Source organism: Dermacentor andersoni, chromosome 2 (assembly GCF_023375885.2).
Source record: "Dermacentor andersoni chromosome 2, qqDerAnde1_hic_scaffold, whole genome shotgun sequence".
Lineage (NCBI taxonomy): Eukaryota > Metazoa > Arthropoda > Arachnida > Ixodida > Ixodidae > Dermacentor > Dermacentor andersoni.
The window spans coordinates 54,241,353-54,494,887 of NC_092815.1; the positions used below are offsets into that span (position 1 = coordinate 54,241,353).

Genomic DNA, 253,535 nt, shown 5'->3' on the forward strand with positions numbered 1-253,535 from the left:
AAGAAGTTAATTTGTTAATTTCTGTTAATTCGTTGAACATGTGTTTCGACTTATCGTGCTAGTAATGTGCGCCTCTTCGAACATCCCAACTCCAGAAAGGTAAAATTGTCATCCGCCTGAATGTAGCGCGTAGCTAGGAAGAGGACAAAGAAGATTTCAACTCAAGGAAAGGAATTGGGCTTTCTGCCGCAGGCGATGTTTAAAAAAAAATCCGCAAAACTTAAAAAATATGATCACCCCGTATACATTCCTTACCTCAGGGCTTGTTTGTTCTGCCTGCTCATCACACCCACCATTACGCACACTTCGACGAGTTACATACACTTAATTATCTTTCCGTCTCTGTCTTCACGTTAGCTATACAAGTACGTTCCATGTGATCAAGTTCCTCGTAGCCTGCCGGGAGTGCAAAACAATCCAACCGCGTTCCGCACGTACGACACCGTCCAGGAAGGCCGTATCCTCTTGGCTATAGACCATATGCCCTCCTAACTACTACTCGCCTGAACTACGATATTACTTATGTTTTTCTTCGTCGAAGCAGCGTATACGGCTGCAGAAACTATACGCGGGTTGTAGAGGCGGTCCCTAGCGGCAGCGTTGGTGGTACGTGGCTTGCTCACGCTACATTTAACTTTGTGGCATGTTTATCTCCCCACACGTATTAAGGATACGCTCGGGCGGTGCTGGTGTTCCTTTGCCAGGCTGAGATTGTTGATGCAAGTTGTAAATGTGGCCCCGAATTCGCCTGTAGCTGGCGACGTCCTCCTCTTCCTTAGAAGCGGTCAAAAGCTCGCAGAAGAACATGAGTCGTGACAGCGGTTTCCTTCATTTACCTCGTAATAGGTTCCAATATTTGCGCTTTGTGGCTTTTCTTTATGCATTCGCGTTGTTTGCTTCAAAATTCGCACCTATTTTATTGCAGCTTTCTCCCTCCATAGCATCTACTTCGGGGAAATTATGAAAATATTCCGCGAGTTTACTTCCTGAGGAAGAGGAGGAGGAGGAATAACCATTATTTTAGTACAGCGGATTTATGAGACCTAGACTTCTCTACCTAGATGACGGCCTTGAGCCCTTGGGTACTGGCGGCATCTTCAGCCGGCTGGATTGCCCTTAAGTTGGTCTTCCGGTGCAGAGCTGAACAACGCGGTCTCCCACTGCTCTCTGGTCTTATGTGTTTTATTCTGTGTGGGTGTCCGAGAACAAGCCCAAACCATAGGTTGTAGGCCCGCCCTTTCTCGACAGAATCTACATCTATCCGTGCAAATATTCGGGTAGTAGCGGTGGTGCGTAGGCCACCGGGTTCGGATATGCATCTGTAAGAGGCGCCATATGCCAATGTACCAGGGGGAACTTCCGAATAAATAAAATATTTACGAAGGTCGCGGGCGGGATTCCTGGCAGTATATATCGGTCGCATTATGAAATGTGGCGGAGCGAATGCACACACGCTCGCGTACCGACTTCGGGTGCAAGTTAGAGCACGATTCCCGTTAGAGAATCCCAGTTGGTCGAAATTATTCCGGAGCCCCCGCTATACGATTTGTCTCATAGCGAGGGATCCAGTTGCTTTGGGACATTAAACATTGTAGCTCAATTTGATTTCTGTTCTGTAAAAGGAAACGTTCACCGCGCAGTTGTTGAAAGCGCACGCTCTTTCGCACGTCACACCGCTCGCCCTTTTGCACCGTCACATGCCTCCCGTTGTCTTGGTATAGGCTTGTCCTGCTCGCTAACAAGTGACGCTGAAGCTAGTTACGTGCACATGGCAAGGATTACGGTGCGCTGATGCGCTTTCTCTCCTAGCTGGTCGGCTGTACACAGTGGCGCGCAACGCTGCGCCGTTTCTTCTGAAACGAACTTTACACGAACCCCTCTTCCGAGACTGCGGCAGTACGGGAAGGTACGGGAACAGTCTGCCATCACGCGCGGCCGGTCATTTCGCGCATCGGGCGCTCACCTGTCAGTCACCACCAGCGTTGCACGCGCGGGCGGTGATATGTTGGCCGTTCGCTTTAGCGCCTCGGCCCCGACGAAGAAGCGCTATTGTTGGCTTCCTGTCGACCGTGAAGATGCTCAAGACAGACGCGCGCAAGAGGACGGAGGAAACAAACTGGGTCGTTTGACCGCCGCTGTGGACTTGAGCGTCGATTTGCTTGTTTTCGTTTTCCTCGTTCCGGCTAGGCTGAACAAGTCGCTGCACTGACATTCTCTCTCTCTCTCTCTCTCTCTCTCCCTCCCTATGTATCTTCTATCTCTCGATCTGTTTGCTCTTTAGACCCTGATAAAAACACGAGACTAAATTCGCGAAGCTTCTCGCTCGTAAGTTCTCTTTGCCATTGGCGCCGGCTGCCTACGCTAATAATATATGTACGACGTCGGCATTGGTTGATCGCATGCTCTTCCGAACAATTACGTTCCACATAACATTTTATCGCAAAAAGCTCTTGAGAATACGGAACGTCCCAAATCTATAGAGATGCGGAGGGCATCGTATTGAATTGATACAAGCCTTTCCGAGTTCACCTGCGGGCTTAAAGCGACGTAACGTTCGGACGAAAATCCTGAGCCTGCATTCGTAAAATGCTCTCACGCTAGATTTGTTCACGAAAGCAAATTCCAGCCAATCCTAACGCTGGACCTATTATTTGCGAAGGATGCCACCCGCAGGGAAAGAAAACTTACACGAAATAAAAGCTTTGTGAATTCAGCCCCTTGAATATGCCTGTATAGGCTGCGCAAATTTTCAGCTTTTTTTCTCGGATCACGCCGTCCGTAGACTTTCGATGCCGGCTGTTGGTCCCAGCAAAACTACCCATGCAAGCTGCCAGACGAACCCGTGCATCCGGTTAGTGCGTGCACGAGCTCGCCCGACGAATTCCAGTCCGATAGGCCGCGCCTCGACCTGCCGTTGTCACATATTTCTAAGCGACCCGAATGCATGCAACACGTGGCACATTTTGCAAGTCATCCACGGCCACCTTGGAACAATGCTTCTCGTGGGAACCCGAAGCGTACGGTGCCATCTGGCAGCGAAACGATGTGCCTCCCGTTACGTATGCACGAAAAACGTCAGCACAATCTGTTGGCTCGGAATTCTGTCCGGCGCGGCTCGATGCCCCACGTGTGCGGCACGCTCACTCGCCCGTCCGGGTCGCGCAAAACGGCCCGCGTGCAATGCCAGCCGTATACGCGCGGGCATACATACAGAGCGTCGACCCTCGCTCGCCCCGAGAGTTTTCACGGCGCACTGTGCGGGGGGGACGCGTACGCCCGGCGTGACGCGAAGGCGTGCGTCGAGCATTAGCCCCGATGGTGCCGCTGCTGCATGCAGCCGAGGAGCCCAACGGCGTGCAGCTCGCGGCACATCATCGCACGCACACACGAGACCCTCGCAGCCCGCCCGCCACTCGGACAGAAGACGCGCGTGGCGCTTATGCGCGAGAGTACTCGCGGGCCTGTGCTGTGCTTTGCTTTTCGTGGCTTTCGCCTTGCTTGTAGCTCTTTCTTTTCTTTCTTGGCTTTCCACCTTTCTCGGGTATCTTTTTGTGTCGCTGCACTGTTTGCATTCAGTCCGCTTTCGCAGTCCGACACACACGCCGTTTTGGCTTCTTTTTCCCCTCTTTCACGCGCGAGCGCGAGGCCCGTTTTCGCATCTCCCTGATTTGGCTTCGTGAAATCCGCCGACGCGTCCTTTTGCTTCTTCTTCTTCTTCTTCCTCTTCTTCTTCTTCTTCTTCTTTTTCCATGGGTTTGTCTCGCGAGACCTCAGTCACCGCGGCGCGCTTTAGGCCGCACATCTACACGCGGCATCGCGTTTTATTTATTCGTTTTTCTTGTCGTGGCCGTCGCATTCTCCGCCGAGCCGGACTTGGTGCGTCTAGACATTCAGCCGAACGAAAGCGCGTGAGCGGCGCCCACACACAAGCGCGCGGACGAGAGGAGCGTGTACGGCAAGGCGCACATGTGACAAGCCGGAGAAGTGTGCAAAATTAAAAGTTTTTTTTTTTTTTTTTTTCACGGCGAACTCGGAGGTTTTCGTGTTTCGAATGACACAACGCACGTCTTTCGTTTGAAAGTGCGCGCATATTTATACTGCTCGGGAGCGCTTAGCCATTGTGGCTTCGGAGACCTCACATGCAGCGCGCAGTGAGTGTTTAAAAAATGAACGTTTGTTTCCTCTCTCTCCATTTCTCTTTCCTTTGTCTCTTTTCAGAGCCAAGGAAAAAAATAAAAGTTGTTTTTACAGCCATAAAAGACAAGGGTGGAAAAAAAAGTGAGGACATTGGTTTGTGTTTTCTCTTGACCTTCGCATGCTCTCTGAATAGCGTCATCGTGTATGCCTTTGTCGCGAGTGGATCGACGAGAAAGGAAATTTTGTAAGTTGACAGGCATCAAAAAGAGAGAAGCGCCCATTGCTGACGGCGAGTTTTCTTCTGAAGCGCCTTCGATGCCTTGAATTGGGACATGAACTACAGTAGTCGAACATGAAGAGGTGCATTGTAGGTGGTGCATTGTGCCGTTACGTTTCAGTCTGCTCGTCTATAGCTGTTGTAAAACCTCTTCAAAATGCCATGCGCGTACGCGACACACAGATCGCAGTGCTAGAATCCCTTTATTAGAGGAATTCTTCCCAAGACATCGTCGTTTCATGCACACAAGATCCATAAGCAGCCTTACCGATTGTCAGCGCAGGGTATTGTGCGCTTCTTTCGGACAAATATCTCTGCGAAATGCTGCACACTTCAGCGTGTTTTTAAATTCGAGTATGTGTAGTGCTCTTCCTGACGGCGTTGTGTTCTCTCTCTGTTCAGTTCTTTTTTTTAATCCTCCCTTTTTTCCTCCACCGGCGCAGGGCAAAGGGAATATTGCGATCCGGCTAACCTTCCTGCTTTTTCCTTTATCCTCTTCAGTTTCTACCGCCGTAATATGTTATTTGTCGTTGTTTTAATTTTGTCTTCATGTTCAGTCATCTCGTTATTTCTTTTTCTCATTACGTCCTTTCTTCCTGTCTTCAATTTCTGTTTCTATCCACTCTTCCCTAAACAATAGACGCTGGTGTCGCGCCCCTTTCGGTGGCAGTTGCTAGCCTGCTTCTTCCCTTATTTACATCTCTGTCCATTGTACATGTGTTTTGATATCGAGTAATGATCATGAGGATAATAATAATAATAATAATAATAATAATAATAATAATAATAATAATAATAATAATAATAATAATAATAATAATAATAATAATAATAATAATAATCTGTTTGTCTGTAGCTGTGAAATAATTATGCAGATTCCACGCTCTGTGGGAATCGATGTTATGTGAAGCATCTTGCAGGTAGCTGGCTATCCAACGTCGCTTGTGGTTCCCGTAAAGCGCCTTAGGTGTCATTTCTGTCATGGCATGCATGTCATGTCATGTCATGTATGTCCTGATATATAGCCAGTTAAAGAAACGACAACGAGCACATAATTATCGGCCAAAATGTCACATCATGCCAATAAATTAATACTGGTAAGCGCAGATTTTCTTACAGAGCAAAAAAGAGACCTACACACGGGACAAGCGCTGTGTCGGTGTCTTCTTTGTCCTGTCACTAAATCTGCACTTACAGTATTCATTTATTAGTATGAACCAACTAGCCCAGCAACAAATTTTATTATCATATCATGCAATTTCATACATGTCATACACACATGTCATTCATGCATATCCTGATATATATGCATTAATAGAAACGACCCCGATGGCATCACGACCATGAGCATGTCATGCATGTCATGTCATGCATATCCTGGTACATGTCCAGTTAACCCTGTGATGCCAAGCGTTGCATTACTGCTACACTGAGTTTGAAATTCTTATTTGGGCACGGGATAATTAACGGCACATCCTATAGTAGTGGTTTTGATACGCTAGAGTGATATTACAGCTTGAACATTGAAGAAAATCAATGACCAATAATTAATACCATAATTAGATTTTTATTCAGATAACATTTTATTCTCTGGGTACAAATGTACTCTTCCTGGCCAGAAATAAAGGAGAACAAGATGTCCGAATTTTTTGCCATATGAAATTGTGTCTAGGCATTACAGGGTTAAAGAAACGACCACGACAGCGCCATGACCACGTCCATTGTGGTCCCCCCAAATGTGTCATGTCATGTAATTCATGTCATGTCATTGATTTAATGTCATGCATGCATATGCTCATACATAATTAATAGAACCAGTTAGAGAAACGACCACGAGTCCATGCCTAGTGGCCCAACCTAGTAGACAACTTGGGTAACTGGATCGGAGCAAGAAGCTAGATAGATAGATAAACTTAACGTGATTAAGCATGCAAAGAATGATTCGCATTAAAAAAGAAAGTTTCTTCGTGGTACTCGCGGTCCACCAGCTTTTCTTCATGATTGTACGTCAGAGCAGTGTCTCTTTTACAATTCAAACGAAGTTGCCTAAGAGCGCTTCACCGTCCCTGGTGATTGGCAGTATGTGTAAACAGATCTTTCAGATATTTAACAGCGCAGTATTTTGTTGCTTGTAGTGATGGACTTACGGCGTGCGTGTACAGTATAAGCCGTCAAGCGGCGCCGTCCAGGCATATTTCCCTGTAACGTATATATTACGGCACACCATAGGACGTCTTTTACTCCGCCGTCTGCCTTGTTATACAATCACCTCGCAGTTTTCTTTTCACCCCCGTCTTTGAGAAACCGGAACAGGACATTTGCTAGTTTTGCTGCTTCGTCGGCGACCAAGACTTTTATACGCCCCAAGTGGCTGAAAACGCGTGGTATATAAAAGGAAACCGACCAGTTGGCCGCTCAGCAGAAGACGGAAATCCGGGAAGCGATGAAGGTTTCGTGGCGCTTGCGCCATTGTTCGTTTTGCAATCGACGAAACAAGGTACTGTCAGAACGCAATTGCACAGGATGGCTCGAAGCGAGGTGGTCATTAAAGGCCTCTGTAGCCGAATGGCCGACGTTGTTTTGCGTCTTTCCTTTATGTTCATAGTCGACGTGCAGCACATATGGCTGCTATAGAAGTACACATGCAGATGGCAGTTTAGGTTCAGCGTCCAAGAGAGTTCGAATCCGCAGACTGTGCTGCTCCCTCAACCCGCACGCAATCCATACGCAGTCCACATGCGAATACATAAAGAAAACGCTTTAGACCCCAAGCGTTCTTGGCCATTTTTTTTTTCTGGTCTGAATACGGAGACAGCTATTTTCTATAGAATGTCTCACGCGCAATAGCAGTAAGTTGTCTCGCTTCAGCAAACAGCGATCCCCCATAATCTCTATACTCCGACAGCTCACTGCTGAAATAGAGTAGAGAGAGAGAGAGAGAGACATAGAAGGGAAGAGCCAATTTCGTCCGAGCCATTGTTCGCATGACACAGCCACAGTTCCTCTAGTGTGCACGCATCGCGTTCGGGCGCAAGAATGTTACGTACTCGACGTGTGCCATTGTGATCTCGTCGAAGGTGATCTGCGCACGAAGTGCGTGCGTTCACGACAAAAGATGCCTCGAGAAAATGGTATTTCGGCTCGTGTCGCGGGGCTATAGTCCCAAACTATCACGTGCCTCTGTCGTTCCTTCATTCCTCGAGCAGCAAACGACACACGACGTGCGCTACAAAACTTTGCTTAGAGTGAAAGAGAGAAAGAGAGAGAGAAACAGTAGTGGGAAATGCAAGGCGGTTAACTTGACTAGATCACTTCGGTACTGATGAAATGTTTCTGCTTAGGAACAGCCATACGACAGCCGGTGCACGGAGCAACCCCGATGATCCATTCTGGCACATTTCCATTGTTGTTGTTGCTGATAAAGATGATGGTATGGTATGGTATGCCCTATGCGATGGCGCACACCCACTGTGTGGTAGTTGTCATTTTTTTTATGGTGGTGGTGGTGGGGATGACGGTGGTGGTGGTGGGGATGATGATGATGATGATGATGATGATGATGATGATGATGATGATGATGATGATGATGATGATGATGATGATGATGATGACGACGACGACAACGGCGACAACAATCTGCTGCCTCTCGTTTTCTCTTCTCGTCCCTCGGGGAGAAAACAGCACGTGACAAGAGCACAAGCAGTGAGTCGGAGTATGAGTCTGTGTGTAATGTTTCCTATATTGGGAGCACTGACATAGCGGAGTCACTCCAATGTCTTGTTTCGCGTAGATTGCTTCTATTTAGTACGTACCGAAGTATTTCGCCCACCGTCCACAAGCGGTATACGGCCTCTGGAACGGTCGTTCATCAATAAGCATGGATAACTTTGACGACGCATTCTGACACTTTCAGAGTGGCGGTAGTGGTGATTACCGTCATCATCACCACCACAGTCAAACATTACCGCACCCCCCCCTCAAAAAAAAAAAAAAAAAAACGCTGTGCAGGCACAGCACACTGAATGACGAAAGAAAAAAAATAAAAGAAATATTAAGAACGCGAAATATAAATTAGTACTTCGAACACATGTACGTCCCATCTAATTAAAAAAGCTATTTGAGGCACGAAACGCCATCTTTTCAAGACCTGAAACAGGCCGTGCTCCAAGTATAGATATATATGCTCCCCTCTTTCCCGCAGAAAGCACGAAAGCATATTGCATTGGAAACGTATAGGGGCACACATTTACTGCAAGCGAATTCTAGGCTGCTTGCGCAGTTGCTATATACTCTCACGCCGTTCTATAGACTGCCCACCATGGCGTGCGTGCGGTCGGTCGGTCGAGCGACGTGCTCGCGTGGCGCGGCCACCGAGACGACGGTGCTTCCTGGTGCGTCCACGCAAGCCGGCCGGCCGGCGCTGCAGGCCCTCAGCTGTTGCGCGGACGCTGGCGCCGACTCGCTGGGCCGCCTCGGCCACTAACCGGGGCCGGGAATACGCATGGCTGGCTGCTGCTGCTGCTGTTGCTGCACCCTTCCGGCAACACCTCGGGTGCTTATGCGCACGGCATGCACGCCGTTTGCCGCTGCTCAGACACGGTGGTCCCGTCTCCTTCCTCCCACAGTATATGCATCTTCGTCCAATAGCCTGCAGCCCAGAGACGAAACGTGGTGCACGTGCGCTAATCATCCGTGCCCAGAGAGGAAAGCAGCGAAGAAAACGAGAACGCCGGCGCGGTCGTAAACCAAGGAGAGCTAACGAAGAGCGAGCGAGAACTCGCCCGTCGGCGGGGGAATTTTATGAGCAGCGCGATCACTACTGAGTGCACGCCATTATTTCACTCTCCACGCCATCGTTCTTCGGTTTAACAACATTATTCTATATTTTCAGACATTTGTTCGTTCTCTTCCGCTTTGTTTCCACTGACCCTTCGGCTTCGCGCCCGCCTCATTGGTTTAAAGGCAACACAGTTTTGACATATACGAGCACGCGAGTTTGCGTGAGAGGTTGCCCGTTGCGGCGGGTAATCGAAATAATCCCTATTGTGCACGTAACCCTTGCGCCACACTGCGCCTGTTCAGTGCGACAGCACTGAAAATCAGGATGCGCTGGTTCAATGAACGCAATCAGAGTACCCTTTCGCAGGTTCGTGTCCGATGAGGATCGAAATTCTCGACCACGATTGACTCCTTCCCGCAGCGATTCGATCGTGATTGGCTCCTTTGCGCAAGCTGCAGGAAGGAGTCAATCACGATCGAAAGTACGCCGTCTGACGCTCAGATTATTTCATGTGGCAAACTTGTGCCAAAAGCGCGGCGAGCATAGCCGGCAGTTGTCAAAATTGGACCTCCGGGCAGATATCGTTGGCTATTTATACATGATTCGTACATTCCAGATCGTTTCGGAACGTGCACCGCCATTCGCGTCGAGCACATATAGAATCGGCAAGAACATTCTCGACAGTTCCGATACATGTACATACATCTTGCGTTAGGCAATATCTTCTCAACAGTCGTTACCCAATGCAAAATGGCCACCAAAAACAGATAAGAACTTGCGCAATACTGACATGCGAAGATGTAGCCAAGAGATCTAGCAAGGTAGCATGACATATTTAGTTAAACGGCGCAATATAAAAGTTTGCAGCCTTTCCTGCATGTGTTGGACGCGATCTGTCTCGATCTAACCAAAGTTCTCGTGGTTTTTATTATTGATGGAATACAAATTACATTGAATTTGTAGCACTTGTTTTACAGGGAATCGTTGTTTCCTCAAGATTTCTTGTTTTAAATTTTAAACGATAGTGTTGCTATCGGAAACGACGTGAAATGAACGAGAGCGCACCATCGCCGCTGGCTGGAGCACCTCTCCTCCAGTTAAGAGTGGCCTTCCTGCACAATATGGATGTTTGAGCGTGCAAGATGGCGGACCTACTCGCAACTGTGCTACCATTGGCAGAATATACAATAACTCCGTTCCCGAAGAACACTCGGCGCCATCTAGCGCCGCCGCCGCGAACCTGTGGTGGCATCCGAAATGCATGGCACGCCGGTGCTTGCGAACGCTTAGAAACGCCTCGCCCGACAACCGGGACCTTCTCTCGCGCTCCTTCCTGGACACGTTACTCCGCCTAGTGGCGCTGCCGAGAAGTCCGCGGGTGGCCTCCGAGACGAGAGACGGAGCACACCAGTGCCGGCGAACGCTGAGAATTGTTCCCTCGCTTGTCGTACACTCAGCGGCACATACCCAGTGGCCCAAGTTGGTGAGACTTTCATTGAAGAGTGGCACATGCCCTGTGCATTCATGACGCAGTTCGTTATTTTGCAGGACAGGCGTTCATTGAAAAGCGCCACAAACGCAGTGCATTTGTGGCGCCGCCTGCAAACTTACCGTGTTGCTGTCCTTGAGGAACGCTTGTGACATGGGTTCGATTCCGCTCAGCATCAGAGAAATTGAAGGAATCTTTTTCGTCGTCGGAGGACGGCTCGTTCCCTGTGGCACATACCTAATTGCCCCAAGCTTGCGTCAGAGGCGTTCATTAAAAAGCGGCACACGCCTACTGACACATACCCAGTGGCCCAAGTTGGCATCAAAGATGTTCATTGAAGACCAGCACAGACCGAGTGGCACATACCCAGTGATCCAAATCGGCGTCAAGTACTTTCTTCAAACAACACTACCTACCCATCCCCGCATCTATAGCGGCCTATGTCGGCGTGTAAGAGGTTTATTAAGAGTGGCACGTATGTACACACTGCCACATACTCAGTGACCCAAGTTACTCCGATGGTTGGTTTCGCAAGCTGTTCCCTCAGCACAAGCACAAAGAAATAGGGTATACAACACCTTTGAGGAGCTATAACAAGTGCCACGCTCATAACGCAGAGGGAGTGCCTCAACAAGACACAACAGGGAAGGCACCTTCTTCAACGGCTAGGGTGCCCGCTTGCACCCCAGTACTGCAAAGAAGAAACACAACTACTGCCTAACCACATTAGAGAGAACATTGTAGTAGACCCTATCCCGAAGAACATGCACCCCACCCACAATCAAGAGAGGAGAGCAGCGCGTGTAAGCATGTTGCCCAAACGCTGTTTCAGAGACCCAGATACATACTACACGGACGCTAGCCCGTATCCCTCGTCGCCACGTCGTGGGCCCAAATACACAATCGCCGTCGTCAATCAGGGGAACCTGGTAGCCTCTGCCTCCATCCGCGCCACATGCAGCGCAGCAGTAGAAGCAGCAGTGATCGCTCTCGCACTTAACGACGCGGAGAGCAGGCGAATGTCCGCCAGCCTCTTTACGGACTCACAAGCGGCGTGTCGTTTACACATGAATGGAACACTTCCTATACAAACCATTCGAATCCTGGGGCCGCTCACTAGAATTGACCCACGGTATCGTCTGGTGCTCCGGGCACGAAGGCCTGCGGGGCAACGAAGAGGCGGACTGCGGAGCTCGAGGTCTCACTAGCCGAGCGGCAGACCACACCGTTCTTCAGTACCCGACAGACCGACGAGCGAACCACGAGTTATTAACCACAAGTCAACAAATACTGCATGACCAGCGTCTCGAAAGAACACAATACGCTCCTCCACACAAAGCTCTCAATAAACTCCAGACAAGGGACTGGCGCCGCCTGCAAACGAACACATACCCACACTTGTCACGTCTACACGCAATCTCCCGAGACAGATATACGTCCCGGACATGCCCCTCGTGTAGCAACCACACAGCGACACTCGTGCACATAACACGAATGCACCGACCGTCCGGGCGACGCAGTTTCGCCACGAGTCACAACACACACACACTCACTACGCGGTAGGTGAAGGAACGGTTAGATACAAACATAGATAGCTATGCCTCTGTAAGTGGATGAATTACCTTAAGGATGCGAATGCATTAAATCAAGAACATGTTAATGAAGGGAAAATGAGACATCCACCCAATCGTAGCAATTGCTACAAAGGAAACCCCCAGACGGGTTCCTCGAAAGAAAAGCTTCGCACTTGAATAAAAATTAGTCCTGGACCGGGACTCGAAACCGGGACCATCGCCTTTCCGGGGCAGCCGCTCTACCATGTGAGCTAACCAGGTGGCTAGCAGATGGCAGGCCGAAATCGAATTGATCGACAACTCGAAGCAAAGGCAAGAGTTTGACGTAATAGTTCTGCGGAAACCCGCAAGGTGGAGGGAAGTAATTAATAAAGGGTGGATGTCTCATTTCCCCTTTAATAATTTCTTGCGGGTTTCCGCAGAACTATTACGTCAAACTCTTGCCTTTGCTTCGAGTTGTCGATAAATTCAACTTCGCCGTGCAATCTGCTAGCCGCCTGGTTAGCTCAGATGGTAGTGGTAGTCAGTCGGAGTGAAGGTCGGTCCCCGGCGGGAAAATCAGTAAACTCTTGGCTTCACGCTTACGGGCTTCTATTCCTTGACCTGTTTCACTGCCGGATCCTGTGAGTGTGCGCGCGCAATACTAGCTGATCGCCGCCGTATGAGGGCCCCCTTCCACAGAAGGGAGACTGTAAGCCCTGCATGCATGTATGTAACCGTTTTCACGGCTACCTGATGGTAGTCAGTGGTCGAATGGGTAGCGCATCTGCGGTTATATTGAGGCAAACAGGGTTCGAAACCAGCCATCGGACCAACTTGGGTCATTGAGCCCGTGGCAATGGGTACATACGTGCCGCTTTTCAACGAACCTCTTTTACGTGTACATAGGCCACTCTAGATTCGGGTCTAGTTAGGTACCGCTGTTCAAAGACTTTCACGCCGATTTGGAGTGTACCGGTCTCTGATGAACCGTTTTGATTCCAACTTGGGTCACCAGGTGCCGAGCTGATACGCAGCAGCTGCGTATCGCTATTCAATAAACGTTGTTGACGCCAGCTTGGGTAACTATATGCATGTGTCACTGGGAATGTGCCTCTCTACAATGACGAAAAAGGTGCAAGATATGCACCCAGGGCTAGAATGAATCGCTGTTATAGTGTAGCTCACTGTCAATGTTCCTTTCGACAGTACGGTTCCACTTCTCTTCCACTGTGTAGAAGTTGTTCCTAAAAGAACCAACTGCGTTTGATTGATTTTCCTCCTCAACAATGTCAATCACGCAATCAGCTTACTCACCAAAGCCCATCAGCGTCTCATCGCTCCACTGAGCAAAGACGGCATTCAGCACAGCTAGCACAGAGCAGACTACCCTGTGCCAGCAGAGGTTCAGGAGAGGGCTGTGCGCTCGTAAATGATAATCTATGCCTCCATAGGCAACCCAGCGTGCCCGCCAGGGGATCACTACTGTTCTCTTTGTTACACATACCTGTGCAAGTGCAAGCACAAAAAAACGCGGCGACCATTCTGCTTTTGCAATGTTATCCCAAAGCGCAGCCCATACGGCGGCAGCAAGCACACAACGATGTCGTCAAGGAAAATGACCAACCAAGCGAAAGCGGAAACGATCGTTTCCGAAGTTGTTAGCCTTCGTTGTCTGAGTCATGTTCAAGATGCATTCGTGGGTGCTTGCTCTCATGAGACACCACCAGGGGCGGTCGTTCTCCCGCTGTCCTTGTCTCCTTCGCGTCGACCATTATCGTTCCGTGGGAAGCGCGAAAGCCGGGTTGCCTTGAATAACGGAGCGCGGCACAGAGTACCTTGACCTCTCGTGACGCGGGTCGTCAGAACGTCCGTAGTGCACACGACTAAACGAGAGCACGCGCGCCGCAGATATGCAGAGGGCGGGGCCGAGCTGCGTTCTCGCGCAGTCACGACTGTTAGCCGACCCGCTGGGCGCGCGCGCGCGCGCGTGCGCGCGTGTGTGTGTGTGTTTCTTGCTGTGGGTACAGCACTGCTGTCCACGATGGAACCAGTCTGGGAACGCTTAGTCGTGCACACTAGTCGCCTTCTTGCGCGAAAATACTTACTGTGACGAAGTAAAATGACTCGGCGGAGAGCGGCATATATATATGTATGTATATATATATATAGCTCATGCACGCAAAAAATAAATTGATATTGTGTGAGAACACTATAGTTATAAATACTTGTGCTTATAATTTGCTTATTTGCTTGCTAGCTTGATTTATCAACTGATTAATTAATCAAGCGATTGATTGATTGATTGATTGATTGATTGATTGATTGATTGATTGATTGATTGATTGATTGATTGATTGATTGATTGATTGATTGATTGATTGATTGTGCGCGGAAAATCCTCACAACACAAAACTCCTCTTTCAACATTTTTATTTCTACCCAACCGTAGGGTTTTTAAACGCGTTGTGGGGATATGACAGTGTTACGTCTCTCCTGAAAATCTGCCCGCTGCGTGGTGTGATTTCATAGATTTATTTTGATCAAATAGTGTCTCCGGGTTCTCCACGAACAGTAAACTGTTAAATGACAGTAAGCTGTTGAGTTAAGTATGATGCCATTGCGTGCGTGAACAGCCATTAGAACATAGGAAAGAAAGAAAGAAAAACAGCACGGCAGCAGAATGGCACGATCATCACCCCAGCGGCTGATGACCACGTTCTGTATTGTATATATACTGATGTTGGCGCGATGTTAATTAATTAATTAAATTATTAATATTCATACTCTCAGGACCCGAGGGTATTACAGAGAGGAGTGTTCTAACAACAAATCGTTAATCGCAACTTTAAAGGCGGCAGGGTCTTCCATTGCAGCAACGGAGGCGGCAAGGTGGTTCCAGTCACTGCTTGGTTGCGGCAAAAAAAAGGCATGGCAAGTGTTAGTGCGACATAAAGGAATTTTAACCTTGAGTTTATGATCGATCCGTGAGGAATCGTAATCTGAAGGGAGGAAAAGATCGTTTTTAAGTGTTGGGTTAGTGTAAAAGATTTTGTGATAGAGGTTTAATCGGAAGCACTTGCGGCGTGACCAAGTGTCGGTAGAACTAAATTAGCTTTCATTGAGGAAACGCAGGCGTAGCGAGAGTATTTAGAGAGCGCATATCGGGCAGCGCGGTTCTCAACGAATCCAAGGGCGGTGATTAATGCGGAGCTAGATGGGTCCCAAATAGAGCAAGCATATTCTAATTTTGATCTAACTAGAGTTGCTTAAAATTTCATCTTAGAGCATAGGGAACGGAGGAAGAATTTTGGCGGAGAAATACAAGCATGCGATTAGCGTTGTTAATTACATGTTCAACGTGTATATTCCATGAGAGGTTATGAGTTACATGCACGACAAGATAGTGGTGACCAGTAACGGGGGTAAAGCGTAGTGATTAAGGGCATAAGCAAGGTTGTCATTAACATTATCGTGGTGCATTACTCTCATGACCCTACATTTTGAAGTATTTAGCTTCATAACCACTTGTCGCACCAGTTACAAATAGCATCAATGTCGTATTGCAAAATAGAAACGTCTTGTGGGTTATTGATTACACGATAAAGCACACAATCATCAGCAAAGAGTTTAATGCGAGAGTCAGTACCGACAGGTAAGTCATTAATCTAAATAAGAAGTAGTAATGGGCCCAAGACCGATCATTGTGGTACGCCTGAAGTCACAAGAACAGTAAGGGAGTCATAATCATTAACGTGAACGTACTGTGAGCGGATCGTCAGAAAGCATTAAATGCAGTCTAGGATATTAGGGTCTACATTGAGCTTGCTCGTCTTTAGGAAGAGTAGCTTGTGTGATATAGTGTCGAAGGCTTTAGCGTAATCTAAAAAGATGCAATCGGTTATCAAAATTTTTATCAAAAGCTCCAAAAAGATAGTATAACTGCATTTCATAAGAGGAGTCCTTCCTGAAACCGTGTTGACAAGGAGAAAGAAAAAGCGTATTTGATTCAAGGAAAGATTATGTTTCATTGACTGCTTCCTGTTCCAAACCGCAGGCGATAACAAAACACTATCTGGAGCCCAGTGACCAAAAGCTCCAGGTTATTAGACGGTTTTCCCGCGTCTTCACAGCAATGAACCTTCAATCAAAAGAAACTTCCGGTCCCGTATCCCATCAGCCTGTATACTACGCTGAATATAAAAAGCGTGTTTCTAAGTCTGCCCAACAAACGAAACGTCCCCTTCTACGTTGTCAAATAAAAGAAATGCGCATCTCGTCTCAAGCAAAGATATAATTTTCCGTGTAATATATACGGCGAAACCGATTTGTAAATTTGTGATTAGCTGCAGAGGGAAACGTGGAAATGCGCTACTACATTGCCGCGCTATATTACGGCTCTACATTGTCTTTCTTACCCACCCCATTTCTGGGAGAAAAACCGGAAGCTTTCGAGGGTCTGTTTGTAAACAGCAACATGGCTGGCTTCCCTGCTCCAAAACGTGAGCGAGGAAAATGACGAAGCGTACCTTGACACTGCATTTTATTTTATCTCCTTGGACACATGCTTTATATGCATCGACGCTGTCCGCTGTCAACAAAAGCACATACATCGCCAGTGTGCCTGAAAACGTGGCACAGCCATATGATGTATCTTGTTGAACTTCCTCAATGGGTTATGTCGCCTTTCCATGCTTTGGTGTGTGTTCACCTTGCATTTTTTTTTAGATACATGTATTTCCTCTTCGTTCTATTCCTACCCATCTCTCCCTCAAAGTTATCGCAGAAAGCTATTCTTCGGCAATGCCTTGCCGAATCTTAGACTGACCTCGTTTGGTCGTGACAGTTTCCTGGCATGCCATGGTTTCCTGGAGAGGAAAAGAAATGAAATGTTGGCAATTGTCACCTTCTCATTTTTGTCTGCCTAACCACATCAAAGTACATTACTGTCTGCATTCTTCTTTCTATCATAATAACGCTTGCTCCAATTTTTGCAGCGCAAGACATCTTAGCTCTCTTGTCTTCCAAGCAATATTTAGTTCGTGTGTAAACCGCACAATCCTCAATATGCATAACGCCGTTAACAGCATTAAAAATAAACGCGGAGTACGATCGGGAATTTAGTTCCCCAAGACACCGCACCAAAACCCATGGACTCTTATCACATGTTGAATGCATTGGAGAGGATGAAAGAAAGAAAGAAAGAAAGAAAGAAAGAAAGAGAGAAAGAAAGAAAGAAAGAAAGAAAGAAAGAAAGAAAGAAAGAGCAAGGAGTTTAACTAGTTTGTATGACTGGTTTGCTCTCCTAACACTGGGGGAGGGGGAAGAAAAGGAACATTAAATGGGAGAAGGAAATGCATAAACAGTAATGTGCGCGCACGCACTATAGCGTTCACAGGGTAATCAAAGACGTTCGCAGAGCCCAGCCGTCTTCAAAAAGTGCAGCAGTGCTCTTAGAGCCCTCTGCGCGGCTGATGGCCTCGTCCATAGTCCTAATGTTTTTTTCTTAGCCAGCGGTAAAAATAATGAACTGAGATGCCTAAACGAGATGTTACAACAGCATATTGGCGCACGCAAGTGACAAACGCGGACGTCAAATGCGCACACATTCACGTCCTAAGGCAGTGATGAGGGCATTGATCAAGCAAGTTTGCTGATAATTGAGGTATGGTACTACGCACCGGAACATCAGCGGCATCGCCGTAGCGCCGGGTTTTGTTTCATCCGCAGTTGGTTCAGCGGCTACGGCTTTCTGCTGCGATATCAGGCCGTGGCGGCTGCATCCTGATGCGGAATGCAAGAACGCTCGTCGGTTGCGTTTTTGGGTTCACGGTAAAGAATCACATGTGGTCAATCAGGAGCCCTCCGCTACGCCGAGCCTCATAACCCACAGTGCAGTTTAGGGACGTTGAACACAATTTTTTAGAAGCTTTGTTGGTTTTGCACAGCGGGCACATCTGTCTGTAAACAAAACCTAGGAACAAAGAAAGAAAGAAATGAATGAATTAATGAATGAATGAATAGATAGATAGATAGATAGATAGATAGATAGATAGATAGATAGATAGATAGATAGATAGATAGATAGATAGATAGATAGATAGATAGATAGATAGATAGATAGATAGATAGATAGATAGATAGATAGATAGATAGATAGATAGATAGATAGATAGATAGATAGATAGATAGATAGATAGATAGATAGATAGATAGATAGATAGATAGATAGATAGATAGATAGATAGATAGATAGATAGATAGATAGATAGATAGATAGATAGATAGATAGATAGATAGATAGATAGATAGATAGATAGATAGATAGATAGATAGATAGATAGATAGATAGATAGATAGATAGATAGATAGATAGATAGATAGATAGATAGATAGATAGATAGATAGATAGATAGATAGATAGAAATTTCGGTTCGATACTCCAGCTTTCTTGCATAGTTATGGTTAACGTGACCAATCTCAAGACAAGCGCTCAGTAAGACGAACAGGTTTCCTTGCACCAGCATCACAAAGCATAATGTACAATCAATTATCATCGTCGTCATACGGTAGCTGAGTAACATTCCGTTCCGCGCACGAAAACGCATTCCTGCTAAAATCTTCGTTATTAGTTATGTACCAGCCGTTCACTCCACCATCTTTCCGTCTCCTTAGGTTATAGAGAGGCTAATCAGCAAAGATGTTACTCCGGAAGACCTCACTCCCTATTCTGCGATATATCATGTTCTATTTTTCTCTCCGGATAAGATTTTAACAACGTGATTTGTACTGCTCCATGTTATAACCGTTGTTTGCTTATGTGTATCACATTACATTATATCTCTCCAGTCATACCGCTCTTTCCATTGCGGTGTCCGTCCTATAATTTACTGCACTTATTGCAATCAGTATCAGTAAGGAGAACAATTGAAAAGGAAAGACAGGAAAAGCATTTATTACAGCCAACTGCCGAGGAGGAAATAATACATCTGTGTCTACGCGAGTTCACTTCCGGCGTAATGGCCTGTGGACCAAATCGGGACCCTAAATAGCGGTACTAATGCGTCGAATTTCTGGAGTGAGAAAAATGTTGATCAGTGTCTGTGGCGCAATAATGGGAATGGAAAAGAAGCTTTTCGTCAGGACATCCGAACACTGCGCATTAGCAGCCTCGCGCGTTTTACCCAACATAACGCCCTCTCACTTCAGAAGCAAGACTATCGTAGCTGCAGTCAGGCTTTTTCCAGGCTATTCTACGATACCAGGTCAGGAGGCGACTTCTGCAGGCGATTTGTTTACAGCGACGCGCGTTGAGCTTTTCGATGTGTCTGCACGTAGTATGATACACGGACGTTTAAAGTTGGCTTCTTCTCAATAAAAGTTTGTGTGTGGAGGAGCCCACTTCTGTTATCTCCCCCGTTTTACAGGGGATGGCTGGCAAGTTGGAAGCGTGCGGGAAGTTTCAAAGGGCCATTTATTTATATAGAAAAGGTTAATTTACAAGTCGCTTTCTTTTCTTTTTTCATTTTCTTTTACTTTGAGATTGCACTTTATTTATACTATTTCAACATTAGAGAAGCCGACATGGTGGACTTTTGCAATGTATTTTATTTGTAATATATTTCAACATTACAGAAGTTGACATGGTAGACTTTCGCAATCGTTGGATCCACTTTTCGAAAAACATCCGAGAGTGATCATTTGTGAACACGACAGAACGTCCCATCACCGGATTTATCTGTTTTCTCGAAATAATACTGAGGCAGAAGGTGTTCTGAAGATAAGGCACTTTCCATTCCTGTTCTATTCGAAGGATCTCATCGCGGGGAACACACGAGTTTATAAGTCTTCCCACAAAAAATGCGGAACCCAGTAAGCAGGTTTTCTTATTGTAGGAGCTAATCAATTAGGTTTGCGCAGATTTCTTTTCAGGTCGTCACCGACACTCCCGAAATATTTCCTTGGGAAATTCCGGCACCACTAGTGATGCTTCAAATACCTGTAATTACGAAGAAGTCCCACGTTTCTTCCATTGGCCGGAAACAACTCAACCTTTCTATTTACATTATATAGTTGGGCGCTGTAAGTATATACCGATGGTTCGGTCACACCTGCTTTCACAACGGATGCGATTGTTATTCCTCAACTTGGCGTTACCCGGTGATTTCGATTGACCCACAAATCGACATTGACTGCTGCAGAACTGGCTGCTGAACTGGCAGAGCATGCACCTCAGAAATGGATAGTGTTCGGTGATACCAAACCCGCCGCGGTGGCTTAGCGGCTATGGTGTTGAGCTGCTAAGCACGAGGCCGCGGAATCTAATTCCGCACGCTGTGGCCGCATTTCGATGCGGACGAAATGCGAAAACGCCCATGTCCCGTGCATTGGGGGCACGTTGAAGCTGCCCTAAAGTTTAAAATTAATCCGGAGTCCTCCACTACGGCGTGCCTCGTAATCAAATCGTGGCTTTGGCACGTAAAACCCCAGAATTCAATTCAATTTGGTGATGCCAAGCTAGCGTGGAAAATGGTACAGTGCTTTTCGTAAAGGAAGCCTGCTACGTCCTATTCTGTTAGGCATTGATGGCTTCACGACAGTGCCCCGCGAAGGGGCCACAATATCACGTTTCATTGAGTGCCTGCTCAACGTGGCGTGGTTGACAATGAACTCGCTGATAATGAGACACATGATCGGCTTTCTCTGTCGAAGTGCGGATAGCCTACTTGCGACCTCATACCTATAGTCACTGATCACGCCACTCATGCAGGACCTCACCACGAACTACAGAGCTCTCGCTGGCTGCATCCACAGGCGCCTAAGTGTATTCGATCCAGATTATACATACCTTCGAAGGTTATGCGAAGGCTGGCATTTTTGCCACACAGGACTCCTCTATATGCACTGCTTTCACCCACTGCTACCCACACCTCATCGGCAGCCGGTCAATTATCCCTGACTGCGAACTGTGCCAGACGCCTGAAATGTTGGAGCACTTATGCGATGCTGGAGCAATTATTAACCAACAACATTACTTGACTGCCGTATGCAAACGGCGACGCTGGACGCTGGTGCCGCAACCTTGACGGCGCTTAGACGTCCGGCACGTGCAGTACGCGCTTGACGCCTCTGTACTCGACAGCATCACGCACGACTCTCTCACATTACCCCGCTTCCAATGGTTCAGACACTCTAATGTTCCCTTTTGACGGTGCTTGGCAAATGCTGAACTCTTTGTATTGGGGTCCTCGGCAATATGTCACCACCCATGATATACACTTTGTTACCGCGGGAATTACTTATAGCAACTCTCGCTGATAAATATTATTTGCTGACATTGCTTACACGATCACCAGCCCGTTCGTGTGCGTTTGTGTCTATGTACTACGTGCGTGCGTGTCCTTAGAACCTTGATATTGATTCCAAGCCACTAAGAGTGCACATCTATGGAAGAAAGCATTAATCTCATTGTGTGTGAGCGCATATATTAGAAAGAAAGTTTGCACCCTTTGGAGCTTATCTTGTTTCCAAACAATAATCGTCATTCATCTTGCGTTAGTTTCCTTTCTTTAACGCGGCGCGCTTGGAATACTTCTAGGAATTACTAACATACATGCGCGTTATCGATATTCCTGACAGAATAGCAGCGAGCGCAGAGTACTTAAGAAAGAGAACGCAAGCAAGACAGGTGACGGTATTAGGGAGCTTTAGAAACAGCGCACCCAAGCCTCACTGCGTTTCCGAAGCCCCACGCTCTGCTTGCGTTCGTTTGTACACCCGGCGATTTGCATTCCCTAACTTTGGGTACGCAAAACCTAAAGCTCCCTTATTTGGGGACAAGGTACGTCCCAAATGGCTGCCAGGTCACTGCGGCGTCACTGGAAACGAAGACGCCGATAATGCCGCTCGGGCAGCTCTTGAAGACGCACAAGAAGAGGCCATACCGCTTTCACGATCCGACGCAGCAAGCAGACTTCGAGTGCTTGCACAGGAGATCACGCTCTCTCTATGGTGCACACCAAACAGCCAGACCAACCAGAGCAACCGTCAATACCATCTGCCCTCTTTGATGCATCTCTATATGATTTGATTTGATTTTGATTTGATTTATTGATTTCCATTTACACACACACATGTACAGAGGAGTGGTAAATGGAGGTGGATGAGGGAAAAAAGCCGCACAGACGCGGCTTGAGAGGTAACCTCACCCCCTTAGGTACAATATGGCTGCATGGGGTAACACATCAAGCGCCATATAAATTACATTTATCCAGTGGTCATAAAACATTGCAGTTATACAATATATGAAAGAACAGTGAAATATTTCCACAATAACAATGCAAAACACACTGCGGCATTGAAATAAATAAATGATATACACTTGGTAACATAGACAAAAAAGAGGAACATAACACACATTATTAATCATTAACAAACGTGCTCTAAAGAAGTGAAAGCAATAGAGTTTTAAATTCTGACAGTGATAAATCCTGTAAATTGAAGCCTGCTCTGTCATATAAATTCAGTAATCTTGGAAGGTTGTTACACAACATTTGACAACCGTAGTTAGTTCTAGAGCGCGGAACCTTCCAGACTTCAGGTGTACGAGTTGAATAACGGTATGAATTGACGGATAGATTTGCAAGTTCTACAAGTAAAGTATTGTTACGTTTGATATTAAAGTAATACTCGCGTAATAGTCTGCAGTCATAGATCTTATGGGCTGTCGCAATGTTGTATTTCTTGAACAGGTTTTCAGTATGGGCGGCAAACGGTACATTAGCGATGACACGTATTATTTTCTTCTGCATACGAAATAATTTACTCAAGTTACATTCAGTTGTGGTGCCCCATACAAGATGCCCATAATGTATGTGAGACACGAATAAGGCATTATAAATTAATAATTTTACAGAGACGGGTAAAGTATATCTGTAGCGATTTAAAACACCTGTTATGCGGCTAAGTTTTTGGAGTACAAAGCTTACATGGTCGTCCCATTGCATGGTACTCGTGAAGTGTACCTCTAACACCTTTGCAGAAAGAGTGAGTTCTATATTTGTGCATCTGTACACTAATGTTAGATCTGGAGGAAGAAGACTCATGTCTTTGGTATGAAAAATTACGGCCTTTGTTTTCGCCGTAATTACTTTTAGACAGTTCTCAGTGGACCAATAGGATAGGCTGCGCAAGAAGTCACTTGCCATACTAATTAAATTGGTACAAGAACCGGACGAGATGAAAACACTTGTGTCATCTGTGTAAATTATAAATTTCGCCTTTTCGTAGATGGAAGTAATATCGTTAGCATATAAGTTAAACAACAACGGGCCCAAAATGCTACCCTGTGGGACGCCACAAAGTATTTCTTTGGTTACCGATGTATTGTGGCCTACAGAAACAAACTGGCGTCTGTTATTAAGATAAGATTTTAATAATTGAAGTGGAATGCCTCTAATCCCATATTTCTCTAGTTTGTAGAATAAAATGTTGTGAATAATATGATAAAACGCCTGTGTAAAGTCGACAAATATGCCTATTGTTAATAGCTTATGTTCGAAGTTCTGCAATATAAATTCCTTTTGATCGAGATGAGCTAATTCAGTCGACCTGTTTTTACGGAAACCGTATTGAGCATTTGAATTTATTTTTTACTTTTCACAGAATGAAGACAACTGACTTAGAATAATTTTTTCAAGACCTTTTGAAAAAACAGGGAGGATCGAGATCGGGCGATAATTTTTTATATCTAATTTATTTCCCTTTTTAAATAATACTACTACCTTAGCAACCTTCATATTTTCTGGAAATACGCCTGTGGAAATGCACAAATTATAAATATGTGTCAAAATAGGGGCTATATCATATATAACAAATTTTATAGGTAGAATCTGAAGACCATCGGCATCGCAGCTGCGAGATGTCTTGAGTCTTAGGTACACAGAACAAACATCCGAAGGCATGAGTGGCTGAAAAAATATTGTGTTTGCGTTTGGAGTTATGTGCACATAGTGCGGCATGGGATGATTGAGGTCAACGTCTCTGTGTACAAAATAATCATTGAAAGCGTTTGCCAAATCCTCCTTTACCAACAATCTACCGTTTAAACTAATTTGTTCAATTGGATCACTCCTCTGATTTCTGTTCATAAGAGCATTTAGTCTATTCCATAGTTTCTTTGAGTCATTCATACAAGACGAAAACATCTGCAGAAAATAAGCATCACGTGCTTTCCGTAGCTCTTTGCTTAATTTGTTACGAAACATTTTAAATGTTTTTAAATCCAGAGGCTCTCGAGTTTTGATGAATTTAGCATATAGTTTGTCACGCTTCTTCATTCTTTTACAAAGAGCATTCGTTAACCATGGCTTTCTGAGGCATTTTTTTCTCCTGTTAACTTTGTAAACAAAATGCTTTTTATACACGGTAACAAACCTGCTAAGAAAAATATTGTACGCTGATTCAGCATCATGTTCCTGTAAAACGTCATCCCAGTTAATTTGCTTCAGCTCTGTTTGAAAAGATGTTAGGGTATCCTCGGTTACTTTCCGGAAGGTTCCGCTTGTGTCCCTGTGCGAGGTGCTAGCTATTCTAGTTTTGACAAACATGCAAATAGGCATATGGTCACTTATAGCACTACTCAAAACCAACAATGCCAACTGGACTCCGCCGAAGAGAGGCGACTCCGCTTTATCGCTTATGGCTAGGGGTGGCTTTCACGAAATCTTACTCATTCCGCATTGGAATGGCCGACAACGCTCTCTGCAATGCCTATCTTTGCGAGGAGACCCTGGAACACATTCTGTGCGACTGTCCTGAATACAATGTTCAGCAACAGTCCCTGGCATCCGTTCTAGCGCACACTGACACTAGACCATTGTCCCTCGACACGATTTTCACATGCCGCCGACAGAAGACATCGCAGGTGAAGGCGACGAAGGGACTACTTCGGTTTTTGAAAGAGACTGGATTGGACAAGCGGCTGTGACAGTGATATCACGTACCATGCCAGATTGTGGACTCTAACGGACGATGTGTGTGTGTTGTGCTATGTGCTCTCTCTCTCTCTATCTCCCCTTCCCCATCTTTCATCGCCCCCATCACCCTCCCATGTGTAGGGTAGCAAACCGGTTAAGCTAAACTGGTTAACCTCCCTGCCTTTCCTTCTCCACATTTTCCTTCCTTCCTTCCAAATGGTGTAAACTTTTGTTATAGTGTTATAGTGTTATAGTGGTATAGTGTTATAGTGTTATAGTTTGATATAGTCAACATAGATCCACTCAAGATAAAGCCGACAAGGCATACGTATTTCGTTTGGTCAATGTTGCGCAGCAGAAAGCAGACGCATGTAGTGTAGTGAAGAGGAATGCCCGGCGCTGCAGCCACATCGCCAGTGGTCCGGGAGGCGCGAGCTCGAGATTGCCTGAGCTGCTCTGGTTGAGACACGCTGCCTGCTGCTCTCTTGTACAGTTTTCATTTTGTCCTCAGCTTAAAATTCCAAACGTGTCTCCTCGCTGGAATGGTATCAACTGATTCAAATCTTTCTTAATGTGGGACTCGCCCGAGTCTGTCCTTATTTTGAGTTGGACGCACGCCACATAGAAAGAGATCTATTTTATCTGCTCTATCAGAGGATGTTCTGTTCCGCCAGTCTCGCGATCTACCAAGCTAACGCAGGGCCCGCGATACAGGCAGTCTTTTCCGTCGATATATTATTATACACTTCAACTACTCCTGTTCCTCAATTTCTTACTTTATCCGCGTTAATGTATATATATATATATATATATATATATATATATATATTGGTACATGAGTGGCAACGACTTTTTTAAGAGCAAGCTTTAGCTCGGCTGCTCCTATCTAAATACATGTAAAAAGAGAATTCGTTTTTCTCGGCAACCACAGCACCAAATTTGACTGGGTTTGTTGCATTTAAAAGAAAAACTTAAAATCTAGTGACTGTTGGTTTCGCATTTTCGATTTAGGTCGTCAATTTTTTATTAAAAATTGGCGAAAATCGCAAATTTTCAGAAAACGAAACTATCAAGTTTACAACTCTGTAACTCAGCAAGAATAGGTGATATCGCAATTCTGTGAATTGTACCTAATAGCACATCTAAAGCGGACAAATTTTACATCTTATACATGAATCTCAAAAAATTTATTAATATGTAATTACAACTTTTGCAGAACCCTCGTAAACAACGTAACAAACTCACGTAAGATGTAAAATGACATATGAAATTTGTCCGCTTTGAATGATCTAATGGATGCCGTTTACAGAACCGCGATATCTGTTCTTGATGCAGAGCTATTACTTTGTAAACTTCGTGCTTCTATTTTTTTCAAAGTTCTGAAATTTTGTAAATCTCTTTAACAAAATTCAAGCCCTAAATCAAAATTCCGCTTCCAACAGTCACTAGAATTTAACTTTCTCTCTCAAAAGCAACAAATTTCATTAAAATCGGTCCAGGGGTTATCTCAGAAAAACGTTTTTGCGTTTTTACATGTATTTGAATAGGCCGCGTCGGAGTTGGGCCCGAGCTAAAGCTTCCTCTTAAATCGTTGCTTTATAATACTGTTCAACGCAATAGGTGTAACTATAGTCGTGCTGTGCAAGCATTGCAAAGGCTTGATAGTCCGAAACTGCAGGTAACTTACTCAAACCCAATATAATAGAAACGTTGTAACACATTGCATAGTTATTGCAACAAAGGTGATACGAGACAAAACATCTCAACCGCAAACTTGCGCTATGCTAGTTTACGTTTTTCATATGTCGTGCCTTCTTTCGCTGGGTAATCACGCAGTAAAAACCGTAAACATTAATCACCAGGAAAAGCAAGCAGAAGCGGCGCTTCCATACATGCCATCAGCACGAGCGATGTAAACATCGTCGATCATTCGGCTTTTATACGAAGTCGAAGCCAAAAGTTCAAGCCAAAGCCAAATGCGCAAGCGTGTTTTGGCGAGCGTAGCGGGCGTGCGAGCGAGTATGTGCTGTGAAGCTGCGACTCAAAATGCAGTGAAATCCAGACTGACACGAAGTGTTTGTGCAATAACTGTGCGACTAAGAGTGTCGTGAACCGTACCGATTTAGTTTATTTTCTCATATATTTAGTAAGAGGACATACTGTGAAGCTGCTACTCAATATGCAGTGAAAGCCAGACTGACACGAAGTGTTTGTGCAATAACTGTGTGACTAAGAGTGTAGTGAACCGTACCGTTTTAGTTTACTTTCTTATATATTTAGTAAGAGTGAAACTGAAACCATGAAGCGAATCTCGGTCGAGAAGATTCAGGAGCTGCAACAACGCACTCAAAACATCCGAAACATATGTATACTCGCCCATGTGGACCATGGTTAGTGCAGTGCTGCGCGAACCATCTTTCACGCAGTCACAAGATTTAAGGTGTCACTGCTTGCAAATGAGTGGTTTGTGGCGTAGAGAATGTTTTTACATTACGCTAATTTAGCGCTGGATCGAGAATGCAAGCCACTGCCAACTGTATTGTGCCTTTCTTTTGCAGGAAAAACAACGCTGGCAGATTCGCTAGTTGCTAGCAACGGCATCATATCGCAAAAATTAGCCGGAAAGGTTCGTAATATCATCCATTTCATTTTCTGCTTACTTGCACGCCACACCCGGAACGCTGACGTGTTTTCTCATCGACCTATTTTTGTTTAGAACCATGCGTTGACCTGCATTAACGTGTCTGACAGTTTCATGTTTTCATCGTATCGTCTGTTTTGACGGGACTGATTTCCCCATACGGAGCGATGCCTGCCGCCGATTGTTGTTACACATTAAGATGGTTGCATCTGAATTATATCACACTGATGACATGCAAATAAACAGCATACCCTGAATGCATTTCTTTTCCATGCAGTTCCGCTTAAGCTTAGTACGCTTAAATTGAACGTCTTAAACTGACATGTATTTGTATATTAAAACAAAAATGTGTTTTCAGCAGACAGTTGGTGCACTTATTAGTAGTTTACACTCATCGGGGTCAGCACTATCAAGCATTTTTCTAATTTTCCTCTTCACAAGCCTCTATGAAATCTGGTGTATCACGTGCTATCACTTGCTTTGTGCAATGTTTGCTGCGTCCACCTAATGGGGTTAAGGATGCATATTTCATTTGTGCCTCCTTGCAGTTGCGCTATCTGGACAGCAGAAAGGATGAACAAGAGCGTGGAATCACCATGAAGTCCAGTGCAATCACACTTTACTATCCCAAACGTATGTTGTAAGCCTTCACATTCACTGTACAACAACAACAGTTGCAACACAGGCACATGGACAGCATAATCTTCTTGCACATTGACCTTTAACAAGGAGAAGGGGCTATTGCTCGAGCCAACAAATCTCCACATTGGTACCAATGGAGTTTAAAGAGACACTGAAGAGAAATATAATTTCAGATGTATTAATAAATTACCCTGCTGCAGTACCAAAAATATCCTGTTACCATCAGGGAGGCTTGGTTAAAGAGGAAAGACTCAAAAACATAAAGCGAGTGGCTATAATGCCAGAGTCGCCATGCCATCCTGCTGTGAAGTCATGGATTTTGACGGCACCTGCTTATGCCTAGTTAATTTTTTATTGGTAAAGATGGACTCCATCATTTATGTAGAAAAACTAATTAGCTAGCTTCAAAAGCTTTTACTGTGTGACAATGGCCCAAACATGCAAAAGTGCCTTGAAATCTGTTATGTCACATTGATATCTCAGCAGTGGCATTTGAAGTTCAAACAAATGAACTTCGACATTACTTTCCTGTTCTAATAAAATAGAGTTTGGAAAGAATACTTTTATCAGTCTAGATTGATTTAGGGTGTCCCTGTAGTGCTGGTTTGACATAGCAGAAACCTCCATTCCAGGGCTTAAACATCACTGTGAACACAGGCCAGTATAGTTGGTGTTAATTTAGTTTTCTTACATTTTTAGGAGCTTTGCTAGTCAACCTTATAGACTCGCCTGGCCATGTTGATTTCACCAGTGAGGTCATGGCAGCTGTTCAACTCTGTGATGGTGCTGTCATTGTTGTTGACGTTGTAGAAGGTGTCTGTGCACAGGTGAGTGGAACAATTGTTTCTTTATATATATAGCCAAATTTATTGCACTGGCTGCATTATGGATTGGAATGAAGCTCATTAAAAAATTTTATAATGAAAAGTTCACTGTAGAGCACCACTTAATCACCCTGCACAAATAGGAGCTAGCTGCTTCTGCCACTCCTTGAAGCTTTAACAACATTAAGGTTTGAAGCATTCAGGATTGATAGCATGAGTGAATCTCTGGTTCGTTTTGCCACCAGTAAAACGTTGCTGATGTGTTAACAGTCATCATTCCACTTCATTGTTGTTTGTTCGGTCATATGCAACGCTGCTAAGTGAGAGTAAGTGTGCAGTTCATTGTATGAGCCAGTGCTCAACTAGCCTTTGTAATGGCGATGGTTAGAGAAATAACTCGCATGAAATTTTTTAGCATGATGGCTCTGTGTGTATCACATTCATGCCACTCAAGGACACACTGAAAAAGAGACAGGGAAGGAGAGAAGAGGGGAGGGCAGTAAGGAGGGAGGGAGAACACGGAAAAAGAATGCTAGGGAAGAATTAAATGAGGAGACTTGTGGCATGAAGTCAAAGTGTGAAATATGGCAAGTTATCTACTTGACTCGGTTTTGGGGTTCTTGCTCTTGATTTTAAGTAAAATCTGAATGTAAGCTAATTTTTCTTGTCCTTTTTTTTACACATCTCTGAGCAACGTATATGCCTTGTACCTTTATTTTTTGCACTGTCATACATTGAGAACACAGTATGAACGCACCCAAACAACCACCCTGGTGAAACCAGAGGTGCCTAACTGATGCTGCAATAAGTGAATTGCTGCTTATACATTGTTTTGTGCATATTAGTTGCAGTATATGCATCACTTCATGCATCTCAGTTTGACGTACCTTTGGTTCACCGAATTCCCACTTTATTTACTGTCTCGTTTGTACTCTTCAAATCTGTATGAACATGATCACTTATGCGGGCGATACCTCTCTCAATGTTTAAAGCCTAAAGAGTCAATTAAAGTTGTAAACATTTAAGCTGTACTGGACTGCGCTGGCCACGCCATGTGCCAGCCATTGTCAAGCATTTTTGATCTTAACTTTTATGTGCATTTCTCATGAACTACCTTGCAAGTAACAACCTTGCTGCTCACGAAGGCAGAATGGTTTCAAAATGAACAGAAATAAGATGAGATCACTGGGTGTAGTGCTATGACCGGTTGTCTGGGAAATCTAATTGAGTCTCAAATTAGCAAGTCTTCTGTATACTTCAGTGATACTTTGGAAGACCCCAGAGACCGTATTTTGTAAAGGCGCAATTTAAACATTTTTTTCAATGTGATCAGTAATCTCGGGGAACTTCACCCACCTTGTGGTATTTATGTACCTATATATGTATGCCCATATCTGCCCTCTTTCATGCCGTAGAACGAAAAAAAAAATCAAAATTTCACAGCAGCTTAATGCTTTAGCGTTGCACCACTAATGCGCGCAGGAATCAAGGGAACAGTTCTCAGTATTGGCACATACCAGTGCTCCACACATCTTGGAGGCCATGCTCGAACTTCAAGGCAGCGCTGCTAGATTGCACAGCGTAGCCTGAGGGAAGCGCGAGAGAGGAGCCGAACAGCAGTACATGTCTCGCACATCACGCATTTCTGTGGTGGCAGCACGATGTGTTGCTCCGTTGCCTTAATGCTAAGTGAATTAACATCAGAATTCAAGAGATTGGATTTGCCGGGTACTGGTGGTTTTTTATGCCTGCCTAATACAACAGCTGGCTGAGGCTGAAGATTTAAGCCTGCATTGATGCTATAGTAGTAGTTTCCTTTATTTCTGTTATCGTAGTTGGTTTCTTCTCCCATGAAGAGCTCCAAGAGAGGGTGTGGTAACATGTATAAGGATGTTTGACATTCTCTTTTTCCAGACTAAAGTTGCCCTGAATCTCGCTTATTCAGAAAACCTAAAGCCACTGTTGGTACTCAACAAGATAGATCGCCTTATCCTCGAGAAAAAAATGGCACCTCTGGATGCATACATACACCTCCAACAGATCCTTGAACAGGCAAGATGCTTACTTTTACTTCATTGCCCTATTATTTGAAATGTGTAAGAAATCCTTTGCACAACTTCAGTTGTCAGTCTCAGCAACTGATGCATCAAAGACAGCGAAGCTGTATAAGCACGTTCTCACACCCGCCGAATGTACTAGAAGTCCATTTGCTGACTGATCCTTAGGGATGATGCATCACTGACACTGCGTGCATGTTCTCACCGATGCCCTGGTTATATGGCTGCGCCGGGGCTCCCGAAGCAGATAAAACACAGCACGAGAAACAAAAATTACGGATTACTTACTAAAAACGACTTTGCAATGAAGGTTTTCTTTCTTCTTGTGAGGTGTACGTAAATTAACTTTTGTTTCATAATCATTGTTAATTACATTTTAATGAAAGAAATCAGAGCCGTGATGCAGGTTGGGTTGATGATTGGTACTGAGCATGCACTGTATGTCTTCCTTCACCACTGAACGAAAGCGGTTGTGAGTTCTCCTTATCATCTTCACTGTAAAATGGCTCACTAGATTAGATATGACTAACTGAACTGACCTTCCCGTATATTGCTTCTATGCAGGTGAATGCTGTTGTTGGGGAGCTTTTCACTGCAGATGTGCTGGAGAAAACGTCGAATGAAATATCCGTAGATAATCCCACAGAGAAATTTGATGATGTGAGTACATAAGTATTGCTTACAATTTATTACCCATTTTCATGCCGTGTTAAAGAACCGGTTTTAGCATACATACCTAACGTAGCTGAATTCAATACAATGTTATCATGATGCCCCATATGCTGCGAAACGAAGTACAGTTTACAGGAGTTTATATTTTGCATAATACATACCGTTCTGAGTTGCACAGCGAAAACTGCTCCTGCAGCGCTGCATTCAAACCTAATTTGCACCAGTGCAAATGCACTCTACTGAAAAAACTAGGACTGTCTTTCAAGCATAAACGTCTTTAGAGGTTTGAAGCCCGTCATTCAAAGGTTTCAGAACTGCTTCCAGACTTGCACAAAATTTGACGCTGCTAATTTGCGTGGAGTAATAAATTTGGGCTAATTTGACCCATCTGAAACTGCAAGGCTGAAGATTCCTGCTGCACATCCCTAGCAGGTGTTCAGTAGTGACACAACCAATTCTGCCTCATTAGCACACAAGCATGAGGGAGCGTCATTATCAAACTATGATCACTCTCTCTTCAGGATTGCCAGGCAGGGAAGCAGAATCAGTGAGGTCACTCCTGGGTGCCTGCTATCGGCCTGCCATTTGTGCTCTTTGGTCTTGCAGTGTGAGCTAAGCGAAATTTGCTGGAATTTATTACTTCACAGAAATTAAAACTCAGCTTTTGACCAGCCTGGAGCGATTATAAACTCTTTGGATGACAGGCTTCAGGTTACACCCTGGTTAGAATCAGTTGTGTGACTCTCAGTTTAATTTTTGTAATTACTTGCCTGATTACAAACTTCAGGCAATGAGCAGTAGTCGAACAAAGAATATCGCTGAAGCTAACGTTTTGACAAGGGGACTTGCCTTCGTGACAAGTCCCCTTATCAAAACGTTAGCTTCAGCGACGTTCCTTTTTCGACCACTGCTCATCACTTCTAGCCTTCATCTTCCTGTAAAGTTCTGTCTTGTTTGGATTACTACTTTGAGTAGAGATGTTTACTGCTGTGTTAAAAGCAGTCCCGATGAAATCGCTCAAGGATCTCAACTTCCTTATCTTTAAGAAATTCTGAACTCATTTTCTGAAACACTACATATAGTTATTTTTCAGATTTGTGCATGGCTATAACTTTGTGAAACAGTCTTAGCATGTTCTCATGCTTTTTGCTGTGATAGCAGTTCAAAAGCTCTAAACAGTGTTAACTTTTGTCAGTTCATCTATCTGTTCTGCTACACTGCAGCATTCAACATTGTGCCATGATCCATGCATTGTTTAATTAATATAGGAGGATTGATCCAGAAATAAGGCTCCCATCAATTTTAGAAATAGACAACATTGTTTATTCTCATAGAAATTTACATCATTGGAAAGATGAAACTTTGCTCTATTTTTCTACATAATCACCATCTTTTTCTACACATTTTTGGAGACGGTGCTCCAATTTCTGTAACCCACTGTCATAAGACTCCGCCGCCATCCTATAGAGGAAGCGTTTTACCTCTTCCTTGACTTCCTTGTCGCTCTGGAAGCGTTGGCCACTCAAATGTTCCTTTAACTTGGGGAACAAATGATAATCACTAGGCGCGAGGTCTGGACTATACGGTGGGTGGGGCACGACAGTCCACCCAAAGTTTGTCAAAAGTTCCTGAGTTTAACGGGAGACGTGAGGTCGGGCGTTGTCGTGAAGCAGTGTTACATCGGCTGCCAGTCATCCTCACCGGCAGTTCTGGATAGCTCGCCTGAGTTTTCTTAGTGTTGCACAATAACTCTCTGAGTTGATTGTTGTCCCACGTTCCATGAAATCGATCAGCAGTATCCCCTTATGATCCCAAAAAACACTGGCCATGACTTTGCCAGTAGGAGTTTGTTTGAACTTCTTTGTGACTGGTGACTCTGAGTGACGCCATTGTTTGAATTTTTGTTTCATTTTGGGAGTGAAATGAAACACCCACGTTTTGTTAAAAGACATGTATTTTGCCGCAATTGAACACACACAAAAGGAAGACACATAAAGACAACACGGGCGGCTTTTATAGAGCGCGATAGATGTATCACTAATGCAATTTGTACCTTTCTTTTTTATATAGTAAGCTTCCATCAGCTCACTTGCTGTTTGAAATCTACTTCTGCCAAGAATCCTAATCTCAGAAAACCATGGTTTGCACATGCAGGCCTTGCAGTGCTCAGGCAAATGTGCCACGCCATCTTTCATTAGATTTAGTTCATGTTATGTGTCTTTATGTGTCTTCCTTTTGTATGTGTTCAGTTGCGGTAAAAAACATGTCTTTTAGCATGCACCAACTAGGCCAACAAGCAGTTCTGTTGCCACGTTTTGTGTCCCTAACAATGGAGTCCAACAATCCTTCCTTATCTTCTTGACACTTTTGAAGAAACTGGCGAGCACAGTCAAGGTGTTTCTCCTTGTGGTTTGATGTCAATAGCCATGGTACCCAGCGAAGCACAACACTTGTGATACCCCAATTTTTCAGTCAAAGCTCTTTCTACTGTACCGTAAGAACTCCCAGGAATCTGAGCAACAAGTTCACGGACAGTGATCCTCCTGTTAAGCCCTTTGCATTGGACCATCTCGATAACCGCCTCCGAAACTGATGGTCTTTCACTCCGTTCTTCATCGTGGACTTCCTTCCGACCGGCATTAAACTCCCTTCACCACTTTCAGACGTGTTGAACAGACATACACTTGTCGCCATGCACCTCTGTCAACTGACAATGAATATCCACGGGTGGAGTCCCTTTGGTGGGCAAAAAGCAAATTACGGAATGAATCTCGCACTTGGCGGGATCAACAATGGGAACCTCCATATCGGACGGCTGCTGAGCCAAGAATGAGCGGTGCAGGGAAGCACAGCTGAGGGCAATCGAGAGTTGGGGAACAGCTGCGCGCAGCACCGTTGCCGGATTTTGCCTCGCACCTTCTCGTTTGGTTGGAGCTTATTGGGAACCCTATTTTTTGATCAACCCTCGTAGAATGTGAACCCCTCGTTCAACATTTTACTGTGACAGCACTTTAATCACACTGATATTGTTGTGCCATTGTCTAGTTGTAATCCTCACCATGTTGCTTTGTTCACCACCGTCATCACTTTGCCGTTATTATTGCCGTTGTCATTGCTGTTGTTGGGATGCTGCATCCCTGTCGTGTTTATTATTCTGTCATACTCATTATACTGCCATCCTCATCATTGTCATTGTGTTTTCGTTGTTGTATACAGTCGGGGGAGCTTGGGCAACATTGCAGAAGCTTTGCACAAGGTGGGGGATGTTGGTGAAACCTAAATGGCTAACTGCTGTCACAGAATATAAGTTCAAAGCCAGAAGAGTAGCTGAAGTTCGCTAAAATTCTTTTGTTAGGGAGTTGAGGCGTTCCACATATGGCATACGGCATTTGTTTATTTAAGTGTAGTCCAGTCATGGGGGGGGACTGTTTTTGTGTTGAATGGTTCTATTTTGATGCACTTGCACTGGTTGCATTAATATTCCAGCATCATGATTAAGTGGCTTTAATCTGGAGCAACAGTGAGTCTACAAATCACACTTGCATGTCCTAATATGCACCTGAATGTTTTCCTTTCTAAAGGCCTCAGTGTTCGACTGGACGAGTGGTCTTGATGATGCTGATGACTCCACGCTGTACTTTTCCCCAGAGCAGGGAAATGTTGTGTTCGCCAGTGCTTTTGATGGCTGGGGATTCAGGTAGGGATACTCGTCGTATTGACTCATGAGAGAGCCTTGCAACTTGCCCGCTTGATGTGAACGTTGGCAATAGCATCTTAATCCATTTATGCTTTTGCTAGAAGATTACTGGGGAGCACCACTCAGTGTCTATGCTGCAGTCTGCTAAGTCAGTTGGTCACATTTGCACCATGTCCATTGCGCATGCCTTCTATCCCTCCCATTTTCTATAACTAAACATGCTGGCAACAGACGTCCATCTTTTGCTAGTTGACATCTTATCGTTCACTTGCAGTGCTCCCTATCCGCTCTCTGTTGTAATAATTTCAAATGGCCAGTCAGTATTTAGGGGAGCCTTAATGGTGCGCTGTGATACCGAAGTTATTGGCAGCAATACATCAAGCAATTGAAGACTGTCTTTAACGGTAGCGTGGGGGCTAACTACTCATGACTGTTCTGTGCATGAAATAAGTCATTTTTGTTGCGATGAAAACAACTGAGTTTATCGCTGTTAATATGCCTTTAAAGGGATACTGAACAAAACTTTTGCTGCCAGGATTTTTAGCCCAAATGAAAGCTTGCGTTCCGAAATTAGGTGACACAATCTTGTTTTCAGGCAGAAACTAGCAGAAAATAATGAATTTAATGCATTGAATGCAAAATGCCATGTCTAGCGGCTGAACCATGAGCTAGAGAAAGTGGCGTTTCTGTGATGTTGTCTCCACTGGATACTGGCGTGCCAGCCATCCTCTGCGTCTCTCCACCCGCATGGACAGTGCTAGACGGCAGCAAAAAACGTCTCAACTGCACAGTTGCTCATGGCTGCATACTTGTATTCAGAAGCGGAGCTTGTGCCCAAGTCTTCAGAATCGCTGTTTGTGTTGTGTGCTGCGTTGTAATGTGATCAGTGAAGCACCTGGTACAATGTGGGAGAATGCTTCTACGCTGCTGTGCACAAGGGTGTGAAAAAAAGTATCGTCAGGCTAGATAAGCCGTGTCATACCTTTCTGGTAAAGCCAAAGCATCGAAGGATATGGATTTGCAATGCGCAGTCATCGCGGCCAACATGGGTGCAAAGATCAAAGCGTATGGATGTCATACAAGCGCCAGTTGCCCACCTCTGTTACTGCCAAAGAGTTTCTTACAATAATTACGAGAGGGAACTGTGGCACTAGTGTATGCGGGAGCTGCAATGGGAGCGGTTGACCCAGCATGGGAATTATGGCAAGTGCATGGATTTGCCTAAACCTCGTCCTTCCAGCTTCAAAAGGCTTTGTGTCTTTGTAAGCTCATAATTTTCAACAAAGTGCTGCGTAATAAACAAATAAACATTATTAAAATTGTCCAATGGCAGGTTTCAAACACGAGCCTCTAGCACAGAAGCCTGATATTGAAACCATTATGCCACTGATGCATGCATCGATGAGCGACATAAAATGCCCTTATAAGCTTATCGCGGGCAAGCAAGCGCCTTGAGACGCTTGGTGCATTTCTATTTGGCCACCTTGACAAGCTTAATCGTCACAGTTAGTAGAGATTGTGCGTGTTCTTAGCATCTTCTGCACTGCTGAGAGTATAGATTGCTCTGAAATTTGCAACGATGAAGGCATAAAAAGCATAATAAACAAAGCTGCAAGAACGTCTGAATCCACAAGCACGAAGATCAGACAAATTCATGCACTTCTCTTCATTCCCATGGTGGCTGAATGATTGCAGTGCCAGAGTTCCCTCTAGTAATTATTGAAAGAAACTCTGTGGTTGGTGCTGCTGCAGCTGCTACAAGCCGGCACACATGACGTCATGGCAGTCGGCGCGCAGCCCCGTGCATGCCAACGTGCAGCCGCCACGCGCTCACTGTCATTAAAAAATACAGCCATCCGATTAAATATATGTGAAATAAGCACTGCGTATTGGAATATTCGTGTTTTCAGAGTCGAATTTCGAGGCTTCTCTCGTTTTTTCATATTTTGGTTCAGTATCCCTTTAAGTGTGAGTGGTCATGATTACACTAGCTGCAGGGCTGCCACACTACCTTTCGTGCTTTACAGGGCACTGCGTGCAAGCACTCTCTTTGTGCCACAATGTGCAAAACATTTCCATGTATTGCACAGTGGTGTATGTGTTGAGTTGCTGCTTGAGTTGCTGGAGGATAAACATGTGCCACTTCTGTGTATTACAACGACGGCGCCAAATAAAACAATGGATGAAGCAAGGCGACACGGGACAACCACGTATGCACCTACGTGTTTGTCCCACGTCGCCTTCCTTCGTCCGTTGTTTTATTTGTCACCTTCGTTGTAATCATGTATATTCAACTCGCCCATCAGCATGTGCTCAGTGACTTCTGTGTAAACGTCTGAGTAAGGATGTGCAAATAGATTTCGAATTGAATATCAAATGGCATCAAGAAAGAAAGCTGAATATCGAATCGAATATCTGAAACCTTTTCACAAAATTCAATGTTTACAAATTTTGGGCAAGAAAATGCTGTGCTGCGCATACTCGAGAGTCTCTTAGCATTTCATAACGAATGTTGCAACCTATAAGTAACTTAGGTACACAGAAATTAAGATGTACATTATGGTCTACTTTTATTAAAGGAAACACCAAATTAGTATACCAGCACTGCTTGCAGCCCCATTCTAGTACTATATGAAGGTCTGAAAAAAAAAATGAAAAAAAATTTATCGATTCAGCTTTTGTTGAATAGAATCGAGTGCTTTTTTCTCCTTGGAAACTAATGAATTAGTGGCATTCTGTTGTACAAAATACATGTGAGTTTGTACAAAATACCAAATAGTGGACCTGCTTTTTTACGAAAAGCACTCTATTATTTATTGGATTTCCAGTTTTTCTGCAAAATACAGGAGGGCTATTCCAACTTTACGGCAGGTAGTTTATCGTAAGGCCAATCTGCGCTTCAGACAAGAAAATCGTACATCACATGGCTCGATCCCCACTCTACGCATAGCCGGCACCGTCCACGCTGTTTAATTGTAAGGTTCAGCATGATTTGCCTCCTGTCAAACATTCTGTGATCTGGAGTGTCACCTCTAGACGCACAACGCCGGGGAACGCTTGCAGTGATGAAGTCTGCTACTGCGTTAGCTGGGGCATCCCATATGCTGCACACTCAGATCTCCTTTTGCATCCGCGGTACATGCAACATGGCACTGCGTGGGTCTCCGCACTGAATTTATCAAATATTCTAAAAGTTGAATATAGTTGATATTTGATTTGCAAATCAAATAATCACACTCCTACATCTGAAGCCTCCTCCTCGCATCACTGCAATGCAGCTTTCATTACGCTCAAGTTCGTGAGTGGGAATTCATGTCAAAGAGAGGAAAAGGTTGCTGACTAAAAGGGTGATTTTAATAAGTATTATAGATTTCGGCTTCCATGCGGATTTCGGCTTCCATGTGGAGGCCTCGTTTCACAGACATAAACTGCTTGAAATGGCAAGCTTAAGTACGTTTCAGTACTTGGCCCTAGCATTTTGAGTATGCAGGTGGTACATTGGTCATCGTTGATATTCAGCAAAAAAAAAAAAAAAATGGCCCTTGTGACTGCAGAAAAATGTGTCTGAGCATTTTAATTATCATTATAGTCCATATCTCTTTTGAAATCTTTATTAAGCTGCTTGGTCACAAAAAAAATGTGTTTCGCAGGACTTTTATAGGAGAATATAAAATGTTATATGGCCCTAAAACTTGACAACTGTGGCTCAGAAAAATTTTAACTGGGATGGAGATTTACCTTGTATGTTTTCCTCCCATTCTAAGGCTAATCCTTCATCTTAGGACTATCCGATGTTGTTTTAAAAGTGCATAATTATTTTCAACTTTTTAGTACATATTCTAAAGATTAGTATCTTTAGCAAAATATTTTTAGTATGTCATAATGGGGCAGGCTTTTTTTTTTTCTCATATCATAAAAATGACCTATGTTCTTTCAGGAGTTACTTTGGCAAAATGAATTGTTTAAGCTCTAAGCTTGAAGTTGATGTTGAACATGGTGACTACAAAATCACTTGAAATTACTTCTATATGTATATATATATATATATATATATATTTTTTTTTTTTTTTTTTTCTTTATTCCGCTGCCTTCAGTACATCCCAGTTCGCTCAGCTGTATGCTGAGAAGTTGGGCATGAAGAGACAAGTTCTCGAGAAAACTCTTTGGGGAGATTACTACATTAATGTCAAGGCTAAGCGAATCTTCAAAGGTGCTCAGGTAAGATTTTGATTATCACTTGTTTAGATTTGTTTGTTAATCTTGGCAGTACACATTTCCTTTTATCAGAAGGCTTACTGCCCTCTTCTGACATAGGCAAGAAAACAATTGCTTCCATACAGAAACGCTATGCAGATTAGAGTTGACTTGCATGAATTTCAGTGTCTAAAGGAAACGGAGATTTGTCTAAGTTATCAGATTTCTGATGTTTGATGGTTCTGTTTTGAACATCACTTAGGTAATTTCGTGCCCAGTGTCCGCTCGATGTTCTCAAATTTTCTTCTACAAAAATAATCTAATCGCTTCTTGGAGCACTGCACAAAGTCTGCTTGCGAAATATTTTTCACTAAGCAATTTTCTCATTATGTGAAGCCTTTCAAAGTTTGCTAGTGCACATAAAACATGGGTGTTTGCAGGAAAACTTATGAAAACATTTTTGGGTGTAATACTGCCCAATTTTGCCTGCAAATACTACAAAAATGTGGTGTGCACATCATAGCCTCTGTTGCTTTTGCACCATATAGCCCTACATAACTAACTAATTAAAAATTTGACTATTGGATAATAGTGCCTATGGTAATTTTAATAATATTAGACAATCTTTAGGAGTGTCAAATCTTGATATAGATGTGACATTCTCACAGTCTTCTTTATAGGGGAAAACTGCCTTTATTTATTCTTTATTAAGCAGGCTTCCTTTAAGACTGAAAACACTACAAAAATTTGACTAATGGATAATAGTGTTTATCGTAATTTTAATAATATTAGACATTCTTTAGTAGTGACCAATTTTGATGTAGATGTGGCAATCTCACAGTCTTCTTTATAAGGGAAAACTACATTTATTTATTCCTAATTAAGTAGGCTCCCTTTAAGGCGAACACGAAGTGACCATGAAAATTTTTTCGTCTTATCAGAAGAATAATCGGCAACATGACCAGGTGCATCCAAATATTTTACTTTAAAATGATAAATGAAGTAGACTTACAACAGTGTAAAAATGACATAAAAAACATTTACTTAGCTGAACTTGAGAAAACTGTCTTCAAGTGGTACTTTTGCTTGATTTCATCCCGTCGTGATGGATGTGTGTTGTTTCTGTGCAAATCGATAAACAGCGACAAACGACGTCATCTCACCTAATGACCTTAAAAATCCTGTGCCTTCATGCTGCTGGATAAGATCACTAGGGAGTTCAAGCAGGCATCTGCTGCCTCACAGGTCATCAGTACAGGCTCCAAGCTAGCGAAAGTACTGAGGAGCGTGCTGAGCGCGTGGCAAAGCAATGCCACTTAGAGGAAAATTGAGCAAAGTGGGGAAGGAGAAACAAGGCGAAGCATCGCAGAGGGTGAAGGTGGGCATAGGCGCGCTGGGTTGACCTCGTCTAGCTGTTGCTACAGGTTTTGTTTGCGAAACGGACACACCGGGTCTGTCTTGTAATAACATCATCCTCACGCGTCGTATGCTGTGGGTGTGAGTGAAAGCGTGCCATGGTGAGCCATCGATGGCAGCTCAATTTCGTGTGCGCAAGGGAGGAAAGGGGGGAAGAAGTACGCCATCTTCTGTCGTGCGCATGGTACCGGCGGAGGCGAGGGGGGGGGTGTTTGGCCGTGCGTGGTCACACAGGCTTTGTCTTGAAAGTGATCTGCTTTGGGGGCACATTTTAGGTAGGCAAATGGCTTGTAGGTTTGCATTCACTGTGTTCTCGCCGCTCAGTTTTCGTTGAAGCGGCAGACAACACGAAGGTCACTTTGCTCACTGCTGCTGCCGCGATTCCTGACGCCAGTGCTTTGACAGTGAGTGTCCGCGGTCATCGAGTGTGATGTGTTCATGTTTGCCTGTGTGCGCTGACACCACGCTTGTTAATTTAGTTATTAAGCAAATGTTTTTAAGGGGGCATTCTACACCAGCAGCTGCTGCGTATGGCACTGCCGTGCAAGCCCTGTCTTGAATACGTTTGCGATGCAATGGGTGTCTTTGCACACACCAAGGGCAGATAGCTTCTTGTGTGCTCTAGCACCCATACACTTGTGCATCACCCGCATTCACAAAGTGAAACGTCATTTGTACTTTTTTTGTTTCCTCCTCTTGTTTTTGCCTCTGTCCACGGGCAATGTGTGCCGCAGGCCTCCAGTAGGATGCCTCAATGCACACACCCCCGGGCACTGTGCATCGAGGCACCCTAGCCTCCAAGATCGGTAGCAGTGGTGGTCACTCTGAATGTTCGTCTTAACTGGAGAGTACGTCTGAGGCAGTTTGTCTTGAGCAGATATTTTTGCATTGAAGTCTAAACCAAACAAACGTTCCCGTGTTGTTCATTATATGCAAGAATTTGGCTTAACCGAGTTCGCCTTAACAAGAGTTCATTGTATATTTATTTTCTTGAATTAACCTATGGCATCACTCTTCAGCAAAAACCTTCTTGGGCCAAGATAGTGTGCACATTTTTGTTAGAAAGAAGTGAAGGGAGAAATCTGTCAAACTTTCAGTCTTGTTCCACTTTTAACCTTAATTTGTGCACTGGGGTGGTACAAGTAAACTTGCAACATGAAGTTTCATTTTTGCTTTAAACGAGACAAAATTTTTAATCTAGACTCTGCGTCCTGCTCAGCATCGTTGCATACCTTCATTTCATTCACTGCACATCATATTAGCGGTTGTGCTGCAGACAGTCGGAAGACGGACTGCAGCAGGAATTTCACAGGCACGTGAAGGCACATGAAATAAAAATTGCCTCGACCATGTCTGCTTGTCTTCCCGCAAAACAAAACTGTTTATCCCGTGCAAGGTTGGACCCCATTTTTGTCACATGTAAGCCATTGTGCCTACATTAAATTTCTCATCATAGTGCTGTCAAAGTCGTAATCACAAGAAAATATGAGGATGACATTAACTGGGAAATGCGAAGTAAGTTGAGTGAACTGCCCCAAACAGCTTCTGCTGTAAAATAACATTGCCACATAAGTATACTGGTGCTAAGTGGACACAAGCTTGGGGACTGCTTTTCACCCCCGGTCTAGTAGCACAGCTTGTGATGGAAATTTGGGGGCCTCAGTATACGTCATCACGCCTTGGTGCCTCACGCCAGTTTTTCATGCTTGCTCTCCTCTTTAAGGCCAAGTGCAAGAAGCCCCTGTTTGCCCAGCTGATTCTAGAAACCCTCTGGGAGGTGTATGATGCTGTCTGCTGTAGACGGTACGTATACAGCTTACTTTTTTCTATAGTTGCACCATAGTGTTCAATTGTGTCCTGCAACCATGTTTGTGCACTACTCTCTGTAGCATTTGTTAGCGCTGATATATCACTACATCTATAGCAGTGATGCTGCAGTGCAAAGGCAACAATACATAAAAAAGGCAAACTGTGTCTCTTGTCTTATCTGGTCTCTTCCCCATGCAGTCTTTTTCTTTTTGATAATATACTCTACGTATGCACCAACAGTCGTGTCAGTGCACCATTATTCAAGTGCTAAGAAAATCCTGTTGTTATAACCAATAATTGTTATAAATGGGTTGCATAAAAATAGCTGAGGGGACAAACATTCAAACATTTTATTTAGACAGAAAAAAACACTGTCAATCCATTTATATCGATTAACTGAACTCGAATGTAACAATGAGCAGCTGCCCCACCCTGAACTTTTGTGTATGTTCTATGGTAAAATAATCTGCCTATTAGAATATTCTCATGCTGCATTATTGGCTTCTCAGTGCCTGCTCGGAAAAGAAAAGGAATGCGGAATCCAGGGGGAACAGAAGTGCGAGGCACTTCACCACCCTTATCTTAGTACCGTGCATCCCACACGACATGCTTTAGTCACCCCTCTCTGGTCTCTGTTCCACCCCTGTGATGTCAGAAAGTGGGTGGAACGAAGACGGGAGAGGAGCACCACAAAAGCGTGCCATGCCGTGCCGTAGCCTGTGGGGTGCATGGCCGAAAGGAGGACTTTACAAAGTGGCTGGTGTTTTTTTCATGGTTATGCAAATTCAGCACGAACACAAGGTACAAAGAAGCACAAGGTACAAATGCACGACACTTGTGTTTGCGCTGAATTTTCGTAACCATGAATCCAATATTCTAACTAGCCCAATTAGCAGTCTGGTGTCCTTTAATTGAGGCAGTGCAATGTAGGCGTGCTGTGCAAGGTGTGTGCGCCGCAAGGGCAGGTGTGACAAAAGGGCTTGGGGGGGGGTCGCTTCCCCCACCCTCGAGGCAATGCAAAGGAGGGAGGCGCACACGGCACAAAGGCAAATATGGCAATGGGGCTGGCTATTTACTCTTTTTTTTTCTTTTTCTTCAAGGACTTCATGTTCTTTTTTTTTGGAGCGCACACACATCGTAGCCAGATTTAATTGTTATAGCAAATAATGTGGCACAGGATCACTGTAGTACTAAGCGGTTTAGTTTATCATAGAGCACATACCAAATTTGACGGTGCATGGGCTGCTCATTGTTACATGCGGTATATTGTTAGAAACCGGTGCTGTTATATGTGGGTTGACTGTAGGCACCTTGCACTGGCCAGAGGGTGCTAGGAAATTTTTATTTATTGCACCAGCATCACCAACGCTGGCCTCTGGGGAAGTGATGAAAATGAGAGCCCATTCCAAACGAGCGACTCACGTCATCACTCATCCAACTGTTATTCACCGTACTTTGCACACTCACTCTGTTAAGCTCAATGATCACGAGAAAATGTGCAGAGCATTCTGATATGTTTGCAGCATAGCCCATGCTCTGGAAAGCAAAAGTTTAGTTAGAGTGCTGTTTGCTTTGTCATCTGCCTGTCTCATAAGATTTCCTTGGCAAGCATTAGTTTTGCACCGGTCGTGTCAGCCCATTTCCATCGCTGTAATGAAAGTTGACTCGTCAATAATGCACAACTGCAGCCATCGCAGACAACACCTTCCACGATCTGCACGAGTGTGATCTCACAGGCGAGTGTTGGAAATGCCCGCCTGCGTGCTACCACCAGGAGAGAAATCGAGCGCTGGGGTCGAGGAAGATGCTTGACTTAGAGATGACAGCTGACAAACGGCATCCAGTCATTGCCCCAGAGCATCAGTTGTAGGTAGCGCAGGGATCGCAGACAAACTGTGCTGCAGGATGCCTATAGCACTCTACTTCTGAGCATGGGGTTACAGCTTTGATTCCCAGTAACTGGAGCTGCATTCAGATAATGGGGGGTGGGGAAATGTAAAATTGGTTGCATACTTATATTTACGTGCACATTAAAGAACCCCAGGTGGCTTAATTTAATCTGGGGCATTCCACTACAGCATGTCTCATAGCCCATTAAACCCCATTATTTGATTTGATCTGAAATAAGCGTCGTTGAACTTTTTTGGCCTATCGACCCCAGGGATACCATATATAACAACCTGTGATTTGTCTTGTACTATAGGCGGTTGATCAACTTCATCGTAAGCTAGGCTTATGTATGCTGCTAGTAGTGCACATTGTACAGGAATGACCTTTTTGCTGCACTTCTGTTTGATTTCACACCAAAGATGAATGCTTTAATCTGAGAGGAACATGCTCAAGGCTGTCCTTCTTGTTGTTTTCTTCTTTCTTTTTTTTTCTTTTTAGGAAGTATCATGTTCACATGTGTTTCCCTGTCTCTCTTTCAGTGACAAGGTGGCCGTGGAGAAAATTGTCAAGTCCCTTGGTTTGACGCTAACAGCACGAGATACTCGGCACAACGACCCTCGTGTCCAGCTTCAAGCGTTGTGCTCACAGTGGCTGCCACTGGCTGATGCTTTCTTAGGTAATGGTGCCTCCTGTCTGGAGATAGAAAAAGAATTACACCTCACGAACATCAGCATTGTTGCAGTACCTAATAGCTTTCACATAGTATTGATAATAATAGGCAACATACTGTAAACTTGAGGTGTTTTCTTATTTATTTAATTAAAGAAATAATTACATGTATAATGCATTCTTCTGATTAAGGAGGCCCTAAAAACATATGAAAGTGAGCTGCATAAAGTTTCAAGCTTTGCACATTTGTGCAACACTTCACTTTGTGTAGATCTCAACTATAGTTGAGCCTGGCCAATTTCTTCAGTGACTTCGGATTGTATGTTTTTCTGGTTAGTGCGGTTTTTCTTCCGTCTTTTTCCAGAACGTATGAGTGAGACTCCACTGTACTTCTAAAATTTTCTTTTGCAGCTGTAATGGCGCGGCAACTGCACAGCAATAACGCAAGCCGAGAACATTATACTAAAATGCATCCATGCCGAGATATCCCGGGAGTGCAAACTAGTTGCTAATTGGGGCCCATAGTAAGGTTTGTTACAGCGCAGCACAAGACAAGGACAAAAGAAGGTATAAAACGACGACACGGCGCTGCACGTTCCTTCTTTTGTCCTTATCTTGTGTTGCGCCGTAACGAACCTTACTATGAATCCCAACCAACTGACCCAACTTGCCGTCTTGATGCACCCTTGGGGCATCCTTGGCTTGGGGCCCTATTCTAAAACTTCCTATTGAGTCTATATAGACACGTGGCTACATTTGTCAACGCAGTATGAGTGCCAGGGTTATGTATTGCCCTCACATTTCTCATTATTTAGTCAAACTTTTGTGTCACGGCCTGTAACAGTTAAAACATAATGGAAGATGTGCCATTGGTACGTACACTCAACCAGACGTCATGCTTTTAGGTTCTGTAGTTCTGTCCAGGCTATTGCTATCAATTCAGCCTGGTATAACTGCCAGGCTCCTATGTTTTTATGTCGCACAGATAATGTGCATGGCCCTTTGAGCAGACTGGCATGTAAGCTAACGATACATATATCATTTCATGTCTAAGAATTTGTTTATGAAAATTTATTACAGATAAATTCTTATACATTCTGTCTTTATTATTTTAATTTAGAAATGACGGTACTGATTCCAAGTCCTACTGAGCTTCCAGAAGCAAGAGTTGAGTCCCTGATGTGTCCTCCATCACGCTCATTTGATTCCCTTCCGGATGAGACACGCAAGCTGAAAAAAGGTATGCTTTATGCTGCCCTTCAATAATGTCTTGATTCAAGTTCTTTGTGCTACTTTTATGAACAATAATGTGAAAATTGGAAATTATAACGTGCCACTTCCTAACTTTAAGAACATACATAATTTCATTATGCAATATGGCTAGTACAGTCGAACCTTGATACTGTATTTACTCGTGTGAGGCTCACCCTCTTATAATGCCCACGCCCCTACTTTCGAGTGCAAAAATTTGGAAAATGGTTTCACTAAGCTTCACATGCATAACCCACGTGCATGGCCTCTAAGGCAGTGCTGGGATGCCAATGTAATCTTGGCAGCCACTCCCGTGTATCGATCGATTTCCTCAAGCCACTAGTAGATGACACTAGTGTCAGTTCTGTTAACAATAGCATGGTCATCATCACCATATCTTGCCAGTTTGTAATTAAGCCACGACATAGATTCAGTGTGCTTCAATGGTATTGGCTGTACTGAGGCGTATTGTTTAGCAAGTTTAGCCACATCATGCTTTTAAGTGTACCAAAAAAGCATCGCTGCAAGAAGTGTGCACTTGGATTTTGAATGCATGTAGTGTGCATTCACTCGAGGCTATCATTAAGAGCTTCAAGGTGACAAGAATCTCAAACAGTAATAAACGGCACGGAGGACAACCAGCTCATCAAACGACAGAGATATGAGAAGCTATGAGGACAACTGAACAAAAGTGTTCGTAGTTGGCCGCTAGTAGTTGCATTTTTCTGCATAGTTGTCCAAGTGCAGTTTCCCACTTCAGTGAGTAGCCTTGCTTTGTGCAAAGCCTGCACCTTGCACAAAATAAAAAAAGAAGAAAAAGAAGTGGGCCTTACACAAGTAAATATAGTATAACAAACACTCATATAGCAAATTATCAGATATGACGAAGTGAGCAAAATGCTACATGATTGGCCGTGCATTAGTTCATTGAGTTTTCTACTGCTATAACAAAACAGGAAATGCAGGATCTGAGACAACATTGCTTACAATGATGTGAATATTTGTTCGCTCACAGCTCGAAATATATATTCTGGTAGCAAAAGCATCAATACTACTCAGCAACACCAAAGTAAAATTTTATTGTCAGGTTCTTCTTCTTGCTTCTCGTTCTTTGTTGGAATGTGAAGTTCCTAAGATGATGATCGGCAGTGATGATCAAACGCAGACAGGAAGCAATGTAGATCAGATGGAAAAGAAATGGTTATAGGTAAATTACGATATAGTTCACAGGTGATGTCTGCGCTACAACACGGTAGGGTCCCTGATATTTGGAGACAAGCTTGGATGAGAGGCCAGCAGGAACAGCTGGAACCCAAAGCCACACAAGGGAATCTGGAAGAAAGTGCTAATGCGGGTGGTCATTGTCACTTCGAAATGGAAAAGTTTGTGGTCGCCTGTGGTGCAGTGTTGTAGGTGTATGTAATGAATGGCAAAATAAGGTCCCAATCAGTGTATCAGCACATCATGAAGGCTGCGGTTAAATTTTTCCGTCAAACCATTAATTTGAGAATTGTAGGCAGTGGTGGTATGATGAATGATGTGGCATTCGACAAGAAGTGCATTTACAACTTCGGAGAGGGACACGTGTCCTTTATCACTCAAAAGCTTCCGAGGTGCACCATGACGGAGAATAAAGTTTTCAGGAGGATGGATGCTATATCACAAGCTTTGGCAGCAGGCAGGGCAGCTGTTTCCGTGTATCGCGTCAACTAGTCGATGGCAACAACTGTCGAGTGGTTTCCAGAAGCCATGCCGGGAAGGGGTCTACATAGATCAATACCAATGCAATCGAAGAGCCTGGAATGACATGGGATTGGCTGGAGTGCACCAGAGACATGCTGAGCAGGAACTCTGCGGCATTGGCACTGAGGGCACGATTAAATGTACTTGCACACAAAGGTGTACATGCCACGCCAATAAAACCTGGAGCGAAGTCGGGTGTACGTCTTGAAGATGCCTGCATGTGCACACTGTGAGTCAGCGTGTAAGGCAGAACATATTTCACCACATAGATGTCAAGGTATGACTAGCAACGACTTCCGACCGTCAGAGAGGTAGTTCCGGCAATAAAGGAGGCCATCCCGATTTTCAAAAGGAGAAGCTTGACGGCGCAAAGCTCAAGAAGATGGAGGAAGAATCAACGGGTTTGAAAGGAAGCGGATAACAGTGATAATTGAGGCATCCTTATGTTGCTCTGAAGCCATGTCGCAGCCTGCTGGGAACAAAAGTACTTCCTCAATAGCAGACAGGCAAGCAAGACTTTTGGTTGACATGGGCATACCGCAAAGTGCATCAGCATTGGTGTGGCAGTGGCCAGACCTGTAGACAACGTGCATGTTGAAATCTTGCAACTGGAAAGCCCAGCGAGCTAATCGGCCTGAGGGGTCTTTCAACGTGGACAGCCAACAAAGCACATGGTGGTCTGTAATTACATCGAAGGGGCAGAATTAGAGGTAGGGTAGAAATTTACCAAGTTCCCAAGTTGTGGCCAAACATTCCTTCTCCATAACGGAATAATTAATCTCTGCTTTGGTGAGAGTGCGGCTTGCATATACTACGACGTACTAGTTGTATCCAGCTTTGCGCTGAGCGAGCACAGCGGTGAGTCCAACACAGCTAGTGTCGGTGTGTACTTCGGTTGGAGCTGTAGGGTTGAAGTGACGCAGTATTGGCGGCGAGGTTAGTAGACGACGCAACTCTTGGAAGGCATTGTCACACGTGGGCGACCAGATATAATTGTTTGAGTTGCTCCACAGAAGCTTATTCAAGGGAGCGGTGAAATTAAAAACAGAGGCTAAAGAAGCTGCGAAGTTCTTTTATGGAGGACGGTTTGAGAAAATCGGTAACTGCACGGAGCTTGGCGGCGTCAGGAAGAATACCGTCTTTAGATATAAAATGGCCTAGGAGAGTGAGCTGATATGTGCCAAAGTGGCATTTCTTCAGGTAGAGCTGAAGGCCGGCGTGAGTTAAGCACTGTAACACTTCCTCTAGCCTACAGTTTTTATGCTGATACATGGCAGATAAAACAAGTTAATTACAGACAGATAAAACAGATGAATGACAATTTGAACAATAGAGCAAGCAATGTCTTACTCTTCGTCTGTCTCAACGACGTTTAGAGCCCAGACTACTGTACAGTGCCTCACTCATCTGTCAGTAAATGTGATTACAGCCCACACTCCCATTAACATACATTCTATGGAGCCTCATCCATCTATCAGCTACTATTCTGATTTCAGCCCATAGAGTGAGGGTCAGGATATCGCTTGGATTAATACAGCTCAAACGGACAAAAATAAGGGCAGTAGGTCCGTTGGCCCATCTCACGTATGTAATTGCGAATGAGAGGTAAAAGTTTGGTAGGGCCACAGCCCAAAAGGATGAGCTTACTCTTAAAAGTAAACGTATTGGAAAACAATACTGTTTTCTTTTTTTTTCTACAACTATGTTTCTATTTCCTATTTTCACATGTTCATTGACGGCCTCACTGAAAAGCGTTAGGCATGCACAATTTATTGCCAGGCGACTTCAAAATTCAGCGGTGTCTTTAGCCTGTAAAGTACTCAGGATCCAGTGCCACAACACTACAGTGAAACCTCGTTCAACCGTAGTTGGCCGGAGCTCAGAAAAAGTATGTACTAAATGGTGGTACTGCTTAACCGAAATAGCACGAGATCGGCCACTTACCTGTCAAAATACGGAACTCAGGGAGAGTCCGATGAAAGGGAAAAAAAGACATGCAGTATTTATTCACTTATTATTTTCGTCTGATGCCGAGGCGGTGTAGCAGCGATGACAGCAGCCTAAAACTTACTGATGCTGTGAGCCAGCTTTTCAGCCAGTCCCCTCTTCTCGGCAAACACTCGCATGGCAGATTCCTCGTTGGTGTTGCAAATTCTCAATGTACAGGCGCGGCAGTGCTGCAGAAGTCACGGGGTGTCTTTTTCATTGCGGCGTGCTGTTCTCGTTGCGACGATTGCATTCATGAGGCTGACGTATCGCGCAGCTTCTGCCACTGTCGGGCCTGAATTGCCCGTGCTGTCGCTTTCCATGTCCTTATCACTGTCGCTAGTCGACACTTCTGCAACAACAGAGGCAACGATGGCAATAAGACGAACCTCGTAGCCGACATCTCTTCGCGGTCGCAGCAGCGCTGCCGAGCATCTTCTTCGCATTCCAAATGCCACACACCATAGTCAACAGCAGATCCCTGCCGTGTGCCAGTGCCGACTTCTTTGTGTCACGTTCGATAGCACGAACAATGCCTAATTTTTCTTCTATGCTGAGCACCCGCCTAGTTTTTTATCCGAGCTTCGGCATGATGCGAGTCCTTGATTGCACGACGCCACAATGCTCACTGGCACGGCGCTGAAATGATTTTGATGTTGATGTGGCTTTACGCGCAAGCGCACAGGGCGCTTGGAGGCCGTTGTTCCAATATCTGAGGCTTGTTGTTCTGCCAGGCCGCCCGATGGAGACGACGCACCGTCGTGTTTGCGCAACAAAAAGTGGAAACACTACGTATTAACCGATACGTACGCAATAAGCTGGTACGGTTCATGCGGATACAAAACACATTATGTTCAATGGCCGCTGAATCGGGGATTTGACTTTACTACTTTTAAAACGAAACTACTGTTTAAGCGGCTACAGTTTAACGAGGTTTTACTGTAGGTACCACAGTCCTACTCAAGGTTTGTCTGCGTGGAAAAATAATGATTGTCGGCGGCATGCGAACACAGTTTTTACAGGACGACATTCTCTGAATACGTTCTTTGCATGCGTGTCACGCTTCTACGGCACACACTGTGACTTGTCAGTCGACACCATGCCGACCTTCTGACCCCTTAAAAACACAAACGGTTGCCACCCGCATGCGGAGGGCAGTGGACCCCCCCCCCCACCTTATACACATAACACGTGGCCAATATTGCTAGGCCATTCTAAACTTCGGTGGCGCCTCTAGCCATCAAAGGACTCGAGAGCCGGTGCCACAACACTGCATACAACAGTCCCGCTCAAGGTTTGTCTGCATGGACCAGTTGACCGTCGGTGGAATCCAAACTCGGTGCTTACAAGACTGCATTCTCCGAATCCGTTCTCCACATCCACATCTTGTGGATGCGTAAAAGACTGGACCCCTCCCTATGCACATAACATGTGGGTAACTCGCAAAACTGTGAAAGTATACAAAACAATTATGCAGCCTTACAAGCAATGGGCTTGGAATCTTTCGTTTAATTTTCTTTTATTCCTTTCTTTTTTTAATGCGAGGGTTAATGCCTCAGCAAATTCTTCCAAATAGGAAGAAGAAGAAAGGAGAAGAAAAGCAACATGCCATGTTTCAGCATGGGAAGCTGCTAATGGACTGTCAAAGTCAAAAGAAGCAGGAGTCCTTTTGCTGACCCATCAGCGGCGTCACACTTGCATGTTTATCGCATAGAGTCGATCGTAATTTTCTTTCTTTCTTTTTCTTTCTGCTTCTTCTTTATTTCTTTTTTGATATTGGCATGTGCGCCTACAACGAATATAGAATATAACAAAGTATTTTCATGGAGCATGCAACTTCAATATAATGATGCTTTACTGCATGTGACAAAATCTCACTGTGCCGTTTGACTTCATTCGCAATTCCTCAATTTCTTACGGCTGTCAGCTTGTTACAATGGTGTTCATTTATATTAATTGGAGTAGCCATTCCACTGTCTTGTATAATGTGTGTTCTACATGTCATGTTTTTGTCCTTCTAACTTTGAACCTTTTTAGTCAGGTTGTCAAAATGTTTTATACCAATGTATTCATTTACGACAGCTTTTCTAGATTGCTCACCAGGTGATGAAGCTCCAGTGATTGTCTGTATCTCCAAAATGGTGGCAGTGGAGAGAAAACAGCTTCCTGAAAACAGAACAAGGTTTGTCTTGTTTTCTTAGTTAATTTCTCTTTACATAGTTGTATGGTGTATACTAACAGCATCATGCGTTCTTTTTAGCGCTAGAAGTTGAGCTGGTTTACACTTGATTGTCCACAATCCATGCAAGGTGAGGACAGAAGTAAGAAAGGACAGGATACGCTTCGACAGTGTTTCTTCCGCTTGAACTTTTCATGTGGAGGTACGCTTGCAAACAACTTTTTCGACAGCTGACATTTTTATATTTTTTTGCTAGATTTACCAGCCATACAGGCATCAAGTACATGCTTGAAATGGCCAAAATATTCATTAAAGCGAAACCGCGTCGCTAAATTACTTTGTTAATTCACGAAAAAAATAAACAATTTTCAGTGAAACCAACATTGAGAAATGAAAATAGTTCATTACATCATGAGTTTCGTTAAATCGAGATTCATTATATCAAGGTTTGACTGTATACATATATATCAGGATATTCATGACATGCCTGCATGATGCGACATGACATGAATGACATGTTCACATGACATGCATGTATGACATGCATGTATGACATGCATGTATGACATGCATGTGTGACATGCATGTATGACATGACATGATGTCGTCTTGCTTCTGTTGTCATTTGAAGGCTTTGCACAAACACGTTCACCCGTCTTGTAACTCGAAGAGCCCTGAGTGAGCTCCGATGGATAGCCAGCAGCCTGCAGAATGCTCCGCATGACATTAATTCCCACAGATGTGGGATCTGCATAATTTTTTTGGGTTGTGTTAAAACAGGCAGCTTTAAGCCATCATTGAAAGCATCAGATCAAATTGTTTGCATCATGCTCTCTTGAAAAGAAAGTCCATGGAAGCAAGAAAATATCCTGTGGCGACCAGCCAGTGTGCCGTCACTGCTCGATCTCAACTGTGTCCTTGAATTTGGGGGCCTCATCGATGCAACAGGTCATTGATTGTGCTGGCAGCCACATAATTTTTTTTTTCAATCACTGATGTTAGCAGCATGCACTCTTTTGCAGTAATAATAAATAACCTGTGCATGAGTGTGCTTATAATGCATTCATGCTAGACTCCAAGATTTTCATTGTCCTGTCAATTTGATGAAGGCTCTGGACCAGGAATAGAGCCAGGATAATGTTGCAGGACTTTTGACAGTGCAGTTGTTACGGTGTGAAGTATTAAACAATTTTAGCTAGTCAACTGACTAGCTGCCATACAACATGCATCTCAAGTTGTGCGAGGTGGCTGCAAAGACCACTGCATCAGTTTCACATGCACAGGTTCCATTGTTATCTTAGATTGGCTAACATTAGTTAGGAGACCCTCTATACTCTGTAAAACGACAACCAAGTATTTCAGTCAGCTTTAGCTTCGCATTTATTTATACATTTTAGTAACTGCCGACCTCAAGTGGCTGACTGGCTCAGTTCTCTTTTGAATCATTATGGAATGGTTCTGTTGTGTTATTCTTGTCTCTCCCAGTTAGTCCTCGAACAAACTAATTCACTGCACAACGTAATCATGAGGACTTGAGCACACAGCACAACAGTGCTGATAATTCATTGTTGTCATGTATCCTTGAGTCATTCAATGAGGAACTTCAGCTGGTTACCCCATCTTACAAACCTGCTTCTTGCAGGGTGCTCAGTCTTGAAGAGATTGCTCAGCGAAGGGAGCAGGCTCGCCAGCGTCATGCAGAGCGAATGGCCTTAGCTGCAGTGGACTCGGTTACAACACCTGATGCTCAGAAGAATGGCGATGCTGGTGCGAATTGAGGCTCTCACATTTTTCCAGTGCACATTTTACATCAGTCAAAGCTAATGTATGCTTTTTTTTTTTATTTGACACATGCCATGAAAGTTTGTTTTTCTTTCTCTTTCTGTCTTACAACTTGTTTAGGCTAGATTTGACATTTGGCAAGTTTAGTCAGTCTTTCATCATCCATTAGGTGGTGTCCAAAACATGCCGTCTATGACGTTTTGGCAGCTCCGCAATTGCTTCCAGCACACGCAGTCGGCTGAAGTATGACCGTCGTGATTCACATTTTACTCAAAGAGATCCGTCTCAGGGGCAAGGATTTGGACACCACCTTTTAGGATGCCTTCATCCAACATTTCATTGCCACAAATTAAGGAAAGAATAAAGCTTTTGTAAGATCCTAGCAACAGAAACTGTCATGTTAAATCATGTGTTGCAGGCATGTGAATGTGCATGTGACTGTATTTTTCCTGCTTCTTACAGCAGTTCAGGAAGAGGATGTTTCTCAACAGAGTGACGAGGACGACTCTACTTTCATAGCATTTGGCCGTGTGTTCAGCGGCACGCTGAAACGTGGCCAGCAAGTATATGTGCTTGGCCCAAAGCATGATCCCGTGAAATTCCTTGAGAAGGTGCGTACCAATAGTTCAATTTCCACGTGTACCTTTGGGGGCATCAAAACAGTTGATCTCTTATGCCTTGCAGGCTGCGACTGTTGATCCTGCTCTGAGGCTGAAGGACTTAGGCCCAGAGGAACATGTCACCGTAGCAACTGTAGAGAAGCTTTATCTGCTTATGGGAAGGGAACTGGAGCAGCTGAACTGTGTTCCTGCAGGGAATATTCTTGGTGAGCCCTTGTTCAGGCATTTGCTTGCATTGCAACCAATGTTAAGAGTAAGCTTCAGCTCGAGAGCTCCTATCTATACATGAGAATGGAGAAATTGTTTTTCTCAGAGATCACAGAACCAATTCTTATAAGGTTTGTTGCATTTAAAAGAAGTTAAAACCTAGTGACTGTAGAAAGCAGATCCTTTATTTATCTGGTCAGTTACTTTACAGGAGTTGTTGAAAATTGAAAAATTGCAAAAAATCTGAAGTACTAAGTTTTCAAGGCCTGTAACTCAGCAATGAAGAATGATATCACAATTCTACAAACTGCACCTAATAACACATATAAAGAGGACAAAATCGATATATTATAAACCACCCCGAAATGTATTACTAACTTCAGAGCATGTAGGACCTTTGCAAAACCCTCGTAAACGTTGTAACCATGTCACTTAAGCTGTAAATTTATGTCATCAGATTTGTGCACTTAAAATGCCCTAGCAGATGCAGTTTAGGGAGCAGTGATGCTATCTGTTCTTTGTGCAGAGTTACTGATTTGAAAACTTCAGGCTTCTATTAATTTTTGTAACTTACCAATTTTTGGCAATTTTTCTTAAAACATCAAGGTCCTAAATCGAAATTTGCTTGCTAGAGCTGTTAGAATTTATCTTTCTCTCTTACATTCAATAAATTTCCAGCATTTACCAAAGCCGCTAACTCAAGATCTGGCTTATAGAAAAATGTGACTACAGTTGACTTCTGTTAATTTGACCCTGACAGGACCGACGAAATTGGTAGAATTATAGGTGAGGTCAAATTAAGTAAGATGAAGAAAAAAAACGTCAAAATGCAGTGCTGATTCATTTGGCAATATTTGTCGGATTCTAACACCCCGTACCAAATGCGCGCTCGCTCTCTGTGTGTCCAAAGCTGAAAGCTAACACAGAGATAACATTAAAGCTTCTAAACAATTTTAAAATGTAGCACACCCAATTTCTTAGAAAAAAGAATGGGCAAGAGTCCGATATGTGCTGCACAGTGGCAGCCGGTTTCCTGAAATCAGCTTCGCCGCGCGGTTTTTAAAAATCACCTTTGCCATAATGCAGCCGTGTTATGCGGCAAAGCATACAAACGTGGCGACCGTGGTTTTCGGCTAAATTTTCTTGGGAGAAAAAAGGCATTAGAATCAGGTAAGTACCGTAGTCGGACATTGTGAGCTACCGTTATTGCTTGGAAATTTTCCTGGGGCAGTCCGAAAATAGGCATTGGAGTCACCATAGAGTCCTGGCACGTGTGTGCCAACTGGTCAATTTCGGATTAACTGGTTGGTGAAGGCCAATTTTAGGATAGAAATAACGAAATTTTGGGCCCATGGAAATGCATGGGTGCCAGCGGGGACCTCCTGTGGAGATCGAATTAATAAAGAAAAGAAAATTAACTATAGTTGAATTGACTGAAGTCTACTGTATACAAAATAGGTGCATCTGCTTACATTTGCAACAGCTTTGTCACATGGGCAACTATACTCATCAACATCTTTCTGTGGCAATGAAAGGAAAGCTACAGAGATGGAGCTTCTGCACATGTGTGGCTGCTCCAAGTAGTGCGGCAGCGTTTCACAGTGCTTTCATTTTCTTGGAGCTGATACCGAATCAGCATCACTTTCACATGCAATGGTTTTGCATTTTCCTGAACACAGAAGACAAACACAGACAACTAGGTCAAATTTAACACTCAGTATTTTGTTGTTTTAAATGGGATGTTTATCTTATCTCCAGCTTAAGCTAACACTGCTGAGAATCTGGGACTTTTTTTCAGGAATGTTCTTGCTTGCGTGTACTTTGCCTCCATAGCTTGTCCTTCATTGCAGAAAGTTGTCCGCAAGTATGTAAACTCTAGAATAGGGAAGTGCAGCAATGCATTAAGAAGTACATTTTTGGTAAGAGCTAATGATCCAAGCCATTTTCTCTGGTTGCTTCCTTCCTTTTTCCTTACACCTTAAGGCATAGGCGGCCTTGAGGAACACGTGCTGCGCACAGCCACCCTGTCCAGTTGTGCAGCCTGTGCCCCTTTTGCGGACATGCGGGGCCCAGTGACACCTATCCTGCGGGTGGCCCTTGAGCCGCGGCGTCTAGCTGACATGGCCACCTTGGTGCGAGGCCTCAAGCTGCTGCACCAGGCCGACCCCTGTGTCCAGGTGCTTCTCCAGGAGACAGGCGAGCACGTGCTGCTAACCGCAGGGGAGGTGCACCTGGAGCGATGCCTGAACGACCTCACTGAGAGGTACGTGCACAGTTCTTCACTTTTTAGTAGTGTAGTGCTATGAATGCAACCCACTGTCTTTGCCCTTGCGCAGCTGAGCCCTATTTTATGAAGCATTGATGTCACCCCATAGGCTCTGCATCATTATTGCTTCAAAGAACCCTATCAAGCATAAGAGAAAGGTGCCAAGGAAGTGTCATGTCCTTGCCTTCCCAATAGCCATACTCTAATAAATGCAGACGTTTGAGTACTGGCTTTTGTCATATCTGGCCACTTCCACTATTTTCATATATTTTCAGGGACAAGAAGGTGCGTAGGTATGCATTGCAGCAAAAAAAAAGCATCATACCTACTTTTCTATCAGAGACTTATGTATGTGAATCGATTAATATATCACTTCAGCCATGGTAATGGATGCAATGATTTAGACACGTCTTGATCCTCTTTCCTCAATAAAATGTACTTCCATTGCACTGTTTAGTGTTCTCCACCATTCAGACTTCTGCACTGCCTTAGAAATGCCCTCCATATTTTTATTTATTTATTTATTTATTTATTTTTTAAGGCCCCACCTGCAAGAGATGCTACTGCGCCCCCACCATCATGGATCGACTGGTAGTGGCTACAGTTCACAAGCACTGTAGCAGTTAATGCATCCTTTCCAGCAAATGCTCACTATGTTACTGATGAAACATTGAAGCGTCCATGGTCTTGTTTTCAGTGCACCACACTATGTCCTCAGTGCTTACTTCAGCCAACATTACCAGCAATAGTGAATTAGGATTAAGTGTTGTGCAATACCAGAACGTGGAGACTACAAGGAACGACAAACATACAGTGCCTCTTGGTTAGTTCTCGCGTCATTTCCCTGGTGTTTGACTGCAGTTCATCCCAATTCAATGTCTGACCAACACGCTCACATTACGAGCCTTGTCGACTACTAGCAAGCTTCGGTGATGGGGTCCACTTGTGTACTTTGTTTACCTCTTTTTTACCTTGTTTTGTACTCCTGCTCTCCTCCAACACCTTCACTCACTAAACCATGCTCCTTGATTGTAGTAGAATCATACATTGTCCTGCTCCTTAAGAACAGCCACTGCCCCGCTTTAGAAAAGGGGAGAGGGGCAGGGACGTGTATGCATTGAGTGGAGCACTCATGGAAGCCACTAAAGCCATCCACAGAACCTTTTGCTTCCTCGGAACCCAGTTTTGCAACTCCTGTTATCGTAAATTAGCTGATGCAATGAAGGAATTCAGTTGTTTACTTTTGCAGTTGTTTGCAGTTGTATGATTTGGAGTTGTACTTATGTAAAATAGCTAAACACATTCACTTATGATCAGTTATATCAAAGCAAACTTTTATTTGCATGCAGGTTACTGTTGTACTGTTTAACTGCGAAAGCGCTGTCACATTATTCACAAACAGAAACAAAATGTTGCCTCAATAAGTAGTGGAACCATTCATATCAGTCCTCATTTATCAAATTGGTGTTACCATATCCTGCGTTGTGTATGTTAATGCAAGTCAAATTGAAAAGTTATGATATTACACTCTCACAAACATGAAGTGACAAGTTTTGCTACAGTGCATCTGGTGGACAATGGGGAGGGGCTTGAGTGCTGCTTGCATGGTTCTGTTGACATTGATGCTCAAATTTTCCCATCTTCTTCTGCAACAAGTATTGGAAACAACTAATAGCCTCTTTTTGCTTGCTATGCTACTCTGTTATCGCAAGATTCGACTGTGCCTTGAAAGCATGGGCTATTATGCTGGTTCACTCACTCATATTGAAAGGGTAAATGAAAACACACAGTGTATTTCGTTAAGCACTATGCTGCTTCCATGTGTAGCAATACTGTGGTGTGCAAAAGCAGGCATGCGCACATGCACTTCTAGACTAACAACAACGTACAAGTCTCCTTCTGCTGGCTAGTCACTCACATAAACATCGTTTGGCATTTAAGTATTGCACATGTGCACAAAAACCATGTGACACGTCTATACATAATCAGCACAGGCCTGTACTGTTTATCAGCTTATAGCAGCCTGTCTTGCCATCAAACACTAACTTCACAAAGGTGCACATGCTGCCACTAACAGAGGACATAAACTGTTTCACAAACGTAACACATTGTAACTGGCGAGACGCTTTCACTCTGTTTATTCAAATTTCCTGCCCACAGCTGCTTACGTCTGCTTTGCGGATAACAGTGCCAACTGCTGGTAACCGACGGCGGTTGCAGCATGCTGAAGGGAGCACCACAGATGATGGTCACACTTTTATGTGATGCTTATGTAGCTTTACTATCTCATCTGATACTGTTTTGTAGGCCATCAACCGTCAGGACAGTGGTCCACTTCTCCTAATTTTGCCATGCAGGTTTGCCAAAGTGGAAATCAATGTGTCAGACCCAATTGTGCCCTTTCGCGAGACCATTGTGGAACCACCCAAAGTGGACATGGTGAATGAGGCTATAGAGGACAAGAATGCCATACAGAAGGCACTAAAGGATGTAAGGCCCTCTGATTACTCTCATTCCCTTTGCTGCTCATATGTGTATATATATATATATATATATAATTTTTTTTTCCATGAAAGTGCTATTCGGCCACAAAGTGTCTCCTTACTTTGTTGTGCGGAATTTGAATATGCTAACCTAACTGAATCCTTTGCAAGCTTTTCACTGCAAATTTTAATGATTGCACATTGTAGTACGCATTTTGTTGTTCTTTCCTGCATTTCTATTTTTTTGTTGGGCTTATAAATCATATCCACCAGTTACAACTAATAAAGAAAAACTAAAGGATATTTTATATAAATCTTAAAAACTACAAATCTGTGATGAGAATTCCAGACCTCCAAAGATGCCAAAAATGTATGGTTCTTGTGGGCATGAATGTCTGGTGCGATGTGAAGGCTGTTTCATGTGGTGCGATTTTGATTGCATGCAACGAAAATCGCATCACACATTGCAATGGGTGTGCAGCTTGCGAACAAGTTGATCACAAACGTCAGCACTAAAAAAGAAAAAAAGAAAGAGGAGGGCAGAAGGTTCATCACCATCACGGCAAGAGCTGTTTTGCAATTTGTTGTGGTTGTGGTAGTGGTTGGTAAATGCCATCTGTTGTTCAAAAAAATTCAGAAAATGGCAACTAATTGTGAGAAGCTGTGGATTGCCATATCGGGTTATGCCATCAGTACCAAAATGCAAACAGGGCAAATAAAAGGTGTTTACTTCAAATTCGATTCTCTCGTTTCAATGCATTTATTGACATGCTGCGTCATATGGGAAGTGTATATTCATGTTGGCTTGTGTCCTCCTCCTCCAATAAAGTTCATGTCTCACGATGGTTTTAACGTCCCTGTTTTTATAACACATATTTGTGTGCTTGGAATGCAGGTGTAACTGCTAACAACCTCTTTCACTAAATAGCATTCAAGAGCATTCATCTTGTCTTTCAGGAGGCCGATGACAGTGTTGCAGAGGATGGGACTGTAACAATATTCACTCCAAACCGTCAAGTTGCAATCAAACTGCGAGCGGAATCACTCCCACAAGAGGTCACAGAGCTGCTCGAGAAGCACACATCACTCATCCGAGACTATGACCAGGCATTGTCTAGCCAGAAGCTGCCAGAATCTCTGACCAAGAACATTACTGAGCTTCAAAGGAACTTGGCCAAGGCATTTATAGATGCCGGTTGGCCGGATGAGACAATAGATCAAATTTGGTCTGTTGGCCCACGTAGGTGTGGGCCCAATGTGCTTCTTAATAGGATTCCTAGGTTTAAAAGAACTGCAGTGTTTCAACAAGGCCTGCAACACACCGCTTTAGCTAGGCAAGAGGAGGGTGATGTAGACCTTACAGGCATTGAAGCTTTGCAGCTCACTCATACTGACGACAGCAGTTCTCCGGCAGGTTTGGAGCCACAGGAGCAGTCGAAGAGCAGTCACATATGTGAATATGGTGGTGGTAGTGGTGGTGACAAACCAGACAACAAGCACAACTTTAAGTCTTCTCCAGGCCCCCTCTCAAACAGAGTCAAGACGTTGGCCGACTATGATCACAGTTTTGTGAGTGGCTTCCAAATGGCCACACTGATGGGCCCCCTGTGCCAAGAGCCAATGATGGGTGTTGCATTTGTGGTGGATCAGTGGGATTTGGACCTGTCTGTGGAAGATCCAGGGACTTACGGACCACTCTCCGGCCAGATCATCTCAACTGTCAAAGAGGGCTGTAGACGTGCCTTTCAGGCCCAGCCTCAACGGCTCCTTTGTGCCATGTACAGCTGCACCATCCAGGCCACTTCAGACGCACTTCGTGAGTGTTTCACTTAAATTCTTCTCTAGGCCACATCCTAAATCAATGCATTGTGATGCAATTCTAACTTTCACATAATGTAGTTTAAGTTGCATGCCTTTTTGACCAGCTGACATTTCAGCTGTTTCAAGGATGCAGGACAACAAAATGGTTCTGTGCTTAGATTTTAGTACACGTCAGAGATTGCGATCAAATTAATAATATGCAACGCTTCATTACAGTGCCTCTTATATTGCACCTGTGCAGCTTTGGTCACTCAATCAACCAATCAATCAGTCAATTAGTTTCTCTTGCCCATTTCGTCAATGCATTTGACCATAGTGTGGTGTGAAAGTATTAAATAATGAAGGCAGGCGTACCAACCCCCCAAGATATTGATACCTGGTTCTGCAGTCCCATCCACTCATAACACAATGTAAGTGATGTCCTCAAGAAGGATTTATTGAGAAAATGGTAGCAAATTTTTCACATTGAACATCTGCTTCCTCTAGACAGCCTACACTGCAACATTCAGTTCAGTAATTGAATTAGTGCACTGAAAGTATGCATTATAATTTATTGCAAGTGATTAGCTACTAGGAACATTCACAGGCACTTAACAAGCTATACATAGGATCTCGTCCGTGCGTTTTGTAAGAAAGCATGAGAAAAAATGCACTAACCAAGGCTACATATCATTTGAAGTCACTAAAAAATTTGGCAGACTCAACTGTAGTTGAGTCTACATAATGTGAAGCATTTCAGGAGTCATTAAAGAATACAGAATAAAAAATTTGTTGCTGAAATTTCTGGCTCCAATGATAGCTATTAGACCGAGAGGGACCAAAACAACACTCTTTCTGAGCAGAAATGAGCGAAAAGTAATTATTTTAATGAATATTTCTCAAATTGCTGCACCTAGCAGCCTCCTCTGAAAGCTCCAGCTAAATCGGATATTGCATCACACTTGCTGCCTCACTGCTTCCCGCCCATTGCGAGCGATCACCCGCACTGAGTGTGCAAAAGGATGAGTTTGACGTTTGCTGCGACGCATTTGCTTTGTTGTTCGACCATCCGATTCGTACTGCTTCCTCGTGTGAACTGTTCAAGAATCTCCTCTTTCATCTCGTGGTTTTGTGGTTTATGTGAGGAGCAGCTGCATCAACGCCGCAGGATGCCAAGGGTCTGCTGCGTGCTTTCAAGACACGAGTGGCAGCAACGCGTCCCTACGGCGTCCGCCCAAGGCGTCTACTATGGCGTCCGCAATTCGCGTGGACAACGCCATAGTAGATGCCGTGGTTGTCTCCACTCTGTACGGAGCAGCTTGCTTTCTCATTCATGACAGGTGCAAGCTTGCAACCCAAGCTGCAGGAACCGCATTTATATATGGTTTCCACGTATGATGCCGCCCCTGATATCTCAAGGTCTACGCGCGTTCGTGCAATGCACGCCATAAACACTTGCCACACTGCTGGTCCAGGTTCCCTTGGCACCGCGGAAGGGTCTGCTACGGCGAGTCGTCATCATCATTGCTAAATGATGCGGACGGATCATATGCACATGCCTTTAGTGTGCGTGGTCGTTCAGTAGGTCGCTCATCGAAGTCGGAGTCATAATCTCTGCTCATGCTATCACTCTCACTAAACATTGTGCACAGCACAACGCGGGGAAAACAAAACAGCGTGCAGCCGGTCAGTTCGCCCCGTCGCTGCTGAAGGTAGATGTGACGTCAGATCCGCTGGCTTGTTGTCGGAAGCGCGTTGCGTGCGACCCATTGGCCGCTCAGAGAGCATCAACAATAAAGCCATCCGCTCAAAAATAACGCAAATAATGACTATATACAAGAGCAATAGTGTCTTAGGAATGCAGTTGTGGTGCTTTCTCAATATTCTTGGGTTTTTATTCTGTATCCCTTTAAAGCACAGCCCAAGTGGCCCCAGACAGGTCGTCGCATTGTCGGATTCTGTCGTACAATGCGGCAGACATTGTTGGATGGAGGCGTTGTTGTTTTTTAATTGTGTACAGCACAGGAAAACCAAACACATTCGAGCTGGTAGGAAACACCAGAATAGGATTCTGCTAGAGTGAAACATCATGCTCACTTCGTGCCGCCTGCAGCAGGGAACGGGGGTGTGTTTGGGTTGTCATCTCTTAAAAGTGCACTGTACACTTCCAAGGGCAGTTAGCCACACGTGCTGTAGGTGAAGATGCTTATTGCAATAGGGTTAGCAGTGATAGCTTTGAATATAGCCGTGAATACAGCCTGTGACGACCTGGGAGGAGGTTTGCTGGTACCAGAAGGCAAAACTGAATGTGTGCCAGCATTTCTATGTGACTCGAGTGGGCGAGTACTGCATAAGCTGGCGTGATGGGTGCCTACTTCTCTCGACTGCACATGCTTTGCATCTTTTCTTGTTTGCATAGGATCTAGCAGCCAAAATACGTATCATATGATCACAGTGTGGTGATGTACTGAACGTTGGTGCCAAAAGGTGATGTTTTTTGGGAATGTATTTACCAGTAAAAAAGAAGCATAACTCTATAGGGTCATTTCTTTGTGTTCTAGATCGTGAATGTTCCACCGGGAAATCACACGAAATGAGATAAACAAGGCCATACTCTAATTGCCTATTAGGAGACTATCAGAATTATGAAGCAGTGATATCCGAAATGGAGAATCAGTTGCAACTACTGTAGATTGCAAACTAATGGGGTGAAAATTTACTGATGTAATCGCATATCAACGAACTTCCAGAAAGTTGTGAAAGTTCTCAGAAACTTCTTAAATGCGTGCAGTCAGGGTAAGCTATGCAAGCAATAGTTTTGTTGAATCATTACATAAAACTGCACGAACCTGCTGAATGGCTGAAAGGGGCAGAAAAAGTGACCAGTGGCAGGTTAAATAGAATTAAGACTAGCCAAACCTGATTATTGGATCTTTGTCACTTTGCTTAAAGTCCACAGTCACTTTGCTTAAATACACAAGATACACAATATAGCTCAGAGACAATGAAGAAACACTTTATTGAGCATTCAGTACATAAATGAAGCTGTACATCAAACACACATATTGGCATTTCACAGTCGAACGTTTAAATATTGAAGCTTCTAACACCTTTCAGCAAATATGCCTACCTAAAGACGAGTAATGACACCATTTGTCACTTTCTGCATTCCCCTAAAAATGATGTGCACCAATAAAACTAAAACAATGTCAGCATTCTTACTTATTGTAATGAAATACCCACTTCAGTTATCTGAAAGAAATTTTTTAGAATTATTCAGAAAATAACTGGAGATGCAAACACCACATTAGCTCACTGTAATATTACCATCAACTGAACTGCATAATTTATCACTGATGCAATTCAAATTGAAACATATGATGACAGAAAGCTGGAATGGGTCAGGATGACTAAATTTGGTTATTCGAATTGCGTTATTTTGTTAAATACATTTTGCAGCATCACTTTTTTTTTTTCACCTTGATAACATGCACTTAGACAGTGAATTCAATGATAAGTGGTTTGTAGATGTCATTTATCAGTGCTTAGCAGCTGCTGTGAATAATCCTCTTACAGGGGATTGTTGTTGGATTGGAACTTTTTATGTTCAAAGATTGCCTAGTAGGTTCTATTGTTATAGTAAACAGCTCTTATTATAAACAGATAACATTAGAGTTCCAGTTACTGCATATAGCAACAAGCTACTGGTGATAATATGACGGTGCAACACTAGCTGGGATTTTGCAACATACAAGCAGAGACCTTTGTATAAGTTCGTCACATTAGCCACTGTTTTTAACATATAATGCGGCTTTTTAAAAAAAATGTACATTGACCTATCTTTTTGCAAAGGTATCTTACCTCATTGCTTAAAACTCTATGAAAAGAGATATTCAGTATAACAAACATTGATGCCTTGTGATTTTAATGACATGCAAAACACAAATTTATGAGAAGAACTGATATGTCAGCTGACCTTAATGCAAAAGTTAATTCCATGTGCAACTGCTAGATGTGATGTGTGTAGGCTCAAACGCCTAAGAACAATATATAGGTGGCATTGGCCTGCATGTAGAAACTACCCCCCCCCCCCCCCCGCCCCCCAAAGTGTCATCTTTGAACAGTGGATTAATACTACACCACACTTTTTTTTTTTCAATAATGAATTTCATATCAGTATTGGAAATGCACATGCTTTAGTCACTTTCACTGCACAGTACAGCTTTATCTGTATGCAGCTGCATTGTTTTTCATAAGTGTTATAAGCGATGTGTGTTTTACAGTAACTTGTGCTTCAATAAATGACAGGCATAGGAGAGGTAGGTAGGGGTGACAACAAACGATCCAAATGAATGACAAAGCAGAACCTTCTGCTGTCAGGAGAGGGGTATTTAGCTGCTGCACTTCGTGTGGGTGTGCTGTCTTTATAATACTCGCTCGAATGCCTTGTGCTACAAGTCAGTGAACTGAAACAGGCAGATCACACATACCTATACTGCCTATACTCTATCTCACAAGCTGGTTGCAGCACTTCCGAAGGTACGAGGCGTACACAGGCAGCATCCTTGTGCAGTGGTCTATAGCACCATGCGTAGCTGGCTGATTATTGGCTACACTAGAGAGCTTTATTTTTGTTTGCTACATGATACAGTACAGTGGTACGTGACATGTTAGGACTTTGTGCATGCACGTCGTATGCCGAGAATTACACAGTTACCACCTCTAACCGTTATAGCCACCCTAACCATGGCAACATGGCAGCTCCCATACAGCACTGACCACCCGATTCAATCCGAATTCGCATTTGTTACTCGCTCTCCGCCCTGTCAGCAAGAAACAAGCAGCAAAATTCGTCATCACTAAGTGTCATCTCAAGGTCAGGTCAAATCATTAGGTATGTTTTGTCGTAATTATTGAGATCGGCTGTTTGTTTTCATGCTGCTAGGGCTGCAGACACTGCACCAAGCCTTAAAACTTGTTTGATTTCTAGTTAGCATATGGCACTACAGCATTAGCATTGGTGATGCGTTGACAATGCGGAATGCTATAAAAGCCTAATTGTTCACTGTATCATTAATTTACTACCCTGCTCTAACATGGTATGGGATGACAGTAGCGAGAAAACGCCAAATAGACACCGAGTAGACGCTGTGGCGCAGATGAACATTTGTGAGGACATTCCCCCGCACTACTTGCTAAGGAGGCTGCAAGGTAACTGCCGGGAAAGCATACAGATAAAGCAAAGCTGTGCTGTTGCACGCATGTAAACATAGATTATCGTTACGGCGTTAAAATGTTTGTTGCGTCAATCCACCAACCATGTAACAGGATGGCAAGCAGACATTGAGCAGATGACTTGGCGCGGATGAGCACATCTCGAGAGGCATTCGGCCTTCCTATTGGCTAAGAATTGATGTAGCCTCCACAGTGCTCCAACCATCTTGTGAGATGGAGTGTATGTTGCGAAACATAGTCCACAGCATTCTACTGCTGTTATGGCAATGCCAACAGGCGCACCTTATGTAAGCAACGTAAAACATCTTGCAGTGTTCGTCTGAAAAACTGACATGGCGGTTTCTCTATGTTCCTGGTGAAACAAGGGCACTGGTGCTTTTCAATTTAGCGCTCCGATGTTTAGGTGTGAGAGAAAAAAACTTTTATGGATGACGTATTCATGCGTTAAAATGTAGTGTCTCGTCTCTCGACTGCAAACGCGCATTTCGGAGAAAAAACTGAGGAATGGTAACACAACATGGAAATAAAACAAGGAACAGCAAAGAAAGAACGGAGGCGTTTCTTTCGTGCGCCTTTCTTCTAGGCAAATTTCACATCCTTCCTCCAGTTTGTCGACAAGGGGGCTTCGCTGCATAACGAGTATATGTGCGGTGAAGCCAGCTTGCCGTTGCGTTTGTGTCTTCGATTGGCGCACCTCTTGAATGTTTTCAAAGTTTTTTCATGGCGACGTGCGCGTTGCGTGCGCACTGATTTTCTGTTAAAATCATTCTTGTTTCTATAGAATGTATCGATTGTTGCGCCAAGCATAGTGGCCCTCTTATGTTGTTTTGCCGAATGCAATGTGGCGAAACAGGGCATGTGAAACTGAGCGCCGAGTGCAGCCAGGAAATGGCCGCCACGGAGCTGCGGGATGTGACACCTAAATTTGAAGTGTCGACGTCGCTGCTCACTTTCAGCGTTCCCCGGTTATCCCATTATTAACGCACGATGTCGCGGATGGAAGAATGTTCCATTTGTGAAGTTATCCGCGAGCCGCCGATGATAGGGCGCCAGCAGCGCGCGCTGTGACCGCTTGTCACTGGCGTCCGTGTCCGTCGCGTAACGATAAAGTCCGAGTGAGTGCGTTGCCTGTTGCATTTCACTACCGTCGAAGTTGTGTGCTGCTGCTGCCTCGTTGCGTTCACGTTGTTTGCGGTTGTCGTTACATCTACACATCAGAGCTTATAATGGAGGCCGGATTTCTTGATCATTTCGAGGATCCTAGGCCAGGGGGCCTCCGGGTAGTAACCTGCGAGAGAAGAAATGTTGTGATTCCCGGACAACGTTGCCGTTTACTGCTGCAGCTTCTATACATATGAAAACAACTGCTTATGCCTCTCTACGTCGACATGCACCGATTTTTTTTTTACATGCACAGCGTCTTTTTACGTCACATTTCGCACTGCTCTTTTAATTACATGTCACACGCAAACCGCACACGCCAAGCCGGCACACAGCGTCATTTATCTTCCTATGTTCATCTGCACATGTGGGAGCCAAGTCAAGGAAATAAGGGATACCATGTGCGGTGTTGCCCAATGTAGGGTCAGTGTATGTCTAGAGCCCCTCTCTCTCTCTCTCTCTCTCTCTCTCTCTCTATCACGCACACACACACATACAGAGAGAGAGAGAGAGATTACATTTAGAACCGCGAGGCTTTTTCATTCTCAGACAGAGTTCCACGAAGCACACGATGTACCTTTCAGGCTGCATTGAGCTTAGAAATGAAGGTCAATCTAGCATGATCTCGCAGTGAACTAATCGCAGTTGTCCGGATATGAGGACGTTGCGAAGTAGTGGGCGTTTTGTGGGCGTTTCACTCGTGTGAAATCGTTTCACTCATGTTTTCTCGAAGCGTCCACAGTTCTTACTCCTTCCAAGACCCGTTCTCTACTAGTGCAGGTTACCGAAAATAAAGAAGAGGTTGAGGTGGTTGTTTGCGTGCTTACGGCCTCTGTTGCTTCAACAAAGTTTCCTTCCACTACTAGTAACCTCGTGTAAGGTTCAATTCGCTTTGAAGGATGGGATCTGCGCTTACTGTTAAACGCCATAGTCCACTGGAGGAGGAGGAAACAACTAATAAATAGTAGGGGAAGGGGGGAGGCTAAAGGTACGGACACACTGGCGTCAAAACGCGCGCGGCACGCCGCCGGCGGCGCGCCGCGTGCCGCAAAACCTGCCGCGGAACCGGTTTGGTCTGCCGCGCAGAGGATGGGTCGAGGAGCCATTTTCGGCGGCTTGCCGCGTGCCGCGAACCAATGAGAGACGTCCGGGCTTTCTCCTAAGCGCCACCTCTTGGCTACTGCCGAAGTTAACTTCCAGCGGCGGCGGCGGAACCACGATCGACGACCGAGCGCTCCGAGCCAACCGCGACAAACAGCGCTAGTGCTTCGTCTGCGCGCCTTTTGCGCGCGCCGCCGTCGCAACAGCAGAGAACACACAATGACCAAAACGCTCATCGTCGTCAGAACATCGTCGTCTGCATCTGCCATTGCAGGAATCAACGCGATCAGCGCGGTGTCTGCTAACCGAGCAAGGAAAAAGCGCGCGACAACCGCGATATCGCGCCTATGCTCGCGCAGTTCGAGACAAGGCGAGATCAGCGCTGTCACGTGACTCCGCGGCGGCCGCCGCGCGCCCGACCGATGTGGCCTCTCTGCCGCGCGGCGTTCTTGCCACCGGCGGCGTGCCGCGCGTGTCTTGCCGCCAGTGTGTCCGTACCTTACGTCTTGGCCTAGGAGACGGCAGCTATATCCCTGTCCATTCCGCCAGCCTGTAGGTCATAGTTCACTGCTCTCATCGACGGTGAAAGTTGCGCCGCCGTTGAAACCAGCTAGCTTCGAGGGGTGGAAAGATCTACTAATTTTCACATTTCACGCACGAGAAGTTATGACTATGGAATGCTAGTCCTCAGGTGGCGGCAATTTTCAGGGAATCAAACCAAACTTTATTTTCCTGTGCGGATTTTGTGGATACCTCGAAGGGTGTTTCGCAAAATTTAAGCGTGAACTTTGGCTTTTGCATGTAGTAATGCTGCTTTTGTGTTGATTTTTCCCGTCGGTCCTCCGCACTTTTGTGGCAAAGTGTGGCGACAGTGGGTGAGGAGTGTCTCGTGATATTCTAGGCCGCCTTCAGCGACGCCTTTCGTCATGGAGCATGCTCAGGAGCTTGTGGCTTAATTTGACTCAACACGGGGATAACTTACCCCAGGCGGACTCGGAGCGCTTTCCTGAATTAGAGGATGATGGTTGCAATGCCGTTCTTAGCTGCTGCAGTGATTTGTCTGGCCGAGTAGAAAAACCACAGCAATCTCTAAACCGGCAGGGGGTTTTCCGGCAGCCTAAAGACATTCTTAGCTGGACAGGGAGATCCTAGCCGCACCAACACTGCACAGTAGGAAGCAGCGCGGGTTTATGTCTGGCTGAAAAAAAAAAAAAAAAAATCTGGACGACCCGTAATTGCTATTAGGGCTTGCATACTATTTGCGTCTTGCTGCTACTTGTGTTATGGAAAGGCAGGGATGAAGCCTCGCACAACGCTGTGTTCGTACACCGTGTGTTCCTGCTCTGCCCCCCCCCCCTTTTTTTTTCTTGTATTGTTTTATACACTGCGACGGACATATGGAGGATCGGAGGCCGGAATCAATTTTGACACGAGTGCAGGCAGACAGCTGGGTGGGTTGGTATGTGCTCAGATTTTTAAAATAAGAAAGAAAGAAAGCACGATGAATGTAACTACGTCCTGCAAGGCAAGGCCGGGCGTTAGTGACTGACAATTCAAATTTGACCTGTAGCAGAAGCTCAGTGATAGAAGATTTACCTCGACACACCCGCACGGCAGGCTCGCGCGCGTAGAAAGAGAGGACGTACCCTTCTGGAAGTTTCTGCTGTCCCTAGGCGGCAGCGAGGAGGTGGCGGGCCCCTGAGCGCACAGCATGCCGTAGACGCGGATGCCTGGTATGTTGGCGTACGGCGGCGTGGTGTGTCGCACGGGCCCCAGCAGGCGCGACCCCGTGGGGCATCGACACACGAGCAGGTAGTGGGCGCGGCCCGTGCGGGTGCTCTGCAGCGCCAGCAGCTGCCAGTCGCGGGGCTCCTGGCAACGCCGCACCGACAGCACCGGCTCGCATACCTGCGCCCGTCCGTTTGTGTGCGGTCTTTGTCAGGAGCTTCGCAGTCGCTCAGCGAGTACAGGAAGATCAGTCCCCGAGGGTCCCTAAGCTCGGAAGAGTTAACTGAGCACTGTCCGTACTAACGTTTAGAGCTTTAGAGAAGCGAAAGTCGTACAGGTGTCCCAGTCGACAGCTCTCTAATGACACATTTTACTGGTTTTTTTATAGCATTCTGAATGTGCTGCAGAAGTCGTTTAAAGCAGCTTTGACGCTATGTTACGTTAGAAAGCAGGTGTAGTAGCGTTAAGATAACTTTACTATTTTATTATCAGCTAGCTTACGGTCTCACTAAAGCTTAGTTCCCGCCTTACACAACGTCTGCAGTGCTGCCGAGTGCTCTAAAACCACCAGTTGAATGTGCCAAAGAAAATATGATGCACCCTTTGGGTTTTATCGTGTCCCCCTACAATAACCGTCATCTACCTCTCGTGGTCCCTTAACAAGGTAACTGACGGCTCGTGCCTGTCAGCGTGACATAGCGTTCCCGACAGGAAAGTAGCAAGCGGAGAGCCTCAAATGAAGTGTACTCAAAATTGATGACGGTTATTGTTGATGGAGAAGCTGAACCCCAAAGGATGCGAAATGTATTTTTAATGCCAGATCCTCTCACGTCGCATTGTGTCTTGATAAGTTTTGGCGAAGCATGCGCGGGACTCTGTGCGTAACGCACACTTTAGGCATAGACTGTCTGACAGCAACCCCGCACGCATACGAGGAACGTGCATCGCACATACCTTGATGAGGTTGAAGGTGCCCTGCTTGTCGTTGGAGACGAGTTTGATGGTGTGCTCGTCGAGCTCGGCCGAGTCCGAGCAGGGCTCGGCGAAGGCTGCCGGGCAGGCGCACAGGGGCTGGGTCCGGTTCACGCGCACGTACAGCGCTGAACACACCTGTTGCGCCGCACACTCCGGCAGGGCGCCCAATCCGCGCGCCGGCGATGCCGTTGTCCCGCGCCGCTGCCAGGGTCGGTGACGTTGCTCCGCCTGCGTACATTCCGCGGAGATTCGGTGGGCCCCATTAGCGCATGCACGGCGACATGGGCTACGTCGCAAGTCAGTTAAAAGCGGACGCTTTGAGGCACGCGTAGTTAAATGATTCGGTTTTGTCTCTTCACAAACGGCGTCTAATTTTTCACCGTGAGGTGCGCAAAAGTTTGATCGGGATCCGGTTCCATCCACTTGCCTCTGTGAGGTCTACTACAATATATAACCTGTCTGGCACGTTTTATTTGTGTATAGCACATGTTAAAGCGGTAACAGTTGAAGCCGCTGTGCCGGGAAAAGGCAAGCGCTGCAGACACGCTTCCAAAAGCGTTGTTCGGGACTCTTGGTTGCCTTAGCTGGTGTACTTATAGGTAAACTTGCAGCACCTTTGCTTGTGTGTGCTTCTACTATTTGCACTATTATGCAGAGTTCGACTTCGATGGCTGACGGCGCGACGTAGTTGATCGTCACGGCATTAAAACGTGCAAAATGAACAGTGCATGGGCACACCTTGTCCTCGGAAGCTCTGTGGAAACGAGGTCCTCGTGTTACTGCTCTTGGCTCAGCGATTTTGCATATACATTGGAACTCAGACCGCCATTGCAGAAAGCGCCACAACGTTGTGCAATTCACGCGGGGGAACTACAGCCGTAGTTGAAGAACCCTGTACAGGTTCCATGTGTCTCCTACTAACGGCTGACGCAGTAATTGTTGCCCGAGAGACTTGTGGCGTGCGTTATGTTCATTGCATATATATAATTCACGCGTCCCAGCTTTGGTAACGCATGTTTAACTGCAATATCGCGCGCGTTTCTGAGACAAAGTTTATACCTGTTCGCTAAAGCAACTGCGCACATCAGCGCTTTAACTCAGTTAATTTAATCTGATGTCTCTAACTGGGGCGGCAAGATTTTACGCGACGCTCCGTGGATGCGCCTTTCAGGGGGTTGCAAAGAAAGCGCTCGGTTCGTAACGCTCTGAACAACGTTGTATCGAATTCCGTGCAAACTGTGCGAGTTTCTGTTGCGTTTTCCTTTGGGGATTTTTTGGCGATAGCTGCCAGACCTTTGCCCTCATCCAAACCGTGGGTAAGAATCTGTAACAGCCATGAGGGAACGTGCTCCCGGGATATCTCGTTCGCCGTGATTAGGTGTACGGCGTTTGCGAGGTCTCTTTTCGACTTCGCGGCTGCTCTTTTGTGGGGTTCATTCCGTCTTATCCTAACCATCCCGTGAATGGAGGGGCGCTGTTGTAGGCTGGTTATAGTGCGAACACCCTCAGTGGCTATGGTGTTGGGAGTACGAGGTCGCAGGATCGAATCCCGGCGACGGCGGCCGCATTTCGATGGGGGCGAAATGCGGAAACACCCGTGTACTTAGATTTGGGTGCACGTTAAAGAACCCTGGGTGGTCGAAATTTCCGGAGTCCTCCACTACGGCGTGCCTCATAATCAGAAAGTGGTTGTGGCACGTAAAACCCCGTCATTTAATTTTTTTTAATAGTGCGAACGCAGCTGCTGCTGCTTGCCGCGGGGTATTTTTCCCGATTGTTGCGTACTAAACGTTATACCGGAGTTTGCCAGCATATATGCCAAGTGTTCATTTATTTCTTTTAGCAGCACCAAATATATATGTTTTAATTTACCTGCGGCATATAGCACAATTCTAACCATTGAACTAAATTACTCGATGAGCCGTCCATTACTTCTACGATAAATGGAAATGCTAATTGAATAATTAACATAATTACATTATTTTTTCATTAGTTACTTAATGGCAAACATCCTAATTTACGTAATGTAGCCGGTGGGTTCGCAAAGCGTATCCATCTTGGAATGAATTCTCGGGACTCCATCATTTTCGAGATATTAATTTTTAAAGTGTCCTACGAAATGCATGTGCTTGCCAGTTTCTTTTGTGCTTCAATGTATAAAACAGCGTTTTTCTTGTTTTTTTTTTTTTATAATGTGGAACAACGATGCATTTTTACCGCAAGTTTGACGTCGCATATATCTCGAAAGCGGTGCGATCCTTAAAATTCGTTCCAAGTGGATATGTCTTGCAAGCTCACTAGCTACAGTTGCTAGATTGAAGTCTGTGCCGTATAGTAAATAATTAAAAAGCTAGCTAGTATAATTACTTAATTAAGCATTTTGATTTCACATAGAAGTAATGGCCGCCTCTTCGAGTAAGCTAAATGCTCAAGGGTTAGAATTGTGCTACGTGCTGCAGGCAATTTTAAAGAATTTGGTGCAGCTTTAAAAAAAAAAAAAAAAAAAAAAACTCCGTATATAATGTGAGCGAGGTAAACAGCATATGATTGCGAAATGCGAGTTTCTTACGGCAATATTCCAGCTGTGGGCAGATTCAACTATGCGTACCATTAGACGTTGCTGTATCGACAATTACTCATCGCTACGATTTGTCTTCCTGCAAAAAAAAAAAGGGGGGGGGGGGGGGGCAGCCGCTCATCGGAGCCCCTCGTGCATCGTGGGGCGCCTCGATGCTGTCTCCAGTCGAGCATGCATCATGACACAGACTGGTACCGTGAACCAGGTGCGGTGGAAAATGCTTTCATTGCTGCCGCAGAGAACTAGTTCATATGTCCGTCTTGGAGCGGCCGGAACAGTGTCCGCGGCTTCCTTTCCTAGGTTTGTTTAGCAGCCACTTGCGTCCACAGTTTGCACAGAAGTGCTTACGTCGCCAACATTCAGGTAGTTTTGTTTCAACTGTCGTTGCGAACTACACAGTGTTACTTAACCACAGTCATGCAACCTAGTCATGCAACCTTGCATGCAGCCCAGTGCATGCAAGGCTGTTGTCCCACTTGTGGCGTCTTGACGGCGTGGAAGGACAGCATGTGATGGTGTCCCCGTACACGCATGCTGCCCGCGGGGAGGATACACCGGGGGGGGGGGGGGGGGGGGGGGCACCAGCTTGTGCAATATAGCGCTCGGTCAAGGCTGACCTTCCGTATCTTTTGGGCTGCGGATTCGCATTCCTTTTCTTCCATTGCCACGCGTGAGCGAGAGCGTTGTCTCGCTGTCTCATAAAACGGGGGTGGGGAGGTCGAACACAGCCGCTTTCCTTCCTTCCTTCCTTTATCCGCGCATTGTTACGCCCTTCTACGCGCTGCGCTGTAGCGCGGGGCTTCACCTCCTTGGCGGTATTGGGCGCGCTTGCTTTCGGCGCGGCTATCGCGTGCCTTGCTGCTGCTTTAAAACGGTTTTCGCTCGGGCAGTGCGCACGCGTCGGCCTCGCTCCTCCGATGCCCTTGGCTGCGTTCGCGGTTTCACCCCGTGCAGCTGACCGCGTCCCCTCCCTTTTTAAACATCACACTTCGGAGAACAGCACGCGGAAGAGAGCGCCGAGTGACCGCGGAAGCCGCTCTGCTTTGCTTTATATGTGTACATGCCATCGTCGTCCCGCCTTCCCCTTGTTCCTTTTTTTCGCCGCTCCTCTCATCTTTGCTGCCTGCGCTTGTAAACATTATCACCCTCTCTATAGTTATTGACGGTGTAGGGCTAGACTCTGCCAACTCGACTTTTTCTTTTATTTCCTTTTTTCTTTCTTTCTTTCGTTCTTTTTTTCCGCGGAAACGTGAGTCTTTCGTTTGATTTGCCTTCCGTGGTGGCGTTTTTCCCGCTGCGTGAAACCTCTTCCGATTTCATTGTTTGTCGCTGTCGCGGTCCCCCGCTCCTCGAGTTCTAATCCCTCGGGTGGACGGCGGAAGTGGGAGCGCCGATGGGAGGATAACGTATGCGGCAGGAAGGCGCGGGGCTTTGGTTTTCCTCGCGGTCAGCCGAATTCCACGGTCGAAGGAGTTTACCTCGCCTTCGTCTCGCCGGACGCCGTCCATGGTGTCCGCAGGCGCCGGTGACGGCCGTGCTATGACGGCGAAGAAGAGCCTCGCACAGCTCAATGACGCGGTGTCGGAAAACTGGCAAGAGGATTCGCCATGAGCGAATGCAGATGCGGGAACCGCGGAAACCCACATACGCCTAGCGCTTGTAGACACGCAGTCGTTGGCCGAAAAGAGCGCCTCTTTTTCACCGTCAAGCACCGTGCGACGAAAGTTTGCTGGTTGTCCACGACCCGATTGTTCATAACTTTATATTGATTGGTCGTGGTTATCGCTTCGCGTGTAAGTTGCGGTCTAGTTATCAAGCTAGTTCAAGTGGCTGCCACGATATTGAAGCTGGGCGCATTTTACTGCCACCCATTCAACATCTAAAAACACTCAGTTTTTGCTTGCAGTTAATGCCCTATAGCTTGCCTCTCCTTCTCCAGTCATCACTCTTCCACCCCCCACCCCCCACCCCTAACAGGCGAAAACAAAGTGTCGGCACTTTATGACCGTTGCCTAAGAAATGCTGCGGTAGCTTTCCGCGGGATATCTTGGGTATATCTTTGGCTGATTGCAAGCGATGTGCCTGACGTCATGTACAATTTTCGGCAAAAGTTTACAAGCCACTGCGCGAGGGGCAAACATGTATGTCGCTGGGCCCTGTTATGTTTCCCAGCTTCCAAGCTGAGCGGAGTGAGGAGCACTCCCCTTCCTTAGGGATTTGGGGCAATGAACGTTCTTCTGGGGATCCCTGTGGCTGGTCCAATCACACCATGCAGGGACACCTTGATATGTTTCAGTCTTGACTCAGTAACGCTCTCTCGAGCAACGGGAGCACGCCATGACCACAGGTCTCGTACCTGAATTTCAATCAGTACGTTGAGACAGTGACGTTTAGCTCATCGTTTGCGCCAAGATTCCGTCTACTGCTGACGAATTACGCTGGGCTATTTGGAGCAGCTTTTTTTTTCACTCCACTGGAGGGATTAGACGCTTCTTTTTTAGACAAAACCCGTACTTTAATATCTGTCAGCGGAGAAGCGAAAAGCTGCTACAAATCGACAAGTACAATTCGCCACAAATGTTACGAATCTCGTGAACCTGTTACGAAAATAACGCGCGAGCCGCCTCCTCGAAAGTTGCTGCTGACTGTTAAAAAGTGTCGTCTGTTTCACCGTGCGGAGAAAGGTTGTGATTTCTTTCTTTAGTTATGACGATTTGTATTTTCCTGCTGCAACGTGCGCCGAGGCGCGACACCCTTTCCTTCTCTTGTCCGCTACAGGTGCACGTCAGGACGCGTGTCAACGCGCGTCGACGAACGCGAGTGCCATACGAGGCTCTTCAGGATGCAGCGTGCTTGATGAGTCACAGTATAGACGTCGGTCTTCGAAATCAGAGGGTGAGGCACACACGAGACGACGAACGGAAGGTCATTTGGCGGAGTCCTCTTCTTGCGGCGGGCGTATCAACGGTACGCATCTTGCGGTCCTCTATAGGTATGGGAGCCGTCTGCCGTGAGCCGGCGACCCTATAGGAAGGAAGCGGATCTACCGCCACGGCCGCACGCGACGTCGGCTCTGCTTCTTCCGTGCATACATTTTCACGTGGCCGTTCGCCCACTCGGCGCGTTCGTGGGAAAGCGGCCCCGAGGAAGTCGCCGTCGAACAGCGCGCAGCGGGTCTTTTCTCCGCCGTCATCTCCACGCGTTAGTAAGTGCAGTGCCGTACGATCGAGCTGCATGCTCTGACGCTTCGGAACCGGTACGGCTTCGCGTGGCTTCGGGCCGGGAGAAAGCGGCAGCGGCGGCTGGGAACGCGCATATACCGTGCGTGTACTGGGCACTCTCGTTCAGCTGGTGCCGTAACGTGGTCGCCAAATTACCGAGAGTATCGAGAGGGATTCGGTCATTTTTCCTGCCTCAATATTTGCCCTCGCGCTAATACGAAGCAGCACGCGACGTCTCTTGTCCTCCCGGGTGCGTGAGGCCACGTCTTCCGCTTTGTCGCTCCCCCTCCCACGCCCCCCCCCCCCCCCCTTCTCGTTTACTGTGTCTCGTCCGGCTGCTGCAATGCGGAGGTTATTTTTTTTTTTTTTGTCAAGTGCCACCAGGTTTCGACTAGAAGTAGCACTGTATACCTGTGCATAGACTGAGCGCAATGGAGGGTTCCATGCCCACCGATCTCGGAGGTGATGACCTGTTCTCGTGACGACTGGGGTGTTGTTACAGTTTGCTACATTGCACGCGAGCTTCTGGGAGGTCAGTGTTGGACGCCATTGCTCGTCCGCTAAACATTTCCGTACCCACAGGCGGCTAGGGTTCGGAAAAGATAGGCTAGGGTTCGATAGGGGGAATACCTTAGAAGTTTAGGAACTACTTGTTACGCTACGGAATGGAACATGCATGCGTGGTTACTGGCGGAGTTAGTGGACGGCAAGAGGGTACCTCTTAGAATACATTCACGTGTTTGGACACCAGGCAACGTTACAGGTGTTCTTGTGTATATATAGTCTATAAGCGCGGGCAGTGGATAAGTAGCTGGAGTTGTAATAGTTCGCGTTGCTTGCGGATTTTTTTCCATATTGCTTGCGTAACCGATTTTATTTAAGCTTTGTTTTGATGTTTCTGGACAACCACCACGTCAATCCAACGTGTTATTGCGTCGTCGCGCAACCACGCTGCGGTCTTTGATTTGCAATGTACCACGAGAAGCATTCTTTTTTCGTCACTATAGTATACTTGGCCTACGGCACACTCGGCCTCACATTACGCTAAAGACCTTCAGCGTGGGATTTGACCGCCGTAATCTTTTAAAAGCATGTGTACCTTACCATCGAGTACTCTCCAGCGTTACCCCTCGATTGAAGCAGGTGTATGTGCTTTAATGACGTCACTTGATTGTATCATTGCAATAAGAAGTTGCTTGCGGAAAAAAATCGGTGCGCTCGATCGAGTGCTGACAGCATGCCAGCCTACGAAACTTTAGCTCAGGAATTACCGAGGAGCGTTATTGAAGTCTCGTGATCTCTGCAGTACAGGAATGGCGTTGACTTTTACTTTGGTGTTTTTGGCAAGACATTTACGGCTTGCAACTCTACAGTCGATTGCACACTCTACCAGACATGGAACATATTCGCGAACCGCCGTCGCGAATTCGCAGCATACGCTTTCAGGGTTATTGACGCTCAAGGATTTCGACCAATGGGTCATGGGGCGTCATGGCGTGCGGCAGAGCTGCTGCGCAAATTCCGGCGGAATATTTTGCGTTATTGCTGAGAAAGGAAGATAGAACGCGATGTAATGTTTGTTAACTAAATAACGCCGAGACAGCGCTGTGTTGTGTTAAATCCATTGCGGTTTTTCCAGACGGTCATAGTGCCGACCGCTGGCAGAATTCGCTTCGCACATAGTGCAGATCCCGTGTTCAGCTGCTGTCTCAAGAAAGTGAACATGACCTATGTGCACTCAGTAGCCGCTGCAGTGGGCTGCTGAGCACTGTGTCTGGGATTCGAATGCCGGTCGCTGGGAACAAGGGTGCAACAGGGGCGGAATACAAGAATAACCACGTGCACGCGTTAAAGAACTGCAGATGGTCGCGAACTTAATCCGGAGCCTTTTTAACATGCACGCTCTCACAAGCTTGGCCTTGAATGGTGACGCAAATACTAACCGCTTATTAGGTCCGTGCCTTATTAGCGTATATGGAAGGACACCTGGCATTACGGTAAATCTTTTCAGAGGATTACCGTTTTACCGTAAACGTCTGATACGGATAAGCACCGGGGCTAACGCTCTTATACGGTGGATTCAGTTGTAAGCTCGAAGTTTCGAAGCAGTTTGTTGAGTTAAAGAAGAACGTGGCAAGGATTGCAAGTGATGATGAGCCCAGAGCGAAAACGTGAAGCGAAGAGTCCACTCCGCTTAAAACACAGGGCATGGAGGTCATCCGACTATCACCCTTACTATATAGTTGAGAGCTAAACCTTCTGGTGCGTGGTTGCAACGGTGAGATAAGAAACGGGGCCTTCACCCTCAGTCAATGCCTATGTCACAGCTGTGGCTGTATGGTGTTCTGCTACTGAGCACGATCGAGGTCGCGGATTCGATTCTCGGCCATAGCGGCCCCATTTTTATGGGGGCACGAAATGCAAAAACGCTTGCGTACTTCTTATTCACGTGCACGCTTAAAAATTCGGTGGCGAAATTATTTTTAGTATGGCGCGCCCCTCATAACTCACTGCGTACTTTCGGGACATAAACTCTACAACTCGGGAAGCGTGCCTTGCATTCGCAGCTTCGAATTTCTCGATGACATGTAATAGGTTGCGAAATTTGGTGAGCCGGTTGAACCCAACGAAACTTGGCGTGTTATTACGGTGCAGAACACGACAGAGAATATGATAGCTGCCCTGCAAGTGTATGTGGCTGGTTCGAAAGTGCAGACCCTCTGCTCTGTACGTGCCGATGTTGCCGTTGTCGTCGAGGCGGTGTCGCTCCTAAAGGTGGCTGTCGCGGGGAAGGGGCTGGGAAAGGGAGGGTGCCCGCCGTGGCCCGTGGACCGAGGAGCTCGTCGTATGCGCGTGCACGCGGCGGCGGCGGCAACCGCTGGCGCCGTGACCGCAAACCGCCCTTTGCGGAGGCGTATAGCCATGGGACCGTGGCACCGCGTGCCAGCGGCGGGCCTCTCCTGCCCGTGTCACGTTGCCGCGCCTCCGTTCCCTGGCGACGAATCGCATTGTCCTCGGCAATACGCGCGGTTTTCCTCTGCTGCAGCACCGCAGTTTTCCTTTTTTCTTCTTCTTCTTTCTATGTTTGTACATCTGTCGCCGAACAAAAGTACACACGGCCCTTTGATCCGCGAGCGACTGCTCGCCTAGCTGTGGCGGTTTTCCTCGCGCCTGTACGAAGGGGACAATGAAACAATTTCCCTAAATGTGTGCCGCCTATACCAGTTCGCGAACACGGTTGCGGCGTTGGGAGCATTGCAGCTGACCAAGCGACTGTTTTCGAGGGCTGCTTCGCTAAGAGAAATAGCATCGTCTCCGTTATTTGAAGCTCGCATGCTGGTCTGTGGACTTTCCAGAGCCAGAGTCCAGCGTCGCGAGGATCAAAGGTCAGCTGCGATGGCTCCGAGGAAATTGAAAGCGCGCTGTCTCTCAGCTTGTGTGAGGTGTCCCTTATTTGCGATGCACGCGGACATCAACATCGCGTCTTATTATACCACTATATACCGTCGACGCCTGGTACAGGTAAGCGGCATGGCGAAAACTCTTCCGTTAAACTGAACTTTGTGTACACTCGAAAAGACAGCGCTTCATTCGTTTCCTTCTGTCTGTCCTGTCTCTTGCGCTATTTATTCAATTTGACTTCATGATGTGCCAACCAGCCGAAGTTAGCCTTCTGTTGCGCGTTGAACGTCAACAATGGCCATATAACGTTGCCAGCTACGACTCTACATGTGGTTCTGCTGTAAGCCACGCAAGAATAAGATGTTGAATGTCACGACGAAACAAATCATGCGGTCGTTTCGTGGTAGTGGCCTTAATCGGTGAAGAGCCGATTTTGCGCTCACCTCATTGCGTATCTGAGTTAAGTGTCTCTTTAACGTCAGACCGTTTCCACTTCGCTCACTATGGAGCTTCGCATGTGTAGGTTCCATAGTGAGTTATACTTAGCCCGGTTTCTCTTTCTCTTGCCCACTTCCCGAAATAGATATAGGCCTCGAGGCATAATTTAAACATAATATTCCGATGTCATCTGCGCCTAGTGAATATTGTTACAGCCACCACGTATCCGTCTGCCCAGTGGACTACGTAAGCGCGTTAGCGCTGATATTGTGGCATGAATTCTTCGGTACATGTGGAGCGGATCTACCTCCTTCACTAATTCTCCGATGCAAGCTGTGCTTGGTAACTGGATTACCTTTAATACGCTGACAGCACCGCTCAAGATTAAGCCGTGTGGAAAACACGCGATGTTGATCCTTTCTAGTACACTCTAGCTCAGCGGTCTTGGCGTCTTCCCCATCGCCGCACAATTAAACACGTGACCAAAGTCAAGAACAGGCACGCACTGACCTTGGACTGCTGCTCCTGGTTGTCACTTTGGCTAAGCTTTGCCCAGGCGCCGTCGGCCAGCCACAGAGGGACGGCGAGTGTCAATATCCCGGCAAGGACCCAGTGGCTGGCAGGCATCCCTCGTCACGTCGTCACGCGGCCGCACGACATAGAGGGACCGCTCGTGATGCTGCCCTTTGCGCTGTCACAGTATGCACTGAAGGGACCAGGTGTGGTCGACGGGCCACCTCCCCGCAGAGCAAACCTCCCCTCACCGCCCGAACTTCATCCGAGAACCCCCGCCTCTCTCTTTCCTCCACCGAACGGACCGTGCTGGGATGCGGCGGCGCGCTTTTTGAAGGGAACGACGGTGCGTAACGGGAGTTTTCTTTACATGACCGCGTACCGGCGGCCGCTGCCCCTGTTTCCGGCTGTGGCCGTCGGAGGCGCTGCCAGCGCGTGACGTCATCGGATGGGGACTCGTTAAAGCGACGATGCCGTTTGTACCAGCAATGGCAACGACGGCAAGCCCGGACGGTTCGCCGCGTGTCCCAGGCGTTACCCCGGGGAGGCGACACACGCGTTACCCCCCGTCCTCATGGCGGGCCGGAAGAAAAACTGGGTCCCCCGTGTATACACAGACACACACGGAGTTCGGTCAGGGGGGGAATGCGTCGAATTAAGCCTGCTCTTTTGTTGTCTGCCGCATGGCAGGACCGGGCTGTGTTATGGGCGCCCTATATTCCATCCGCGCGGGCCGAACTCTGCTTGGCAGATGAAGGCGTCGTATTCACTGTCAGCCGGTCGTCTGCCGCCCGCCCTGTACTGATGAGGTCTTCAAGAATCGCACCTCGTTGTTGCGGCACTGCCATGGAAGCCATTTTCGGGCACGAAAAACATATTCTCGCGCTCTCAGATCCGGTGAGTCGAGCGCGGACGAGGGGCGGCGGTTTGTGGCCCAAATTAAACACATTTCGTCTCTTCTCGCCTGCTTGCAGCAAGCACCTCCACCCCTGCGGGCTCCCTTAATTGGGTCAGCTGGACAATCTCCCGCCGCCTCCTTCGTCGCCACCTTCTTTTCTTCGTTTCTGTACGTTCGCGGTCTTTCGCCCTTCTCTGTAAGGCGTCCCATTTGCCTCGATTGCGTCCGCACGTCGTCTTCGTGACTCGAGAGGTAGTGGGGGGGGGGGGGGGGGGGGGGGGCACGAGTGAAGTGCCTCTACGCGTGTGGATCGCCGCCCGGTGGCCCGGAAAATCTGTTCGCCCAGAAGCAAGTGCAGCTCTTCTCGCGCGCGCGTGCCGCAAGTGCGTAGAAGGGAGACTATATAGACCGTACGTCGGTCTTTCTCCTCGCGAAAAGAAGCCGCCGGCGCTTTGTGCGCGCACTCGGGAAGAATGCATCAAGGTCGCGCGCGCGATGACGACGGCCGCGCGCTCGCTTCGTTCCGTTCGCCGCGCGCGCCGAACTTGACCCGTTTTGTTCGTCGGCGTACCATTACGTTGACGCGCCGTCGACAGGAGACCCCTTTCGCATTCGCCTCGGACGCGCGAGCGACGCCTCAGTGAAAATGCGGCATGTACGGAGGGCACACGCGATGCGTGAGACGGGCTGCCCCTGACAGGTCCGATCATCTCCGGGAGCCGTTCTTGGATGATCTATTCCGGCCGTGGGTCTGGTCCTCGAATACGTAACGGAATCGAGAATTGCTCCGGGTAAGGGAGGGGGGGTCAGTGTAGAAACGCCGTCCGGTTCTCCCGTATGCGTTTGCGTACCGTGCGTTAATAGCCGGATGCCGTTGTGTCGAATATATATGTATATAAGTGGCCATAATTTTGCTCGGAATTCCATCCAGTCTGCGAAACGTCAACGTGCAAGTGATGCGCTACGGTAGCGCTGTGATGAAACTGGCGGAACTGCTATTCGAGCGTATGTTTGTTCGTTGATTGTCGAACGTCTGTTTGTTGACTGTGGAATGGTTTCGCGGACGTACGACATTCTTTCCGCCAATTATCGGCGCCGTCGCCCTTTTTTGTTTATGTGTGCCCGTTGGAATGTTGTTTTCTTTTTCTATATCAGTATTGTTGCCACGTGAACTGGATCAGCCTTGTTCCTTATCCCGACTGCTTCCGCCCGACCGTTGTGTCAATCTTAACACACACACACAAAAAAAAAACAGCGTGAAAAAGACGTGGCGGAGCAAAGGACCGACAAACACGGATGCTGGCTCGCAACTAACATTTTATTTAGAACGAACTAGAATAAGTAGAAAGACCACAAAGAAAGGAGAACAGAAGTCCTCTCATGCGTGCACGAAAACGAAAGAAGCAAACTCGTGGCAACCCCGTGGCTGCCTAATCAAGAGCGGATTCGCAGACACTCCCATATGTATCACACTTCTGCCTGTGACAAAGCTATCGAAGGTTGACTGATACATCGGTCACCTTCGAAAGACAGGTAAAAAGCTTCCATCATTTCTCTTCTTTTTTTTTTTTTCAGGACTATCCCGGTGCAAAATCTCAGTTTTATCAGAAACTGGTTTGAAACAGCTTGTGCGGCGGTGAACTGCCAAATGTGAACCGGTGCCATGCTTTGCGTTGAGCGCATGCTCCTGGATCATGATATTTATTTATTTCCATACCTCGCCCACTGGGCATCGTGCACGATGCTCACGAGCCCGCTAACGACGGTTTGAAACTCCGCTTTCGATATCTTCCGCCCCGCTCACGGACACACTGCGCTATCGGACGTGAATCATCATCATCAGCCTGCTTTATGTGCACTGCAGGACGAAGGCCTTCCCCTGCGATCTCCAATTACCCCTGTCCTGCGCCAACCGATTCCAACTATAGCGCCCGCGAATTTCCTAAATTCATCGCTCCACCTAGTCTTCTGCCGTCCTCAACTGCATTTTCCTTCTCTTGGGACCCCTTCTGTAACCCTAATGGTCCAACGGTTATCTAACCGGCGCATTACATGACCTGCCCAGCTCCATTTTTTTCTCGTGATGTCAATTAGAATAACGTCTATACCAGTTTGCTCTCTGATCCAAACCGCTCTCTTCTGTCTCTTAACGTTATGCCTAGCAATCTTTGTTCCATCGCTCTTTGCGCGGTCCTTAACTTGTTATCAAGCTTCTTTGTCAGTCTCCAAGTGTCTGCCCCACATGTCGGCACCGGTAAAATGCACTGATTGCATACCTTTCTTTTTAATGATAAGGGTAAGCTTCCAGCCGGGAGCTGACAATATCTGCCGTATGCGATCGAACCCATTTTTATTCTTCTATTAATTTCCTTCTCATGACCAGGGTTCCCTGTGATTAATTGACCTAGCTAAACGTACTCCTTCACAGACTCTAGAGGCTGACTGGCGATCCTGAACTATTGTTCCCTTGCCCGGCTATTCATCGTTATCTTTGTCTTCTGCATATTAATCTTAAACCCCACTCTTACACTCTCTCTGTTAAGGTCCTCGATCATTTGTTGTAACTCGTCTGCGTTGTTGCTGAATAGAACAATGTCATCGGCAAACCGAAGGTTGCTGATATTCGCCGTCGATCCTTACTCCTAAACCTCCCCAGTTTAATAGCTTGAACGAAAATGGCCGCCTCCGGGAGCGGCGCGCGCGCTGCGAAAGATCGCAGATCTCGCGATTCCGCTGCGTTTGCGGCTGATTATATCGATGGATCGAGCAGCAGCGAGTCTTATGATGCTGCCTTTTCGTCGGACTTTGAGAGCGACGACGAGGCAAGCAAGCCCGGAACTTCGGCAGCCGCAGCCCCGGCACGCCAGGCTGTAGTGCAGTGCACTTAAATTTCTGTAACGGAATGCCTATTCAACGAACTTCTCTAAATTTTTTTCGGAGATAGTGCCCATTAACATGCAATACATTTTGTATATCTCATAATTTTTGTTACATATTTTTCTTAGTAGATAAAAGCGTGTCTTTACAGACTTTGTTCAATTTTATCCCACAATCTTGATTCTGGGAAAACACGGAAAAGGCGGGAGATGGAAATTCAAGTCGATGAGCAACACGAGAACAAAAGCGGGAGCCAACGTTTCGACAAGTGGCCTTGAAGAAAACAACTTGTCGAAACGTTGGCTCCCGCTTTTACTTTGTTCTCATTTTGATCATAATCATGATTCTGGCAATTTATATCATTTTTATGACATGCATCTCGTTAATAAAACTTCTATGCGTGAAAAGTGCATTCATTCTGCTTTTTGTTTATGTATTACAAAAAAATATTGAGTGCAGTATAGTTCCTTCAGAAAAAGAAATCTGGCGTAACCTACAAAAAGCACCTATTCTCCCCATAAGGAAAGAGGTAAACATCGACTAGTTTGCCTTATCTACACCTTTCCACGAGAGCACGGTGATGATCGTGAAACATGTACTTTTCAGTATGACCCAGAATTCTAGCGCTAGAGCTGTCATTGGAGGTACCCGACGTCGCCCATACCGCAGAAGTCAAGGCAGTCCAAGTTAGAAAGTGAAAGATAAGCTGATCACGATTTTCGATATGAAAAGCAAATGCTCAACAATGACTCCTTGCAACAGCGACAGACAATCAAACATCAAGTTTACAAAACGATTCTGCAGTGTTTTTGTCGTTCAGTGCGTGAGAAGTGGTGGGATTTGTGGCAGGACAAATCGTGGTTGCGGCATCAGGACAACGCAGCAAGTCACAACGCCTTCCATATGCGGCAGTTCCAGGCCGAAAGGAGCATCCCCATCCTGGAACAACCTCCCTATTGCTCTGATCTTATTGCCTTCTGCGGCGTTTTTCTTATTCCCCAAGCCGAAGGTGATTATCAAAAGGGCACGTTTTAAAGGCGCGCGGAGGCGCTCGAAGGGGTCCGTAGCGACGGAGCTGCGGAATATCCCAGAATAATCCTTCCAGCAGTGCACAGAGGTGTGTTAGAGAAATATGGAAAAGTGCGTTAGACTGCAGTGGGATAACTTTGAAGGGCGGTACCTTGTAGTTTGCCGCTTGGCATTGAACAAATGATCGGTGATGCCAGCCCCGTTACTCTTTAGTCAGAGCTCGCAGAGCCAATGGCTTCAGAAGAAAAGCTCACTGTCTGTCGACGTATCTCCTGTTCCGGTAGCAGTTGCGCTGCCGTCCCAGCTGTTTTCGGTTCACTGTCGGCACCGATACGAGTACAAGCGTCGGCGATACCCCCCCTCCCCCACCCTCCACCTTTCCGCCTGCATTCTCTTCCGCTTCCCTTTCCTTCGCCTCGCCCCTGTTCCAGTGATCACCGCCCGTCTTTATTTTGCGAGCGAAACGAAGCGAACTGCACTCGGGCCTCGCGAGAACAAGACCTCCGCCGCCCCCATCTACGCGGGCGGATTGAATTTGCCCGCTGGACCGTGCCTCGAGTGTACCCAGCGCGCTGGTGTTTGCTGCTGCTTCCTCCTGCGGGCAAGGAAGGAACGAGGAGCGCCCATGCATACATGCCTGTCTCGGTTGTCTTCGCATGTTCTTCTGCAACGATAGCCGTCGGCACTCACGCACGCTACATTGCGTTTGTCAGGAGGGCAAAAAACAGGAAGGGGGAGGACCTTCCGTGTGACACGCTTTACACGTGTTCTCCATCAGGGTGCGGTTACACCCCGCCACGAATGGGCGCCCACATACGGTGTGCGACTGCTCCGCCGTGCACAAAGAGGTAGGTCAGGTGACTATGACGCTCTGCTGCAGAGCTCGAGGTCGCGGCATCGAATCCCGGCCGTGGCGGCCGCGTTACGGTTTGCGAAAGCGATTGCTAATGTTTAAACACTCGCAGAAACCGAGGGGCCTACAAGTGATCCCGAGCAAAACGCTTCTGCGGTGTCCATAACATGCCCAGAAGCCTTAGAACGTTAACCCCAGAAGTTTTAACACCCAGTGTTCAAGCGTCGCCTGGCATTGGAAAACGACATCCGGCTTCTTGTTCGCTGCATTTTAACAGCGAAAAATGCGGGCCAGGAAGGGAGACGTACGTGTCGTCTAGCTTTTTGTCCCGTGTCTCGTGCCGTTAGTGAATGTGTACCAACTGCCCAAATCAATACGTTGCCGAACATACGCCATCCGTTGCTTACTCCACGCGAATGGATAAGCGCGTAAATTGACAAGCATATCGCTCATTTCGCGGAGTAAATTAACAGCCCATAAACGAGATCTACTAGTTTATGCACTTCAGTAGCAGCTGCATGGCGTGTGTGCACCGGCGCACCAGCGCGAGAGAAGTGCGACAGTGCCGCACGCAAAAAGCAATGAACGTGCAGTTTAGCAAAGTGCGATGTTGGGCTTTTTAGGAGTGAAGGGAGGGGGTTGCACAGCTGTCAATGTTCATAGCTCACTAACAAAATAGAAGCTTAAGAGAGGGGCGGAAAGAGCGTTACTGAGAGAAGACAAAGAACGTAACACACGCACAGAGGCGCAGTGGTTGTAGAATGTATTGTCGATTTTGTGATCTACTGGTACGTTTCGTACTTCTAAGCAAATACTTAGCACCGTCTCACGGCGAGTCGCGTACGTTACGAGTGTGGCGCGCACTTTATGAGAAATCGTGTCATGTCATGTATGAATGTGCCAGCTGTCGTCAGATCACCGAAACTCCGCCGTTGTGCTTTACAGGGGAGAGAAGGGAAGAAGGAAAGGCAGGGAGGTTAGTTCTTTGAAGGGATACCACCTTCAATGAGACGCCGACTCTTGCTGACTTCCCTTCTGCCACGCAATAAATCAGGTGTCTGTCATGAGAGAGTCAGTGTCCCCTTACGCCCGCACTTTATCATCGCTAGTTAAAATACGATGATTTTGTCGAAAACAACGACGAGAACTGAGTGGCGCGGGAACTAGATAAGGAGACTGAAAATTGGAAGCAGCGCGAGGCACCAAGTTTTGTTGGTGCGCTGCGGCTTTACACCCGGCGACAGCTTTCTGTGACCGCGCAGCCAACGCTACGGAGCCGAAGCACACATTTCTTTACTGCGCATCTTTGTGTAGTCGACGAATGCAAGCAACTGCAAGCTACGCAGTGTAAAAGAAATCGTACCAGTTATTGATGGGGGGAAGGGTGGGCGGGGGGGCGTACTTTCGTGACCGATGAATGCATACTGCCTGTGCTTCAAAGCGCTATGATAGGAATTGCGTGTGTGACCTCGTGTAGTGTCCGTACGAGAAATAGAAAAGCATTAATTATCACGCCTTCTTTGCAGTTCTCGCACAGAACGACGACAAGGACGACAACAGTAGGAGTGTTCACTTATTAAATGCGAGGCATTTCTTTGCGAACGTCTGTCACTTTGACAATATCTATCTAGCAGCCTACGTCTTGGTGCTCTTATAGTCGTTTCGTTAACTTGGTTTGCGCCGAAATTGGCATAGTATGACAACAGTGTATGACGAACATAAATTATTGGTCATGACATGAATATCATGACGTGTGTCATGTAGGTAATGAAGCAGCCGCTTACGTTCTGGTGCTCTCATGGTCGTTTCGTTAACTTGATCTTTTTCAAAATTGGCATAATATGACAAGAGTGTATGACGAACATAAATGATAGGTCGTGACATGAATGTCATGACATGTGTGTCATGTAGTTCGTTAAACGGCCGCCTACGTCTTGGTGCTCTCATGTTCGTTTCGTTAACTTGATAGGCCGCCCGCACGCTGCTTCGCATAACATCTATTCCCACATGGTGTGGGATCTGCCGGCTTTTCTCATTTCAGTTTATTTATCTCAATTTCTCATTCATTTACCTCGTTTAATTTCTCACTTGTGGCCAATCTCCCTCATGGACATATGCCATGTTCAAAAAGACTCAACATCAACGTGAACTAGTTCTTTATTACTGAAAGACGCACAAATATATACAACCTTGCCATTGAGACGTGCACGATGCAATGGTTAATCGTCATAACATACGTGGGATTCTAACTGTAATCCTGTCATATTCGTTTTCTCCTAGGTTGACGTTTGTGTCGCTGATGTATTCTGCATGGGACACGTGTCCTGTCGCATTCCTTTTCGTATTCGTTTTCTCTCGCGCTTATTTCTTTTTTCCTAATCATAAACCTCGCATACGATGTTTTTTTTTATTGTTATTTTATATTCTACAGCATGCCAACTTCCTCAACTATAGAAATTTTCTCTATCAGCACAGCGGTGTTCTACGCGATAAGGTGCACTCGCATATGGGGCTGCAACCGCGGGACCGCGAAGACTGCTCGCGCAGCTTGTGATTATAGCATGTGCGCGTATATGCGCCTACTGGCTGACGTTGTGAGGACGGCGTGCGAATAGGGCTATCGGTAGGCGGGCTTTGTCGTAAATAACGGTCTCCGTTCGAATACGATGCTCAGCACACCCACATCCGCGCTGGCGTCGACCTGCGCGCGTATACAGCGGTGGTTGTTGTAGCGCGCCCGTTGGTTGCCGTGACAGCACAGTGCCCTTGGTCGCGGAAGCCGCCAGAAAAAGACGTGTTCGGGTGTTGTCGTTGTTGTCGCCGCCGCTGTCGTCGGCGCGCTAGCTCTGCATACACTGTTCCTAGTGAGAACCCCCCACCGTGGTGAAGTAGCCCGTGTCGGTGCTCTCGTTTCCAGTCATCCGTGATGACCAAGTGGCGAGAACGACCTCGGCGCAACAGTTCGGCTTTTTCGCATATATATAGGCGTTCGCTGCGTGCCGATGTCCGTATTTCTGACGCGAGAATATTGCCGTTCGGCGATGCCGGACGACAACACGCTTCTGGAGTCGCTGGTGCGTGGGGCAGAGACATTCTATTCGTTCGTCAAGTGGTGGCTTCCGTGTGGGGCATTGTCGAACATCCACAAATAACACACGACGGCGTTAGCATTATACTATATATGTTAGTCTGACCTACGTGTTTTTTTTTTCTTTTGCGCTCGCGCATAAATGGGCGCATAGAATCATTTCTATGTATTTAGCTTCATAAGTACCTTTCAACGGACTAAACTCGTCCGTGAAAGTTTCGTGCTTTTAGGTTCTATGTAGTCCGTGTTGGTTGTAGCAGTGAGCTGCAGTAGCACTGCACTGAGCAACGTTACTGCTTTTTCTTCTTTTTTTTTTAGATATTCCTCTGAAGAAATGTTTAAAATCTGCGAAAATTTCTTTTTTATACCCTTAAGTATCCATTGTTAGGTTTTGCGGCGACCAAGAATATCAAAAATATTAAACAGGTTTTCTTTATATTCTAAAGTATCAGCTACTGCCGTAGCGACGCCGCGAATGGAAGGAAAGCAGGTCTTAAAGAAATTCATTGAATCAGCGGTGAAGTGCCTCTTCAATACCGTTCGAAAAAGCTTCACGTTCATAAAATGTACCGGAAGTGTTGCGTGAAATCCTTTCATATAAGCGCCTACTTTTAGTACAAAGCACATGAATTCGAAGTCACTGTTCTTGTTCTCCTAAACAGAAGATTCATCTAGAGCATTTTAACTTAAATATCTAATTGACATTTAAGTCCGAATTTAAGATATTTAGATCAATATTTAAAAAGAGAATCTTGTTCGATAACTAAAAAACTCAATAGTAGCTGTGCTTTCTTTTTTCTTTTTGCTAATTGAGTTTCGATCGCATGCGCGAATTCTCGACTTTAGCTATCTAGCTAGGAATTAAAGGTTGCCTTTATTTTGTCAGAAATGACTCGATATGACAAGATGGCACATTTTCACTGGGAAACGCCTCGCTCAACGGCGCTCGAACATACGGGATCCCCGCCGCGCATGACGACGACGGAATGGCAATGGGATGACGAAGATGGAACAACCGCGACGGCGCGACGACTGTACGACGATGACGCAATGAGGACAAAATGACGACTACAGCATGACCGCTATAGGATGACGTTGGAATGACGATGACGGTATTGCGACGACAGCGTGACGTCAATGTGATGACGACGACACTACAACGACGACATGGCAACAGTGGGATGACGAAGCAGGAATGGCAGCGATGGCGTCATGACGATGTCGGAATGATGACGATATTATAACGACGGCGGCGGGACCACGACGAAAAATGACATAACGAAGCTGGAATGACGGCGATGTAACGACGATGATGGGGTCACGACGGTGGCGTCACGAAAGATGGCAGGGCGACGATGGGTTGATGAAGCTGGAATGACTACGATGGATCTCGTTATAAACTTCGTGTATACAGTCGAATGCCGCTACAACGAAATGTCCTGTGTAACGAATGGTTATAGTTATCTCCCGGCTGAATTCCTCCCTCTCGCATGTGTTGTGAACGCCTTTACAAGGAAGACCGCTAGAACGAATTTGTCTGTACAGCGAAGGAATTTGGGCGTCTTCGACGGCTGGCTTGTTGCTTTACAGCGAACGCCACGTAGCGGTGGCACAGCTGCTCTCCGCATGTGTACGCCACTGAGCTGCGCCACTGCATGAGCTAGAGTTACGTACTTGACGTGCGTGCCGATGTCGGCGAATGTTACAGTTCTGTGGCTCTGTTTCACGAATCACTCAGGTCGTGCGCTGTTTGCAACTCAACAGCGGATGCGGCGGCTGACGAATACGATACATTTGACTGCAATCTGATGAAGCAATCGTAACTGGCGACTGACGACATCTTCAGAGCCATCCAGGGCGGAAAGGACGCGAATGTTAAAATTAAATTATGAGGGTCTACGTGCCAAAACCACTTCCTGATTATGAGGCACGCCGTAGTGCAGGGCTCCGGAAATTTCGACCACCTGGGGTTCTTTAACGTGCACCTAAATCTAAGTACAGGAGTGTTTTCGCATTTCGCCCCCATCGAAATGCGGCCGCCGTGGCCGGGATTCGATCCCGCGGCCTCGTGCTCAGCTGCTCAACACCATAGCCACTGAGCAACCACGGCGGGTGACGCGAATGTCAATGAAAGCAACTGTAATGAAGAGCCTTCAAACTAACCACGAATTTTGACGGCTAGCCATGTGTACAGCATGTGACGATGTGCATACTATACCTTGCGTCACTGCTGTGTCTCGCCGTGGAGCATGCCGTAAACATCGGTTCAATAAGTTTGGCTGCAGTTGCATATTCCGTCAGTTAAAGTGTCACAAAACATTAGCGACTTATTAAGACGAAAGCCTTAGATGGCTCGTGGGTCGAAAAAATTGACCGTCCGGTGGTATGGCACCGAAATTTAATGGCACCAATATTGGCGGTCGAACCTTCGACCTTTGGTGGAAGTCGAAGCAGCTACGTTTGGCGTTAAGACCAAGTTAATTAAGGTAGAGTTACTAAGGCACTCGAATGCACGGCCTTTGGTGTCGATTAGGGCGAAGTTAGTTAATGTACTTGGGAGCGCGCGGGCTTTCGCCTTCATCCTATTTAGCGTATGCTAAAGTCACTGTCTTTCACTTAATTCATGTTACATAAATGTTTTCTCATGTTGAACGTGCTTCGCCTGCTATATAGTGAGGGGGACGGTGAGCGATCTTTACAACGAAATTGCTTGTATAACGAATAATTTTGGAGGTCCCATGTACTTCGTTCTAAAGGCGTTTTACTGTATATCCACTAATATATCCTGCAAAGAAACCACGACGAACGTGAAACCCCACGGAAAAGGCAAAGAATACTGGGCTTAAAAAGAAAAGGAAAGAAAAAGAAATGTCTTCGTATCCTTGAATCATATAGTCCATAGTACTAATATGGGGTTTGACCAAGAAAGAGGGTAATGTAAAATGATAATACAAACTAAATTGAAAAATGGGTGGATGAATTCGAATTGATTCGTAGCTGCGTTTAGGTTAGCTAGCGAGACAAGCACAAAGGAGGAGAGAATTAATTGACGCGACATGCGCCGTTCTCAGAAGTATCCATGTTCTCTGAATTCCGCCTCCTTGTTTGTCTTTGTCTTGTCACTTTACCCTAGGCAACAAATTTAATAGAAAAAAAAACGAAATTATCGCTATAACTACAAGTAAGTTACATGACAATGGTTGAATTTGAATTGCAAAGCAAAATTAACCGGTCACCAAGGATAGGAAAGTATACGGTATAAGCAAAGGAAGAACAAGGAAAAACAGCTTAGCAGGGAGCGGACGGCGTGGAAGCGTTCTCCGTTTCGGAGGCGCATCGCGATGGTATCGCGCTCGTTGTCCCGTCGTCGCGTTGGTCGGGCGTTGACGTAATCCCCCCGGAAGTTTGCCGCCACGGTCTCCCGCCGCGTTTGTTCCACGCTTGGGCTGCACCAGAGGCCGTGACGGCCCCCGTTTCGGGGAGGGAGTGTTTCGGTGTGGTGGCGCGTTCCGCGCACACACGCACATACGTGTATACGCACACACAAAATTGTGCACGTATACACGTATACTCTCCCATCCCCCACCCGCCCGCAGTGCTGATCCGCGCAGCCACCGGCGTTGGACGGCGCATGCAAATACACAGCGAGAGGCTCTTCTTGCCGCCCCATCCTCTCGCTCGAGGAGGGGAGCAAGTGGGCATTGCCGACCTGCGGCCCGCAGGAGCGGAATGCGTCCTTGTGTCTCGGTAGCGCATTCCGCGCCCAATGGGAGGTTACGGGCGCTCAGTGCACGGGTCGCGGGCTTTTTAGAATTGCTGAGCGAATCGTCGGCCGTTAGGAACTTAGTGTTCCTGTTGCCCTTCACTTCCTTGTTTTCCGTCTCTGTATTCTACTTTTGCAACGAAGCTGTTTAAGGGGGGTTTCACAGTCGTTTTCGTGCGGCGGTGAAGGCTGGCGCGCTGCTCCTTATTCGGTATCAGAACAGCCGGCAAAGCAACCTGCACCGGAGTCGCGAATATTTGCTTCTAAACGTAATTATCAACGATTATGAATAAAAGATACATTGCTTGTATACCTCACTCAAATAGACATCAACTTCATTGCCTGTTTATCTTAACCAGTAATTCATTATCTTAATGCGTTAGCATTCTTAGGGTACTTCGCGAACTTACCGGGGCTGTGCATCTATCGGTCTATCTTTGTATCTATGTTTTTATGTTAGTACCTAACCTTTTTCCCGCTTATACCTGGGTCACTGGCTAGTCAGTGGTCGAATGGGTAGCGCATGGGGCTGTTGTGCTGAGGTAACAGGGTTCGGAACTAACAAGCGTGCCAGCTTGGGTCACGGAGTACGTTGTAATGTGTACGCACGTGGCCGCACCAACAAACGCTCTTTCACGCCGACATGGGTCACTGTAGAAGAGGGAATGGATTGGTACCGCTGTTCAAAGAAACTATTTGACACCGACTTGGAATACTGGGTATGCACCACTCGGCCTGTGCTGCTCTAAAATGAACCTCCTTGACGCCAACTTGTGTCATTGGGTATGTGTCAGTAGGTGCCTGCCGCTCATCAATGAACGTCTTTGACGCCAACTTGCATAACTAGGTATGTGACATTGGGAATTTGCCGCTACGAAAAGGATGGTGGAGCGCAAGCTCAGATGGTAGAGCGCAACGTGATTAATGCACAAGTGAAAGAAATGCTTGACGATGACGTCATACAACCATCCCAAAGCCCTTGGTCGTCGCCGGTGGTCCTTGTCAAAAAGAAAGACGGAACACTTAGGTTCTGTGTTGACTATAGAAAGTTGAATAACGTCACAAAAAAAGACGTTTATCCGCTTCCGCGGATCGATGATTCGTTAGATCGGCTGCGGCAAACCAAGTATTTTTCATCAATAGATTTGAAGAGTGGATATTGGCAAATCGAAGTTGACGAACGAGATCGCGAAAAAACTGCCTTTGTTACCCCGGATGGACTGTACGAATTTAAAGTACTTCCATTCGGCCTGTGTTCTGCACCGGACACATTCCAGAGAATGATGGACACTGTTCTTACGGGTCTGAAGTGGCACAGTTGTTTAGTATACTTAGATGACGTCGTCGTGTTTGCGGCGACCTTCGAAGAACATCTGAAGCGTTTAGAGGCGGTACTTGAGGCGCTTCGCTCCGCTAATCTCACACTAAAGCCAGAAAAGTGACGGACGAGCAGGACGCAGCTTTCACCGAGTTACGGCAGCGCCTGCAGGAATCGCCCGTTCTCGCTCACTTTGACGAGGACGCTGACACCGAGGTGCATACCGACGCAAGCAACATCGGTCTTGGCGCTGTTCTCGTTCAACACCAGGAAGGCGTCGAGCGAGTGATCGCTTACGCCAGTCGCACCCTTTCACGTGCCGAAATTAACTGCTCCACTTCCGAGAAAGAGTGTCTAGCGGTTGTGTGGGCCATCATGAAATTTCGGCCTTATCTCTACGGTCGCCCTTTCAAGGTGGTGACAGACCACCATTCCTTATGTTGGCTAGCCAACCTACGAGACCCGTCCGGGCGACTTGCTCGATGGAGTCTCCGTCTGCAGGAGTTCGATGTTACCATCGTCTACAAATCAGGCCGCAAACACGAAGATGCGGACACGTTGTCGCACGCTCCCGTCAAAACTTGCGATAAGGACATGGACGAAGACGGCGCATTCCTTGGGGCCCTCACCGCATCTGACCTGATCACAGGACAGCGCGAGGACGCCGAAATACGCCCTCTCATATATCACCTAGAAGGCAAGAATGTTACAATTCCACGACACATTTCTCGCAGTCTCTCGATCTTCTGCCTCCGAAAGGGTGTCCTCTACAAGAAAAACTCGAGTGCCAGCGACAAAGAGTATCTATTGGTCGTACCTGCCACCCTCCGTGATGACATTCTCCTAGCCTGCCATGATGAGCCCACGTCTGGACACTTGGGATTTTCACGCACTCTTACCACGGTGAAGCGTTACGTGCAAAGCTGCCGTGAGTGTCAACGCAGGAAGTCGCCGTCTTTGAAGCCCAGGGGGTTACTGCAACCCATCGCACCACCTAGCGCACCGTTTGATCAAATCGGTATGGATATTCTGGGACCCTTTCCCTTGTCAGCCAGCGGAAACAAGTGGATTATAGTCGCCACAGACTATCTAACACGCTACGCCGAGACGAAAGCTGTACAACGTGCCACCGCCTATGAAGTTGCCCAGTTCTTTATCGATCAGATAGTCCTAAGACATGGTGCCCCATCACATGTCATCACCGACAGAGGAACTGCCTTTACGGCCGAACTGATAGAGGACATATTCGAGCTGAGCTGCACGCAGCACCGCAAGGCCACTGCCTATCATCCGCAGACCAACGGACTGACGGAACGGCTAAACAAAACCATTGCTGACATGCTGTCTATGTATGTAGACGTCCACCATAAAACATGGGATCAAGTCCTGCCGTACGTTACATTCGCGTACAACACCGCCATTCAGGAAACAACACGCTTCACACCGTTCCGTCTTGTCTACGGGCGCGAGGTCCAGACCACGCTAGACGCAATGCTCCCGCACGACACCGACGCATCACTTACCGACGCCGAGCATCACCGACGCCGAGCAACTTACTCAACACGCAGAGGAAGCTCGTCAACTCGCGCGCATACACATCACGACGCAGCAGAGTGCAGACGCGCGACGCTACAACCTTCGACATCAGCAAGTCGAGTACCAGCCAGGTGACCAAGTCTGGGTGTGGACTCCAATTCGTCGCCAGGGGTTGTCTGAGAAGCTGCTGAGTAGATACTTTGGAACCTACAAAGTGACGCCGCGTTAGTGAAGTGAACTATGAGGTCATTCCCGACGGTGCCGCGTCGCCTCGGCGTCGACAGCACCACTCAGAGATAGTGCATGTTGTTCGCCTCAAACCGTATTTCGCGCGTTAAGGCGGCGCCAACCTGATCTCATACGACTTCCACACTTCCACTTTCTTTTAGTAAGCATCGTAGTTTCGTAAGCATCGGGTCGATGCTTTTCTTTTGGCGGGGGGATAATGCCGCTAGGTGTCACGCGCCAGCGCTGAAAAAGAAGTGACTTGAACGCGCGCTCGGCAAGAGGTGGGCGCTGAAGAAGAAGAAGCAGAGGCTGAGGACCACAGACGCCGACAGGCAGCTTGGAAGCAGCTCCTCTACAACCAGTGCCCCAAAAATTGGTCTGATTATAAGTTTTATGCTGCTGTCTTTAAACGTACAGTTGCTAAAGCTAAAGAGGATTATGATAGGAAACACTATGATTTCCTTTCTAAATCTAAAAACAAAAAACCGCTGTTTAGGTATATGAGATCTCGGAAAATTCTGCCATCGCCAGCTAATATTGATTGTGTCAATCTGTCTCCCGATGAAATGAGAAAATCTCTCGAACTCCTTGCTAAAGGCTTGGAGAGTAGATTCACGTCATCGATGTCGTTTAATTTGCAAAAATTAGCCCCATCCTTAGTGTATACTGAAGTTTCATTGCCAGAATTATCTCAAGTGCTTCGAACCTTACCATTGTCAGCCCCTGGTCCTGATGGAATTACCGTTCACATGATAAAAATTTTATTTGATCTATCTCCTGGAGACCTTCTAAACGTTATAAACTATTCCTTACAGAAAGCCTGGATACCTTACGATTGGAAAGTAGCTAAAGTAATCCCGATACCTAAAAAACAAGGACAAGGTTATAACATAGAAAACATCAGACCTATTTCTCTTACTTCTAATATGGTCAAACTCATAGAGAGGGTATTACACTGCCGCATTACTATCTGGATGACGGATAATTTAATATTAAGTCCAAATCAAATAGGCTTTAGAGCTAATTGCTCAATATGGTGTGCCCATGCTGATTTAGAGAGCCGCATCCAACTTGCCCGGAAAAGGAGAGAATATTCTGCTTTGATGAAATTAGATATAGCTAAAGCTTATGACAGCGTCGAACATTCAATTCTGCTATGTATTCTGCAGCGTCGTAATTTTCCCTATTATATAACCGCATGGGTGGCAGAATTTTTGCGATCAAGAGAATTTTATTGCTTTAAGGACGGATGTTCTTCGTCTAAATTCAGACAAACTCGCGGAGTTCCCCAAGGATCTGTCCTATCCCCAATATTGTTTAATATATTAATGAGCTCTATCCCCACTTGTCAGGACGTGCACGTTTACGTGTATGCAGATGACATTGCATTCTTTGCTGCCGACACTGACATTAACACATTATACCAAAAATTACAAAGCTACATGAGCATGCTAGAAGTATGGCTTCAGACAATTTGTATGTCATTAAATGTAAGCAAAAGTGCCATTTTAGTGTTCTCGGTCATGGATCCGGTTTCAATTTCTATTACTTATAAACACGAACCCATTCCACAGGTTGAGTCTCTAAAATATTTGGGAATCACATATAATGGAAAACTCAACTGGAGTCCCCACATAGAGAGTGTAGCGGGCAAGGCACAACGTGCTTTAGGTATTTTGCGCAGAATGAGCAACCGAAAATATGGACTGCGTAGGGATTCACTGTTGATGATTTATAAAATGTATATGCGCCCCATATTGGAATTTGGGTGTGTCTTGTTCTCAGGCGGCCCTGCTTATAAAATAAAGCCTCTGGTTCTTTTGGAGCGTGAGGCTCTACGCCTATGTCTGGGACTCCCCAGGTTTGTGGCTATTAATGTTATCTACCAAGAAGCGCGCCTTCCAACATTGCCCTGCAGATTTCGCATCTTAACAGTTCAAGCATTTCTGAAATTTTACAGCTTGCAGCTTAGACGATCTGAATACGCATTCATTGATGATCCAAATTCCTTCTTCCTTGCTCATTGGCCTCGATTTCACACTCCACAGATCATATTTGTTCAAAAAGAATTAGATAGCCTGAATGTGAACATTCGAGAGGTAATTCCGTCAACCGAATCACATCAGAATATTAAGATAGATTTTGATGACATATTCCCCCCCAACTCTAAATATCAATCTGCCACTTTTTTAAATAACCTGTTGCAAGATTACCTAGCGCACGTGCAAACAAATAACATAATAGCTACAGACGCTTCAGTGAGCAACGAAAAGGCGGGCGTAGGCATCTTCTCGCTTCCGCTTGGCTGGTCATTCTCCTTGAGACTGCCAGATTTCACACCTGTTTTTGAAGCCGAGCTTTTAGCAATTCTTTTAGCGCTTCGGAAACTCCCGTCGAACTCAATAAGTGCAGTTATTATAACAGATTCCCTTTCGGTCTGTACTTCGCTTACGGCTTCACCCAATTCGCCACCAATAAAGACGTTTCTAACATTAGTTCCTCCACAGTTGACTTCTCTAAAACTATTATGGGTACCTGGACATTGTGGCTTACATTCAAATGAAATGGCAGACGCATTAGCGCGAGCATCCCTGAGTGGACCTATAATGCCTGTTCTTCCTTTGGTGGCTCACATAACAGCAATCAGATATAGAAAATATTCTATTCATAGAGATGTCAGTGAATCAATAACGACATGGACAGAATATCAGCACCTCAGATTTCCGTGGAAGATCCAGTGGTGTCCATCAAGACAATCAGAAGTAGCGATCACGAGATTACGCTGCCGTGTCCCTCCATTAAACCTATATTTACACAGGACTGGTCTGACGCTATCGCCTCTGTGCCCATACTGCCAAGAAACAGAATCACTAGATCATTATTTCTTGGTATGTCGACGATACAAATTGTTAAGAAAAAGACACCTAGAACTTCCGTTCGCAAAATTAGGGTTAATATTATCACCAGAAATCATACTATCTTTCGGTGCGTCAGTAATAGGGGTCAGCCACAGGGACGTATTTGATGCCGTTTGCAGTTACATTCAGTCAACAAAACGAATAACTTTTTAACTTTTGTCTTGTATTTTGGTTGTTCTTGTAGGTTTTTTTTTTTTTTTTTTTTTTAATCTCTCTTTCGTTATATTTTTTCTCATCGAATAAGTAGCACTTCAAAAGATTAGGTGAACGTTTCAGCACGCAATTCTTGGCCAATCCCCCAGCGTGGGTATGAGCCATAACATGAGGCCATCATCATCATCATCATCGGACGCCAGCTTGAGTTTTGTGTACGCCATCTTGGACAACTCTCTGTCTCGCCGACGCCGGGTACATCTTCAATTGTCTTTTCGTGACAATATTGCGCCGGGTACACGGTGGCCGACTGTTCTTAGGGAAGCACGAAAGAGGAGTCCTGCCGCAGTACACGCCTCATACATAACTCTCGACGGTGGCGATACGTTGTGTCGCTGTATTTATTCAGTGCTAAGGCATTACCGTCGGCAGTCATCGTGAGTTGGGTTCTGCCGCAATTTCTTGTTTCTCACGTGACGTTTAATCGGCTCCACTTTGGAAGTCAGCTAGGAGAGAGAGGCCCACATCTAGAAGATAAATAGCGACGTACCGATGGATGGTTCGTGTTCACGCGCGATCAGCAAATCATCAGCGTTGGCTTCGGCGTGCACAAGCCTGCCGGAGATCCCGCCTGCAGCTAATAGGGGGCCTCAGTCAATCATTGCCGGTCCTCCCGGATGACGTGCGAGAATGGCGTCGAGACCTCCGCCCCCAAGGAGCATTTTTTTTTTTTACATTTGTATGGCGTGATAATTTTCTTATACAGCTTCGGTGTCCTCGATGTACAAGTTGATCTTTTTTTTCCTTTTCTTTTTTTTTTCTTGTCAGGCGACTTTAACGAGAGAATCGTCGTGCGAGTAGGTAGCACGAATTGCGATGACTCCCGCGATTGTCCCATGCACCTCACGAGACATTCTATTTCAGCACCAAGTACACACAAAAATAAACCTTGGAGCAGTCCAAATGTATTCTAAAGCATCACAAAGCGGTTTAGGCGCGTCAAGAATTCACCGTAATAAAGCAGCGACGATCTCCGCCGTTCGGCCCATGTGGCGCTGAATTCTTGATTGGGTCGTGTACCTTCGAACTGTGACCTTTTCAGCTGCACCTGTGAGCGGTGGTTTCGCGTTGTTGTCTTCAGAGGGCTTTAGGTGTCTTCGCCGCGCTCTGCTATCACGCCTGTAGAGAGTATGAGAGAGGCAGCAGAATTTATATTGGGCCAAATGCGAAAACACCCGTGTGCTATATGAGCGACATATGGTTAGGTTATCGTATCATCGTATATGAGCGAGAATAAGGTTATCCGAGGGGCGTGAAAACGTTACGTGAAAACACGCGTAGTTTTCATTCGGTCGTTTCCCGCGAATAAGCACTGTCCCTGTGTAGGCTGTGTTCTCGAAGCTTCCAGAAACTCTGCGGTCAGTTCACGAATTTCTACTTCTCCTTCCCCCCCTCCCCCCCCCCCCCGTCTTTCTTTCTGTAACTTTTTTTTTCTCAGAAGAACGCGACCTCGATAGGCTTTCAGGGTGAGAGGGCAGCTTGATTTCATGACTACCGAGGATACATCGACTCTATCCGTTGGAGTTTCTTTGACGGCGTTGATGAGTTCACGAGAACAGACTTTTGGATTATAGTTCGTCTGATACTGAAGCGCACCATCTCTGTCTGCCTCCCTTGTCCGCGTCGCGTAGGCGCTGTGGTTCCACTTGATCAGTCTTACGATCTGTAGTCTTAAATTCGGTACAAGCTCGCGACGTGATGACGTAGAAAGGAGTTCGGCCTGAACTGGCCACTGTAGTCACCGCAAGCAAAGCCAACCGTTCGCGGCGGCACGTGCTATCATTGCGGTGAGTCGGATGACGACTTGCAAGGAAAGATGTGGCTTTCAAGACGACTGAGGCAGGAAGAGACGGGCTTAATAACGAGCGTAATAGAGTTCCCTTCTGAGGCGTTGGTCTCACAAAGTCCACGAAGAGTGCGGTTAGGAGAATAGATCGAGCACAAGAAGCATTTGTCATTCAACTAGCTACACGACGAGTATGCCGTTATAGAAAGAACATCTGAATAGTATGACAACCAGTAATTAAAAAAAAAAGGACGAAAAATAACTTTTTCCAACCTGTAGTGAAATGGTATAGTGCTGAGATGTGTGTGCGCACACTTCCTTCTGAGAAATGTCACAAACTGAAATGCAGGAACAGCTAAAGATGCATGCGAAGCCACGGAAAGTAAGAATGATTCTGAACCGTTGCTCTTTATGAACCATTTGTTGGACCACAAGCACTATCATTGACGAAAGATGGGCCTGGGCTTTGCATAGCTCCTCGCCATGAATGTTTTAATGCCATTCCTTTAAGTTACTTACTCAGAGTCAGAGCATTTGTACACTACACTGATTCCCCGTGAATTTATTCTGGTTTAATTTTAGAGCTCAGCTCTAGGCGCCCGTTCCTGCGTTTTGCGCGCCGCACTCTCTCCGCGTAGCTGAGCAAACTAGCACAGCGAATGATAAAAGGGCGAACGCGGAGCACCGCGGGGGATGAAAGATGGCGATAGCGAAGAGAACGCGAGGAGGAAATCGGAAAAGGAAGGTATGGCAAAAGCGTGAGAAGAAAAGCGTAGTGTAGCAAGACGGGCTCGGTGGCGACGACCGCCACGAGATGGCGCCAGAGTAGCGCGCCGTCATCTGTTCCCTGATGGCATGCGGCGAGCGCGTCGACCGATACCATATATGGAAACAAAGCGCTGCATGAGCGGGGGTCTGTTTGCGGCGGCTGCTGTGAAACGCGCCCACGCGTCACCAACTGTCTGCCTTTCGCGATCTCCCGATTAGCGAAGCAGTCTCGCCGCACTTCGCTCTGTTTGCAATGTGCCGTACGAGACAGATTGTCCGTACCAGCCAGTATATCGCAAAATGAAAACACGTATAGAGCTCTGTTTGTTGGCGATCAAACAGGTAAAACAGAGATGTACTTCTCTAAGTAGACATAATATAACGGTAGAGAATATAGTCACAACCATGCGAAGAAGTGAAAGAGCCAGAGAATCGAGGATGGATGGATGGATGGATGGATGGATGGATGGATGGATGGATGGATGGATGGATGGATGGATGGATGGATGGATGGATGGATGGATGGATGGATGGATGGATGGATGGATGGATGGACGGACGGACGGACGGACGGACGGACGGATGGATGCATGGATGGATGGATGGATGGATGGATGGATGGGTGGGTGAATGGATGGATGGATGGATGGATGGATGGATGGATGGATGGATGGATGGATGGATGGATGGATGGATGGATGGATGGATGGATGGATGCCCACCCTATAGGCCGCATACTTGCTGGTAAGCTTCCTAGTTCTTTTCCTCCACTGAGAATCAATGTTTTTGTACAGATACCTCAGCACTCTCACAGCCCATTTACTTTCTTCTATATTCCTCAGTCGTTCTTCATAATCAATTTTACTGTGAGCTTCCCTCACCTCAAAACTAGTCCAGCCCATATCACGCTGCACAGCTTCATTTGTAGTCTTCCCGTGAGCGCCCAGTGCGAGGCGTCCCACTGACCTTTGGTTCCCATCGAGTCCTGATTGTACCCCTGATTTAAAGCAAGCAACCGCATTCCCAAAAGTAAGTCCTGGAACCATTACACCATTCCACATATCCCGGAGCACCTCGTACCTATTGTATCCCCATAGCGCTCTTTGCTTCATTATGGCTGCATTTCTCTTCCCCTTTACTGTTATTGTGGCTGGGAGTGGCGTTCATGAACGCACACTCCTACCGTATGGGAATGGCCGAGAGCCCGATGTGCGACTCTTGTGGCTGCGAGGAGACCATCGAGCACCTGTTGTGTACCTGCCCTCGCTACGATGTCCAACGCCTCTCTCTGCGGGCAACTTTACGCCGACTGGACTCGAGACCGTTCACCGAGTCGAAGATACTCGGACCGTGGCCACGCCCGTCACTGGCTCGAAAAGCGATTCGTGCACTAGTGCAGTACTTGAAGTGCACCGGCTTAAGAGACCGTTTATAGTGTCCTTGTGTATGGTGTCCCTCCCACACGTACTCAGTGCTTACTGTCTCCCTTTCTTCCTCTTTCTATTCCCCTTTCCCCCACCCCCAGTGTAGGGTAGCAAACCGGATGCTGTTCTGGTTGACCTCCCTGCCTTTCCTGTCCTTGTTCTCTCTCTCTTCTCTCTCTCTCTCTCTCTCTCTCTCTCTCTCTCTCTCTCTCTCTCTCTCCTGTGTTTCCATGTATCTATTGCCTTCGTTTATCCATATACCAAGGTATTTATACTCTCTTACCCGAGGTATTTCCTGGCCCTGTATTGCCACTGTCTGTTCACTGTTTTCATTGAATACTATAACACCTGATTTTCTAACACTAAATTTCAAATCTAAATTCTCGCCTTCCTGTCCACAGATATCAGCCAGACGTTGCAAATCACTTTGCTTGTTAGCTAGCAACACAATGTCGTCCGCATAAAATAAACCTGGAGCTGCTGCTGTACAACTGTACGCGCCTGTTTGTATTAGAGATTAAACCCGATATTACTTCCTTCTAGCGCCCTCTCCATGCTCACCATGTACATCATAAAGAGCAGTGGGGATAAAGGGCACCCCTGCCTCAGTCCCTTGTTGATATCAACTTTCTCCTCGCTTCTCGTCCCTTCCCATTCAACGCAAACGGTTTTTTTCTAGGTAAATCTCTCTCAAAAGCTGTAGACAATCGTCACCTAAGCCTTCTCCTTCCAGAATATCCCTCAAAATGTTGCGGTCTGTGTGGTCATATGCTCCTGTAATGTCTAAAAAGGCCACATATAATGGTCTGCTTTCCACTCTTGATATTTCAATACACTGAGTAAGAACAAATAAGTTATCATCCGAACGCCTACCTATTCTGAAGCCTTGGATTCCGAAGTTCTTCCAAAATGTCATTATTCTCTGCCCATGCTTGAAGCTTTAATTTGATTGCCTGCATTGCTAGCCTGTATATTACCGATGTAATGGTCAATGGTCTCTATACGAGTGAATTCTATCTTTCTCCCCCTTACCTTTATAAATTAGTCGTTCTACTTTGTCGCCAACTGTCTGGTATTCGTCTATCTTTTAAAGCTTTTTCCACTGTTTTCACCAGAGCTTCCTTACTTTTTGAACCTAGTTCATTAATCAGCCTAACGGGAACCTCGTCTAGCCCTGTGGCTGTGCGCTTAGGAATTCTCTCTTCGGCTTTCTTCCAGTTGAAATTGGTCAGCACCAGCTCAAGGCGCTTGAAGAGGCGCTTCTTACGCCACCATACGGCCACTTTCGGAAGGATCTCTCGGATACCATGGCCTCCGAGGTATAGGGTGGTGCCCGGCACATCTCGGAGGCCATGGTGTCCGCATGGCCTCGCATGAGCTTTGAAATCTGACTGCGCGCGCGGGCTGCCCGCCGGCAGTACTACGTGTAGCGGACGAGAACGGCTTTGTTTTGTTAGCAGAAAAGTTGTCCTTGAGGACGTGACACTGTCTGTAATGGGAGCCTGATGCGATCGCAGCAAATGGATTCAGAGCGGAGGAATCGCTAGATTATAGTATGGGAATGCACACCGGGGGGCTACTGCTTGTTCTTTTATCTCGTTTTTCTATTAATTCTTTTTCACGGTGCGTTCGATTAGTGCTAGCAACTAACGAGCTAACGCATTTGATTGGCTTTCAGTGCCAGGTGTCTTTAACATACCACTGAAAGCCGCGGGCGAAGTGGACACCGAGGCACCCTAATCATGGCGATCGCGCTACGCTTTCCAGAAGATACTTTGCAGGGGTACATATAAACGGTGCCACAACTTCAGATGCATGTGCGCCATGTATAGCATATGTATAGCGTACCTGATCAGCTCAAGCAGGCCAGTTGACTATTTGTCATCGACCTGTTTCAAAGGGTACGTCAGTAAATCATCATCTTATATTTGTACTAACTCAGTGCATAGATATTTTGGTAGCTCAGAAGGAGCATTTCTACATATTAAGAAAGCTTACGACAACGTAGACAGGTATTTGCTAGGGATAACCGGAAGCACGAGGGCGTAGATTACGATTTCGTAGAGCTTCTCAGGGAAATACATAGGAATACGCAGTACAATTGATCACGTCAGAACGCTGTAAATGCACAGAAATGGTGGAAATACGCCGAGGACCGAAGCAAGGATGCCCTCTGTCTCCATTGTTGTTTACGCATTGTGTTTAATGCAGGGATAGGCAGCTGGGAAACAGTGAATTAGGTTTTCATTTATCTTATATCCGTAGTGGGCAGATGGTGCAACAGGGGGTCCCTGGGCTGCTGTATGCGGATGGCACAGTTCTACTAGCGCACAATGCAGACAATTTATAGAGACGTGAATCCATGTGGCAATGAATATCTAGGCCTTAATTTTAGCTCAGAGAAATTGGAGCGTGTGATATTTAGTGAAGAGACGAGTAATAATGTGTTATCAATTAAACATCAAGTCATACATCCACAGGCAAGCGATTTAAATACCTAGGTATATACATAATTCACAAACATCAACCAAGATAATCTGAGGATGAAGGGTAAGTGGACTGCAGCTGTAATGGGACATAGAGCACCTCGGGACTACAATAAATATGAGGGGATGAGAGGAATTCGGAAAAGAGTAATGGTGTCAGCGCTAACGTTCTGAAATGCAATTCTGTGGTTAAAGTCAGAGAGTTTGTCGACGTCGGGATTTAAACAGAGGTCGATGGGTCGATTGGCATTAAAAAATTAAATTATGGGGTTTGACGTGCAAAAACCAATTAATTTCTGATTATGAGGCATGCCGTAGTGGAGGACTCCGGAAATTTCGACCACCTGGGGTTCTTTAACGTGCACCTAAATCTAAGTACACGGGTGTTTTCGCATTTCGCCCCATCGCAATGCGGCCGCCGTGGCCGGTATTCGATGCCGCGATTTCGTGCTCAGCAGCCGAACACCATAGCCACTGAGCAACCACGGCGGGTGATTGGCATTGAGGGCCTTCAGTAAAACAACAAATGAAGCAGTGCAGGACGGCATGGGTAGGGCCTCCTTTGAAGGCAGATAAGCTCGGAGCTCAATAATATGACGAAAAGAAATGCATGGCTCAATATTTGTACCGCAACAGCGGGGTCACGGAATGGAGGAAGAGGCCAAGATAGTTGGAATCCAAGTGCGCCGTAATTGAATGTCCAAATGGACAAATGACAGGGAGTCATCAAAGAGAATGTGCGGTGGAGAGGCGGTAAATCGAATGCAACGGATGGAAACAAAAAAGTTAATGAAATTGACGAAGACGGAAAGCGAGAAATCAAGAAAAATATGTACAATAACACAAAGTGCAGTGCCTCGCTTTTTGTGGCCCCAGCTGGCTGTCTATGAGGACAAAAAATGTACAGGAACAAATATTTGCAACAGGGTGAGCATGTGTCTGTTGCAGAAAGAAATCCGGACACGACTCAGCAAATTTTAACGGAATGCTAAGATAATCACCCAGCGAAAAGATTGGACCAACTTAAAGGGGACGCCATCAGAAATCTCCATCGTCATTATATTGATGGATCACGTGAGGGACGTCATCGAAGATCGTGGACCCGTATTTGCTAAACAATTTGTCTTGCGTAAGAGCTTTTCTTCATTACCCACCATTCCGACACCCTCTGCTCATGAGGGCGATCGTCCCGATAACGAGGCAACCGATGCAGAAATGGCGAATCTTAAGTGGCACTTACGTAAGAGTAGTTGTGTGAATGCGGACGCTGATTTTTTCAGAGACCATAAGGCTGCCTTGTTGCTATCTTTCTCCGAGCTGTCGATGTTAGGCGAATAAAACACAAACGCGAAAGAAATGCTGTCTGTCCCAGCTAACGTTAGGCAAACTGCTCGAAGAAAAATAAAAAGAAGATTCAGAAAACTCGATACAAGACACAAGAAATATGGTGTTCGGTCGTCACCACAGGTCTTGAATTGCTATTATTATTATTTATTTAGTAATTAAGCAGTTTCGAAAGTAAATATGTAGTTGTGGGAGGTGCGTGAAAGTACACTGCCGGTTCCTTTGACTACCTGCCATGTTGCTATGAGCAGTAATGCACTCACTGTACGTGACCCAAGCAAGGTAACGTTCAGCTGGGCCTGGTATCACGATAGCTTCGGATTGCCGCCCTAAATTTATCATCCATATTGTAAGTTGTGCTTCGTTTCCTATGATCACTTTATCGCGCTGTGGGCTCCTCACCCCAAAAACCAAATTGTTTTGAAACCTACCCCATTGATATAGCCATAGCCTCAATGCGTAGCTGTGGTGTCCTGTTGTTACGGTCAAGGGACCCGATCTTTACTTGGAATGCCGCGGCCGAATTCCGGTGGCAGGAAGTCGCAAAAACGACATTATACTGACATTTTGACACGAACCCCGCGTGGTGGAAGTAAATGAGCAGCCTTCTACTGCGGAAGTCGGGACCTTCTTAGCATGGCCCTTATGTTGCTTCGAGACGTTAAAAACGGTTAAACAACCGATAATTAATTACGAGAGCAACAGTTCCACGAAGTGCCCTCATTTGTAGTCAAAACGATACGCCTTGGCCGCCGGAGGCTAAACGCTGAACAACGCAGCGCTTTCAAACGTCGCGCGCGCTGACGCCAGTTTTCCGTAACAAGCAACAGGTGGCCCTAGTCGTCTGAAGGCGGCATGGAAGCCGGGCGAGTAACGGCGGCGAGTGTCTTCGCGTCAAGTTCGAACGTCACTGGCATTTACCATAAACTGTGCGACAGTTTAGGCTCCGTTCTATTCGCACAGCCTCTGGGAAGTGGGAATCAACGACCAGGCACGCTTTAAACGGGAGCGAATATTGGCGTGCTGCGTCTTGCACACCGCGCACATGTTCGGAAGGGGCGATTGGGCTTTAGTGTACTTCTCCGCAATGCACGTTTATTGTGTAGCGGTAACGTGCACTGATAGTAGCAAGGGCGAACCTAGCGCGTTAGGGTTCCCACCAACAATGTCGGTTGTGCGGAAGAATTTGTCCGCTAACGCAACAAATGACATGCACTAGGCTGGCAAAGTTGTCTGCCATGCTGGCCCACCAACAGTTTAGCCTGTTGCTGATCGATTTAGCCCTTTTATGTTTACCGTTTGAAAAGGTTCTCACTATGTGCCTAACTGACAACCCCGAAAGCTCTCTCTCGTCTCCTCTAGTCCTCAGCGGCGTTGGCTAGTAGTCATATGATGCGACGCAAAAACAGTATTTCTAGTTGTGGCACCGAGTCTTCACATGCCGTGGACGCAGCCTGACACACACCGCTTTGAACGGCAGAAACGACGACGTGCTGTGCAGCGAAGTGACAACATGGGCTGAACTTGCAATATATATATATATATATATATATATATATATATATATATATATATATATATATATATATTCCTCCTCGCTTCATAAGAAATTTGATTCACTAAAGCTCCCTGAACTGCTTACTCGTGCCTTATCAGCTGTATCGTGTAACCCGATTTTACTTAGACCTCTTCAGTGCGCAAACACGGCCGGAAGTGCATTAAATAACACATTTTGACTTATTTGCCGCTATTTTGTGAAAAAAGTTTGCTTTAAAGAGCAGTTCTATCAATTTCTTTTTTCTTTTCTTTTTTTTACCATGCAATGACGAAAAGCTAGCTTAGGGGGCTCAGAGGAACAGCCACTACCGTAAGAAGCGTAAACTTTCTTTATTTTCAAAAATATGTAAGAGGCAGTATGGAACCCACGAGATTTTAATGAACATTGTTAAGTTTCAAAGCAGGACTTTTGTATACTGCAGAGGGAAAGTGTCGCGGTGCTTAGTACAAGATAGGCCTTTATATATATATATATATATATATATATATATATATATATATATATATATATATATATATATATATATATATATATATATATTGTTTGTATCACACAGTTTTACATAAACGATCAAACTTTGGGAAGACTTCACCTCTTTGAAAGAAAAAATAAAGAAATAGAACTGAAAATGAGTAAACATAACGAGGGTCTTACTCGCATTGATAAAGTATCGAGCAACAATTTGTTTTCTTTTTACGCTAGTCTGGAAGCGTACAAAAACCGGGTGTTTGGTGGTACCTGGCGCCATCTTTACAGCAATCATGGAAGGTCATTCGGCATCGCCAGTTTGCCTAATCTAGCCACCAGAGCGCTAAATAAATGGCAGTATACAACGTCTCGCTTCAAATTGCGGTGGTGTTATTTCTGCTGAAAGAGCAAATTCCAGTGGAAGAAATTGATAAGTTACAGCTTGTGCATAGCTAAGCGGTAATGAGATCGAGCAGTGTACTAAGATGTGTCGAGCATATTAAAGATGGCCAGACCAGAGTTGACGATCAGCGTCAGAGCGGTCGCCCACGAAATAGCGAGAGTGCATGAAACAGGACACAGTGCAGTTCAGGCAATGATTGAAAGCGTCAGGTTACCGTACCCGCCGTGGTTCATACTTTGTGTATGGCGTTGCGCTGCAAAGCACGAGCTCGTGGGATCACATCGCGGCCACGGAGGCCGCATTTCGTCTGGGGCTAAATCCCAAAACGCCCGTGTACTTAGATTTAGGTGCACGTAAAAGAACCCCAGGTGTTTAAAATTAATCAGGAGTCCCTCCCTACGACACGCCTCATAATCAGAGCGTGGTTCTGGCACGCAAGACCCATAATTAAATTAATTAAATTTAATTGCTCAGCTTACCGGAAATTAAGTACTGCTTGATACGTTCGAATTAGTACCGCAGGAGCTCCGTTGCCCAATGCACGATAAGCGACCTGCAAGAAAAGAAAATTCTCGTTACGTTTCCTTGTTCGTCAATTTGTGTCGTATGACGTTGACGTGAATCTATCTCAGACGCGGACTTTTAAATTGACAGCATGTTTACGACTGTGCCCCAACCGATTGCGTCCATCCAATTACGTTTTAGACGCAAGAAAAAAAAAAGAACTTGACCATGTGCGGTCTTAAACAGTGTTAGAAACCAGGGAAAATTAGGAACGAAGGAAGTTCCTTGATAGAGACACGCTGAGGAATCGAAGCAGTTCAGCGCGCCACGTAAGGTTACGGGGAAAATGATGTTCGTCCAAGCCAGACGCCAATCGACGCCAAGTCGTTCTGCAGTCCTGCGAACGAAAGCGCGTCCGAGCAATCATGTTCCCCAATGTTGGTGGTGCTCCGGAGCCGGGCGGGATAGAGCTACTGTACATGGCTGCCTTTAGGGCGAGGACTAGAAACCTACTGCGGGTTACACCCCCGCGAACGTACCCAGCGTTGCGCGATCGGTCCAGCGTGCGCCGTCGTTCCGCAGCCGAAGAGGGGGAAGCAAGTTCCTCTCGCGCCCGAGTTATCCCTGCCGTGAGATGGCGCCAGCATCGGAACACTTGCACCAGGAGATACTCGAATCAGGAAACAACATTTTTATACGATAACACAAAATGGGGGGGGGGGGGGCAATGCTTTGCTTCTGGAGATCCTAGGTTGCGGCCTCAAGACAAAATTTGTACGAAATGCGAAAACTGGAGGCTTGCATACAGGAGCAAATATTCGCTGCAGGGTAAGGTATGCGTCTGCCGCAGAAAGAGAAACCTGGGAATAAAATTCAGCACCTTCTGACGGAATTGCAAGATATCCACCCAGCTAGGACCATACGGAACTTCTGTCCACCGTCCTGAAGCGTTGCAGCTGACGTTTAAAGCTTCTTAAATTGTTTGTTAGGCATGATCAGCGGTCGAGATCAGCAAGGCACGTTTACATTATTGGTTGGAAAAGAGTAGGGAAGAGATTAAAGCGGGATCGTCACGTGCATAAGTAACTTTAAAATAGAGACATATGCAAAATGCTAGACTGTATTAAAAGATTCCGACAGAACCCATCTCACGATAATTGTCGACGTTAATACGATTAGCATTGAAGCAAAATGCAGCCACCGAAAAAGGCATAGTTAGGGAAGGGCGGATCGATAAGTAGATATTCAGCGCGCTTTGCCTTGTCGCGCTGCATAGCTACGGCGAGCGGCTTCGTCGCGGCGTTCTTCGAGATCCTCAGCATTCGGAGACACCTACCGGGGACGCGACATGGAAGGACGAAATTCGTACGAAATGCAGGAACTGAGGGCTTGCTACGGCAGCGCGTACGTGAACTTGGAGCATGTAAGCTTGGAGGACACAAGCGGGTGACTTGACGGCGAAAGAGTAACAGAACCCGAAGCACGTGTTCTTTCTTTAGCCGTTCGTGATGAATTCGAGCCACCGCCAAAACGCGTCACGTATGAGCCGTGTACTGCAGCCAGGCTCTTCTCTGGCGCTTCCCTATGAACACGTTGCGCCATTTAGCGGCGCGTGCATGAAGTCCCCCTCCTTTCGCGTGGCCTCCGAGATTTCATAGGTGGCCTGCCGGTGCGCGGGCATTCGCGGTGTAGCGCTTGAGGAACCCGTGTGACGCGGGTTCTTAATCCGCCGAGCACGGGATAAACTGTAAAATATTTTTTGTTGAAGAGCGGTTTAAAGATAGATAGATAGATAGATAGATAGATAGATAGATAGATAGATAGATAGATAGATAGATAGATAGATAGATAGATAGATAGATAGATAGATAGATAGATAGATAGATAGATAGATAGATAGATAGATAGATAGATAGATAGATAGATAGATAGATAGATAGATAGATAGATAGATAGATAGATAGATAGATAGATAGATAGATAGATAGATAGATAGATAGATAGATAGATAGATAGATAGATAGATAGATAGATAGATAGATAGATAGATAGATAGATAGATAGATAGATAGATAGATAGATAGATAGATAGATAGATAGATAGATAGATAGATAGATAGATAGATAGATAGATAGATAGATAGATAGATAGATAGATAGATAGATAGATAGATAGATAGATAGATAGATAGATAGATAGATAGATAGATAGATAGATAGATAGATAGATAGATAGATAGATAGATAGATAGATAGATAGATAGATAGATAGATAGATAGATAGATAGATAGATAGATAGATAGATAGATAGATAGATAGATAGATAGATAGATAGATAGATAGATAGATAGATAGATAGATAGATAGATAGATAGATAGATAGATAGATAGATAGATAGATAGATAGATAAACAGTGGTTGAAGCAGGCTAAGAATGCTAATTCCATTAGTTTACTGAAGCCTGATTAGCTCAAAGAGGCTAGATGACTATTTCCGCCACACCGTTTTAATGGAGATACCATTAGAAATCATCACTGCGTCATCCCTCATCGTAGCTGCGCGACTACGACACCGGCTTTTATTGTCGCGGACACCGGCTTCCATCCTCACGGATTATTTGCGAGGAGAAGCTGAATTCCAGGAGAAGCGAGAGTCGTGTGCCAAACACGAAAATCAGGGGCTGGTTAGCCCAGCCTCTCCACAACCGCGAAATTCCCTCTCGTTTAGCGTCATTTCACTTCGAAGGGAAATCACGCGGTGAGCTCGAACTTTAGATGTGAGCAAGTGCCAGATAATATTTTCGTTCATGGCAACCATACTCGTCGCACAGTTTGTGTTCGACACCGATATGATGTCGCCTTTGCCTCTCGAATGCAACGTCACTATCATATTGCGTAGCACTGTGTATGTACAATTCTGTTTGGATGTCCCTGCCTGTGAGTTTGTCGACGTCATGCCACATCATCAGTCGAATGCACGGTCTTCTGTCAAACATTGTATGGCCACTATGTTTAAGTTATAGAGACGCAGGCGCGGACGTTGTTTTTCCGACTGCAGTCCTGTGAGGCTATGGCACAAGCACTAGCGTCTGTGCAGGAGTACATTTATCTTGGTCAATTACTAACAGGGGATCTTGATGATGAAAAGAAAATTTACAGAATAAGAAATTGGTAGGCATTACCAAATTCTGACTGGGAGTTGCCGCTGTCGTGGAAAAGAAAGTATACGATCATTGCATTCTACCGGTGCCAACATACGGGGCAGAATCTTGGAGGTTAACAAAGAAGCTCGAGAACAAGTTAAGGACCGCTCAGAGAGCGATGGAACGAAAAATGTTAGGCGTAACGTTAAGAGAATGAAGAGAGCGGTGTAGATCAAACGAGGATAGCCGCTACTTTAGTTGACGTTAAGAGAAAAAGAATGTAGCTGTACAGCTAGACCATGTAATGCGTAGGGCAGATAACTGGTGAACCATTAGAGTTATAGAATGGGTGCCAAAAGACGGGAAGCGCTGTCGAGGAAGGCAGGAATTTAGTTGTGGTGATGAAATTAGAAAACTTTAAAGGCAGAATGTGGAGTCAGCTAGCCCAAGATATTGTTACGGTGAAGGGAAGGAAGAAGTTGGATTGAACGAGAGGAAGACGAAGTCTAGAAGGTCCCTTCCGCCAACTTGGATTAGCCATCACGCTACCTATCATTCTGTCTCTGGGGGCGTCGGCACTAGGACACTGTAATAGGAACGTATGTGATGCCATATATAATTTTATAATGGAAACAAGGAGACTTCCATGCTAATTTTACTGTTTTATTTTCCAAAACAAGAAACCAAAAAAAAAATATTAACTTCTAATTTTAAGAAACTATAGCATGAAAATTATTATTAACGATTAGAATTAATTTAATATCACCTTTTCAGTAAAAAAAAATCCTATTTAGGCATTTATTCTTTTTGAACCCACTGCCGCCCGATTCATGGCCAATCCCCCGTAGTGGGTTGTGCTATATGTACAGGCTCCAAACCAAACCAAACGAAGTCTGGCAGTTGCCTGAACGCCATTAACCTCAGTTGTAAATATACATTATTTTACACTCGTGGGCCTGCTTTCTTCCTGCAACATTTTGGTGGAAGGTGTGGGGTACAATCACGGAACTTCGCAGCGGACGTCATCTACCTGCCGCCACAATGGCAAATCAACCGACACAAGCGACAATGCCTCAGCAGCCCGTGCCAATGGTCATCCTCACTCACCCGCGGGACCCAGGGACATTTTGTGGCTCGGACAACGCCGACGTCGAGGACTGGCTTGCGATGTACGAGCGAGTGTGCGACAACAGGTGGGATCCAACAATGATGCTTGCAAACGTGATATTTTATCTAAGAGGAACTGCGAAGCAATGGTACGACACACACGAAGCTGACTTAACGAGCTGGGATGTCTGCAAAGAAAAAATGCGAGACCTGTTTGGCAGACCTGTCGGTCGTCAGCTGGCAGCGAAAAAAGAACTTGCGTGCCGCGCTCAGACGTCCACAGAATCCTATGTCATGTACATACAGGATGTGCTGGCCCTCTGTCGCAAGGCTGATGACAACATGACCGAGGCAGACAAGATTGGTCACATACTGAAAGGTATTGCAGACGATGCCTTCAATCTCCTAATGTGTAAGGATTGTGCCACTGTGGATGCAGTTGTAAAGGAGTGCCGGCGCTTCGAACAAGCGAAGGGCCGGCGCGTCGCTCAAACTTTCGACCGGCTGCCCAATACCGCCGCGACATCTTCTTGCGAAGACCCGCCGCGGTTCGTTCAGCCCGCAGGACCGGAAGATATCACGCGCATCGTTCGCCGTGAGCTTGATGCCATGGCTCCGGCTCCAGTTCGTCCCGACTGTCGGGAAAGCGTGCCCGCTATCCAAGCGGTCGTTCGGGCGGAAATAGCAAGTTTAGGCATTCCATCTCTCTGCTCGGTCCGCCATACAAACACCTACCAGATTTCTCCGGCCGCTCGCTCCCAGACGCGAAGCTTTCCGCCACCCCGTCGCAACCCAGCTGACTGGCGCACAGCGTATGATAAACCCATCTGCTTTAATTGTTCCGGTATAGGACACATCGCCCGTGATTGCCGCAACCACTGGTCGTCGCCTCCTCGGTGGTCGTCTCCGAGTCACTACCGCCAAGTACCAGACAATCGCACTTTCTCGCCCTATACGCCGACTAGGAACATCAACGCCGACAGTGCTCCACCAAGATCTAGCCGCTCCCCGTCTCCGCAAGGTCGTAGGTCCCGGGACGTTCGCCTCTCGTTCACCGCTCTTCGTCCCCTTCTGCAACCGGTCGCTTCGCTTCGGGAAACTAGGCGGTGCAGCTCCCGGAGGTGAAGCTGCAACTACGACCCGGCCCACAAATCCTCTGTTGACCCTGCCTACATGTGGAAACCTACTGGACATTGAAGTTGATGGCGTTCCTGTTAGATCTCTCGTTGATACAGGAGCGCAGCTTTCAGTTATGAGCGCTGCTCTCCGCCGAAGGCTCAAGAAGGTTCTGACACCCGCCGTACTGGGCACTGTGCGAGTCGCCGATGGGAGTACTTCACCTGTCCTTGGAATGTGCACAGCACGTGTGACCATTGGGGGCCATTATACCGTTATTCTATTTATCGTCCTTGAACACTGTCCGCACGACCTAATTCTCGGCCTCGACTTCCTTTCCAAACACTCTGCCCAAATTGACTGCTCCGCAGGTGTTGTACAGTTTGATCTGCCGCTTCCTGCCGACGCAACAACTTGCGCTTCACACCGCTTATGTTCAGCTGAGTTTGCAAGGCTGTCTCCACAAGCGGCTACAAATGTCCTCCTGACGCCCTGTCCTCCCGTACCTGATGGCGAGTACGTCGTGTCGCCGCTTACTGACGTGGTTTTGTAGCGCAATATTGCCCTGCCGAGCACCTTAGTCCGGATCCGCGAAAACTGCACTCGTATGCCCATCCTCAATTTTGGATTCTCGTCGCATGTGCTGCCACACGGTATCGCCATAGCGCATATCACTCCTTTGAAAGAATTTGAGGTTTCTTCTTTGACCTCTCAATCCTTCCTCAGTACCAACGGACCTTTGTCACCCACTCCTCCGTCCTCGACGCCTACGGACGATGTTTCTAAGATGATCGCCCCAGACCTTCCTTCCGAGCAAACAGCAGCTCTTCTTCACGTCCTGTCATCTTATCGGGACATCTTTGATTTGGACGACCGTCCACTTGGCCAGACATCTGTTGTCACGCATCGCATCAACACCGGTGACGCCAGCCCCATTCATAGGCGGCCATATCGTTTCTCCGCAACAGAAAGGGCCATCATACAAAAAGAGGTAGACAGGATGATGGACAAGGACATCATTGAACCTTCAAGTAGCCCGTGGGCATCACGTACCAGTTGTCTTAGTAAAGAAGAAAGACAACTCGTGGCGCTTCTGCGTTGACTACCGTCACCTCAACAGAATAGCAAAGAAGGATGTTTATCCCCTGCCTCGCATTGATGACGCTCTTGACTGCCTCCACGGATCCCAATATTTTTCGTCAATTGACCTCCGCTCCGGCTATTGGCAGATTAGCGTCGATGAGATGGACCGCGAGAAAACCGCCTTCGTCACACCGGATGGTCTGTACCAATTTAAAGTCATGCCCTTTGGATTATGCAATGCGCCAGCTACATTCGAGCGCATGATGGACTCTCTCTTGCGCGGCTTGAAGTGGTCTACATGCCTCTGTTACCTCGACGATGTGATTGTATTTTCGCCGAACTTTGAGAGCCATCTGCGGCGTCTCACAACCATACTCTCCGTGTTTCGCAGGGCTGGCCTTCAGCTAAACTCCTCCAAGTGCCATTTCGGTCGCCGTGAAATTAACATGCTCGGCCATCTCGTAAACGCCGCCGGAATCCAACCTGATCCACAGAAAGTTCACGCCGTGCGAAATTTTCCTGTACCTTGTTCAACAAACGATGTCCGTAGTTTTCTGGGCTTATGCTCTTATTTCCGGCGTTTTGTGAAAAATTTTGCCGACATAGCTCACCCTCTCACTGACCTTCTTAAGAAAGACGTCTCTTTCTCTTGGGGACCACTGCAGGAGAAAGCGTTCTCCAACCTGATTGAGCGGCTTACAACTTCCCCAATTCTGTCACACTTTGACCCTTCTGCGCCCATTGAAGTGCGAACTGACGCGAGTGGTCATGGCATCGGCGCTGTCCTCGCTCAGCGTCAACAGGGCCAAGACCGTGTCGTTGCCTACGCTAGCCGCCTTCTTTCCACGCCCGAGCAAAATTACTCCATCACTGAGAGAATGTCTCGCGCTCGTATGGGCGGTCGCGAAATTTCGGCCGTACCTTTTCGGTCGGAGCTTCTGCGTCGTAACCGATCATCATGCCCTCTGCTGGCTCTCCTCTTTGAAGGACCCAACTGGACGACTTGCACGTTGGGCCTTGCGTCTACAAGAATATACATTTTCTATTATGTATAAGTCAGGGCGCCTGCATAAAGACGCTGACTGCCTGTCCCGCAATCCAGTCGATCAACCGGACGATACAGATGCAGACTCGGACATCAGTGTTCTATCCCTCTCCGGCTTCCTCCATATTGGCGACGAGCAGCGCAAGGATCCGGTTCTTCGAACGCTCATGGAACGCCTAAGCTCCTCGCCCAATGACCCGTCCCTCCGGATGTTAACCTTGCGCGATGGAACTTTATACCGTCGTAGCGTTCGTCCTGACGGCCCGGAGCTCCTCCTAGTCGTTCCCAAGCACCTTCGACTAGCCGTGCCCCAGCAACTTCACGACGCTCCTACTGCTGGACATCTGGGCATCACTCGAACATACGACCGCCTGCGGCGTCGCTTCTTCTGGCCCGGCATTTATCGCTCTGTGCGCCGTTATGTTGCTTCTTGCGACCTGTGTCAGCGCCGGAAGACGCCTGCTATGCCTCCCATTGGTTTGCTGCAACCAATTGACATCCCTACAGAGCCCTTCTTCCGTGTGGGCCTAGACCTCCTTGGCCCCTTTCCAATTTCCATCAAAGGAAACAAATGGATAGCTGTAGCAACCGATTATGCCACGAGATATGCCATTGCACGAGCGCTACCAACCAGCTGCGCTACAGATGTCGCCGACTTCTTACTATACGATGTCATCCTGCACCACGGCGCCCCTCACCAGTTGCTGACGGATCGCGGCCGCTACTTTCTATCGAAGGTCGTCGATGATCTGCTCCGCTCCTGTTCTACAGAACACCAGATTGCTACCGCGTACCACCCTCAAACGAACGGCCTCACCGAGCGACTCAACCCCACGCTAACTGAAATGCTGGCCATGTACGTTTCCGACGATCACCGCGACTGGGACGTCGCTTTACCATACATCACTTTCGCATACAACTCGTCCCGCCACGATACTGCCGGATTTTCACCATTTTATCTGTTGTATGGCCGCGACCCCACCTTGCCCTTTGACACGTTGCTACCTTCCGCAGTACAATCACCCAGCACTGATTACGCTCGCGATGCTATTGACTTAGCCGCCCAGGCCCGAGAAGTCGCCCGTCATCGCCTCACAGTCTCGCAAGCTTCTCAAAAGCGACGCTACGACCTTCGGCACCAAGACTCCCATTTTTCACCTGGTTCCCTTGTCCTTCTCTGGACGCCTTCACGTCGCGTCGGCTTGTCGGAAAAACTACTTTCCCGTTATTCTGGACCGTACCAGATCTTACGCCAACTGTCCGACGTGACATACGAGATCGCCCCAGTCGGTCAGCCTTCAGTGCCTTCCAACGTCACCAGCGATGTTGCTCACGTCGCCAGGCTGAAGCCCTATGTCCCCCCATTAAGTGAGGCTCTATAACTTGCACCGGGACGGAGCTACTCCGCCGGGAGGGTGATGTTACGGTGAAGGGAAGGAAGAAGTTGGATTGAACGAGAGGAAGACGAAGTCTGGCAGTTGCCTGAACGCCATTAACCTCAGTTGTAAATATACATTATTTTACACTCGTGGGCCTGCTTTCTTCCTGCAACAATATGGTTAATTGGTGATCGCCGGGAGAGGCCTTCGTCCTGTAGTAGTCATAAAAATGAGCTGATGATGTATGTATGTATACTTATACAGCGGTAAGGGCAATGATCAAGATGAAGGAAAAAGCCAAAAAACATTTTGGGGCACTGCTTTTGTACTACCCATTTACGTTCACTCAGTGTGTTTTTTCCTCAACTTAATTAGATCATGCCTTACCACTTCTCACTTATTTTTCTTTCACATATAATACCATATTATCTATGCTTTCTCCCGTGCACTTTCGTTCATCCCATTTACACTTCTCCGTCGTACTTACGTGACACACAGTGAAGCCACCTTTTTCGCCTCGACACTACACCATTCTTCGCATGTTTCAATCCCGCATTCTTTATTTATTTATTTATTTATTTATTTATTTATTTATTTATTTTTTTACGATGAAGGTTTAATATATAAACACAGTATAAGCACGCACACACGAAGGGCCTTCATAAAGTTTATATTATCGGTACCATAAATCTGGAACAGGCGTACTACACAATAGGCATCAAAATGAGCGCATGGCCGGTATAACGTAAAACTATTCCAATCTGTTTTTATTCCAAATAGGCCATTAGCTCTTCGTGATAGGTCAAAATGGTTCGGGCTCTGCCCATGTGGGTGTGGCGCCCGCCCATATGGGCTGGACCCGAACCATTCTTACCTATCAGGCAGGGCTAATGGTCGATTTGGAATAAAAATAGATCGGAATACATGTCTCTCTAGTTTCAGCGGAATATGAAAATTGTGCTCTCTATAATACCGCGGAACACTCCTGGGACATCAAATAAAAAATGGCGGCATCCATCGGAAATGTTGGTTGCAGCATCATCAGTGATCCGCTTTCTGAATTGGAGGGAACAACAATGCTAAGGAAATTTATACCGAGCTTGTAGTGGTGCGCGGTGACTGCATGCACCCAGCTTATTATTACGCTGCTGTGTGAAACCGCGCTGGCGATTTCAACGCGGCCGAACAAGCTACAGCGACCGGCCGTCGCTCTGTGGTGAACCACAAATTGATGCGCAAGCAGATACTCTAGTGCTTGCGTGCCGGCGGACGATTGTTCGACAATTGTGCAGCGTGCAGGTTAACGTGAGTACTGGATCATATCAAACTCCCACCCGAGTCCCGTCGCTTAATCTCTGTTCCTTCATAGCAACAATGCGAACTTTATGAACTTCCCTCGTATATTGTGCTCAAGAAGTGCCTTAATAAGGAGGCTGGTCGAAACGTCGATGAAATAAACGCGTGCGCGTCCATTAAAAAATAATATGCAGATCCAACACACATGTCAGAATATATGTACAGTGAAGCTTTCGTGGAGCGGCTAATTAAATGCTATGAATTTGCTCATTTCATTCCGGCGTCTTTGACGTACAGGATGATGGCGCGCGCGCATGCGCTCTCACGCGTCCGTGCTATTTACGCATTGCGATACACGCGGCGTTAATCTCAAAAAGCTAAATGGCGTTGACGCAATTGAAGTGTACGTGCTATTGTAGCCCGAATAGTTAGAGCATCGGGCTGCTGTTCTGAGGGACCGATGTTGGATGCCGCCATCTCGCATGTAAATAAATATTTTTATTTATTTATTCAAGTGTGAGCTGTTCGACAACACAGCAGCAACAACCTAGCAGCGACGGTCATCAAGATCCGGGAAAATATGCAGAGAAAGCTTCACGTTCATAAAAAAAAAGGCATATTCTGTGTCGCGCACTTCGATATGCGGCTAGTGAGGTGCAACGCAGCAAGCTGCGGGGCGCGGGTGAATGGCGTCGCCTTGGCGGGCTGGCTCCTGTCCCAAGCAGATAAAGAGAGCCTCGGCGTAGTAGTCGTGTCGTAGTATTTAAAGGAGCGTTAATAATGGCTGGCGCCGCCGAGCAACCGCGCTTTCCGCCTCCGCCGCGCCGCGTAGTAGCACGTATACGCACGCACTCATCTGGCAATCGGCTCAACCGATCTCTGGCTCATTCACACACGACACCCCGGTGGCTGGGCGAGCTGTTGCTTCTGTTGCTGCCGTTGGCCGCCATCGATCAGTTCTATCCTTCGTGTACAAGGCGGACCCTTCTCTCCCGCCCTTTCGTCCTTCGCACGCGCCTCTTATTGGACTACGCCGCCTATCGTCTTGGCAGCGACAAGCTATAGCCTTATGTGTTCGATCATGTTTGAGAGAGGTTGCAATGGTAGTGATGTTAGATGTTTTTTTTTTTCTTTCTGCAGTGTGTGTGTGTGTGTGTGTGTGTTGCCTTAGTTCAGCGCTGCCTGCCGTTTTCCATTGCACGTTCGCCTCTCGGAGTCTGAGGCGGTTGCCGTTTGCCTCGCGAAATGTGGCTGTTGACGGCAGTGTGCTCTTGCTCCTGCTGATGATGATGATACTGCTGCTACCACGGCAGATGTCGTATGCGGATCATGTACTATTGCGGCACGAGCGCATAACCTCCATCTCGGACGGGGAAGTGATTGAACGAAGGGCAGAACGCCTGCGTTGGGCGGTGCGCGTTCGTGAGAGTTGCGTAATGCATGTGTGTGTATATAGCTATACCGATTGAAGCAGGTGTTTCGATTGGGAGATTGCTCGTACGAGCGGCATTGGCCGTGTTTCGCACCTTTTCTTTTTCTTCTTTTTTTCCCGGCTCGGTCGTTTAGCAAGGTCTAGAAGTCCCTCGCTGTAGCCCCGTCAGCATTCCATACGGAAGGAGAGGACATTTCGCCACTGTTGTACTTACCTGGCAAGTCACGTGATTCATCTGTGCATTACGATTATGCGGCTTATAATCCTACATGCCTATACTTGGACAACAAGCCGCGCTGGAAGTGCGTAAGGCGAGAGAAGAACCTTCCCTGTGTTGGTATACAGGGTGTTTCAGCGAACACTTTGAAAAATTTTTAAAGGCTGCCTGTGGCAGATGCCTCAACTCTAGTTTATGAACCGGTCTACTAGAAGCGGCGGACAATACTTGCACAAAAAATTGAAATGCAAAATCGACGAATTAACAGGAATTCACAAATTAACTTTTTAGCTAATTATCTGATGACCCATATTGCAATTTACAAATTCTAGCAGTGAACTTCGCAAGGCGGATCCACTTGGAACGAATACTCAGGACGACACCAGTTTCGAGATATAAATTCCTTAACTTTGCGGAGAAATGCATTGGTGTTCCAGTTACTTGTGTGATTCGGTGCATGAAACGAGGTTTTGTTAACAAATTAACTGGAACGCCAATGCATTTCTCCGCAAAGTTCGGGAACTTATATTTCGAAACTGGTGTCATCTTGAAAAGTCGTTCTAAGTGGATCCGCTTTGCGAACTCCACGGCTAGAATTTGTAAATTGCAATATGGGCCATAATGTAACTAGTTAAAAACTTAATTAGTGAATTTTTATTAATTAATCGGTTTTAGATCTCAATTTGTTGTGCAAGTATTGTCCGCCGCTTCGAGTAGACCAGGGGCCCTATAACGTAAAACTATTCCGATATGTTCCTATTCCAATCTCATGACGTCAAATTTGCGTAACCACCGGCGCAAGGATCGGGCGGTCACCCGCAGGGTTGTCTGAACAGGCCAATCAAACGCTCTCCTCGTGCATAGGAGGTCGCTTCTGTTTGCTTGAAAAACGAATAACATTGCTTAATATGAACGGCTTGTGTTATCTAATTGGCTTACAAGAGGTGAGGAGCACGCTCAAGTGGAGAGGGATTCGATGGGGCCGAGCCACTGCACTGAAAATCGATAACCGGATTAAGAGGGTGGTGCCGGCGTCTGCGGTTGGTCCGCTTAGCCTTACTTAGCTGGCGGTGGCTCGCCGAAAATCGCGGCAGCATGCAACCGAAGCTTAAGAATGACGCTCAAACGGATCCTCAGCAAAGAAGATTTCGCAGAACGAGGTCGTAAACGTGCCGAAAGTGCTCGAAAACGTTACACAGTCAAGCAAAAAGGTTTATTACACGCAATTAAAACCATGCTCTCCGGCAGGTGCGAGTCGCCAGTGCTTCAGCGAGCGGTGGCAGCCATCTTTTATTCCTTTCGGAATGGGGCAGCCTGCGGCTATTCAGAAAAAAATGCAGTCTTGTTCGGCATATTAATGCATCTTTATTGCGTACACGTCACTTTGACGCGTGAGTTTTTGCGGTTTTGTGGCGTCGCGTGACAGGCAGATGAAGTGGGTGCAGCCCGAAAACTTCTGACCAATAGCCGAGGGCTAATGCCGAAAAGGGGTCGAATCAGAAATAACTATTTTTCTTTTGTTCGACCAAATCATGCATAATCAGTGTGTACACGTCATATCGGATGGAGAGCTATCACGGTTTTCGTGACGTCAGGTGACAGATAGGTTAAGTGGGGGTGGTCCAAAAACGTTTTGACCAATCGGGGAGGGCTGATTGCAGAATTGGAATAGAAAAGTTTGGAGTAGTTTTACGTTATAGCGCCCCAGCTCATGAACTAGAATTGTGTTATCTGCCACAGGCAACCTTTAAAGATTCTTGAAAGTGTTCGCTGAAACATCCTGTATATACCAAGAAGTTTGCAGGTACGACATGGCCACAATTAGTACATGACCGGGGTTGTTGTAGAACTATGGGAGAAGCCTTTGCCCTGCAGTGGGCGTAACCAGGATGATGATGATGATGATGATGATGATGATGATGATGATGATGATGATACCAAGCCTCGTTTGCCACATTGACTTTCGTTGTTGGCGTGGCTCGCGCTTATTTGTTGCGACGCATCTTGTTTTCTTTAAGAGTGTGGTTGGCAGCGATGCAATCACCGCTAAAATAACGCTTAGTAAATTGTTCGAAATTGTAGTCAGTGAGTAATCTTTTTTTTCAACACGAAATAAATAATAAAAAGCAAGAAAGTAACCAGGCAGGCCTCGCGGCCTTGTTTGCGAGTTGATACAGACATGCCATGATCTTTCCACTTTGCTACTTACTAAGGATGAAGGAAATTGTGCTACACGCATGCGCTTTTTATGGCAAATCGCAGCCGATTACGTTGGCCATCTCTTTTTTTAACCCGCGTTCTTATGCCGGCAGGAAATGTTTCTGTCGTATTCGACAGCGCATCGCTTTGAGCCGATGCAAGTCTCGCGCAGTTTCATGGGGCACGCGAGATTGTATGAATATGACTTTGGTTCGCCAGGGCCTCGGTGGCCGTATGTTCTAGCGCGGGTGGAACGTGTATGGATACGTCCGTGTAAACCTTAAAACAAAATATTACAGAGCTATACACTGGGGTGTCGATCCCCCATAGTTAGTCTTTGGAACGTCGGACCCCGTTAGTTGTGATTGATTAGTGCCTAGCTCACAGTGGCAAAGCCTCGACGTTACATCATTTGTAAAGGGTTTTAATTCTTGCACTCGCCTGTACACGCTTCAGTCCCGAGGTAAGCACCGTCGTGGTCCTTGATTCGTGAACTTAACTGCAACGTTCGGTACAGTTATTGATAATGCCCAACTTAAGAAAGGGATGTACCCGCTACGTCACATCCAACCGGACCACGGTGTATAGACTCTATAGAGCGATAAGGGCGCGGAGATTATTGGGGAATCGTTCATTCTTGTTCCTCCATTGATCATATGCAAGCGAGAGTGGCGCAGATTTGCTCAGTCAATTTTCGCGTCACGCGGCTAATTTTCGCGTCACACACCGTCACACACCGCAAGCAGGTGTGCGCGTAAAGGCCAATCCACACGACGGACCAAATTGCTCTTTTGGACCGCGGTCCGCGCATCACGTGATAGGACGTCACCAGTTCGTGCGTACCGCCGTTGGCCCGCGCAAGACCGCGGCCCTCGCGGTCCAACAAATCGCCGAGGCTTTTCCCGCTTCCGTTTTGGCGGCGGACCGCATGCAAACCGCAGCGATTTTGGCTTAGCCAACGAATGTTGTCCGGCAACAGAGTGTCTTCAGCCAAAATCTAGTTTTCGGCTCAGCAAAAGCCAGTCAAGCCAGTCGTTTCATGTCCGCCGTTCCGCCTACACGTGCGTGCAGCAGATATATTTCTTAAGCACCGTGTCCTCTTGGAGTGACGAGGAGGTTTTTTCATTTTGTATACCTCGTTGAGCAGTTCCCGGCTTTGTGGGAGTCGAGCCGGAATGATAACAATGATAACACTCTGGCCGAGAGTGTAGCTGGTTGGTCTGCTCTGCCGTCTGCTATGGCGGTCCGCCGTGTGGATGTGCTCTGCGCCGGACCGGACCGCGCCGGGCCGTGACGTCGCATCACGTCACCGAGCGGCCCGCGGACTTGGTCCGTCGTGTGGATCGGCCTTAATCTGCGATGCTTGCGTGTATATGCGGCACACGGCAAATGTGGCCGAGCCGACTGAGTGCGTGTGTGCTTGCATGCATGTGTGTGTTCTGCATCCCCACAATACACCGCTGGGCGCCCCTCTCCGTGTTGCTAGTGCCATCTCCGCATTGTGCTGCCTCCGTTTACTTGAGCGTTTTCCCGCGGACCTCAGAAAGGGAAAATACGGGTGCCTTGCGCGCCTCCTCTTTGCAGTCCCTCCTCGCGGGTCTCCGTCGATCCCTTCCCGCGCTGCCGAGGTAGCAGCGGCTGTGCGCCATGCGCAACGCTTAGGTATCTGTGAAGAAGACCGTAGCAGCACCCTCTCCCCTTTCTTTCTTTTTTTACCCTCCGCTCCATTTTGCGAATGTCACGCCTCGTTGGGCTCAGTTTGCTCGCTGCCGGGATCGCGCGAAATTTATCGCCTTCCGCATTGAGTTTTATGTACTGCCGCCAGGATGCGCCCGTGAACGTGTCCTCGGCCGGTAATATATGCATCCTCCTCCTCCTCCTGCACGGCCGCTCCTTCGCGACGTGCACAGTCTTCACCTTCTTCGTGCTGCTTGTACGTTTTGAGAGGATTGTTTTCTTGTTTTCTTTCTCTCGTACGTAACGGGTGCGAGTCTGCGCATAATACGACTCCGTTATCTGCGACGTTTAGATGGATGGACGTCTTGGGAGTAAAGGCAGAGAGACAAACACAAGGGGAAAGAAGATCTATACGGGACCGGCGGCGACGTTATGGGTACGGAAAGATGGAAGATGCTCCGCCAAGAAAAGCGTCGAGGAACAGCACGAGAAGCCTGGGAAAGTATGCACACGATATTTTCTTTCTCTGGCTCTTTTTTTTTTTTTTTTTTGAATAGAATGATTCCGGTGTCTTTCTGACCTTGAGTCCTCGTAGAAACATAAAGCGCCCGTGTACGTCTTGCGCGACGACCCGAATGCGTGTAAGCCGCAGCTAATGCGTGAAATGGCCTCGTGCAAATTGAGAGTACATAGTCTCACCGCGTCTGTGTGGCTTCCGTGTGGCAGTCGTTATTTTCATTTAAGCGATCCTTATTCAAGCAGCAAAACATGCCTTTTCCTGCTCCGGGCTTTCAAGCTGTCACGGCTCGTTTCTTTTCCTCTATTGCTTAGCTTTTACGTTTTGCATTTACAGCCTACGAATTTATGTGCACGCAGATCGCATTCTCTGCTAGCACGGCGACACATCGGTGGACTCGGTATACTCTCAGTTCTGTATTGTTAACATATCAACTCGCACTATGGTCGCTAGAACATTTCTGGTACTTCGGCGCTCACCTGAAGCATGCTCCTCTCTCTCTCTCTCTCTCTCTGTGCGTGTGTACGTGTGTGTGTGTGTGTGTGAGAGAGAGAGAGAGAGAGAAATAGATAAAATTATAGAACATTTATACAAATCAAACATGGCATGCCGCCCGGAGAGAGGCTTCTCTGTCCAACTGTTTCGACTTAGAAAATTGAAGGAAATAGAATTACTGCAGATGCCTGTCACGCGCACGCAAAATCGCACTTTAGACGGAACCCCGCATTCATAGCTTATGGAGATTAATGCACACTCATGTATATGGACTGCATTAACTGTGTGCCTGTCACATATATGCGGATGCGAGCTCATTAAGTACAGATGTTTCAGGACGTGTAACCTTCTTCTCCTCATGAATACATCGCACATGTGCGAAAGCCAAGTGTTGAAAGCCTGTGCAGCACAGGAACTCTAGCACTGCATGGCACCAGCACCAGTTTGTATTTCGACGTTTGCCTTTGCTGCGCAGAGTCAACTTCTCCGAGAAAGTCCCATAGTAGTTCTAAGTCACTTGCGTTCGAAAAATAAGAAGGTTGTGAGGTTAGCTATCGTAAATGTATGAGCGGTTGAACGGCAGGAGCGAAGAAGGCGTGACAACACTCACGCTTCTTCACTCTTGCCGTCAAACCGCACATTCATTTACGATATGTTGCACCGACTGGCCCAGTGGATTACTGTCATGAAGGTTAGCTATAGTTTTACCTAATTAACTAAGTGCAGATACAAGCGTGACAGCTGACATCGCAAAGCAGAGGGTGAGTCTGTTAACTTGACGAATTTTGCGGCAGCTTTCATCCGTAGATGCATATTGTCACGTGGTGGTGACGTTGAAGAACACAGTAGCAATACTGTGAACGACAAAACTAACTTTTATTGGGCGAACCTGTGCCCACAAAAACAGGCTACACTTATAGCACAACGATAGCGGCGAACACGGTCGGCGATCGTCGAAAATCTGATCAGCGGGTCAAGCGCGTCGGCTTTTATACAACAGTCGTCGAATGTTCCAGACTAATCGTTGGGACCCGCATGCCTTCCACAAAGTTCTACAACATTCGAGTCACGCGATGAAATCAGATAATACAAGGTTCGGCGACAACAGACAGCGGATAGAAGCATCGATAACTTTCCAGAAACTTCGGATACATGCAGACGCGTCCCGCGCTGTGCGATAACATTTGTTAGGCGGCGAAACGTGGTTGCCCGTTAAATATAAGTACACGTGTCAATATAGTTTCGCGTCATTCCTCTTCGTTTATGAGAGTTAGCTTTCGGTTTTTTTGTACCGTTTCCAAAAATATTGAGGCTTGGCAAGGAAGCGTCAACTTATTAGTTCTCAGAATAATCGCTGACTTGAGTGTGCAACCCGTGGGCATGTCGCGAATTCTGTTTCGCATCTACCCTTAGCGTAGCGAAGGCTTACAGCGTTGATGTGTACCGGAAAATACCGGGTGACGTATACACGTGAGAAGCAATGCTGGTGACGACATCTTTTGACAGTGTGTTTGCGGCGGTGACCCGTGTTTCGCTAACCTGCTGGCTTCGAGATGTCGACTATGACACAACCGTCACGAATTTTTTTTTCATTTTTCTTTTCCGAGGTGGAAAATTAATTCGACACAGTATGGAGGTCCCAATGCAGTCATTGACCATGGAACCTTCCTTTTGTATTTCATATTTGTCAGAACTGTAGTCGCTATACGAAGTGACACCTAAATGGGCAAACAAAGAAATGTAACGTTTGTAGCGCGTTGTGGTATATAAATGCCTGGGAGTGGAAGTGCCCTTGTATCGCGGCTTTCGATCACTCTAGGGGTTGTATAGTGGGCGCCGTTTCTCAGTACAGGCGGTCTTTCGGCACCACTTTATTCTATGTGATATTATCTCGTGTCAGACGTATAAGTTGTTGCCGACATTGGCGATGCCGCTAGCTGTGACAGAGCCGTCTAGGCCGGAAATACCGCACAGGTGAGGATCGCACACGCCGCCTGCTCGGCCGACTCTGTGGCAACCAATGTGAGCCGAATTCACGAAGCTTTTGTTCCTACGTACTCACTTCCATTGGCTGGCCACCTTCACTGATAATATGTTCTGTATCAGTATCGGCCGGAATTTTCTCATGTGAACATTCTTTTTCTTCTTTTATCGTGCGTGCGTGCCTGTGTGTGCGCATATGGGCCCTATTCTGCTACGGCCCGGTCCCGTCTGCATCGTACCAGTGGTAGAGCTTCAGTAGGCGCCGATCGGCATGCTGTTATGACTTAAATATGTAGACTTAAAACGATATGGCGCACATGTGTGAAAATATGAAAGTGGTATGCCGCTTTTCGCGGTGTATTCCACTCCTTACACTTATTTGCCGCGTGTTCACACGCATCATAGAGTCGTGTTCTTATTCTAGATGAGGCTTCGTACTTTCACTCCGGTTCTAGCTTATTGGGAAATAGAGTGTGGATGTAAAAAACGCATTGCGGCACTAGAGAGACAGTAAGAGCTTACGCAGTGCAGGCAGACTAACGAGGCATTTTTTATTATTTGATTTAGCCTTTACGGAGAAGCTATAGTAAGAGAAAAGCACCAATAGCATAAAGGGTCCACACGATGCACAGGTAGCACGGAGAGCATGCAAGCACGTAGACGTCGGGAACTGGACAAGCGTGGTCAATCCTGCTCGCAGACGGAGTTGCTGTGGTGGCGGTGTCGCAGGACCTTCTGGTCTGTACGCCTGTCAAGCACATTGCGCATCGCTTCTCCATGCACTACTCTAGTGTGAACAGGCACAGAGATGGTGTGCTAATTCATCGGCACAGTTAAAGGATGCCAGGAGACTCACTATTAAGTGGATCTCAAGTTGCTAAAGTGATGCGCCGCTTCGGCAATCGTGGGCAACATGCCTGAACTTTGTATGGTATTTAAGCGCAGTATGTGAAAAGAACGCCAACAACTTCTTCTTTTTTTTTCTGCTGACTTGCACAAAGACGTGTGGCCTTAGGCGTCCGGGATGCCGCTTTGTAAAGCCACGCGCGGCGCTTCCGTGTTTAACGAAACTTCCGCGGATTTACTTTTCGTTTTTATGTGTGCAGCAAATGCTCACGGGTTTTCCCCTCTAGCCAAGTTGTTCGTAACACCTGCCAACGAGTTTCGCCTACGACTTGGATGGCTGTTTGCGGTCTCGCTAATGAAGAAAAAAAAAAAAAGCTTTTCAGTCATGCAGGTCTGTATACAGCGCGTGACATCGGTGCTCCGTAGTAGGTTCAACGCGCCGTAGTCTGGACTGGGGCGCCGTTGAGTTTTTCGCTAGGACAGAGGCGTCCAGTCTTGGGGGAGCGCCGTTGTCGCGAGCCGACTTTCTTGTTCTTTTATTTTATTTTTTTTTCTTTATATGCCTTTCTTTCTCCTTCCTTTTTTTTTTTTTTTCTTTGCTTTTCTCCCCGCGCACAACCGCCGGCCGGAGGGGAGTTGAACCGGCACGAAGACGAAGACGACGAAGGCGGAGAAAGGAAAATAAAAAAAAAATGAGAGAGAGGAAAAAAAGAAAGCTTGAGAAAGACGAGCCTGGGGAGACGCGAGAAGGGTGTGTTGTGTACGCAGGGGCGTAAAAAAAGGAAGAGCTGAATAGTACAGTCGGGGGTGCAGAAGACAGTCGCGCTAGGAAGGCCCCCGGCAGACGGACTCGGCGGCGTCCGCCAGTCAGCGTGCGTGGAAGGTGCCTGCCGCGCGGGACAAGGGAGAGACGGGCCACCGTCTGCCGCCGGAGGAGCACAGGTTGTGGCGTTCGGAGAAGGCGCCCGTTGTGCACCACTCCCATCTCGCGACCCTCCCCTCCTTCACCTTGCCCCGCCGAACATATGCGTGCGGAGGGAGGGCACAGGGAGGTTGGGTTGTGACCTTGAAACTGAAATATCGTGCACCACCTCCCCACTCCGGTGATGCCGGTGCGCGCAGGAGCCGAGACGGAGCCATCCGTGCGCCTGGAGCGGCGCCACGTCTGTAGGCGCGACGGAGGGAGCCGGTTCGTCGCGCTGTGTCATTAGGAAGCGCGCCGGTGGGTTTCCCCACTGGGCGACCGCCTTCCTATCTGCGGAAGGCAGTGTGCGTGCGAGAAAGGGCTGCACGCTTTGTACGCGGCACGCGTAGGTGCCTGCTCTCTAAGTCGCGGGATCGGTGGGGACGCCGCCACGGCGTCCATCGTTCCTGCTGCGACATCGCCTGCCGGCGCCTGCAGGCTCCCCGGTGCGCACCGCGAGCGAAAAGTGCAGGGGCGACCGCACGACTTGTTTACCGTGTTCGTGATGTCTGTCGGAGGAAGATGACGCGATAGCCGCTGTCCACCGAGTGCTCCTTACCGTAGCAGCGCTATCGCGGCGGCTCCCCGTTTCGCTGCAGCAGCCTGGCCCGTGGCGATAGTGCGGCGTCCTCTCCGTGCGCGCGCGTGTCACCGCGTGCGGCCGGGGGCAGGCCTCCGAGCCGCGTCCCCGCAGCGCACGCGAGGAGAGCGGCGCAGCCGCGGGCGACAGCAGCAGCAGCCGGCGGAGAGGGCACCGCGCGATGCGCGTGCACGCACAGCGTGGGAACGGGCGCCCCTGCGCCCTGCCACGTCTAATAACTCTTTATCGCTATCGTAAATTTGAGCAGGGAAGGGGGTCACGCGGGGGGTCACGGAGGTCATCGCCGACCCTTTTGTTGTGAGGCGGGCACCGGGTCACCTTAATCGGCCTCCGGGTGGGCTTATTTATGGAGCGAGGAGGAGGGACCGCCTGTACTGGTGGTGTACCTGCCTCTCTCCCAGCGGCGGCCAGGCCCGCATAAAACGCAGGAAGCGCGTGCAGATGACGAGCGTCGTTGTACCTTGTGCGCGAGGGTGTGTTTGCTTTCCGAGAAGAGTTTCTCTTCTTTCCTCTTCCGCTGCCCTTATGGCGTTGTTCGCCCTTTACTGAAGAGACAACCACTCGCATTTTATAATGATTTCATTAATTATATTTATTGATAACAACCTTCTGGCTTATTTACATCTGTACAAGTAAAAACGGGCAACACTCACTCTCGTTTTCTTTCCACCTCCGTGGAGATGGAAAGCCTATCTACAGAAAAAAAAAAAAGAAGAAGAGGAAAGTTGATGCCGGCCTATGTGGCTGAGGCGGCGTAAGTCCCACCGGAACGTCGCATGCGGGTGATCCCGACGCGATAGCTAGCGGTCCTGTTTGTGCTTTTCGCGCACCCGTTCATATGTTCGCGCACACATCACACAACGGCGAAATTGCCCTGCTGTCGAACTGTCGTCACTGCAAGCGCGAGACGATGTGGCAACCCCCGTTCAGCACCGACGCGCACGTGCACACTGGCCGAGCACATGGATTTATGCTTGTTTGTGAATCCAACGTATCTAGTTCGTTCACGAGCTGTTTGCTGTGGACCGTACTTGCAGAATTCCCCTTCAAACCCGGTCCACGCTTTTTGCATGCAGCACCAGTAGGCTTGTGAGAGTCACACCGGTGGCCTTTCTGGACCGCTTCGAGGGCCCTGTTTCATGCGTGCCTCCATTGCTGTACCACTCAGCGCGTTAAGTGTCGGCGCCAGGGCAGGTCACTCGGTCGGCGACATTGCATTGCGTCGGCGTCCTCACCACAGTCCAGGTCCTCATGGAGTACACACTGCGAACACCCTGCTTCGTCCGAAACTGTCGCCGACATTCCGCTGCTCTTCTGCTCAACCCGTATGTACAGCCGACGACACGCCACCTGTGGGCTCGAATTCGCTGTGCCGATCAGTAGTTGTGCTGATACCGAACAATGTCAATAAGCGCTTTCAACCAGCTTCTGTGGTACTTTTGCGTACCCTTGCGGGAACATCCGCTGGAAGCCGATGACGCTCTCGGGACGTTCCTCTTCGGAGGCGGAGAAGTCGCAAATTGTCACAGGTGAAAGCAATTTTTTTGTTCGTCGTTATACCACGCTCCTAACAGCACGAACAGCCCGCGTTCCCGCTGGATCTGGCACCATCTTGTGCGCTGTATCGTGGGCGCTGCCAATGTTGCCCGGCTCGAAGGTTGCGGTGTCCTGTTTCGGCCATGAGCGCGGCGTCGACTTCCGCGTTGGCAGGCGCAGCGTCCGCGCTGTCTCTCGGAGGGAAGATGCCACGCCCAGGCCTTCGGCCATCTGAGTCAGTGTGGCGCCGATGGGACGTTCATGTGCCAGGCGACCCACCGCGACGAATGACTTCGGGGGCCCCTTCCTTCCTCGGTCGACCCTCCCTGACAAGCCTGCGCCGCTCGCTCTTCTCTCCCGCTAATTTGCGCCTGCCTTCTTCGGACGAGAATTGCTACCAGAGGGAGGCGTCAACTTGCTTCGGGAAGCCTCGGGGTCGAGAGGCCCTGGCGCTCCTTTCTGCTTCGTGCGCGAAGTGAGGAGCACAGACTGCTGGGCTGCTGCTTTCCAGCATTCACGGATGCTGCGGACGTTAGTCATCGCTGCACGATGGGCGCCGCATTCCTTCTTTTCTTTTCTTGCGATTCGTCACCGGGTCTGCGCTTTCGCTTGCACTTCACGCTTCGTTACATGGCGAGCCAGTAGTCTTCCATTCGCCTTGTCTACTGTGCTTCGTCATGCACCCTGCTCTTTCTTTATTCCTCGGCTGGCTCGTGTATGCCTTTTGGTAGAGAAGCCTTTAGAGCGTTCACTTTTGCGTGCATTTCCACTGGCAAATTCGTATAGGCAAAGTGCTGCTTTCGTTTGATCGTGCCTTGTCCTTTTCTCGTTCGTTTCTCTCCTTTGTTGAGCGTTTCTTAAAGGTCGGAACGTATTGGGCCACGAAGATCAGTGCGCTGTCGTTGTTGCTCCCAAAGTGCGTCGGCTTCGTGTCGTAGTGAACCGTGATGAGAAAAGGTTGAGAAGACTGGCGTCCGCTTCTAAACACGATCATCGAAGCGCGGCCCGGCGGCCGGACAAGCACCGTGCACGGCGTATCCGCGGTACTTCCCTAGAGGTCTTTCATCGGTGGCAGCGGTAGACCGTCGTGCTGCCTCGACGCACAGGCGAAAGCTCTTCTGCAACCTGTGTGGGGCGTCGGGGTCTTGCGCCCCGCTACATCGCGATCAGTGGTCGGGCGCGGTGCAGTAGGCCGAGTACGTCCGGACCCGGTCGTACCGGGGTCCGGGCACGGCCTCCGTGTGCTTGCCGGGGCAGTGCCATCCCCTGGGACATTGACAGAGCGTGCTGGCGTTGACCTCCTCCACGTCGGGCCTCTTGCGCACCGTGAACAGGCGGCAAGGCTCCTTCCGCTGGCAGCGCAACCTCTGCGGTAGATGTAAAACGCTTGTTTACATTCGGTTTCACCGCACAAAAAAAAAAAAAGCGCTGTTGACACTTCTTACGCCTCGACTGCAGGCTCAGTAACGCCGCTTGCCAGTCGCTTGTGTGTGCTGAAGTGCTAGTGTTTTATATATAGGCATGTGTCGACGTCACGCATGCATTACACGTGTACATAGCTGATTGAGCTGAGCTGTCTATTCGCTCGTATTTTCCTGCTCAGCCTTACGCGCAGTAGCGGGCTAAAGACCCAGCTTATCCAGCCGACGGCGCCGCCTCTCTCTTACTCTTTTCCCCCTCGATCCTCCTCGCGGAAACAATACGGGAGTAACGAGATCCATTCATTGGAAATCGGACATTTAAAGTGAAGTTTATTGCGCCAGCCGAATTATAGCTGCTGTAAGTTAGTGCTCCTTTCGCGAAACTCAGGGGAGACTGCGATATGTCGCGTGAATCACTCGCTCTCCAGAAGGAAAGCTGGTTAATAAATTATGTTTCGCTGTGCACTCACGCTCAAGCTTGTTTCCTTATATGCTCGTTGCCAAGTTAACCCCCTCGGTGTGGGCTTCTCTTTTTTCTTTTTTTCTTTCTCCTTTAAAATTTCTTAACTTGACAGTTCGCCTTTCTGTGCTTACTGCTTTGACATCTTAGGTTGTTGCGAAAGGAAATATTTTGTCCGGTGTCACTCAAGGCTGGCGACGAGCTCATAATATATATATATATATATATATATATATATATATATATATATATATATATATATATATATATATATATATATATATATATATATAATGGGCGTGTCCGTTCTTCTTTTTATTATTATTATTGGTGGCAGTCGGTTGAGTTTCGAGTATGCGTAGATGGTGCGAACGTAATTGAAAACTGCACTTCGCTAAGCTGCCTGTGGACTGGCTCATGTCGTCGTCACCACACGAACGCGTAGCATGAGCATATCACGTATGTTGCCGGGTATATTACTTACGCTGAGTGGTGAGCAGGCAAAGGCGTAGCGTAGCACGGATGGCGTCGCCAGTGGGTTGGACCCTTTCAGCTGCGGCTGCCGGTGCTTGAAGATGTAGGCCACAGAGCCACGTGGGCACAGGCAGTGCACCGTCTGCTGCATTGTGCCGTTTGACGGAGACGCCTGCGGGGAGGACGAGGAAATGTAGTTAACTCTCCATTGAGAGCTCCAAGGGAACCGCGAATGGCACGCCCGAGCTACGTTTACATGAACCCGATAATGTCGGGTCGAGTCGGCTTGTAAGCACTAACGGGTCGGGCCGAGCGAGCGTCTAGGCGAGTTCGGTCAATCCACCTGCAAGCGGTTGGTTGACTCGCCAAACCCACTTTGCGAATGTATGTAAATTAACGCAGTCGTGTCGGGTTGGATGGGCTCAACTTCTGACTTGACCGTCGAAACGCGTCGGGTTTGTGTAAACGAAGCTTATGGCGTACTGAGATCGCGTCGTCTTTGCAGAACCTGGTAGGCCGAGCAACCGACGAGGTCGACAACTGACATAGTGTTTATTGTGTCTTTGCGCTGCTCTCATGGGGAACCGCTGTATAGCAACAAAGACGCGTTTTCGTCGTGTCGTCAGTCACCGTGTCATTTGGAGTCATGTATGGAAGCGTGGACGCTATCTGATGATGGTGTGTCGCGGCTCAGCTCATAGGCGCGCATGCGAATTTTGTGGTCATTCAGTGCTTTCTAGAAGCACTGCGGCGTGAAGCCTTGACTTCATTTCTTCAGGACAAATGCTTCTCTTACGTTGCTGCGTTAGTGATATGTAGCGAGACCTTAGGTTTTGACGTCTGTCTAAAATGTTCACAAATAATCCGTGCCTGCTGGTTTTCTTTGATACACTTTGCGCGTCGCTTAAATGGCCGCCGGGGGAGCGACATTTAACCTCAAGCATAAATGCAAGCTCTTCCCGCTGATGAAGGCAAAATTCTTCTTGCGAGACAACTACACTCCTAAAAACATTTGCACCCTTTGGGGCGTATCTTGTCCAACAACAATAATCGTCACCTGTCTTGTCCGCATTTGCTTTGTTTAACGCTGCGAGCGCAAGTCGCGAAAAGCATGCGCGTTATCAGTGTTACATAGCATTGTCGGCAGGAAACGCAAGCAGGGCAGATCGCTATTATTGTTGCGGGACAAATATGCACCCCAAATGGTGCAACTGTTTTAAGCGAGTAGTCCCGCCCTTCGCATTTCGAGCAGTGAAACCTGTTGGAGCTCTTGAATGAAAACAATGTGTGCCCTGACATATAGCGAAGCGGTGGTTGCGTACGTGTGTAAACACATACCTGCACGGTCCAGGCGGCGTCCCTGAAGTACCGGCAACGGGGCAGGTCGTCCACGGGCTCGCACAGCTTGAGCAGGCGCCACTTGTCGCGCACCGTGTGGCCGTCGTGGGCGTCGAGGCTGCGCGGGCAGCTCTGGCCTCCCGGGCAGCGGCACTGGCGCTCCACCCACGGGGTGCCGTACGTGTCCACGCGGTTGCACACGGCGCGCGGACCGCACTCGGGAAGCTCCGACTCCGAGCTCTGCGAGGAAACAAAGCGCGCCATTGAGCACCGTCGCGGCGAGGGCCCTGCGCAGGAAAGCCGACTGCACGAGCTGTTGCCGCGGTGACTGCAGCGCTGTATAGCTAACAGAGGCAAAGGCAGGTCGGGGGCCCAGATTCAGGCAAAGATTTTGGTTCGTGAGGACCGACTTGTCATCGGCCTTGCTGATAATTATGGCCATATTCGCGATTGGTCGGGACCTGTTTGTACGATTCGATTCGTCAATACACGGGACGGGCTCTGGTTTCTGAGAAAATAGATGCAAGGTGTGAAATGGGCAGTTCACATCTATCGCTGCATGCAAACGAGAAATGGCACAGAGGTCTCTGCAGGCTTGGGTCAGCAGACTAACCACGTGAGACTTGGATTTTGTTTTCTTTCTTAAAGAGAAAAAAAAAAAGGCGGCCAGTGGACCGTGGCTAAAACTTCGCAACGCGTTTGTTTTGGGGGCGTACCAACTATATGAAACACACTTTTCTTGTGACCTCAACATCCATCTAATGGCACGGACGTGTATGTCTCGCACACTGTTCGACGTAATCAAGTAAAGCGCGTCACCAAGTGAACCTCCAATGCGTTTCCATCTGTGTGCAAGGCGAATGGATGGGGCAAGTACACCGGGATGGAAATGCGCCGAGTGGAATTGGAAGCCTTGAATGAGCATCCTGCGTGTAAACGTCGCTGCGGCAGGGAGGGGCGGCGGGCGGGCGCATATAGTATGTGTTTCCCATCCAAGCCTTGGCTTGCGCGCAAGTTTATCAAGTGGTGTGGCCGTACACTCCTGGGCTATCGCTATCACCGCGCGACGATGCGCAGGGTTCGAGGAATCGGGAAGAGAAGGCGTCGGTGGCCAACAAGCCGCCCACGCTGACGGCGGACTTATTTTCGGTGCCCGGCAAAGTTTCTGGGAAGCTCTTTTGACCGCCCTCGGCCAATCGTGGGCGTTACGTATAGCAGAAGCAGCGATTCGAGAAAGGAGCTTCTCTAAAGCGCGCTCACGCGCGTAGCGTCTTGCCCCCCTCCCCCCCTCCACCCCCCAACGTCCCTCCACCGGCTGGCAGAGACCTGGCGCGTGGGCATCGCACGTAAACAGCCTCGCTCTCAGCTTTCCCCGTTTTTCGATGGACCGTATACGGAGTCTGCCTGCGGCATTTCTTTTTCTTTCTGTTTTTCGACCTTCTCCGTGACCCGAAACGTGCGACCTTTTGGATCCTCTCTGGCAACTTTCTCTTCGTGGTCGAGTATATAGCCGAGAGTATAGAAGCAGAGGAGCTTGAAACAGATGGCACGTGCTGACCGTAAAAAAATAATAATAACTGCGCGCAAGCGCTGGTCGATATTCGAAATTGGGTCTGCTGAACGTCCGGGGGTGCACTTGCGCAGTCCCAAGCAGTTCGCGAATTCTATTTGTCGGAGTTGCTGCCCTTTGTTTTTTGGCTGCATATACAGTACACATAAGAGGGCGCGCTTGTTCGTTTGATCGATTCAGCTCGTCGAGATTTCTGGCTAATGGGTGAATCGGTACTGCCCTATCCACAGTCGAATAAAGCTGTCTTTATCGAGTCGACTTAAGGTGCGCAAGCTCCCGCAAGCGGAACGACGAGAACTTGTCTCGCACGACAACTCGCTCTCGTGGAAAGCCTTGCTTCGAATCGACCGGTCGTCAAGGGAGACAAGCAGCCAATTGTCTGACGGCGTGATGACGTGCTGTCTCCACTCTGTTGGTGCGGAATGTTATACGGGGATTCTGGCACTTCGCCGAGAGGACTTGGAGCCCTCTTCTGCGTATGCCTGGCACTTCTCGTGGAAAACAAATGATTCCGCGCTCGTTTAGTATTCTGTGCGCGCTGTACACACACCACGCGGAGCATCGTCCGGCCCCTTGCGTTTCCCGCTGCGCACAGTGTAGCGCGGTTGGGCTGCTCCAATCTGCATCGCTTCCGCGCCAGTCGCCGCGAGAAGTTTCGACGCCAGGAAAACGCGGCTGCTGGGCGGCATGCGAAACGCGGCGGCGGGTCCACCAGGGCCGCAGCCGTCGTCGTGGGCGAACAACACCTCTCCGGCGCGGGCCGGAACGCACGGCGGCACCGTCGCCGCGGCGCGCAGGCGGTGCCAACTGGGTCAGCCTGCTCGCACACCGCCGTCCCACGGCCGTTTTCGTTTCCCCACTCATGTGTGTCCCCGGAACGCTGTGTGGTGCGCGGCCGGTATGCGGGGTGAGCGTCCTCTCGGCAATGGCAAACCCGTTTATTAGCGCAGTGGCCACGCGCCCCAACGCGTGGGCGGTGTTCTCCGCTCTCGCTGCCTCGAACTGCCGATCGCCGCTGCCCGCTTGGCCGGCATGCAGTGCGCGTGGTTCCGAGAACGAATGGCACGACTGTGGTTGCGCACACAGGCACGCACGCACATCGCGGACAGGTGGGCCGTTGGTCGCGGACGAGCCCCGTCCGCGGTTCATCTTCTTCTTCTCCCGCGGGCCGTACAGATTCCTTTAGAGGACGTGGGCTGCCCACGTCTTCGCGATGCGAGGGCAAGAGCAGCGGGAGCCAACCTCAGGAAATGCACACCCCGATGGTTCCTTCTGGCTCGCGTGCCCTCTCTCTCCCTCCACGTCCCGTGCCGATCACGTTCTTGCGCTCTTTTGACTGAGGAGCGGGGCCAGTTCGCATCTCGAGACTTATTTCCCGGCCAGTAAGGGAGGGAGGACGTCATGCACGCAACGCTGCGGACGCTGTGCGTAGAAGCTCGCGCGCTTTATGGGGATGATCATCGAGCGAGCAGAAAAACGAGAGAAAAAGAAAGAGGGGGAACGTGGGGCACCCTCTACTTGCACGAAAGAGCACGGAGGCAGGTGATCGGGTGGGGAGAGGAGGGGGGGTCCTGTTGGTCCGCGGGCGTCCGGAGAACGCGCTGCGCCAGCGCCTGCCGATGATACTCATCGCGCTCCGATGGGACGGGCGCGGGCTGCTGGCGTTCCCGCGTGCCAGTCAGCGGATGCCCGGGCCGAGAAAGCATGATTGATACCGGCGCACCGAGTGGCGCCCTACCTCTTGTCTTCTCCTTCCAGCGTGCTTCACTTTCTCCGGGGCCACTTGTTCGCTGGGGCGCATCTCACGAGCAACAATGGGGGATTGGCTCCTCCGCGCCTGGCGCATTCATTTTCCCGAGGGTGCAATCAAGGAGACCCTTTATTCCGCGCTCGCCCAGTGGGCGCCTGCATGCACGCACCCCCACCCCTCTCTACGCTCGCTGAAAGACGAACGTTGGTCCTCCTGCAACGACCACGCGCGTACATACGTGAACGCATAACCGAGGGGGCACTTAAATACGCGCGCCCGTGCCGTCCGTTGGTGTACGTGTGTATGTATACATGTCCAGCGCACACTCGCTCGCGCACACACACAAGCAAGCGTTCTGGGGCAACGACGCTGCTGCAGGCGCGGTGCAGTGGTGGTGCTGGATGCAGGCGAGAATGAACGCGAGAGTGTGTTGCGTGTCGTATATACATGCGCGCATAAGAAATGAAGGAGAGAAAAAAAAAGAAGGAAGGAAGGAGAGAAAGAAAGTTTGGATTCCACGGAGGGGAGTGAAGGAAACAGAAACCAGCTCGGGGGGTGAATGGCGGCGGTCGGCCGCCTCCTTTCTCGGCGCACGTCGTCGTACGCACACCAGCGCTGCTCACGAAGGCTCTACGCTACGCACGCCGCGCCACCGCCGCCGCGGCACTCACGCTTCTCGGCCCTGTACGCACGCCCCTTCTCGTAGAATGGAGAGGAAGCCGAGGGGGAGAAAAAAAAATGCAAAGAGCCGTGGAAGCAGCAGAGGCACGGGAACCGGTTTTCAAGACGGCCCGCGGGCTGCTGCTGCTCCTGCCGCCGAGGAAGGCAGTAGTAAGTGCGGTCCCGCGCCCAGGGCGTCGTCGTCATTTTCGTCGTCGCCCTCGGAATCTTGGCTTCCAATGCAGGCTCAACTCCCCCCTCCTCACTTCATCGCTGCCCGATCGCCAGCCCGAGGGCTTCCTCGGCGCGCTCGGCCATTCAAGGCGCGTGGGGCGAGGTAGAGGGGCAAGGATGCCGCATAGCGCTGACTTCGAGCACACACACTGCTTCTCGCGACTTCTCCGGGTTGGCGACCGCTGTACCGACACACGGTGATGGTGCTCTGCTCTGCGGAGGCCTTTCCAAGTGTCGTTGTAGAAGCGAATGTGCCACTGAAGTTAAAAACGAACGCGGTCACTCTGCAGGCGCCACGCGTTCTAGTCTTGTTACCGCGGCAAAACCTTTTGCTCAGCGCACGAGAAATCAGCACGTGTAGGCGGCACCGTCACGCCAAACGCTTGCTCGGCGAGTTCAGTGTTGGAAACCCTTACGAGATTTCCATTCGGAGGAGTAGCAGTTGCTCCGGAAGTGACTTTCCTCGAACTTATATGACGCTAATTTCAGGTGAAAGTCAAGACCTTGTCGAGGGACAGTATAGTACATGCTCCACCACTTGCCACGCGCGTTACTGGTCGGTCAGGGCAGAAACGTGTTGCTGTCGACTTCTGATGATCCTGAGTGCGCTCTGGTCGCAGTACAGCAAATTTGAGCTTTTACGAAGTTGGCACGGTCAAGGCGTCGCCACGACGAACGTACACTCGTTCGGGTGCCAAGAGAAAGAGATCATTTTTATAGTAGCAGCGCTTAATACGGAGCTTTTGTTTTGAGATTATTAATGCTTATACCAGGTCTGGCCCAACACGTTACGGACGTGCTAGGCAAAGGCCTGGAGGCGAAGAGGTGTCAAGAGCAGCGTTATTGAACACCCTGGAAGTATTTCTCTACCAGCTGCTGAAGAACGCGTAAACAAAGCGAGCACGACATGGTACAGTGCGTGCGCTGCTAGGCGCTCCCACCAAAAACCGTTCCGCAGGGCCACTCCCTGCGCTGGTCTTCAGGTCCTATTAAGTATAAACCCCATGCAAGCGATCTTGCACGCGACAGCGACAAGCGACGCGATGGAGATGGCTGTCGCGTTCGCTCGTCGCCTACAAGTTGCACCCCATGCGAGCGATGACTTCGAGCGACGTCTCCCCAGTGTTGCCGGTATGAGGGCAGCAATATAGGCGCCGAAACTAGCGTGACGCGTGCTTTATTAACTTAAGTTGATGTATTTTACTGTAAAAAGCACCATAAGATATTTCTGAAAGTTTTGCAGTAGGTTCTTATCCTTGCACTTATAAAAATTCAATCGTTTGCTCGTTCCGTGCGACAATCGGAAGTACTGGAGTTATGTACATCCAGTTCCGGCTTCGCGCTATTGGCTAGTCGCTCATAGCACTTCCGGGCGACAAGCGACGAATTCTAGATTTGCAAAACCGAGCGATCGCGCGACAAGACCGAGCGATCTGTTCAAGCGACGGCCCGATCCGTCGCGCGAACCCGTCGCTCGTCGCTGTCGCGCACAAAATCGCGCTAATGGGGTTTAGCCTTTATATATCGCGTGCCACGCCGGTGAGCACCGGGCCACGCCCCCACCGGCTCCCGCCCTATCCCTCCTTGCGCGATTTGACCGATTTCAATGAGTGACCGTGTGTGGTCCGTCCGTGCTGACGCGAAGCTCTCTGTTCGTGCTTGTGATCAATGCGACTCCTGCAAAACCGCAGCCCGTTTCATCGCAAGACGACGAGGGACATCACTGCTTGTATAAGCGGAATTAGCGCTTCCCAAAGGCATTGGGGAACCAGGAAAAAAAGAATGTGGCTTCGTCCTTCATCAACGTCCTGTCGAAAACTGTAGCGGAACATAGATAGCCGCTGTTTAGAATTTATCAATATTTTTTTATGTTTCTCACCAAAAGCCTCAACATATTTTTACCAAGAGCTTGTATCAGCGAGAGAGGACAATGGAAAGCTTTGCAGCTATGGACTCTCCCTGCCGCTTGTCACGGTACATTTATACGCGAAGCCTTCTTTCTTTCTATTTCTTCGTCCTCCGTTTTGACCCCTTCTGCATCCACAGTAGCTGGCCACGTACTCTTGTTCACCTTTCGTTGAAATGTTTCTCTCATTCTTTCCTTCGCGACATACACCCGAAGAGTCAGTTGACTTTGTCATCGAGTTTCTTGGTCACCGGCGATTGGTATTTGTGCTCGTTTGCTTTTGATTCGAGAGCTTTTTATAGCGGACATAGGTCTTCCGCTGACTTCCTTCGCCCGAATGCGCGACGCTGATAGTCTACATTCTTTCGTGACAATTTAGCGTTTCTGTGGGGCTTTAAGGCTATTACACGTTAGCATCGTCGTGCAGCTTGGTTACCTCTATCATGCGATGTCTGGAAAATGCGTATTTGGCGCGTGGCTTCTGCGTTCACTTAAGTCTAACGATATTATCCGCTTTCAAAAGCACAGAAACACCACCTCACAGGGCCTGTTAAATACGCACATATACAACGTTTGTACGCTGACAGCAGAATAAAACATGCGCGCATGGCATTGGGCTTTAGTTAACTCGGCGACACCACAAGCGACGTTGACAGGCCTCTTGACATACCATTGCATTCGTTGGTAACGACAGCCGGTTTGAACCAGGCGGCGATGTTGTACCTTGAGATAATTGCACGCTTCCGCAGTAGAAGATATAGTCGTCGCCAAGAGCCAGCACTGTGAAAGATAGCGCCTGAGGCAAGTTCCGCGCGCTTCCAAAATGAACGTTCATCCGGCATTGTCCTACATACATATGCAGGGTGTCCCAGCTAACTTAGCCAGAGTTTAATAATACGCCGATGCACTACGCGACCAAACGCATGTTGCTGACTGTTGTACGGAGTAAGTCACGCTATTTTCTGTATTGTGCTTAATTGGATAATTAAAGATTAATTAAGCAACAAAGTTAGGCAAAAAATTCAAATTAGAAAGTTGTAGAGCGTTTTGCAAAACGTCCTAATAAACAGTTTCTAACTTTCTATCTATTAGGCATTAGTGTTTTTCCGCTTACTGCAGATGCCCGTGAAATACAAAAGCACACCACGAGACATGTCTGCTTGAGCGACGTGATTTCAGCGTTCCCAAACGCTCCGCGTACTAACGAACGTAGTACATACAAATACAAAAAATACAAAATACAAATACAGGAATACAAAAGATAGTGTGACTTCATACAGTAGTCAGCAACATGCATTTGGTCGCATCGTCTTAGAGTGTGTCGGCATACTTTAAACTCTGGCTAAAGTTAGCTGGGACGCACTGTACACTGTCTACCTGTCAGAACCGTTGGAACGGCTCGATGGCTCATGCAGAGCACAATGTCGCGCGGTCGATTGACGACTGCATTCTATCAGAGGCGGAACTTCGACTAAAGCGCACGTGCGCTTACAGATGCTTCGGCGTATACGTTAAAGAACATCACGCAGTCGAAATCAACCCGGAACCAACTTCTGCGACGCTTATCACACACAATTCGAGCGTAGTTTCAAGGGACTACCTGATCAACCACCCACTCAATCCGTCGCACATCGCTGATTATTTCTGTGAGAAATTTTGTTTGTTTGTTTTTTATTATTTACTTTTGACATCGCCTATAGTCTTACGTCATTGTCGCTGCAGCGCCTGCTCACGTCCCGCCCGCAAGCGATCCGCATGTTCTAATGATTGCTGATCCTACATTATCCTGAATCATGAAGTGTATGTGGATGCGGAGACTTGATTATGCACTATGCCACGCGAGCAGTCCATGCATGTTGCAACTGTTTATATATCGTCGGAAAAAAATATGTGATCCAAAATCATTTGTTTTGTAGAACATCCTACACGGAAATGTTTAAGGTAACTTGTGCTTGACCAAACGAACCAGTCTCGAGTGTTCAACTTGGGAGTTCGTTATTACAATTTCTTTTTATAGCGTCGCGTTTTTTCTTGCCCATTCACATGTCTACACTTAACGGCAATTTGCGAACTGTCTCTGGTATGGTGATCACCAAGAGCCGCAGAAGAACGCGCAACTCGGACGCAGAGACTTTAACTTCACCCTACCACATTCTGGTGAACGACTGTGCTGCATTCCTTCTTGTCAGCATGCTGTTCCTGCTGTTTGCAGCATGCTGTACCGCCCGTTATAAAGAGTTCATCATTGCTATACGTATCGACCACATGTATTGCCGTCACCGAATGTAAGTGGTGCTTAGAGGCGTTGGGGAGCCGCAGTGCTAGCGGAAACTTGCTGTGACGCTGCTTTTAGCAAATATACGACATAACTTTTACTGCGTCGCGCCCTGTCGATCTCCTTGCTATATTGTTTTGTCAGTGACATAATACCTCCGAAAAAAGGTTTTCTCGTCATTGCTTGAGAGACGATACCACATCGCACAGGGGTTCGAGCATCGTTTTGATTAAGCACATTACAAGGTCTCTCACGCGCCCCCTGCCTGTAGTTTTGGCAGGAATGGCGGGAGTTAAGGCAGCGGGACGTTTGTGTCCTGGCGCAATCGTACTACAACTGTGGACATATAGCAACTCTGCCCGAGGCACTGTGATTTAGTAGTAGGTGTAATAATGAGTAGTAAGTAGTAGTAGCAGCAGTAGTAATGAAAAGCTTAATGAATCTGCGGTGGAGAATAGTAAAAAGACCACAGGAATATCGATGGCGCAAGATCAGGGAACAAAAGGAATACATTTTAGAGCTATGGATTTCTTTCAAGTTCAATGATAGGTTAACACGAACTGTGGGTTCTAAAAACTGTAGGTAAGTGCAGAAGAAACTTAAAAGTGACGAGCTTGGTGGCATCCGCCGCCACACCGTTTCAAAGGAAACGCTCATAATATCCATCCATCTATCCACGCCAGGTCTTGCGGCACGATTCCACATTTTATCTTAGGAAGCGGATTCCGTTTACAAAACGTCGCCCGAGAGTACTGGGCCACAGCAGCAACAGAATCATCGCAGTGGTCGGTGTTGATCAAGGCTGTCAACGCGACTTGCGATTGCCCCATCTGTCCCGCGTGCTCTCTGAGGCCCGTTTGAAACACATGCCAATCCAGCTAGCTGAACTGTATGCTTCTCAACCAGCGGTATTTGGTCACAGCGCATCACAGCGAACGGTCACGAAACGGCGGTTCAAGCAGCGAAGGCGCTCTGTTGCCAAGGCCTTGTGAGGTGCTTGTACACATCGCTACTAGACCCCTGCGTGCAGTGCCGGATAGTCCACAAATTATGCCACTTATATCCTCTGGCGGCCGCGGCGCTTATATAGCGGGCGGGCTCCGAAAACGGGCGCCATGCGGCCTCTCCGAGCCCGTTGGCGGCGTCGAGTGCACGTCGTGCGCCAAGGTGACGGACCGAAGGCGGCGACGGCTCGGCGCCCGTCGTAACACAGTGGAAGGAACGAGAATGGAACGAGGGGGCTGACATTTTGGAGCTGCGCGAAGACGCCTTCGGAGCGGCACCTGTTGCTTCCGGAGAGACGCCGCGCTGCTACCGCCGGCGGCGAAAGAGGAACGAGCAAGGAAGAAGAGATGCCGGAACGAACGACCTGTGCCAGTGGTGGCAGCAGCAAAAAGGCCCTCGGTGATTTGTATTCGGTGGCGACCTTACGGCGGCCCGAGGCGTGGCCTGTGAAGGTCGTTTAGGAAGTGTGCTCCCTCTTTTTCTTCCCCCATAACGTCTCCCCCCAGCACCCTCCGGCGCGGTTCCTCCTTTTGTTTCTTTTTCTGGTCCCCTTCTTCCGAGTATGCGTGCGCGCTTTTAGCAGTCGACTCCGCGTTGCGTGGATTGGCGAAATGCGATGTGTGTGTAAAGGCAACGCCGCGAAGAAGCATTGCGTCTACTTGAGAGAAAGTTGCGTCAGGCTGGTGGGCGATGTTATCAGTAGCTGCGCGCTTCGTTGTTTTTTTTTTTCTATGTTTCGTTTTTCAAGCAGGTCATTTCGATGCTTCTTGTCACAGTTGTCGTTTTGTTCGCCATACGGACGGCGACGATGGGTATCGAAACTCGATTAGTAGATCATGCCGCTGCTAACGTGCTTAACTTTTTTGTTTTTTTCCATGGGAGGGGGGTCGCGACCACTGCGAAAAGATTCGCCAGCCTTTGCTCATATGTCAGAGAGACGATTCTATAACCTAGCGCACAGGCTTTTATCCGCCAACATTGACGAAAACGCTCGTCACTTTTGCCAAATCGCCTTCAGCTACCGAAGGGCGGGCGGTGCATGCGCTCCGTTCGCTGCACGCACCTGAACGCAGAGCGAACGAAACGGTCGCTCACGTTACCTCTCGCCTCCTGGCAGGAGTGGTACGATTGGCGAGCGACGGTTCGCGCGGGAAATTGAACACCGAAATGCGAGCGCGTGTTTTCGAGGAAGCCCGGCACGCCAACGAACGAAACGGCGGCGCTGCGGCGCCGGCCGCACTGGGATGTGACATCGTGTCCTCTACGAATCTCATCTCGCGGCAGGCTTGTGTCGCACGGGCGAGCTGCGTTACAGTAAGTAGCAATAAGCAAAAGCGTCGCCGTCAATGCGGAGTGCGCAAACCGGAAGGAAGCGCGCCCGTCACTACTACGCCTCCCGAAAACAGCAGCGGCGATGTGCGTTTCACTTGACACGCGGGCTCTTATGTCCCGTCAGCGAACCTGGAACTTGACGATCAAGCTTGTGCGGGCGCGCAGCACGCCTCGCATTTCGATAAAACGCGCAGAGGGAGGCGTAAGTGCAGGAAGCCGTCAGCGACCGCGACTTGTCAATGAAGCTTCGACGTCGTGGGGGAGCTCCTTCTTTCTTGGCGTCAATCTTATCTCCTCGTCATTGACACAACCGCGCAGCTTCTCAAGTGCCGCCACTTCTCAAGGCGGCGGTAAAGCTCTCCCGACTTGTAGCGGCTCTCGTGTATCAATTCTCTGCGGCGACTCTACTGACCATGGGAGCCTGCCGCGTCATGGCCAGTGAAACCTTGTTTCTCGTCCACAGGGCAAGAAAAACAGGCCAACAAGACTGACGCTTTCAGTTGCCTCGGGAATACGACAGTGCTCCTAGCAAGCGTGCTCTTATCCTCTTCGGAGTGCGCCTCGTATTGACAACGCGTCTGCCCCCTTGAGGTCTGCCACTGTCCCACTGTCTGCGTGCCGAATGGTGTAGCGTCTTTGCGAGCCTCTCTGAACGCGTGCCGCCCTTCTATAATGCAAGCACGAGTCTCGAGTTGCTTGGAGAAAGGAGTATTCTCCAAGCGGTTGAACTGCATCCTCCTATAGCGAGCCTTGGGCGCACTCGGTGTGTTCCCTTCCTAAGCTCCGTCCATGCTCACGAAATGTCTGCGCCTAGCTTCTAGAAAGATGCGCGACTGCACGCTACGGTACCGCAGGCATGCTCGCGGCAGGTGCGCCACTCACCCCGCTCTGGTAGAAGAGTCTCTCGACGCGGGCCCCACTGCTCAGCGCGGGCGGCGCAGCGAGCAGCGCGGCCAGCAGGACCAGCGTGGCGGCGGTAGCCGTCGGGGGCCTCGACGAGCCCAGCGCTTCGGCCTGATCCCGGTCCGTCAGCGGCAGCAGTCTCATAGCGGCCGTGGTGGCTCCTCCTGCGACTTCATTGAGCTGCTGCGTGAGTGCCGGGGCCTTGGCATCGACTAGGCCTGCCTGCTTGCTCGCTGCTTCCTTCCCCGCCGCTGACGTGCCGCGAGGAGGAGGGGCGGTGGTGGGGTGCGCCTCCTCTCCTCCGGCTCCTTCGCTTGCGTGCGTGTGAGCGAGTTCTTTTTCTTCGAGGAGGAGGAAAAGCTTTTTCGTGAATGGAGCTCGCTTTCTCGCTGCGCCTCTCTTTATTTCTCTTTCTTTTTCCTGCTTCCTTCCTTCTCCTTCTTCGAGTGATTCGCTCCTCGCCGGGGGCCGCGCTCGCTGTGTGTGTGTTTACAAACACGGCGGCGGAGAGGAAGGAAGGAGCGCCGTTCCACTGCTAGGAGAGGGCGAGAAGGAGCGCTTCGTGACGTCACTTAGGAGTGGAAAGATGAATGCGGGAGGCGAGGAGAAGGGCGAACGACGAGAGAGCTGCGTGGCGCGTATCGTGCGTACTTGCGACCCTGCTCTGTGGACGAAAGTTGCGTCCAAGTCCACGCTGGATGCCCCCATCCTGTTCTCTGCTTTCTTTCCTCCTTTCTTTCTTTGCAAGTGAGAGAGGGGCGGCGTCATTCCGATCCTTTCCCGTGATCTGCTTCGGCCGTGGTTGCGTCGTGCTGTCCCTCGGCATGAGAGAGAGGGGCTCGCAATTTACAAGACCCGCCAACCTGCCTTGCATCTCCCTGCTTGGTATTAAAGTAGAGATACGAACTACTACTACCGCTTGGCCCGCGATGCTGCCCTGCAGGCGCGTGGAACTTGTTCGTCCAGAAGCGATACAAGAGAGGCACGCGACCAACTCTGCGCATGCATGGGTGTCGAGTCCCCGCGCTTTCGCGACCCGAGATTTACTTGCCGCAAGCTGCATACGTAGGCGCTTGCTGGCCCCGCACATTGGTTGCCTTTTTTTTTTGTTGTTGTTGTTATTTGAGCCGTAGCTGAGAGACAATCCATGGACGTTGCTCGTTTTTGTCCTAACATTATTTATTTTTCTGCATCAATGCTCATTCTTTTTCTCGTGATCTTCCTTGCAATCGTATGTACGTGTACACCTTGTCCCGGTCGTCTGCTGATTGAGGGTTTCAGATTTCCCGGGCGTTACGCTCGAGTGCACTCGCGTAGTGTCCTCCCCTTTTCCCTTCCATGCGTGTTGCTGATCGTGTAGGAGAGAGAGAGAGAGAGAGAGGTGGTCCGGACTTGGTCCCGCGCGCTTTCGGTCACGCTCGAGGGCGTCCTGCTTCCTCGCGTAGGAGCGCGGTCGTTGCTGTGGCTATCGGTTCCTGCGGCGAGTCGGCTGCACGACCGCGGTCGCTACGACCGTCACTCTTTGAGTGAGCGAGCTCAGTGTATATGATGGGTAGGCGCATGAATATTGCGTCTGTTGAGTATGAGAGAGTCAGAAAGAGAACCCTCCATTGAAAACATGTTTTCTTTGCCAGCAAAGGGCTCCCTTGTGTGCCACTCTAAAAGAAGGGAGGAGTGCGAAAGACCGCAGCAATATCAGAAAGCATTAAGGATCGTAGGTTATCCTTATTTCGCTGCTTTCGTTGAGGATGACCGTTATGGCGGGTGCTAAAGCGCTATGCGCGACCTTTGAGCGGAAGTCTATTGGATGAAAGGAAGATATATGCAGGGTGTCTCACATAACTTGAGCCAAGTATTTGAAAATGAAAGACGCGTTGGAAGCGAATTGAACCGAACGCATACTATTTGCAATGTCCTATAGTAATTCAGACATCTTTCCCCCATAACTCACTAATTAATTAAGTTTAATCACCCAACTTTTTAATTATTGGCTGAGGACCTCAAGTATGATACGCAGATTTGTAGAGCACCTTCAGAAACCACCGATCGAGTTGTTTCCTTTACGATACGTCTCACGTAGTCCTTTTTTCCTGGTTGCAAAGAAGGCCCGCGAGATATGGAAAAGCCACGTGATGGAGCGTTTGCGCAGTGGTATTGTGCTGCTGCAAGTGTGCATTCGGTGAACAAGGTTGGCTGCATCGTGGCTGGCGACGAGGCAGTGGCAGGGCGTTCTTTATCTCACCGGCAGCGCTCGGCCAGCCACATGCATTTTTGCCGTCATCCGACGGGAGCCGACCTTGTTCACCGAACTCACGCTTGAAAGAAGCACGATACCACTGCGCAAACGCTCTTTCACGTGGTTTTTTTTTTTTTTTTTCATATTTCGGGGGCTTTCTTTGCAACCCAAAAAAAAGGACTACGTGAGACGTATCGTAAAGAAAACAACTCGATCGGTGGTTCTGAAGGTCCTCTACAAAGCTGCGTATCATACTGGGGTCTTCAGGCAATAATTAAAAAGTTGGGTAATTAAACCTAATTAATCAGTGATTATGGGGAAAACAAAAAAATTGTCTGAGTTACTACAGGCTATTGCGAATAGTATGCATTTGGTTCAACTCGCTTCCGACGCGCCTTTCTTATTTAATTTCTTGGCTCAAGTTATGTGGGACACCCTCTATATATATATATATATATATATATATATATATATATATAGGATGACGAAGGCTGGTTCACCAGCCGAAAACGTTTAGTACATAAGTCTTCCAAAAAGTTCGTCGTCTCTTTCCTGCATATGAAAGATAGGAGGCAAGCCTGGCTGACCGCAGCGTAAATGTGTGTAGCGCCCAGCTGACACCTGAACATCAGCAGTGTGATTTCAGGGTCCGGATATAATGTGGCGAGGTGCGGTCGATGAGCATGCCGTGCATCCTCCGTGAGAAAGGGAGTGATTAGCGGGGGTGGTTGGTGCCGAGCCTCGGCGGCAAGCGGGCGAGCTTTCGCGGTCATTGAGGTTAGCGACTTGGGTATTCTTCCCGTACAAAGCTCACTTGCAAAGCCGAGAACCAACATAATCGCAAACAATGTGTGACCGCGGTCATCCTGTAACGCCGAATGAACAGCTTTCAGTGTACAACACAGCCATGCAGCCGACGATGTATATAGCCTGACAGCTGTTGCTTTGGTGTGACACATTACCGGCGACACGTTGCTTCCGGGCTGTTAATCAACATGTTGCCCAGTCTGATAACGTCTGTACAGTAATTGAATGTCCGAGAGAACTTTGACGTGTAATGTTGTGTAACTGAAGTGCAGCGCTATAGGAAACTTGGAAGTGTATCGTGCGGATGCTTTCTCCGCGACGCACAGAATTTGACTCGTCGCAAATAAAGGCCACTTTTGACAGATATTCTTAAGCGTCAAAGCGGAGAGGCACCGTCAGAGTAAATTTAAGACATAAACGCTATGCGAGTTTACCGACTATCGCGGATGTCCGCAGCTGCTGGACAAGGCCCGGTCCAAGCGCTTGCTAGTGACGAGAGCAGACGAGAAAGTCTCCTCGGTAACAGGTGTCGCAGGGCTCGCCCTGAAAAGCAAGCTACGCAATACATTCCGACCGAACAAGCGCTAGTCAAATTAGTCTTATGGCGAAACGCAGACGGGCTCCGACACGTACCACGTCAGCAGCTTTCACTCGTAACGCCCCGCCGACGTACCTGGCGTACGTTTCATAACGGCCTCCCGAGAGCATCTGTGCTGCTTAGCGTCCGTATACGGGGGTTACTACTGTCCCCGACGGCTGACGTCCCGCAGAGAGAGGGACAGAGCGTCTTCTCGGTGCTGCTCGCCGGCTGTCGCGACGCGGGCCCCGTACATGCGGCGCCGGTAGCCGCCGTCGGGCAGCGATCGGGGACTCCGCTGCTCAGCGGGCAACGCAGGCAAGGTGGCGGCGTTTTCGCAACCGGTGGGCCGGCATGTGGGTGCCCCGTTCGCAGAAGCCGCTCGTCTCGCTCGCGGAGCGCCCCTCTTTGCGTAACGAGCCTCGGTCGCGAGCTGGCTGCCCGGCCGCTAATCGCCCCGGCGGTGCACCCCTCTCGTCTTCCTCCCTTGCCTGCGCTCTCTGTCCGGAGGCGGTCGGCGTGGCGCGTGCCTTCTTCCCCTTGCTCGTGGGCAGGCCCCGGCGCTGCGAAGCGCGGCACTCCCGTCGTTGCGAGGGAGAGGGAATCGGCTTCATTAATTTGAGAGGATGAATTGGCGTTGCCCGCTTATTGCACACTGCCGCCGAGCTGAAAGAAATGTATACTGTGTTTCTCAATAACGTGGCTTTGAAGTGGAAGCTTATAGACTTGGGCATCAGCCAGTCAGTATATAGCGATCATGCGCGCGTCCCTACGCGTCAACGTCGCTTGCTCAATCACTAGTGTGCCTCGTAGCTTCCACTGTGGTGCTAGATCATTGTCAAGTGCTACGTTTTGCAATGCAGTATATCGGTATGGAAGAGCTCGGTTTCGACTCGCCTTCACAAAGAAAAGGAAATGTACTCTAAGAGGCACGATGGATGGTTCCCTTTCTCGAGCCAGAGTAGCTTCCGCGCACGAGTGCTACGTCCATTACGAAATGAGGAGTCGGAGAACGCAGGAAAGTGGCGGAGGACGCCTTAAGTAAGTCTCTTATGTCTTCCTTTGTGCGAAGTTTGAAAATCAAACAGTCATCACTGTCAGCGTATACACTCTAGGGAAGGTGATGTTTATGAAATCACCGGCTCTCTTCTCCTCGCTATAGTACCTTAGTATTGCAGTTTTCGTCCTTTCGTTCTCCTAGCAGGTCGCCAACTATCGAACCAATCGCTGCACTGACAAAGCAGTCAGCCCGTCCAGTATATTTATTATTTGTGAAAGTGCATAGGTAGGCATAGTTTATGGTTTACTAAATGTTCTTGGTAAAGAAAATTTTCTCACAACGATGATATGAATTCTCTTCACTATGCCGTAAAATAAAAATAAGACTCCTCAGGACGTCACTCAAGTTCTTGACCGACCGACCGACCGACCGACCGACCCGTGACTGCATCGACCTTTTCCTATTGAAAAGCCAAGGCTCGCGCACCTAGCCCGGCTTAATCGTAGCGAGAACGAGAACTTTCTGAAATACCGCTCCGAGCTCCAGATTACTCCTTGTACCGATATTCTTCTGTATATCTGCGCGCCGAGCTCGTGGTAGAAGAAATGCCCCGCCGATTTCATCTCGCGGTTCATCGAGATCTCGAGATCGTTTCTGGACCTGGCAACCACCTTGGCATGCGGGCACGCGCCTCGCGCCGAGGAAGAACTGTGCATTGGCGTGAAGGACTCCGCCCATGCGGCTTCGAGTAACGGTAACCCCCGGGGCGGCATGGCGTGCCTACGTGTATACGAGTGTTCACAGCGCTGCAGAACTCTCGAATGTTTCTGTTGACCGACCTTTGGAACGGGAGGGCAGGACGAAAAAAAGAAAAACTAGGTGTGAGCGGTGGTGCGCCTTCGAAGCAAGGCAGCCCCACGATCACGAAAAGTGGGGGCGGGCGAAGTAGAAGAAGTTGATGATGAGGAGGAGGGGAGCGCTGGTTTCCTTTTCTTCTTTCTTCCTTCTTCGTCGAAGAGCTCGGAAGGTGCGCGTTGGCAAGGGGCCGGAAATTACAGCCATCGGCGTGGCTTGGGGAAGCTTCCAGAGGGGCTCGGCGACGGAGTTAGGAGGGATGCACTGGTGGGGGGAGGGCGTCGGAGTGGTTCCGCCGTTGTAGGGGGGGTGGAATAGGGGGGGAGCTCTATATGGGCTGTCCGCAAAACTGCCACGAGACTCACGCCCGCGCAATGCACGCACACTCCTCATCATGCCAGAGCGACCCTCTTCTCATCGTTCTTGCCTCCCCCTCCCCCCTTGCAATGCTGTTCCCGTTCACGCACCGGCTAGATTTCTGGTTTCTCGAACGGGAGACCTGTCCGGCATTGTGTGGTATTTTCCGCGAATCCAGTTCTTTCGGTGTGTCTGTTCTCGTCTTCTTTCGCTATGTTATTCTGTATACGTATGTGCTGCATTTATCTGTGGAGCATGCAGTTTTTGAAGTCTCTTTACTCCCTGCCTTCTTCGCCGTCAGTTTTGACGCACGTCATTTGGAAGAAAGTCCGGGCGTTTGTCGACTCGCAGTGCGGACGACTCGAGCTGTAGAGTTCGATGAATGGGAGCATACTGCCTTCTTCGCTTTGGCGAAGGCCACTTGGCATAGTGAGCTCTTCTCTGGACAGGTAGAGAGAGAGCGTGTGTGTTCGGGGGGGGGGGGGGGGGGGGGAAGGGAGGGGGGCAGTTGAGTTTGGACAGGAACGCCTGCTGACTGGGTCGACGTATACAGCAACGTTGGCTTGTGGCCGCGTCGGTTGTGCGTGGCCGCTGGCGTGGAAGGCATGCCACTATCTCGCGAGCGACGGCTTACATGGCAGAGGCTCTGACACTTACTTTTAACGTGCGCGCACGACTCCGCAGCAGCGTGGCCCTGCTCGTGCGAGGAACGCGCATCGCAGCCTGTGCACCTCTCTGAAGCAGTCGGGGCTTGACATTCTGCTGCTGCTACTCACGACATATGCATATAAACGTAAGCGAACGTTGCACTGGCTGCGCCATGATTGCGGAACTTCACGTATCCTTCTTTTAAACGTATTAAATAATCTCTTTTGTTCTTTGAGTCACACTGCTTTCTCCGAGCCTGTCACTGTGAAATTTTACCCCACTGTAGTCCTATTAACTGCTGGCTAATGTCCAGATCAGCCGTCGAGTGGACAGTTTCGGCGCTGCCAGCGGAGTTTTGTTTGTCAGTCGCGGAGGAGCGCGATTCCCTTGAGAATGAGCCACGCTTACGGAGCTTATCCAATTTGAAAGCATATTTCAAGCGCAGGGACGCGCAAGTATTCGCTGAGCGCTGAAAATCCGCGCAGTCGGTTTGCCTTGCTTCTTGCTACCTTCGTTACACGCACCAAGAATCTGCCCGTACGCTACGGCTATAGTACAGTTGCTCAGGTAACAATACCATCTTGCATTAATCAATTCAGTGGATAGCACACGCAAAGCGTGCCATCCACTGCAATCGCTCTATCGGAATTCCGTAGATCCGAGCCCTGGCGGCTGATAATCTCGTCGTGCGCGTGTATGCTTTCTTTGTCGAGGCCTCGGCGAGGACATTTCATTCATGCGCGGCGCGCCGCTGGCTCGAGTTTCCGGCCCGGCTTCTTTGCCTTGGAACGCTGCGCTTTGCTTTCGCCTCTTCCGGGCCTCTGTATACTTGCCTTCGTGGATTCCTATCGCCGCTGCTGGCGCCTCAAAGCGTACGCTGCACCGCGCGAACGTGCGTGTGTGTATATGACCTCTGCGCCGTATGTTTGCGTAATATTTGTGCGAGAACCGCGGCCTTTTCCAAACTGGTACTTTTCCCGCGGTTCTTCCCTGCACGGATGCAAGCAAGCGTGAGAGAGTCATTTCTCGTTTCGAAAACGCGCAACGATGCACACGCTCTGTTGCGAGCGAAGAAAATAAGGAAGTGGCAGTGCACACCAACGTGACGGATCTTTGCTGTTGTCACGTTTTCAGAAGCGCACGCACGAATTGTTTTCTTCTTCTTTTCTTTGTTTTTTTCCATTTTCTCGCCACCGAGGCAATTTGTTCTCATTTCGGTTTCCGTTGAAATGCTGAAACCAGCGATAACTGCATGAACAGAGAGAACAAAAGAAAAGAAGCTAAGGACAACAAACGGATGCCTCAGCGTTGGGCTTGTGTCCTGTATCCACTGATGTCAATTTGTCAAGACTTATATCTACTAAGCCACTCTTCAACATTTATCAGGTCTACCCATTTCTATCCTTTACGCTCTTGACAGGTACGCGCGTTGGCGGCTAGAGAAACGGGGAAATAGGGAGCGTTCATGTGCTCACCACTCAGCTGCGTGGCCGAGTACCTGCGGTAACAGTCATCCTGATTTCTAGAAGACACCCCCCTACCACACACATGCTCGCACTTCCGGCGCCGCCATCTCTTCAGCTTCGTTAATTGCAGCTCTACTAAGTGATCCAGCATGGATGCGATACTGCGGTGCGCCGGTATCTTTCGTATATATAGCTCTGCATACAGAGAGAGCGAGAGAGAAGGGAAGAAGGAAAGGCAGGAAGGTTAACCAGACTGAGTCCAGTTTGCTACCCTACACGTTGAGAGGGTGATGGGGAGTGAAAGAGAGAGAGAAAAAACTTAGGTGTAGGATGTCTATAGTCGGGCACTCAAGTCTGTTGTCTTCAGGTAGTGAAAAAGCGCTCGAACTGCTTTCTGGGCTAATGAACTGTGAGGCCAGGCTCCCAAGATCTTCGCTTCCGTAAATGGCCTGTCATCCAGTCTATTCAAGGCACACTGGAGAGTCCCACGTTGATTATCGAAGCGAGAACAGTGGCACAGAAGATGACTGATGGTCTCTTCACACTTGCACTTTGCGCACATTGGTGAATCCGCCATTCCAATACGATAGCTGTAGGAGTTGGGGAATGCTACTCCTACCCACAGCCGACACAGCAGTGTTGCGTCACGTCGTGAAAGGTTCGTTGGTAACTTAAATGATGGGTCGAGGCTGTATAAACGACTCTTAGAGTTCTGTGGTGTATGCCAGTAACTTAACGTGATGGTACGAGGGAGACTGCGAAGCTCTCTTGCAGCGTCGACTCTCGATAAAGGTATAAGGAGCGTCGGTGCGCCAGCCTGGGCACGTCGGGCAGCGTCATCGGTGAGGTGATTACCAGCGACGCCACAATGTCCCGGCAGCTACTGAAATATGATATGTCCTCGTTCAGAGGCGCAATGGCCGATTTCGTTGATTTGTGACACCAGCTGTTCATAATTGCCACGTCGTAAACTTCGCAAGCTCTGGAGGGCTGCTTTCGAATCACAAAATATTGCCTATTTATTGGGCGGTTCTTTTTCTATGTATTCGACAGCAGCGCGAAGAGCGGCCAGTTCGGAACCTGTAGATATCGTTACGTGTGAAGTCTTAAACTTGATGAAGACCGATTGAGGTGGTAGAACAACGGCGCCCGTAGAATTTTCCGAGACGGAACCATCCGTGTAAACATAGATTCGGTTCGTGTATGAACAATGGAAAAGTTCCAATGTGATCTGCTTGAGAGCCGTGGTGGTCAGGCTAGCTTTCTTCGCTATTCTTGGAACAGCAAGGTACACAGGAGGCTTTTTCAAGCACCACATAGGGGATGGCGTTCTTGTTGCGGGTGAGTGCCTCAAAGACAAAGAGTGCCGGTTAGCCGCAATTGATCTGGAGAACGCTGCCTTGGGTCTTTTCTCAGGCAAGCGGGCGAGATGGTGGCCAGGGACTCTGGATATATGGCGAACATGCGTCCGGAGTGCGTCGATAGCTATAGGTCATTATTGGGTGGTCTCTCGCGGTGGCACTTGTTGCCACGGTTGAAGCATTTCGAGGTAGCCCCAGACATGTTCGAAGAGCTTGGCCTTGAATGCTCCGTAGGACATGGATGTTAGTTTTGTTAGCATTGGACAGCACTGGTGTGCTATATCGCAAGTATCCTAGGAAGAGCGTCCTGTATACTTAAAGCATAGATGCCACGGATGTGCCCCACGTTTTACCGGCAAGTAACCTTAGTATATGGGAAATAGAAGTAAGCCTCTTCTTTAAGTATGAGATGTGGGGGCTCCATGAAAGGTCTCTGTCGATAATAACGCCTAGGAATCGGTGAGTTTTGCGTAAGAAATTGGTTGGTGGTCAATAGAAATGGGGTACCAGGTCATGGGCTTGTGGGTAAAAGCGACTAAGGCGCACTTCTCGGTCGAAATGCTGAGGCCTTGAGCACGCAGATACGATGATGTTAGGGTCACTGCTTTTTGGAGCCGTGCACGCACCTGGAGACGTGTAACTGCCGAGGCCCATATGCTTATGTCGTCAGCATATATGGAACAGTTTACTGTATGTGGTAGAACGTCGGCATTTCCAAGGATTGCAAGGTTGAACAAAGTGGAGCTAAGAACCCCACCCTGAGGGACGCCACGGCAAGTGTAATAGTCAGCGGTTCGGCCATCTGCAGTGCACAAAGAAGGATCTTTTGAATAGATAGCTCCGGATCCACCGAAACATGCGTCCACCGATTCCATTATTTTCCAGGGCATCAAGGATGGCTTCATGCGTTACATTATCATAGGCGCTTTTCACATCGAGGAATAGTGCAACCGATATACGTTTGTGGTGTTTTTCTTGTTGTACAGACGTGACGAGGTCGATGACGTTGTCAATAGAGGAACGGCCTCTTCTAAACCCAGCCATTGCCTCGGGGTATACGTTGTGGCGCTCAAGATACCACTCTAGGCGGGTGAGAATCATTCTTTCCATGACCTTCCCAACACAGCTGGATAGCGCAGTGGGTCGGTAGGACGCTAGGTCAAGTGGCGACTTTCCAGGCTTCAGGAGTGGTTTCAAGCGGCTGGAATTCCACCGCTCAGGAACGACGCCATCATTCCATGACTGGTTTTAACATTCCAGAAGTCTCTATCTTCACCTAGGTAGTATAAAGCAGCGTAGTTGATGCCGTCTGGTCCTGCATGGCGACGATGAGCGCCTGCATGTGGCCAGAACAGCGTCCAATTCCTCAAATCAGAAGGACACATTCAATTCTGGGAAGCGTGTCGCAGTGACCTCACCCAGAATTTCGCTATTGATGGTGACCACACTGCCCGCAATCTTCACACAGAAATCTTCGGCTATATCGACCTGCGAGCAGCCTTGATGGAGGGCTAGGGTTGAGAATGCGTGTCGTTGCTTTGGAGACGAGCGAAGGCTGCGCACCGTTCTCCACATGATAGACAGTGGCTTGCGGGGGTCAAGTGATTCGCAGAATGTCTTCCACCGTTGTTCCTCCAGCCTGTCCATACGACGTTGGATTTTCTTCTGTATACGTCGAGCGACTCTAAGGTCATGAATTGACTTGGTGTGCCTGTATCGCCTCTCGGCCCTTCTGCGAATCGTTCGAAGTCGCTCAAGTTCCATGTCGAAATCAGTACGCTCTTTAGCATACGTAAATGTGTACTTAGACGATTCCAGTACACTTGTAATAATGTTCTCAATGGCGCCGGTAAATCCTTCTTTGCATGCCTCTTCCACCTTTGTCTTATATGGTGACCATGCACCTTATATATACTTGTCGGGAAGTAGAAGGGAAGAAGCTTCCAAATCCAGTGATTCTTAAGTAGGTCGGAATATCGTCACTGCCATGAGTCTCGATGTCAGAGAACCATCGAACATATTGACGAAGTTGCCGTGACACCAAAGTCAAATCTAAGCAACTGATATATATAGTTCGAACCACGCAAGTACATCCGACTGCCATCGTTCATAATGCTGAGTTCGTGGTTGGAAGCAAATTCTACAAGTTCCCGGCCCCTGGAATCTATTCTGGAGCTTCCCCAAGCCAAGTGATGAGCATTAAAATCTCCTGTGATAATCCAGGGTCCAGAAGTCGCCGCCAGGATGTCTCGCAGTCGGTCGCCGTCGAACCGACTATACGGGAGGATGTAGGCGCCGATAAAGGTGAAGGCCACTTTATTCTTTGTTTTGCGGAGACACACGTATTGGGTTCCATCATGAGGCTGCACCGAGTGGGGAATGTAAGTTAGTTCTGTACGTATGTAAACAATCACTTTGCTGGATTGCCCGCACGTCGACGCCATAAATTAAGGCTCCGTATCCAGAGTCTTAGCGCTTTTGACACGTTCGGTTCACACATTACCACCACAGGAAATCGGTTCGTAAAAACGTATTGGTGGAAACATGAAAACCGTGATTTAAGTCCTCTGGCATTCCACTGGAAAATCGTCGCACTACGCACTTCATCACGGAGTAAAGGCAGTGGAAGAGCCATTGTGCTTACGCAAGATTTGCAAGCACTGGGCTCAGGGCATCCAACACTTGCACTGCGCTTCGAGCTGTTGGCGTATTCGAGTTGCCCACAAGCGTGCGAATCGCATTTATCAAAGACTTGAGCATTGTTACAATTCGGCGGTCATGCTCTGTCAGCTCATCTGGGTGATGGGTGGAGCATTGTGGTGCTTCTCCTTATTGGAGTTTTTCCACAGGGCTTATCCTTGGCAGTGGTGGCCATTCTTCATCCACGGCATTTTTTTCAGCTGCTCCGTTATCTATACGCGGTTTCGGCACATTCTGCACTGGGGTTGGAGCAGATTCAACAGCAAGAGGCTTTGCGGCACGCGTATTCTTTGTGCGGAGAGCAGAATTCCTTGATGAGCGTCTGCGACGAGAACGACGTCGCCCGACGTCAGCAGCTGCTTCACGATGAGTCGACCGGTCCCTCACCATTTTCTTCAAGATGGAGAGTTCTCGCTTAACTCTAGGACATTCCTTTGATGAGGCATCGTGTGGGCCTTGACAGTTCGGACACCTATTAAGTTTTTGCCTGGCAGTTGCCTGCAGAGTGTTGTGCTGCACAGCGGGAACATATAGCAGACTTTCCACAGGCGGCGCTCACGTGACCGAATTTCTGGCAGTTTCTGCACTGAAGCGGCTTGGGAACAAAGGGGCGGGCAGCATGTCGGAAATAACCTACCTTAACATGCGATGGAAGGCAGTCACCTTTAAAGACAATTTTCACGCATCTGGAATTTCCGAGACGGGCCACCTGCAGTATGTGGGTCCTGGGTCCCATGATTGGGAGGCTTTATCAAAAATGGTAAATCCTCGCCTGAGATGGCCGCATGAATGTCATATATGACGCCTGTAGTAGCCTCTTTTCCCATCGGGATGTTAGTACGGACGTTCATGCCACCGAGGACAGTGACAGCTCGCAGAGAATCTCACGCCGACGCTTTGGCGACGTCTACCGTGACAATATTCTTCCGAGGGTTGACTCGGACGACCTCAATGCCATTTGGCAACAGTCTCTCGAGTTCAACCGATGCAACTTGCCTGTTGAGGAACCTCATGTTGTCGGAGGGTAGCACAGGTCAGAAAAGGATGGTGTACTTCGGCGAACTCTGCGGAGTCCTCATAGTAGATGTGTCCACAGAGGCCCTAAGCATCCTCCGCTTTGCTTTCTGACTCAGGACAGTCACGTAGTCGTCGTCGGAGCTGTCGTCGCTCTCGGTGGAGTCTATCAGGGTAGCCTCGCTGTCGCTCGAGAGGCTGTTCCGCTTCCTTGAGGCTGCCGACGCGGGCGCCGCTACATCAGATGGGATTGCGGATGGCTCCACTTCCATTCCCGCCGAGCAGGGAACAGTGTTCCGCGGAAGAAAGCGAGAATTACCAGAAAATACTGGTGACAGAGAACAAACACTCAGCAATAGGATCACTTCGTCGCCTGCAGCGCACTTCGTCGGAAGTACTTCCCTCGAAATATAACACAATTATAGTCAACAGATGGAATTAAGCAGCGTACAGAGCTGGAAACCTGTATACGAGCCCAGCCCTCAACCCACGAAGTGTATGCAGTGCCGACGAACTGCGCTGCATACACTTGTGAATGCGGATAACAGAGGGAAAAATCCAGTCCCGCATGGTGTACGCTGATGGCACATGTAGTGGCCACGGGCTCTCACCTGTCGACTCAAGGTGGCTGCCCTCTGCTGCGTTATCTTTGTTTCGTTCCTCTTGCCTTAGACTGGCTTACCTTGCTTAGGCATAGCCATAGCCTCTCGACTCATTTCGTATACTATTGTAAAATGCGATCTCGTTTATGTTTCGGAGAGTGCGCAAGGACACGTCCTTATCGCTCTACATTGGATGTCTCGGAAGGAGAGGAGACTTCTTAGAAGACATAAAGCGCATGCATTGTGCACGCGCTGAACCGTGGCGACCTTGCTTTCTCTTCGTTCTCAAACGGCTTCCTTCCGAGAAGCGCGTGAGACGCCGTGAGGAGACGTCACCACTTGCCATGTGAGCAAGGGAGGTGGAAGTCGCCGTATTTTGTTGACGTCTTCGTTGGCTGAGCGGTTCCAAGATAAAGGCGTGTCGCCTGCCTCTTCGCGGTTCTTCACGTCACGCTTTCTTATTTCTTGCGCGATTCTCGCTATCATTTCAAGCACACTCGTTCCTAAATCCAAAATTAAGTAATCAGCCCATTCAGCTGCCTGTATAAAATCGTGGGTTGAGGGCTGGGCTCGTATACAGGTCTCAGAACTGTTGCATTCGTTGTTTCTCGCGCGGTTTCTAGCTCTGTGCGCTGCTTAATTCCTTCTGTTGACTGTAATTGTGTTATATTTCGAGGGAAGTACTTCCGACTCGCTTAGACGGGCAGCATGAGAGCTCAGAAAACAACGCAGTCATTTCACAGTTAATAATAACGAACCTACTTGTTGTTGAACAACAGGTTATCAAAACTATCATGCACCAAGATTTAATACTCGAATCCAAAATGGCCTATGCTATCTTAAGTATAATCCAACCAAGTCAGGTTGCTGCGTCCGTACTGGATAGTAGGAACGAAACGCAGCTGCCGCTGTTGTGGGCAGATCTGAGAGCACTGAATAGCAATACAAACAGAAACGACAGACTTGAGGTCCTTCTCTGGCAGACGTCAACGCCAAACTATTCTCATGGGGCTCTGCTTTAGTTCCTTGGACCAAAAGAAAAAGATGGGAGTGTATAGCGTGAACCGTTTGCATGAATAGGTCATCCGCATTTACGAAGTGAAGCTTAGAGTAACGCCAATGTATCTCATTAGCCGCGATAGATCGTGAAACAATATTTCGCGCTGTTTCTTTTAACGTGATCGCACGAGTAACGCAACAACTCGTCGGCGCACGCGCCAAGTAATGGCTTTTGTGAACTTGTTGACATGGCGTTCCAACTACACTGATAATCCGCAACACCTCGCTTACGCTATCGTACCGGATGGCATAGAAAAAAAAGACATCGGAAGCCAGCGTCCAGGTTGAATCTCTCCCTCCGTCCTTTGAGGCATAATCTCGTGGTTCTCTCGGTCGTCATTGTCTGCGTTCCTCGCTCCGCACACATACGCTTGCTTTAGAAGAAAGGGTTCAGTGCGGGAGCTTCACTTATATAATGGAAGACCTTTGTAAACCTTGCGGACGAACCCCGAGATGGCGTTGGCGTGGTTCCGCCTTTATTATACCTGGAGTGCCTCCCGGGCGAGCAGTTGCACCTGCATTTCGACAGAGACGTTGCTCGCCTACCCTCTTGCGGCTGCCTCGCGCGTGTCCGGCGCGCACGTGCGCGTCCTGAAAAGGCAGCGCTCGGCGACCACCGTCGGCCGCAGCCCGGCGACGCGGGCCCATAGAGCACGGCCCCGGTGCTGTGCACACACACACGGGGCATGGGCGCGAGTGCTGGGCGTTGTCTCTCCTCCCGCAGGTGCCGCCGTCGCCGCCGCACGTGCGCATTCCACTGGGAGCGGTCGGTGGACCTCTCTTCTCCCTCGGCGGCGACAGGTGGCGAGGCGGTGTGCGCGCGACCCGGGCGACCTTGCCGCGACCCTGACCCCTTCCGCCCCCTCGCAGCCGCCGCCCCAGTGCTGTCGGTTCAGATGGAGCAGACTCTCGCTCGGGCCGTTGACGAGTGCCGGTTCTCCCCCTGTTTATTCGCGGCAAGTGTGTTCAGACGCCCCGACTTTTTCTCTTTCTTGCGCCCCGGAGCTGAGAAAAAGGAAGAGTCTCTCTCTCTCTCTCTCTCTCTCTCCATTTATCTGCCGCTTTTCCGCGCTAGCATTCTGGCCATTTGCATGCGGTGGGAGATTTCGCTTTGTTCTTCGCTTGATCCGTCGTTGGGCGGGCGGGGCCGGCCTCGGTGTGTTTCCTGCCGTCCGGGGAAGATTCGCGCGTCTGGCAAGCTCTCGCGGGAATGAGAGAAGCGAGACCGTTCGAGATACTGCTGTTGCAGCGTCGACGGCGGCTACGCGTCGAGCCCGCGCGCTTTGTGGCGAAGCCCACACGTGCAACGCAGCGACAAGAGGCTTCTAATCTTGCGAGCTCTGTCTGGCGCTTCGTCGGTGCGCTCGTGCAGTGGTTTCGAAGTGATCTTCGCCGTTGTTCCTGAAAGTTACCTCGTCATAATCCGATGGCTGCTTCTGAATAACCTATCAGAACTGGCGCACCCTACCATTCTTCTGGGAACACCGTAGATCATCTTGCCCTTGCTGATATTTCACCGTATGTCTCCAGCAGGCGCGCATTACCTTGCTCGTGGAAAATGGTGCTCTCTGTGGATTCTTTTGAGTGAGCGCTCTGCAGTAGAGGGTTTTAGCGCTTTTTTCTTGCTTTGTTCACGTATAGGTTCTCTTAGTATTAGGGAATACGCAGGCATAAGATGAGGTCAGCTAGCGCAACACAGGTAAATTGAGATCGCTGGGAGCGGCCTTCGTCCTGCAGTATACATAGATAGGCGGATTATGGTAATGATAAATGGGGTTGTGGCGCAACGACCAGGGTTGGCCAAAGAGAAGCAGATGATGTCGATGAAGTTTCTTTCTAACCGACAGGAGTTTACACCTCAAATGCCTACCGTTGGCTATAATTGTTGGTACTGATGCTGGCGTACGAGCTCGTGTTATCCATGTTTTACCAAATTGAATTGCGAAGCATTTTCAGTTCTTTCGGAGGGAGATAGCCCGTCCTCTCTGCGGTGCTTATGAGCGGAGGCTCATGAACATCCGCTCTGAAGCACGCTGAAAGAGGAGGCCTGCAGTGAGGCCACCTGCTCATCAAGCGTCTCTGAACAGCAATAAAGTTTTATGTCTCTCACTCTGGTTCACAACAATCCAGAGGGCTCTATGGCGACGCCGAGGTAGCTCTTGTTTGGAAGGTCTATTTGGGACCGAAGTGTCAAGAACTATCAAGAGCTTTTGTGATAACATAGAAAGGGCTGTTAGATAAGTTTTCTGCATACCGGCTGGGGATGCCACGTGTATGTTGTACTCACTCACGCTCTCAGATGCCGTCGAGCTGCTGCATGCCCCTTCAGTGTCGTCGTTGTCTATGGACATTCCCTGCAAAACCGTCAAGACGTGGAGGCCGTTGAAAGCCGCCGTGGGCGTCTTTAGGTTAATACTGCGTTAAAGTATGAATAAATGAATACGGTGTTGACTATCGTGAAATATCTTTATTAAGATGAGAAAAGGTTACGATCGCCCGTCGACCGCAGTTCATTTGAATGCAATCTGTATTCATGCAGTGTTGACTCCATTGCTTAAACTGGAAAAGGTTGTCTATCGGAATAGCCGCTACGTCGGAGCTTAATGCAGCTTTTTTTCCTGTTCTTCGCACAGTCGGTATGCAGTGCTTACGTGTAGTAAAAATCTGAATTCACTTTTCTTTTGTATTCGATTAGGCTTTCTATACCCCTGCGATACACTAGTGGTGCAGATTCAGGCAATTTTACTTCAATGCCTCGGTCACTCTATGTCATTTCGCACTCTATATTTTTATGCATCGAACGCTACTTGTATCACCTCTGCTCGTCATCTCATTTACGTGTAATAAAATAACTACGTTCGCTGTATCTATCCGCATTGTCCTGTTCTTAGCATAATGCACTCCACGTGTCCTCTCAGTGCATTCACAGTGCGAACACTATATACGGTTTTGCGACATTGCCCTGTTCCCAATAGGGTCTGTTTCACATGTATTCTTACGGTGACATGGCGGTGAACATTAACGTGTAATTTGAGTGTGTGGCATGTCCTAAACAGAGATTCGTGTCCTCGTGATGCCGCGCATGCACCCAAGGGGTCACGTGACGCGGCAGCGCGCTGAACGTTCCTGCCACGTTGCTTGGGGCGCGCCGACGCCCGCGCGGCGCCTGCGAGTACGGGAAGGCAGTGCCGGAAGAGGGCGTCACGTTCTGTATCCCCCGCGCTGTGGGCCAGCCCAGCCTCGCTCAGGCGGCCGGGGAGAGCGGGGCGAGCCCGGCGCCGTAAAAGAAGGACGACCACTGGCCGGTTTACGACACGGCGACGAGGAGCTACACCCATGCGGGGTCCTTTCACCGGCGCGCAATATAGCTCCGTGCGCTAACAGGCGCGGCGCGCCGTCGCTTCATGATGCGCTGCGCGGCACGCAGCTGCAGCAGCAACTAGCTGTGAGGCCTTCCTGGCGCGCGAAAGGGAGGAGCGACGGGGACCTGGGCTCGGTTCCTTCTTGCTTTCTTTTGCCGAATTATATACGCCTCCGTGAAGACCGACTTTACTACGCGGCATTCCTTCTCTGGAAAGCGTACGCGAGCTGTTCAGCTCGGGACTTGTGCCGCTGCCGCCGCGCCCCGTGTTGAAAGCCGTGAGCCGTATAGTTTACGACGGAGACACCCTACGGTTACCTCTCTTCGGAAAGTAGATATTGTGTCCTTTGGGAAGGCGAGCGACAGATGCGGCCTTGCTGCCCTTCTAGGGAACGTCTGAGGTTGCAGCGAACGACGGAGCCGTGGCTGCTTTTGTTGTCTGCGGCGTAATGCGCTGCGGTCGGGGCACCGCAGCCCTTGAAAAGTCTTGGGAGCCTTCTGGAAACAACTGTGGTCATCACGTAGGCTCTTGCGGCTTAGTTGACGTTGATGGCCCCGCCTTGACAAAAACAGTAGCTACGGATGGGCCGACTGCATTTCCTTCCCCTCGCACTATGTTCGAACTGAGGCATAGCGCACTGCACGCCGCGTGATGTCAGCGGTGCTGTCGTTAGAAAAGAGCTGTTTGTGACGTATTCTCGGACGATCATTTTCGGAGATGGTTTCACTTTCGCGAGATTTCACGTGAATCGGCACTGGGACGCATGCGAACAAGGGTTGGGCAAGCGCAAGAAAGAAGCGTTGGCTGAGTCTCGTAAAATCTCTTTACAGTGAAACTATCGCTGTAAATGATTGCCTTAGGATACCACCCCTGGCTGCTATTCTGGAAATTGTAGAATTTCCACATATTGCTATTGTTGGTTTCGCCATCTTGTCAGCTCTGATTGGCGTAGATGGCTGCAATATACGGCCTCTTTGATTGGCACAACAGGCCGCAATTACACTATTTGACAATGTGGCGGAATTGGCTGATGTCCAAAATGGTACCCCTAAGAAAGCGGCGGCCGTCTCGACCAGCAATACATATAACAGGTGAAGTTGATGGCAACTGAGGCCGAACGAACACCGACGTTGTGTCTTTGTAGACGCATTTCCCACGCAAACATTCAACCTATCGAAATGCTCTATGTTGAACCAACTGTAGTTGAACGCACGTCTGTGCTTAGCGTCGCTTTTGGTTGGACGGACCGGGTCTTTGGCACTTCTCAGTGATTGTCGTTCGCTGGGGCATCTGTGCTATGTCACACGGCGCGTTTGTCTTCCGCAGAGGGATAGTTGCATAGGAGAGAGGCGATTCTGGGCCGTTATGTTGTAGTGACGCATCTTCCCATGCTAATTCTTTTTCCGAGCTTCGTCAGTGGTTAGAGCAACCCTTCGCCCGCGTTATCAACGGGATCAGCCGGCCGTGAATGGCAGTTGATAAAAGTGGCATAGAATCGAGCGGAAGGCATCGCTACAAAATAGCGGCGCAGGTTCCTAATTGCGAAGCGAACTGGCGGAGAGAGAGAGAGAGAGAGAGAGAGAGAGAGAGAGAGAGAGAGAGGACCATTTATTTCTAATGAGGTGGGGTGGCTTCCTCGTAGGGTGGAGCCCTTAGTTCAGGGCCCCATTGGCTCGCGCCACTCTGCGTGCCCGCCGGATCAGCCGTCGTTGCTCTTGCGGGTCTAAGCTAGTCAGCGCAGTCTTCCAGGAGGAAGGTGAAGGAATAGGGTAGTTACGCGCAGGGTGTAAGCACTCTCAGGTGCAATGAATTAAATACTGTGGGCTTTGCTCCACAGTAGGGACAGTATGAGGGATATTGTGTGGGGTGGAAGAGGTGAGGATAAAAGAGACAAGGAAACGAATTAGCTTGAAGCTGTCGCCATGCGACGGCACCAAGCTTGTCGGTTAAGGGAATTATGTGGTTGGGGGAAATGTCTCCTGCTATCTCTGTAACGTAGTAGAGTTTCAGTGTAGTTCAGTGGTTCTGTCGGTGCGTCGTCTGGATTGGACAGCTCTTCCAATGGTGCCCGGTTAGCGAGCTCTCGGGCTACCGCATTAGCGCGTTCATTACCATGGAGAGAGGCATGTCCAGGTGTCCAGACGATATATAAGCACCCTGTGTAACGCTGTGGGGTGTAACGATGTAAGGATATGCGGTGTGTGTAGGGTGTCACCATCCCTTGTGCCAAAGTCCTGCAGGCGGTCTGTGAATCGGTTACCACTGTGATGGGTCCATCCGGTGCGCCGGTATGGTCGAAACTTGTACGATGTCTAGGACGATAGCAGCCTCTTCCGTCGTACCACAGGCGAAGCTTTATTGTCACATCTCATAATAAAGGATTAATTGATTAATTGTTACTATCATAGAACAACGCGCCTTGGCATTGTTGTATAACCTCGCATGTTCGTAGAGCGACACTGACCGCGGTACCCGACAAAAGATGCCTCTCGAAACATGCCGGTCGAAAGAGCAGAGCGGGATAACTGCCTGGTACCATTCGCGCAAGTATCGCGGAAACTAATCGACGGTATTCGTAGCCAGTGGCACGCACATACATCGAGTCCTTTCGTGCACTAGACGGCGACGTCAGCGCGTCCGCCCTGCATGGAAGGCCCATTCCTCCGAAAAGTGGCTCTCCTCGCTCGCTCATGGCTTCGTGACGGTCATCACGCAAACCTCGCGTCACTGGCCATTCCAAGAGCATTGCTACAGTAGCGGCGAGGGCGCGGCCGCCCGTTTGGCTCCCTCGACTTCCGTCGCAGTGCGCACGAACGGGTGTATACGTGTAGTACCGACGTGCGCCGCGCAGCCGTGCACGGTTGCGACTTGCGCCGTGCTTATTCTTTCGACTCCCGCGGCAGGAAGAGCATCTCCCGTGCTACTTCGCTTTGCCGGCGCCACTACACGGTCGCTGCCGCCGCTGCTGCTCGTCAGGCGGTTCCATTAAGGAAGGAGGCGTGCACCCGTCAACGACGAGCCGTGATGGCCGCCGGCGACGGGCGTACGCACTCAAAAAAACGCACGAACGCACGCAGCGCGTGACTATGCAGGGCGCTTTCGCACAGGCAGAGCATTCCACGGCGCTGACCTGTGCCACGAGGCCTTGGCCCGCCGCCTTCGGGAAACTTCTGAGATACCTGCGGACCACGCAAGAAGGCTACTCGCCGTGGGACGGCGTTCTCTCAGCTAAAGAAAGCCAAACAGGCAAACATTCAATCAAGCATATAGAAAAGCAGGAGCGGCGGCGACAGTGGCGCGGCGTAATTGCGCTGCGACAGTTTTCATTCCGCTGCCTGATTCGGGCCCGCCAACGCTTTCGCTTTTCTGCGCTTTCTCTCGATCCCTTTCTTTCGTTGTTCTTTTTACCCTGGTTTCTCACAGGGCATAATCTATTCTTCGAGGCTCGCTCTTTGTCCACTCCCCCATTCTTTTCGTCAACGTATACATTCTCGGCATGCAATCCGCGGCGCCTCTCGGAAAGGGAACAAATGGAGGGGCGAAGGGAGGGTATTAAGTCGGGGGAACGGAAAGGGGGGGGGGGGGCGCAGATCACCGAGTGTCCGACGGTTTCGCGGCCTGCGCTGCCAGTCACGTCGTCATCCGTGTCCTCCTTGGAAAGCCCCGAAATTCCTTTCGCGCGCCACTGCGGCTCCTGCCAGTGGATCCGCTTCACGGCGCCTTGTTTCCAACGGAATGCGTTTCTTCCGAACGTGGGAAACACTTGGAAGCGATCGAGCGCGTTTGCTTAGGGCTGTCGTCCCACCAGCGATCACTTACAGTCATCTGAGTATTAAAGGAACGCTAAAAAGGACAATTGAGCTGTATATTGGATTGATAGATTACAGTGCTGGAGTTGCGATAGGAGACAATCGTCCCGTGAGCGGATATTTGATACGCCAGAGTGGTCGCAAAAAATACCGCGTATACCAACTAGCCGAACAGCAAGCTCTTGACTAAACACGATTGGCGAGGCCACCTCGAAATTCTGACGCTAGATCCCCGGGACGTCATATGACAGTGTCTTCTCTGCTTTAGGTAATTGTTTACCGAACTGAGATGTTAAAGGGGTCCTGAACCACTTCTCGGGCTTGGTGAAAAAACAGTCCGCTGATAGCATACGATGCAGTGAACGTCTCAGCCAAGTTTTGTAGCCGTGCGCGGTGCGTGGAGCTCGCAAGAGGAGCGCGAAGTCACCGTTGGCTCAAACGCTCCCTTTTAAGCGCGATAGTGTTAACGGTCCCATGTCGCAGAAATTCCGGTGCCGGCGTCGGCATCGGCGCTGGCGTTTTGTGAGCGAAAATTTCCCTATATATTTAGGTATGTGTATATGCCACACCTTGCTATATGAGGTGCGGTATTCGCGGGTTGTATATTGCCACACCTTTCTATCACTAAAGTTGCTCATATATACCTTGTCTTACATCCTTGACAAAGTTATTCCTCAGAATGTTGAGTGACAGCCCACAAACAAATGTCATGAAACAAAAGACCGATGTTAAATCTTCTTAGTCTTAAACTTTAAAAGTGCGAAACAATAACAGAATGAATGAATGAATGAATGAATGAATGAATGAAGAATGAATGAATGAAGCCTTTATTTTAAAGAAGGGGACGGCTCTAGGCCGCTGTTCGGGATTAGGTGGGAAAGGAATGTGGGTTCCCGGATTGTTGACTGAGGTGCATGTTCAGTTCCGCCGCTCTCGCACGGGCTGGTCGACCCCTTCTACACTACTCGAAACAAGCCGCCTTGTCTGCCATATGTCGCAATGGCTTTCTGTGTTTCAGGGTTAGTTTGCATTCCAATTCCTAGTGTTCTAATGTCTCCGTGTAGTAAATGTTGAATGTTGGATATCCCTTGTGAAAAAGCTGCACAGCTCCAAATAAAAGCTGCACAGCTCCAGATGAGGCGTTGCAAGTCTGCTCTGCATGACTCCTGGCAGTGTGTGCATTGGGTACAAGTGTTCGCAATCGTAGCTTGTCTGGTTTGGTGCCATTTCTCAAGTATGTGTGGTGTGTATTTAATCTTGACCATAACCTTATCCGAAAAACCTCTTCCGTGCGACTATTCCCGCCCTTGTCGTCAAACACATGTACTGGTACAGCTTCTAATAGTCTCCGTTTACTGTCTGCTTTTATTTTAGTGCGAATATAATGCATCAGTGCTCTGTTAGGAGAGCCTTCGGCCAATATCTTTAGGTATGGATTTTGGTCCGCGGGGTTTGGCGAGGAAATGGAGTGTGGGGAGCTGTGCGGTGTAATCAAGCCCACCCGCTTGCGCGGCTACTGCGTAAGCGGCTGCGTTTTCCCCATCTGTGCCTCGACGTTCCTTGGTGGAGCGCGCCCGGGCAGCGGCCATCTCCAGAGAAGTGGCGTCCCAGACTAGGGGCTGCCACTCAGGCGCACAGCAAGCAACTCTCTTTTTAACTTCTTGAATAAAATGTTTCTACCACCACCACCACCGTTGATATGACGACCTCCTCGCCTTGCGCTCTCTTCGTGGCGGCTTCACTTGGACATATAGCGGTGCGCTACGCGTTTGTTGATCAGTCTCGCCATGGAAGTTTCCGACGAAGAGTCTATATCTGAATCTAGTTGCTCTACTGCTTCGGAACAGTTAAATTCTAAGGCGAAAGCTAAGCAAGCTAGGAAGAATGAGAGAAAAAGGTTGCAACGTTGCTTTCGCAATTCAACCAGGTTTAACCAGGGCTAAACCACAGCCAATTTTTTTCTGGTGTCGTTGGCCACAGCATCATCTACAGAAACCTGAAAATGATGCAATCTTTTTGGCGCGGTTGTGCACTATCTCCGGGATCGGCCCACGCAAGAGGCCGCGTTTCTGTCAGAAAGCTCGCCTTCGTGCATAGCGTTCACCGCCAGCGTTTCCCGGTAAACGTTGCGGTTACATAAGAGACTTTTAGCTTGTCCGCTATACCGGTAAACGGGAGTGGTTTGGGCGGATTGCCGGATTTGTGGGGGCGTAAACGTGAGCGGCCAGAGCGGTGCAGCCGCCTGGTAGGGTAGAGTTCAACCATACAAACACAGAGCTAAAACTGCAGTAACCTACTACATCCTGCTTCGCTAACTCGTGCGAATTTTCGGCAGCGGCGTAATTGTGAACGCGATTACGCCACTGTCGAAAATTCACACCAGCAGCTAAGCAGAATATAGTAATTAGCTTTGTGTTTGTGTGGTTGAGCTTTGCGCCGCCAGCTCTGGCGCCACCAATCTGGCCGCTCACGTTTACGCCCCCGCTAAATCGGCAAACCGCACGCGCTTGCCGGAATACCGGACACGCTAAAAGTCTCTATGAGCTGCAGTTGCCGGGTAGCGTGAGAAATAGGTATCTTCGAATGCTATCGCGTTCCACTCTTAAAGGCAAAGCGTAAGCGTCCTGACTTTTTTTTTTTTTTTTTTCGATAGAGGTCTGCTCCTTACTTTTTTAAAGCGAAGCTTTCTTTGCCTCTTCTCCCGACTTTCCGGGCGCTCCTGCTGCTGCTGCTGCTGTGATTGTCTTGCCGTGCATGCCGCTGGAATCCTTGCAACACCACCAGGTGGCGCTCGCCTCCACTTCGCGCTAGAGTTACTGTATATGCTCCCTAAGTGAAGCATATACAGTAACTCTACGTCGCGATAAAGCCCATTAAGTTTGTAGTTTCGTAGCTGCCAAAATTGGGAGTAGCGGCGTCTATGTGAACATACAAAATCATATTTGCACAGCGCACCACGGTGACGTTCAGTCGGTGGAGCGTTGTGGGCACGTCCCGTTCCGCCGTAGCCTTCGCAGTGCAAGACAGTGGAGAAAACGGAAGCACCGCGAAATGGGTGTTTGATTGCCAATAACTCCGCTTCTGCTGAACCGTTGAAGTACTTTTTGCGGCAAAGTATTTCTGAAATGGCTTGTTTTAACTTCAAATGCATTTCTCCACTTCGATAAGAAGAGTCCAAATTAGTCCAAATCAGACATCTTCATTTCATTACTGCTGGTCACGCTCTGTTTAGCGTTTTCGAGCATGTAGGACCATGACGGAGCCCGGGCACCTTCCATCCTAAATGCCGAATTAGGTCCTTCGTTCGCCTTGTCATCGGATGTCGTGTTCCGTCATGGAGAATTGATAATCGAGCTTGGAAAATATCATCTATTAGTCTAGCCTGATTATATCGCTTTATTGCCCACATGCAAGCTATGTGGGCAAAGCTGCAGGCGATATTGCGAGGATTAATCGCATACCTCCTTGGCGCCTCCGTCTCTAAAGGATGCTTGTTGCCCTGAACACCGGCACGCTGCCTGCGGCGCTTCCCGGAACTGGCGGCCACTTCCCGCCAGTTTTATGCACAGGTCATTGTGCACCCGTGCCTTCAGCTCGCGCGCATATCCCGTCGCGAGCACGGGAAAGTTCGCGTCACGTCACCTGTCGTACGTATGTGGCAGCTGCGTATCCGTTTATTTAAGAGCCCACGTTTCGTAAGTGATGTTCCGAAACGAAGGCTTCGTCGTCTCGCGGAGATGTGTGCCCATGTAGCTGTTTCCTCATTGGCCGAGTCCGAGTGTGGGCCGACGCCGAGCGGGTCACTGCGGCCGACGCGCGTGCAAGCCGCCCCCACGAGCGCCTGCCGTATACGAAACTTCCTCATTACTGGCATATTGCGGCCCATTGACGCAGAGCGCAGAAGCGCCTGGCGTTCCTTTGATTTGTAGATGTGCCCGTCCGTTTCCAGCGGCGCGCGTACTTGCTCGCGCTCCACGGCCGTAGGAATCGTCAGCGCTTTCGTATTCTTTCTTTCCCTTCTCATTTTCCTTTTCGGGCTTTTCGCATTGGCCTCTGATCGGCGTACGCACGTATACATAAGAACGAACACGCTGGGGTGAAAGTGCAACGATCCCGTGCCTTTGCGGTTGCGGCCACGTCCCACGGCACTCTATCGCCTCTCGCCTGCTTGCAAGCGCTTGTCGGGGCGCGCGCCGCAATACAGTGCGCCTGTGAGACGGCGCGCGGCTTGTTCGCATACGTGAGGCTAATCAAAGAGAGAGAGAAGACATTTATATAATGTGACGCTTGGTCCTCACTGTCGTCATAAACGCACCGAACAAACAACACATCCAAAGCTCTAACCTCGCCTGATGTCCCACATCATTTGTGCTATCACAGCCGTCATCCGCCCCGTCACCATCACGGCCTCCCTCAAGAGAAACCTTATACTCGCCAGTTTATATTCAAAAGAAAAAAAGAGAAAAAGAAAAGAAAACCTGGTCACCGACGTCTCGTTTTTGAGGAGAAACCGGCGAGCTAGGAACAGCTCTCTCCTGGCGGACACCGGTGCCGTGTCGGTGATGAGACTGAACGTATATATGATCGGTGTCACACCTGTTCTAAAACAGTCTGATTCGCCGGACGACGCGTCGCAAGAAGACCACATGCATAGACCTGTTGGAACACCGTTGGAAGAAATTTTATAAGTGGGCCTTGTTTGTGCGAGCTAGTCATATGGGGTCATCTCTCCCCCCGCCCCCTTTTCTTTAACGTACGTCTGTTTTACGCTTAATGCGAATGGCCGTTCAATGTGACCTGTCGGCGCATCGCTTCCTTTCTTTATCTCACTTTCGTTCTTGAGTCGCGCGCGAGCAATAGATCGGCGATGCGGCCTTCCGCCTCTCTCATTTCCTTTCGTACCTGCTGTTGTGAACTAGTGCTTCTCTCTCTTCTTCTTTTTTTTTTTTTTTTCCACCGACGCGACCACTCATCTCGGAGATCCTTTGTGCGGCACGCGGTATAGCGCAGTTACCGCTTGCAGCCAACAACCGCACATTGCCGCAGGGCCACGAGTTCGAATTCCAGTTGCGGTGGGCAGAAGTTTTTCTTCGCCCCCTGGCGACGGTGAGGTTGAGGAGGCGACCTGATAACGACGAAGACTTGACCAGGATGGCGTAACGTAAAGGAGTGACTGACACGTACGCAACAAGTCCTGCAATTTCGAGTTTCTGACTGCCGTCGCAGTAAAACAAAACAGAAGGGCAGTATGCATGGTATAGCCTGTATTAAAACGACAGACAACTGAGATAATTGGTAAGGATTCATAATGCAAAGAAGGGTAAGGCGTGCAGACACGTATACAAGAGAAGAGAAGTGGACAATACGAACGCCGACTATCAACTTACGGAAGCACTGAGGCGAAAAAAGACACAGAACTCGTCTGCGCATGCTCTGGTATGGTAGCACCACGTGTCACTATGGTCCACGTGCCGGTCTACGTGAGAGGTAACTGGTAAGGCATTGGTAAGGAATCTCTTCCTTATGTAAGGTAATCGAAGGCTGACTCACGCACGAGAGGTAAAGTGTTAAGGCATTTGATATCTTCCTTATGTAAGCTAATCGAAGGCTGTCCGCGTCAGTCAGCATGAGGCAGCGTGAGGCAGATGAGTTTTGTGTCTTCTTTATTTTTTCGCCTCAGTGCTTCCATCAGTTGATAGTCGGCGTTCGAATTCGTATTGTCCACTTCTCTTGTGGCCATGTCTGCACGCCTTACCCCTTCTTTGCATTATGTAGCCTGTATTCAAGCACATAGCCAGCCTACTTAGAGAACACTCAGTGTATACGTTTTGCTGAGCACACGCGTATAGTAAATATATGCGACGCCTTTAAGAAGACTGCATGCTCAGGTGTATACAGGCCGCCCTTTCGAGAGAACCCGTATATGGAAGCTTATCGCGACGAAGCGCGCGTATCCGCTTCTGCTGCTGTCAACGTCTCCCGCGCTTCCGTCCGCGCTGTGCTCTTGACCGCTGCAAACAACGGAGCGGCAGGCGACTGATCGGCGCCCTGGAAAGAATACGCTCGTTTCCGCCGCCTCCCGCGGGCTTTTAGCGGTGCGCGACAGCACCTGAGCTCTTCCGGTGTCATCTCGAGCCTTGTGCGCCTTCCCATCGGCCCTGTCTCGGGCGGGCGTACACACATTTAGTGGACGTGCGTATGCTATCCGGCACGTCCTGTCGATAAGTGCTCGCACGCGGTAAACGATTGGGGACTGTTGTTTTGCAACCCATCGTCCTCGAAGCGTGTGGCTCGCGTACGCTTTTTGCTGTCACGTGACTGGGTTAAATTTTTGTGTACCGACTACCAGATCTAAGCGCTAGAGACGTGCATCAACACCGAGGAGATCAATGTCAACCACTCCGCGATGTCAACAGCGTCAGTGTCGCTTTGTCATTCTGGCGTCATTGGCCAAGCGCGATGTATTGGTCGCGCACTTAGTTTCTGACACGCGCCGTGAAAATTTTGCTTCCTTCGAGGACACCTCGAGCGATGCACCGGAGACAACGAAAAATTTCGCCCAGTAAATTTCAAAACTTCTTAAACTTTCACAATGGGAAAATGTGTACGGCGATGTACACTTGGGTCACTGGGTATATATATGTGCCGCTCGTCAATGACAAAAAAAAAATAATTAGAATTTATCTGCTATGGGCGGAACCGAACGTGCGTCATATATACTGAGACAATCTTGTCCAAATATATGTTCGCACACGCGAATACTTCGCGGCCGCGACACCGCTATAGATGGCGCACCTAAATAACGCAGCGGGACGCGCGAGAGAGGAAACCCGGCTGCATACAAGCCGTGGAGTCTACATAACGCGTCTCTTCGGCACCAACGGCGTGTCGCTGCATTGCTTCAATGCTAATCGCATTAACGTCGACATTCATCGTAAAATGAGTTCCGCTGGAATTTTGCTTTCTTTGTTACGAAAACATGGCTGCTGCGGCTGTTGTAAGCTTGTCACACTGTGGTGCATAAGCTTCTCCATATACCTATTTACTGTCCTCAGGCAGTCTCTCGTGCCTTTATTCAGTCCAAACCGGAGGTCGTCACACTGCTGGTCAGGCACTGTTTAGCGTTTTGAACAAGGTGAGAACTTAACGGAGCGCCCGGGCACCTTCATCTATCCTAAATGCCGAATCAGGTCCTTCGTGTGCCTTGCCATCAGGTGTCGGGTTCCGTAGTGGAGAACCATGTTCTAAGCCTGTATAGCAACAACCGTCTATACTTTTTGCGGCACCGTTTGATGACGGCATCGTCATTCATGCATCCTCCGCGCGCACGCAACTTGCTATTCGGTACATGTCTGCGGCGTTCCTTGATTAAGCAGTATGGGATTAGAAACTGAGTCTCGCACTTGGACGTACTTACAACGGCACGCGTCGTACATTTAAAAGCAAGCGAAACGAGCAGCAACAAACAAAAGCGGACGCGTGTACGCTTTAGTAGACATCTTGTCTGCGAAGTTGCTCTCATTGTACGTAAATATGACTATAGATGCTGTATGTAAGTACAGTATGTTGCAGATAACGTAATTCTAGTCCTTGAGCTAGAGTATTCAGAGAGGCGGACATATACTTGCACGAGAAATCGCAACAAATATTCAACTAATTAACAAAAATCCACTAATTATATTTTGAATGAATTACTTTGCGTTTACGAATTGTAACCGCTGAGTTCGCAAGGCGTATCCACTTAGAATGAATTTCCAGAATGACGCCAGTTTGGAGATATATGCCATCAAACTTGCCCTGAAAATGCACTGTTGTTGCTCTTATTTTCTTTTTTTACGAAACGCTGTTTTATTTATTGAAGCTCCAATGTAACCGGAACGCCCATGTATTTGGTTCCACGCCTTGGGAAATAATATCTCGAAACTGGTGTCATCCTGGGAAGTCATTTCAAGCGGATACGTCTTGCAAGCTCACCGGATATAGAGTTCGTGCATTGCAATGTGTGCTGTATAAGTAAATTAATTAAGAAGTGAATTAGTCAATTTCTGTTGGCTATGGTGTTAGGCTGCTGAGCACGAGGTCGCGGGATCGAATCCCGGCCACGGCGGCCGCATTTCGATGGAGGCGAAATGCGAAAACACCCATGTACTTAGATTTATGTGCACGTTAAAGAACCCCTGGTGGTCGAAATTGCCGGAGTCTTCCACTACGGCGTGCCTCATAACCAGAAAGTGGTTTTGGCACGTAAAACCCCATAATTTAATTTAGTCAATTTCTGTTAATTCGTTGAATATGTCGTTCGATTTCTCGTGCTAGTAATGTCCGCCTCTTCGAATAATACAGCTAAAGGACAAGAATTGTGCTATCTGCCACCGGCGATTTCTAAAAAATTCCATTATCACCCTCTACAAAAGGTATACGTCTTACGTTAAGGTCCGATATTTATATGTGCATCACTCTATACACCTGATGCGCAGACGATATGCCCGAAAGACTGCTGCTCTGACTGTTAAAAATAATGGGGTTTTACGTGCCAAAACCACTTTCTACTTATGAGGCACGCCGTAGTGGAGGGCTCCAGAAATTTAGACCACCTGGGGATCTTTAACGTGCACCTAAATCTAAGCGCACGGGTGTTTTCGCATTTCGCCTCCATCGAAATGCGGCCGCCGTAGCCCGGATTCGATCCCGCGACCTCCTGCTCAGCAGCCCAACACCATAACCACTGAGCAACCACGGCGGGTCTCTGACTGTTAGAATGTGTCGCAGTCTATCGGAAAGTCGTGGCCGTCAGATATCACGGCGTGCGACGCGTGCAGATAAAACCTCGAAGCTGGGTCTGCTGTGTCCGTCCGTCGACGTCATTGCGCCGCCATCGTCAGGCCACCTTGCTATCTCGTCTTCAGTTTTGGCAGAGCAAGATTATGCAGATGCAGCGCGCATCTTGGAATCCATGCGAAGCGGGTCTAGCTTCGCACACGTGCTATACGTTCGCGACTTGACGCACGCGCCATTTGCCTCGAAGAACTGCTTGCATTGCATCGGCACGAGAGAAGTATATATGCGTGCTATTGTGGCCTGTAGTGTAGTTAGAGCACCGCGAGCTGCTGTGCTTGGAGACGGAGGTTCTGTACCGCCATTGGACACGTACTTTTTTTTTTATTTTTAGAGCGCAGCTCTTAGGCGCTCGTTCCTGTGTCGGCATCGGCGTAACCTAGCGAACGAGCACAGCGAAGGATGAAAGAGCGAACGCGGAGTGCAGAGGCGGATGAAAGACGGTGATAGTGAAGAGAGCACGAGGAGGAAAGCAGAGGGGGGGGGGGGTACAGCGGAACCATAAGGTGGAAAGCGGAGGAGGAGGGTATGTATATATCAAGCGTAAGAAAAGCGTAGTACCGCGCAAGACGCGGGCTTTGCGACGACGGTGGCAACGGGATGGCACCAGTGTGGCGCGCGAAGTCTCGAAGGTCTGTCTGCGGCGGCTGCTCATCACGCCCACTGCACGCAACGTGCCGCAAGAAACAGATTGTCCGTGCCAGTCCTCTAAACCCAAGAGCAGCCTGCGCAACGCGGCTTGGGGACAGAGTCTTGGGTTCCCAATTCTAAGACTCTCTATTATATCGCGAAATGAAAACACGTATAGAGCTGCGCTCAAATTTCGCATTAGGGAGTGCCGTAATCGTCAGTGATCTTTTTTTACTGCGTGTGTGCTATTCGACAAGACAGCAACACAGCAGCCACTGTCAGCAAAGTTAGTGGGGGGGGGGGGGGGGGGATTCGCTAGGAAAAAAGCTTCGCAATAGAACCTGGCGCACCGCTGCCGCCGCCACCACTTCCAACTTCATGCCACTGCGGCGACTACTGAGCTATACCGCTTAACACTCGCTGGTTAATAATTGCGGGGCGTTGTGTGCCACGCAGACTCTGAGAATGGTGGCGTTTGGTCATGCATTTCGGAGGCGACGGCAGGCAATATATACTGTAGCGGGGACGAAGACGACGTTGTGCTCATCGCAAACGAGAAATTGTTCTTCCAGAGATGGCGGTGTCAGTCACTGCTGTTGCAGTGAATGAGTCGGGGCCGGAGAAACGCTCAAGGCTACAGATGTTTCTAAATCGAAGCTTTCTTTTTCTCTCGGTGGGAGTGTGCGCGGACAGAACTTGAGCTATTGGGTATGTGCCCGCACAGCATACACGACTATGGGCAGTTGGGCATGCAAGTGCCACTAACGATGGGAACAGGAGGCAAAAAGTGAAGTCGGCAACAGGGAAGTGAAGGAGTCGGCAACAGATCTAAGCAGCCGAATGTGGAGAAAAATGTTAAGTAAACAAAATATATGGGCCAGCGTGCGCGTTGAGCGGAGACTGTTGAGCTACAAGAAATGGAAAAATGAAGTGAAAACATTTAATTAAACTGCTAGAAAAGCGTCGCCTATTAACGATTCCTCAAGACACACGTTAGTGATCTGCCGATTTCTTGAGGCAGCAGGAGGCAAATGGTACGACATGACTTCCGATACGGGACACGCCTGAAAGTTGTTAGAACTTCATGTCATCTGCTGGATGCGATTGTTGGTTCGACTGGTCTAACGGCTGAATCGGACGCCGTCAAAACCGTCCTATCCATCGGACGACCGCGTCAGAAAGAGAGCTGCCGACGCTGTTGGACATCTGTAGGAAACTCGTTGGAAACTTGTGGATGCATGCGCATAGTCGTGTGACCGATCGAATGATTTCCTTGCGCACGTGCATTTAGCGCTGCTTCATTTCGACTCAGACGAGAGCTTACGCGCTCGTCTTCCTTGGGAGGCCAAGTCTTCCGGGAAGCGGTGGTAAGGCCGCACCACCACCCGTCGCCTCCACCACGCAGCCTCGTCCTGCGGTGTATACGGCGGCGGAGGGGCGCGTGCCACACTCGGCCCCTGCCCTTGTGCGTGCTACACCCGCGGCGGGCGGAGAGTGGTGGTTGCGGCTCAAGTGGTTCGCCGTCCACACGGGCCGTGCTGGTGTGTGCGCGCTTTCTTTTATTTCGCTTTTATGTAATTTTATTCTGCTCTGCTGCGGCGAGCGAAGGCCCCTCGAAATCGTTCCGCGAATCGCCGCGGCGCATCCGGCGCGCTTCTCTTGACTTCTTGGCCGGCGGGTAAAGTTGTGGCGCGATTAGTGGTGCGGCGCACGCGTCGTGTATCGGTTCTCTCCCTCCTCACTTGCATTCGTTTTTTTTTTTTTTTTTTTTACCCGTATGCGCCGCGCCGAATAACAACCTCGCGCGCGTGCCTGAAGCGTGGCGTCGTGCGCCAGCTAGCCTGCCGAGTGCTGCGCGGGGCCTCGAAAAAAACTGGCCGGGAGCCACGCCCACACGGGCGACCAGCAGGCTGGCTGCGGCAGATATGCGCGCGTGCCTCCTGAGGGAGCAGTTGCTCGAGGCTGCAGGGTGAAGTTATGGGTGCAGCTCCGACGTACGCGACGCGTAGCCCCCCCCTCGCCCCCCTTACGTCGCCACGCAGCGGTCAGCGCTCTGATGGCTGTAATCCCCCCTCTCTCTCTCTCTCTTTTATCCTCCTCCTCGTCCTGTGTTTAGTCGCTTTCTGTTGAAACCCAAATCTATGGCTCTCCATTACTTAGGTATTTGTCAAAAGTTACGAACCCACCGCGCGAGTCGTGGAATCTATTGCTGGGCCTTGCTGCTGGGCCTAGCTGCTGCGGCAACCGACGGTCTAGAGAGTGAGTGCCGTTCTCTCGCTCAGCAGTGAGAGTGGAAATGTACAGCCGCCGTCATACTTAGCCCGAACACGCCTTATAAGTGCTTTTTTGATTCCACTGCGATGGGTGCTAGTTATTTTTGGATAGATTTCTTTGATTTTGCTGTAGCTTAATGCCTGCTTTTTCCAAAACACTTCGTGTCCGCGTCTTACGAACAATGTTTGTCCAAGTAAACCGCTAGAAATGTGTCTTCTGTGTTCTTATCAAGTCTGACGGCGGCTGTACGTGTGGGCTCCCAGCGCAACAAACACGAAGACAGCACAATGCGCTAGTTCCAACTGCTTATTTTCGCAGTCGACGAACAGTTGTTAAATGGCATAGCGTGCAAAAAAGGCAACCAAAGAACGACACTATACAAGAGAATGCAGAATCTGTGTTTGTTATGTATTTTTATTTTTATAGAATGGAACACAGAAAACCGTTCTTGTATTCCGATGTTGTGTTGTGCCCTGTGTTGTTGTCATCGTTTTTTTCCGTTGATAGCTAGCATGTCCAACATCATTTTGCCAAACAATGAATACCACTATAGCCGTGTGCTTCCTTTCTTCTTTTTTTTTTTCAGCCCATACAGAATTTTTTAAATCGCCCTTGGCAGATAGCATAATTCTATTCATTGAGCTATATTAGTCAAGAAGGCGGACATTGCTTGTACGAGAAACCGAAATGCAAATTCAAATAATTAAGAAAAATTCACTAATTGAAGAATTGCAGCCGGTGAGTTCGCTAGGCGCTTCCACTTGGAACGAGTTTTTCAGCATGGCACCAGTTTCGAGATATTCATTCCGAAAACGTGCAACAAAATACGTTCGTCTTCCGGTAACTATTGTGCTTCATTGCTCAAAATGGCCGTTCGCTGAAAACGCAAGTGGAACAATAGTGCATTTTAAAGCGAAGCTTTCTTTGCCTCTTCTTTCAACTGTCCCACTGCTGCTGCAGCTGCTGCTGTACGACACGCCGCTAACGCCGGCCACGTCAGGAGGGGGCGGAGGCGGGGGGGGAAGGTGTCTGTAAGAGTCCACCTAGTGGACTGTCCATTTCAGCCGCTGCTGATTGGGTGCAGCTTACGCGCGAGGAGGAGACGAGCGGCCCTAGCCAATCAGGAATGGCCGAAATGTACGAGTCCACTAGTAAGAGTCCACAAAGTGGACTCTTACAGAATACCTGCCTATAGGACGTAGTTGAGAGGCACGCCACTAACGCCGGCCTTGTCGGGACGTGGTCGAGACGTGGCCATGTCACATAAACATAAAAGGCATGCGCTGTCGGTGTTCTGTTTCATGACATTTATTTATGAGTTGTCATTCTCAAAATTCTGAGGAATAACTTTGTAAAGAATGTAAGACAAGGTATGCGCCACGGGGAGGGCCTGCGCGGTTGTGGTTCAGAGTGATTATTCGCCGAGCGACGTCCGCGGGGTCGACACTGGATTTTCTGCCACACGGGGCCCTTAACGCTCTCGCGTTAGTACATGACAGCAGTGTGCCACAAGGACGACCAGGGAAGTTCGTGTCAAGATTTACGCCGCGTTGCATCTGCGCAATGCCCTCTGGACGCTTAACTAGGCGTGACCCCCTAGAAATGCTTTGCCGGAACTGCCGCTCTTGTCTCTGGGCTCACCCGTAACACCAACGACAGTAGAGGGACGAGGTGGGGAGAATGTTAACGAGGGTATAGAGAGACAGAGAGAAAGAGAGGAGGCAGTTTTATGAGCTACAGTGATACAACCCAGAATGGCGCCGAAACGTGCGCTTAGTGCCGACGAGATGAAGGCTCGCGTAAAGCGTCGAGCGGGGCAAGAACAACAAACACTAGCGGAGCAGGCAAAATATCATTTCACACCCCGCCATGTCTGTCGTATGCCGTCAATATATCACCGCCAAATAACGTCAATGAACGCAAACAGCAGACAAAGCTTCTCTTACATCGATTCCCACGGTGCGTGGTATCTGCATATTTTTTTACCGCAAGTTTTACGGCGCATATCTAGAAACCTTATAGCTTTTTCCGAGTGTATATGTCGAGCAGGCTCACCGGTTACAATTTGTAAATGACAATATGTACCGCAAAGTAATTGATTAAGTTAAGTCGTTAATTTTTATTAATTAGTCGATTACGCATTTCGATTTGTCGTGCCAGTGATGGTCACTGCTTCGAGTAATCCCGCTCAAAGACTACAATTAAGCTACGTGCCGCAGGCGATTTTTCAGGATTCTGTGTGGTCTTAAGAAAAAACCACGCCGTATACGCGATGAAACTGTTGTGAGCTCGGTTTGGCGTAGGTGAGAACGGAGATTCGACTGGCTGTGGTGACGCCCCAGTCGGGCAGCCACCTCGGGTCCAAAAAATAGCAGGGGCAATGACCACCACGGTGAGGTATGGCGAGGTAAACTGGATTTCCGGAGCAAGCGGCAATGACCCCCACGGCGAGGCACAACGAAGTGACGGACGGTCGCTACAAAACGTCTACGGGGGCCGACTGTTCACACGCACCGACGAGTCGGCCCGATCACATGTGCGTTCGTTGCGCCTTCAAAAGTTATGATGACGACTGCACCTTTACTTACTTGTGACAAACGAATCCTTTAACATTGAGGCCCTTTCTTTTTTATCGGTCGTCTTTACACTATAACGCCTTAATTTTTTACTGCTTAAACAAGCATGTCGCCACCCTTCCAAGTAGTTTTGATATCTTGTGAACCACCGTCATGGAGCTCCATGCTAAATCATTCTGGATGGAAAGGGAGCGCTATATCCTGCGCGCGCCGCCAGCATGTGCAGGCGTTGGCTCAGCCAGTGCGGTGAACTGAGAGTAGTGTATTCATTTTGCATCTACAGCACATACGTGATGCTGGAGACGAGCCGAAAAAAAACTGCCCGAGATCGATAGCTTGACTAAGCCACGGGCCACCATAAGTAGCACATTCACAGCTACACACACCCGAATTAGCGACCTTATACAATTTAATGACGCTAATAAATTGTGGAACTTCACGAATAAATCCATTTACATTCAGAGCATGCCGTGAGAGTACGTAGGCACATTCAGAATTAGCGGTGAAGTAGAAACCATCGACGATCGTTGTCAATGTAAGCGAATAGCCCGAACGAACGAGCAAGGGAGCCAGCCAGCGAGCGACCAAGCGACAATCCCGACTCCCGCCTCCTTTTTCCTTGACGCCAAGACCACGCGGCTTTCCCTCGACGCGTTTCCTAGCCTTCCCTCCCCCAAGTCCGACCACCGTCGTACCACGAAAACGGCCGTAAGAGCCATGAAAAGCCATTCGCTTTAAAAGCATGTGTAATGAGTGTTACTTGCCTTACGAAATTGTTCGTTTTCTTACATGGACGCCGCTTGCGTAGCGCGCCAACGCGTGTCTTGCACGTTTTGTCATGCGCCATTATTTTCGACAGACAGTTCGGCGACGCGTTGGAAGCCGCAGACCGCATGTTGGGAGTAGTGGCTGTCAAAGACATAAGCGCCGCTCCTTTCATGTGAATCATCATTGGTCGTAAGTGGCGCGAAATCGGCTCCGCGTGGTGCGATTCGCGTTCGCGTTAAGCATGACGCAGACCGTACGTCAGACAGGCGGCGTCTTATGCCAAGCCGTCTGCACGGTCAGCTCTCGGGCGCCTCATTGACTTCTCCGCACATTTCGACACCTTACTCGATCGCGAAATCGACGCCCTCTCTCTTTGAACCTGAGCCCATTCGTCGCTTCTGGCTGAACTCGGCGTGGCGTGGTTGTTGTGGGTGCGCATTGCACAATCGCGTCGCGTTTTTCTCGGAATCCTCGGTGTGTGTAGTGAAGTAGGAGATTGCGCTTCCTGTTTGCAACCATTGTGGCGTTCTGGGAAGCGCTCCAGGCGATCTGGTCTGCTTTCTTCTTGACGTGTCGCAGCCATTTGAGCGTTCTCAATTCGACGCCATTAGTGCGGATATGATCACTTAGGCGGCCGGACTCGCTAGAACGCCAGGTTTTTTTTCGAAGGCATGCGAGCATCAGTCATGAATTTTCTTAGTGACCCGTTATATTCTGCAATTGCTTGTTAAACTGCTGGTACGTATGAAATGCGCAGGCATTTGAGCGATCGCTTCGCACGGACTATGCGTGCGTAACGCGCACACATGTTAGCCGCCGGCGTCCGGGGTGTTCCCACTTGCCTTGCTAGCTATGTAGTTGGGATGGTGCCAGTCCCACTTGGCAGCCGGTGTTCGCATGGATACATCGTGTTTCTGGGCGCACTGCGTTAAATATACAATCACACACGAACAACACGCGACTCACAAAATGCAATGTATGAGGTTTCAGTCCGTTACATATATGACCACGCAAGTGTGACTTCGTCATTCGTTGAATCCTTGCCATAGGTTGCGGAGGTTGAGACGTTACGGCTTATGGGTGTCAGTTTCGAAGAAAACACGAACGCTTGGAATGAAATCGGCTTACGCGATGGGCATATGTATACCACCTCCCTTTGCCTTGTATTGCTATAATGACGCGTGTAAAAGGAGCCTAATAGTAATTAGCATTTCATCTAACGAAAAACAGCTCTTGAGTCAACTTTTTGGTATAGCGTAAGTGCGCTGTTGGGAAAGCAGTAACCAAGCAGCCTCACTTTGAAGAAAGCGTGATCCAAGGCGAAGCGATTATACGCCTACATGCTGACGGCTGCCTGGTGCATAGTGGTGAAGCGCGCACTTACGTGCAATTTTTATCGTTCGTTGCATACCTTCAGCTGCGAGCCCAATTGTGTCGTCACGTTTCGATCTCGAACCGCTGCCGCTTTCTGCGGCGCGTTGTGTACCTTGTACCGATATACCTTGTGTACAGGCGCGTTGTCTGTCGAATAATAAGGCATGGCATGTGTGTTTTCCTGTGCTCGCTCCATATATCCTCAGAAGAAAAAAAAAATTGATTAACTGCACCAGATCAGCTGTAGTACAACAGCGAACAAGCTCCTTGCATCGTTCCGAGATATCTCACAACTTCTTCTCTTCTTTATCGTGGCGAAATAAGCGGTTTAAAAGTAATCCTGTTCAGAAAACTCGTGTTTTTCTATTACTCAGCCCACGTATACACATTCATTCATTCATTCATTCATTCATTCATTCATTCATTCATTTGTCCTAAGGCCTTCTGCAGTATGTCATTACATACGAGCTGAGGCAACTGGCGGGGTGAGCGTTATAGGTAAGGGGTATTTTTGCATACATATCACTGGTATTAAGAATTTTCGCTTACGGCTGCTGATGTCGGTCACACAACTGCATAGAAAATTATCCTTTTGCAATTTCAGTTACACATTTCTATGCGTTGGAGTTAAGCAGTGGTGGAACAGGAACGCCGAAGCAAAGGTTTCGACAAGGGTAGTCGTCTCCGTCAGGGCAGAAAATTCAGCCCTGACGGAAATAAGTCTCCTTGTCGAAATGTTGGCTTCAGCGACATTGCTTGTTCGACCTCAGGTAGTCGCTTCAAACCTCCATCTTCCTGTGAACCTATCTCTTCGTTTTACATTGGTGTTAGTGCAAGAAACAGCCACTGTTATGGACTACGTGCACGGGCAACGTAATGCAAAGCATTCGTCGACCGTTAACCCGCTTTCTGTGTTAGCGTGCCTGCTGTTTCCGCTAGCATTAAAGAGATTAATTCCCTACTTAGGCAAGAGATGTCGTCGTGCGTCTGCTCAAGCGACACTGAAGGTCATTGCAAAGAGTGATAAGACTATTCCGGAAATGAAAAAGAGGAAAAAAGAAAATACGCGCATTTCTTGACTTTACGGGATGTTCGAGACAAACCAAAAGGAACGAGAACCTTCGCGAGAGTTTGTTTGGAGTGCTGCAGCATGAATGTTTCGGACACATCGATCAAAGTTTATATATTTATCGTTACTAACAATTAATTGGCACGTAAAACTCCCATAAATTAACTCGCTTACACGTGCTAGAGATTTCAGGACACGAAAAATATTATATATCGCCTCTGACCTTTTTTTGTCTTCATTTGAATTTTTGTTTTGCGTTCATTTGCAGCGGATTTAGCTGGACAGTCTCGACTTTTGAGTGAATGTCCCGTGTCCGTATTTCATCCATTCGGGAGGCCAAATGTCCTGACTTTTGCTTTTTCTACTACTGGATATCATTAAATAGAACAGATTTCCTTTTTACAATGCCTGACAGCGCGGTAGCACATTCTTATTTTTGGTCTTCTGTTGCATTGTCATAAACATAAAAGCTATTTCTTCTTGCTGTGGGTCGAGTTCCGGTTTGTGCTCTAAACCTTCACAGTACCTCCATTACTATACCTCCATCCACACGGGTAGCCGTGTTTGTCATGCAACTAGAGTGCACCTTTCTTGTTGCAAATCATGACACGGTAGGGCGAAAAAAGAATTGTTCAACTTTGTTGCGCGTATGCAGATTGGCAGCTTCTGGCACTGGCAGGGTCAGTCCTCGCCCGCCGCCCCCCTCGCTCCCTTGCGTCCCGACTCCGTCCATCCTAGAGTTGGCAACCTTACTCGTTTATAGCCAAGTGCTCGGTATACAGCAGCTTCAACTTGGACGGGGCTTGTGCGGGCTATGATACAATTCATGCGTAAGCATTTGCTTTATACGCAGAACATGGACTGTTTATTTCCCCCGTATTAATGTTGAATTTATGCCGTACACCGCATACTAACAAGTTGCTGCAGGTTCCTCCGAGCCGACGCATCGACTGTGTGGGAGCGGTACACTTAAGCGTCTACTGTGCCGACGCTCATTGCATGGAACGCGTCAGCGCGCCTCGTGTATAACGTGTGCCCTCCTCTGTGCGCAGGCAAGATGTACGCGGTGCTGGGCCGGCGTCACGGCCGCGTGCTGGGCGGCGACCTGCGCGAGGGCTCGCAGATGTTCCAGGTGACGGCCGTGCTGCCCGTGGTGGAGAGCATGCAGTTCGCCAACGAGATACGCAAGCAGACCTCGGGGCTGGCCAACCCGCAGCTCGTCTTCAGCCACTGGGAGGTGACGCCATGTCGTTCCTTTGCTGGGGCATCCCGTGGGGTTTACTTATAAGCGAATCGGAGAGAACCTACACACCGTGTATACAGTGCACGAAGCATCAGGCTTATCCTGCGGATTCGTCAACGTGTTCCCGCTTTTGATTACTCGTTCGCTTTTATTGTTATTTGGATCGGACCCGTGCTGTTGTGTATAGCTTGCACGGTATAGCCGACGTTGCACGAGATGCCAGTGTTTCCCGTGCTCGCCATTTCATTTACAAAATAATAGTAACTTTCTGAGGACTTCAATGGAATAGGTACTGCTGGCAAAGACTCGGCTTATAAATCGGATGAGGAGCGCCCACGGTGATCGCAAGGAAAAACTAATCAGTAAGACTTTAAATCACTTTTCTTTACGTTCCTTTCTATTCACGAAGAATGCTCGCGCGTGTGTGTGTGTGTGTGTGTGTGTGTGTGTGTGTGTGTGTGTGTGTGTGTGTGCGTGTGCGTGTGCGTGTGCGTGTGCGCGCGCGTTTTCAAACTGCAAACGACAATCCCTGGTAACCAAATTCGTGTCCATCATGGTGCTGGCCTCCCGTATACGTACTTAACGCGAGCGGACAGCTGCAATCTCGCAGTGTCGTGAATATTGTACCCTGCAGTGGTTCACCGAGCTTCGGGGCTGGCCAACCCGCAGCTCGTCTTCAGCCACTGGGAGGTGACGCCATGTCGTTCCTTTGCTGGGGCATCCCGTGGGGTTTACTTATAAGCGAATCGGAGAGAACCTACACACCGTGTATACAGTGCACGAAGCATCAGGCTTATCCTGCGGATTCGTCAACGTGTTCCCGCTTTTGATTACTCGTTCGCTTTTATTGTTATTTGGATCGGACCCGTGCTGTTGTGTATAGCTTGCACGGTATAGCCGACGTTGCACGAGATGCCAGTGTTTCCCGTGCTCGCCATTTCATTTACAAAATAATAGTAACTTTCTGAGGACTTCAATGGAATAGGTACTGCTGGCAAAGACTCGGCTTATAAATCGGATGAGGAGCGCCCACGGTGATCGCAAGGAAAAACTAATCAGTAAGACTTTAAATCACTTTTCTTTACGTTCCTTTCTATTCACGAAGAATGCTCGCGTGTGTGTGTGTGTGTGTGTGTGTGTGTGTGTGTGTGTGTGTGTGTGTGTGTGCGTGTGCGTGTGCGTGTGCGTGTGCGTGTGCGTGTGCGCGCGCGTTTTCAAACTGCAAACGACAATCCCTGGTAACCAAATTCGTGTCCATCATGATGCTGGCCTCCCGTATACGTACTTAACGCGAGCGGACAGCTGCAATCTCGCAGTGTCGTGAATATTGTACCCTGCAGTGGTTCACCGAGCTTCGGAAAAGCTATGATGTACTTTTGTTCCGTCTGAAAAGGGCGTCATTTTTCTATAGCACCCGCCGTGGTTGCTCAGTGGCTATGGTGTTGGGCTGCTGAGCACAAGGTCGCGGGATCGAATCCTGGCCACGGCGGTCGCATTTCGATGGGGGCGAATTGCGAAAACACCCGTGTACTTAGATTTAGGTGCACGTTAAAGAACCCCAGGTGGTCGAAATTTCCGGAGTCCTCCACTACGGTGTGCCTCATAATCAGAAAGTGGTTTTGGCACGTAAAACCCCATAATTTAATTTTTTTTTTATTTTTCTATAGCTATCTCCGCAATAAACATGCGTAAAAAAAATTAAAGTAGGCTTCGTTGCCCTGCACGAAGTTATAAATAAACATACGCCCAGAAATCTTCGCGGAGCGGTCACTAACGTATAGATCGTGCGCTTGCGCCCGTGTAGGTAAACCCGTCCGATCATCCCATGCGCAGCTTCTCACGCATGTCCACGCTGAACTCGTCGGGTGTGGACGAAGTACATAGTCGCAGCCGCTGTGATGTTTGCACGAACCAGCGCCTTTCCAGACGCTGCTCCGTGTAGCTATAGTGTAATGACCATGTGATGACGACTGCCGCCGGAAGCGATTACCGCCCGCTTGTGCCGGAATTCCCGACAAGAGCTGAAAAACGGCTGAGAGCCGTTGGGAGCCATCGCGGCGTGGCACGAAGCTGTCTATACTCACCGGGGTGTGCTCTTATGCGTAGTACGTTTTCGACATGCCTACCCGATGACGCCATATACGTTGCGGCTTCCACGCTCTGTGATATTTGACGGAGTTTCGGCCTGCAGCCACTAGAACTGGCACAGTTGAATGCCATTGCAAGAGCACTGACCTAAGCGGTCGTTGGCCGTTGGCACAATAGAGGGTCACATGGCATACTGAGAATCCGGTCAGCGACTGTGCAACCTCGGAGTGTTTGAAGATTAAGTAGCTGAGGCGCTGCCACTGTACTTACGTTTTCTTACGTTTGCGCGTAGTTGCGTCAACCTGTAACGCGTCTGTGGAGCGCCGAACGCGTCTGTTCTACCCTTCTAAGTCTGCGCGACCATACTTCAGAATCAGACGTCGTTCCGTCGCTGATCTCACCGTCAGAAGAAAGCTGGTGCTAGTGCAACTCACACGACGGTGGCGTTCCAACGCTTCTCCGAGGCTGTTTAGTGAATTGATTCCCTCAGTGGGGGCCCGTCCGAAGAAATCTTCTCAGCGACGCTCTTTGAAACCGTTAGGGAATGACTCCCATTTTGCAGATGAGCTATGATGTGCCTCTCACAGTTTCTGTAACTGCTTTGTGAGCTATATATAAGCACAGCACTTTGGACGCCAATTTGAAACCTGTCGCATTAACTGCCGAAGAAGGTGGAGCGCACGTGCCTATATACAGTTAAAATCGTCCGCACCTTCTCGGCTCTCAACTCCGAGGAGCGCCGTAGTAATTAATGCGTACTGCGACCGTTTGCATAAGGAGCTCTGCGAAACGAGGTCTTCGACTCTCACTCCAGCAGCTGTCACTTGTTTACGGCGAACGAATAAAGGGGCTCGCCTATAAGCACGTGGGCGTATCGCGACGCCGCGTGCCTTTCGAGAACTTCAGCGGTTGCGGTAACGCGCGGGAGGTGTTGTGCGCGTGACTCGCCTTGCGCAAGCCGCTAATGCGTGTCTTCGGCAATGCGAGAGACCTGCATGCATGCGTATTACGGGTGCGCGCACCGTATGCTTTCCCGTAACGCTCGCGAAAGAAAACAATTCGCCGTCTCTTTTCTCCGCCATTCTCGTTTGTATTTTCTCCGCTCAGGTATCGGGAGTGTGGCATTGGCAACACCCGTTTGAAAAGTGGACTCGCGACCCCTTAACATGGCACTAAAGGGAAACACTAAACTAGTTAATACTGATAGTGTATTCCATCAAAAACTATGTTTTCATTAATTTCGCCGTAATATGTTCCATTATTAGAACAGGAAGTCCATTAAGCTAAATCTTTTGATTTTCGTGCCGAAGCCTCAGCCGGGTACGTAAGTGCGACGTCACCGATTCAGGAGGGAGCATCACGCAATGCGATTAAGCTAAGAGTGTCGTCCCAACACGTGGTGAAAACGTCAGAGCACGGAGGATACGTCAGACCGCGCGGTAGGTTTTAACACTTTTTTTCGATGTCCATTCGCATGGAGGAAGGAAAAAGTTCCCCTATGACGGCAAATCTCTATTCTTGCTCCGTGATCTCGACGCAAGAGGTCACGTGCTGGGCCGACATTGAGTAAAGTGACTCGCGTCACGGAACGTTCGCTTGCCAAGGGTGGCTGCGTGACGCTGCTCTTTCGTAACTTTTCCCTTCCGCCATGTTCGCCACGCTTCTTTCGTTTTCGCACCGTTTTATGGCTCAAGCACCTTCTCACGGTAATAGTGACTTCATTAGCGTTTTAAGAAGGGTTATGTACTAATGCTGCTCAAACATCTTTTTCTGTTTATTGTCCCTTTAATCGCGAACGTTTTTGTCGTTGGGTACGTGCGCGCCACCAGCTATAGCTAAAAAGACGAGAGTTCTCGGAGCAGAGGTGTATGGTGGGGAAAAAAATGAAACGAAATTTCTTCGCAGACAAGGCATCCGCCGTAGCTCACATCGAAAGGTGCAGTATATATATATATATATATATATATATATATATATATATATATATATATATATATATATATATATATAGTTCGCCACACAACAGTCGCGTTGTTCGCCTAAATATCAGACCGTGTGGCGAAGTCACCTATAGATTAACTTTTTCCGCGAATTCGGTCGCCAGAATGTCGCGCGGTGAAACGTGCTTCTGTCAACACACAGGTGATGTCTCGAAGGCAATGCTACATACTTAAATGCCATCTTCCTTTTGGCACGCCGCGTCAAAGATTTAGAAAGATCCCAGTAACTGTAACAATGGTACGAGACCCGAAGGGGAACCTCTTTTTAGCGCGCTCTTCTACAAATAGCGCCGCGTCAATCGACGCGCGAGCTTCAGCGATACGTGTTTCAAGCGATGGTAACCAAAATCTTCGTGCATGTTGTTACACGCACGAGTCTCTACAAGCCCTCGTGGAAGTACATGCGTCATAAAGTGCGCGCTGGAAGTGCAATACGTCCCAACTATCTGCAAAAATTAAATGGGAACCGTTTATTGCTACACGGTTAGTTTGACGCGGTTTCACGTCAAAAGTTTCTAAACTGTCTATATCACAACGTACAGCTTCAATTGAAGCGATATAGAGCGGGAGCAGAAGCGCGCAGCTATTGCGCCACCTTGCTGCACTGACATTTTTTTTTTTTCGTTTTCCCCCTCTGTTCAGCTCGTGGACGTGGATCCCTTCTGGGTGCCGTCGACCGAGGAAGAGTACGCGCACTTCGGGGAGAAGGCCGACACGGAGAACCGGGCCCGCAAGTACATGAACGCCGTGCGCAGGCGCAAGGGCCTGCCCGTCAGCGAGAACGTGGTCGAGCACGCCGAGAAGCAGCGCACTCTGTCCAAGAAGAAGTAGCCGCAGCTGCAAGGCGACTTGGCTGCACACCCGTCGCCGCAGCAGGCGACTGCCGTTAAACGTGTCGCGGCGCTTCCAACGCTGCGCCACTGCCTGAGCACTACGAAGAACGTGCAGCTGACAGCTGCAAGAAGCCTCAATTGAAAGGATAATTTTAAATGGAAAGGTTGCACCTGCGCAGTGGCGTTCCGCTGGTACAAGGAATAAAGTGCACCGCACACTGTTGAATGTTACGTCCGCGGTGTTTCCAGGCCACCTTAATGCTTTATATGTCATATACCATTCAGCTAAAAGGACCCACTATGAGAGCAAAGGCAAGGTTTTGACGTAATAGTTCTGCGGAAACCTTTGTCTCGAGTTGTCGATAAATTCGACTTCGCCCTGCCATCTGCTAGTCGCATAGTTAGCTCAGATGGTAGTGCGGCTGCCCCGGAAAGGCGGTGGTCCCGGGTTCGAGTCCCGGACCAGGACGAATTTTTCTTCAACACTGAGGCTTTTCTTTCGAGGAACCTATATATATATATATATGTTTCCTATGTAGCAATTGCTACGATAGGGTAGATGTCTCATTTTCCCTTTATTAATTAACATTCACTACATAGCTCCTCCAGTAGACTGTGTGAACGTTGTCTAAGCGTATTTTAAACACTCGTAACAGCCGTAAAGCGCCAGCAGTAACGATAAAGAAATCGAATGAAACGGTGCTTCTTTGAAATTAATATCGTGATCACCGCAAACCGGCAGATGTTCCATATTGTAACCGGTATAGTAGTAATGAAGATGGTCCAAATGAGCACCAGCGGGCGACTGCACGGTTAACGGGACTCGACAGCAATTTCAATAAAAGCAAGTATATGTGGCAAAAATATTGAGCCATAATGGAACATCAACTATACCATATTTATTAATTGTTTGAAACGAGATTTTTCTTTCGCATAACCACAATATCATGCCTAAGTTTTTTTTTTTTTTTCAGAACCACCACATCATAATGGTATCGTGATTTTGGCACGTGAACTCCACAATTAGTGCCTGTGTAACTGCCAGTACAGGAAAACAGCGTTGCTTAAATTTTCAAATCTAATAGCTTTGACTATCTTGTGCGTTTCATTGAAAGCCGTATCTTACGTAAGGTAGAGCCCCATCGTAAAGCAGCGACACTCTCCTCCTCCGCCTTCACTCCTCGTTTCTCCTCTCACGCTCCCTCCTCGACCGTGGCGCCGCCTACGCTCAAGCGTAGCAACGGCGCTAACAGGCGCTCCTCATCACTACGTAGACGCTTCTCGAGCAAACATGGCGCTGATGCACGGCACGAGGACCCACGCGATGCTATTAGGCCGATAGCGACGCGGCGTCGGACAGAGCGCGCGAGGAGGAGGCGGCATTCTTCAAAGCGTGGTACTACTTTACGAAGTTTAAGGCGCTTTAACCGAAGGGAGAGAGCAACGCCACAGTGCTTGTGACAGCCTCCTCTTCCGCCGCGCCTTCTACCGCTCTGGCGGCTGTGGGACAGAGCTCCAGCGGCGGGACGCATTAAAACGAAAACGCTACCTAAATAATTGGGAGGACGCTTCAGCTTCGCCTTTAAGAGTGCAACGCGATAGCATTCAAAGACCCCTGACTTCTTTTCATGCTTCCCGCAACTGCAGCTTATGTAACCGTAACGTTTACCGGCAAACGCTGGCGGCGAACGCTATGCACGAAGGCAAGCTTTCTGGTAGAAACGCGGCCTCTTGCGTGAGTCAATCTACTGTTATTTCGCAATTTTAGTATGAGAAGAGCTAACATAAAAGGTATGCCTTGTCGGTGTTTTTTTTTTTTCGTTACATTTGTTTCGAATATTTACAATATTCCGAGGAATAACTTTGCAACGAATGAAAAACAAGGTATGAGCAACTTTGATGGTAGAAGAGTGGTTGGGTACGCGTGGTTCGAAATTCGTTTTCGAAATTCGCTGGACGGGGACGCCGACGCCGGATTTTCCGCCACACGGTTAGCGCTTCGCATTAACACTGCAGCAAATTCAAGTGCACTATGTCTTTAATGAAGCGAATGGCTTTCTACACGCTTCGACATCCATCTATGGTATATATATATATATATATATATATATATATATATAGTAGTGCGAGTGTTCTGGCAGCTTCGTCGTTCACTTACGTATATAAAACAAGTGTAGAGTTTCGTAGTTTGCGTGAATGAGTGATATAATATCTCGCAAAAACGCGTCGTTGCGAAGGCAGCGTGCCGAGCAAGAACGCCTCCGGTATGCTGCTAAGCGTGGCCCCAATCGCCAACGTTCACGTTCGGCTATTCGTTTATCGTTTACAGTGGTAATCATCGTTAGTGAACTTTTTTGAGAGCATGGCCTTGTGACAATACGTTCACACTGTTTTTACACGATCGCAACCAAATTCGCAAACCGCCACGTGTTGAATATTTCTTGAAAAGTACCTGTATCAGTAGTTGCGCGGTGGAAAATCAACTTAGAGATATTTTATTGCCTACCAAGAATAACCCATTTAATGTATGTTACGAATCATAAGCGATTTTTGTTCACTTGATGAGCCATCGTTACGGAAACTGGTTCTTGGCAAGCTGCGGTCAGTCAGTACCTTCTGCGCCATCTGGGAAGTCTGGCACCTGACGATCCGTACAAGGTCAGCAGCTCAGATCGTGTGGCGCAAGTTCTAGGGGATAACCTTTCTGCTGTCAACTCGGGTTTCTCGGTTGACATTGAAGAGCTGTTCTATTCCCTTCCCCATGAAGACCTGATCTGCGCAGTCCGGAACTGTATTGAACGATCTGGCGCTGTGTCTTTCCAGAACGCGTGTGGTATTTCTGTGGAAGGTTTTCTAGAGTTGCTTAAGGCATATCTCTCTTCAACCATTGTGAGTTTTCAGGATAAATTTTATGTGCAAAAACGCGGCATTTGTATTGGGTCGTGCGTAGCCCCTGTTTTGTCTGAGATTCTTTTAGCTGATCTTGACCGCTCGCTATCGCGGGTACTTTCTGACGACCGCATCATTCGTGTGTTCCGGTACGTTGATGATTTTTTGATTCTTTTAAATTTAGACCACAACGACGACTTGACACAGGTGGCTTCGGAGGTTTTAGCATCCTTCAAGTCCGCTTTTGCCAGCTTTAATTTTACTGTTGAACTTCCTGAAAATTCTTGCTTGCAATTCTTAGACTTAAAATTATTTTTTAATGACCCTGCCCACCTCTGCTGGGCTTACATGCCTAGGTCGAGAAAAGCTCCACTTAAACTACCTTTGTATGCGACGCGCTCCTCCACCAGGCAACTGTACTGTGCAGGAAAGCAAACCTCTCAGTGGTTTGGGAAATACGCGTGCATCAGTTAAGCAGCGAGCGCAACGACAGTAGAATTACGATCTTTCTTCGCGATGAAAAGTGAAAAACAAGCTCTTGAGCTCCGCTTGAACTGCCTTCTGTATGCGACGCGCTCCTCCATCAGGCAACTGTACTGTGCAGGAAAGCAAACCTCTCAGTGGTTTGGGAAATACAGGCGCGCGCATCAGCTAAGAAGCCAGTGCAACGACAGTAGAAATTCGATCTTTGTTCACGATGAAAAGTGAAAAGCAAGCTCTTGGGCGTAGCTTGAACTTACTTTTGTATGCGACGCGCTCCTCCACCAGGCAACTGTTTTGTGCAGGAAAGCAAACCTCTCAGTGGTTTGGAAAATACAGGCGCGCGCATCAGCTGAGAGGCGAGCGCAACGACGGTAGAAGTTCCATCTTTCTTCGCTATGAAAAGCAAAAAACAACAGGGTGTCTACCAAGTTGACATTTCCAAATTCCCCGAGTTTTTGAGGTTTTCCCTCAGTGCCTTTGCAAGATTCCCTGAGTGATGCAGAAATATGTTTTATGTCAAGACGGGCAGAAACCATATCACCGGATGCTGTCACTCTCTAGTAAGCATATGAAAAACTCTTTAGAAAACCGAATTAACCCAATTTGAGTACTAAGAAGTAGTGTTTATGTTATTCAAAAAGAGAATAGAAAGAAGGGGTGAGTAAAATGCTCAGCAAATGTCTTCGAAAAATATTGCAAATGGAGTCGGACATTCTCAAATACGAATAAAAATTGTATGCATACAGAAGCAAATATTTTCGAATATGAGCTATTTCTATCAACCGATAGCAAGCTCGTGGTATGAAGCCCGAACTTTGTCACAATTGAGATTCTCTCTCAACAGCTCGTAAGTCAGCCTCAACTGTCGTGACATACTCTCAGCCCGCGCACGACGCCTCAGTATTGTGTTTCACTGCTTTAAAGAGTTTATTTTGGTATGGATGAGGGACACCTGCATCTCGGCATCAGTCAACACTGTTTTTTAGCTGACCAAAGCTCCTTCAAAACGGCGGCAGCACGCTTCCTTTCCCGTTCATTCCTCAATGCGTAGGTCCTTTTTGTTCTTGTCCTCCTTCCGCCACTCGTTCGCCCCACGGACCATTTGACGCATCTTCTTGGTCAGTTGCACAGTCCACGTCCGATTTTTCGAACTCCCTATGGTCCGCGAAAACGTCCAAAAATCAGCCAGTTGAAAAAATAATACAGCCCTTAGGGGCTCAAACCTCCACAGGCACATTCGAAAACGCTCTGAAGGCCTGTCGGTACACCTAGTAGGCATATCGGTGCTCGTACCGTGACAGAAAACACCGGGTGCACGCGTCTATAATTAACACACTGTGTCCTGTGGCAATCCCCCGCAGGGGCGTCTGCGCAAGCAGGCGTTTGGTGCGTTGCGACACCACGTACCCGAGCACACGAGGGTTGGACCCTCCCGCGTGTAGCCGTGCGCGGCTTAGCCGTGTCTGGGGAAAAGGGGATCCTGGGGGTTGAGCCGATGCTGGGTGTTTGGACCTTTAAGGCCCCCCGGCGGAGGCAACACACCTCTTCGGCCTCGGCTTCACATAGACGGCACCTTCAGACTGACCCACCTGGAGGAAATCGGCAGTCGCCTTTTCCTGTCCTCTTCTCCAATCTTCGTCTTTCTCTCCCACTTTTCCATCTTTTCTGTCTTCTCTTCACTTCTTATTACTTCCGTATTTCCTGGCGGCAAGGGTTAACCGTGTGTTATATATCCTGCCTTGGGTATATATATATTAGGTTATAGCGGCGATGTATGGCTGGCGTCTGCAGGTATTCTTCCAACCTTGTAGCGTCCCCTTGTTGGGCTCGGTGGTGGGTGGCCACCATCGCCGCCGAACTTTCCTGCTCTATATGGCAAATAACTTTCCTCCGCTACCTGATCGCTCCCTGAAGAGGGGGCGCACCGATGAAACATTCACTTTCTTCATGCAGCCAAAACAATCCTTTCCAAAGTACCACGTTGTACATAGTCAGCACGATAAGAAAACAGTCAGAATGATCTCACCATTTGTCGTTGCGAAATCTCTCACTGAAGCAATTGGCCCAGGCTATAAAGTAACTAAGATGGGAAGTGGTGATCTTCTTCTCGAACTTCGCGACAAAGCGCAATATGACAAACTCTCGAAACTTGTTGCATTTGGAGAAATTCCAGTCTCAGTGGGCCCACACAGATCCATGAACACAGTGCGCGGGGTCGTCTCAGAAGATGACCTTCTCGAACTGAGTGAAAGCGAACTACTAGAAGGATGGCAAGAACAGAACGTTGTCAAAGTGCAAAGGATTAAAATAAGACGAGATGACAAAGAAATACCAACTAGGCATATAATCATAACATTTGGAACCAGCACTCTCCCTGAATCAATAGAAACCGGCTACTGCAAGCTTCGTGTTAGACCGTACATCCCAAATCCGCGTCGATGCTTTAAGTGTCAGCGTTTTGGGCATGGGTCGCAAACCTGCAGAGGACGTGCTACTTGTGCTAAGTGTAGTTCTTCTGAACACGCTTCTGACATCTGTACTTCACCAAACCACTGTGCCAACTGTGAAGGAGATCACCCCGCCTACTCGCGATCGTGCCCCTCGTGGAAAAAGGAGAAACAAATCATAGAACTGAAAGTGAAACTCAACCTATCATTTCCAGAGGCACGTAAGCGTTTCTCACTCCAAAATCAGTCCAGTCCTTCCTACACCGATGTGGCGCGCCGGGGGGCAGCGCTACATCTTCAGGCGGCCGCGCAAGTCACACGGAATGTGACGGCGGTTACGCCATCAGCCCCCCTGGCGGGAGCAGCCACGGCTCTTCCGCCCCCTACCACGAACGACCAGCAGACCTCCGAGCCTGCTGGTCCCAAGGCCACTGCTCATGCAGACAGGCCCGAAAAACCCCCGCGCGTCCCCGCTGAGCGAGCGTCATCCAGCGCCTCTGACGAGGAGATGGATATAACAAAAACTTCTCCGGCGTCTCAGACGCCGAAGGAACGGCGTTGCTCCCTGGAGCGCGCCAAGAAAAAAGAAATACCCTGCATCAAGGGGCCTGAAAAGGTCCCTTGAGCCAGTCTAAGTGATATCTCTTGACACACAGCACATAAACACAAACAATATGGATACACAAATATTACACTGGAACGTGAGAGGTTTGATCCACAACCTCGACGATGTCAAAGAACTCTTACACAAATACAATCCAAAGGTGCTGTGTGTTCAGGAGACACACCTTAAATCTACGCAAACAAACTTTCTTAGGCAATATGCTATTTTCAGGAAGGACCGAGATGATGCTGTTGCATCGTCCGGCGGCGTAGCAATAATAGTAGACAGAGGCGTTGCTTGTCGGCAACTGCAACTCCGAACTCCCCTTGAGGCAGTTGCTATCCAAGCAGTACTATTCAATAAACTAGTTACTATCACGTCCGTATACATCCCCCCAAATTATCAACTCTCTAGCACAACATTTCAAAGCTTTATTGATGAGCTGCGTCACCTTTACATAGTCGTCGGTGATCTAAATGCGCATAGCACACTGTGGGGTGACTCACGCTGTGATGCGAGAGGACGGCTTATAGAAAACATCCTATTCACTTCGAGTTCCTGCTTGCTTAATAAGAAAAAGCCAACGTTTTACAGCTCTACACATAAAACATTTTCTTCGATAGACCTAAGCATAGCGTCTAGTACAATTGTGCCATATCTCCAGTGGGATGTCATTAATAACCCTTATGGCAGTGATCACTTCCCCATCGTCCTAAACCTTAAAAAACAAAGTGAGTATCCTGCACATGCTCCTCGATGGAAAGTTGATTCAGCCGACTGGACGAAGTTTCGCGAACTAACGCAGCTGCCCTGGAATGATATCTGTGAACTTAGCCTAGACGACGCAGTAGCATACATAACAGCATTCATTATTGATGCTGCATCAGTATGTATCCCCCAAACAAAAGGGTCGCCCTCAAGACGACGTATTCCATGGTGGAATGAGGAGTGTAGAGAAGCCAGGAAAAAGCAAAACAAGGCTTGGAATCTCCTCCGTAACTCACCAACCGCAGAGAACCTCATTAATTTCAAGGCGATCAAGTCGCAAGGGAGAAGAACGCGCCGCCGCGCTAAACGCGAAAGTTGGAAAAACTACATAAGCAGCATCAATTCATATACAGACGAACGAAAAGCCTGGAACAGGGTTAACAAAATAAAAGGCCGCGAAACTCATCCCTTACCTTTATTAAATACACAAGGAGACACCCTGGAGGATCAGGCAGATTGTCTAGGAGCACATTTCGAGCACATTTCCAGTACATCACATTACACAGATACATTCCTAAAATACCAGCGACTAGCAGAGCAGATGAATTTGGATCGGAAAAGCACATCCAACGAAGCATACAACCGTCCATTTGGAATGGCTGAGTTCCAGGCCTCACTGAACTGTTGCAACAAGTCTGCTCCAGGAAGTGACAGGATAATGTATGAGATGATCAGACACCTACACCCCGAAACACAAAAAACACTACTGTCACTCTTTAATTCCATGTTCTCTGCAGGCTACATTCCTTCTGTTTGGAAAGAAGCAATCGTAATCCCTATTCTCAAAGAGGGCAAGGACCCTTCCTCACCCAACAATTATAGGCCCATAGCTCTGACAAGCTGTATATGCAAATTATTTGAGAAAATGATTAACCGTCGCCTCATCCATTTTCTTGAAAGCAGCAAGATACTCGATCCCTTACAGTGCGGTTTTAGAGATGGTAGATCCACAACAGATCACCTTGTCCGCATCGAGACAAATATCCGCGATGCCTTTGTCCACAAGCAGTTTTTCCTGTCTGTATTTTTAGATATGGAGAAGGCATACGACACAACCTGGCGCTTTGGAATCCTCCGCGATCTGTCTGAAATGGGAGTTCGAGGCAACTTGCTATACACCATTCAGAGTTACCTCTCCAATCGCACGTTCCGTGTAAGAATTGGTAACGTTCTGTCCCGTCCATTTACGCAGGAGGCTGGTGTTCCACAAGGAGGTGTGCTCAGCTGCACTCTTTTTATAGTCAAAATGAACTCGATCCAGACTGCCATACCACGTAGTATATGTTTTATTCTGTATATGTAGATGACATCCAGATAGGTTTTAAATCATGTAATCTAAGTATCTGTGAGCGACATGTACAGCTTTGCATAAATAAATTGTCTAAGTGGGCGGACGAAAATGGTTTTAGGCTAAATCCGAGAAAAAGTACGTGCGTCCTGTTCTCTAATAAAAGAGGTATACTGGCGGAACCAGTAATCAATCTCAATGGAGAACGGTTATCTGTGAGCTGTGAACACAAATTCTTAGGGATCCTTCTAGACAGTAAGCTAACCTTTGTGCCACACCTGAAGTATCTTAAGGCAAAGTGCCTCAAGACTATGAATCTTCTGAAGCTGTTGTCACGCACAGCTTGGGGAAGCGACAGGAGATGCCTAATAAAGTTGTACAAAAGCCTAATATTAACACGCCTTGACTATGGGGCCATAGTCTATAATTCTGCTGGACCTAGTACTTTAAGAATGCTAGATCCTGTCCACCACTTAGGCATCCGCCTTGCAACAGGCGCCTTTAGAACTAGTCCTGTGCAAAGCCTTTACGTCGAATCTAATGAATGGTCGCTGTACTACCAAAGGACATATTTGTGTCTTTCGTATGCCTTGAAGGTAAAATCAGCTGTGGATCATCCATGTCATTCAATTATTCACGACTCCTCCACGGCCAGGCTATTCCGTAACCGCCCAGGTGTCCGGCCTCCTCTGTCCCTCCGGTTGGCAGCACTCTCAGAAAAAACAGGAGTCTCTCTTTTAGAGAATGTCTTAATGGCCCCCTCTCGGCTTCCACCGCCTTGGGAGTGGCAAACTATCAAATGTGACATCTCCTTCTTAGAAATATCAAAACAAGCACCTGAGGCTCACATACAATCACATTTTCTTGAACTTAAAGAGAAGTATTCCTGTGACGAATATTACACAGATGCTTCGAAGTCTCCTGCTGGTGTTGCTTACGCAGCTCTCGGACCCTCATTTTCAACATCAGGGCCACTAAACCCACACACCAGTATCTTTACGGCAGAAGCATACGGTATACTTTCGGCTGTTAAACACATAAGGCGCAGAAATGTCGCTAAGGCTGTTGTCTTTACAGACTCACTAAGTGTCGTGAGAGCCCTGATTAGCCTACGAAAACATAAGAATCCCGTTTTGAATGCGCTGTATAGTTTGTTGTGCTCCGCATATATCTGCAACCAAGCGATTATTATATGCTGGGTACCTGGCCATAAAGGTATAAAAGGCAACGTAGCTGCTGACGAAAACGCTACGTCAGTGAGTTTTAGCGACACAAATGGAAATATCCCCATTCCTGCCACAGACCTAAAGCCCTTTTTACGCCGTAAATTGAGGAAACATTGGCAATCAGAGTGGGATACACAAACATTGAATAAGTTACACATTATAAAACCAACATTGCGGAATTGGATAAGTGACAAAACAGCACGGTACAAAGAAGTACTTCTTTGCCGATTAAGAATAGGACACACTTACAGTACTCACTCCTACCTATTGACTGGCGGGGATCCTCCTACTTGTAGTAGGTGCGGCGATGGCCTCACAGTCATCCATGCTCTTATCCAGTGCCCTGCAATAGAAACGGAGAGGAAAAAGTATTTCCCTTCTGCATATCGCGAAAATATACCTCTCCATCCTGCATTTTTTCTTAGTGACGAACCATTTTTCAAACTGCAAACAGTCTTAGATTTTTTAGAAGAAACCGACACCCTGAAAATCATTTGGCCAGGCAATTTTTAGCACGTGACTAACAGCCCTGCTTTCAAGGGCTCTCTTAAAACTCTGGTGTCAGTGTTGTTTTATTGCACGGTGTTTTTACGACAGCCCATTGCCATAACCCACATCGCTGCCTAGTCACCTTCATTATTTTAGCAACTATATATTCTACTCCACTTACAGCTACAGATTTTAGGCCCTTTTACAGCCATGTGACATCTACCATAAGGAATTCATTGTGCACGCCATCCATAATACATCAACATTACCACTTGTCATGGCGCTCTTTGGCCAAACCTGGCCCTTGCGCCACAAAACACCACACATCATCATCATGTCCTGTGGCAATAGCCCCTTCCCACGCTTGCTATGCTTAACTGCAATACTTTTGCGCATGCTTCACCAAGTAACATTTCTGTACAGAGGCGAAGCTGACATTCGGGAACTGGCATTATGCAACGCACCGTGCTTTCCAAGCTTCTAAGCCAATCGAGAGGACCACAAAGGCGAGTCCGTGCCGTTGCTGACAGCAGCGAATTCTTTCAATAAAAAGCACGGCACCCAACGGCAAAAAGCTTCATAGCGAACGTCAAAGCAGCTAGGCCTAGCGTTGCCGCCGTAGTGGCTACGGCTGCCAGCGGATCTGCGTGCGACAGCGCCGGTTCGAGGCGGCAAGGTAACCAAAATGGCAGCGGTGGTAAGGCCTTGATTAATGCCGTATCGGATCTGCGGTCACGGCAAAACGTCCGGAAAATCGGACGGCGGAGAGTTTTTGCATCCGAAATTTCAGACGTTCTTATACATTGACTGTATGGGGTACGTGGTGGTGCCGCGAAGCCCTCCAAATTATCAGGACTGCGGAAAGTACACTGGCAACTCCGCCAGCCGACGACAGGACGTCAAAGACGATTCATTACGATTCATGTCTGCTACTCGAGCCAGCATTACCGCGACTTTCGACCTTTTCAATAAAATTACAGCTAATTTTCCCTGATAGAGGAACAAATTTCCTGATTTTCCCCGAGTTTTTCCAGACTACTCAAAATCCCTGAGAATTCCCGGTTGGTACACACCCTGATTTAACAAGCTCTTGGGCTCCGCTTGAACTGCCTTCTGTATGCAACGCGCTCCTCCACCAGGCAACTGTACTGTGGAGGAAAGCAAACCTCTCAGTAGTTTGGGAAATACAGGCGCGCGCATCACTTAAGCAGCGAGCGCAACGACAGTAGAAGTTCGATCTTTCTTCGCGATGAAAAGCGAAAAACAAGCTCTTGGGCATCGCTTGAACTTCCTTCTGTATGCAACGCGCACCTCCATCAGGCAACTGTACTATGCAGGAAAGCAAACCTCTCAATGGTTTGGGAAATACAGGCGCGCGCATCAGCTAAGAAGCAGCGAGCCCAACGACAGTTGAGGTTCGATCTTTCTTCACGATGAAAAGCGAAAAACAAGCTTTAGGGCTCCGCTTGAACTGCCTTCTGTATGCTACGCGCTCCTCCACCAGGCAAATGTTTTATGCAGGAAAGCAAACCTCTCAATGGTTTGGGAAATACAGGCGCGCGCATCAGCTAAGAAGCGAGCCCAACGACAGTAGAGGTTCGATCTTTCTTCACGATGAAGAGCGAAAAACAAGCTCTTGGGCTCCGCCTGAACTGCCTTCTGTAGGCGACGCGCTCCTCCACCAGGCAACTGTATCGTGCAGGAAAACAAACCTGTCAGTGGTTTGGGAAATACAGGCGCGCGCATCAGCTAAGAAGCGAGCGCAAAGACAGTATAAGTTCGATCTTTCTTCACGATGAAACGCGAAAAACAAGCTCTTGGGCTCCGCTTCAACTTCGTCTGTATGCGACGAGCTCCTCCACCAGGCAACTGTACCGTGCAGAAAAGCAATCTGCTCAGTGGTTTGGGAAATACAGGCGCGTGCATCAGCTAAGAAGTGAGTGCAAAGACAGAAGTCTTTTTTTTTTTTCACCATGAAAAGCGAAAAACAAACGCAGTTGATCCGCTTGTACGGCCTCTGTATGCTACGTGCTCCGCCACCAGGTAACTGTACTGTGCAGAAAAGCAAACCTCTCAGTGGTTTGGGAAATACAGGCGCGCGCATCATCAAAGAAATAAGCTCAACGACAGTAGTTCTTTCTTCACCATGAAAAGCGAAAAACAAGCTTTTGGGATCCGCTTGTACTGCCTCTGTATGCGACGCGCTCCTCCATCAGGCAACTTTATCGTGCAGGCTAGCAATCTGCTCAGTGGGTTGGGAAATACAGGCGCGTGCATCAGATAATAAATGAGCGCAAAGACAGTAGAAGTTCTTTCTTTACGATGAAAAACGACAAACAAGCTCTTGGACGCCGCTTGAACTGCCTTCCATATGCGACGCGCTCCCCCACGAGGCAACTGTGCAGTATACAAAAGCAGACATTTTAGTGGCCTGGGAAATGCGGGGGCGTGCAACGACACTGAAATCGGACGATGGCTAGTCTATCGTAGCTGTTCCCTTGGAGGCATACATCTGGCCGCTCTAAGTAACATATGCATTGCGCTTCTTTATTTATTTTTTTTAGAAATGGCGGCTAGCTGCGATCTACGCAGGCTGTCCCCGCAGGCGTGCATACCGCGAGTCAGACACGTATATACGCTAAAGCTTTTCTGTATTTAATTAAGCCCGCGGCTAACTCGTAACTTTTCATTTGCAAGCGAAGTGTTCTAATACTGCACCACGGCAACGTTTTAAAGCGAAGCTTTCTTTCCCTCTTCCTGCGACTTTCCCACCACTGCTGCTGCTGTCTGGCGCACCGCGTCGAGCGGAATGGGATGGGGGGGGGGGGGGGGGGGGTTCAGAGCGTGTGTATACATGACAGGTGCGCGGCAGAGAAGCAACGCTACGCGAGAAACTGGTTTGGACCTTTGCGGCGCGTCGAATGTACACAATGCCCTCTGGAGCTCCCTGGGCGGCTCCACATTAGCCTCTTGACAGCTGTAAATGTCTGTGACACCCCTCAAAAGCATTGCAGAAACTGCAGCGCTTATTTTTCTACTAGCGTGCAAGTCCAGAGGGAAGCTAGAGGGAACGGTAGGAAGGAGGGGGAGAGGAGGCAGAGAAAGGGTAAAACCGCCGGCAGTCGCGAAATGAGTGCCACTCTTCGCTCGCAGTTCCGGGGAGGGGGAGAAAGAGGAAGGAAAATGTAATGTGAGACGGCAAAGAAACGCTGCTACTATAGATTCGACAGCAGTTGCGGGCAAACGGGATAAATTTAAGTGTAAGGTACGGTACATTCCTGCTATTGCTGAAAAATAAACCCCATGCAAATTTGTCAAGCGGACAACTCACGCAGGGCGTGCAGAAGCAGAGCCGCATTAAAGCGCACCGTAAGATCTAGGAAGCAGTCGCACGTCAAATCAACACTTTTGTGCCCGCGGCGGTAGCTTTGCCGCTATGGCATTGCTCGAGGTCGCGGCTTTGTTCCCGACCGTGACAGTCGCATTTCATCATGAGCCTATTTCGGCGGGGGCGAAATAATAAAAAAACGCTCGTGCACTTAGATTTAGGGGCACGTTAAAGAACATCACGGTGTCAAAATTAATCCGGAGTCCGCCACTACAGCATGCCTCGTAATCTGATTGTGGTTTCGGCACATACAGTCCCATCTTTCAATAAAAATTTAATACTCCTGCCACGCTGCGATGTGCCATGTGAGGCAATTGCCTATGCCCAACTCTCAGAGGTTGTGAAGTATGGCGGACAACGTCTCAAGCAAACACCTGCCCCTGTGTGTTCTGTGTACTACGCAGACAAGCAGCAGTGGCGCAGGCAAGGTAACGTTTAACATCAACTCACCACTCTCATGTTAGACTAAACGTTGAAGAAATTAAACATTCGCCGTCAACATCACCGCTAATTTTCGGCAATCAAAGCAAACAGCAGAGAAAGCTTCGCTTACATCGGTTCCCACAGTGCATGGGATCCGCATCTTTTTCTTTGTTTTCTAATTTTCTTAGCAGACTAAAGAGAACACCAGAAGAAAAAAAGTGAAAGAATGTCGACTCGATGCATGTGGTGGTACTAAATTGAGTTTTAGCAGTCTGGTTACCCTAGACGGTAAGTGCGGTATATAGCACGGTATTGCCATTCCGCGATGACTAAAAACGTTTTAACGGCGTGTTGCTCAGTGCGTACGGTAACGTGATAACGAAGATAGCTGCCAATATAACACTATGAACCAAGTTCGAAATATTAATTTTAGTGGATATTAGAGAGCTTTAGCTACTCTTTGCGAAAGTGCTGGGTTAGGCTAAATGTAGACGCCAGTAACAATACCGGTAGCTACATATTGTGACACTTGTCTTACAGCACGTAAAACTTCTTTTTTTGTTAGCTGTTCTCGTCTAAGCAATATAAGAAAAAGACTGCTTCGTGCCAATTGAATCGCCGCTGACACTTTACTCCAGCAGATAAGTATTGTTAGCTTAATAATAACTGTGTGTCCTCTCTAGTTAAACTCTACACCACAAGATGGCGCCACCAACCCAAAGAGGGTGTCTACCAAGTTGACATTTCTATATTATAAATTCCATGAGTTTTCCAGGTCTTCCCTCAGTGCCTTTGCAAAATTTCCTGACATATAACTTTTTATGTCAAGGCGGGCTGACACCATGTCGCCCAATGCTTTCAGACTCTAGTAAGCACGTTAAAAAATAAAAACGACTTAATACAGTTTGAATAGTAAGGAGTAGCGTTTATTTTATTCAAAAAGCAAACAGAAAGGAGGGGTAATATGCACAGCGATTAAAATATGTTCAAAGAAAATGGTAAAACCCACTGCAAACCGAGTCGAACATTCTCAAATACGAGTAAAAAGGATATGCATATAAAAGCAAATATTTTCGAACATGAGCTACAGCTAGCCTATTCCCATAAGGCGCGAACTTTGTCAGAAGCGAGATTCTCTCTCAACAGCTGGTAAGTCGTCAACCTCAGCTGTACTGACATATGATGAAGAAAGATAGCAACGTTAGCGAGTTGGTTCGGACACATCGTGCTTTTGGTAACAGTGCAAAGGGACACGGACAAAGGGAAGAAACACGACAACACGATTGCTCGTGTTTCTTCCTTTTGTCACTGCCCTTTTGCGCTGTTACGAAAAGTACTATGTGTTCTGTATACTCTCAGCCCGCGCACAACGCTTCAGTGTTGCCTTTCACTGCTTTGAAGAGTTTATTTTGGATTGGTTAGAGGGACACCTGCACCTCCGCTTCAGCCAACACTTTGTTTTTTTTAGTTCAAGCTCTTTTAAAGAAGCGGCGGCACGCTTCCTCTCCTGTTCATTCTTAAATGGGTAGGTGTCTTCTGTTTTCGTCCTCCTTGCGCCGCGCGATCGACCCACGGACCATTTGAAGCGTCCTCTTGGTTAGTCGCACAAACATGGTACATAGAATCCCCCTATCCTGTGTAAAATATTACATCGGACAGACAGGCCAATGTGCAAATGAAAGGCTGAAATAACACATATAGTGTTGACCGCGCAAAAGACGGTTGGCTTTCTGCCCACTGCTGCACGTGTGGATGCAAGCCAAGATACAAAAAATGTACTATCATCGCAAAACACAGGGATCATGTCACACGTGTCATAACTGAAGCAGGAAAAATTTTATGTTCAAAGGATGGGTGCGTCAGTACCCCCTCTGTCACACTCACCGACATGGAGTTCAGATACCTCGGACTATCACAATGTTGAATTTCGTGTGGTTTTGTCGCAGCTTTCTGCACATGGTTCATGTGGTAGTGTGTGACTATATAACTAGTGATGCTTTCTGAAAAGAAAATAAACTGTTGCGAATCGGCGCAATGTCCCCTTAGGTGTCCTTGTGCTGTTAATTGAACCTTAAAGCACATAAAGGCATGGCAAAGAAGGATGGAAAAGTGTGTGTGCAACCATGTGCAGAAAGCTGCGACAAAACCACATGAAATTCAACATTGCGATAGTCCGAGGTATCCAACCTCCATGTCGGTGAGTGTGACAGAGGGGGTACTGATGCACCCATCCTTTGAACATAAAATTTTTCCTGCTTCAATTATGTCACGTGTGACATGATCCCTGCACGAGGATTACCTATACTTTGAAGGGGATGCCATGTAGCTTGCCATTTGGCATATAAACAAACCGTCAATAAAACCAGTCCCACTACTTTTCAGAGATCATATTAATTAGCTTCTCAGGTAAAGCTTCCACTCAGTGAAGCTTCTTTCACTTTACCTGCTCTGGCATCTCATGCTGCGAGCACTTTCCTTCATAGGTACAGTATCGAATGTGTACAAGACATGAATGAAGCCATAACACTAGCGTCATTATTTTATTTTACATTATGTATGATAAACAGAGCACATTCCATTCATTCATAGCTAAAAGTTTACGTGTGGTCATTCTGCCTGGCTTAAGTGACGTGCCACAGTCACCGCCACCGACAGATCCTTCCAAGTTCTCTTGGGTTGTAACCACTTAAGAATTTCAACTCAGCTTTGCCTTCTTCTGTCCAACCTGCAGAAAATCCAATCAGAAATTAGGCACCGTCTATATGACTGGCAGTGAGCATTGAGCTATGTCTGCAAACATGGTGGTTCAAAGCCATGCCAAAGCCTCAGACACTCATACACCATGTTCCACATCCTCCACCATATTTGCGAGTAACATTGGCTAAAGCTCCCATTGCTAAGGTTTACTAAACAAACACCAAAGAAAGTGGATGGAGGGATAGCCACTACTGTAGCTCTTATGGCAGAGCATCGAAAGCATCATGCAGGGAGGCTGTGGGTCTGGCTCTTGGCAGTGACAGGTTGTCCTTTGGTCCTCTTTTCATTTCCATTTTCTTTATTAATTCTACATTTGATTTAAATACAGATTTTTAATTTTTCCTGTGCTTTTCTTCATATGGTTGTCACTAACAAATAATCGGGTCCTTTGGTTCCCAATTCTTGCTAAATGCTTCAATGTACACTTCACATTATTTTTTTCATTTCAAATTCAGCATGCACAAACACACTTCTTTTATCCTGATAGCACTTTGGTCTCCAAAGAAAGCAAGCCCTTTAATGGATCTGATTAAGGTACTCAGCATAAAGAACACTTGGAAGTGGTGACGTGGCTAATTTTCACAACTTTAGTGTATACCATGCATTACTGCAGCAATACTTCAGCTCATCTCAAGTTGAACATTCAAGACAATTTTTACTGACCAAATTTTACAGTAGCAGTGTACATAAGGATTTCTGCAATTGCTAATATGATTATTACCGAACGTTTACTAATTAACTTTTATAAATACCTTAAGAGGGCACAAATTGTAGAAGTCTGCCAGTACTCAAAGAATTTGCCTTGCACTAGTTTCCAGAAATTCTAAAAATCTGCAGCAAAATGCATTACTGTTCTGGTTAATATGTTTACACATTGCGCAAAAATGCAGAGCAATTAACTGGAGCAACAATACATTTGGCTGAGTTCATATTGCTCAAAGCTGGTGCTAGAGGCAAAGTTTCTTGAAAAAAGGGTTGTGCTTTGAGTATGTTGTTTGCCGGCAACCTGCGCATCTCCCCAACTTTTGCATGACTGCCACTACAAATACCAAATCAGGCAACTCTGATCATGAGTGACAAATACCCCACCCCTCTGCAGCCCAGCTGCCAAGCACTTCTATTGTCCCTGGCTAAATGTGTGCACATATTTTTCCCTAGGTTCCAGCAAAAGTACAAACTGGGCAAACTGGTATGGGCCAACCATCACTGTAGCATATCAGGACAAACAACAGCACTACTCCCATTCTTATTTGTCCAGTGCTGACACTTTATTGTTCTTTAAAGGGGCCCTGAACCAATTTTTATAGAAGGGGAGAAAGGCATTTGAAGTAAAAATAAGCTATTTCAGAAATATGTTGCCGCAAAAAGTACTTCGGCATAATAGTTCTGTGGAAACATGCAAGGTGGAGAGACGTAATTAATAAAGGGAAAATGAGACATCCACCCAACCGTAGGAATTGCTACAAAGGAAACCCATAGGGGTTCCTGGAAAGAAATGGCTCGCAGTTGAAGAAAAATTTGTCCTGGTCCGGGACTCGAACCCAGGACCACCGCCTTTCCGGGATAGCCGCTCTACCATCTGAGCTAACCAGGCGGCTAGCAGATGGTAGGGCGAAGTCGAATTCGACTTCCGGAAAGGCGGTGGTCCCGGGTTCGAATCCCGGACCAGGACGAAGTTTTCTTCAACTCTGAGGCTTTTCTTTCGAGGAACCCGTATGGGTTTCCTTTGTAGCAACTGCTATGATTGGGTGGATGTCTCGTTTTCGCTTTATTAAAAAATACTTCAATGCATTGAGCAGAAATTGAGTTATTGGCAATCAAACACAGCCTCTGCTGTGCTCCCGTTCCTTTTTCAATGCCTTGCACTGCAAAGGCTATGGCGCAGTGGGGCATGCCCACAACGCTCCGCCTTCTGAATGTCACCGTGGCGCGCAGTTTAAAATTTCATTTTGTATGTTAATGCAGACGTCGCAACTTCCACTTCTGGTGCCTACGATGCACCAAACATAAGCCAAATTTGGTTGTCCGCAGCAAGCCACAGTGTGCTTAGCCAGTGGACTTGTGGCGGCCACGGTATCTACACCATGTAGCCGACAGCAGCATGATGTCAGCTGTCGGCCAATAGCAGCCGTCTAAGGGAATAACGAAACAGTGCGTCTGGAAGAGTGAGGACAGGGCCTTCTGTTGAAAAGAGAACATTTGAGAGAAAGGTGACTTCGTGGTCCACATGCGAGCTCCATGCACCACGTACGCCAGCAAAGCTTGGCCGAGATGTTCACGGCAGCGTATGCTAATCGCTGACTATGTTATTTCACCAAGCCTGCGGTGTGGTTCAGGGCCCCTTTAACTTTGGTGGTACAGCCACTCCTTACAAAGTAGCACAAGAGACAAATGCATGCGCCTAAAGGGTCCTCGAAACAATTTTAGTCATACCTATGAGTACTGCCTAGATGTGAACAGTATCTCCCACGGGTCGCTTTCTTACAAGAATTTTATCACGGGCAGGTAGTTAAAACATTTCCCTCCTCTCAAGCTGCTGAGTTTCCCTAAACTTTTATTTCATGTGGCTGTGCTATGTCCGGCCTCCTTAGGTACAGCATTGTGCAGTGAAAAGAGTGTTGCTAGCTTGTGGTTTATTTAACCAGATGTGTTCCCACGTCTTTTTCAAACATAGTTTTTCTCATCACTGTGGTGATGGTGGTCTCAAAATGAAGCATAAATGTAGTGCTCATGTTTTCTACAGTGGGCAGTCACTACACGCTGTAGAGAGCTGCACGCACCTGCAGTGCAAGTACCATTACTGTTTCTGCTGTAGGAAGACATCCCTGTATGCATGTTCACGCCACCTACCATCGGCTGCCATCGTCACTGTACCATCATCAACCTCCTGTTGCATTCCTTCTCACCACTCGCCTTTGTTGAAGCAACCTTACCAGCCCAGCTTCTTTTTTTTTTTTTTTATGAAACTCTTTATTGCAGTCCTTCTCTTGCACACACACACACAAATTCATGTGTACAGATAACAGCTGTAGCAAACAATACACATTCTCAGGCGGAACTGCTGAAGAACTGCCCTATCGATTCAGTGCATTTGTACAGAACTATAAAATCATTTCAGATTTAAGTTATTTTCTTAAGCTACACATGCAAGCAAATGAAAAGTGCAATGGGGGCCACATAGACACGAGCTCTAGATGGTTTATGCCATCTGATTTAAACAAATGTTAGGAGAAAAAAAAAGGAAAGTCTTACCGTTTGGGTTTTGAATATAACCACGATCAATGTAGTAGTCAAGGCAACTGTCAATTTCCTTCTCACTGTATTTGGGCACATGCACCGGTATAAATGGCTCAAAAAACTCAAACCCCTGTTGGAATAATAAGTGTGTCTGGTTTGTTGCAGTAATCAAGATAGCTTATGCTCAGCTACAGTGCAACACTGGAACAAACCCCGACAAGCAGGGCACACGTCAAGTAAAAAATGTATCCTTACACATTGGCTTAAAAGACTTCGAACAAAGTGAAATTCGGCCAGCTGTACATTATACCTAAATGGTTCAGTTTATCAAAATCAACTCTTACGCTGTCACATTCAATATGATAAGCAAGGGAAGAGCAGGGAGGAATGCACCTCTAGGAAAATGCCAGCATTCAATGAATTCATGTTTTACACGATAAATATTGTTACGTAGGAAGACGCAGACGAAAAGCTATGTACAAATATATTTACAAGGAAAATACGCTGCGCTTGGCCAAGAGGCAACAGCCCGCGCTAGCTTCTAATCGTCGTCGTCGTCTTCACACTGCTGGCCTTTCGTGATCGCGCATATTGTGCCGTAGCACTACCCCCGGCTGCAAAAGCGCCGTCCCGGAGCGACTAAAGATCGGACTCGGAAGCAGTGTAGTAGGCCTTGAGCCTACTGACGTGTACGACATCACTAGATGCCACAGGAGAGGACGAGGTTGAGGCCACAGGAGCAATTTCGTAAGTCACAGGCGTCACCTGGCGCAGCACGCGGTAGGGCCCTGTGTATCGCGAAAGGAGCTTCTCTGAAAGTCCGACGTGACGAGAGGGCGACCACAGGAGCACGAGCGCACCAGGTGAAAACTGTACGTCACGATGGCGGGCGTTGTACTGACACTGCTGAGTGGTCTGTGAGGCCGTCAGTCGAGCACGGGCAAGCTGGCGTGCATGGTCAGCGAGGGCGATGGCGTCGCGCGCATACTCGCTTGTTGAGACCGCAGCAGGAGGAAGTGCCGTGTCTAGGGGCAAGGTAGGTTCGCGACCGTACAGTAGATAAAAGGGAGAAAATCCGGCGGTGTCGTGCCGGGAAGAATTGTACGCAAATGTTACGTAAGGAAGGGCAATGTCCCAGTCGTGGTGGTCCTTGGAAACGTACTTGGCCAGCATATCAGTAAGAGTACGGTTTAACCGCTCTGTCAGGCCATTGGTTTGAGGATGGTATGAAGTAGTCAGTTTGTGTTGAATGGAGCAGGAACGCACAATGTCAGCGATAACTTTCGAGAGGAAGTTTCGACCACGGTCAGTCAGCAGCTGTCGCGGGGCGCCATGAAGCAAGATAATGTCACGCAAGAGAAAGTCCGCGACGTCAGTGGCGCAGCTGGTAGGGAGAGCCCGAGTGATAGCGTATCGGGTGGCGTAATCAGTCGCGACGGCTACCCATTTGTTCCCAGAAGATGACGTGGGAAAGGGACCGAGCAGGTCTAATCCAACACGAAAGAACGGTTCCACAGGGACGGTGATCGGCTGGAGATGACCGGCAGGTAGCACCTGAGGTGTCTTCCGACGCTGGCAGGGATCACAGGCAGCAACATAGCGTCGAACGGAGCGAGCGAGACCAGGCCAATAGAAGCGGCGGCGGACGCGGTCGTACGTGCGGGTTACCCCAAGATGTCCTGAAGTGGGTGCGTCATGCATCTCAAAGAGCACAGTCTGTCGTAGCTGTTTTGGCACGACAAGAAGAAGGTCAGAGCCGTCAGGGAGGAAGTTCCTTCGATACAGAATGCCACCCTGGAGGACATATCGGCGAACGGATGCGTCGGTAGGTGTAGAGCGCAGACGCTCGATAAGTGCTCGCAGCGATAGGTCTCGGTACTGCTCATCGGCGATGTTACCGAAGGCAGAGACAGAGAAAATGCCGTTGGCGCTACTACTGTCGGCGTCGTCAGGCTCGTCAACCGGGTAGCGAGACAGGCAGTCAGCGTCCTTGTGTAGTCGGCCAGATTTATAGGTGACAGTATACGAATATTCTTGGAGGCGTAAGGCCCAGCGACCAAGTCTTCCTGTAGGATCTTTCAGTGAGCATAACCAGCAAAGCGCGTGATGGTCTGTGACAACGGAAAAGGATCGGCCATATAAGTATGGGCGGAATTTCGCAACCGCCCAAACTAGGGCCAGACACTCACGCTCAGTGATGGAATAGTTGCGCTCCGCGGGTGAGAGGAGCCTGCTGGCGTAAGCGATAACACGGTCGTGGCCACGCTGGCGTTGTGCCAGTACTGCTCCAATTCCGTGACCGCTGGCATCAGTACGGACTTCGGTAGGCGCAGAAGGATCGAAATGGGCCAAAACGGGAGGCGTTGTGAGAATGTCGATTAGATGAGAGAATGCAGAGGCCTCGTTATCGCCCCACTGGAAAGGAGCGTCTTTTTTCAAAAGGTCGGTTAGTGGTCGTGCTATGGCGGCGAAATTTCTCACGAAACGGCGGAAGTACGAACAAAGGCCGATGAAGCTGCGCACATCCTTGACACACTTCGGAACAGGGAAGTGCGTAACAGCATGGATCTTGCCTGGGTCCGGTTGCACTCCGTTCGCGTCAACGAGATGTCCAAGGACGGTAATCTGGCGACGGCCGAATTGGCACTTCGATGCGTTGAGTTGCAGACCGGCTCGCCGAAAAACGTCCAGGACTGCTGAGAGGCGCTCGAGGTGCGTAGCGAACGTTGGGGAGAATACGATAACGTCGTCCAAGTAGCACAGGCACGTGGACCATTTGAAACCGTGAAGAAGGGAGTCCATCATGCGTTCAAAAGTGGCAGGGGCGTTACATAGACCGAACGGCATCACTTTGAATTGATAAAGACCGTCGGGTGTGACAAAAGCAGTCTTCTCGCGGTCGAGATCGTCCACGGCAATCTGCCAGTAGCCGGAGCGAAGGTCAATAGAAGAGAAATAGCGAGCACCGTGGAGGCAGTCAAGGGCGTCATCAATCCGAGGTAGGGGATACACGTCCTTTTTGGTAACCCTGTTAAGGTGCCGATAATCCACGCAAAAGCGCCATGAGCCATCCTTCTTTTTGACCAGTACTACAGGTGACGCCCATGGACTATATGATGGTTCAATAATGTTCTTGGCAAGCATTTTGCGAACTTCTGCGTGAATAACTTGACGCTCAGCTGGTGACACTCGATACGGGCGGCGATGAATAGGAGGGGCATCGCCGGTATTAATGCGATGTTTGACAGCTGTAGTTTGGGCTAAAGGACGATCGTTAAGTCAAAAATATCGTGGTAGGAAAACAGAACGCGGTAGAGTTCACGAGCGTGCTCGGAGGGCAAGTCGGGGGCAATCATTTTCCGTAAGTCAGCGATGGTACAATTGGCCGACTGCGATGGTAGAGGAGTATCGGATGAAGTGTCGTCTACTGCAATAGATGCTACTGAGTGATCCTCGAATGAACAAAGCTGGGCCAAAGACATCCCACGTGGCAGCACTTGTGTCGTCAAGCCAAAGTTGACCACTGGCAGGCAGACGCAATTCGCCGTAATAGATAAAACTGTATGGGGTACTGTGATCCCATGTGTAAGGAGGACGTCTTGCATAGGAGCCGCGATGTAGTGACCGTCGGGGACTGGTGGGGATGACACTAGGTCAACGTAGGTCAGTGCCGAAGGTGGCAAGCGAACGAAGTCGGCGGAACTGAGGCGACTGGGGTGTGGTTCAGCAGGATCCAGAACAGGCAGGTCAAGGCGGAGAGTACTGGCGGAACAATCGATGAGAGCAGAATGTGCGGAAAGGAAGTCTAAGCCGAGGATGATGTCGTGGGGACAGTGGGCGATGACTGTGAATAGCACGATTGTTGAGCGATCGGCGAAGGAGACGCGGGCGGTACACATACCAATTACGGGGGCTGTTCCGCCATCGGCGACACGGACAACAGGCGTCGTGGCGGGCGTGATAATTTTCTTGAGCCGGTTACGAAGGTCAGCGCTCATTACGGACAAATGCGCCCCAGTGTCTATGAGAGCAGACACAGAAACACCGTCGACTTGCACGTCAAGAAGGTTCAGATGAGTGGGCAAAGTCAGTAGAGGATTTGGCGGCGTAGGGAGCAATGCAGCGTCACCTCGAGGCGCTGCATCGTCTAGTTTTCCGGCTGGGAGCGGCGTCCGAAGGGAGTCGGCGAATAGGAGCGACGGGGCTGGGGAGAGCGAGATTGTCGTCGTTGGGGCGAAGGCGAACGAGAATAGGGGCGGTTCGTTGCAGGAGAATCAGTGGCGGCATTATCGGAGCGTGCGGCATAGGGACGAGAAGGGCCACCTGAGGGGCGAGAGTAGGCAGTATAAGTAGGCCGGCTCGGGGAACTCCAGCGACTACGACAGTGCCGAGAAATGTGCCTGATTCGATGGCAGTGGAAACAAATAGGCTTGTCGTCAGCAGTGCGCCATTCAGATGGGTTGCGGAAACGTGGTGGGTAAGAAGATGCGGGACGGGGCGAAATCGAAGAAGCCGGGCGGGTATTAGGGCGATGGGCCGAGCAGATGGTGTGAAGACCCATGTTTTCAAACTCCTGGCGGACAACTGCCTGGATCAGTGAGACCGTGACTGCAGATGTGTTGGTGGGACTGGAGTCGAAGGCAGCCGGATAGGCGGCCTCGATCTCACGCCGGACGATCCTGGTAACATCGGCAGTGTTGTTGGGACGAGGAGCGTCGGCACAGGAAGATGTCGCTGGGGTGTTGGGCAGACGGGCAAACTGCTGGTCAATACGTCGGCTTTTGGCGAGTTCCAGGCGGCGGCACTCTCTTATAACAGCATCCACCGTCGCTACGTTGTTGCAAACGAGCAAGTTGAAGGCGTCATCGGCAATGCCTTTGAGGATGTGGGAAACCTTGTCTGACTCAGTCATGTGGGTGTCAACTTTGCGGCACAGAGCCAAGACGTCCTGAATGTACGTGACATAGGGCTCTGTTGACGTCTGCACACGGCCGGAAAGCGCCTTCTGCGCGGCAAGTTGTTGACCGTAGGGGTTGCCGAACAAGTCTCGAAGCTGTGTCTTAAGTGAATCCCAACTGGTGAGCTCATCTTCGTGCGTGCGATACCAAACTCGAGGTGTGCCACCGAGGTAAAAGACTACGTTGGCGAGCATAATAGTAGGGTCCCACCGGTTATTGCGGCTGACGTGTTCATACAGGCTGATCCAGTCATCGACGTCTTCCCCATCTTGGCCCGAGAATACGCCAGGATCACGGGGAGCGGGGAGAGTGATGTAGGTCGTCGAAGTGGCAGCAGGTGTCGGAGCCGGCGGAGTCGGGTTGTCGTCGCCGGGAGCCATGAAGGAAGGCTCGACGTACCGTCCACTGCGAAGCTCCGTGACGAGGTACAGGGAACGTCCACCTCCACCAGATATGTTACGTAGGAAGACGCAGACGAAAAGCTATGTACAAATATATTTACAAGGAAAATACGCTGCGCTTGGCCAAGAGGCAACAGCCCGCGCTAGCTTCTAATCGTCGTCGTCGTCTTCACACTGCTGGCCTTTCGTGATCGCGCATATTGTGCCGTAGCAATATTTTCCCACAGTAAACATCATGACAACAGTAATCTATTTGTGTGCCTAAAAAGCACTGCCCAAATAGCAACAGTGAAATACAGGGTCTGTTCTGAAAGTAGTAGGACTGTTTTTTTCTTGGTTGAATGGGCGGACAAGAGGCGGACTGTGCGCACAGGATCGGTGAAGGGGGATACTGGGAACACTGGGAAAAATTGGCAGGCGGCTCTCGGCCATTGAAGAGAGCAGGTCGCTTGTACTGTGAACCCCTGTCAAAATGCCTCGTCACGGAGAATCATGGACCGTTTCCTGGATCAGCGATACACGATCAAATTTTGTGTTAAGCTTGGTAAAACGAGTAAAGAGACTCGCGACATGATTAAGCAGGCCTACGGTGATGCTGCCATGGGTAGATCAGGTGTTTTTGAGTGGCACAAGCTGTTCCGAGAAGGTAGGGAAAGAGTGGAAGACGACGACGGCTCCAGACGCCCTTCGAACAGCAAGACCAACGAAAATGTGCTTAAGTGAAAAATTTACTGAACAGTAATCATAGAATGAGTATCAGAATGATTGCTATTGCGTTGAGCATTCATCAAACCCAAGTTTTTGAGATCATGACTGAAAACTTAGCTATGAGGAAAGTGTGCACAAAGTTCGTGCCGCAAGTGTAGTCAGAGGGGCAAAAGGCCAACCGGAAAGTGATCTGCCAGGATCTTCTTCTTCATGTGAATGAGAACCCCGACTTTTTGTACAATTTAGTGACTGATGACAAAATGTGGGTGTTTGATTACGACCCGGAGAGCAAGCAGCAGAGCTCAGACTGGCACAGCCCTTCTTCCCCACGCCCCAAGAAAGCACGAATGAGCAAATACAAGCAATAGTCCATGCTCATTTGCTTTTTTGATCGACATGGAGTCATCCACAAAGAGTTCGTACCACCCGGACAAACAATTAATGCAGTTTTTTATGTGTAAGTCCTCAAAAGACTGCGAAAATGTATTGTTTGTGTCCACGCAGCCATCGCCAACAATTAGCGGCTGCACCATGACAATGCGCCGAGCCACACTGCATTCTGCATAGTGGAGTATCTTGCCCAGCACAAGGTGGCAATGCTGCCTCAGCTCCCTTACAGCACCGACTTGGCCCCGCCAGATATTTTTCTATTCCCGAGAATAAAATCGACACTCAAGGGGAAGCATCACGGAGTGGTAGAGGCGGTTCAACAGGCCATGATGAGGGAGCTAAACAGCATTCCAGTCCAGGCGTTCCTGGAGGCGTACGAAAACTGGAAAACTCGTTGGCAGCATTGTGTAGATTCGGAAGGGTGCTACTTTGAAAAATTTTGATCGTTTGTACTATTCTTATGAATAAATTTTTTTTGAAATGAGTCCTACTACTTTCAGAACAGACCCTGTATATAATTTTCATTCATTAGCGCCCAACACGCAAGAACATGACGTGGCAAGTTTTCAAGAAAGCTTCCTTCAGTCACACCAAGATCACTCGTAACAGTTTCTGAAGGACAAACATAAACGATGACTGCAGATCGATTTCTTTTTAAGCAAAAGGAAACATGTAATTCAGAGCAAGTGCTGTGCATGCTTCATTTTGATCTGAAGGTAATTCTGTTGGTAGCTGAAACTTGCAAGTGCCTTTTCTTTTTACTTTCTTCACTTCCTTAACCAATAAAATACAAAGACCAATCTTAGTGCATAATAAATGTGGCAGGGGCTTCCTAAGTTAATTTTGGGCTGACCGAATGGTAACTACTGATGGAAGTACAGTAGACCCTCTTTTAACAGAACCTCAAGGGACCAAGGAAACTGGTTCCGTTTAACAGGAGTTCCATTTACTGGGAGACACTGCAGAGAGCACTGCATGAATACAAAACCAATCAACCATGAGGATGTTGTTCTGTTTAAGCGGCAGTTGTGTTTAAGCGATTTCTGTTTATTGAGATTCCATTGTATTTGGAACATTGAATAAGGGATTCTAGTCTTTCCTTTGCCACAAATTGCCAAAAAGTGAAAACAAATTACTTTCAAAGCCTGCCATGATGCACGTGCAACAAATACTGTTTACAAACAGAAGGCAGCTAGCTTCAATGCTCAGTTCAATGGTGCCTCATGACCGCAGAAGTGAGGAGCCATCTACTGGCTTCACAATGACAGCAGATGTCATCCTAGTGTTGTAAACACAGTGATATTGCTCTATTATCTGTGCAAACACCAATATGCCATGTTTCACATGGATTACATGGGCAAGAAAATGTGGAAATACAGAGGAAGCAGGTGTGACCTACCTCAAGGCCCAGAAGGTATTTCGGATAGTAACAGGGTACATTCTCATGTGTGAATCCAAGGTGCTTCAAGGACATGGCAGCCTGATCTACACTCACAACTATGGCTGCATTCCTCTGCAAGAAACAGCAGCAGCAACCACTCGCAGCACATTTTTATTCAAGTGAACATATTATGGTGGTCTTTATGATTAATGAGGTTCTGGAATTCTGGCAAGTACACACCTAAGCACCTGCAAACCGTAAATTCTTAAAAATCCCGCGGGCACGAAACCGGAAGGTGGGAAGAGGGATGGCACACAATTTTTAAAGGTTTTAATGAGCAAACATCTGTTGTACACATAGTAGTTATCATTAGCGATTATTTACCTTTAGATGTAGCGCACGAGCAGCAGCACACTTGCAACAGCACAAACTTACAATCTACACACTTTTTTTTTTAGATTACAGTTACTTTTTGAGTGACTTTGTTGCCGATTTTACTAGCTTCAGGAGCTTGTCTGAATAAACTTGCTCAAAGAAGGCACATAGTTTCACAATCTGAAGACTTCCAAATAGTCGGACATTGACAAGGAAAACTTTTTTGCAGACGGAATTTATTTCTCGTAGAACTTGACGAAAGATTAGTAAAATCGTAGCACAAGCCTGCATTCGTAAACTTCATGGAAAATTCAGGAGAGCTGTCAGATATGCAAGTACATCAAAGTTCTAATAACCTACAAACCAATATGATTCTATGAAAAGAGGATAAAAAATTTTTATATAGTCTTAAATTATGCACTGTCTCCTAGTATCTGCAAGCATTTATGTACACTGTCCAATGTCCACAAGCTTTTCCAAAGAACCACAATGGAGAAATTTCATTTTATCTTTCAAGTTCATCCAACACCTGTTCCTGTGCCAAACCCCACAAAAATAACGTTACATGACGTCAAACCAGGGCTACGAAATAATCTACAAGGGCACCACTAGAGTGCATTTATGGATGAAAAGCAGTCACGAAATTTCAGAAGACTGTCTGTTATGGCACTGTCTCGGACACTGTCATGCACTGTTGTTTGCTATCATCTGCACAACAGTACAGTTACTAGGCTGTCCTATGCTTAACAAAGTTTGCATTTCTCAAAGAAGCAGATACGTTTTGAAGTTGTAAAATATTAGAGACAGGCATCTGCTTATCGTGGACCCCCCTCTTATGGACTTTAGGACCATTAGTAAATAATCATCATACATACCCAGTCATTCTTAAGAATTTCTTTGAAATTCCTCACTATAGTCAGGTCCTTTGCTGCAATCTGGAAAGCAATATGCTGGTTAAAAACTTTATGCATCACAAGCACACAATACTTTACTGGACTTATCACACAGAGCAACCATATTGCCTGTGGCCATAGACTAACATTACAGTCGAGCCACATTATAATGAAGTCATACCACATAACAATAGCTTCGTTACATCCATTATTTCTTATAAGCACATATTTGTTATGTGCTGATATTAGCAAGAAAAGTTTTAGATTTACTTTGTTATATCTGTGTTCATTACAGCAAGGTTCGACTGTGACATTGTGATGCGTAAAGAAAACCAATAAAAAAGGTACCACAAATAAGTAAACGGTATCTAATGTTCGACAACATGCTTGCTTCAATGCCAGCTGCACACAGCTGCACAATAAAAAAAAGGGTACGAGCAGCATATCCAGCACTCACATAAGATTTATCGAGTCGACGGAGATAGGTGTCCTGCCAGAAGCTGTTGACGCCTTTGACAATGACCATGGTTTTCATCCTTAAACGAAGAGCAAAAATATCACGTTTGAAGCTACAACATGCCTAATATTCATTACATAAAATGCCAAAATACATGTCCCAACTTCTACCACAGTTTCTCTTGCATGCACCAAAATGTAGAAAGTGTGAAATAAGGTCCGTTGGTCAGCTGTACAATTTAAAGCAAGAAGCCAGCTGACAACATCATAGCACAGGGGACTGACCTCCCAGAATCGGTGTGCACCTTGATCTCTTGCAGGAGAGCAGCCATACAGCTGCATGCGTGCTTCATGCGTTCAACTCCCTGTGCATGTGTACATATTGTTTGTCATGTGACGGCCAAGTACAATGCACGTGCAAGACTTGTACAATGAATACCCACATGATCCACTATGTTTGTCAACGGTTCTCCCTTCTGTGTAGCTTCCCGTTCAGACCAGTTGTAGGTCTGTGTGGTGGTCAGCTGCACAAAAGGAGGGAGGTTATCAGATGTCTCAAGACATTGACTTTTATTTTATTTGTAACAATTTGTAACGACGAAGGTGAGGTAAGAACTGTAGATTTCAGTTTCAAAACACCATTTTTTGTTAATTTCATGGTAAGGGGTTTATTGAAAAAAGAGAAATTGAAGGATAGAGGTCTACTTCTTAACTTCACACCAAATCCCCAGTGCCGGTACTTCAACGTGACGTTGCGAGTTTCAAATAATTTTTCAAATTTTGGTCATTGTGGCTCAACAAACGTTCTTGAAGCTTGCTAAGTTCAGTCTCTGGCTCCTTTGAAATACAATGTAGTCAAAGTCTGCCTATGCATAATTAACTGGGCCCGAGCAGCTGCCGTTGAAATCCATGGCATCACGGCAGGCTGGTGCAGCAACTTCAAGGCGGCGGCACCACACATCTTTCGGTTTCACGTCGTTTCTGGCTTATCAAGCATCTTCTCACAGTAAGAGTGTCTTTTATGGTATTTTAGGAGGGTAAATTACCAATATCGCTCAACTAAGTTTTCTCTTGTGTCCCTTTAAGCAGCTTCACTGGCCACACCTGTAAGATGTTGGATGTGTCGAAACTGTAGTATGCATTGCACATATTTCTTTTCTTTTTTCTAATTTCGCAGATAGGACAGGGCAGCATAGTCTTTAACACAACAAATAGAAAACAAAAGCTGTTCTGACTGAGACCATTACAATTACCAAGTTAACATGCAAAAGCAGACACTTTTTCAATGCTTATTGTTGAGCTCACATGCAGAAGTGATACCAACAGTAAACCAGCAGTTGCCTTTGGTTGAAAACAGTGCGGTTCTGCATATGCAACGGTCACTGCGCCTAGGTGCTGCGACAGCATTGTAAAACAGAATAAAAGAACAGCAAAACAAAAAAAAACATTCACGTACGTTCAGCTCTTTCAGCCGTGCAGCATTGAGGACTCGAAAATTCTGCATCCAGACGGCTGCGTCAATGGGCGAGTCCATCAGCACTTCATCACTTGCATTCTGGGCATTGTCCTTTGGCCTTTTGACCCAATGGGCAGCTGCAGAGAAACAGCCCAATACAGGAATACTCTCCCAGATGAAATTCCTGCCACCAACACACAGACACACATGCTGAGCATATGTGTGCGTTTTATCAAAAGTTTAACTTTGCAAGAGCAAGTAACTTTGTTTTTTCACACACATGAACCGACGGTGTGTGAAATTAACCCTAGTAGTATCACTGCTGCCAGACCCCTATATGGCACCCTGGTCATATTGTACACTTTCGATTGTGAGAAGTATCGAAACAGCTATAAGATAAACTAAAAGTTATTTCTACCACCAATATACACTACAGTATACTAATGACAATACCAAGCCATCATTTGCTATAATCATGTGCTGTTATAACTCAGCATTACAAGTATGGCTCATCTGCACTACAGAGAAGGTTAGTGAGGCAAACTACAAAGAAGCACTTAAACATAAAGCAAGACATTTAAACATAATGTGAAAAGCGACTGTGGTATACAACATATGGAATCTTATGTTGTATACAACATAAGACTAACTAGAGAAATAGAAAATGGGAGCATTATGTGATGCAATTACTTTTCCATTACTACAAGTATGTAACGATTGTTTTTTTTATCGAGATGTATGTTGGCCACTTCCATTTTTACTTTTCACTATTACTAAGTAACTTCTTTCTAGTTCCTTTTGTGGTTTTTTTCTTGTGATATCATCTCCACATACACACACATGCACACATAAGCACTACTACTTCCCAAACTTGTGAGGACCAGTGAATGCCAAAAGATAACGAAAAAAAAAAACTGTGGAAAAGCTCACGTCTCAAGCACTAGTGCTTATATCCAGTAAAACAGTACCACAATGGGTTCACTGATCTCCACCTTCAATGATGAACCAGAAGTAATCCTTTCATACATAAATTAAATGCAAGGGATGCCAACATCAAGCAGAATACTCACCCCACTCTTTGGAAACTATAATCCAGTTGTTCACCGCTGCATAGTGCAACAGATGGGCCTGTGTGAGTGCTTTCCCACAGCCCATTTGGCCATCTTGACGATGCTGTCAAGGCTTTCTTTTTATTTTCCAGCTCGGCAGTTTACTTGAAATACCTCAAACTTCTCTTAATGCATGTCTCAACACAAATAAATTTCTTCAAAAAGAAACATAAAAGACAATAAGACAATAAAACAGTAATCTGAACAAATTAAACAATTTACTTTTGTTTTCTGCATGCACCTTGAACACACATGTTAATTGCAGTACGTCATAAAAAAAAAATATCATGTCCCGCAACTTTATGTGCAACAGAGCTGCTAATACAGGTTCAAGTCAAAATGCAACAATCATGCAATTCTTGTTATCAGATGATGTTAAATGTCATTTCAATAGGCCGACATCTTTGTGGTACTTTCCACGGTCCCCAACTGGCCAGTTTTCAACCAGCACTTTCGCTCTGAAAATTACAGGTAAAGGGGAGGCACTGTACAGTGACGTAGGTTGTTAGGCGATCGGAGCGCAGATTACTATGTAGTTTTGAAAATGAATGATTTACCTTTCACAAGTGACAGTCATCTATATATAAACCTTCTTCATTAGTTTATGCTAAAAATTGTGCCCTTATTTCAATGCACACTCCAACTTCAGTCAATCATTAAAAACTTCATTTAGAATATAACAGAAAAAAAAAACATCTTTGCAACTTCATCAGGAAACAGTTATAGTTTCTATCTCTATCTTCAATTTATCTTCCACCAATCTGCTTGAGGAGAACTGTTAAGTCAGTCAATTGTGTTCGTATTACAAGATTTGGAAAGACAGATGAACAGATAGCATGAGAAGAGAATTTAGGCACTAGTGGTGCTTGAGCAAAAAGAGAAAGGCGCTACAAAAGTGATTATTGTTACAAGTACGCCCTACATCTAGATAGATACCTGTGACTTTTCTTATAAGGGTCTTTGGGGACAATACTGCCACAGACATCAGATGATCAGTGCCAATGAAATACAAGAGTCTGTAGTGTGAAAACTACCACAAAGATATTACTCTTATGCACACTTAAGGCAAAAAGTCAGACCCCACCCCCCTTCCTCCCTCACTTGCCCTTTCAAGCTGTATACCAGAAAAGATGTGCCACCATGTTTCAGTCCTTGGATGATCAATTTAACAACTTTAAGAATAAAAAAAACCTAAAGGCTTTTGAGGTGCTTTTGAGGTGCTTTTGAGGTGCTGTAGCATCTCAGTCAAGTGAACTATGCAAGGATGTATGCTATTCCATTACCACAGCTTTCGACATGTTCATTAAGGACACAACAATAAAGCATATTGGTGTTTTACAGTGCCGAGGGAATACACAGGTGAGAAAAAAATTATGCGCAATCTGCAATCGCAAACAAAATTGAATTCTTGCGCCCTCTGACAATGGAAGTGCTTGGTCTTGAGGCATGGCATTGCACATGTGTACATTTAGTGATTGTGTGTCCGCCAATGGTGCAATATCGGGCACTTTCTTCAACCGAGGGCGCAGGAATTCAGTTTGGCATGCGAGTGCAGATTCTGTAAAATTTTGTTCCCGCATGTACATACACTCAGTGCACTTAGATGCATATGACAAAGAAATTTCGCATTTAATCTTTTAAGTTGGCATGTGGTAATTCTGCAGTGTATTGTCTAGTAAAGAGCTGCAACCACAAGTGGAGCATTGCCTATTGTTTGAGCATGAGTAAAGCACATCAAATTTGATCGAACTGTTACATGAAGTTGGTTAGCTGGCAAATACAATCTACAGGCAAGACTTTTTTTTTTTTATACTGCACTGTGTAACAGTTGTCCGACATTTAACATCCAAGTACAGGGGTGTATAGATGCGTACTGATTCTGCCACAGCTCCCATAATGTTGTACAGTTAGCACGGTGAATAGGCATTAATGTCACATTAAACTGATTGACTGACCTCTAGCTTATTTCTGGTCATTGTGTAAGCCATGATTGGACAACAGGGTGCTCACATCGTCATGCAAATACTCCCTGTTCTATATACCTCTGGAGCTTGTACCTCAAATCCATACACCTAGTACTAGTACTAGTACTAGTACGCTAGCACTGCAGTGCAAAAAAAAAAAATGAAATGATACAGACAGCACTTTCCCTTCGTTCACTGAAATGCCACATGTGGATACAAAGCATGATCCTTAGGGCCGGGAGAGAATAGTCGTATGACTCGATGTACGACTTCACTTCAAGAAATGGCTGCCGCACCATGATGGACATCTCTGCAAACATTTCACTCTGAAATGAAGGCAAAACAAAAGTTACAACAAGGTCTGCACTATGGTCATTTAACCAAGGTCTCTTTATCTTCGAAATGAAAAATAGTACTTCACAAACAGGGATAGCATAGTCATGCACAAGAAATGTAGAGTGCACAACATTTTTGTGTTGGGCCTCTGAAAGATACAAGTTTTGAATGATGCACGCAATCACATACAATAATTCAGTCACAAGAAGTGCACATTTCATCTAATAAATAGGGCTTGTATTTCCGTACAGGCACTATATTTTTGACACTGCAGTGAGGCTACCGGCAACTTTTCTTTAATATAATGTCCACATTAACAACGTGCTGTTGAAAGTACGGCTTTTCGCTTTTATTTACAACTTGCTGCCATTACAAGTTTCCTTCCCCACTTATCTCTCTTTCTTTTTTTTTATGTCCGATTGGCCCAACATATATAAACTAAACTAAACCCGTCTACCTGCACCCGTCCTCCCTTTTTTTTTAATTCCTACAGCCGAGTTCTTCGGCCTTCGTATCCTTAATTGTACCTCTGCTTCTTCCATGTTATCTTCGTTTGCGAAGTCGGCACGTCGTGTGCGCATTCCAGAGAACCACGCATCAGGAGTCTTTGTACGCGCATTGTATGTATGCACAAAGTTCTTACCAACACCTGAAACTTCTTCGGCACCTTGTAAACTTCGAAAAATGATTTCTGTACATGTTCAGGAACTGTGTAGAACTTCGCTTCGTGATCGATGGTGTGATTTGTCTGCAAGAAAGCGCAAGGGTGTCATCACTGTCCAGCAAGAAATGATGCGCATAATGCAGCCTTACAGGATTAGACTCCAATGTTCTGAAGTGAGGAAAATTATTTTCAGGAGCAACAGCGACTTGAGTCGCAAGACATTTTGCGCACAAACGCGTATGTCTCCCTGGTTTCGACCGAAGCAGCAAGCCTTCAAAGAGAGAAAAAGAAGAAAATAACATGCCGCGTAAACTCGTGGTCGCAATGAATTACGGCGCTTCGTCGGTGAAATGACGAGAAAAATTATTGATTTGATTTCACAGAGACTCACGGCTGATTTTCAGAGCCATGCTGCTTGCAGAGCGCCGCCACCTTGCCGCCACTGCAGACTCATGCGACCTCTATTCTTGGGTTTCTTGGTGTTATTGTTTTTTATATCTTCTGAATATTATTTTTTCAATTAGAAAGTTGTTTTTATTTTAATTTCTGAACTTTTAAGTATATATATTGATTATTTTTGTTTTTGTTTTGGTTTTTTTGAGTTTTAGAAGTTCCTGTTCCGGTTCCATTTTCTGCGTGCACAGTGACTTGTGGCCGTGATACGAGTGCGAACTGCAGGGCTGAAGGTTTTTCTTTGGCGATTGGTAAATCACATTCTGACAAACCATGCTCGCCAACGCTATTTCTCGACTGCCCTTGAATGTCCTTCGCGTGACTGAATCTCCAGTTGCTCAATGCTTGGTGAGAAACACATTAAGGACAGCACATTCTCTCGCCCTTGTGAGTACCTCTTGTGCCGGCGTGCCGGCGCTAAATCGCCTCTTTCGGGAACCACGGGACGTCGCCGGTCACATTTGGGAAAGCCGACGTTACGCGGGGCACAGCCACTGGCAAAACATCCGTCACATCAAGGCGGCCAAAGACGCACATAAGATGTCCATGACGGACAAATACATGCGCCTCATCGAAGTCGCTGTGAAAGCCGGCGGTGGGAGCACAGATCCGAAGCTAAACCGCGCGCTGGCGAATGCGATCGAGAATGCGAAGAAAACACAGGTCGTATCCAACGCGAGCATCGAGCAAGCGATACGGCGGGGAGCAGGCATTGACAAACCGAAAAACTTGAAGAGCGCAAACTATGAAATCGTTATGGAGCATGGTGTGCTGCTTGTTCTAGACGTCGAGACGGGAAATATAAGCAAATTCGGGAACGAATTGAAGCAGATCCTCAAGAAGCACACGTGCAGACAAGCGCGAGGTGTCAAGGAACAGTTCCAGCAAAAGGGCTTCGTGCGGGTCTCGGGTCGGGAGGACGGCGGCACCGTGGACCCCGATGCTGCTCTTGAGGTGGGCATCGAGCACGGCGCCGAAGACGTGGTCGAGATCGACGGCGAGTCCAAGATGTGCGAGTTCCTATGCCACCCTAACGACTATTTCGCCCTTTCTAAAGCTCTGTCCTCCAACGGCTACGTGATAGCCGAGTGCGGCCTGAAGTTCGTACCCCACGTACCCATCACTGTCCCCGAGGAACACTTGGAAGTAGTTGGTAAACTTTGCGACGAGCTTGAGGGACACTCCGACATCGTCGCGGTTCACACCAACATAGCGTAGCCATTATAATGAAATATGAATCTTAAGTATGATGCAATCTAGGAAAACTGGTTTGCAAGGAAGTCGTGTACATAAAGCTACTACTCATTTTATTAAGAGCAGTGTGCTGTGTTGTTGCGTGCCACCTCCTGGGTACATATACACGTCACGGTAGAACCGCCCATCTTGATCTTATTTAATTCTTTGTGCCCCAATTAATGTAAGCAGAGGCTATCACAAGGATTCTGCCATAAATTATGCGCCAGTGTTTGATTAAAAACGTGGGCTTGTTACACACTCGTTATACTATTCATCTACATTACGGGGCCATACTTTCTGTAGAGAAGCAATATTCATAATTATGCAGCAGGTAATCATGTGGAAAGAACAAGCATGACTTGGAAGAGATACACTGTAGCTCAAACAATTGCTGCATCTGACCACATTAATATCTGTTCAGTCATGTCCAACTGTGCTGTAATCAACGGCCTCAGCTGCGCAGGTTATGCTTTAAAATGTAATGTTTCATTCTAGAAAGCATACCACAACAGGTCAGCAGTAAATGCACAGAGAGCATTGTGGTCTGCAGCACCATGCCATTTTCAACTTCTTGAAATGCTACAAAAGTTTCTACACTCTATGAAATTAGGAGCACCCTTACATGTATTTCTGTGCTTGCCTCTTTAAACTTGCACATGTCTTTCACATTGTGCCAGCAGGCAATAAGTTTTGTGATGTGCTAATAAAGAAGGCCTCAACTAGGCGACCACAAACAGTCGAAAATATTTGTGCTGCCGCTAACAATGGTAGCCTCTCCCCTATCGGTATTTACAGCGTTTTGTTAGTTCTTTGGCTTGTCACTATGATTATGGTGTTGCTAAGGCAACAGCTTCCAGCCATTTTTCTTAACTTCCTGGCTTTAAACAACTCAGTTATGCATACAGTATAGTTGATCGGCCTTTCTGGTTCAATGTACTAGAAGATTAACATAAGATGTGCTTGGGTCATAGGCACTAGGTGCAGAGTTTCTCGTAACTTTTGGAATAAACTGTTAGTATCTTCACCAGAAGCAGGACGCACTTGATGGCAACGGGCATCATAAATAGAAGATGCCTTGCACCTGCTGCTAAGCTTTGTAAAGAAGGTGCCACCTTTGGCAGAAGCACAAGTAAAGAGTAAGTTAAGTGTTCCAGTTGATACGCTTTACTGATGTGTCCACAAGTGTAGAAACCAAAAATGTGCTGTGTAATGCCACTGCTCCGCATTTACTGGATAATTCACAGGAAACAATGACATCCTACTTGCATTTAGTCTCTTGCTCTTTTTTTTTCACATGAATTGTTATGTGTCCACCTTCAGCAAATATCTCTACCATGACATCCTTACAAAAGCTATTCTGCAATGAAAGAATATGTCGGCAAGAAATAATATTGAGTGCAAGAATCTGAATTGTTCCATTTGGTTTTTTGCAATAGTGAAATTAGAAGGTATGCAGGGTCTGCCTTTAAAATAAGGAGACTGAATATAGAACACACACTTTATTTGACAGAATATTGCAATTCACCGAATATTCAAAATAACCACCTAGGGCATCGACACAGTGAGCCCAGCAAGTTTCCCAGTGTTTCTAGGCATCTTGGAAGTCCTTTTAGGGAATCTCATTGAGCACCTTCATTGCGTCCTTTTGGACGTCTTCCATGGTGGCATATCAGTGTCCTTTCATTATGTGAATCATTTTTAGAAACGGGAAGAGGTCGCAGCGAGAGTGTTCGGGGCCGTATAGTGGCTGGGATGCCTTGTCCGGTCAAAAACTCCCCGGCAACGAGCAACGTGTGCAATGTTATCGTGGTGCAGAACCCGTAGAATAGCGCTCTTCCAGCATTTGTTCCATTGTTGCTGTAATGCAGTGACAAAATGGGCACACTATCAAGCATGTCTACTTGCTACACCTGTTCGAAATAAGCTGAGTCCATCGTGTTGCAAAGCTGAAGGTTCCTCCGCTGCTGGTTTCCCGGTCAAATGCATGTGCGTGCAATGCCACAACTTGTCTCCTTACTGTTAAGACAGACCCTGTATACTGATGAGGTGTTTATGGGATGCTTTGGATTCTATGTGCCCTTTGATGTGAAGCACTATATGCCTCATACCAGGCATGTTGAAGTATGAAGTAGGTAGCACGAAGCCGCTATATCCACTTGCCACTATCATTATTGCTAAGTAGTGCCTGCTCTTGATGTATGCCACTCTTCCCCAGCTCGTTGCTCACACCAGTTTCAGCCTCACAGATTTCTGCTTTCACTGCTGTTGCAAGCTCGCATCCCTACACATAAGTAGCAGAGGATGTAGGTAAGTGCTGTTTTTTGGCAGAAATAAAAGAATTAAAAAGAAATTGAGAAAACGCTGAGGGAATGAGTGTGGAGGAGGAGGGTAAGTTGGGAGTACTTAGCCGTGTCAGCAGAAACGTATGGAGAGGTTTTACATAGGTACTTGTCTCGCCTTGTTTCAGGCCTCTTCAATAAAAAGCTATAAGGTGAATCAACGTGTAGTTGAAGTCGGTGAAAGACAATCGAGAGTTCTAGATTAGGGGGACGCAAGCATTGGGGCCTGCTAGCGCTGGGGGCCACGGTACTGTGAATGCGCAGACCCTTACATCAAAGTTTACGCATGCGCAGTACCATGGCCCCAAAGCTTGTGTCCCCCTAGTCTAAAACTCTGTCTTACTTGGTAAGTTTGAGGAGAGAATGGGGCATACGAACCGTATAAGTTATTGTGAGAACCACGGTGGAGCGACATTTGATCATGTCAACTAGAGGTTGAATTGCCTTCCAACTTTTTGTTGTGAGTCATCAGCGGAATCATAATCACAATTATCGTATTTGTCACATACCCAGTGGCATATGCCCAAGTTGGCATCAAAGAGGTTCATTGAAAAGTAGCACACACCTAGTGACCATACCCAGTGGCACACCCTCAGCAACCCAGGGGCACTTATATTTAGACTGCATTCTCTCCAGGATTGGGCCCACATAAGAGGCTGGAAATAGATTAGAAACAACATACTTGGTACGAAAAATGGCAGTAACTCGTCAAGGAAAACATTGTATAGTATATATAAGTGTCCAATGATGAGATCGAACTTTGTCTCCCAGCACAACAATTGATGATCTAACCATTGATCTACAATTGGATGCATACTTTTCTCATGCAAACACCAACTGGCTCTTTGGAATGATTGGTACATGCATCATTTTGCATAGTGCAAGCATGTACATGCACCAGTTTTCATTTGGCCACAGGCCCATAATTTTAACATACAAGTAGTGGTCAATGTTGCCACTGTTTTTTGCATGCATCAGGTCACATAGCAACTTATATATAGTAAGAATGTATCAGTTCCTTTCAATGTTCCCTCATGGCAGCCAGTGCTTTGAGGTGCTGCATTAGACTGCACTGCCTCTGAGATGGGCCCAGCTAGTGTCAGACATGTACAAGGTACTCAGATAAAGTATTCAAGATACTAAAAAAATGTTACTCAATAGAGCACTAAGTACCTAAATTGCAAGAGTATCTGAAGTAAAGTAGAAGATACCCAGAAAAGTATTTAGTTACTTTCAAGATACTTTTAAAATACAAAGCATGGAACAAAAAAAAAACAAAGTTGTGCATCACTGAAGAGTCTTAATTTGTTAAACAAAGCAAAAGGCTGATTTACAAAAAAAGTTTGTGCTTACCCTTGGAAAGAGCTGCTTTTAAAAATTTGCATTGGACAGTTCATCCCTCTTCTTTTGAAGGATATTGTCACAATGAAGAAGACCATGCAGGACTAGCAGGCTAGACAAGGACGAAGTTGTATGGTTTCTCCTAGCTCATCCACAGCTCAGCCCAGTTTACAATTACACTATATCCAGAATCAGCCCACCTTGCTCGGCGGGACAGGCTACAACTACTCGTCAAACTATGAGGTAGTAGCCAAGTAAAGCTTTGCTTTAAAAGACTCCATCTTGCGGTTACTATTGGCACGTAGCACTCACTACCTTGGGATAATAAAAAGGTGGTATGCCTACCTTTGTGCTCTAATCTTCCATGTGTATGACTAAAAGGACACAGGGTCATGACTGAAAGGACACAGGGTCATAGGTCATGATGATGGCCCTCACAACGACTGTTCAAGAAATTCCAGTGCATGTCATGAGCCAAGTTGTTAATGAGGCAACGCACTTCTGCAGCTGCAACCAGTCAACTCTGATTGAAGTATATTGAAAAGTATCTTAAGAGTACAAAATAACATCAAAAAGTAATTAAGTTCCAGTGTTAAATATTATTTTGCAAAAAGTATTTGAGAAATACCAAAATATGCACAAAGGTATTTAAAGTACAGTATGTATCTTGATTAAAGTATTTAAAATATGTATAAGTCTGGCTAGCACTACGTAAGTGCTGTGTGACATAGCACCATGTTAACAGAAAAGGTTATATTGCATCGCCGGAGTACAAGAAATCGGTCATGTCATCATCTTGAAGCTGTCATCACACAGACAATTGCCTGCCTTACCCAAACACGTTGGCCACTAGCAATGCTTTGCAGACCCCAAACGATGCTGGATAGCCACCTACCTGCAGGATGCTTCGCACAACATTTAGATTCCTGCAGCACGTAGAAGCTGCACAATTTTTTCTGAAGCTGTGCAAGAAAGTATATAAGAACTACGTGGCTTTAAATTTGGTCAGCAGCAATGGCTCAACACTGCAAGATATTTGGCAACACAGCCACAGAAAGAGTTGTTTCAGTTCTGTGTTAGACGCTGGTGATCAGTGACAATGAGAGGCACAGGTTAAAGAACCTGTTGACTCTGTCGTGCATAATGGTTAGCAGTGGTAACCACACTGACATCTATTTCTGCTTTTTCCTACGAGTCTCTTCTGTACTGCTTAGAAGTCTTTACTGTTATTGAGGCTTGCCGATTCTACTTCTGGGAAGCAGCAACTTTCTGGCTCTACAGTGATGCCTGTGGAGCGCACATATTTTGCTAGCTCAGAGAAAGCTATGGTATCTCTCTTGTATACGAATGTGAAGGCAATGCGCATGATGCTGAAGGAAAGAGTGTTCATCGCGAGCAGCATGAGCATACAAAATTTAATGTTGCTCAATATTAGAGCAAAAAAAAATCTTGAGGTGTGAAGTTTCATTGGTAGTTCAGGGAACCAGCTAATATTACAGCAAGATGGGTACATGTCTCTATAGCTCTGGTTATTCACAATTATTTGTATTAATTTTGGTCTCTCTTACCATATATTTTCAATAATTTTGGATTTTATTACAGGAACAGGCAATTGTGCTTGAAAAAGTTGAAGTACAATGTTTTATAAAATTATGGGGTTTTACATGTCAAAACCACTTTCCGATTATGACGCACGCTGTAGTGGAGGACTCCGTAAATTTTGACCACCTGGTGTCCTTTAATGTGCACCTAAATTTAAGTACACGGGTGTTTTCGCCCCCATCGAAATGTGGCAGCCGTGGCTGAGATTTGATCCCGCGACCTCATGTTCAGCAGCCGAACACCATAGTCACTGAGCAACCACGGCGGGTGAAGTACAATGTTGACTTTGTGAACTTATATGATGGGCAAAAAATAATTTGCTACAGGTAATGAGTACACAATGAATGCATCCCACTTGTACGTGGCTGAAACCTGGAGCCTAAGGTTTCAGAATGAAATTCAAGGCAGTGCGAGAAGCAATGAAAAAACAAAAACAAGGTCCTGCACAATTATAATGCACAGGAGAAGGCAGCGGGCCTCAGTTTATTGTGACAAGTACTGAACACCGTGATACAAGCCTTTCCTTTCAGCTCTTTGCAATACCACAGGATTTTGAAATCACAACATAGAAAAGGGGTTACCAAAATTTTGTTTGAAGTTGGCATACTTGCATTAGATCAGTTTCCCGAGAAACCACAGCAAAAACAAAAAAGGATGTGCCAATACGAGTGTCTTCAAGAAATAGCACTTGTTTTTTTAATGAGGAGGGGGACATCTCCAGCTACAGACAGACAAGTTGTTAAATCTTATATTCTCAAAGTACAAAGTTTGGTCACTGCAGCTGCCAAGCTTTGGTTGATGTCTGTTCTCTGCTACTTTCATCAATTCCTCATAAATTTGTAGGCCCTTCAGGTTTTCAAGTTCTTTCCAGGCTTGTAGAGGAATGCAGTTTACTGTTCCAAAATTTCCAACTCAAAGTATGACCAGATAGACATCCTAGTCAAAATGAAAAAACATTCACGTGATGCACAGATAATAACCAGTGGTATTTGGGAGTAACGGAAACAATATAGAAAGGAATCCAGCCATGTGCAACAGCCATGTGTCAAGGTGGTCACAGCTGGCAACAGGCAGACAATAGAAGGGCATTAAAAGAGTGTCTTTGTCCTGCAGTTTGTTTATTTCAGCGAATAATCGTTATCATGACAAGATATAACCACGATCAACTAAATACACAAATTAGTCAAAACTTTATTGACAAGATTCAACCTAAAAGTTTGAGACAAAATTGTGCACATTGGGTTGTTCGAAAAACAGAGCTAAGTGCTGCCTCATTAAAGCAAAACCTTTGAGACAACTTAAAAGCACCGCTTCAGCAAACCTTTATTGAAATGGAAACACATCATTGCTATTATACACAACTACTCTTCCCACTGCCTGCCAACATTTAGGTGTGACAATAGATCTGCAGCAAACAGGCTCTTGAGGGGTTTCCGTTGCTTTACTGGGGCAAGGTCATACCTCCGAAGCCTGCGTCTGATGAATTCTTTTGGCATGTGCTTTTCTTCCGCCTATTAAAAATAAAAGAAACCTTAAACATGTCACAGAATCAAGAAGCAAAAAGATAACATTCCAAAATTTCTATATCTGTTCGAGACATGATTAGCCTGATGTTGGAACATACTGGCATAGCTGACTGTAACCTTGAAATAAGATCATCCACTTAATCACAGCTCCTTTTAAAAGGCCTGTAGTTGAACACCATTTAAAACCTCACTTAAGTTCTTCAAACTTCACACGTCTACTTTTCCTAGGGCAGAACTTAATTCTATGGGAGCAAATATAAAACTGTGGCAGAGGACAAAGACCATAATCAGTATCCTATATACAGGAAAGTTGGCATATCACAACATAGGACAGTAAAAAACGACCCTTATTCAGCAGCCACAACTTTAGCTCGTTTATGTATCGTGCGTCTGAAGATGAAACAATGTAAAAAATATTCTGGTGTTTTATGTACTACAACCACAATTTACTAGAATTTCACTATGAGGCATGGCCATACTGGGGCATTTATTATTAATTTCAACAACCTAGAGTTCTTTAAATTACACCTGCATCTAAGTGCATGAGTGCTTTTGCATTTCGGCCCATCTAAATGTGGCTGCTGCGGCTGGGATTTAATCCACGACCTCGGGCTCGGCAGAGCAATACCATAGCCACTGTGGCAGGTGGTAAAACAATGCGGCGAATGGGGAAGATAAAGATCCTCAAGCCATATCAAGAACTGCAAGCAACCATAATATAACTGTGCAGCTTAAGACCAAACATGCCTTACATGTGTGAACACCAGAAAATACACACCAGAAGGCATCTGTTACACAAACACATTCTGCACTGCAACCACATAATGCAGAGACCAAGAAAATGCTAGAAAAAATTCCTGTTATTACCTCAAGTAGGCATAAATGTGACTAAATGCACAAAACATTAACTCGTTACACAGGTGAGCAGGTAAGGTAAAACGAAGGTAGACACAGTAAGGTCACTTACAGTGGTCAGGAAGGGCCTGCTCAGATACATCATTGCCTCCTCTTCAATTGCCAATTTCTTCCAGAGGTCAATTTTGATTTTTGGCGTGACAGGAGGGACAACTCTGTGTTTCCTAAAAAGAGGAACGATATGCAATCCAAGGATGGATTGTTATCCAGGCACGCTTTCACACAAGCAATCATCATGAAATACTAAGTGCCTCTCTAGAACTTGGAGCACGTAAAGCAAACTCTAAATAGCAGTTTACTATAGAAGAAAACCGTGGTCGACAATAATTGGCGCTGAAAACATGAACAATATTGATTTCTTATGCAACTGTAGTGTCGAAAATGTAGATTAAAAATCACTGCAATGTGTTCACTTGGTGCTCATGCATCACCCGGAGATATATCTTGCTCCCTAAGATTACAAAAAAATTACAGGCCTGTATTTTTTCTTTCCTTGCCTCTTGCAAATGCATTTCCATTGGAAAAAATCCCCAATCAAATCAACCTTTTATCTTAACTCAAATCGAAGCAAAGACTTAACTCAAAGTGTAGGTTTCGTACCACAAATTTTTTGTCATAAGCTACTGCAGCAGTTGAGCGTAAACTACAAACGCACTGCTCACTAAGTACTCATCAAAGATGCAGTGACGCATGTGCAAGCTCATTTCCTTTAATACAGGCCTTTTACCTTTATTTGCAGTGAGTTCTATACGCACTGACCAATTCACAGTTGTCAGTGCGAACAAAATTGTCCGACTGCTTATAAATATATAATATCCAGGTAGCTTCTTTCGCTTCCGTTTTTGGTAACCATCTCAAACGTATGCAAATGCACTTTTGCAAGCTAGTGCAGTGACGGGGAACACAGCACAGACGAAACTTAGTGTCAACTAAACACCCACAATTTTAATGCAGCGGGCGACCCCTAAGAACATTTTTACAAACTTCAAGTGCAGTGCCCGTGAACGACTCGCACGCTAACAAGTCCGCGTTCCCATTATATGAAGTTCGCGGTCCTCCCTTTGTGCTGGAGGTTGTCGACCGGAGGCCAGCTGCCTTTTAAAAAACCTTATGTGCCCCGACGACTCCAGATAGCGATCGTCGGGTGGAGCTGACCGAAACAAATGCAGGAATGTCGGATGCTCTACGGCTAATTCAGATAGCCTAGTTTGGAGATTATATTGCTAGTGTGCCGTATTTTGTTACCTGGGCGAAAGATACTAAACCCGAACATAAGTGGTCAAAATAAATGTCATCACCAATTTAACAAAACCTACTGCTGAGCTAGTTGGTTCACGACTTTAAACAATACACGACAATGAAATATACGCGCCCGTATATGTCGTTTGTGTCTCACTTCGTCCTCGTCTGCTTAGCGCTGTAACATTTGTTTCTAACTCATTACCAAGTTCCTACTTACCCTATATCTATCTTCCCTGGAATATGTTTCACGAAATGGAACCGAGGACCACCAAATCCCCTCCTTTTGAAAACGCCGAGAAGCACATCTGTGAGTCTCATCCTTGCAGTTCGTAAAAGACAAACGCGCTAGTATCAATAAAACGCACGGCGATATATATTTTGCGCCAACTTGCGGCTCACGACCGTGCACCGTGCCCGTTGCGACTTCACATGGTCGCCGCCATGTTGAAAACGATGCAATAGCGATCGTTTCACTAGGTTTTACTGGAGGCCTAGTATGGCCGTAGTTCCTGCACGGAGTGGAAGTTCGGTCCATACAGCGGTCCATCCAACCGCAGCTAGAGCAGCGTCACAGTTACAGAAGCCCATCCTCGAAGCAACAAGCCTAGAACATAAGATATAATTAGCAAGCCGCATTTCTTTTTCTGTAGCCCACGCTGGTTCACTATGTCAGGAGGGGGCAAGGCGAAGGGAGAAAAATATAAATATCATCCCCACGCAAATCACGTTCCTTTTCAAAGCTTCGCAGCCGCACGACTTATCTCCTCCATCGCACAAAACAAAAGGGGAGGCATAGAGGGTCGAGGCTAGAGTTGCGCCGAGACGAACGCCGCCTTTCATCTTGCGGCTGTTCTTTTTTGGTTCTTCGCTGAAATCCTGCGCAGTTCGATAAGCACGCTAATGGGTATCGGCTGTGGACCGCGCTCATTGCTCAGTGCCGGGTACTCCAACAGTCTGTTTTCGCCGCCAAGTAGGTCTCGAAAGCTGACTGCCGACCACGTGCTGCCGACTAACGAGAAAGAAATACACGCATTCGTTTGCATTCGGATGAGATAACAGACAAGAGCTCTTATTGGTTGCCACGCTTGACACGTGGTCGTTTGCGCAACAGCGAGAGAGTGCAAAGTCATGGTAGGCTCGAATCTTCGCAAGCAATTCGCAGAAGAGTGGAAGGTACCATGGCGGATGAGCACTTTTTTGCGGGCGCTCTTGTTGCGCTTGCTGCCGTGCTTGTGTTCCTGCAGCAGTTTTGTCGAAAGTCGAGCTTGAAGAGGTTGCCGCCTGGGCCATTAAGCTTGCCTATTATTGGTTCCTCCTATATTCTTGGAAGGTGAGTTGCGAGCGGCGCTATGTTTTACAAAGTTTGATCTAATAATGCTCTGTGTTTGACAAAACCTCTAGTGTACACACTTGCAATTTTTTGAACAATAACGCGCCGACCACACGACGTGTCAGTGGCCTTGCAGCGGTGAGGGGCACTCCTGAAGCGAACAGTGCAGCAGTACACATTCGCCTTGCACGACCGCACGTAAAGTTGCCAATCCCGCCGTCCCTGCATGGTCACTGCAAGGCCGCGGACACGCCTTACCGTCGACGCTCGCGTGCTATTGTTAAGAAAATTGCAAGGGTGGGCATTGTCCCCTGCTTTTCCAGGTACCCGAACGCATGGGATGCGTTTAGCGACCTGCGCCGCCGCTACGGGGACGTTTATTCAATCAATCTCGGCTCAAGACGATGCCTTGTGGTCAGCACTGTTGACGCTCTTCGTGAAATCTTGGTCACAAAGGGGACGGACTTCGCTGACAGGCCGGACTCGCTTCGTTACCACGCGATATTCAAGGACAACCGGAACCTATGTACGGTAAATTCTTTATGCCCTGTCCTCAGCAGCCTTATTTTTTTTTTCGGTCCTCATCGTGTTTTCTTTTTCTTTTTTCGTCTGGCCAGCTATAGCGTTATGCGACTGGTCTTCGAAGCAACGAACGAGACGTGAGCTTTGCTACCCAGTCATGCATCCGAAGCAAGGGTCCGCAGAACAGTCGCGACTGAGTACGTCTATCGAGACTGAACTGCTCTACCTGACTGGCGAGCTTTCCCGGACCAGTGGCAGAGCCATCAAGCCACGACAAGCGCTTCTAGTCACCACTGCAAACATATTTTATAAGTTCTTCTGTACGGAGCGTTTCAGTCCTGATGACTCGAAATTCTTGCGCATAGTGGACCTTTACAATGAAGTATTTCATCAACTCTTCCAGGGATTCGCCATCGACTTCATGCCTTGGTTAAAGGTACGTGTGCTGGCGTAAACTTTTCTCGAAAAGGAAAAAAAAAAAAGTCACGCCTTCGTGCTTTGCACATAGCCATAGTGGCAGCAGCTATATTTTTCTGATGAGTGGCGTGCAAATGAGTGCTTGGTTTTTCTTTCAGCGTTGCCTTTCAGTTTATATTTTGAGTGCTTCTTTCGTTCGATTGCTAGGCCTTTCTTCCATTGCTTTGTCTTTTGCTACTTGCGGGTGCAGTCCTCGGAATCGTCATTTGCTACTGCGCACTACAAGGCGCAGACCCGCCGTGGTTGCTCAGTGGCTATGGTGTTGGGCTGCTGAGCACGAGGTCGCGGGATCGAATCCCGGCCACGGCGGCCGCATTTCGATGGGGGCGAAATGCGAAAAACACCCGTATGCTTAGATTTAGGTGCACGTTAAGGAGCCCCAGGTGGTCGAAATTTCCGGAGCCCTCCACTACGGCGTGCCTCATAATCAGAAAGTGGTTTTGGCACGTAAAACCCCATAATTTAATTTTTTTTTCTACAAGGCGCATGTCGATCTTGATTTCCCGGGCGCGCGAGTAGACGCCAGTGTGCAGCGGCTCCTTTTCTTTTTTGACACAAACAAGCAGGTCGCTTATAAAATACAGCTCAATCTCTCCTTCCAGCTCATGTTTTTTTTTTTTAAGTTCGCTTCGCTTTAGTCTCGCGTCTTGGCGGAGACTTACCAATGCGATACCGTGCCGGCGTGGTCATCGGTCGCCCACTCCGTATTTCTAGGCAGTTGGTGACAATTCCCTTGCAGTTTAATTCAAAGTGGCCTTAGACCTGCCGCAGTGTGTAGCTACGTCGTTATCCTGCTCAACACGAGGTCGCGTGTAAATTACCGGTTGCTAAAGCCGCGTCCATAATAGCCTAATGTGCAATGTGATTTGTCCTGTGATCGCTGCTCGCGGTACGAAAATCTACAGCTGTGCATGAGGAATGGAGTTATTTTCTACAGAAGCTTTGTTAAAAAAAATTGTTAAAAATTAAAGAAACAGGTTATAGTGGCAGATCAAAGTTAACTTTTTGGCCATTCAACACCGCCGACAACACCTTCTTAAAAAGCTTGCTCTCTTTGGGGCTCATCTTGTCCCACAATAATCATGTCTTGCTCGCATTTCCTTTCTTTAACCCGGTACTTCCCATTCACGAACGGCTTGCGCACAGCCATGGAGGAAGGAAACTGTTTCCTGTCGAGAATGCTGTGCGCATGGAGGAAGGAAAGTAGCGAGCGCTGAGTCTTCAAGGAAGGAAACGCAAGCAAGGCACAGATGACGATTATTGCACTCTAAAAAGTTTACACCCTTTGGGGTGTATATTTGCCATACAATAATCTGTCTAGCCCGCATTTCCTTTCTTGAAAACGCTGCGCTCGTTACTTTCCTGTCAAGAATGATGTCATGCTGATCACGCGCATGCCGTTCGTTACTTGGAAGTAGCGGGCTCGCAGCGTTAAAGAAAAAAAAATGCGGGCAAGACGGATGACGATTATTGTGTGGCAAATATACACCCCAAAGGGTGCAACCGTTTTAAGACTGTACTCTAAAAGGAGCTAGTTACAGGCTTTGGGGCGTATCTGGCACAAATCTTTTGCGTGCGCTGCGCTCCCGGTATTTCCAGGTCATGAGCCGCGTGCGTGTTATCGGCTCGACATAGCATTCTTCACGGCAAAGTAACGAGCGGCAGAGCTTTCAAGATGCAACGCAAGCAAAACAGATAATTATTGTTCAACTCTTAAAAATGTTTACACCCTTTGAAGTTTATCTTGTCCCATAACGATAATCGTCATCTGTCTTGCTTGCGTTTCTTTTGTTGAAAACTCGGCGCTCGCTACTTTCCTGACGAGAATGCTGTGTAAAGCTGATAACGCGCAATCCGTTCGTGACTATAGGAAGTACCGGGCTCGCAGCGTTAACGGAAATGCGGGCAAGACAGATGACGATTATTGTTGTGGGACAAAATACAATCCAAAGGACGTAAGCTTCTTTAAGAGTGTTGTGGGACAAATATATGCTTTAAAGGGTGTGTACTGATTTTAGTGCCTGCAGGAAGTTGCAGTTTTGCACAGTGCATGCTTTCGCGGACATGGTATGGTTTCAGCGCCGCATTAGTATTGCGACGTGTACCTGCAGATGTGAAACAGTTCACTGTGTCGTTTTCATCACGCTTAGGTGGTCCAGGGCAAAGAACTATGTATTCTCAAGGAGAAGTCTATGGAAATATACCGCTTCACCCTGGCCATCATGGACAGACGGGAAAAGGCCATGGCCAGCAGTGGAAGCGGTGCAGGACTGGATCAGGCCCGCGACCTCATGGATGTGTTGCTGCTCTCGCTCAAAGATCCAAGCACCAAAGGCCAGTTGGACAAGGTCGACGTCGCCGTCGTAATCGAGGACCTCATCGGGGGCCACTCTGTCGTCGCCAACCTCTGGGTTTGGTGCCTCTACATTCTGAGCACCTACCCGTAAGCAACAGGAGCCCGTTTGTCTGCGGCCTCATGTATATGATTATGCATACACAATCACCATACAAGCAATTTTAAAGCAGCACTAAACAAACCAGGCACAAATAACCTCGCCATCCGCCTTTATGGCACATGAAGCTACAAGTGCAACCCATGCGGACTGTCTACAAGCTGCTTAGCTGAAAAACTCGCCCCGGTGTCTATAGACAAACCCGTGTGGACATCGCTCCTTTGTAGTTCCATTCTCCATTCAGGCCCGTGGTAACTTCCTTTTTCATAGATGTACAATCTCGATCAAAAATACACAGCTCGGGTGCAGGAGCGATTGCGGGTCTCGCTTGTTTTTTCTACGGGAACGTGGAAGCGCTATAGAAATGAACTCGTAGATCTGCTCAATTATATAACGGCTATCTAGCCCAAGTAAAGGCGCTTTTCTTTCTTTCTTTTTTTTTTTTCGTATCCAGGGGCTTAAGTCTAGCCCGATAGACGTTCCCAGTCTGGCGTCACAATTGAACTTAGTGCGGGAATTTCATTCTGGCATCGCCATCAGTCTTTCGCTCTCGCATTTAACCGTCATGCGAAGCCAGCAAGTCTCGGTAACCATGTAAAATATTTGGCCCTCCGGAGCGGTAATTGGTTACTACGGAAGTGAGATTGAGGTTCCTGCATGGCCTGGTAGCTGTTTGCCGCGCTATACTAGGAGCACCTCGCGTTTTTGCATATGGCGCGATGTTCTGCGACGCTCAGACTGCTCGTGCACGGTGGCACAGCTGCGCAGCGCGAACGGCCTTTCGGAGACGCGCATTGGAATCGAATTTCTTGTTGCGTTGCTTTTGTCCGTTATCAGCGTCCCCTACCGCAAGGGTGAGTGTTCGCATCATACAGCAGTTGCCGCGCGAATGGCCGCTCGAGGCACTTAGTGTGCATTAGCGGGCTTCTTTAGGCTTGGAAAAACTTTCCTGTAGAACTTACTGAGCAAAAGCTGTATTGTTTCTGGTGTTGCTCTACAATTTTCTCATTCACACTTTTCATATTATATTTCAGTTGATAATTAAGACTAATTACGTAATTAGGTGGAATGCAAAAATCTGAGTATCTCTAAGCGACGGCAAACATTACCTCGGTTCTGTCCAGTTACGTGGCATTTGCATATCTTTAAATCTTGGCGCGTGATAGTTGGGACACCCTGTATATGTCTATAGACAGCCAGAAGTAGCCAGGGCGCGTATGGAGAAGATTTCGTACAACTTTAACAGATAAATTTGTGCACCATAAAAACTTCACGTACGTGAATCATTCGTAGTTCTAAAGCACCGTGGACACTGCTTTCACTATTAAGCACATCGTCTGTAGTTTACAGCGTTTGTGAGCGTGTAGATAACCGCAGTTGTGCGACGGCGTACGTGTTCACGTTGATACGGTGTGCCTGGTCTTCCTGAATCAACTTCAGTAGCGCTCGTCGCTGCTAGTTTTACACGACGCAGGCTTCGTGCAGAAACAATCTACACTATATACTCTCACTGCCCTTGCCGGAAAGAGTGTAGGCCTCGTGCAGGGGTACCTTACCCGTTCAGCACGATCAAGGATGTTCGTGCTCAACTGGCGCGTTAAGTATACAGGGTCGACGGTCGACGTTAGGTGCAAAATCTTTCTTTTTTTTTCATTTTGCGGAATCTTCCATTCTACTTCACCGTAAATGTGTTTTGTTTCCGCATGCACGTGTTCGTGTACCGCAGTGCGTAATTTCATTTCTTGCAAAATAAGTGGAAAGCAATGTTTCCTATAGCAATTTGGCGCGGATATCTATAGTGGCGCTATAGTTCCGATTTCTGTCAAACATACGCGACTTTAACGGTGCAGGGCTTCAATTGCGCAAGGGCAACATATGCCCAGAAGTGAACTCGTAACCTCATTAGAGAACATTTCTAAGGGAGCTAATCGCGCAATTGCTATTTGCCTGTTGAAGTAATATCCACCCCAAGCGGAATCGCGTTGTCGCTGGCGATATTTTTTTGGGTGCATCTATAAGCGGAAGGAGATCGCGAAAAACGTGATATTTGACATTAGATTATTTATTTCATCATAAATTCATACATCAACATAAGCAAACAACTGTTGGGCCCATAGCCAAGGCTAGTGTGGGCCCATGTGGTATACATGCGTATGTGCTACGGCGATCAGGACAGTGATGAACAAATGCGTATTGATTATACATAATTGTACAGGATGGGAAACATGAAAGAGTTTCTATAATATATTTCTGATACGCACCGCTTTCTTGGGGAGTTCAATGAAACAATCTTTCATTTCCTGCACCAAACAGTTTTAGTGTTACTCTCGGGGTACCAGTCGTCAGAAAAGGCATTGGTATACGAGTATATAGCTCTACGATCCACCATCAAGCGAGCGATCTCGACACGGCGATTTGTATGCCCGTCCGCAGGGAAGTGCAACGCAAGATCAGGGAAGAAACGAGGGCGATAAGCTCCTCTGAGGAGCGACGACCCTGCCTTTTGGACCGGAGCCATTTGTGCTACACAGAGGCCACGCTCTACGAGGTCATCAGGGTCGTAAACTCGCCCATCATTCCCCATGTCTGCACCAACGATACCACGGTCCAGGGTAAGCACCATGTATCATCGACGGATACAAGTGAATTATATGTCCAGCTAATCAATATTTCAGTCCTTTATTCGTGTGCGCTTCTGTCACATAATTGTAATTTCACTCTTGTGGGTTTGTTTCAAAAATCGTGTACCTACTGTAATTGAGCACATGTCGGTGCTGCGTGCGTAAGCTGCGCTCGCTTTAAGTGCATATGCCCAGTACTTTCCGGCTCGGAGCGTTGTGCGCGTAGGTGTTTTAAAGCGTTACAGACAACAAAATGCCGGACACATAAACACGCCGAAGAGATTCATGCAATTTCGTAGCGCTACACCTCACAGATCGTAGTTCCGGGGCATGCATTATACACTCCAAAAAAGTTTACACCCTTTGGGGTGTCTATCTGCCTTGTTTGAGTTTCCTTTCTTGAAAACGCCGCGCCCGCTACTTACCTGTCGGCCACGGAGGTTTCCTTCATCCATGCTGTCGGCAATGCTGTCATGCTGATAACGCGCATGCCGTTCGTTACTGGGAACTACCGGGCTCGCCGCGTTAAAGAAAGGAAATGCGGACGAGACAGATGTCGTTTGTGTGGCAAGATACGACTCGAGGGTGTAAACATGGTACATACAAAGATTATACACCTATTAGGGTGTAATATTGTTCCACAAATATTTGACCGTTTTCTCTCGCGTGACCGCGGTGTTTTGTCATGAACGTCACACGTAGCGTGAATGGATCGACAGGCAAGTGCTCGTCGCACTGCGTTACAGGAAGGACCTATAACAATTACCGTTGCAAAAAACTACTAAAGTGCTGGGGCAGCTAGCTGCATCTCCACCGCGGTCTTCGCGGTATTCTATATTCAGAATATACTTACGTTCCGAGTACTACGGTACACGATATTTACACCTTGCGCTATAACTGCGATACCACGTGCACAAAATTAAGCGATTGTCTAACCGCGCCAAGCAAGCATGCTTTGTGTTTGTAGTCGGCATGCGAAGAGGCTATGCCGATTTCAACAGCGTCCGTGATTTCACTGTTGCGCAGGTTTTCACGTGAGCAGGGGCACCGTCGTAATGTTCAACACGAACGACATCAACTACTGTTCGGATCTCTGGGAGAAGCCCTGGGATTTCAACCCTGAAAGGCAATGTTCCCACGCCTACTGAAAATCTCTTTTCGTACGATCGTTGCCTCTCGCTTGCATGTGCTTTATAGGTCTATTCGATTCAGCCAAGTTTCTCTGCACCTACTCACGGTGCACTGCACCTGTGCATTCGATGCCCCGAGGTGCAGCGGTGCACCCTGCACCCCCGTGCTCGATTGAACGGGGTATGCAAAGCAAGGTGCCGCCGCGGTGCAGTGCACCCTTAAACCTTGCAGCGAGCGGGTGCAGCCCGGAACTGGCACCCCCATGCACCTTTTCGTTTGTGCTGCCGCGCACCCTTTTCTCAGTCGAACAAACTGTTGTTTTTTTTCTCATCTTGCTCTCCGCCACAAACCTTGTGCTCGTCGCAAATAACCCCGTATATCTCAGTGTATGCACAAGCGTTCACATGTCCAAACTGAATTCACTCGTTGTCTCAATGGCAAACTACTGGCGCACACGTAACAACCGTTCAACTCGTTTATATGATTTCATGCTTCGAAACCTTATGTGGCTGTAATAAGCACATATCACTCGCGCAGCCCGCTAATTCAACAGTCTTGCTTGCGCAGGTTTCTCGGCGGGAACGGATGCGTCCTCAAGCCCAGCCACTTCTTCCCCTTCGGCACCGGCAAGCGCTCCTGCATGGGCGACGGGCTCGTGCGCGCCACGTTGGTGCTCGGCATGGCGGCGCTGCTCGGACGCTTCGAGCTCTCTTTGGCCCCGGGCCAGGAACCCGCGCGCTTCGCAGATTTCCGCAGCAAGGTCATCTTCGACCGCGATCCGGAAATCGTCTTCACGGAGGTCGCTGCACGCATGCAGTGCCCGTAGCTCCGCCGGGTTGAGCACACGGCCATCCTTCAACTGTCTTACCGCCGCCATTTCAGCTCATCGTCGTTCGCGCGTCACTGACGCTTCAACAGGTTCGTCCAGGTCTGCCCGTGTGCCCATTACGCGAAGCGCATAGCTTTTCCGCTTTCACAGCATTTGTTGGGCTTCTGAGTACATGTCTGGGGAGACCGGCTATTTCGGAATGTCAACTGACACAGGTCAGCGATTCATTCGGGTCACGAGAAATCCACGGCCCCCACCTTCCGATGTCAGTCCGCACGTCAGTTTCTGCAGACCTTCGGAACTTGCGTACCGGTCCCCCGCTGCATACGGCCAAAGCGCGGCACTTGGCGGTGTGCGCCACAAGCGCTCCGTGCCAGTGCGACACGGCAACAGCCTGGACTGCCGCTGGTGCTAACTCCATCAGTCTCTACACTTTTTTGCAGCTGGAGTCATCTGTCGGTGCAGCGTCTCGGGCAGGAGGGAAGCTCGGGGCTTGGTCCATGCTTGGTCCATGCTTGGTCCAAGCGCGCAAAGGCATGTCGACACTGCTCGTGTGCGGCCGCGTGACGTCGGCGGCGCGATTGCGCGCAACCGAGACCCGCGCCTCAGCTCAGCTTCGCGCTCCCGTGCCACCCGCGGGCGTCGCTGCCCCGGCGGGCTCCCTTTTACACTAAATCACCTTCATAATAAATAGACCGTCCACCTCTTATTCGGCGCGTCACGTAATCTTGCTGCGACAACTCGCCACTACACTGGGGGTCACGCTTTCAGTTTACCGCCCTTCAGCTCACCGTTGTCACGCTGGCCAGCCGTAACTCTGGTTAATCTGTCATCAGCATCTACTGGATTCTTCCAGCGCCCGCAGACGCATTTGATTCTTCCTGGTCAAGCGGCAACCACTCGTCTCTTTAGAGGTGCCAGTCACTAACTGTTCGACCCAACACTTCGAGCCGCCCGAGCGGCGTCCTGGTTGGACAAGTCTAGGGTGTTCCAGTTGTGTATAAAAACTCTGCTTTAGGTTCATTTGCGGCCCAAAATTGTGGCGCATTGTGCGCCACATCGTGCGTGTCTGCTCGGTGAGGCTTCGTACTCGCCGCGTCAGCGTCCCCGTTCACCGTCACGTCCATGAGCCATGCGCGCCTCGCTACACATCCTGACCCGACGACTGGAGCGCGGGCGTCCAGCCGCCGCAGCCAGAGGTGCCCGCGTGTGGTGCGGTGAGCGCGTAGCTGCTGCTGGGGTTGGGAACGTGCGCGCGTTTACTCACGCGTGCGCCAAACCGCGGCCGAAACCTTCGAGCGTGCGTTTGCCATTGCGACTCAACGGTCCGAGCTCTGGGCGTTCCTCCTGTCCTGAACCTTTGGATGCGCGTGCATGGACGCCATGTCTGGGACTCGCGCCCTCGACCTCCAGGATTGTCGCAACTTGCCATACCAATATAGTTTTAATTTCGCTAATTTTAACGCCACTTTCTGCAGTTGAACTATTGTATCTAATACTGCACACTGGATGCTTTATGCAACGCTTCGGTACACTGCTGTATTGCTCACAACTTGAAATGTTGAAATAAAGCTGTGCTCCGACATTCCTTGTGGATTGTTACTTGCATTTAAGAGCAGCTGTTTGATGTTTTTCTCAAATGTCAAATACTGCGCCTCTGGTCAAACAACGCTGGGCAACTTCTAGACTTGCCTGCTGTGGAGTGTAGTGGCTACGGCCTAGCACTGCTAAGCCCGAGGGTGTGGGATCATATTCCAACCACTGCTGTGGCTACCGTTCATTGGGAGCACTTCAAAGAACCTCAGGTGGTCAAAATAAATCTGAAGTCCCCCACTATGGCATGCCTCCCCCTTCCCCCGCCAATCAATACCCCTATGCCTGTGCAGTGCCAGTGTATCGCATGTTACAAACTTGCGAAGCCCTCCTGCTGTTTAGCTCTGGAGGACCAAGAAAGGGTAAATGATTATTGGAGAGAATCTGCCAGCACATAAAAACTTGAACAATCGTGCAGTGGCTTTGGCACATGAACCCCAGAATTTCTTTCGCTTCTAGACTTTGTTTGGCATGTGTTATATTCCAATCCAAAGGACTGTTGAAGTTGAGGCCACAACAGTCTGCATCTCTCGCCCCCATTGGGCTTAGCTGCTGCTGTGCGTGCATGCTGGCCTCAATGGCTGCTTCCTCGTCATGCAGCACTAGCACCACAGGCTGCTGCTGCTTGCAGCCTCAGGCAGCACGTACAACTTTGACTGCTAGGCAGCATTCAATTGGACATTACTACTTTCGCATTCACAGCTCTTAAGTGTTTAGGTGTCCTCAGGTTTTACACTTTCTGGCTGTTCCTTTGGCACAAAAATTCAGTGGAGATAATGACCCTTTCTTGAATTCCACACCCAAACTAGTGTCATTACATCAGTGGTATGTCAGATTTTAAGACAGTTTTGTATTTTGGTTATATGGCATGTAAGGAGGTCACTGAAACTTGCTAGGTTGAGTATTTTGGTCTTGTATTCATCGATGAACAACTAGACAAGATGAGATTGCCAATATTCATGATGTCGCTAGGCTGGTACAGGAACTTCAAAGGGCTATTGCCACCACTCTTTCGTTGCACATTTCTCTGGCTTAAAGGGACCCCAAAGAAAAATATTAGGTCGAGCCAGGTTAAAAATATCCAGCTTCTGTAATAATGAATTCAGAGCAAGAACATAGCTTTTGTGAGAATGACCTAACAGATCAGTGGTGCCTTTAGTTGCAGAGAATGGTACCTCTCTCGTGTGATGCCAAGGTACCAGCTGCATGCAAGTCTGGAGACAGTAGAGGCAGGAGGTTTGAGGAACGTCGCCGACGAAGGTTGAGAGGAGTGGCTACTCTGCAGATAGTAGCAGAGGTGGCAACGTGGAAATTGTCATGGCCTCTGTTATGGCATAGTTGGTTGAAATAAAGGAGTGGCAGTGTTCTACACAGCTATGTTGGTGCCCAGAAAATGATAGGCTGCCAAATGAAATGAATATCTCTCTTTAGTGTTGCTTTAAGAAAGCTTTACTCCCAGTGAAACTATTCCTG

The 253,535-nt window shown here is 47.8% G+C and overlaps 6 protein-coding genes across 7 annotated transcripts; 3 read left to right on the forward strand and 3 right to left on the reverse strand.

Moving 5' to 3' along the window:
• The first annotated feature begins 27,184 nt into the window (after nt 1-27,184).
• On the forward strand, nt 27,185-195,593 carry LOC126542294 (elongation factor-like GTPase 1). Of its 2 annotated transcripts, none has more exons than XM_055077149.2 (20): nt 27,185-27,603; nt 27,772-27,839; nt 28,403-28,487; nt 29,196-29,323; nt 31,235-31,372; nt 31,942-32,037; nt 35,631-35,746; nt 39,841-39,964; nt 43,080-43,159; nt 45,595-45,731; nt 46,845-46,964; nt 52,787-52,886; nt 54,526-54,650; nt 55,128-55,276; nt 55,350-55,491; nt 57,476-57,755; nt 60,116-60,248; nt 61,199-62,057; nt 190,251-190,435; nt 195,172-195,593. In XM_055077149.2, the coding sequence occupies exons 1-20, from the start codon at nt 27,513-27,515 to the stop codon at nt 195,358-195,360; spliced, it is 3,345 nt and encodes a 1,114-aa protein (XP_054933124.1). In that variant the 5' UTR covers nt 27,185-27,512; the 3' UTR covers nt 195,361-195,593. The 2 variants fall into 2 exon arrangements, with proteins under 2 accessions (XP_054933124.1, XP_050045268.1); XM_050189311.3 differs by having other exon boundaries at nt 55,131-55,276.
• On the reverse strand, nt 66,137-82,712 carry dsx-c73A (doublesex cognate 73A). Its single transcript, XM_050189326.3, has 4 exons — nt 82,391-82,712; nt 72,221-72,469; nt 71,185-71,446; nt 66,137-68,564 (listed from the first exon to the last, which is right to left on the reverse strand). Exons 1-4 carry the CDS (start codon nt 82,505-82,507, stop codon nt 68,491-68,493), a joined length of 702 nt encoding a protein of 233 aa, XP_050045283.1. The 5' UTR covers nt 82,508-82,712; the 3' UTR covers nt 66,137-68,490.
• On the reverse strand, nt 133,522-150,081 carry aos (protein argos). The gene is made up of 4 exons (XM_050189323.3): nt 149,799-150,081; nt 138,185-138,424; nt 136,857-137,018; nt 133,522-135,858 (listed from the first exon to the last, which is right to left on the reverse strand). Exons 1-4 carry the CDS (start codon nt 149,961-149,963, stop codon nt 135,658-135,660), a joined length of 768 nt encoding a protein of 255 aa, XP_050045280.1. The 5' UTR covers nt 149,964-150,081; the 3' UTR covers nt 133,522-135,657.
• Nucleotides 195,594-211,880: 16,287 nt separating the features above from the next.
• On the reverse strand, nt 211,881-230,957 carry mRpS29 (mitochondrial ribosomal protein S29). The gene is made up of 13 exons (XM_050189314.3): nt 230,844-230,957; nt 230,602-230,723; nt 230,432-230,536; nt 229,670-229,778; nt 227,450-227,542; nt 226,380-226,516; nt 225,367-225,447; nt 225,209-225,288; nt 224,925-225,003; nt 224,450-224,509; nt 223,218-223,331; nt 215,377-215,491; nt 211,881-212,092 (listed from the first exon to the last, which is right to left on the reverse strand). The coding sequence occupies exons 1-13, from the start codon at nt 230,860-230,862 to the stop codon at nt 212,007-212,009; spliced, it is 1,200 nt and encodes a 399-aa protein (XP_050045271.1). The 5' UTR covers nt 230,863-230,957; the 3' UTR covers nt 211,881-212,006.
• Nucleotides 230,958-231,073: 116 nt separating this feature from the next.
• LOC126542303 (probable transcriptional regulatory protein OEOE_0768) lies at nt 231,074-232,219 on the forward strand. Its single transcript, XM_050189322.3, has one exon. The coding sequence runs from the start codon at nt 231,179-231,181 to the stop codon at nt 232,121-232,123; it is 945 nt and encodes a 314-aa protein (XP_050045279.1). The 5' UTR covers nt 231,074-231,178; the 3' UTR covers nt 232,124-232,219.
• A 9,204-nt stretch (nt 232,220-241,423) lies between these two features.
• LOC126542295 (cytochrome P450 307a1-like) lies at nt 241,424-252,057 on the forward strand. The gene is made up of 7 exons (XM_050189312.3): nt 241,424-242,436; nt 242,760-242,962; nt 243,054-243,394; nt 245,586-245,878; nt 248,322-248,500; nt 249,536-249,635; nt 250,208-252,057. Exons 1-7 carry the CDS (start codon nt 242,285-242,287, stop codon nt 250,464-250,466), a joined length of 1,527 nt encoding a protein of 508 aa, XP_050045269.1. The 5' UTR covers nt 241,424-242,284; the 3' UTR covers nt 250,467-252,057.
• The last annotated feature ends 1,478 nt before the right edge of the window (nt 252,058-253,535 follow it).

Coding starts and splice junctions, on each gene's coding strand:
- LOC126542294 (XM_055077149.2), top strand. CDS start 27,513: ATGAAGCGAATCTCGGTCGAGAAGATTCAGGAGCTGCAACAACGCACT. Junction 39,965..43,079: donor GAATCTTCAAAGGTGCTCAG/GTAAGATTTTGA, acceptor CTCCTCTTTAAG/GCCAAGTGCAAGAAGCCCCT. Junction 55,492..57,475: donor TCCTGCAGGGAATATTCTTG/GTGAGCCCTTGT, acceptor TTACACCTTAAG/GCATAGGCGGCCTTGAGGAA.
- dsx-c73A (XM_050189326.3), bottom strand. CDS start 82,507: ATGCCTGCCAGCCACTGGGTCCTTGCCGGGATATTGACACTCGCCGTC. Junction 72,470..82,390: donor ACCAGGAGCAGCAGTCCAAG/GTCAGTGCGTGC, acceptor GAATGTACGCAG/GCGGAGCAACGTCACCGACC. Junction 71,447..72,220: donor GCACCTTCAACCTCATCAAG/GTATGTGCGATG, acceptor GGACGGGCGCAG/GTATGCGAGCCGGTGCTGTC.
- aos (XM_050189323.3), bottom strand. CDS start 149,963: ATGAGACTGCTGCCGCTGACGGACCGGGATCAGGCCGAAGCGCTGGGC. Junction 137,019..138,184: donor ACGCCGCCTGGACCGTGCAG/GTATGTGTTTAC, acceptor TCCTCCCCGCAG/GCGTCTCCGTCAAACGGCAC. Junction 135,859..136,856: donor TTGCCTGCTCACCACTCAGC/GTAAGTAATATA, acceptor CATCTACCGCAG/AGGTTGCGCTGCCAGCGGAA.
- mRpS29 (XM_050189314.3), bottom strand. Junction 225,448..226,379: donor CACGGCTGAAAGAGCTGAAC/GTACGTGAATGT, acceptor CCTTTTGTGCAG/CTGACCACCACACAGACCTA. Junction 225,004..225,208: donor GTGCACACCGATTCTGGGAG/GTCAGTCCCCTG, acceptor TCTTCGTTTAAG/GATGAAAACCATGGTCATTG.
- LOC126542303 (XM_050189322.3), top strand. CDS start 231,179: ATGCTCGCCAACGCTATTTCTCGACTGCCCTTGAATGTCCTTCGCGTG.
- LOC126542295 (XM_050189312.3), top strand. CDS start 242,285: ATGGCGGATGAGCACTTTTTTGCGGGCGCTCTTGTTGCGCTTGCTGCC. Junction 242,437..242,759: donor TCCTCCTATATTCTTGGAAG/GTGAGTTGCGAG, acceptor CTGCTTTTCCAG/GTACCCGAACGCATGGGATG. Junction 243,395..245,585: donor ACTTCATGCCTTGGTTAAAG/GTACGTGTGCTG, acceptor CATCACGCTTAG/GTGGTCCAGGGCAAAGAACT.